This window comes from Sarcophilus harrisii, chromosome 1 (genome assembly GCF_902635505.1).
Source record: "Sarcophilus harrisii chromosome 1, mSarHar1.11, whole genome shotgun sequence".
Lineage (NCBI taxonomy): Eukaryota > Metazoa > Chordata > Mammalia > Dasyuromorphia > Dasyuridae > Sarcophilus > Sarcophilus harrisii.
In genome coordinates, this window is record NC_045426.1 from 643,989,866 (window position 1) to 644,278,223 (window position 288,358).

Here is a 288,358-nt window from a genome sequence, read left to right on the forward strand (position 1 = left end):
TTTCCTAAAATTAAAAGCATACATTACCCCTCCCCCCCCCCATACACACACACACTCATAATAAACTCAAGTGCCTTTCCACTACCTCTGGGATCAAATAAAAATCCTCCATTTGGGATTCAAGGTCCTTCATAAGTTAAACCCTCCTAGTTTTCCAGTTTTCTTACCCAAAACAAATGTGATTTTCATTGATTGGCCAACAATAGGTCCTAAGCCAAGCCCCAAAGAGTCCTGATTGACTCAGAGTGAATGTAAATAACAATCATTTTTGTTTTGGCAAGAAAAATTGAGGGTCTTCCCCTCCTAGATTTATTTATTCAGCTTATTTTTTTGGCATCATCTCCCTGATGCCATGGTTATCTTGGAGAATAAAGGACAAACAACAATAGCTAACATTTATATGGAGCTCAACGTGTATCCAGTGTTTTAAAAATATCTCATTTAGATCTTACAACAACCTTATTATCCCCATGTTACAGCTCAGGAAATTGAGGCAAACAGGTCAAATGACTTTCCAAGTGTCACAAAACTAGTTAAGTGGCTAAAGCTGAATTTGAACTCGGGTTTTCCTGATTCCAGGACTAGTGTCAGACTACCCCTTCCCCCCCCCCCCCCCCCCCAGAGTAGTTGTATGGAAAGCTTTTTTAAAAATCTTAAATCATGCATGAATGTGAATTTTTTTTTTTTTTTTTTTTTTAACATTTTCAGGAAACACTGTCATAAACTTACTGAATAGCCTTATGTCTGTTAGGAAAAAAACTTCCTGACATTAGATTTTGTAGAATTCTTAAATCATTCTTAAATTCATTCTTTAAAAATATAGGTAGTGAAGAGGTAAAATAGACACCAGGAGTAATAAATAGAATTAGGTTTGGGAGAGAAATTGATTATAAAAAGAATATATAAAAACTTGTGACACGGAGCCATCACGACAAGACATTTATCACAGGTTACACAGTTTTGCTGTTCATTATGTGAATTAACATAAGAGTTAGCGAGGAAAAAGGTTTTACAATTAACAAGAGAAAAAAACAAAACAAGTTTTCTAGTGTAATTCACAATTAACCAGAAAGAAGACGCTATCAAAAGGAATATGCCTTGAGGTGGGACTACACCATTGACTGGTAGGCTAAACGTATCGTAAGAATCTTTTTCAAATCTCAGACCATCACCCCTGATTACAAACGCCAGATCCCGGCTCCATGGAGCTTATATTCTTATGGAGGCAAAGTTCAGAATTCAAATCTAAAACCTCCCCCTCCTGATTATTCCTTCATGTCCTTGTGGGTTTTAATTTTCATTTTTCCAATTTAATTTTCATAACTCCATTTTCATAACATCCATTTCTCATACCTCTGCAACGCAGGAAGTGGGTTAGTGGGGAAATGGTGTAATTACCTGTCAGGGTAATAGACTAGAATAGAATGTTTTTAATACTAATTCTTAATCATATTGTGAAATGTTCTTTTCCTAAGCTCCTCACTACGTGTTTTCTTACTGTAAGATTTCTTATTGTATTGTGTATTTCTTATTGTATTGTGTATTTCTTATTGTATTGTGTATTTCTTATTGTAAATATCCCCACACCTTTTCCTTATTTTGTTTCCTAATTTATTTTGTTTCCTAATTTCCTATCCTAGGAAGCCCTCCATTTCTTGGGCTTCAATTTAATTTAATTTTATTTTATTTTAGCTAGGCTTGGGGGTAAGGGACTCGCCCAGGGTTCACACAGCTAGGAAGCGCTAAGTGTCCGAGGTCAGATTTGATCCCACGACCTCCTGGCTCCAGAGCCGGCGTTCTGCCCCCTGCGCCACCTAGCCGCTCCCGGTTTGCTCGGTCACTGTAGAAACTAAACCCTCATCCACTTACCACACTTTTCTCCTCCATAACCCTGCCGGAAGGGGCTATTAACTCCCATTTTACAGATGAGGAAAGTTAGGCAGGCAGAGAGTAAGGGACTTCTCCAGGGTCACACCGCAAGCAAGTTTTTGACATTGCATCTGAACTCAGGTTTTCAGATCCTGAGCTCTATCGGGCCTATGATTTTTCAATGTAATTGGTGTCTTTTGTGATCCCGTATATAAGTTAGGCTTTTGAAAATCATGATTTTATTAATGGACCGTGGCGCAAAAAAAAAAAAAAAAAAAAAAAAAATGGTTAAGGATCTCTGAATGACAGCCATGTCCAACAGGAATAGGCTGCCTCCTTCGGTAGTGAGCTCCCCGCCATCAGAGGTCTGCAAGGGGCTCTGGGAAGGAGGCAGGCCAGGCCCTGCGGAGAAGCGGCCTGGAATTCTCGAGTTCTCCGGAGGGGGGCGAGATGACGAGTTGGGACCAGGTCGCCTTCCGCAGCTTCTCTCTCACCCTAGCAGGGCGCTCTACCCTCTCCCCCAAAGGTCCGCCTTCCTCCCGCCTCTTTCTTTGTCCCGCCTGCTAAAAGGTGTTAGCCTTTAGTCCCAGGCCGGAAGTGGGTTCTTGGTCAGTATCTCTTCTCTTTTTCCAAGGCGGAGCCAAAGACCTCTCGCGAGTTTCCCATCAGTTTCGCCTTCCGTTACGTCTGCTGGGAGGAACTCTCGCGAGAGTGAGCCGAGTAGTGGGAAGAGTGAGGCGCGCGCGGCGGCCGCGACGGACGCAAGATGGCGACGGCGACCATTACTCTCGTAAGTGAGCCCCTCCCGGAGCGCAGTCAGCGGCGAGATGGGCGCGGGAAGGTGGGGGGAGGGCCGACTGAGGGCCCGGGAAGTCCATGGCAGGCGCTGCCGCCGTGTCCGCGGGTCCATCGCGTGGATCGCCTTCATCTCCAGCCTCCTGGAGACGGGAAGGCGGCGGGGGGGCAGGGCTACTGGCTTCCCGGCGGCGGCGGCGGCGGCGGCGGCCTGGAACTACTATGCCCAGACTTCTTTGCGCCGGAGCGCTCGGGACACCAAGTCCCCGTCGCTCCGCTTTGCATGCCGGGGGTGGGGAGTATAGTTTTCGCTGGCCGTCGCGGGGCATGCTGGGGCGAGTCATGCTCTTTTCCCCCCCCCTTCCCCCCTCCGTAGTACCCCGGGATGCGTACGGGACTTTGGGGGCGGGGTCCGATAGTGCATGTTCCCGTCCTTCTTCCCGCTGTATGCCTAACAGCTTTGTCTATGGGATGCCAGTTGCATGCTAGGAGACTGCAGTGGGGATGATTTTTTTTTGAAGACAAGCCACTGCCGCGTGAGCAACGAGGCTTGGAAGAAGGGCTTTCTTCTGGTTGTGTTCATTTTCCCTCCATGTGAGCCTAAGAGGGAGGTAAAATGGCCTTCTCCACCCGAGCTAGGGAATCCAGGGATCCCCAGCAAAAAACTGGCCGTGTCATATCAATGTAAGCAGTTCATTTCAACACATGTAAAGGTCATATCTGAGTTCCAGGAAAATTGAATGAAACTGGTTTCGTGAAGCTTAGGGTCTAAACGAGGTATTTTGACATGTACACACATACAAGATACAAAAACTGAAGTGCCATAGAAGATAAGGGAGAGATTAATTTGAAATGATTTATGGAAATTGAGGAAGGTAAGTTCACTTTACAATCAGTGAACACTTAATGAAAGAAGTAATATCTGAACTGAGATATTTATTTCGGTAGTCTGCCTGTGTAGATAAAAATCAATTCACTCATTTTTGTCTGTCCTTCCATAAGTCTTCTATAGAATAACTATCCACCCAGGGGATTGGAGACCTTCTTCAAGGTCTTTTGATATTTGATTATCTTCAGTACTTAGAATATCTATTTGTTTAATTCTTTCCTTTCCACACCTGTTCATGACTAGAAAATTTGATGCATCTTTGATATCTTGATGTTACTTCCTCCAAGTCAAAATTTGTTTTAGAATTTTGATTCTTCTTAAATGATGTTCCATGCTAGCTATTATTTCTGTTGAAAATCAGGCAGTCAACAAGCATTTATTAAAATCTTACTCTGTATCAGGCACTATGCCAAATGCTGATACTCCAAATTAGAAGCAGAAAGACTGAGAACTCCTCCAGCATACCCTCTAATGATGATAACACACGAAAGGATTGGGGTAGGGGTGATGAAGGTAAGCAGATGGTATCTGGTGAGACTCTTGATAGAGAAAGTATTATGGAGACTGTCAGCAATGCATCCTGGAGAGGAATGAAGATCTGACCATTTGGGGCTTTATCCAATCAGAAGATGAGTTCTCCCGGCAGAGAGCAATTCCAATGTGAAAATATGCCTATGCCACGTGGAATGAGCTTCCTGCATGAAGAGGTTTCTAAGGCATGGTAGTTCAAGTCCCCTAAAACTCTTCATTTTGAAAGATTACTTCAGCTCTGGAAGTTGTATCTTGGGAAAGTACCTTCAGCCCCTGGGCCTCTTTCTCTGATTGGATGGCCTTCCAAAATCTGTTTTAAGAGAATGGGCAAGCCAGTCATCTCATCGTTTTTCAGCAGGCTACGACTTAAAAGACTCCTCCTACATGCCTTTTTATTTACTTAAGTTTTCTTTCATGTATTGTCTTTTCCTTTAGAATATAAGTTCTTTGAGGACTAATACTGTCTTTCTATTTATAGTTGTATTTCTAGCACTAACAATAGTACCTGGGGACATAGTAATTGTTTAATAAATATTGTTGACTGATTATTGAAGAAGAAAACTAAGCCTTTGTATTAAGAAGCAACTAAGATCATTGAAAGCATCAAGCATTTCCCCAAAACTTTCTCAGGTAGATTTCTTATTCTATTTCAGGTGTGGACTAATAGACTAAATGCATAGGCTGTTTATTCAACTACTTGTTTTAATCTGAACAATATTTATTCTTCATCAACTTTTTTTTTTCTGGTATAAGTTGTTGGTACCCTTTGTGTCATTATGGATTGCTTTGAAAAACAACATTCTGGAATTCAGTGCAATTAGCATACCATCTGCAAAAGAGCATCTAGAGAGCAAAACCACTTAGGGAATCTGTCTTATTTCACTTACTACTTATATTTAGGGAGTCATTAATAAATTTCATCTTGATTGACAGTATTGGAGAAGCAGACAAATGATAGTAATAGTCGTACAATTTTTATTCATCCAACTTGTTTTTCTTGTGTGGTTTGCTGGGCCAATCTTTTTGAATGTTCAAGAATCCTATTGAGAGGTTCTCTTTAATAAATAATGGCATCTGAAAGAACTTCACCTTTTATGTAGAGAGGCCTTTTGTCTGGATTATGCCACGAGAGAGATGTGATAAGCCTGTATTTCTCTTTAGTTTATACTTTGCTTGATACTAACACTTTACGCAGAAGATTTTGAACAAATATCTTTTTGGTTGAAATTATTAAGTGGTCTTGAATGATCTAACAGACACATGGCAGGCACCATGTTGTAATTGAGACTTTTGTTCTACTAAGTCATTTTTTTTGGTAATCAAAACGTTTGTTTCTTGTATCTTAATTTTATGATAGTGAAGATGTGATCTGCTTCAAAAGAAAAATAGCCTTCAAACCTTCTCATACTTTATCTAATCTATCCATAATATTAGTATAAACCATTTTCATAAAAGTTTTACAGATTATAAGAACATCATTTGGTTTGATAATTTTTTGGGGGGAGGGAATATGGTCCATAGTCTATTTTCGTCATAAATCTCTTATGAATTACCATGAAAACTTAATTCCATGAATGCCATTAAAATTTATTACTTCAGGCATAGATTTCTTCTGTATGTATTTGGTTATTTCCAATTACTTCCCCATTTCACTTAAATATAGTTTTCATTTTCTTAATAGCAATTACTGTAGAGTGAATCCAAATATGATGATTATACTGTTACTAGTGTTGATAATATACTGACATTGAAACATTGTCATATATGTTTAATATATGACTTTTAATATATACTTATTGTCCTCTTAGCATGGGTGATAAAAGTCTCACCCTCTTTCTTTTGGCTTTTTTCCCATCCTCAACTGCGTGTTGATATTTTGCAAGGCAACAGTACTATGGATTTATCATCCCCCTGCATAATATTTTGCAAATGTACTATAAACCAGCATTCCTCTGCACTGTTGAAGGGAGGAGGTCTGTAAAGATCAAATATTCACTGACTCTGGGCATTTTTCTCTTTTATTTTGGTGGTTAATAATGAAAGATTTCACAGGAAAAATGAGTGTCTTCAAAAAGTTGAATACAGAATATAGAGAATTAGAGGGATGAACATAATATATAAGTAAATAGAGGACTTGAGAGAGATGGATATAAAGAAAAAAGTATATGGGCTTATCATATAATAAAGGGGGTAAGTGATGAAGAACTTTCACTCATCTAGATGGCCTTCTGTATATTGGTTGGACTATTTGTGAAGGATTTATGGGAGGAAATGAATGATTTGCAGAGAGTGTATGATATGCTGTGATCTACTCACCTCTTCTATGTTATTCATCTTAACCAAGGAGACACTTGAATGTGAAATTACTCCAGTACTTATAAATAATTGGTTCCTATCAAGACATTGTATGTGTGTTTTACTGTTTGTTACTTGCCACATTCATTGATTGCTGGCTGTCGTTAAACAGAATAGTCATGATATATAGGGAGACCTGGAGCTTCTCAATAATCTTTAATAATCACTCAGGCTCTTTCATTCCTTAATTTTGAGCTATAGCCCAATTTTTTTAAGGACATGTGGAGGTGTCGTCCTTCGTCATAGACGAAAATCATTTCGTCCAAAAGTTTGTGTTAAATTCAGTTGGAAGATCCTATCTAAATAAATTTTGTTATTTCATCATCCTTTGTAATAAATGTTTAAATCTGTCATCTATATGTTCATATCTTCAAAACTGAAATGTGAGATGACCAAATGTCCTCTAAGAAAATGTTTATTATTGCCTTTGGAGATATACTGAAATAAATGAACTTGGTCAACTCCATATCCTAGGATTTAGAGCTTGGAGAGAAATTTAGATTATATACTCCAACTCTGTTATCTTAAAGATGAGAAAAAACTGAGATCCTTAAAGGAACTATAAGGGCACACAAGTGATGTTTAGTAAAATAGTCTTCTTTGACTAAGTGTGAAATGTTAGTGGTACGTCCAGAGGATAGTTCATTATGTAGATTTTGGGAGTCACCACAAAGAAGGAGTTGATGAAATAATGAAATGATGAAATAATAGAGGAAATCCCAGAAAATGGATGATCATTTAACAAAGAAAATCTAAGAAAACTCAGTTAGACAGGAAGAAAATAAAAGCAGTGCCTCAATATGAGAGATGAGAGTGTTCAGAAAGACCATCTTAATACTATCAAAAACTATGGAAGGTAAAAAATGAGTATTGAGGAAAGGTCCTTGAATTTAACAGTTAAAAGATTGTAGGTAACCTTAGAAGAGAATGACTTCAATAAAGAGGGAGAGTTGCAAGGGTCATCAGGGGCCATCAGTTCCAAGCCAGGCCTACAAGATACTGAGCCCCTTTTCAATAAACCTGGTAGTTATTTAGCTTTAGCTTGAGGTAGACCATTGGACTTTAGTTAGCTTTATTTTGGGGGGGGGGTGTTCCTTTAAATTAAATTAATTTAAATTATACCTCCATTTGTCTATGAAATTTAAACTCCAACTTCTGTCATTAACTTTACAATCTGGGTCCCGCCAATCTTAGACAATATTCTCCTTCATTGTACTTGATGTTCCAGATAGCTTAGACTACCCACTGTCTTGTATTATATTGTTCTCTACTGTTTCTTCACTCCTTAATATTTCTATGTCCCCTCATTTCCTTTTATCGTTGAATTTTAGTCCATGGAGTTCCAGTTATATTCTGAATTCTTTGAAATCATCTGTTCCAAAACTCAGGGTGTGCATTTCAGATTTTACCTAATTTTCCTCTTTATCACAAATTGAGTGCAAGTAGGAACTTGTAAATTTTCCATCACTAGAATCCCTTTTCAGGGATAATCAAGAGCTTTTCTCTTTCAATATTGGTTTTGTACAAAATTTTAGGTCCATTTAATCAATAGGCATTCATTAAGAAATTGCCAGGCATGACCTTAGGTGCTGAATCACTCAGTCAACAAACATTTAGCACTTTCTGTTGTCCAGGCACTGATTAGAAAAAGTAAAGACAGTTTTATCTCTCCAGGTCACAGTCTAATGGAGAAGTTAACATGAAAGCAACTCTGTACAAACAAGATAGACACAGAATAAGTTGAATATAATTGGTCTGAAGTAATCAGAGGGATTAACAAAGTAATAGGGAGCACGAGTTTTATTTAGCAGGGAAGTGATATGGTCATCATCTATGCTTTAATAAAATCACTTCAACAGCTGTGTGGAGAATGGATCGGAGAGGGAAGAGATTTGAGGCAGACAGACCAATTTAGAAATTATTAAAATAGTTCAGGTGAGAGGTACACTATTAAAAATTTTACCTTTGATGTTACCAAAAAATCCAAAAGCCTATAGATGGCTGCCAAATGATTTTTATTTGCTTTTTCATGAAATCTCTTATGTAGGAACATTTGAATTAACACCTGTTTTGTAGGTTGATTCTGTGAGGTCACATTGGATTTGGGTAGAAAAGAGGGTAAATTTCCAGCCACCAATCTTCTGGGTAAGTTTAGCAGTGGAATAAATAGCCTTGCCATCCCCAGGTAAGACTGGCTTAGAAATGAGCTTTCACTGTAGTAAAACAAAAAAATGTTTCTGGAACCCTTCCTAACTAATACTAGTTTAATTTCTATAAACTGCTGATAAATATGAGACATTCTGGTAACTCTTAAGACATTTAAGTTTTTTAATTACTAGAGGTGTGTTATCATATAGGAATAGAGTATTACATATGTAAAGAGAATAGTCAAAGATTCTGAGTTAGGTCTACTGTGGAGTATTTGCCAAAATAGAATTAGGCAGTTTGGTTTTGTCAGCACAAACATATATATGGTCAGTGATGTGAGACTGCTCAGGTATGAGCTCTGAAACAGCTCCAACATGTTTCTGCAGCTTCCTAGTTTATCTCTTATGTGTATTTGGTTTTTTTTTTTTTTTTTTTTTTTTTTTTTTGGTTTTTGTTTTCTTTTTTAACCAGCTAGATCCAGCCTTCTAATGTTTGGTCTCACTGTGGCCAGATAAAGCTATTCTTTGGATTATACAACTCTGAAAACTCCCTTTCCTCCAGAAACTTTTGTCTTTACAGTGAGCAGTGAGTCAAAGGTGGTCAAGATACCCATTGACCTTTTTCACTAGAGGATGAGTGAAATATAGATCCCCTTAAGGATAAAGTGGGGACTTGTTTTGCTGCCTGCCTCTGTGTATACTCCTATTTAGTCTACAGTATTCTGTATTATAGTTGACCCAGCTTCATCTAATCTGACTTGGTGGGTGTGCCAAAAAATACTCCATGGACTGAATCCATTTATACTGTATTATTAGACTGTTGATATGAGTAGGACATAACTTGCCTTTTCCCTAAAGACCTCACTGTCTCTTATGGCTTCAGAGATCTTAGTGGTTAGGAAATGGTACATCTAAATATGGTCTTAGTGCCCTAGAAGGGTTAACTTTGATCCAGTGACACTGGCCTCTTGCCTGTTCTACCAAACAATGCATTCCATCACTTGGCTTCACATTCTCATTGTCTGTCCCTTGTGCCTACCTCTTCTTTCTCATCTTTGCCTTCTGGCTTCATCTCAGGTAAAATCACATCTTGTACTCTAAGCCTTCCCCAGCCCCCTCAGTTGCATTCTCTTTGTTGCCTTTTTCCTGTTTTTCCTGTATATAGCTTATTTATGTTTGTTTGCAGATTATATCTCTCCCATTAGATTGTAAGCTCTTTTAGAGCAGGAATTGTCTTTTTCCTTTTTTGTATCTCTAGTACTTAGCACAGTACTTGGTATATAGTATGTGCTTAATAAATTTTTGTTGAATGACTGAAATCTGATTAAATTAACCCTAGTCCCTCTACTGTGAAGCCCTTTATTCTTTCTCATTGACTTGTTGCATTGCAGCCAACTTCTGATATTTACCATTCTTGCTTTCATCATTTCTCTTATCTTCTTTTCTCTCATCTGTCCCCTTTCTCTGTCTCTTAACTAAATTTTTGTTTTGTGTCAGAATAATTTGGCCTTTCCACTCTGGTTAATGAAAATATTTTTCCTTCTGGTTGTCGAACTGTACTCATTGGGTTGGGGAGGGATAGTGAGCTTAAAGGTTGGTGTTCCTGGTTGTGATCCATGATATCCTTTGATAATGCTTTGGTGGGTTTTTGGTTATTTTTAATCTCTAGATAAATTAGGTATTATTTTGATAGACACCAGAACAAAATGTCACCAATTATTTAATTATGTCCTCCCTTTCTCTATTTTGTTTTCTTGGTATTCTGCTCTCATGTTTGCTTAACCTTGCAAGTCTGGAGCACCAAGTATTAATCCTGAGGCAGAATAGCAAGGAAGATTTGAACTTGGGAATGCAATGGTATGGGAACTTTAGACCTTTCATTGTAGATGAGTTAGTAGTATGCATATATGCATGTTGTTATTACAACATATGTATATGCTTATAAATACATGTTACATATATGTAACATGTAACAACATGCCACATATATGTGTTGTTAAACTACAAGGGTTTGTGGTTTTGTTTTTGTTTTTTTTTTCTCTTGCTAGAGCCTCATTTGACAAGTGACCCACAGGACTTTAAGAGTGGAAAATGTTTTCTAGTGAAGATATCTGCATTGAATCTGGGTTTTGTTTTTGGACTATCCTTGAAATGTCTTTCCTTTCTTCTATCATTTCTTTCTCATCTCACCCCTACAAAATAGGTTTTAGACTGTAGGTCCCAGATCTATTTTTCATAATGTAGTATAATGGTACTATCCTTTTGTCCTAGAAAGGAACACTTCCATGTCATTTCTGTGCCTGTTTTTTCCCTATCATGTGTCAGATCCTTCTCTTGTTTTCTCTGCCTGAATGGGGATCATCTGGATCTACCTGCTAAGAGGAAGCTGGAAAACTAATCTCATGCCTTGGGGTGTGATGAAAAAGTCAAAAGTCATATAGATTTCCAAGCACTTATTTGTTGAATGGGAACCTATATTTTCCTTGTTTCATGGGTATGCAAGTTCTGGACCCAAACAACATAGTACAGTACGGTCGTTCTGAAGAAGAAAGTAAGCATTTCATAATTGCATTTTTCTTCCTTTTTGAGGGCATTGATCCATACATATGTATATATGTGAAACTAAGGTATTTTGAACCAGGCTGCTAGCCTCAGGCCAGTATTTGGGAAGGCTTTTTGGTGGCTTATGCCCAGATCTTTTCCACAGTTGCTGGCATTGTTCTCTGGAGATTTATTTGGAGGCAGCTTGCAATTGCTGGAGAGTATTCTGAGGAGTTATGTGGGCTCCACGTGGGAGCTGGCCTTTTGAGGAGACAAAGCTACTTTCAGCCTTTAGTGATTGGACTGGCAGAGCTACAGGAATGAGTGGTTGGAACAGCTTTTTGAATTACAGTTTGTACTAACTGACTTTCCCAACAAAAGTTTCAAAGGCATACCTTAATGCTTCTGTCCTTTTTCTGCCAGGGATATTCTATAAATTGTGATGAAAGATTTCCCCCAGGAGAAGGGACCTAAGGGCTGGTTTGATGTCACACAGTTCAGTTTCTTATCTGAGCAGAAATCCCCTCTACATCTCTGGTGATCACTCTTCTCTCTTGAAAACTTCTTATTCAGTCCATTTTATCTAATACCTCCATACCTTTGCACCTTTTCCCTAGAACACAATGCAGTCTCTCTTCACTTCTCCGAGTTTCTAGCTTCCTTCAGCCCAAAGTCTTTATCTCCTTGATTGTGCTTATTACTTCCTTCTCAAATTATCATGTATATACTTATTTACTTATATGGTTCTTGTATTACATATGCTTATATTCCCTCACACTCTAGAACATAAGCTTTGGTTTTGTTTTGTTTGGTTTTGTTTTCTTTATATTCCCAAGATCTAACACAGGGAAAAAAAGAACAAGCTTTTGTTGCCTGTGTTCCAGGTATTGTGCTAAACTCTTTAAAAATATTATCTCATTTATTGCATAGCACATTCTAGGTAATTGACATCTGTTAAATTTGATTTTGAACAGTCTAATTGTTAGAAGATTTTTTTAAAGTAATTTTTATTGATGTCTTTAGGTTTTTAGGGGTTTTTTAAAATACTGTTACTAGTTTTCTTTATATGCCTTTCCTTTCTTTCCCAGAGTCCCATCCATATAATAGTTTTCTTAAGACAAAAAGAAAGAAGAATCAGTATAACTAATCAATACATTGAAAATGTCTGAAAATAGGTAGATTCATATCTCCCATCAACAGTGCATCAGTGGGCCTAATCTCAACTCCTTCAACAATGACTACTTGTATATTTTGTTATCTTTGCCAATTTACAGGATATGAATTGAAACCCCAGTTGTTTGATTTGCATTTCTTTTATTAATGGTATGGAACAAATTTTTCCATGTAGCTAACAGTTTGTAATTATTATTATTATTTTTTATATATATATATTTAATATCATAAAATTCTGCTTTGAAATGCAGATACCCATTTGTTTTTGGTAAAATTGCATATATCAAAATGATGACTAACCTCTATTGAATGTTAATACATGAGTGATGTAATTTTCTAATGTAAGGCATATGTGTTCATCTGTGAGTATACACATTTTTCAAAGTTTTCTTTTTTTTTTTTTATTTTTTTTTATTTTTTTATTTAATAGCCTTTTATTTACAGGATATATACATGGGTAACTTTACAGCATTAACAATTTGTAATTATTTTTTGAAAACACTTTATAATCCATTGGATTAATCCATTGGAGAATGGTTTTTAATATTTTATGTGTGTCTGGATGGATATACATAGATATACCCTTAAATATATGTGTGTGTGTGTGTGTGTGTGTGTGTGTGTGTGTGTGTGTGTGTGTTTTCCATTCTTATCCTAGGTTGTTGAATGGGAACCTATATTGTCCTTGTTTCATGGGTATGAATTAATTTTGTTTGTGCTGAAATTTAAGAAATCTAAGCCTGATTTCAGCCAGATTGTTTTCTGGTTTTCTTAGCACTTTTTATCATAAAAGAAGTTATTTTGTTAGGAAGTTTTTCTTTACATTGTGCTAAAATTATCTTTTAACTAATCTCAGTCATTTTTCCTAATTCAGTCCTATGGGACCAAGTAAAACATCTAATCAGTTTTATACTTGATGGCCCTTCAGGTGTTTGAAGACCTTAATTATATGCCCCTTAAATCTTCTCTAGGCCAGTCAATGCATTCTGCCTTCTATTGAACCTCGTATGACTTTATTTGGAATCTCTTCACCATCGTAGTCATTTTCTTCAGTGGATCCGCTGTTCTAAAATGTAGTACTCAGAAACAAACACCCAGTTTCTTAAATGGTTTTTAAAGTAATTTAAATAGCACAGTGGAATTGTCTACTCTTTTGTTCTGAACTAGTTGCTTCTTTTAATGTAATCTAAAATTGTTGTCATACATCAAACCAAATTATTTTGAGGGGTTGGGGAAGTAGGGAAGGTCTGTTTCAAATCAACTGTTTCTTTTCTTGACTCATCTTCTTCTGTCCTGTACTTGCATATTTAATTTTTCAGATCCAGGTGTAAGATTTTATGTAGTCCCTTTGAAAGTTTGTCTTATTAGATGTAACTTGTCCTTTTTAGCCTGCCAAGATCTTACTAGATCCAGATCTTTTCATCCAGCATGTTAGGCATCCTGCCTGGCTTCATGTATGTCATCAAAGAAGCCATTAATTAATGTTGAACGTAACAGGGCTAAGGACAGATCACTGGAACACTTGTTATATTAAAAACCTTTCTCCAAAATGACATTGATCAATGCCCTTTGGCAGTCAAATTTAGATCTACCTTAGCTAATGTTCTGAGGCCCAGTGGTACCTAACCTGGGGGCTCTAGGCTCCTAGGGACCACAGAATTACTGCAAGGAGTCAGGTATGAATAAATTCATAATTAAGCAAACACAGCTTTTTTAGATGGAGTAAATATTTCATGTACAGATGCTATTCAGATCCAACCTCTGGAATTAGCCAGTGACCACAGTCAGGTCATTTAATTTCTAAGTTAAAGTCAGCTCTCTGAGATTTATCTAGTAAATTGCATAAAGTATAAACAGTTTTGGTTTATCAAAATCACATTCTTGGTGCATGAGTGCTATAAATTAAAAACATCCAAATTCATTTTAAAATGTTATTAATTTCATTTCTTTTTGTTGTCTTTTATCAGGCAGCGGCTACAGTTATATGAAGGCTTTTTTCAGCTTTATATACATTTTTAAAGGAGTCCTACTTGTAGAGTTTGAAAACCATGATCAGCTCATATTTTATCATCTATCTACAAGATCTGTCTCTGAAATTCCCCAGATCTACCTGCCAAAAAACACTATCAAATAGGGAAATAAAGTTAGTCTGGTACAACTTGTTCTTTATGAACCCATGCTGGCTCTGTTGATCACCATTTCCCTTTCCAGCTCTTCAAAAGCCATTTTTAAAATAATACATTCTAGAATTTTCTTAGAGAGAGGGGCAAGGTTACTGGGCTCCATTGGAAAAATTGACCTTCCATTTTTTTTTTGAAATTTGGTCCAACATTTATATTTCTCCCTCTCTGTGGTCTTCCTTCCTGATTTGGGGAAGATGTTGACAATGACTATAATTATCTTTACATATTTGTTGCATACCTTCCAGTGTTATTTAGTCAGGCAAGGTTATCACAGTCTGGAAGTCATTTTCCTTGGTAGAGCAAAGAAGAGAGCAGTTTTGCTTTCTCTCTATTGTCTGTTAGCTTCCCATAAACCCCGGTCAGCAGCAAGATAGTATTTGAGCTTTCTTCCTTTTATCTCTGATAGATGTTTAAACTCTATGGTTGTCCTTTGTGTTCTTTACTAGTTGTTGCTCATTTTGAACTTAAGTGCTTTTGACATTATACTACTGCATCAATCGTTTGTGTTTATTCCCAGTTTTCTGCACTTCCATCTTTTTATGTGACTTAAGCATTTATCTTTGTAGTAGAGAGAGGGGCTTATCAATTAGGAGATTGGAGCTTAATTCCTTACTACTAGTGTTTCCTCTGTTATAGTCTCAGTTATCGTCCTAAGAAATGAGACAGGATCCGGACGTGTTAGAGATGGCATTACCAGTTTCCTTGACAGGTCTGACTTGTCTGTTCTAGATTTGGGATATGTTCCTAAAATCGCCTTACTCTGGAAAATGCTGCTTGAATACCTGGGACCAGCCCTGTCCTTATTTCCCTATCTTACTCTGACTAGGAGGCATGTAGCTAGAGAATGGGTTGGAAAGAGACTTCTCACTTTGGGATACTATCCTTTTGGGGCCATTAGTCTGGAAAGAAGGATATCTACCACAGCAGTCATAGATTCTGCCCTTTCCACCATGTGCCTCAATCAGCTCCACGATGAGAAAGGCAGAGGAGGATGAAATTGTATCTCTTGCCAATGTTGTTCAGTCTTATCCAATTCTTCAGGACCTTTTGGACCTTATTGTCCACGGGTTTTCTTGGCAAAGATGCTAGAGCAGTTTGCCATTTCCTTCTCCAGAGGATTGTGGCAAACAGGGGCTATGTGACTTGCCCAGGGACATAAAACAAGTGTCTAAATTTGACAAGTGTCTAAAGTTTTACTGACTCTAGGCCCTACACTGTGTCCATTATACTACATAGCTGCCTCCTTGCCATTACTGGTCTTGTACTCTAGGACAAGTAACAACAACTCTAGGATTCAGTAAAAGAGGAAACTGCCTTGTTTTTTGGGGAAGTGCCAAGTTACAGAAATTTAAAGATGAATGGGAACAGTATATACTAAGACAGTTGGAAAATCGATCTGTAAGAGAGTGAGCCTGGAATTGAAGATTGGTCAGGGTTTGGCAAGATGGCATACTTCTCCTTGCCTGGTGTTGGTAACTATGGTAGAACTGTGGATTGGTTTTTTATAGCTATCTTCCAGAGGAAGGGAGAAAGGATAGTGACAGTGACCTGCTAAATTGTACTTGTAAGTTACCTTATCTACTCATCTTCCTTCTACCCCCATACTACCCCTTTCTGAATATACCATTCTCCCTTCTTGCTTTGGCCTCTTCAGTCTTCCTTTTCCCTCTGAGGAGGTGATCCTGAGCCTATTCAGAGCTGTGGACAAGTAAGGTATCAGCCCCCTTGGGAATGAAGGAGGGTAGAGTAGAGGATGACAACAATGAGATGAAACTGGCCTCTGTTTCATCAAATGGCAATCTTAAGAGGGGAAGGTTTACATGGGGAGAGATTGGGAAAAGAGGAATAGTGGGGCAAATTAAGCAAACATTTCTTTTTTTTTAATGGTATCTTTTTATTTTTACTTATTTATTTATTTTGCTGAGGCAATTGGAGTTAAGCGACTTGCCTAGGGTCACACAGCTAGGAAGTGTTGTGTTTGAGGACAGATTTGAACTCAGGTTCTCCTGACTGCAGGGCTGGTGCTCTATCCATGTTATATCTTTTTATTTACAAAACGTATGCATGGGTAGTTTTTCCAACATTGACCCTTACAAAACCTTCTGTTCCAAATTTTCCCCTCCTTCCCTCAACCCCCTTCCCCCAGATGACAGATAGTCAATATATGTATTCATATTTATACAGTTAACTTTCAGCAAACATTTCTTAGGCATCTATAAGCAAGGTGCACTGCTAGATGCTAGATCATATGGTTGTCATTTTAGAGTTGGGAAGACCTCAGAGAGAAGTGGTGGTCAAATGGGGTTTGAATCCAGGACTTCTAATGTCACATGAACTATATGATCTCAAGAAGCTCTTAATCTAAAGAGGAGAAAATACACGTTACAAATAATTCTGAAACAAGGAAGAATGTGTTAAGGGGGAAAGATAAGATCAAGACAAAATGTTATAAGAAATTTGAAGAAGTAGTGATCCCTTTTATACCTGTGAAGGGAAGGGAAGATGCTGTGGGAGGTTTCATGGCTCAGGTGGCAATTGAGGTAATTGAAACTTAAAGATATTAAAAGATTTCACACAACAGAAATTGGAGGGGACTCTGTTATAGGCTTAAAAAACAATATCAGCAAAGGCACAGAGTATAAGAGGGCATGATTACATAGGGAATAGAAAGTAGTTCAATCTGGTAGGAAAATGGAATGAATGAAGGGTGAATAGTTTAAGATCAAGACTGGAAAGGAAAGTAGATTGGACAAAGATTACTGAGACTTCTGAATGTCCAACATCTGAAGTTTATACTTTTTTGGTAAGTAGATCATTGAAATTTTCTAGAGCAACATAATGTACCAAATCTGTTATGGCATTTAATAGGATAAATAAATGTGAAATCACAGAGCTGGATGCAGAGTCAAGCTGTACAAATAAGAAAAGGATGAAAAAGATATGCTTTGACAATGTTTCTCATGTTGGGGAAGAAAGGCTAACCATGTGCTGCTTGGACACAGAGTATAAACTAGGAGTGTTTGGGAGTTTCAGAGAAGATTTAAAATTATGAAGAAAAGTGTATGCAATTAAAGTTTTCCAAGTCAAATAGCTCACCTAGTATGGTATAATAGGTTCCCCTTCACTGAAGGCTGGAAGACCACTTGTTAGAATTGTTGGAACTCTTCAAGTATGCATTGGACTTTTGAGATCCTTGAAATTTGAGATTCTGTAATTTGGTGAGCTACATATTGTAATAGGAAGATTATTTGGTAGTTACAAGAATGAATTGGAAAGAAGAGTACTCAGGAAGCTGTTATTAATCAAAGAGTATTTATTACCGCTATTGTGTACTTGGAACTGTTCTGATTAAAATTTGTAAATTCAAGTACAAAGAATGCAGTGATTCATCTGTGCAGTGAGCTTACCTTCTAAAGAGAGAGGCAAGTCTAACTAAAAACATATACAGCATAAATAGAAAATTTAATATATGTGTTACACATATAGACAAATCCAAGATAGTTTGGGAGGGAGGGCACTATCAGGGCACTCAGAACCTGAGGAGAAGGGAGTGCATTCCAGCTTTCCTGGGGTGACCAATTCACAGACACAGAGACAGAAGAGAAAGTGGCTTGTATTAAGTACACAGAGAGCAGCCAGTTTGGCTGAATCATATCTGTGTGTTGTGGGGGTATGTTGATTGTAGACAAAGATAATGTCCATTGAGGCTGGAAAGTGAGGTAAGTGCCAAGTTTGAAGATTTTAAAAATGAAAAGAGAAATAGCAAGTCACTGGAGTTTCTTGTGTAGAGAAGTTTAAAAATAAGTTTTGTATTTTAAAAAAAAATTGCTTTGAGGGAAGTTAGTGGAGTGGATCCTGGAGGCGGGAGGACCTGAGTTCAAATGTGACCTCAGACACTAAACAGTTACTAGATAGGTGACCCAGAGCAAGCCACTTAACCCCAATTGCTTCTCAAAAAAAAAAAAAGAAACAAAAGAAAAGAAAGAAGAAAAAAATAACTTTGGCAGCAGTGTACAGGGTGGCCTGGAGTAGGGAAAGCATGAGGTAGGGAGACATCTCACAATTTTTATAACCTTATAACATTTACAAAGTGCTTTCCTTATTAACAATCCTCCAAGGTCAGTGAGAGGCCTGGACTTACATAAGTTGTTTAAGGCAGAGAGTGAGTCAACATACTTGGTGATTGGGACAAAAAGAAGGAAAGGGGAGCCCAAGGTTACTTGAGGTTTAAAGTAGGTAGAATAGCTTAAAGTGATTTTGAGCATAGGTTTGGGGGATGGGGTGGGATTATTGGGTTTGATTTGCTCATTAGATAGCTAATCTGAATGTGTCTTATAAGTAGGTAGAAATTTCATTTGATGCTCATGGGAAAGACCAGATTTGGAAATCATTTGATAATTAGAGCCCTAACGATAAATGGAATTTTCCAGGAGAGAGGATATGTTACAGGGAGAATAATTTACACTTAAAGGATGATATGGATAAGGTCCCCAGTGTAAGGACAGTTAACTAGGTACACCTCTTTGCTTCCTGACCCTTCATGTTCTTAGATGTTTTAACTGGCTCTACTCCTTCCCTGGCCTCTTCTGTGTTTGTCCCTCGACACTGGTCAGAGGAATATTCCTAGATTCCTTAGCTCTAAGAGTAAGATAGTTTAAGACCAGGATCCAGGTGCTATCTGGGATAATATCCATTAGGGCACAAACATTGGGGGAACCCCTTAATGGTGATGGTGTGAGCATTATTTCTTAGGTGTTAGGGGTGTTTATAGGGTTGTATCTCTAAGCCTTCAAGGAGGAAAAGGGAATGTACTTCCCCTTAAGCCTTTTCAGGATGGAGGGGTTAGTGGGGAGAGTGATGGCTGTCAAATTGAGTGACTGCAAGGGGACAAGAGTAAGAGAGGAAGGGGAGGATAGACAGCATCTATCAGGATTAGAAGTCCAGGCCTCAAAGGACACTGGTATCAGTAAGGTCTGTGGTCTTAATAGACAAGGCAAGACTGTGAGAAGTGTTATTTTGATTGGGTGGATGAAGCTCTTCATGACTTGGTACCTCTTAAGCCCCTTCATCTGCCTGTGCTTGGGCTGTGCTTGTTCTTGCAGTGGCTGGTATGAGGGGTGGGGTGGGTGGGTGGGTTTCTTATTGGTCCTAGAGTGTTGGGGCTGGGTTGGGCTAAGGGCTTCCCTTTCCCAGGTTGGAGGGGGTTGGGGGGAAAGGGTGGTGGTGGCTCGGGGTGCCTGGGTTCTATGAACAGTGATTGAGTGCCTGCCTATCACAACATCTCATTCCTGCCTGCAGCAGGTGAATGGCCAGCAAGGAGGGGGGCCCGAGCCATCGGCAGCGGGAGACAAGTGGAAAGCTCCACAGGTATTGCCTTTACCATATTCTCTCTCAGTTTGGAGCACAGACTTATTTTTCAGTGGGGGATGCTTGAAGGCCTTTGCCTTCTTCAGCCCAAGGGTGAAGCTAGATAGGGAGGCCTCCTAAAGCAATGCAGAAAAATGGCTGTTTATTATCAACTGTTGCAGCCATGGACCACTGGGGCTTTAAGTTAGACTCCCAAGTAAGAATGGTTCACAAGGACAAATGAAACGCCTTCAAAGATTTATACCAGCTGTGTGGTCCTTAAGACCTAAAGCCTTTTAAGGAAGACTTTTCTAGAACCTGATTACATTCAAGACTGTTTTCCAATACAAGGAATGAACTTCCCTGACCTCCAACCTCTATCTTTCCTGCAGTTCTGAGCTATCTTCTATTCTGTCCTCTCCCAACTTCTTCTGAGCTTATGGTCTCTAGATTCTATTTCTCTTTTCTACTTTTAATGTAGGTTAGTGCAGCCCTTTGGGTTAACCTGTCCATTTACACTTTCTCCTTAATCAGTCCTGCAATGGATTAATCTTCCTAAAGCTTAACTGTGTCAGACTTCTAGAAAATTATTTACTCTTCCTGTATACTCGTTCTGTATTCAAAAGATCTGTACCCTAAATCCTTTCTGTGTGGATATTGGAATTTTTCCCTTTTGAGAGGCTCCTTTTTATATGTTGTTGTTATTAGTGATTTCTTGGGCCCAGGATTTGTTCATTCATCCCCATTAGGTGAGTGCTTTTCCATGGATAGACCAGTGCCTCTCTTTTTGTCTAGCGCTGTTAGTCCTGGTGCTAACTTGCAGCCCTTTCAGGATTACTCACAGGGAGAGGAGAATGCTCGGCAGGAGTCGTTTCTGGGCCTTAGTAGGAATTTTAGGCCAGGTGCTTTTTTTGTAGGGATAGTTTAGTGTGTAGAAAGAAAGCCAATGCATGAAACTGAGCTCTTTGTCGGTGGGAGGGGCGGGTAAAGGGAGGGAAGAAGGCAAAGGGAAGTGTTACTGTAGGCCTAAACTTTGTAGTTGAGAAACCCCAGTTTTCTACTCACTGGGGGGGAGGGTACAGCAGCAGGGAGTGTCAGTCTGCTTCATCACTCTTCTGAAGCACTCTTGTCTATTGGCTGAATGAAGAAGGGCCTTTTGTTTCCCAAGACAAAGAATGAATTGAAGGATTTCAATCCCCCAACCCTGTGGGATTTGGCTATTGGTTACCATGGTGAATGGCCCCTGTCCTGTAGTCCTCACCTAGCTGTGAGGGTCTTTTTTGCTTCAGAGTTGGGCTTAGGGTGGTAAAAGGGAATAGTGAAGGGATAGAGACAGGTGAAGGTCAGAGAGGGAGAGGAGAGAAAAGATAGAGAGAGAGAAAGGGAGGCAGACTCAACTTTGGAGACTGGCTTGGGGCTAGACTGGATTGGATGACAATGGAATCTAGCAGGGGCCTAGATTGGTCCCAAGGGTACAGGGCCACAACCATATTTTTACCACATGGAAAAAGGAATGTGCAGGTTGTATTTTTTTGTTTGTTTAAGATGCAGCAAAAACATTTTCTGCCTGTGAAATGTATGCTCTGTAGGCCAAGAGGCAAGGAGGGCAGGATGTAGGAATAGACAGTAGCTGGGCTGGGTGTGCTTAGCTGGGTTCAGAGTCTGGATGTTCCCATCATATTACCACCCTGGACTATTCAGTGGTTTTTTTTCAGGCAGCTCTTGTTCCTGCTTGAAGGTTTAGAATTTGAATTTGTGTGTCCTGGGACCTTTCCTCTTGGGACCCAGGATTAATGTTCTGTGTTACTGTCTATCTTTCCATTTTTAATAAGGGTAGTTGATAATTGTTGGGAAGAACCTGGTCCCCAAATGACTAATCCCCAGTAGCCCATTACCTGGTCTTTCTTGTTCTTGTGCTTTTATTCATACTGTTCTATCTATAGCATGCCCCATTCCTTTTCCACTTATCAGTAACCTGACTGTCACTGAAATAAGTTCAGATCTGGAACACATACCTTCTAAGCACTTTGCCTGTGATTTGGCTATCCTTAAGTATATTGGGGAAGGCAATTTGTCTGTCTTGCGATGCAGAAGAGAAACTGGGTGACATGCATTTGGCAAATTCCTTTTTTTTTCCCAATTAAAAAGTATTGATACCAATTAAGCATTGATGGCCTGTATTTGTGTTTTAATATGAAAAGAAAATGCCTTTGGGAGTGGGACAAGAAAAATAAAATCTAGCCAAAGTTGGTACCTTTTAATTATATCAGTAAATTTCACATTTATTTACCCTTTTTTAGGGTTAAAAATGATGTCATGAAAACTTGAGGGACATGATCCTTGTGTTCAAATATATGAAGGACTGGCCTGGAGAGAAAGGATTAGGTTTGTTCTCCTTAGCCCCAGAATGCAGGAAAAGGGCTCATTTTGGGAATACAGGATTGGGCATCAGTGGCAACAAAGACTTTAATATTAAAGCAGAATGCTTAGGGAGACTTTTTAGTAGAAGTCTCCATTAATGGAGTTAATTCAAGCAGAGGTATAAATAGATAATTTGTCAGGGAGGTGGGAGAGAAAGGGGATCCCTTCCTAAGAAGGGAGCTCTGTCCAATCCAGCACTTGAAACCTTTCAGGGCTATCCTCAATGCTCTCTGCGGTCACGCACTATGCTGCTTTGGCTTGATCTTTTTCCCCCTCCTCTTTCTGGTCTGAGTGGACTCAGCAAAGTCCTAGCAAATGAACTTTTTGTTCTGCTTCATGTCTGATTAGAGCCAGGTGGCCTGTTGGCTGGCCCACCTGCCTGGCTTTCTTCCTATCTCTCCCTCTACTTTATTTCTTGGTTACAAAATAGCCCTGAAGAAAAGCCTGGCAGACACATGCAGTGCTGACTGCTGGCCTGTTCCTATTGAGATCCAAGTGTACCTTAGTTACTTTTTGGATCCTTTCTGGCTTTCTTCCTATCTTTTCCTCTACTTTATTTATTAGTTACAAAATAGCCCTGAAGAAAAGCCTGGCAGACACATACAGTACTGAGCACTGGCCTATTCCTCCCTGTTGAGATATGAGTGTACTAAGGTACTTTTTGGACCACTGTTCCCCCCTCCTCTCCCCTTGATCCCCCACCCCCTTTTGAAAAGCTGGAGAGTTCAGGGAGCCCTGTGTGCTGTGAATGACTATGAAAGCTCTCCCTGCTCCAAGGCTCCAAGTTTACAGGAGCTAGGCATTGTCTTTTCTATCCAAAGGTTTGGTAATTGTATTGTAACTTTAAATTGCTTCCAATTTTGATTTCTTCCCATCATCATTCAGGATCCAGGACTAACTTTCTCCCTGACCAGCCTACAAAGATTTCTTCTTTGAAGGTTTTCGTGGCTGCCTTCTATCATCTAGCCCTTGATCTTATGCTATCTTGTATTATTCTTTAATTGTTCCTCTGAGGGGGCCTGTTTTCTAATTAGACTGTGATCTGTTGAGGGCTCAAACTCAGTTCTCACTTCCCTGCCCTCCCCTCAGTATAGTGAAATTCCAGAACTGTTCAGTGAACATATATTTTCAGTCAGCAAGTGTAGTGATGGTACAAACCCTACTCAGGACTCTGGACTTCTTGGTATACATTCCTGAGAAAAATAAAAGTAGTTTGCTGTGGGGGGCCTGATTATTAGAAGGAAGTGAGGGAAAGTGGGACAGTTGACTTTGGAGGATAGATATTATTCTGCATGTAATAACAGTATTAGGGAAGAAATTGGCTGGGGGTGGGGGGGGAAGGCAGGAACTATGGAGCCTGGAGATTGGTGTATATATAAATATATACACTTAATAAGGTGGGTCTGCATGGATATTCTGTTTTACTGTGACGTCTCTTGTTAATACTAATATTCCCATGCTCAAAAAGTTTCAGTAGCTCCCTATTGCTCTTAAGATAAAATTCAAATTCTGTTTGGCATTTAAAGCCCTTTACTGTCTTAATTCCAGTCTCACTTTCCAAGATAATTATATCCTAATCCCACTCATATATTCTATGCTCCATCCAAATTGGCCCAAGTTCCATGTCTTTGTACAAGCTGTCTCCCATATCAGGGGTGCTTTCCCTCATCACTTGTGAGAAAGCACTTTTTGTCCCTTCAAGGTTTAGTCAACATGGTGCCACCTGAAGAGTGTTTCTCCAAGTTGTTAATGCCCCACTAATCATAGTGGGATTACCCTTCTTCCCTCCCTGACATAATTTATTCTCTCTTATCTGTGACTAAGTATCCCTCTGGTAGAATAAGATCTTAAGAACAGTCTGTTTTCTTTTTGTGTTTTTATCCCCTAGCACAGTGCCTCTTGAATATTAGGTGTTTAATAAAGGTTGATTGATTAATAAGGGTATGAAAAGTATGAAAAGACTTGTGGCCTTCAGATATACAAAGATGAGTCAGATAGATGAAAGATCCAAGTTGTTGCAAATTGAATCCAGAGTTCCAAACTAGGAAAAATTGGTAGAAGCTAAAACTTATCTGATTCTGTATATGAATGTATGTATGGATGGGAAAACTTTGTCATAATCTGAATTGTGGAATGGACAAACCACGTCACCATCATTTAGAATCCCTATTAATAAACCCTCAAGGAATTAGACAGGGAGAAAACAGCATATATAACATATATATATATATATATATATATATATATATATAACATATATATAACATATATATATATGTATGTATGTTCAAGATTTTAATAAAGACAGACCACTAACTCCTGGCATTGACTAGACCTATTGAAAGAAATGGTATTTGAGCTAAACCTTCAAGTTAGACAAAAGGCATTCAGAAGTAGTTTGTTCCAGGTAAGAGTATATATCTTAATTGGATGTATAGAGGTAATCAGAATTGGAATGTTGAGTTCAGGGAATAACTAATAGTCTAGTTTAGCTGAATTGTAGAGTTCATTAAAGGGAAAAGATACTAGCTGAAAATAAGGTTCCCTTCTTATATTTCCCAAAGGAGATGGGTTCCTTTATTTTGCTTCTTGGAGATTGGGGGGTTAAGGAGTTGGATGTTTCCTTTCTATGCCTTGTTTTAATGCCTCAAAGTAAGCTAAACCATTTTTCCATCAGATAAGCAGCTTTCTCCCTCTCTCAGGCCTCAGAAGTAGGAATGATAAGGAGAGCCATTTGCTAAGCTGGTTGCTATAGAAGACAAAAATCTTCATCCTGTGTAGTCCTTTTATTTCCTAGCTTTTGAGCTCTTTGTTTCTGTGCTATATCCTTCACCCCTGTTTTCCCTCCACCCACTTTGCCTTTGTGTGCATTCTCTGGGGCAAGGACAGATGGAAAGAGAGAAGGGGCTTATTAGTCTCTGGGCCAGAGAGACAGGGAAACAGGGCCTCTCAGCTTTGCCAGTCACCCTGGCCTTAGGCCAAATCTGAGATCTTCTCTTAGAGAAAAGAAGGTGGCTAAATGGAGAGGGTTTAAGGTTTGAGACAGAATCTGGAATCTCCTCTTGGTGAATTGGTCCTGGCAGCTTCTTTTAGATATGGGGCTTTAGTGGGGCTCATCAAACCTCTCCTTGCTCATTCTGGACTTTTTTTGGCCAGGTTCAGGTAGAGAATTCATGTTATTTTTAACCTCTGCCTGGAAAATATTAGAGAAGGGCAACTTTCTGGCCTTATCTTTCAGGACTGGACTAGATCCCACTTTGGTCATAACATTATTGAGACTCTAAAATAGGGGTAAAAGAGAGGGGGCAGATATTTGGGGTTTTTTCTCCTAGTCTTTTCTGAGGTGATTATAAGGGGCCTGAATTGGCTGTCAGTTGTTAGGATTGGGGAGCTGAGTAAAGTTATCTGCCTTTCCATGTCTCATCCTACCTGTCCCAGTACTTGGAACAGAGAAAAGAAATGGTGCTCAGCCAGTTTTGGATCTGGCCTCCCAGTGCCTGGTACACAGTAGGCACTTAATAAATTTTGATTTGATTTATTAGCTTGGCCATTGAATGCTCTGGGTCCTCAGACAGTAGTCACACTGGCCCTTTGGAATGATTCTGCTGAATTCTGGGTAGAGGCAGAATAGCATGGACTGAGACTATATAAAAACTATCTAGGTAGGAGACCACAAGAATGGTTCTTAGGTCAGGATGGGCTCAGCCCTAGTTGAGGTAAAGATGTCTGGATACTGAGTCCTACTGTCCTAAAAGCTGAAGGCATGGGAATGAGAATGAAGACAACAGAACATCCTGAACATGTTGGCAGTGGGAAATGAATGTTCAGGAGAGCTTGAAAAAGAGAGTGAGAAAAGAGGAAGTGAGTGGTTAGTGCCCAAATCCTAAGGATTCTGGTTTTAGGGTTATAAAAGGCATTCACTCAGGTAGATGTATTATCATATCACCGTTCATATCAGTAGAGAAAATTTGTGTGTCATTTGTGCTTTGGGAGTAAAATTGGGGGGAGAGGAGATGGTTAAGAATGAGAATATATATATGTAGTTCCTTCTCTGGGGATGGGAGAAGGGAGTAAGAATAGCAGCAATGCTATCTCTAGGGTTTGTATATCTGTATGAAGAGTGTGGGACAGCTGATCATGGCTCTTGTGTCTCCCAGGGCACAGATTCCATCAAAATGGAAAATGGGCAGAGCACAGCAGCAAAGCTGGGGCTGCCACCCCTCACACCTGAACAGCAGGAGGCCCTCCAGAAGGTGAGCAATCATTTCCTTCCCTTTCCCTAGTCCAGAAATAGTTTCTTATATAGCTTATCAAAGCTCTGTAGACCCATTGTATGAATCAACCTTAACCTATGATACTTTTCCCTTACTTTTGACCTTGATGAAGTGATGGCTCAAGCTCCTATAGGGATTAGGAAAGGTGCTTCATGGGGCTTTGAGCTGGTGGAGACTGTTGACAAGAACTGAGGTGGCAGCTCTTTTACCCAGCTAAATTATGAAGGCGCTGACCTTGATCCACAAAATTGGAAAAGATGGCCACATTTTATCAGTGAGGGATTTGAACTAGATGCTTTCTAGAAAGCATCTCTAACTTTGATGGTCTAGGAGTTTCTGGGATTTTATCTTGGGTGTAGACTGGGTAGGAAAAAGCTTTGGGAAAGAGATTCTTAAACTTTTTAATATTGTAGACCTCTTGGATAGAAATCATTCCTCAGAAAAAATCTTTTTAAATGTGTAAAATACATAGGATTACAAGGAGTCATACTGAAATACAGATGTTAAAATATTTTTCAAAAAACAAGTTTGTGGACCCAGGTTAAGAATCCTTGTTTTTAAGGATGTAGACAGACCAGGATGAGATCCAACTGGTAATGAGGGCCTTCTGTTCCAGACTCTTTGGACAAGGTGGGTCTTTCTATAAGTGTGACTTTTACTCCCAAGTTATTAGCTATTGGGTTACCTAAATTTTGTTGCCTGAATCTGTGAGAAGAGTAAACGTTACTCAACTCTGGGCCCTGATTGTTAAGACTATACTATCTCTTTGCTTCTCTGATAGGCCAAGAAGTATGCCATGGAGCAGAGCATCAAGAGTGTGTTGGTGAAGCAAACCATCGCCCACCAGCAGCAGCAGCTCACCAACCTCCAGGTGAGATACCCTCCTTATTATGCTTTACCTCCCTTCCCTACCCTGAGGAGCCCAGGTCCCAGGGAGCCATGACAGCTGGCTGGCCCCCAGGCCCAGGCCTCTCATTGCTGTTTCCACAGTAAAATCCAAGTGTGCTGTGAAAAGTGCCCCAACCAGTCAGATTGGGGAAGGGAAGCTGCTGCTGCCTCCTCCTCTTCCTCTTCCCCCTTCCCACTTCCTGCTGAATCCTGAGAAGTTTTACAAACTCTCTCTTAACCCCTATTCCTGGGGCCTACTTTAGAGATCCCTGGGCTTTCCCAGAGATTGATTCATCTCTACTCCCCCAGTCCATTGGACTTTCTATTCCCTGATGTTTTCTCCCTCTTTTCTCTTTGTTTTCTTCCCTACTTTTCTTTTTCATATTGGCTCTTCCCTGTGTTGTTTGAGCCCATACAACCCTTGTTCTGTTCCGTCACTCTGGGGTCCCGCTCTCCTACTCTTTCCGTCCCCATCTGCTGCCATCCCATCTTCAGTGCTCACTGCTTTCCCTTTCCCTTTCCCTTTCCTGGGCTGTCTGCATGGCCCGCAGGTACATGTGGTGTGTATAGTGGCTCTTCTTGTCCATAAGCCTTGGGCTGTAGGGCTGAGTTCTATGTAATGTAGCTATGGCCCGCAGCCTGCCTGCCCCCTCCTTCCCCCCTCGCCCCCTCTCCCCCGTCCCCCCCTCCCCCTTAGCAGGAGGTAGGACCATCTGGGCTTGGCCTCTCCCCCAAAATTCTCCTTCTCCCTGGGATGGGAAGTTCCAGTCTGGATTCTGGGGCCAAGGCATATGCCTAGGAGAGGCAGCTCTGCTCTGCTCTGCTCTCAGGTGGCTGGTGTGGTGGTTGTGATGTTTGTATGAGGGGCTCCTTATAATGCCAGGGGTGAGGCAAAGGCTTGGATGACCAAGGTCTATAGTGCCTTGAACCCCTGCCTCCTTCCTCTCTCCCTCCCTTTCTCCCTCCATCCCTTCCTCCTCCCTCTCTCCCTCCCTCCCCTGCTGGGAGAGGCTACTGCTCCCTCCACTGCAGCTCCCTCCCTACCTCCCTCCTGCCCTGGCTGGGCAGGCTTGGAGAATTGGCACATTGGGCCCGGCCAGCCCGGGGCTCTGGAGGCCCTGAGGGGGCAGGCGGTGCAGGCGGTCGGTCGGTCGGCGGTGAGGGGAAGGAAGGCAGGCCCTTCCAGCAGGCAGGGTCTCCGTGCCGCTGTCTGCGTGAGTTGTTGACAATAGCGGGAGAATGCTCAGCTCCAACAGACTGAACTCTGTCTTTACTGTCTTTCAGATGGCAGCAGTGACAATGGGCTTTGGAGATCCTCTCTCACCTTTGCAATCGGTCAATAGAAATACTCACTTCTTCTGGGGCACATTTCCTTAGTCAGGGCCTAGAGGGGGGCAGTGAGGCCCGCGTGGTGGGGACCATGCTCCCCCAGCCCGCCAGCTCTGGACGAGCCGAGCAGAGAGCCGGGCGGGGCCGGGCCCGGGCAGCAGCTGGCCAGCTGTTTGGGAGCACACCCCCCCGGGACATTGGGGGACAGCCGTTTCCCTAGGGATGCCTCCGTTCTGAGGGCCCGCCTTAAAAGTAACCGGCCAGGTAACTCCGGAGGGGCAGCAGCCGCCTGGGAGGGCAGCAGCCAGCCACGCACGCACTTGGGGCCGCAGAGGGCAGGCTCCCTGCACAACTACGCTCCCTCCCGGCTGGCCTGTCTCTTGGGCCGTGGTTGGGCTTCTGGTGAGAGAGGGGGGACCCCATGGCATCATATTAAGTCCTGGGTGGGAGGGAGGACGGGAGGGAGCTACATAATCAACTGAGGGGCTGGGGGAGGTGGGTGGAGGGTAAGGGAGCAATAAAGTTACTGGAGGATTGACCTTGGGCTTTTTTGTGGGCTGCCATTAATGGGTTGTCACGAACAGAGAGTTGCCTAGCCACCAGAGGAGGCCACCAATGAGCCAGAAGCAGCCCCCGCTTTGGGGTCTGCCCAGTAAGTGAAAAGCCTTACCTGGCTCGTAGGCAATAGGAATTTATAAGGAAGGAAGGCAGTTTTCCATCAGCCATCCCCATTCCCTTCCATCCTCCCTCCATTTCCCCCCATTTCCCCTCTACCATCCCCTCCCCAGCCTCAGTATGAAATATGGGCAAAGCCCTGGGCTGGGGGCACTTTAGAGACAGAGAAAGGAAAAGATATAGTCCTCACTATCAGGGTGCCCCTATTCTAAGAGGGAAATGGCCCCTGGTCAAATGCAGTGGGGGAAGAATCCCTTGTTTGAGGGACATGGCCCCTAACATGGTCTCTCTGATAGGGAAAGAAAGGACAGCCCCTGGTTGGTTAGTGATATTACTCCCTGAAAACTCCTGGGTTTAGGAGGAGAGATTGCCTTTGGTTTGATGGTGTCAATAGAGGGACCCCACCTCATTTTGATAAGAGAATTTGTCCCTAGTCTAAGGAAGATGTGCCCCCTGCCTTCAGGGAGGCCCTGCTTTAAGATGGGAGAGGCCTGCTCAATTTGATGAGAGACTTGGTCCCTGCCCTCTGGGAGCAGAAAGCACGATCTAGCCTTTGGGGAGTCTCCCCTCTAATAAAGTAGCCTTGGCCTGTCAGGAGGTTTCTGGCCTGAAGGGAAAGTTGTGGTCCCTGCCCTTTGGGAGTTCCCTTGCTCTAGAGGGAGAGGGGCATTGTGTTTGATGATCTATAAACTCTCTGCCCTTGGAGACTCCCCTTCAGTCTGAGAGGGTGAGACATGGCCCTGTCCTCAGTTAACCATAAGTAAGAATGAAGATTTCCCTTTCTTAGGGAACCATCGATTTGAGAAGGGGAAAGATAAACCCATCTTTGGGGCTTTAATTTTAAGGGAGAAGGCATAAGGCCTTTCTGGGGAGAGATAGGTTTGCAGGATTTACCTATAGTATCTAAATGGCTTATTGGTCACTTTTTCATAATGACCTCTAGACCCTGGGTATTGTCCAGGGTGCTTCCTGTTTTCTCATTTCTTTCTCCCCTTCCCCAAGAACCACTATGATCTTGTCCTTTGGGGTAGATGAGGCAGATGCCAAGAATGCGTAAACAGACCTGAAGGTGAAGGGTATACTTAAGGATTGACTTGTCTGAACTATCTGTGGCTTCCAACTCTCCTGTTCTTCCCAAGGTGGCCCTCCTTGGTCAGGAAAGGGCTAGCTGCAGCATTGGGTTCAAAGTCAGGGCTAAAGGGGAGAGGGGAGGATGTCCCTTTCATGTCCTTGGAGATATTCCTTAAGGAGGACAGTGTGCTTCCCTGCCTCCTCTTCCACTTTTCTGATGTATGCTGAGTCTACTGAGAGAGGAATAAGCACAGCTGGTTCTCCCCAGCCCTTTCCTAGGAGCAGCAGCACTGTGCCTGACTTAGGCTGGTGATTTGGGGGATGAGAGAAGTAGAAGGGACATTCTAACATCTCAGAGCATGGTGTGGATGAGTCGATAGTGCCTCCCAGTCAAGGGTCTCTACTGAACAGTTCAGCCCCAGTGTTAGTGCCAGTCCCAGCCATTTCCTTAGGAACAGCCTTTCCTTTCCTCTTGCTATGGTCACTATCTTGTCTGTCGATCTCCTTAGCCCCACAGCTGCCAGAAGGAAGCCCACTGCTCTCACATTGTGAGGCTTTGACCCATAGAGACCACCCTGACAACCTAGGGGGTAGGATGCTAACTCCTCCCTCCACTTCATCAAAGGAATTCCCTACACCTCTTAATGCTCTTGATGCAGGCAGTTGCTATATAGTCATTCTGGGTCATTAAAGGGTGAGGTGGGGAGCCGGCTTATTGGGATTGCATTTGTTCTCCCTACTATCCCCTAGCAAGGACTGATTCTGCTTACTGGGGCCTGTGCAAGGATGGGCTTTGGCATATATGTGGTTTGTGCTGTGGACATGAAGAGTCCAAACTCTTTAGCCAGCCCTCCTCCCCATCTCCCTGTTAACCCCTCTGGATTCTGTAGCCATGGAGTCCTTGGATAGAATATAGCTGAGGGAAAAGCACTTGAGCTCTCTTGCCACATTCCCTCCGTCCTCTCCTGTGGACCTTACTTCTTAAGAGGACCTGCTACTAGCAGGTGTTGGCCAGGGCTAAGACCAGCTCAAGGTTTCTACTTTGAGGTGCCCTTCCCATCTTCCCAGCCTCCCTGTTCCTAGATTCTCTTTGTTTTAAAAAGCTAGGTATAATGAGCCTGGATGATGAGGAGAAAACAAGGGAGCTGGGCCTATACTTTGCTGAATTTAGAGCTCAGTCTTTAGGATCCCAACTTCTGGAGAGGGCCCTTAGGGCTCTGGATTCTCCTTTTAAACCCTAGGCTGGAATCGTATGACTTTCAGAGATAGCCTCCCAAGATGGGAGAGCTGAATAGAGGGCATCTTCCAGCCTAAGTGTAGTAGGGCTCTGTCTAGCAGAACTGAGGGGTAAGGCTCGTGACACTGCCCTACAGATAGAATTCAAATACCTCCAAATCATTTAACTCCTTCTGGGCCAAAGTCCCAGCATTGCATATGTCCTAGGCAATCAGGGCCTGACCTGGGGGAGGAATGGGAGGGAAGGGTAGAGGGACAAGTAATTGTTGATGCTTTTGTTGAAATTTCCCTGCCCCCAACAGCCTGGTTTCCTTTAGGCCTGGCTTTATTTCCTTGGGCCAGAGCAGTATATTGTTTTATTGAATTCCCCATAAATATGGGAAGGAAATAGGGAATGGGGAAAAGGTATGGAGATCCCAGGCCTGGCCACCTGAAGCAGCCATTGCAGAGGTGATTGGTCAGCATCAATGTGTGACTGGGAGCTCACCCTTTTAGGGGCTAGCAGGGGGGAGGGTGGGATTGGGGGCCTGCCTGCCCGCCCGCCAGCCTGCTGCCACCTTGCCCTGCACAGCCTGGCCAGAGCCTGCCCCTGCTGCTGTGTGTGTGTGCAGGGTGAGCTGTCTCCCACAGCTCTGAAAAAGGGTGTTGGGGTGGTATTGGGGCTTGGGGAGAAATTTTTCCTGGCTCCCTCACTCTTCCCCCATGCTCATGGGTCAGTGGTTCTCTCTCTTTCTCTCCCCTTTAGATGGCAGCTCAAAGGCAGAGGGCACTGGCAATCATGTGTCGGGTGTATGTAGGCTCCATCTACTATGAGTTGGGAGAAGATACCATCCGCCAGGCCTTTGCCCCTTTTGGGCCTATCAAGAGCATAGACATGTCCTGGGACTCAGTCACCATGAAACACAAGGTGGGCCTGGGCCTACTCCTGTTTCCTTATATGCTTTACTCCTAGCCCTGGGTGGGTTAAGAAGGAGGCTTTGTCTCCAGGGGGTGCTAAGTGTATGCTGGGACTTAGCTCCAGATCCAAGGCTCCCCATCCCCCCATAACCTGGCTTTTCCCCTGCATTTAGGGTTTTGCCTTTGTGGAATATGAGGTTCCAGAAGCAGCTCAGTTGGCCTTGGAGCAGATGAACTCTGTGATGTTAGGAGGAAGGAATATTAAGGTGAGGAACTTCAGGGAGTACCCTCCCCTTTAGTATGGGGTGATTGGGTCCAGGACATAGATGAAGAAAGGAGGCTTTCAGGAGCCAGAAGGACTTGAACAAGACCAAAAGCTCATTGCATATTATTATTTGGAGTGGAGGGTTGAAGGGACTAGACAAGATGAATGTTTCACTGGAAAAAGCCTAATGATAGAGGGCCTTTCCAGGGGGTCCAAACATGGATTTATGTGGGCAAGATCCTTGTTTTTTCATAATGACATTAAAACTCATGAGAGTTTACACATTTTGACAACCACAGTTTGATATGAATTCTCTTGGAAACATTTTCACAGGCAGTTAAATGCAAACGTGGAGTCAGTGTTCCTCAGTTCAGAGTGGAAACAAGATAAACTTGATAGAATGCCTTGAATCTGGGCATGATGTGGCTGCCACATTGATAGTTCTGAGATTTCTTTCCCCCTTCCTTGTTCCATCCTGATAGAAGATTTAACCTAGGGTTTCTGACTAAAAAGACTTGCCCTTCCTGAGATCTAGTTCCTTGCTGATTGGTGGTCAGGAAATACATTCGGGTTGTGATAAGCTTGGCCTATCAGAGTACTTTGAGTGGTCTGCCTAACCTGCCCATTCATGCCACCCACTCTCAGGTGGGTAGGCCCAGTAATATCGGACAGGCTCAGCCCATCATTGACCAACTGGCTGAAGAAGCCAGAGCCTTCAACCGCATCTACGTGGCCTCAGTGCACCAGGACCTCTCAGACGATGACATCAAGAGTGTGTTTGAGGCATTCGGCAAGATCAAGTCATGTACTTTGGCCCGGGATCCAACCACAGGAAAACACAAAGGCTATGGATTCATTGGTGAGCCCAGGACAGAGTAAGAGGAGAGGGAGAAGGGCCTTTAGCAAGGCCCTGACTCAAGGGAAAGGTGGAAGAGTGGGCCATAGATAAACTGCCACAGGTCTTACTGGTTTCTCCATCCTTGCAGAGTATGAAAAGGCCCAGTCCTCTCAAGATGCTGTTTCATCCATGAATCTCTTTGACCTGGGGGGCCAGTACCTTCGGGTAGGCAAGGCAGTCACACCACCCATGCCCCTGCTTACACCTGCCACGCCTGGGGGCCTTCCACCTGCAGCTGCTGTAGCAGCAGCTGCTGCCACAGCCAAGATCACTGCTCAGGTGAGAGCCACTGGAGGGATACAGTTTGTGTGTGTGTGTGTGTTTGTTTTGTTTTGCTTTTTGTTTTTTTAATCCACTGTCTTATTGGGAAGACCAAGGGACAACTTTAGAGTTGGGGAAGAGTGGTGAGGTATGGAATAGGTGTGGACTAAGGAGGAAATATGTATGTGTGAGAGGTGTTGGCCGTGAGTTGTATAAAGTCTTGGCCTGAGTTCTTCCTATTGTGTTGTAGGAAGCAGTGGCTGGTGCAGCTGTACTGGGCACTCTGGCTACTCCTGGGTTAGTGTCACCAGCACTGACTCTGGCCCAGCCACTAGGGGCTCTACCACAAGCTGTCATGGCAGCTCAAGCTCCTGGAGTCATCACAGGTAAGCTTTCCACCCACCCATACAAATCTGTTGCTGGATCTCCGTCTTCCCTGTTCACCTTTTTTTCTCCCCAACTTTGTTGCTTTTAATAGACTTGCTCTTTTGGCTCCATCATTATTCCTCTTTAGTTCACCACTGTTTTTTTTCTGTTAGGACTTGAGCTATGAGAGGTGGGGGAGAAAGATTTCAACTGATAACCCATAGTTTTTGTTGTGTGACAGGTGTTACCCCGGCAAGACCCCCCATCCCTGTCACCATTCCTTCTGTGGGAGTGGTGAACCCCATTCTGGCTAGTCCTCCAACACTAGGCCTCTTGGAGCCCAAGAAGGAAAAGGAAGAGGAGGAATTGTTCCCTGAGTCAGAGCGGCCAGAGATGCTAAGTGAGCAGGAGCACATGAGCATTTCAGGCAGTAGTGCCCGCCACATGGTCATGCAAAAACTGCTGCGGAAGCAGGAGGTAAATGAGACTCGCAGAAAAATTCAATCTTTTCCCTACATCTTTTGTCCCATCCCATTCCCATCATCCTGCATCTGTGTCCCTTTCAAATCCACATCCTCCCACTGTAGGAGCCCATCTTCACATTCATAAATTTTTGTCTTGATTTTTAATGGCTTCAGGCACCATATCTGCTCCTAGGAATCAGCCTGGGATCTTTGGGTTCTGTTTGTTATTCTTTTAAACTAACCATAATTATGTGGGAGGTTAGGGAAAGGGAGGAGTATGTGGCAGAAGGATTACAGTCAAAGGGGAGGGGCAACATGAAGGTCTGTGTTAATCTGCAATATCAAGTAGGGCAGTGCATAAAAACAGGAGAGAAAACCCTCCCCACCTACAGTTCTGAGATTGAGGACACCTAGTCCCAGTGCTCACATCCCATTGTCTTTCCAGTCTACAGTGATGGTTCTGCGAAACATGGTGGACCCCAAAGACATTGATGATGACCTGGAAGGGGAAGTGACAGAGGAGTGTGGCAAGTTTGGGGCTGTCAACCGTGTCATCATCTATCAGGAAAAGCAGGGTGAGGAGGAGGACGCTGAAATTATAGTCAAGATCTTTGTGGAGTTCTCCATGGCCTCAGAGACGCACAAGGCTATCCAGGCCCTCAATGGTCGTTGGTTTGCTGGCCGAAAGGTGGTGGCTGAGGTTTATGACCAAGAGCGCTTTGACAATAGTGACCTGTCTGCGTGACCTCGGCCCAGCTCCTCCCCAACCTCACAGACTTGGATTTTCCTCTTGTCTCTCCCCTCCAGTTTGTGTAGAAAGATATATGGGGCTGAATTCAGCCCCTGCCTGGCCTTTTTGTGTAGTTTGGATAAAAGTACGGATGCTGCTGGCCCCCTGTACACACTGTGTGTGAGATCATATGCTTGCCGGCTCTCCCCAGCTCTCCATGGACTTTTATCTTCCAGGGCCTCCTCCTAGGCTTTGGCAAGAGCTTTCTGGCCCTTGTGGTGCTTCGGAGGGGCCATCTAGCCTCACCCTCCATGTCAAAAAAAATTTTTTTTCAGTTCAGCAAGTGTTTGCTCTGCTGGGGGAAAATAGGAGAAGATATGCTCTTCCCCTCAAGGACCCATAGCTGGGTAAATAATACACACACAATGAAATAGAATGATGCAAAATAGTATCTCTCCCCTTTTGTTGTCTGCAGAAAGATAAGGGATTGTCCCTTTGAGACTTGGTCCAACCCTACCAGTCCTGTCTGGTTTGAATGAAAGCATGAGGGTCATACTTTAGAGTCTTAAGGGGACAGTCAATAGTTTGGGTCAGTACATTTCAAGGAAGGTTTTACAGAGAAAGAGAATTCAGGTCACATGAAGTCAGGGTAGGATTTGGTTACTGGGGGTTGGAAGTAACATTCTTAGGTGTAAAACTGGACAGGAATAGAAAAGGAAAAAGTCGGTTGATCACTTGTCTTCCAAAAGAGGGACATAAGTTCGAGGGGGACAACTCCTTGGTTATTTTTACCTGCAGCAGTGGACCACCTTGCCTTATCTAGGTCAGTGAAAAGGAAAAATAGGTGATGATTCATAGTTAGGTGGGACAAGAAAGGCTCAGCCTTAACTACCTAAAGCAGTTTAAGAAGGGGACACATCCCCCCAAGAACTGCTGTATCTCTGCTTTCATTCTTCCTTTCCTCCTTTTCTAGCTTTAGCTCTCTTATCTGTTTGATTTCCTCACTTTTTACTTTCCAGTTATTAGCTCCCTTCCTGGGAATCTTGTCCTGCCATGGGAGAGGCTCATCCCCCCTGCATATGGCTTTTTTCCTCTCTCTTTCTGACTGACTGGTTTGAGGACAGGAATATTGGTTTTAGATCCTGAAATGAGCCTCCAAATGTGGTTCTGTTTAGGGTTGACCTAAACTTTTGAATCACTCTACGAGGAATTAATGATGTCTTTTCATAGGACATAATCCTAGGGTTCAAGGATTAAAAAGGCATACCCAGAAAAATGTTGCCTTGATCATCATTTCACAATAGTTTTATGTTGGGAGCAAATGAATTTGGCTTTAAAGAAGCCTTGCTGTTGCATACCTCTACCAGTTACTCACTTAGATTTCCTAAGGACTTAATTGCCCCTGGAACATCATTTTATCTGGTCTGTTTAAGTGCCACATGTCCACCCTTCAAAGAGATTAGCTTAATTGAAATAATATGTAGACATGAAAAATTTCTATGTGACATCATGTGATGTTATTACATCATTTAACTTTGTTTCCTTTGGAGACCATTCCTCTTCTTGTCAAATGTCACCCTTTCTACCTCCATTTTTCCAGATAAAAAGCAAAGGCCATCAAAGAAATGCATGCCAAGTAAAGAAAAAGGTGGGCTGGTCATTGAGCAAGAATGAAGGACAAGACTAAGGGACAGCTTATATGTTCCTTTTATTTCCACCACTCAGCACATTGGATAGATCATCTTGGATGCATTTATAAGAGTGCATGGATGGAGTGAGATCGACATTAGTGAAGGGGGAATATGGATGTTAATGAAATGACATATAAGAATTGAAATTAAGGAGGAATGTAGCCAAAAAAAGAAAAATCTATGGTAATTAATTATTGTTAGAAGTCTTCAAATGCGTTAGTGACGACATACCAAGGGAAAAAATTCCTATTCAGGCACAGGTTGGATTGTATGATCTTCTGCAAAGACTTACTCATTGTAGCCCAAGAAATAATTCAACTTTTGCTTAAAGATTCCTTGTGAAGGTACCCATTTTCTTCCCCTCCCCAAAGCCTTCTCCTGGCCGAGTATTCAATTCTCCACATCCATCATCATTTTTCTTGTCCTCTAGATATTCTCCAGTTTCCCAATGGCTTTTTTTTTTCTTGCTAAGGCAATTGGGGTTAAGTGATTTGCCCAGGGCCACTTACAACTTGTGTCTGAGGCCATTGAACTCGGGTCCTCCTGACTTAAGTGCAGGCACTCTGTCCAGTGTGCCACCTAACTGGCTCACCAATGGCTTTTTAAAATACACCTGGAATTGTAAACTTCCAGATGTGGTCTGATCAAGGTGTATAGTATGGGACCATTTTAGAGACCCCATCTATGTGCAGTCTGAGATTGTTTGGGATTCTTTTAGTACCAGAGGACAATTGATTCAGTTAGAACTTGAAGTTCCCTAACACTCAAATGAACTACCTCTTAATATTAAACTCAGCATACTAGCCTATCAAAATATAGTGCATTAGCTTAACATTTTTGTTTTTTTTAATTTGCAAAGCATTATACAAGGGAAAGAGCCTTGGATCAAAGAGCTTAGGTTCAAAATCTGGGTCAGCTACAACCTATGAGACTTTGAACAAATTACTTCCTAAACTACTTCGGAGAGCCTAGTGAGGGTGTTCAACTATTTAGGAAGCTCCTCAACTCTTCCACAGATCTTTAGTGAGGCCGTCATTCCATCTAATCTATGGTCTCTTGTGCACACGATGGAGTAAGCTACATGCTATGAAAATAAATGGAAGCTATAGCTATAGAAGAACCCTGAAGAATCCTGTAACTCTGAAAGAAATATCAGGCTAATTTGAAATGATTTGTTGATAAACCCACGAAAAATCAATACTTAAAAGAATTTTGCAGAGAACTATAGTTGACCTTTTTTCTTTTTTGTAAGGGATAGCTGGGGTGTGAGTGGAGAGTGGGAGTCAAGCGGACTATAACCCTTGTATGTCTTTGACATCCCCCCTATTCACCACGGTACGAAACACTTCAGGCACCACATTTCTCAGTATCCTGGAATGAAAATCTGAAGACTTGACCTCATCAAAACTTACCATTAACCATTTCCTGTCCTTTTCGCCCCATTTCTTTTTCAAACCGAAACAAATAAGAAAAATTCTGCTTTCCTTATGTCCCATTCCTAATTTGAGCTTCATTTCTTTCTCAATACGGCTTTTTAAAAATCCTTTTTCTTGGTATGTCTGCCCACTCTAGATAAGGATAGAGATACTGGTAGTTACCAGAACACGATCGCAACCTCCCTTAACACGCCCCCTGTCCATCAGGAACTATAATTCCCATAATGCTAGACGTTCTATCAGTTGCTCTCCTTGGATTGGCTGGGAAACCTAGACTACGTTTCCCTGCATGCAACATAGGGAGAGGGAGTGGGAAAGACTTGACAGACCGAAAGTGGGCGGGGGAATGTAATATGGATCCTTGGACGGGCCAACAATGTAGTTAGGCCGCGGGGCCTTCTGGGAACCGCAGTCCTCCACTGGGTTTGGGACTGAAGCGGCGGGGGAGGGACTCGCCTTCCCGGCAGGCGGCGCGGCAAGCAGGCGGTTGGGCGGCCGGTGGCGGTTCCGGCGGCGGCGGCGGCGGCGGCGAGGACGGAGGGAGGGACGGACGGACGGCTGGAGTCGGAGCCGAGACAGAGACCGCGATTCGAGGCCGAGGCTTCGCCGTGGGATCGAGAGTAAAGAGGGAGCCGAGAGCAGCCGGGATGTGGGAGCGGAGCCTCCGCGCCTGAGCGCCCAGCCGGGGCCGCGCCCCCCGCCCCCCCGCCCGAGGCCTCTCCCCACCCATTTCCCGGGCCCCGCTGCGCTGTGCCGAGAGGGCCGGTGAGGAGACGCCCCCGTCCCGCCCCGCCTTCCCGGGGAGCCCCCCTCGGAGACATCGCCCCGCCCCTCCCCTCTCGGGAGCCCCTTCCCCAGCCGTCCGCAGAAGCTTCTCCTCTGCTTCAGAGTCCCTGGCTCTCCCCCCAGACCTTCCAGCCTCCCCCGAGGTCTCCCCAGTAGAGAACTCCGGCGCTCTGCCAGCTCCCCTTGTCTCCTCAAAGACCTGCCCCTTTGTCCTAGGCTGAGGTCTCTCTCTCTCTCTCCCGCACACACTCCACCCCCTCCCCACTCGCCCGTTCTCCACCCCTCTGGCTCCTCAGATACTCCCCACTCCTTTCTCCAAAGAATTGGGAAATCCCTTTTAACTGTCCTTTCCTTTTCTCGTCTCTTCACTTTTCACACGCTCCCTCCCAGGGATCTTTTTAAAGGTCCCCTTTCCTCACCAGAATCCCTTCTTCCCATATTGATTTTTTTTTTTTTTGGAAGATCTAACGGCCCTGTCCCCCCAATACTTCAACTTGGGGAATTTCTAACAAGGACAACTTGTCCTAAAATCAGCCTTAAGAGGTTTTCATTCTAGAAATCTTAGCACCTTTTTTTATCTTTTTTTCCCTTTATTTGAAGAATTTTCTAAGAGACTTGAGTTGCATCTATTAGAGAACTCTTCTCACCCCACCTTGTGTAGGAAACCTAGGCCTTCCCAGGAACTTCTAGACCTGCCCTCCTGGCACATAAGATCTATTTTTGTGGGAATCCTTCTCAAAAATCATTCCCTCACAATTTCTTCCTGCCCTCCTATCTGTCAGGTGCTTTCAAGACAGACACCTTTGAGCTCCCACCAGGGGTTTCTTAGCCCCAGTCCCTTCCTCTGGCCCCGTGTTCACCTGGTAGGGTCCAGCTCCCAGTGGGCTCAGGCCTGGCCCCCACCTGCCCTCCCGCATGCAGCCCCGAGCTCCCTCGAAGCCCCCTGCCTCCCAGTCCCTCCTCAGAGGCTGCCCAGGGCACCTGTGCCCAAGGCAGTGCCATCGCCATACCTTGCTGATCCTGGCCTGGCCTCACCTTCCTGCTCCCCGATAAGAGGCCAGGGGCCCCTGCTTGTTGCCCCCAGATCCTATTCTGTGCCTCTCTCCTGATGCCTCCTGCCCAGACTTGCTTGGTTTTGGCTCCTGTAATCCTCGTCTAGGGGCCTCTTGGCCTAAACCTCTTTGACCTTCCCCTGCCTGCTGGAGCCCCCCTGCCCTCTTCCCTCTTCTTCATCCTGGGGGAGGGAAGCCTTCCTGAGGCACCATGCTGAAGTGCATCCCCTTGTGGCGGTGTAACCGGCATGTGGAATCGGTGGACAAGCGGCACTGCTCGCTGCAGGCCGTTCCTGAGGAGATCTACCGCTACAGCCGCAGCCTGGAGGAGCTGCTGCTGGATGCCAACCAGCTGAGGGAGCTGCCTAAGGTGAGGAGGTCAGCCAGCCAGCTCAGGAGGCGCTGCAGCATGGGCCCTGGCCCCGGTGCCCCCACCAGCTGCGGGTGGGATTGCTAGCTGGTCTCCGCTCCTTCAGGGGGGCCATGCATATCCTGGGAAACACTGAGAAGCGTGTCCTCACCATGGACCCCAGGCTAGGAATCCTGGGCATCATTCACAAAGGGTAACCCAGGGGTGAGGGGCTGCCTGAGGTTTTCTGGATCCTATGAGAACTGTGTGTCTTGGATGGCGTGAGGGATTCCACTGGTTCTGTCTCTGCTGTCATCAGGACTGGGCTGCTTTTGGATTCTGAGAGGCTTGGCAGTTGGTGGTTTCTCTTTTTCAGTAGGGAGCTTCCTATTCTCAGTAAGCCCTCCCTGGGGATTTAAGGGATGGGTACTAATTGGGAGTTCTAAGGAGGGACTGTATTGGAAACTTGTCCAGGGAGACTCCTGCTTCTGGTTGTCTGGGCATCTTATCTGACTCCTGTGTCACTTGTTCATCATCTTTAATATGGAGAGAAGCCCCTGGACACCAGCGGGTACTTTCTACCATCTCTACTTTTACTTAGCCAAGAGTCTATAGGTTGAGTCACTCCTTGAACTTCAGGCTAGAAGAAAGTATGTGATCCTGCGCTTGGATCGCTGAGGAATCTGTGGGAGATCATGGCAGGAGGGTCATCTCCTTGTCCTAGGGTGTTGGAAAAGCTTGAGTCAGAGGAGGCCTTACTGAACCAGCTCTGCCAAGTCCAACTGGTTCCTGCTCCACCTAAACTCCTTCCCTTCCTCCCTCCCCGCCCCTTTCCCCGGGCTACCTGCTGCTGAGAAGGCACCAGGTAGCACCTGTCACCAGGCAGCCACTGCCCATCTCTCTGGGAGGGGAGGGAGAGAGAGAACTGAGATGTGAAACCTGAGCAGGAGTCAAGCAGGCAAAGGCTGTGATTGTCCTAAGCAAATCTTCGGTTCAGACTGATTAAGAGAAGCTTTTAATTTGCTTACATCTAGGGAAGCCCTAAATCTACTCCCAGTTCCACCCCTCCTCCTTGGGGCTGCCTGGGTTTCCGTCCCTAGGGCAGAGAGGCCTCAGCCTGTCCAGGCAGGATAGGGGCTGGGCCCTTGGGAGTTTGGCCTGGGTTTTTCCTTCTTTATTTCCCCTCCCCCAATGCAGTACCAGTCTTTCCCCTTGTATTCCTGTAACTGTTCTACCCTGTCCCTCCTGCTTTTTTTTTGCTTTTATTTCTTCCCTTCTCCCCTTGGTGTCATTGCCTAGGGTCCTGACTGTCTTGCCTTGGCTCTCATATTTTCTTTTTTCCGAACTCTTACATATCCACTTATGGTGCCCAGACATCCCTTCGCATTTACGTTGTCTACTTACAGCCCCTCCCTGGCACCCTGTTCTTTGCACCTCCCCTGGCCCACATTGCTGGAGGTCCAATTATCCTCTGCCTACTTAATACCTTTGTTAGACTATTGTGTACCAACATTGTGGATGGAAGCTGTTGTCTTGTAAGGGAAGGGATACTGTTGGAGAAGCAGATTCCAAAAAGCTTTGAGATTCCTAAGTCTTGGTGTTAAATGGCCGGAAATCCGCATGTTGTACATCACAATGGACAAACAGCCAACTCCCTGGCCTTGAGCTGGCAATCCACAAAACTTCCTACCTTCCCCATCCGCGTTCTAGGGGCTTATGGTCTCAGTCCTGTGGGAATGAGACTGTGTTTGTTAGAGGAGAAATAACAGACTGAGAGGGAGAACTGGAGCTTGAGCAGGCTTATTGGTTTATTTGTCTTTAAGGTGGGATGGATTTTAGGGTTCTTCAGGGCATTGGTTCTAGGAGACCTGGTGGGAAGTGAGAGACAGAAAGAGAGAGAGAGAGAAAGAGAAAAAGAAAGAATGTGTGTGTGTGTGTGTGTGTGTGTGTGTGTGTGTGTGTGTGTGTGTAGGATGTCTTCTGTAGGGGTGGCTGTGAAGTGGGAGGGCCTGAGAGGCTACCTTCGAGATGAGTTTCCTTGACTTTTAATTTAGTCTCACAATCTTAATAAGGCACCCCCCCCCCATACCCTTTTCCTTCACTTTCTAGCCTTTCTTCCGCTTGCTGAATCTTAGAAAATTGGGCCTGAGTGACAATGAGATTCAGAGGCTGCCACCTGAGGTGGCCAACTTCATGCAGCTGGTGGAGCTTGATGTTTCCCGAAATGGTGAGAGACCTTGGGAAAGGGGTTTAAGAGTGGAGAGAGGAGGGATTTACCCCTGGATAGGTGGGCATGGGGAAGATCACTAAGAATGGTAGGTAGAGGTGGAAAGAAGCTTCTATGTTGTGTTTATGTTGATGGAGAAGTAATAAAATCTTGATCTGGGCTCTAGCTTACTAATTGTACAGTATACAAAAGAATACCCAACAGAGTTCCAAAAGGACTTCCTGAAGGATGTGTTTCTTCTGCAGATGTTAAAAAAAGGGTCAGGGCTTATTAAGAAAACCAATACTAAAAAGCGTCCAAATTTACAGCTGAGCCTAGTGCTGTGGGCTGAAGTGTTATATACGGCCACCTTGGATACCTCAACTCCACCAACAGACTATCTGGAACCACACATTTTTTTAAATATTATTTGACTATTCAATAGTGTCTGGGTCACCTGTGATCTCTGGAGCCCCTTCCTGCTTGGGCATTCTTCTGATAGGGATGACAAATTCAAATCTTACCTCAAATACTTAGCAGCTATATGACCCTGGGCAAATCATTCAACCTCTATTTGCCTCAGTTTCCTCATCTGTAAAATGGGGATTATAATAATAGCCTCTAACTTCCGAGATTATTGAGAAGGTCAAATGAAGTGGTAATTGTAAAGCTCTTAACACAGTACCTAGCACATAGTAGGTGCTATGTAAGTGTTAGCTACCATTAGCTATTTGTATATTCTATCATGCAGACATCCCTGAGATACCTGAGAGCATCAAGTTTTGCAAAGCCCTGGAGATTGCAGACTTTAGTGGGAACCCCCTATCCAGGTAAAAGGACTAGGGAGAAGCAAGGCATAAGTTCTGTTGTGATTCTTTATGATTTCTGAGGGTCCTATTTCTGTTGGGTTGGGAAGCTAAGTATTCTCTGATCTGGTGGTGGTATATTTAAGGATCAATCTTTACCTCTAAAGAGGGTTGTCTGGAGGTCTTTTCTTCCTTTTGATTCTCCCAACCTCTGTAGGCTTCCCGATGGCTTCACCCAGTTACGCAGCTTAGCTCATCTTGCCCTGAATGATGTATCTCTGCAAGTGCTGCCAGGAGATGTGGGCAAGTGAGTGAATGGGAGGACCTGGGCAGAGAGTAGGGGATTTAGATGATGGGAGTCTCTTGGAAAGGGGAATGGCACTTTGGTTGAAGTAGGAACCACCTTCTATCTCTTATGCTTACTCCATTCTCTCTTCCAGTTTGGCTAACTTGGTAACTTTAGAACTGCGGGAGAACCTGTTAAAGTCCCTTCCCACGTGAGTTTCAGCAGAACCCCTGGTCTCATCTGGGTATTTTTTTCTGCTTCTAGAGATTCTCTGCCTTCCTAAGTTGTAAAACCTTAGTTCTTTGGATGCAGTTTCAGCTCTTTCCTTCCCTCTACAGTCCTATATCCCTTTAGTTGCCCTCCACCAAATTCTTATCCCACACTTCTGCTCTCTTACTTGCAGGTCCTTGTCCTTCCTGGTCAAACTGGAACAGTTGGATCTAGGTGGCAATGACTTGGAAGTGCTGGTAAGGGCAAGGGCCTAGGGCCCTGAGGACTAGAGGTGGTGGTGAAAAACCACCCTCTTGGGCAGAAGCAAGAGAATTCCTAGTCTTTACTAACAGATCTTTATTTGTCCTGTTCTGTTACAGCCAGACACTCTTGGAGCCCTTCCTAATTTGCGAGAGCTATGGCTGGACCGAAACCAGTTGTCTACACTGCCTCCGGTAAGCAAAAGGGAGAGTTAAATCAGGAATTTTCTCCCCAACTCCCCCTATTTTTTGCTTACTTCTTACTTTCCTTCACTCAACCCCTGTCTTCCTATGAGCCTTCACTTTTCCTCATCCTCTACCAGTTTTCTCTGTTTTCTTGTCCCTTCTTTCTCAATCTCCCCCTTTTTTTCAAAATTCTCTTATTCTAAACTCTCCAACCTCTTCTCATTTCCCCCTAGTTCTAGTCCTTTCTATCTCCTCCATTCCTTTCTTTTCTTAGCTTTCCTTTATTTCCTCTCATCTTTTCCTAGCTTCCCTCTCTTCATCTTCTCTCAACTTTTCCTCTAGGCTTCTCTAGCCCCAGGCTTCTTGTACTCACTTCCAGTTCTCTGTTGAGCTCTTCTCTGAGCATTCTTTGGTCTGTAGTTTTCCTGTGTCCATTGTCCTTCTAAATACGTGATTTTTGTTTGTCTTTCACCATTTCTCCAACTTTTCTAGGAGTTGGGGAACCTTCGGCGCTTGGTGTGCCTGGATGTGTCTGAGAACAAACTAGAGCACTTGCCAGCTGAGGTCAGTGGGTTGACACTGCTCACTGACCTATTACTGTCTCAGAACTTGTTGGAGCGGCTCCCAGATGGCATTGGTATGTGAGGTGTTCGAAAGATATTAATTTTTGATGGTGAGAAAAGAGATGGGCTTAGGTAGGGGAAGAGAGAAGGGGAATAAGCATTTATATAACACCTTCTTTTTGCCAAGCACTGTACTATATACCTTTTATAAAAGTTACCTCATTTGATCCTCTCAACAATCCTGTGAGCACAGGGATATCATTATTATTATTATTATCATCATCATTATCATCATCATCCCCATTTTACAGATGAAGAAATTAGGATAAAACTTATATGATTTGCCAGGAGTCACATAGCTACTAAGTATCTGAGGCCGAATTTGCATTATGGTCTTTCTAAACTCCAAGCCCAGCATTCTATTCATCCTGCCACCAGCTGCTCCTGTTGGAAATATCTCTTTACTTCATTTATTCTGTATTTTTCTGTCCTCAGGTCAATTGAAACAGCTTTCCATTCTGAAAGTGGATCAGAATAGGCTGTGTGAGGTTACTGAGGCCATCGGAGAGTGTGAGAACCTATCAGAGCTCATTCTTACTGAAAACATGCTGACGGTATGGGCCATGGAGCCTGGGCCTGGACCCTTTGTACATACTCCCTTGCTTCCACAGACTTTAAAAAATTCCTCCTGTAATCCTGGTCTTCATCTCTGCACATCCTGTCCTTGGTCCCACAAACTCTGTACTGGCCCAGTGGTAGTCCTTGCCTTCAGGCCTCCTGATCCCTGCCTTGGAAACCTTAATTTGTGTTCTTGTCACTTTCATCCTAGTACTTGGTGGTGCTTTAGCCTGTACCCCTGACTCCATGGGCCTCAACGGTGCCCACATTTGTTTCATCTCTACAGTCCGTTCTAATTCCTGTCATGTTCTCCATGCTCTTCCTCTCCTCTTGTTGTCTCTGGAAGTCCTTTGCAAATCTCGTGCCCCGTGCACTCACTTGGGTCACTAGAAGCCCCCCATGGGACGAGGTCTCATTCTAGTTCCGGTGGAAGAAAGCTGACCCCGGGATCTTTCTGACGGGTTAGGCAGATTATGCCACTGACCTTTTGACATTTACTTGGAAGCCCTGAATTCATGGCCCATGTTATTTCCTGGCAGGCACTTCCCCGGTCTTTGGGGAAACTTACCAAATTGACTAACCTGAATGTGGACCGAAACCGGTTAGGGACACTCCCTGCCGAGGTTGGCGGCTGTACCAGCCTGAATGTGCTTTCCCTTCGAGACAACCGCCTGGCCTCTCTGCCTCCTGAACTAGCTGGTACCACTGAACTACATGTGCTGGATGTGGCAGGGAACCGGTAAGCGGCCTTCCCCCTCCCCATTCTGTGGTCCTCCCTCTTCTTCCTTTTGTTTGATGGTGAACATGTGAGGGGTTACTGAAGGGGCCCTTGGCTCAGGGGAGCAAGGCCCCTCTCAATAGACCTCATTCCCCCCAGGCTACAGAGTTTGCCCTTCGCCCTCACCCACCTCAATCTGAAGGCCCTGTGGCTGGCAGAGAACCAGGCTCAGCCAATGCTCAAGTTCCAAACAGAAGATGATCAGAAGACGGGGGAGAAGGTGCTCACCTGCTACCTGTTGCCCCAGCAGCCCTCTCCCAGCCTTGGTAGGACATGATCGAATTCAGCTCTCCCCACCCCAACCCCAGTCCTGGGTCCCTCCTTCCCTCCCCCTCCTTTTCCCAGAAACCACCCTAACCCCACTCCTTTTTTTTCCCCTTACCCCACTCTTGCCCTTGCCCTCCCAGGTCTTTGCCTCACCCCATCCCCATGTTTGCCCTCCCTAGTCCAGTTCTTATCTGCCGGTGTCCCCCTCCCTCTGTGTCTTCTCCTGGCCCAGTCCCTGCTTCCTCTCTGCTCTCCCAGACACCCTGCTGCAAAGCAGCCTGGACGAGAGCTGGAGTGGCAGCCACAGTCACGTGAACCGGGTCAGCGTCATTCAATTCTTGGAGGATCCCGTGGGTATGGAGGACGAGGATCCTGGGGCAGAGAAGAGGGTGAGTTGGGCTGGACTGTTGTAGGAGCACGAATGATTTGGAGGACAAGTTCCCACTCCCCTTTCCTATTAAGCAGCTGGCCTGCAGAGCCACACCAGTCCCTAAATCCATGCCCTCCCCACCATCCTCCCCCACTGTCACTGCTTTGTGGTTCCAGAACCCTCTTTTTGCTAAAGTCACTCTCCTCCTCCCTTCTTCTCCCTCCTCCCACTCTTCTCCCCTTAGCCCACTGCCCAGAGCAGGGGCCACTTTCCAATCGTGGTTACTTTTACATTAGAGTCTGCAGCGAAGAGCTACTCCCCACCCCAGCGAGTTGAAGGTTATGAAGAAAGTGATTGAGGATCGGCGTAATGAAGCCTACATAGCAAAGCCTGACTCAGAGCAGATGTCGCCCACTGAGGAGGTGTGAGGGGGGGGTCCTGGAGGGAGATGAGCCCCGGGGGAGATGGGGGATGAAGAGTAAGAAGACATGGAGTGGGGGATTAGTGTCCTCCTCCACCGAGGTCCTCCAGCATCCCCTGCCAGCCCCTTCTTTTTCCCTCTCTGCCCTCCTGGCTCTGCATCCAGCTCATTGACTACTACCAGCATCTCTAGCCACTGGGGTGACTCTCTAATTTGAATGAAGAAATCCTTTCCCTTTGGGTTTCATTCAGGAACAGGAGGTGAAAAGAAGAGGGTATTTGAAATCAGGCATCCTGGGTTCATGTTCAATTCTTTCATCAAGTTAGCTTTTTGACCTTGGGCAAGCCAATCAAACTTGGCTGGGCTTTGTTTTTGCATTTGTACTATGAGATTATTAAGATTTGTGTTGATTGCTTCATGGGATTAGAATGAGGCTCTGCAAACTTGAAAGTTTACATTTCTACATTTCTATTACAGTATAACCTGCAACAGGTGTGGCTTTGTGGAGTGGTACTTGGGTGCCGGGCATATAGTAAGACCTGAGTCCATATCTCATTTTTGATACTAGCTATGTGATCCTGGGTAACTGAAGTAATCTTAATTTGTCTGTGCCTCATATAATTACTTAGGACCAAGGGTATACTAGAACTAACTCATCCTGGCCTGCAGGAGCTGATTGTTAAATTTTCAGTGTGAGTATTTAGAAATTTATAGAAGCTGTAGGACAGAGCTAGATTTGTTGTTTTGCCGATTGCCTAGATTTGGGAAAGTGATAAAATTTAAATAACGTGGATTAAACTTAAAACTATGTTGTGCACTTTTGGAGAACTAGTTGTTAAATATTTCTTTATCAGCATACCCCTTCCTAGGACTATAAAAGATTGGATGTGCTCTGCCTTGTTTTCCCATGCAGTTAAAATCAGAGATCTTTCTTTATTCCAATATCATTAAGACAGGGCTGTAGTTTTTTTCAAAAGAACCTTTTACTACAAAACCAAAGGAAACAAAAATAATAATAAAAATATAGATAGAGAATTAATGATTTGGGGCTGTTTTTAGAAGGAAAGATAAGTAATTAGACAGTGTAATGGCTAGAGCTCTGGGTTGGAATCAGAAAGACCCAAGTTTAATTTGTCTCAGAAACTTAGTTGTAATGGTCCTTGGCAAGTCACTTAACCATTGGCTACCTTAGTTTCCTCATCTTTCAAATGGTAATAATACATCTCCTTTCCAGGGTTGTTGTGAGGGTTAAATTATATATATATGTGTATATATATATATATATATATATATATATATATTTTTTTTTTTTTTAAAGAATTTTTTTGGGTACTTTCTCTTTTTATATCATGGTCATTTCTAGAAAACCCCTGCAACTCTGCTCCCAGCTCAACTGAAGCTAAAGAAGCCTTCCCTTGTAAACAAGAAAAATCATTAAGTAAAACCAAAGCCATCTTGTCAGCTATTGTATGCAATATTCCACCTCCATAACACCTCATCTCTCCAAAAAGAGAATTTAGCATCCATTGCTTCTGAATCCTGGTCTAGTATTCTTTCATGAGAAAATATTTGTAAAATGCTTTGTAAAGCTTAAAATGCCCTGTAAATCTTAGTTCTCATTAACTATTATAGTATCCAAAGTGAGGGAAGTAATAGTACTGTTGTCTATTCCCTGTTCTGGTCAGATCTCATCAGAATTTTTTGTTTGGTTCTGGGCACCACATTTCAGGAATGGAGATAAGGTGTAGCAGATGTAAAGGAGATATTCAGGCAGAGACTGCATTAAGACTTGTCACAAATGTTATAATAGGTGTCCCTTTATCAGCAAGTTGACCTGTGTGATCTGTTCCCAACTTTTAAGAGCCTGAGTTTACAGAATAAGGCCATCTGGATCTCTCATGGCTTAAAATCTAACCATAATCTTGCTGGACTGGGTAGGAGAAATTTCCTGAGATTCCAAGTCCCAGTTTGTTTCCATGCCTGGGGATCCTCAGCCAAAAGCACCTTTCTTAAACTTTGGACATTTTCTTTTTCTATCTCTTTGTTTTTTCTAAGAACAGTCCTCAAACTGGTGTTCTGGCTCTTCATTTTGTTGGATTGTAGATCCTTGTTGGAGAAAGAAACTATTATTTTTATAAATTAAAAAAATTAGCATTTATTGTACTTTAATTTACAAAGAACTTAAAAATAATAGTTCCTTTTAGCTTCAACTATATATCCTTCACGGAAGTCTGTGAATACCTTCCCCAGCAAGGGTCTTATAAGATTGTGAATCTTTACTTGTACCTCTTTACTCTAATCAAGAGTCCGAGATCCGGGCTTTACCATTGTTAATCTGTGTGTCCCCTTGCTGCCTGGTCTATATTAGCCTGGGTCTTCTGGGGAGCCTAGAGCAACAACGGTGAGAGAAATGATGGCTTTCAGTTCCAAAGCACTTAAAGGTTTAAAGGGACATTTCTTAGAGCAACCATGAGAGAAAAGTTAGTAGAACTTTTATCTCCATTTTACACCTGGAGAAACTGTGGCTTTGGAAAGTTGAAGTGATTTGCTCAGGGTCACATAACAAGTAAGTGGGAGAGTCAGTAACCAAACCTATTTCTAATGGTGTTTAAGCACAGTATTTTTCCCTCTAAATCACACTGACTCTCCTAAAAAGATGTCTGAAGATAAAAAGGGCATTGGACTCTTTATTGTTGCTGATCTCTGGTTGTTCCCTTTTTCCTTGATACCCAGTCCTGAGGAATTTCAGGAGTCTTGAGGACTGAGGCACAGAATCCAAACTTGAGATCTACAAGGAACCATCTCTGGAACATCCCCTGCAAGAGATCATGCATCCTCTGTAACTTCTCCAATACTTAGCTCTCTAAGCAACTTGTTTTATTTTACGATAGCGTTATTTAATTTATTTTTTTAATAGTTTTTTTTTTTTTTTTTTTTATGTTAAGCTGAAATCTACCTCTCTGCAGTTTCCAATTGTTCCTTGTTCTGCCTTCTGGGCGCAGGTTAAAAAAAATACTTTTCTACTTTATGGCAGCTCTTTACCTGAAGTGATCATGCCCTCTAAGCCGCCCTTTTCTGCTAGGCTAAATCTCTCTAGTTCCTTTGGCATGATTCGGAATCCCTAACAGTTTTATTGGTTGTCCCCTGAATTTACGCCAGTTTCCCAGTATTCTTCCAAAAATTTGGTGGTTAGAACTGACTCTTACACTTCAGGGGTCATCTGACCAGATGAGAGATGACCAGAAGACAGCCAGATTCTCCCCTCCCTCTTCTGAAACAATATGTTGCCATTAATACAACCTAAGATCTTGTCCTTGGTTTGGTTTGCCATATCACTGTTGGCTCAGATTAAGCTTTTGTTGGCATTTAGTCATTTCAGTAGGGTCTAATTTTTTGTGTTCCCCTTTGGGGTTTTCTTGGCAAAGATCTTGGCATGGTTGCCATTTCCTTCTCCACCTAATTTTACAGATGAGGAAACTGAGACAAATAGGATTGAGGGACTGCCTAGGTCACACAGTAAGGAAATGTCTGATGCCAAATTTGAACTCAAGTCTTCCTGACTTCATGACTGGTGCCACACTGCCCCTGCCATCTAGCTGCCTCAGATTAAGCTTCCAGACCCCTGAAGCCCCCAGGTCTTTTTTCAGAACTGATGCCCAGCCACGGTTTCCCCATCTCATCCTTAGGCAGTTGATTTTTTTAAGTGCAAGACTATATATTTATCCTTAACATATTTTATCTTATTAGTTTGGCCCATTGTTCTAGGGTGCTAAGATATTTAAAAATTCTTAATGTTATCCAATGGGTTTTCTGCTTTTATGCATTAGTAAATTTTGTAAAGAGTCTGGGATCCTTCTTTATTTGTCCTTCTCTGATTTTATAAAATGAAGACACTGTTATTCCCTCACAAGGTGTGAGAGTATTCAAGTGAGCGAGGCACAGGAGTGGTGGTATACAGATGGAGGAGGACATGACAAGGCACTGGGCTGGGGGTGGGGACTTCCTCTATGGAGTTATTTGTTGCTGCTATTCCATGTGGATCTTTTTCCTGTCTTGAACTATTCTTGGAAACTCCATTTCCTCCCCTTATTGCTGGTGGGGTGGTTGTTCCCTGGGTTTCCTAGTAGTAGCCTGTGTTGGCCCTAAGGTGACTCTGGTCCCCTTCCTCTGCACTGTTATTTGGTGGGATCCACTGAACCTGCCACTTAGCAAGCCCTTGGAATCTAGCAGTGCCAGAGCGATCTTCAGAGACTTAAGGTTTTGACTTCCAGTAACATTTTTCCCATTAAAGCCCTTCCTGGTCCCAATCATCTCTTTGCTCATGTCAATACTTCTGGACTTTAAGTTTTCTGAACCATAAAGTAAAAGAATTAGGTTAGATGATTTCTAAGCTTCTTTCCATATTTATGTGCCTTGAGAGCCATTTGTTAGCTGTCTCCTTGACTCCTGAACTTTGAGCTTCTCAAATTCCTGCCCAAGTTGCCCTCACCAAGGGTGGGGATTTCTTTTCACTTTTCCATTCTTCCCAGGATTGGAGTAACCAGAAGGCAGAGACTGTTTCTCTGAGGGACTTTTATCTCCTCCATAAAAGTGATAGGCTTTTCTAGGGTGAGGATCATGTTTTCATACTTTATTACTTCAAGAGACCAATGGAGCATGATTCCCTCTTTGAAAGGAGTGTTTCTTAAGAGGGCCTGTGTGTGTTCTTCATGCCGAGTCCAGGGTCTTCACACTTGGGTGTTGAGTTGAGTACCTACCAGTGTATTGTCTACTTATACTGACACTATGCGTGATTGGAGTTTGTGTTGCTCCTTTATAATGAAAGCAATTCAACTAGTTTTTAATGAATATCTTCTGTGTTTAAAACTTTGTGTTGGACTATGCTGTTGGGAAGACAAGCTAAGGGGAAGATAAGTTACCTGTATTGAAGACTTTACCTTCCTTCCACTGGTTTCACTGAGCAGTCTTTCCTTCTTTGATATTTATTCTTTCCATATCATTTTATGTAGATAATTTAGGCAATACTCTATTATTATAAACTTCCAGGTCATCTCTTTTCTCAAGAAATTTAGTACCCAGCTTATAGTTTTCTCCCCACAACAATCCCTGTTCTTGCACCACAGGATTTCAGCTTATTTATTGATAATTCTCTTGATCCCCATAGCCTTCCACTTCTTCAGCCATCTGCTTCACAGTGGCACTTTAATGGTAACAGTCATGCCCTTGTTCTATTCACAAATAGAACACTCAGGTTGTAAGAAATCTTAAGTTTCTGGATCTGACCATAACCTTTCACTACATCTCTCCTATTGCTTCACCTCTTAACCAGTGATTTTATTCTTCCCTAATAACTATCACATTACCCAAAGTAGCTATTCCTAATTTTTTTTTCCTCAAGCTTTTGGCCTTATCCTTCCCCATTTCCCTTTCCTTCTCAGAAGAGGACTTTGATTTTTATATCTTTTAGAAGCTAGAAATTATTCAATTTGAACTCCCTCTTCATCCTAAAACCCTTTGATACTATCCCCCATTCTATTTTGCCTTTACTCCAGCCTTTGAAGAGCATGTAGCCCTACTTGCCTAGGCTATCCCTTTACATGTGTACTTGACCCCTTCCTCTGAAATCTTACCTTTCTAATATTCTTTCTTTTCTTATCTAATACATCCTTAATTGCTGCCTACAAACATTTGACCCCTTCCTCTGAAATCTTACCTTCTTTCTAATATTCTTTCTTTTCTTATCTAATACATCCTTAATTGCTGCCTACAAACATATCTATGATTCTCTCATCTCTAAAAAAGATACTTCACTTGACCATCCCATCCTTTCAGACTACTGTACTTACACAGTCAGCATCCTTGAACAAGCACATTCATTGAATGTTTTCTTTCCTCTTAACTTACTCATCCACCTCTTGTAATCTTCTAGCTTCATCACTCAACTTAAGCTTCACTTGCCAATGTTACCTTTGACCTCTTAATTGTTAAATTCAGTGACCTTTTTTCAAACTTTATCCTTCCTGAAGCCACTGCATCATTTGACATAATATTGACATTCCTCTTTTCCTGAAGAGGAGAAACTAACCCTCTCATAACTTTCATAATTTCTATTTCTACTTTTTTTCGAGTTTAGCTGCTCCTTTTAGATCTCCTTTGCTAGATCATAATCCAAGCTTAATTAACCATTCACTCTGACCTACCTTTCCTACATTCTGATGTTCAACCCAATTATCCTTCTGGCTCTTTTTTTCGCACTATATTTCTGTACCTTGGCACAGATTTTTCCAGACTCAAGGGTATGGAATATTTCATTTTTGATTTTTTATTACCAGCACCTAAAATGGTCCCTGATAGTTACCTATTTTTTTTATTATTTATTTTTATTTATTATTATTATTTAATAAATATTTGTTGTTTGATTAAAATAAGCTTCATTTCTCAAAAAGGTCCCAGAGACAGAAAATATTTTATATATGATCACAGTTAGTAGTGGGAAAGAAATTTGGAGAGGTCTGTGCATTTTGAGTGGTAGGTTTTGAATGCTAGATTTAGAAGTTCAGACTTTATCCTTTAGACAGGGGAGAGATAGTGGAGGTTTTTGAGCAAGTTTTTGACATGATAAAATTATTTTTAAGGAAAGATAGTCTAGTGACACTTTATAGCATTAAAAAAAATTTTTTTTTTAATGCTATAAAGAGCTATTGCAGTAATTCAGGCATGAGATGTAGGGACAGCCAGGTGGTTCCATGGTGCACAGAGCACTGGCCTGGAATCAGGAAGATTTCAAATCCAACTGTAGGATCCTGAATAAGTCACTTAACTTCTCTTTGCCTCAGTTTCCAAGATAATAGTAGTCCCTGCCTCCCGGGGTTGTTGTAAGGAACAAATGAGGTAATAACTAGAAAATAACCACCATATAAATGTTAGCTGTCATCATCATTATTATTGCTATTGCTATTATTGTTACTTGTATCATTATTATTGTTACTTGTTATTGTTTATTATTGTTACTTGTATGATGATGATGCCACTTATAAGATATTTGATGAATGAATGAATAACAAAACTTAGTAGTAACTCCCAGATGTCAGAGGTAAAGAAGGAGAGAGTACAAAGATTTTAACTCTTCATGGTACTGTTATTGCTAGAATCAGAAAAGTCAAGAAATGAGTTTTGGGGGGATAGGGAAGATTTTACTTTTGGACATATTGGGTTTGAGGTACTATATCATTGAGCTAGAGACATTATATAGGCCACTGGTAATGCAGAATGGTCATTCAGGGGACAGTGCCCTTCTAGGACCTTTTTTCAGGGAGGTGTGGGTATTGAAATCTTGAGTGTTTTAAAATATATATATATATATATATATATATATATATATATATATATATATATATATATATATATATATTTAGCAAAAGGAGATGCAAGAACAGAGCCTTGGAGAAAAACTACCTTTAGGGAACTGGAAACTTTAGTGGAGCCATTGAAAGAGGCAGTGGAGGAGCTGTCAGAAGAAGGAAGATTAGTGGAAAGAACTGGATATGTTTCCCATGAAGAAGACTCTGGGGAGACATAATTGTCTTCAAATATTTGAAGAGCTGTGGTGTATGGAAGGGATCTTGCTTGTTTAATTTGGCCCCAGAGGGCAGAACAAGAAAGTTTCAGAGGGGTAGATTTCTTATTGATATGAGGAAAAATTTCTAAGAATTAGATTGCTATAAAAATGCAAAGGGCTCTAGGTCTCTTTTTTTTCTCCTTCCTTACCTTCCTTTGAAATCCTAAAATGCAGTCTGAATGGCCACATGCTGGCCGTGTTTGAGACAGGATTTAATTTAGGCCATCTAAGTTAGATTAGGTGGTTTGTAGCATCATTTTGAGTGGAACTGGAGCTCAAGAGATGGGTTGGGACTAGAGATTAAGATTTATATGCCATCCACAGCATAATAGTAGTTGAAAGCATAATTGTTGATAAGCTTTCTGACAAGAGATTCTGGATCAAAAATAATAAGAGACAAGAACCATAGGAATCAGGTGAACAAGAAGGAGTAATTGAACAAGAAAAGTAGTTGAATGTCTAATCTCTAGATTCTCTATATTGCAGGAAAAGAGGCTGAGCTCTCAGTCCCACCAGAGCATGGACTCACATGTGTCCACCAGCACAGCCTCAGCAGGCTTTCTGGAAGACGAAGAGGAAGAAGTGGAGCAGAAGCAGGGACAAACATCAGAAAGGGATTCAAGTCACAGAGCTAATGAGGAGGACATGGAAATTATGGCAACTGGCCATGAAGAGGAAGTGGAAGATGAATATGAGGAGGTAAGAAAAGCTGGGGATGAGGGAATGGGGAGGGTAAAAGTCTCAGAAAAGGGGCGTTTTGTGTGTGTATCTGTAATGGAGCAGGGAGCAGCATTGGCTTTCACCCTAACCTATTAGGGTGGAAGGTTCTTAGAGAACCTTCTCCTGTTGTGTTTCCTGACCAATACTTTTCACAAGCAAGAGGTCAGTTGATTTTGAGAATTTATATGAGATCAGGCCTATAAGTCTTAGGGTTTTAGTGTCAGTTAAAGGGAGGCAATTATCAAACCTCTCTGTCCTTTACTATAGCCAAGAGTCTCCTCATTCTCCTTGCCCCTGGTCCCAACTTAGTTTTTGTTCTGTAGTTGTGTGAGGTTTATTTTCAGGTGGTAGGAGCAGTTTGGGATTGATAGGGCTGGGAGGGGTTGGAAAAGGAGAGTGGGTGCTGAACCAATAAGGCTGGATTGTCGACAGAATTTTTTTAAAATCTTAAGTATTGTCTTTGTCCATTCAGTTCAGTAACTATTTATTAGGTACCTGCTATATGCCATATCCTTTTTTTTTTTTTGGCGGGGGGGCCGGGGGGGGTTCTTTATCATCTCCCCTTCAGAGAAGTCCCAGGTAAAAAGAAATTTGTATTCCTAGTTTTTCCCCTTCCTTCTGAATTTCCAACTCTCCCTCTGCCCCATGCCAGGAAATTGGGACAGCTATTTGCCCTCTTACCACACTCTCCCTGTCCTGCCCAGGTGGACAGAATTCCTTTCAGTTCAGCCAAGGTGTAGCTAGTATTGCTTCTGAGAAACTTGTACTAAACAGCCAAGGGAAAAGAAGGCAAAAATAGCAAAGCAGAAGAATGGCCAAGGCTATAGCAAAGCACATTGTACACATAATTCTGACATAAGTAGAATCTTGCTACAGATGGCATGGTATTCAGGGTTCTGTGCCTCTTTGTATAAATGGACTCTGTAATTGAGAGCTTCTTCTCTTCTTCCCTTCCTGCAATATACCTAGAAGACTGGGTGCTATTTGTAAAAGAGGAGTTCTCACTTTGGGAAACTGGAAGCAACCAAAGAAGTGCCCTAACCTGAGTTGCTTTAGAAAGAAGATGCCCATTTGAAACTATGCTCAAAAATTATCAAACTGTGCATACTCTTTGATTCAGCAGTTTTACTACTGGGCTTATATCCCAGAGATATTAAAGAAGGGAAAGGGACCCACATGTGCCAAAAAGTTTGTGGCAGCACTTTTTGTAGTAGCTAGAAACTGGAAACTAAATGGATGTCCATCAATTGGAGAATGGTTGGGGAAATTGTGGTATATGAATGTTATGGAATATTATTGTTCTGTAAGAAATGACCAGCAGGATGAATACAGAGAGGCTTGGAGAGACTTCCATGAACTGATGCTAAGTGAAATGAGCAGAATCCAAGATCATTATATACAACAGCATTAATACTATATGAGGATCAATTCTGATGGACATGTCTCTCTCCAACAATGAGAGGATCAAATCAATTCCAATTGATCAGTGATGAACGGAACCAGCTACACCCAGTGAAAGAATACTGGGAAATGAGTGTGGGCTACTTACATTTTTGTTTTTCTTCCCAGGTTATTTTTACCTTTCTAAATTTGATTTTTCTTGTGCAACAAGAGAACTGTACAAATATGTACACATATGTTGTATTTTAGATATACTTTAACATGTTTAACATGTATGAGACTGTCATCTAGGGGAGGGGGTGGAGGGAAGGAAGGGAGAAGTTGGAACAGAAATGTTTGCAAGGGTCAATGTTGAAAAATTATCCACACATATGTTCTGTCAATAAAAAGCTATCATAATTTAAAAAAAAAAGAAAGAAGATGCCCTTTCTGGTCCATTCTTAGTGATTCTCATTCCAGTCCTCCTAGGACTCCATTTCTTTTGTTCTTCAGGAAGGTCTTGTAAAATCTTTAGGTGACTTGAGTTAGCCCCTTCTTCTTTTTTTTTTTTTTTTTTTATTATAGCTTTTTATTTATAAGATATATGCATGGGTAATTTTTCAGCATTGACAATTGCAAAACCTTTTGTTCCAATTTTTCCCTTCCTTCCCCCTCCCCCAGATGGCAGGTTGACTAATACATGTTAAATATGTTAAAGCATAAGTTAAATACAATATATGCACACATGTCCGTACAGTTATTTTGCTGTACAAAAAGAACTGGACTTTGAAATAGTGTACAATTAACCTGTGAAGGAAATCAAAACTGCAGGTAGATAAAAATAGAAGGATTGGGAATTCTATGTAGTGGTTCATAGTCATCTCCCAGAGTTCTTTCCCTGGGTGCAGCTGGTTCAATTCATTACTGCTCAATTGGAATTGATTTGGTTCATCTCATTGCAGAAAAGGGCCACGTAACATGGGTAATTTTTCAACACTGACCCTTGCAAAAACTTCTGTTCCAACTTTCCCCCTCCTTCCCTCCACTACCTCCTCTAGATGGCAGGCAGTCCCATACATGTTAAACATGTTAAAGTATATGTTAAATACAATATATGTATACATATTTATATAGTTATCTTGTTACACAAGAAAAATCAGATTTAAAAAGAAGATAAAAATAACCTGGGAAGAAAAACAAAAAATGCAAGCAAACAACAGAAAGAGTATAAATGCTATGTTGTGGTCCACACTCATTTCCCAGTGTTCTTTCACTGGGTGTAGCTGGTTCTGTTCATCACTGATCAGTTGGAATTGATTTGGAGCCTCTCATTGCCGAAGATAGCCACTTCCATCAGAATTGATCTTCATATAGTCTTGTTGTTAAAGTGTTTAATGATCTCCTGGTTCTGCTCATTTCACTTCGCATCAGTTCATGTTAAGTCTCTCCAAGTCTCTCTGAAATCATCCTGCTGGTCATTTCTTACAGAACAATAATATTCCAGAACATTCATATACCATAACTTATTCAACCATTCTCCAACTGATGGGCATCCACTCAGTTTCTAGCTTCTTGCCACTACAAAAAGGGCTGCCACAAACTTTTTTGCACATATGGGTCCTTTTCCCTTCTTTAAGATCTCTTTGGGATGTAAGCGCAGTAGTAACACTGCTGGGTCAAAGGGTATGCACAGTTTGACAACTTTTTGAGCATAGTTCCAAATCACTCTCCAGAATGGTTGGATCCGTTCACAACTCCACCATCAATGCATCAGTGTCCCAGTTTCCCCACATCCCCTCCAACATTTATCATTATCTTTTCCTGTCATCTTAGCCAATCTGACAGGTGTGTAGTGGTATCTTAAGAGTTGTCTTAATTTGCATTTCGCTGCTCAATAGTGATTTGGAGCACCTTTTCATATGAGTAGAAATAGTTTCAATTTCTTCATCTGAAAATTGTCTGTTCATATCCTTTGACCATTTATCAATTGGAGAATGGCTTGATTTCTTATAAATTAGAGTCAGTTGTCTATATATTTGGAAATGAGGTCTTTATCAGTAGCCCAGACTAATTAATGTCACATTGTAAGACCTAATCAGCTTAAGAACAAATGGACATCATGCACATATTGGCAGGGAGGAAAGAGAAAAACACTGGTTTACAGGAGATGGGCTAATATGCTAATAGGGACAGGTGAACTTGAACTTGCTAACTGGAACAGAGAATGGATACACTAATCATTCAACAAATAATTTGCTGCTCAGTACTAGTAAATTGGATGTTCAGGAGAGAAAAAAATTCACAAAGTATCTACTATGGAGAGGTTCACAGTTTGGTTAGTGAATTAAAACCAATACAAATGTTATAATGATTCAGTTAAACAAGTCAAACATTTATTAATGAATGAATGACAAAGATATATAGATATATGAACCACTCAAATACTGAGAGTAGTTGAATCCAGTATTCAAATGTCCAGAGGCTATAGATTGAGAGTAGCAGAAGGCCAGAAGTTGAATCAACACATTTAGAAAGCAGAAAAAAAAGGAGTAATTAAAAATGTAATTTTACCTTAGTCTTACTAGGTATGAGTGATACTCTGCTAGAAATGCAAAGACAAAAAATGAAACTGGCCCAGATCTCAAGGAGCTTATTTTCTACCAGGAAAAACAGCATGTACAAATTAAGTATAGTATGAGATAGATCCAGGAAGGATAGAGCCTCAGCAGCTGGTAGGATAAAGAAAGCCTTTACCTAAGAAGCAGACAAGGATTCTGAGATGAAGAGGGTATGTGTAATGTCAGGAATTGGGGGTGGCTGGGGTTAGTGTCACAGAACTAGTTCAAGGCAGGATTTATCAATCCAGTTTTGTAGAAATGGATAGTTTATGAAAAGGAGTAATGTGAAGTAAGGTAGGTGGGAATTAGATTATGCAGGGACTAGTTAAAGAGCTTGTGGTTTACATTAATCAGTGAGGAGTCACAGAAAGTTTTTAAATAGGTCTTGATCAACAAGCTTTATTAAATGTATACTATATGGCAAGTATTTAAGATTATTTGCACAGTTGTATGGCATATAGATTAGTGAGAAGAAGGAGTAGAAGCTGTGAAATCAATTAGGAAATTATTAAACTGCTTGAGAGGTATTAAGGGTCTGAATTAGGTTGATGGTTGTATGAATGCAGAGAATTCAGAAGATGTGGATTTAGGGGAGAGAGAAAATTTGAGATAACTCCAAGGTGATGAATTTGGAGAACCAAGAACATGCAATGTCTTTAACAGAAATAAGAAAGTTTGGACAAAATGCAAATTTGAGAAGATGAATTCTATTTGGGAAATACTAAATCTTTACAGATGAGGAAGTGGAGGCTCTGAGAGGGGAATTGACTTATCTTTTGTTGCACAGTTAAATAGGTGAAGGAACTACGGTAGAACCCAAGTGTTTTGATTTACAATGCTAGTGATTTTTTTTTTTTTCCTATTCCTGGGAGGAATAGTTACTTTGTATTAAAGATTTTGAATATTTTTGGTGTGAATCTATATTGTAATCTGGAAATGATGAATAAAAAACTTTTTTAAGTGCTTACCAAATGCTAAACTCTGTGCTTTGCTTTTTCCAAGTGCCTTGGGATAAGAGTTACTTACCCTAGACCTAAGGAAGCTAAGCCATGCCAAGCTCACATGTCTGATTCTTTGTGTCTAGATGAGAAAGTGAGAGCTGAAGAGAGAGTGATAGATAAAAACACAAGGAGGGATTAAGGGGCTAGTGCTCCAGAAAGAACAAAGGGATGAAGTATTGGGGAAGTAGAAGAATGGTGCATATGTTTCCCCTGCTCAAGTTTTCCTAGAATACTTTCCTTTGCAACCTTTGTTTTCTTCTTTGGATTGTACTTGCTTGTGTATATTTTTATATCATCTTTTCTACCTGCCCACATATGTGGAGCTTGGGCTCAAAGGCTATGTCCTTCTTCATCTTTAAAGTGTTCTTTGTGCCTGTTGCAGTGTTTTGCACATTACAGGTACCTAATAAATGTTTGTTACATTGACCTGGAGGGTAAAAAGAAGTTGGATTTGGGGATTATAGATTTATAATGAAATTGGTGATAAATTCTGGTATATTAGGGAAAGTATAGATTTGAAAATTTTCGAGAGAAAGGCATAGATTGTGAATTTTTGAAGATATGGAGGAGAGAGAAACGTTTGACATTTACAGCCAGTTCTGTCGCTTCAGAGGGGGTGGTTTCAGTTTGGGTGGGCTCCTCTGGTTGAGAAGGAAGAAAGGCACGTCAGATCCCAAAGTCAGATTTCACATTTCTGGTCATCTTACAGCCCACCGTGCACTTTGCAGAGGACACACTGGTACGGAGTGAAGATGAAGATGAAGCTGAAGAACTGCGGCCCCCACCTGGGGAAAGGCAAAGACTGATCCGGAAAGATACTCCCCATTATAAGAAGCACTTTAAGATCACCAAGCTGCCCAGGCCTGAGGCTGTGGTGGCCTTGCTTCAGGGGCTGTCAGGGGATGGAGATGGGGAACTAGCCCCAACAGGCTGTAGCAATGGCCCCCATGCTCCACACGAGCAGCTGTCTCTCCCTTGGGGTCAGCATGCTGAAATGAACAAGGAAGAGGACAATGAACCTGATGAAGAGAAGAATGGGGCAGTGACTGCTCCACCTTCTGTCAAGGTAGGGCCCTAAGGGCCTGGGTACCCTCAGGGGGCTTCTAAGGTAGGGAAGGCCCTGGAGAATAGCTGCCATGCTGCAGAAAGCCTGAAGGCTGAAAACTTGTCCACACCAGGACTCTTCTTGGGAGGCCTTTGCATCCTAAAGTGGTAGAAAAGAACAAGTAGGGTGGGATCTGCTAGCAACGGAGTACCTCTTTGGTCCCTGGCTAGTTGTATACTGTGAATGATGCTATCCTTTGTTCTGATGTTCCTTACTCATCTGTTTGGTGCCAGCTCCAATTTGCTTTTTCTCCTTGCCTTTTTGAGATTACCCTCTAAGATGGTGCTGGCAGCTAGTTACTTTTTCTCCCCAAACCTTCTGATTTTTGCCTTGGAGGGTGGGATTGGAGATTCTGCCAGTCAATGAACACTTTTAGTGTCTTGCATATGCTTCATATTGTAGTTGTCAGCTGTATGGGAGCAGGGAGGGTCACTAGATATACATTGTCCGTTTGGTCACTTACGGATAAGCAGAGACACATCCCCATGTCTCACTCGTTTAGAGGAAGGCAGAGACATCTGTCCTTGTGGGAGCCACTCAGGGCTAATCAGAGAGATTCTTGTGTTGTGTCATTTATCAGACACATTCCTATTTGGATTTTTACTCCGTGTTGACTGTAGATTTAACCTGCTCTGGCTACTCAGACTTGCATGAGATAACATCTTGATAGCCTGTGTGTGGCTCTTGGTCCCTTGAGCCTTAGACTTAGCACTGTTCTCTCCCTCCACTTGTATTGGCAGCACTAGTCCCCATGTAATCAACAGTCATAGGGGTTAGGGAACCCTAACCTTTCCTTCAGGGGGCCTGTTGCTAGGAGATGGGTCTGTGTTTGGATCTCCCCCAAAGGGGATTGGCAAAGGAAAGAGCCTGGGAAGCCGGCTCTCCGGTGGAGGAGGGGATTTGGGCCCTCCGGCGTTGGTGGCTGAACTCGCACTCTGGCATGGGTGAGCTTGGTGGTTTTTCTTCTCTCCTTTCTGCCTCGTGGAGCTGGTGCTGGAGCAGACGAGGCCCCAGGCAGCGTCTCCAGGAATGACTGTGGGTGTGTGGTGGTGGTGGTGGTGGTGGCGGTGATGGTGCTGGTTTGGGCCCCACTAATCTGCATGCCTCTTTGCTGGTCCTGTCCTAACAGGGGGTGTCGTTTGACCAGGCCAATAACCTGCTGATAGAGCCTGCTCGCATTGAGGAGGAAGAGGTCTGTACTGCTCCTGTTGGGCTCACGCACTCACTCACTCTCCCCTGAACTCCTCACACTGCTTATAACTGGCTACCTGGGGTTCCGGCAGGCCTGCCCTGTTTCTGAGCCTACCATGCACAGTGGTCTGTCTTTCCTTACACCATTTTTCTTCCTTTGCAAATGATCCTTTCTCTCCTTGAAAATCTAGAGTCAGCAGCAGCTGTTGCAGAGTTGGTTGTATGTATGTGCTGGGGAGCTACTGGAGGGAAAGAGGATCAGCATCCCTTCACCTGTTTTTCAGGCCATCATTTTTTGTCCAAACTGTTATGGGAATGATTCACTTCAAGTCTCTTTTTCCTAGTGTTGGGGTCCAACTTTCCTCTTTGGAGCAGGAATCTCCTTTTCATTTTAATACTATGGCTCTACCAGGAATTTGGCTACACAGAGTATAGTTTGAGCCCATTAGCCCTCTTCTGAACATTTTTGACAAAAACAAAGTATCCCTACTTCTCCTCCTTGTTCCCTCTTCACCAGGCTGCAGGGGGAGTCTCAGAGTCCAAGTAGTTCAACTTGTAGCTGAATAGGAACCCTTTCCACAAAATTCCTAATAAGTGGTCATTTGGACTTTGCTTAAAGACCTTTATTAATTGGAAAATTAGTCTCCAAGACCACTCATTCCTTTTTCAAACCTGTTTGGCATTATCCTGCTGTCATAGTCTATTCTAGAAAGACAGTGGGACCTCTTGCAAGCCTTCACTTCTCTCTAGTATTCCTCATCCTTCCTTAAGAGTATTTTCTCTCTCTCTCTCTCTCTCTTTTTTTTTTTTTTTTTTTTTTTTTTTTATCATTGGCTTCTTTCTTTTCCTGGCTACTTTCTTTAACCTTGGTTTCAGAAATGCTTCTTTATCCATTCCATCTATGTCTCCTTTACTGGCTCCTCATCTTCTTGAGCCTTTAAGGCAGGTGTTCTCACAGCACCTCTTCTTTCTCTCTGCTCTCTCAGTAATCACACTGATTCTCCTGGTTTCAACAACTAATTTTCTGTGAATGACTTCCAAATTTTTGTCAAGCCCTTACCTCTCTCTCATCTGAACTTCATACTTTCACTTCTAGTTACTTAAAAGACATTCTCCCTCCTCCCCCCTCCATGTCCCCACTGTCACTACAAATTCAGTTTGTCTAAACCAAGGATATTCTTTGCCTCAGATATGCTCCTCCTAATTTCAAAGTTTCTGTCAGTGGCACCATCATTCACCTAGTGTCACATATTTGAAATTTTGGCATTGTATTTCCTCTGTCTTCATCACTTTTCTTCTCCAGATCCCTATCTCTAATAGAACTCACAATTATAGCACTCTGTATCTCCATGTAGCATTTTGTTTTGTCTCCTCTCTGAGGCTGTAACACATAATATTCTGTGTTATAGTTATCTATATATATTGTCCAAGACTGATCTCTGAACTCTCTGAGAGCAGGAAAATAACTTGATTCAATCCTATTATCTTCCCTAGTATAGAACACAGTGCTTGGGACACTAGCCATTTAATAAGTGTTTCCTGAATTGAATTCACCACCATATTTGCTTAATCAGTCAGTTAAGAAGCAAACATAGTTTGAAATTTCAAAATTTTCTTACACTGCATTAAACTGTGTGCATACTAGAAAATGACAGATTTTAGTCTTGAATTCTGCTTGATTTGTCTTAATGACCTAGTCAGACATTATGTCACTACACAGAACATGCTACTAAATTTAATAGAGGAGGTAGAATTTGAGTGTGTGTGTGTGTGTGTGTGTGTGTGTGTGAAATAGCTTTTTTGGAAGCGTGGGACCATATCTGTGTTTTCATCACTATGATGAATAGTGACTAATGCAACTCTGTACCTGTCCAGTCATAGTTTTTGAAAGGTATCTGGAGTTACAAGATGAAATAGTCATTTCTAACTCTTAGACTATTAGGAGGGCATTTCAAGCATAGGGATTGTTATAAAGTATAGAAGTAATGTTTCCTTGCCACCCTCTTGTGGACTCTTTTTGATCCCTTTCTTCTCCATTAGAGCCTTGCTGATCTAATTTCTCTCTTTTATCTAGTCTCCTCTCAGGCTCCTGATCCAGATTCTTTGTCCTAGTCTTCTTCTCTTAGAGTCCCAACCTTAACAGCCACCCCACATTTGAGTCTAATTCTTAGGGATATTCCTGTACTTCCTTCTCTGAGAGTTGCCCATCTTTATTATACATCCTTCCCTTCTTCCTATTTTGTTTAATTCAGGAAATAAACTCGAAGATCAATAAGTAAGAAGAGTTAAGAATAGGGAGTTGGGGACTTTTTCTATATCTCAGTCCTTTTGTCAACCTATTGTCTCTAATATTAGCACTTCTGAGATAAGCTTTTAAAATTGAGAGTCGTTTTCTCTACTGAGAAGCAGAATGTTACCATGTAGAATAAACAGTAAATTAGGGATGCAAATGTTTCTGTATTCAAATCTATAAAATTGGAAATATAGATCCCTAAGAAGCTAAACAGTGTCACTATTCCTCTTTGCTATCATTTAAGCTATGTTCTTTCTTCTCCACCTCATCCAAATCTCTTTCCATTTCTAATATTCTTTTCTCTCCTCATTACTGTTCTCTGAATTACTGTCCCTTGTTCCATTAATCCAGGGTTACTCTCTCCTGTCTTCTATCCTTGTCCCTTATCCAGAAACTACTTTTTTGCCAATGGGATGTTCCCATGGGCTTGAACAGATTCATCAAAGACTTTGGTTTTTGTTCTTGTGGGGAGGAAGGGAGTAATTTGACTTTGTGTTCTCCTGCTAGGCTCTTTGCCCTGTTCTATCCAATACAATATGTACTGTTTTCCAAGTTTAATGATGAAGACAAGCTTTTGTCCCATCATCTTGTCTCCTTTTCCTGATCACACCAGATATGCATCTCTTTGGCCCATCAAGGACTTTTTTCTGGCTTTCCTTCCTAAGATCAGTTTGTCTCTAGGTCCTTGAGAAATGTCAGCAGGAAATCAGCTTTGTATGTAGAATCTGTTGCATTCATGATTACCGAGGCTGATTAATAAGATAACTCAGGACATTACTGCTGGTGTTGGCCTCTCCCCTCTCCGAAACCTCCAATGTGTATTTGACTTTCCATACCACAACAGCTTAAAGGGACAAACTTATTTGATTTCTTCTTTAGTCTCTTCCTTGAGCTTCCTGTTAAGTAACCTTTCTTTCTGTGGGATTTCATCTTTTCCTAAACTCTAGGCCCATTCTGGTTTTCCATGTTTGAGTCTTAGCTTTCATACTCCTTCACCCCTTATTTGAAGATGATCCTGAGGAGAATTTGAATTTTTGAGCTCCTGTCTCTTTTTCTGTGTGTGCTCTGTGTATTGTACTTGGCTGAAGAAAGATGAGATATTTCAGAAGGAAAATGAAAATGAGGGGAAAATGTCTTGGTCCAGCAAGTACAGATAAAGACCAGGGAACAGAGAAAATGGTTGACTTAATCACCAAAACATATCTGGGAAAGTAAGACGAGGGTATAGAGAATAAGCGCAGGTTTATGAACCTTAGCTTCCCAATAAATAAACTGTTAACTGTTAACTCCTGCACAGTCTCTGAGATGGAAAAACGAGGGGTCTTGTACCTAGGAACTTGCTAGAGTAAAAATTGACCTCAGTACTCCCTGAATATTAGGAGTAGGGGCATTCCATAGCAAAACTATTTTTGTCCACAACTCTTCAGGACTTGGAGTACAGTAATAGTTTTGTAAGCATTTCTAAGAGAAGGGGAACTGTGTGTGTGTGTATGTGTGTGTGAGATGCTGATGTGAGGATTTGATTGAGGTGTGACTCAGTCGCCACTCTGCAACAGTCATTTAAGTTTACTTTGAGCCTAGGAAATGGTCCTATAAAGATCCTTCTTCCAAGAGATGTCACTTTTCAATGGTCATTTCTAGTTTCTCTGTTCATCCCTCTTTATCTTTACTACTTTTTAGTTCTTCCCTAGAAGGTTTCTCTTGCTTGAAAATTCTTAATTCCTAAATCACTATTTCTTCCAACTCCTCTTTGCTGTTGCCCACATGCTCCCCTTGCCTCTCAGATCCTGGGGGCTCCTGGAGGCCTCTGTGCTGGTAGCCTTAGACCCCCAATACTCAGAAGCCTTAGTTCATTGCCCAAAGGAGTTGAGTGGAGAGGCCAGGCTCCTATATCTGCAGAACTTCCCTTGCTAGAGGGAGGCCAAGGTGAGACGCTTGGGGGAGAAGGGAGGGGCAGGGGGAGAATCCAGTCATGTAGGGGTAGAGAGGAGAGTATGTGTCTAGGGGAGTCATAGTTGGGATAGTAGATGACAGCATTAATTATAAGATGGTTCACAGGTGTCTGGAGAGGGAGAATATGGTTACTAGACTTACAGGTAGAGGTCACATATTATCAGGATGCTAATTCTTCCTCACACCTGCCCTGCTAATGCACTGAACGTGCCCCATCTCCCATATGAGACCCTCCTCTACACACACACACATATATATGTGCCTTGCTTTCCTTCCAGTACCTTTCCCTGCTGTGTATAACCTCTGCCTGTAATTCTGCTTCCAGCTGACACTAACAATCCTGCGGCAGACAGGTGGCCTGGGGATCAGCATCGCAGGGGGGAAGGGCTCCACCCCATACAAGGGAGACGATGAGGTAAGGGAGGCCTGGGCTTTCTGTCTGTGACCCACCTTGGGTTGGGAAGCAGGGCCCCAAAGGCTTCCTCCTTTGAACACCCCCTTGCCTCTCTCTCAGACCCTTTCATCCTGTTGTTCTCTCCACTCCCATTTCTTCCTGCTAATCCCCTTATTCCCTTTTTCCTAATGTTTTCTCTTCCTTCACTTTTGTACTCACCCCTATCCTATAACATTTTGCCATCACTTAATAACTTTAGATTTTTATCTCTAGAACTTGAGACTGGGTTTATTTGTTTAAGATGTTTTCTTGTGGTTCAGTTAAGCTGCCAGCATTTGGAAGTATGTATCTTAGTTGTATTTATTGCATGGTATATGCATTTCTGAAATTCCATTTTGTAACCACAAACTTTTCATATCACGTAAAGCCACAGCAAATCTCTTCTTTCTCTGAAATGTAATATTTTATTAAAGCACTTAAAAACTTATTGAATTGGATACTATATTTTAGAATAACTTTTGCCTTTAACTTTTATTTTATGAACTCACTTTGAATCTTGACTTGGCCCACCCAGAGATTGGCCTTATTCCCTTTATCTTTCCCTGGAGTTCTGACCACTCTCATTCAGAGTAAAGGGAAAGTCTTAGTTTTGCTATCTTATACTCAAGATCTACTAAAATGTTCTGAGCAGTTGCCTTTAGGATTCCCAGGAGAATGCTCTTCCTTGTACCCTCTTTTATGATGAAAGAAAACAAGGGAGCAAAGCTGCAGTATTATCTCTGTCAATAGCAACAAAGCTCAGTGATTAGATTCCTTATTCTAGAAAGATTTTCAGTTCCTTGGTTCTTCACTTCTCGCTTAATTGGTATCTCACCTCCAGACAGTGGCTTTCTATCCTTCTGCCAAGTTTGCTTCTGACAATAGTTTTAGTTCACAACTATTCACACTTAACTTTGCAGAAAAAAATGTAAGAAACCCTTAAGACTCCCTTATGCAAAAAAAAGAATTTTTAACATGCTTTTTTAAGGAGGCAAGAGGTTTAAACTGGTTTCATGATATGTCTACTGCCCCCTATTCCTCTGCCTCTTTGGCCGCTCAAGTAAAGCTAGTAGAGGGGCCTAAACAGATAGAATAGAGTGATATGTGGTGGTGTCATGGTCTCTTTGAAGCCTTTTTCTCTCTTGCTTACATGTAAACTGAAGTGTCACCCTCTTCTCTCTTTAGCTCCTAGAAGATGACCCCATTTCCCAAACCACTTTCTCTTTTCTTCAGGGCATATTCATCTCTCGAGTGTCAGAGGAAGGTCCTGCAGCCCGGGCTGGGGTTCGAGTAGGAGACAAACTACTAGAGGTGAGGGATGGATATATGAAGGGTGAGAATGTGTTTGAGTATGAGTATGCATTTCTTTCTAAAGGCATATTACTGGGCATTCCTGCATGTTCATATGCACGTATTGTTTTGTCCCTCTCCATTTTTCTATGGGAATGTGTCTCTTTGTGTCTCAATCCATCAAGTCTTGCCTTGAGCATCTTTGATTTTGTTGAAAACAAAAAAGTTTTAAGATAACAGTCCCTACTCTTGGGGAGTTCCAGATTTGATGAGTTATGACTAAGGCATTACAATAGTTTGTTAATCTGGATACTAACTACAAATGCTCTCAGAGTCTGTGTAGGGAGCAAGTCTCTTGGATAAGAGAAGTGAAGGAAGAATTCAAAAGGTATGAACTAGTCCTTTAAAAGTTGACTGACCTATGGATAATAATAGCTGATATTTAATGTATAAAAAAAGCACATCATTTGATCCTTATCATAACCCTGTGACATAAGATGCTATTTTTATTCACAATTTATAGGTGATGAACTTAGGCTCCAAAGTCATATCACACAGTGATTGCAATGATAGAATTAAAGTCAAGAAAATATAAGTTCCACAATCCTTGTTCTCTTAGGAGCTGCTAGATTTCTCTGAGCCTCAATTCCTTCATTAGTAAAATAGGAATGAAACCTTTATTGCCTACATTGCAAGATTGTTGAAAGCCTTGAATGAGAACCTAAGTGAAGTGCTTTGCCAACTTTAAAACACTGTTTAAATGTCAAATATCATTGTTGTTATTCAGTGACTTAAGCATTTTGCAAACCTTGAAGGGCAGTAGAAGTCTAAGTATTGTTAAGTAATTTTCTTAGGCTCATGCAGATAATCCAGGGACTGTAAGGAGACCATTCTATTCAATAAAAAGAGATGCGAGGTTTAGTAGATTTTTAACTCACTAAGTATCACAAGTGTGATATGGAAGCCAAAAAATGAGTAGAGTTTTTAGGCAGTGTTGAGGGAGAGCAACATAGAAAGTATGTGGATAAGTTGGAGAGGTGACCAAGAGGATGAAAAGCCATGTAACTAAGCCTTATTAATAGTGGTGGAAAGAATGGAAGATGTCTAAAATGAAGAAGATAAGATTAGGGTCCTTATAGTTGCTTTTAGGTATTTGAAGGACTGTCAAATGGAAAAGATCCTGATCTTGTTCTACTCGGTCCTAGAGTAGAGAACAAGAAAAATTTTCCAACATTTTGAGCGATTGAAAAATGTAATGGGCTGGTTTGGGAATTAACAGGTTTCCTGTCACCTTTACAAGCAAAAACTGGATGACCACTTGTCGGGCATGTCAAATATGTTGTTGTTTTTGTTTAGGTACAGTTTGGACTAACTAGGTATCATCTAAGATTCCTTCCAACTTGAAATTCTGTGATTCTGTTTTTATAGCCAGTAGGAATTAGATTTTGTTTGTAGCAGGGTATTATAATGAAATTAGGCTTTAAATAAAATTAACATGCCTGTGATCTATAACTTGAATTGGAGGGGTAGAAATAAATTGAAAGCTGTAGAAGTTATTGAATAATATGGTGGTTTGGAGCTGGTTTAAGTTCTAGAAATGGGAAGTAATTGATGTAAGAGACATTTTGAAGGGGGAAAAAACAATAGGATTAGAAGTATGTAGGAGATAAAGCCAAAGATTACTTGAAAATTTCTTGAAGAATGGTAGTGCCACTAAAAGAAATGGAGCAGTTTCCCATTTCTGTCTCTTGATTGCTTCTCTGTCTTCTTTGTTGCTTCCTCATCTTCATTCCATTTTTTAAATTTAAGTAATATCTAATCCACAGATCCCTTCTGCAACATACTTGACAAGTGGTCATCCATGCTTGAAAAGCTTTAGTGAAGGGGAACCTGGTAATTCTCAGGGCAGCCCAATTCAAATCATCAGAAAATTTTTTTTAGCAGAGTTGAAACCTGCCCATTCAGCTTTAATCTCTTGTTGTTCGTTCTCCATTCTGGGGCTTTCTTATCTCTCAAGACCCTGCCCCAGCTCCTTTTCTCACCTTTCTCTACACTCTTCCTTTTAGCAGCCTTTGTCTGTTCTCAGGGATCCATTTGTCATAACTACACAGATTTCTCCCAGATATGTCTGGGAGCTTGATCTTCCACCCAAACCTCAGATTTAAGCAAGTCTCCAAATTCTTATGGGTCATCTAGTCAGTCAACAAACTTATATGTCTATATATGTTTGAGGCCCTGCAAATACAGACAACAAAAACTCAACACTCCTTGCCTATATTCCTATATATGGAGCTTATATTCCATGGAGAGGCAGTATGTCCACATAGGGGAATATAAAAAGTTCAAGATAATTTTGGAGGGTTTAGGGGAACAAGAAAGATTTCATGTGTTTGAACTCAGTTTTGAGGGAAACTAGGAATGCTTAGAGAGTGGCATGAGGCAACATGACTAATATGGAAATATGTTTTACATTATTGTACATATAACCTATATCAAATTGTTTATGAAAATATCTTAGGAAATGGGGAGGGAGAAATTTTAGAGCTCAGTATTTTTTTAATGAGTGTTAAAATGTATAAATAGGTGTAATTGGAAAAAATAAATACACTGTTGAAAAATAATTTAAGTAAAAAAAAGTGGTGTAAAGAGAGAATGCATTACAAGCATAGGGGACAGTCTTTGAAAGTGCTCAAAAAAAAATGAAGGCCAGTTTCATTGGGGCATAGAATATTTGAAAAGAGCAATGTTATCACTACCATCTGGAGTTCCCATTATGACCTCAAATCCAAAATCATTTGTTTTTTTCTTCCTGTCTTTCATTTCCCATAATAAGCTTTTTTCCTACAACATCCTGAATGTTGCATGAATACAACATCCTAGACTGGGTAATTCTTCCTCTTTACTTACCATATAGAAATGGTTCTGCCTTTTTCCTTGCTTCCATTGGAGAGTTCCAGGTCAGACAAGTTCCACAGAAAAATGCATACTGCTTCGTTTTATCTCTAAATAGCATTAATTTTCTTCAGGGCCCAGCTCAGCCTCCTTGTTAGGCCTCTCTTAATTTCCCCAACTACTATTGGGAAAAAAGAGTCTATTTTTCTCTTTTGTATTGTGACAAGAAAACTTCTTCTGTTACAGAATGCAAGTCAGGAAAAGATTTATGAAAGGCATCAGTTGACATTGAGAGAAATATGTCTGCCTCTGTGGGGCCAGTGGACTTCTGTATACAGAACATTTTTTTTTTTTTTTTTTGCTCTTGGAAAGGTTTTATTTATTTATTTATTTATTTATAGCTTTTTATTGACAGAACATATGCTGGGTAATTTTTCAACATTGTCCCTTGCACCTCACTTCTGTTCCAACTTTTCCCCTCTTTCCGTCTACTCCCTCCCCTAGATGGCAGGCAGTCTCATACATGTTAAACATGTTAAAGTATATCTTAGATACAATATATTTGTGCAGATCTGTACAGTTCTCTTGCTGCACAAAAAAAATCGGATTCAGAAGGTAAAAATAACTTGGGAAGAAAAACAAGTAGTCCACACTCATTTCACAGTGTTCTTTTGCTGGGTGTAGCTGGTTCTGTTCATTACTGATCAGTTGGAACTTATTTGAATCCTCTCATTGTTGAAGAGAGACATGTCCATCAGAATTGATCCTCATATAGTATTGTTGTTTAAGTGTAAAATGATCTCCTGGTTCTGCTCATTTCACTCAGCATCAGTTCATGTAAGTGTCTCCAAGCTTCTCTGTATTCATCCTGCTGGTCATTTCTTACAGAACGATAATATTCCATAACATTCATATTCATGAATGTATATATAGGTGTAATTGGAAAAAATAAATATACTGTTGAAAAATAATTTAAGTAAAAAAAAAAGTGGTGTAAAGAGAGAATGCATTACAAGCATAGGGGACAGTCTTTGAAAATGCTCAAAAAAGAAATGACCAACAGGATAATTTCAGAAAGGCCTGGAGAGACTTACACGAACTGATGCTGAGTGAAATGAGCAGGACCAGGAGATCATTATATACTTCAACAACAATACTATATGATGACCTTCTGATGGACCAGGCCATCCTCAGCAACGAGATCAACCAAATCATTTCTAATGGAGCAGTAATGAACTGAACTAGCTATGCCCAGAAAAAGAACTCTGGGAGATGACTAAAAACCATTACATTGAATTCCCAATCCCTATATTTATGCCCACCTGCATTTTTGATTTCCTTCACAAGCTAATTGTACAATATTTCAGAGTCTGATTCTTTTTCTACAGCAAAATAACGTTTTGGTCAGGTATACATTTTAATATATTTAACATCTACTGGTCATCCTGCCATCTAGGGGAGGGGTTGGGGGGGGTAAGAGGTAAAAAATTGGAACAAGAGGTTTGGCAATTGTTAATGCTGTAAAGTTACCCATGTATATATCCTGTAAATAAAAGGCTATTAAATAAAAAAAAAAAAAATGCTCAAAAAAACCACACAATTTATCCAACCATTCTCCAATTGATGGACATCCATTTAGTTTCCAGTTTCTTGCCACTATAGAAAGGACTGCCACAAACATTTTGGCACATGTGGATCCCTTTCCCTTCTTTAATATGTTTTTGGGATATAAGCCCAGTAGTAAAACTTGCTGGATCAAAGGGTATGCACAGTTTGATAACTTTTGGAACATAGTTCCAAATTGCTCTCTAGAATGGTTGGATCCGTTCACAGTTCCACCAACAATGTATTAGTGCCCCAGTTTTCCCTCATCCCCTCTGACATTTGCCATTATTTTTTCCTGTCATCCTAGCCAATCTAAGAGGTGTGTAGTGGTATTTTAGAATTGTCTTAATTTGCATTTCTGTGATTAATAATTTCTTGGAGCATCTTTTCATATGGCTAGAAGTAGTTTCAATTTCTTCATCTGAAAATTGTCTATTCATATCCTTTGACCATTTATCAGCTGGAGAATGGCTTGATTTCTTATAAATTAGAGTCAATTCTCTATATATTTTGGAAATGAGGCCTTTATCAGAATACAGGACGTAATCTTGAAAGTACTTAGAGTACACAGCATTCATGATGCTAGGTTTATAGCTGGTCAACCTTTGAGTCACTGGCCTTGGAGGCAGTTTGTGCTATGTCAGGGTAAGGAAAAAAGAGATCTTTGGGCTACTTGGAAAGTGTGATTTTATATTAGCAAAGGGATTACAGAAAGTCATCTCCAGGATAATACATCATGACCAAGTAGGGTTTATACCAGGAATACAAGGCTGGTTTAATATTAAGGAAACTATTAGCATAATTGATTATTACAATATCCAAACTAACAAAAATCATATGAAAGTGTAATTTCAGTAGAATGGTAGGAGTGGAAGACAAATGCAAAAATTAAAATGTTTCAGTAGAGCAATAAGGATGATAACTATGTCACTTTCTGTGTCTGTTGTTCTTTGACTTCTTTTTTATCCTTTCTCCCACAGGTGAATGGTGTAACCCTACAAGGGGCTGAGCACCACGAGGCAGTGGAGGCACTTCGGGGTGCAGGTGGGGCAGTATTGATGAGAGTCTGGCGGGAACGGATGGTGGAGCCAGAGAATGCAATCACAGTCACTCCTTTGCGCCCTGAGGATGATTACAGTCCCCGCGAGAGGCGGGGGAGCTCCCTTCGTCTGCCTGAGCCTTCTAGCCCTCCTGGCCCTCCTCGACAACGGCATACAACCTTCCTGGTCAGAAGTGAAAGAGGCCTTGGTTTCAGCATTGCTGGTGGCAAAGGCTCCACACCCTACCGAGCAGGAGATGGGGTGAGGGAATGAGATAAGATGGGAGACTGGGATAAGAGTGAAAAGCATGTGCTGGGTAATGAGGAAAGAGGGGGAGGCTGAGAATGGAACTGTCACTTTTCTTATATTCCCATGGAGCCTGAGTGCTGAGTCAGGAGCTGGGAATAGTCCTAGTGACATTGGATCCCCCTCCCCACCCCACCCTCGAGGGTATTTTGGGACTGTGATTCAGAGAAAAGACTTTCCCAAAGCTCTTTATTGGGGGAGTCAGCTGGAGAGTCAGGGAGGGAAAGGAGGGGCTGGAATGAATCTGAGCAAGAGAAGGGAAGGCAGAAAATGGCCTCTGAGATTAAATATGATTACACAGTTGTGGGAAAGGAGGGTGTGCGAGCTACAGAGCAGTGCTAACCCTTGTGTCCTCCACCCAGGGAATCTTCATCTCAAGGATTGCTGAAGGTGGGGCTGCCCACCGGGCAGGCACATTGCAGGTTGGGGACCGAGTGATCTCAGTGAGTGGCCAGATCCCAGGGATCTCTTCTTCCCTCAAAACTTGCCCAGGGGTGCTTGGGCATTCTCTGTCTCTCTGCTTTGGGATCGCTAGATTGTCGGGTAGGGGTGTGGCTGCATTGAAGGGCTGAACCAGCCCGGTTGTGGGGGAGGTCTGTTGGAGCCTCTGGCTGACCTGGGCGGTAAGAGCTGGGACTGTCTCTTCAGCGCTGCTTCTGTCTGTTCTGGCCCTTGGACAGGGATATGGGGTCAGGGACAGCTGTCTTTTCTTCTCTGGTCCCTGATCTCTGTTCCTGGGGGCACTTCTTCCAGATCAATGGGGTAGACATGACAGAGGCCAGGCATGACCAGGCAGTCGCACTGCTTACTGCTGCCTCCCCCACCATCACGCTGCTGCTGGAACGAGAGGCTGATGGGCCTCTCACCCCTGCCCCGTCACTCAGCTCCCCTTCACCTCCCAGCCCTGTCACACCCATGGCAGTTGGGGAGCCTGGGCCCCCTTCTAACCTCATGGCCACCACTCTAGAAGGACCATATCCTGTGGAGGTGAGGAACCCCGAAACCTCCCCTTTCTTTGTCTCCCCAGTCCCTACATGTCTTTTATTTCCCCACCCACAGTCTTATTTTCTAATTTCCTCTGTCTCCCCCCTGCTTAGGGTTTCCCCTTCACCTGCCCCACTGTCCTTTATTTCTATATCTATATCTTCTGGATTTTTTTTTTAAAAACCTGCTAGCATCATCCCTGTGATATACCCCTTAGACCAGGATTTTGTCTGGGGAGGATTGTAGTCTAGGGAGGCTATGTTTATTCTCATATCCTTACTCAGGTAAAAGATATCACACATTTCTTGTTCTGTTTAATAATTAATAGTGACTTAGAGATTTACTTAAAGTTTTTGAATCTCTGTTTTCAAATGGTACTAGTACTCAGCATAATTAGTTCCATACATTTGCTCTCCAGAGTGTCTTATTGTTTCACCTAAAATCCACTCCTCTCACACATAAGGAGGCATGGTCCTAATGTCTGCAATTTGATGAATGAGCTGCTCCTTCCTGACCTTCAGATTTTTATAGACTTAGACTCACTCTAGCTTTAGGCTTTCAAGATTGGAAGGGCTGAGATTCTTTGATCTGTCTTCATATGTTCTTGTCATATCCATTATTCTTATATCCTACCCACTATTTCCCTCTCTTATGCCTAAATCACTTTAACATTCAGACTATCCCAGACTGACCTCTTATATTTTCCTTGAGGTTTGGAAACCAGACCTACACGCAAATCCCTGATGTATGAAGAGTAGATAATATTTCTTTTCCATGTCCCTCCCTTATAGTGGCCAGTATTTTTGATTCAGCAATCCAGTGGACTGATGATGTTGGTCTTGAGGAAGTAGTCCCAGATTGAGAGTTGGAAGATAGTTTTGAAACTACTAGTTCTGAAGCCTTGAGCAAGTAGCTCACTTCAGACTCCATTTCTATGACCCTTTCCAGCTCACTATAGCTTTAATGTCAGAAGTTTCCAGTGGCTCCTAAATTCCCCTCTTATAACAAAGAGTATATTCTTTTCATCCCATAGTTGGGATATCTTTACCCTACATTGAATCAAATTGGTTTCTCTGCCACTCTGAAGCTCTTTACATTGGTGTTTATCTCCACTGGATTAACATTTCACTTAGAAGAGTTTATTGCCATTCTTGTCAGTCTTGGAAATTTCATTGTGCAGTCTCTCTTCTAGATTATTAATAAAATAAGTCTTGTTTTGTCTTCCCTTGTCCAGAGAAAGCTCTAACTCAGTATATCTGCGTCAAGCACTTTATTACTATAAAAGTGCTAGAGAGGTGTGAGCTTCTATTAAGCCCATGAATCGTACTTATCCTTTGTATTATTTTCTCTAAGATGCAATCCCCCATCTATGAATAGCTATAGTCTTCCATAACTACCCTATCAAAATTTCTTCCTCGCCCCTTCGATATCTCCAGGAAATCTGCCTGGTGAAGGCTGGTGGGCCTCTTGGGCTGAGTATTGTTGGAGGCTCTGACCATTCCAGTCACCCATTTGGGATCCAGGAACCTGGTGTATTCATCTCTAAGGTAGTGGGACTAGGGGGGTGGGGAAGGAAGTTGTGTCTATGGGAGGTGGGGTTGTGTTTCTCCCTCCTTCACACTTTCCCATGAGGATCACCCCATGCAACCCCATGTAGGCTTGTCAGTGCTACATGTGATGAGAGGGTAGCATTTGCCAGTGGTGGACATATGTGCCATGAGTAGGGTTGAGGGATATCTGAATGTGAGATTGCTGAGGAAATAGCATGTCTAGATCCTGAAGCTAGAGTAAAGTAGGTTCAAAAAAGTCATAGACCATTTGAAGCTTCATTCAGCCAGGCCTGTGCAAGGAAGTGTCTCCTTCCTGGTTTCCCTCATCTAATTCCTGGCTGCCCTATCCCATCGGCTTCGTGCTGCCCTGTACCTCTACTGTTGTGTTCTGCCAGGTGCTTCCTAGGGGATTGGCTGCTCGAAGTGGGCTGCGTGTGGGGGACCGAATTCTGGCAGTGAACGGGCAAGACGTTCGGGGGGCTACCCATCAGGAAGCTGTGAATGCCCTGCTCAGCCCCAGTCCTGAGTTGTGTCTGCTGGTGCGGAGGGATCCCCCCCCACCAGGCATGAAGGTATGCCTCTCCAGCCAGGCTCTAGTGGATCAGGGACAGAAGACTGAGCTTGAGGGTAAAAGGGAGATGTGGTGGTATGGGAGCTATCTTTAGAGGATACGATCTCCAGATGGTTCTGTTGGGCCCTTTTTTTCATCCCCTCTGCCTTTAGGAGATCTGCATTGAAAAAGCCCCTGGGGAAAAGCTGGGGATCAGCATACGGGGTGGGGCCAAAGGTCATGCCGGCAACCCCTTTGACCCCACTGATGAAGGTGTCTTCATCTCTAAGGTAAGAGCTCCTGAAACCTAGAGAGATCTTTTACCCAAACAAACATCTTCAAGATCCAAGAAAAACCAAAAGGTTTTTCTGCCTTACTCTTCCCCACCAAACCCTCAAGGAAAGTTCTTCTTCCCCCTTCAACCACATCCTCTTCTTACATTGATAGTTTACTTTTCCTGCCCTGTGTTCCCTAATGTCAAAGTCTGACTCTTTCCCCGTGTCATATGTTGTGACATTTTCCATTGATACGAAACACTTGGCTGTCTGCTGGGTTTTCCCTTCATCTTTCTGATATACCTACTCCAAATCTCACCTTTCCTGTTCTTTTTCTCCTTAGGTGAGCCCAGCAGGGGCTGCCGGGAGGGATGGCCGTCTTCGAGTGGGGATGCGGCTGCTAGAAGTGAATCAGCAGAGCCTGTTGGGCCTGACACACACTGAGGCAGTGCAGCTACTGCGTGGTGTTGGAGATGCCCTCTCAGTGCTTGTCTGTGATGGCTTTGACCCTGTCGCTGCTGCTGCTCTTGAGGTCAGTTACCCAGGCAATGACATGGGAGGGAGATCCTGATCATTTAAACTCTCTGAGGAACTTCCATTTTCAGTCTGTAAAATGGGAAAGAATACCTCTGGCAGATACTTAGTGACCAAAATCTCCAAACAGGACTTGAAATCATCAGAGTCAGCAGCCCCCAACCTGCTCATGAGAACAGCATAGATCCAGTGTCCCTCCCTCAATATATCGTATTCCACACTGTCAATCTACAGCCCAGCCATTGATTCAGATTCTAGTTCACTCACACCCATTAGGCTTCCAGTGATTCTTGATGTGTTAGAATGGGCAAGTTTGGCTGAAATAGACAATGATTTCTAGAAAGGAAGATTAGAGCCAGATTGTGAAAAACTTTTAAATGCCAAGCTGAGGAGTTTGTATTTTATCTAAAAGGAGAGGGGATTCCCAATGGTTGAGCCAGGGAGTGTCATGGTTAAGAAGTTTATTTTGGGATCTTGAATTTAAAAAGAAGCCAAGCTGGAAATTAAGCACCTAATTCAGATTACACTTAATCCAGACTCAGTGGAAAGAAGGAGATGGAAGTGAAAGGTTTTGGAAAAACTTTGTAATTGCTTTGATATGTAGGGTGACTCTTTTGGAAGAGTTGGAATTTATTCTTGGTTTGGAGTTGTCTGGGCTCAACACTCTTGGGCTGACTTTAGTCTCAGAAAACTGTCAGTAGCTATAGGAACTTCTCTTCCTGCTGTTAAAGACATTCCTGTCACCAAATTCAAATTCAGCACTTTTTAAGCATCTGCTATCTACAAAGCACTGTGTCAGACATTCTGAGCTCTAGAGCCTTTCCCTCAGAGAGCCCTTTATCTTGTGTACACTTGTAGAAGAAGTAGCTTAATACATCTGAAATAGGAAGTAGGATAAAGGACAGGCTTCTGAGGAGCACCTGGCTCTGCGGCTCACTCAGCTCCATCACAGTGTGTTCTATAACCTGGACCTAGGTGTGTCTCAGTTTCTTCCTCTCTAAAATCAAAGGGTTGGGCCCCAAGAGATTAGCCTTAGTTATGTTAGGACCCCTTGTGCAGTCTTGGGAAACCTGTGGCCTCCTGTTCAGAATTTGGTTTTTAAATGTACAAAGTGGACGTGGAGTCAGGAAAGATCTGAGTCTGAATTCTTATCCACATGAAGCTTTGCAAGTCATTAACCCTTTGATCTGCAATTTGGGGGTAAGAATTATCTATCTCAGAGATGAATATGATTGAGGTACTTTGTTAATCTAATAGTGTAATATTTTCTTAATAGATTAAGGAAATTTTTTTCCTTAAATGAAGCTGAATGTTTTAAGGTATCAAAATTTACCAGGTACTCAATACAACTCCCCTTAAAGTTTACGGATTTGTAGTAGTAACACATCGTTGCAGTAATATTTACCATGACTTGAGGTCAATTGCAAACCATTCTCTTCTGGAGCTGGGTCCTCACATTTTTTACTTTTTACTCAGATGTCCCCAGGTGTTATTGCCAACCCCTTTGCTGCTGGTATTGGACGAAAAAACAGCTTGGAGAGTATCTCATCTATCGATCGAGATGTGAGCCCTGAAGACCTGGACAAGGTCAGTATGCCTTGTAGTTAAGCTTCCCCTAGGGTGCCTTGAGTGGCCCACTTCCACCCACTGACTGACATGAGTGAGAAGGTTTTCTGATGACTTGGTTGAGTATTGAGTCAGAGTTCTGTGATTATCCATGGGGCTGCTCTCAGGAGACATACTCAAAACAGAAAACTTGGAATCAGTGATAAATAAGGAAGGTAGATTCAGGTGAAATCCTCAGAGCTATTTGGGAAGGGAACTTCTCCATCCCATTCCCTGCCCTTCTTATTGTCTTCTCTCTCAACCTCCTAATGTATTGGCTTAAATAGTCAGTGCTGATTTGGGACATGCTGAGCCACCTAACTACAAGCTTAGTTTCTCTTCTTTGACCTCTGGTTTGTATCTGTCTGTCCATCGGTTTTTCCCTCTCCTTCCGCCCCCCAATCCTTCTCTCTCCCTCTTCTTCTGTCTCTTGTCTCCTTTCTCTCTGTGTCTGTCTCTCCCTCCCTCCTTTCTCTCTGTCTCTGTCTCTTTCACACATGTGCATGCACAGGAGTTTTGGAAAGGACCAGGAATGTCTCTGCCCTTGCTTTTGGCCTGCAGTTTCTTTGCCTTATCCTTCATTGACTTACACACTTAAATGTAATAAAAAAATCTCTGAACCAGAATTTTTTTAGTTGGAAAGGAACCTAGAAAATAGAACATCCAACTCTTAGCTGAAAGGCATTCCTTTGACAACATTTTTGATAAGTGGTCATCCAGCTTTTCTTTAATGACCTCCAGCAATGGAGGAACTAACTAAATATTTGTGATTTCATTATTGAATAACTCTTAACTGTTCAGAAGTTTTTCCTTATATTGAGTTGAAATCTGTAACTTCTTATTTCCTCTAATTCTTCTGAGACAAAGTAGAGTAAAAAAAATTTTTTAGTAGAGCAATTCCTTTTTTTTTTTTTTTCCCCCTGAGGCAGTTGGGGTTAAGTGACTTGCCCAGGGTCCCACAGGTAGAAAGGGTTAAGTATATGAGGCTGGATTTGAACTCAAGTCCTCTTGACTTCAGAGCTGGTGTTCTCTCACTGTGCCACCTAGCTGCCCCACCAGGTAAACTTTTATAGTAAGTCTGGGCATATAAAACCAGAATTAAATAATCTCTGTTCTCAAGGAGCTTTCCTTCTAGGGAATACAGTACACAAGCATATCTTCTGTTTTATTCTGGATTGTAAGGTTTCTAAGCTCACCATTCTGGTCTCTTTTATAGTTCTTTCTCATAATAGACACATGTATATTTTCTTTGGATTTTCTTGCAGACTCTTAGTCCAGAACCATTGAGGCTAGATTACCGAACTCTGGCTGCTTTGCCTGGGAGCAGCAGTATCCAGAGGATCAATTCCAGGGTGAGTGATTGCTGTTTCTCTTTGTTTTCTAGTACTATAGCACTTTCTCTCTCTCTCTCTCTCTCTCTCTCTCTCTCTCTCTCTCTCTCTCTCTCTCTCATTTTCTCTCTTTCTTCTCCCTCTCTCATCCCTTTCTCTCTCTTTCCTTCTTCTCTTCCTCTATCTCTCCCTCTGTGCTCCTTTTCTTATTCCTCTTTCCCTTTCCCCCTTTCTTCATCTCTCCTTTTCCTTCTTCTCTGTCCCTGAATTCTATAGTGAGCTATATAAGGGTGAATAGGAAGTTTTATAGAGTTTAGGACCAATAATGACAAAGAGTTTGGGAGAATTGAGTAGGAAAGATTTCTAGATAGAATTGGGCCTTAAAGGCTAGATAGGATATAGGAAGGCTAGAAGAAGGAAGCATTTATCAAGTTGGAGGAACAGTATGGGCAGAGATGAGATCAGGAATCCACAGGACATGTTCAAGATACAATGAAGAGACTTACCAGCTGAAACTGAGGATGAGGCAGGGAGGAGAGACTTTCAGAAAAGTAGGTTGGGCCCAGATTGCCAGGATGAGGAAGGATTTGGAGTTGATCTGGAATAGGTAATTGGGAAACCAGTAAAACACTGGGCATATAGAAGACTATTAGTTGATTGATTATAGATACTCCAACCAGACATGACCTGGTAAGAATAGTATTTTAAAATAGATTGAAAAGGAGACTGGAATTAGGGAATTGGTTAGACTAGTATCATGACTTGGTTTAGAGGCACTGATATGGGTTCCCTGAGGTACAGCAACAGTAAATTCATAATAAGTGCCTGTAGTATGTGGAACATTGGAACACACACAATATGACCACATCAGGTGAGATAAGACAGTTCATTTCCCTGGAGGTCTCTTGGTAGAGATGGAGTGTGAAAGGATGAAGGCTAGAAATAACTTTGGAGGTCTTGGTGACTTACAGAGTAGCATAGAAAGACACCCTCTGTGCTTGGCCCTGACTCTCCTCACTAACCTTGTGGTCATAGGCAGGTCAGGTCCCCTTGATCTCTGTGAGTTACAATTTCTTCCTCTATAAAATGAGAAAGTTTTAGATTTGATAACTTTTAAGTTCCCATTCAGCTTTAAAACTGTGATATTAAGGAGAAGTCAAAGAGAACTCCTGACTCTATTAGCCTAGGTGATCCTGCAAGTTAGAAAGAAATTTGATAACCCGATGAGCCCGAGCAACTAAGCTGTACAGTAACCTTAGCACTTAAAAGAAATAGCAGGGCTACTGATATAAAATGGGGGATTACATACTAAAGGTCTTAAGTTGAGAGATGAGCAGAGGGTTAGTTAGAGACTATTAAGTCATGGCCTATGTGTTAATCTGACCTAGAGGTTGGGAGGAGGAAAATCTATCAGGAAAAAAAGAAGGAAATCAGAAAACACCAAAATTATTATTATGGCATATTATTATAGAGGTTAAAGAAGAAAAGTTTCAAGAAAAGGAAAGGTCAGCAGTATTAAATGTTATAGGTTTTACTAAAGTCTCCCCATTTTTCCAAATGTGGCTTTGTACATTAATCTTTCCCTCATTCCTCAACGCTTTCTCTTCCATGTAGGGTCTTTCCCACAGTTCTGTTCCCTCCTCATTTTTTTTTTTCCTCTCCCCTCCCCTCAGCAGATAAAAATAGCCAGCTGGGTGGGTGTGACCAAGGGCAGGCCAGCAGCTGGGAAGCCCAGGACCCTCAGGAATGTTGAAGGGCTGTGAAAAGGGTGTAGCCCAGGGCAGCTCTAGTCCTGGAGACCAGTGTTCTCCAGAGGAGGTGAGGAGACTACAACTCTGTTGGGGGGCTCTGTGAAGACTTAGTTTGGGGGAGGATTTTGAGAATACCTGTACAGTAGGGTGCAGGGAGGGAGGTTAGTTTAAAGGTGGGTTATAAGAAAAGATGCATGAAGGAAAAAGGGGAAAGTGGGAAGGGTATGGGGGACATAAACAAGGTTCCAATGCTTTTAGAACGTAGAATCTAGGGATTTAATTTTGGTACTAACCCCCTCCCATCACTCTCCCTGATCCTATACATTTTCCATTCTCCCCCACATTCCTCTCCCCTTTACTTTTCTGCACTATCCTCAACTCCTTTCTCAGATTCCACTCCTTTCCCTTTGAGCTTTCTCCCATTCCTTTTTCTTTCCTATCCTTTATCCTACTTATCTCTTTTTCCATGTTTGCTAAATTTTTGAGTAGGATCTTGTACAGGAAACCATCAGAAAGAGGGTCCATAAATAAGCTGGTCAAAAGAAAGAAGCCATCAAGAGATTTGAAACAGGCCATTTGGTAGTATTGTCTAAGTATTGTCATGAATGGGAAAGGAGATTTCATGCAATAGGCTCAATCAAGTCTGTGCTTTAATCTTTGTATACTGAGGGAAGGTACCAGGGAGATTCCTCCTTCTAACTTGCTTTTTGGAAGAACATCTGAGTTAGCAATAATAGAACAAGCAGTGGTAAATATGTAAAATATTCTAGACCTAATTAACACATTAGAGATCAGTAAATTCTCCTGTACGGGCCTTGGAGAGTTTTTAAAGATTTCAAGGATGAAATTGAGGAAAGCCTGATAAAAAATGTATAATGTGTCCTGACAAAACATGCACTGTTCAGGAGGCCTGGCACACAGCCAGCATGCCTCCCACTGGAGATGATGCTTGGAGCCAGGACGCCAGAGAGACAAGGCAGGCAGCTGTCCAGGCCCAATAAGGGGAGGACATAGCTAGACATACTTGGTCTTTTTTTTTTTTTCTTTTTTTTTTTAATGAATGTACATTTTCAGTCACAGAAATTTTTTTTCCATGGCCCATTGTTATTTATGTGGTAATTTAAATCAACTGCTATAGTGATACTCCAAAGGTAGTAACATAAAAGAGGTCTTGTTTTTAAAACTTGTATGTCCATAGATAGAGAATTGTGATAAGCAGGGAAGATCTTCCAGAGATGGGTATCAGAGACAGATTCTAGCTAACATTTTAAAAAAAATTATCTAGAAGAGGAAATGCACACTAAAATAGCCATAGTTGCAGATGATTCTCAGCTCTGGTGAGGAGTGAAATGATGTCCTAATAAAACAGAAAGAATTCTTGAAGTTGAACATGGAGATAGGGGAGCCATTAATATGAGCAAATGTAGAATGATATGTTAGGGAAGAAGTCATTCAACTGTAGGCTTCTGGATTTTGAACTCAGACTACTGAAGAGAAGATCCTAAGAATCGTTGTAGAGTAGATTCTGATTCAGGTAAGAGTTGACATTGGGCAGCCTTTACAAACCATTCCAGTTTTGTGGCTGTCCCTTGAGATCATGTGCTAAGAATATATAGTGATTAGATAGGTGGACATTATCAGCAAGGACTGGGAATAGGAGTACTAATGTTCACCTCCCCTCAGCTTTATCTAGTAGACATCATTCAAGATTTACCAGGGCCAAAGAAAGTTCACAAAAGGACAAGAAAATGGGAATGAGGCACTATTGTTGAAGACAAAGTGAAAAACTCAAGCCTTATGAATTTTTGGAAGTTGAAGACTAAGAGCAAAGTCTAAATTAGTAAATTCCTAAAATAGAGCAAATATGAACTAATGAATCAGAATGCAGACAGTAAATGATAAAAGCCTGAGGGGAAGGACTTAGGTAGGACATATAACAAAAAGTAGCCCTGGAAGTTTTACCAATCTAGAAATACAGATTCAAATAAAATTTTAATAAATCATGGAGTTCCAGGGTCTAGTTCATAAGACTTTAGGAATGTCTCTAACCTTCAGAAACATCAAGTTAACCATGACTTTTCCAAATCAACTTTTGATAACTTAGGCAGAGATGGGGTGGTAGACTGGCTGAATTGGGATTAATACCAGGGGAAGGGAGCATTGTTTTGGGCTTTTATTACACTGTGTCCATCATCTTTCCTCATCTCTTCTGCCATGTTCCTTCCTCACTTGCTCTCCTTTTCTGTGTGTTCCATCTCTGTCGGTCTGTCTTCCATTTCTCTCTCTCATGTGAAGCTCCAGTTTTCCTCTCTCCTGCGTGACACTCTCTGGGAGCCAAAGCCCAGCGCGATGGACAGAGCCCCAGCAGGCCTGCACAGAGCTGAGGGCAACTCAGAGGTCTCAGCCTTGACCCAGCCTAGCAAGGGCCCCACTGGGTTTACCCCAGTCATGGGTGCCTCCCCACGAAGTTCTGAAGAGCCATTGGGGGAGGGGGAAAGCCTGGTGGATTCCAAGTCAATTCCGTTTGGGGAGAACCCTTTTGTGCTGGCCAACCGGGGAGCATCATGCCTAGGGGGCCCTCCCCTGGGATATGGCCAGGGAGGGGTGCTGAAGACCAGCCTCTGCATCCCCAAGGCAAGCGGCTCTTTACCATTACCCTAATACCTGTGTCATGGAAACTAACCTGGGATTTGGGCTGGAGATTAGGGTGATTGTAAGAGGCACTAATGTGGTCCCTAATTTCTCCTCTAGAAAAGGGGCTTGAGGAAGGAGAAAAACTGGGGGACACTAACTATGCCCTCTCATTGCCTTCCCTCATCTGTAGGTCTCACAGTATTTTCTTCCTTCTGTTCATTTATTTCCCTATTCTCTATGAGGACACCTATAGAGGATACTTGATGCCTTTTTGGTCCTACCCACAAATCATTTAGCCTACTCTTGACCCTTCACACCTATCCAACTTCATGTACTTTTCTCTGTCCTAGCCTTTTAACTCTGTATCCATGTAGACATATATTGATATATGCATATACACATGTATAATATGCATAAACTTATATGGACCTGATGAAATTTGACTGTGTCTGTGTGTCCATCCTCCCATCTTTCCCCCTCCATTATCTCACAACCTGGTTTCCTTTTCTCTCCTAGGTTTCTCCAGGGGCCATAGGAAACCCTCTTGATGCCCCCCGCTCTCCCAGTAGCCAACAGGTAAGTTTCACTGAAGAATGAGACTAAGAGAAGAGATTGGACTGGAGAGTGTGTAGTTGGGGGGGGCGGGGGGGAAGAGTGGCAGGGGAATCTCTTTCCTGATTAGGATCTGTCAGTTGAATACATTTTTAATCAAGACCTCTTGAATCTTCAGGAGCCCAGAGTTTGATGACAGAGACCTGCCCCTTTCCCTTCAGGAATCCCTGATGTGATTGGAATGACAGAACAGTTAATAAGTAACTTTCAGTTATCCATAGAGCAAATCTGTCCCGAGGGCTAGTATGTACAGAACACTGAGCTGTGGTCCTGAGGGAGAAAGAGAGAGTAGTAAAACCAGGACCCTGCCCTCACGCAGTCACTCAGTTCAGGAGAAGACCGAGACAAGCACAGGACCTGAGAAGGCACAGTCTCCACGTCACTTCTGTAAATGTTTGTGAAGCACTGACAATGTCAAAGCTGTATGCAAGAGCTGCCCTACATAGAGAAAGAAAGGAGAAGTCAATATAAAATAATTTGAGGAATTAGGAGCACTAACAACATAGACAGACCAGAGGTACCTTTTCTTAGGGGCAGTCCCTGTGTTGGACCTTAGGGATGCTGAATGGTGAAGGGGAAAAGAAAGTTCATTCCAAGCACAGGGACAGTTTGCAAAGGCATGGAGTGGGGAGGTGGATGGTCAAGTTCAGTGAATATTGAGTTGGCCAGATTGTCTAAAGCATGAAGTATGTGAAAGGGAACAGTGTAAAATGCTAGAAAGGTAGGCTAGAGTTACCTGATGGAAAAGTTCTTTATGTGTCAGGTTTTGGATTCTTGTTTTATTCCACAGGCAGTAGGGAGCCACTGAAGACTTTTGAGCAGGGGAGTATGATATGCTTGCTGGCTTGTGCTTTTGGCAGTTCTGTGGAAAGGTTGAAGGGAAGAAGGGAAATCAATTAGGCTATTCTAAACGTCTAAACTAGGACATTGGTCATTTGAGTGGTTTGAGAACAATAAATGTAAGAAATAGTATGGAGACAGAATTAACAAAGTTTGGCAACTGATTACATACGGATGATGAATATAGAGAAGAGAGTTAAAGATCATTTCATTCCAAACCTGTGTAACTGGAAGGATAGTGGTGCTCTTAGAAAGGGAGAATTTTTAAAAAACATTTTATTTTTTCCAAATACATGTAGTTTTCAACATTCATTTCTGTAAGACTTTGTGCTCTAAATTTTTCTCTTTTCTTTCCTCACCTCCTTCTTCCCCCAAGACAGCATTATATATATGTTAAATATGTGCAATCCTTTTAAATATAGTCCCATATCTGTCATGTTGAGCAAGAAAAATCAGACCAAAAGAGAGAAAAAACCATGAGAAAGAAATTTAAAAAGTGAAAATAGTATGCTTCAATCCATATTCAGTCTCCGTAATTCTCTCTCTGGATGTGATTGCATTTTCCATCCCTTGATTGTCTTGAATCATTGCATTGTTGAAAAGAGTCAGGTAAGGGAGAAGTTTGTAAAGGCTGGTTTAGTGGAGGAAGAGAATGAGTTTCATTTTGAACACATTAAATTTGAGATGCCCATGATGGGGGCCTCCAATTGGATATGTACAACATATAGTTGGTGATTCAGCATTGCAATATAGGAGAGGGACAAGAGCTGGTTATATAGACATGGGAATACTCTATATCAAGATAGTAATTGAATCTATGGAAATTGAGACTACCAAGGTAAGGGGAATATGTTAAAGAGAAGAGGATCCAGGAAAGAACTTTGGGGTAGAGGGAAACAAAGGAAATTGACAAGGTAAATTAGTTAGCTAGGCATTTCATAAAAAGTTCATTAGAAAGGTACAAAGTGCTATAAACAGTTGGAAGAACATTGTTGCGGATCAAGGAAGCTCCTCTGATGGGTGAGAGATTCAGTAGGCAAAGGGAGTATGGAATTATAGACAGTTCTTGTTTTGTGTAAGTGGGCCTTCCAAAGACTTCTACTTACAGTAGTACACTTTATGTGATAAGAATTTGTGCATGGAGGGGGAGGAAGGCAGAAAAGGAGCTAGACACCTGTGGAGGGAGGGAGCCAGCACACAGTTTTAAGGGACATGCAGGGGTTGGTGCCTGAATAGTAACTGACTAAAAGCAGGCATGAGAGTGGATAGACAGATGCAGCAAAGGTTTATTCTCTTCATGTTGAAGGTTTCAAACCAAGCAGCAGTGTATGTAGTGTGATGGTGGTGGTGGTTCTACTTTTTGGAGGTTTTATTTTTTTAATTGTGGAGGGAGGGAGAGGAGAGAGATTGTGGAGTGCTAAACGAAGGGACAGGAGTTGAAGAGAAAAGAGGAAGAAGGGGAGAGATGGGAGTGGGGGAGTGAGAGAAAGGGAAGGAAGGGAGAAGGGAGAGAAACAGAACACGTACAGAACTGTACAGTCAAGTTTACAGGTGTTTTTTTGGATTGCAGATTTCTTTCAGAATTCTTTATGCAAATTGGCCTCCCTGGCAGGCTGGTACCAGATTCTGTTCTTGGCAGGCAGTGATAGGGACTGCAGTGGCAGTGACAGCAGCGTCTTTGCAGCCTGTCAGAAGCTGCTTCAGCGGGGACGAAGGGGGGAGCATGCAGAGCTCCTGAGAAGAGAGGGACATCTGCAGAAGGGTGCATAATAAGTGAGAACTGATTGTATAAGCATAGGGATAAACAGGTGGGAAAACATAGGGCATGTTTGGTGAATAAAAAAGTAGTCCAGCTTATTGGATTTTAGAATTAATCAATCACTTCTTGCTATGTGCTAGTACAGGAAATATAATTAGAAAAGTGAGACAACCCTTACCCTTTGTGGTATTGGTTCAGTAAAACATATTCACAGCCAGTAAATGTTGGCTATGTGCAGAATACATGCTATTGGGGAGATGGGTGGGGAATCAGGGAAGAAGGGGATAATTGAGCTGATCCTTGAAGAAAGCTCAGGGTTCAAAAAAGATTAACAATTTAGAGCTAGAAGGAATTTCAAGAGTTCTGTAGTCCAGCCCAGATCAAATAGATAAGGAAAGACTCAGAGAGGGCACAAGTGACAAATACCACATTTAAACTTGATGTCCTAGAGGATACCCAGTTTGAAATAATCTAGGAGGAAGCTAGTGCTGACAGGCTGGAGCTCAGGGTAGAGTGGAGGACTAGAATTTGAGATCTGGAAATTATCTGCAGAGAGGTGACATCAGTATAGAATATGCAGAAAAGTAATATAAGAGATCTGAAAGAATAGTTTGGCACAAAGTATCAGAGGGTCTTGAATACATGAACAAAGCATTTATTTTGTACAAAGCACTAGGGTTACAAATGGAAAAGTTAGACGGTCCCTGCCCTCGGGGAGCTCATATGGGGGGACAACACACACACACACTCACATACTCACACACATTCACACACATATAAGGTTTCAGCTGCAAGTCAGATGGAATGGTCCCTGGTGCTTGAGGTACAACAAATAGTCATGCCTCTCAGTTTCTGATGTTAAACTATTTGACAGCACCAAGGCTCTGGTGGCAAGAACTTTCCTTTCTGGATCTTCAGTTGTTGTGGCTGTAGTTCCTGCAGGGGCAGTAACTTGTCTGCCTCTCCAGGGAGGTGGTTTCCCAATATGGTGACTGCAGACACAGGCTTAAGAAGCATTGCTGTTTGTAAGATTCTTGGGTTCAGTTAGTCAACAGTCATTTATTCAACACTTGTAGTGTTCAGGGAATTGTATTAAATGCTGGAGACACCAAAAATGACCAAACCCTTCCCTCTCTCCTCCCCTCCCCCCCAAAAAAAGTATCTGCTCTCAAGGAATTCCCACTCTAATGGTGGAGACACTATGCAAACAACTGTACAGACAAGACACAGTGTATCCCAAATCTTTTAACTACACTAAGCTTTTTAGGAGACCCTCTATACAGAATAAATGGGAATATGCAGTCAAAAGGAAGATGATGGCCAAAGGAGTGGTCATAGTTTGACTTGTCTGACCCTAGCTGCCTCCTGTCTCTCCCCCGGAGTACCTTGCTGTTCCAACTCAGTTGGCTTGTTCATCATTGAGTTGGTTGGCAGTTAGTGCAGATGAATGTTACCTTCTCCATAAGAGTTGCTTCTCTGGATGATCGCTCTGAGTGCCGAGCTGGAAGCATAACTGATGGGATAGGAGTGCTGCCTACATCTCCAGTCTTATCTGCTGTTGATGGCAGTTGGTCAGCAGTTGTTCCTGGTGGTGGTAAGGAAGGTGGACCTCTTCTCAATAATGACTTCTTCTCTAAGTATTCAAATCTAGGATTGGGTTGGAAGCAAGTCTAGTGATTTGAATGAATCTCCTCTTCCCAAAGCTCTTGGTTTCAGGGTCCAGTAAGGTGTAAAGGAAAATGGTGATCAAAGTGCTGGTGATTTGAGTTGCCTGGCACCTGCCACTTTCTGTTACAGGAATTTGACCATTACTTAATAGGCAGTTAGAAGCTATTGAAGACTTGAATATGTTGAGATAGATGGATTGGATTTTTTGTTTCATTTTTTCATTATATCAAGTGCTTAGTACACAATCTTAGATGTTTAAATAATAAATGTTTTTTAGATTGGATTAAAGAGGAAAATTCTCTAATTATATCTATGAATAAAAAAGATAATCGAAGGTGGTTTGGAGAGGGACATAAAAGCAAGAAAAGCTGTTAGGAGGCAACACTAGATAAGGTAGCAACAAGAACCTTTACTCAGGATGATGGCAAAATAGGCACAGGGAAAATCCAAATGGATTCAAGAGGCATTAAAGAGGTACAATTGACCGAGTTGGTAATTGATTAGAATTGAGAGTTAAGAGAGAGGAATTAGAGGTCGTAATTTTGAAAGGAATAGTACATATCATAGAGTTTGTCTTCTCATTTTATAGATTAGAAAACAGGCTCAGAGAGAATTAGGGAGATAGATGAACTTGGAAAATAGGTCAAGGGACCAAAGATCATAAGGACAAAAAGAAAATGTGCCAATAAGACAGAAAGGCAAAATAAGTAGGAAAGAGGAGAATCTGTGAATTGTAAATTGTAAATTGATTTTGTGAGTCATTGAAGTAGAGAACCACTAGCGGATATTTAAGACTACAAGTCAGTAAATACAAAGGACAAGTAGTTGAGGTTTATATTCTGTAGTGCTTTATTTATAAAACATTCGATGTCCATTAAATCATTCCATCATCATAGTGTCTCAGGTAGTTAAGTAGGTAGTCAGAGGTATGCTAGAGCCAGCTTCTACTGAGTCAAGAACCCGTTAATTGTTAAACTTTCACTATGAGTATTTATATATGGAAAAATAGGCAAATGGCTACAAATTGAAACTTGATTTTTTGTTTTTTTGATCATGTAGACATAAAGTGGTGGAGAAAATGTTAATAATGCAGATTAAACCTCAAAGTGTGTCCTGTGTACATTTAAATTTGTTAAACATTTGTCAGGACACTGCTGTGGGTAGTTAGAAGTATTATTCTTATCTTACAAATGAGGGAAACTGACACTTAGAAAACAACAGCCTTAACTTACCTAAGCTTTACACACAAGTCAGTTAAGTGGAAGAGCCAAGACCTACTTCCCAGCCTCTTTCTCCTATACCACAATGAATCACTTAGAGTAAGTGAAAAAATCTAGTTGGGGACTAATCAGGCAAAGATGAATAGAAGAAATATATCTTGAGTGTGCCTTTAATAATTATCATCATACTGAAAAAAAAATCTTTGTAGGCCTATTAAGGATCAGAAAATAGTAGTTTTTGACTCTGTAAAAAGGAGTAGGGAGGATAATTCAGAAAAGGACCAAGGACCAAGTGTTCAATAAATGTTTTTTGTCCATAAAGATAACTAACCGTAAGGGGGATATGCTTTGACCTTGTCTGTAGAGAGTAATGTCTGAAGCCAGTGTGGTTCATAAGGTCAAGCCTCAGGCTAAAAGAAATTGATTTACTAACACCACCTTAGGTGAAGTACCTAATGTGGTCCCCACACTTTTGGCCAAAAGGGTCCAGACCATTAGCAGCCACGGGAGAGGCAAAGGACAGAGCAAAGTATAAATAGAGCCTGGGAGGCTGTTATCCTGGGTAGATGGGAGGAAGCCATTTATAAAAGACCTTAATCTAGGAACTTGAGGGTAGAGATAGTATGTAGAGACCAGACAGGGGTGGGGAAAGACATCTATTGACAAAGTCAGGGGCCATTTGAGGAAGAAAAGTTCATTTTACAGGATGTCAGGATTATCCAAGTAAAGAGATTAAGTTGAAAAGGAGTCTTTCAGAGGATGATTAGGAAAGGACAATTTAAATTAAGTAGAACAGTATAGCCAGCAAGTGTGTGGTGCTGTCTATCACAGAGACTTCCCTAAAGAAGCAAAGTCTAGAAGTGAATGGGCACATCTTTGGATAGATAGTTGTGAGCAGGGATGGATTCCTAAGAATTACTTTGAGGATTGGTCTCCTAGCAATTTTTTTTTTATAAATTCTGAAAAGTTCTTTCAGATAAGGAGGACAATGTGAAAAAAAGATAAGATGAGAATGTTTATACCTTCTTTTAGTCTTTTTTTTTTTTTTAATTTAATAGCCTTTTATTTACAGGTTATATGCATGGGTAACTTTACAGCATTAACAATTGCCAAACCTCTTATTCCAATTTTTCACCTCTTACCTCCTACCCCCTCCCCTAGATGGCAGGATGACCAGTAGATGTTAAATACATTAAAATATAAATTAGATACACAATAAGTATACATGACCAAAACGTTATTTTGCTGTAGAAAAAGAATCAGACTCTGAAATATTGTACAATTAGCTTATGAAGGAAATCAAAAATGCAGGTGGGCATAAATATAGGGATTGGGAATTCAATGTAATGGTTTTTAGTCATCTCCCAGAGTTCTTTCTCTGGGCGTAGCTGGTTCAGTTCATTACTGCTCCATTGGAAATGATTTGGTTGATCGTTGCTGAGGATGGCCAGGTCCATCAGAACTGGTCATCATATAGTATTGTTGTTGAAGTATATAATGATCTCCTGGTCCTGCTCATTTCACTCAGCATCAGTTCGTGTAAGTCTCTCCAGGCCTTTCTGAAATCATCCTGTTGGTCATTTCTTACAGAACAGTAATATTCCATAATATTCATATACCACAATTTATTCAGCCATTCTCCAACTGATGGACATCCATTCAGTTTCCAGTTTCTAGCCACTACAAAAAGGGCTGCCACAAACATTCGTGCACATACAGGTCCCTTTCCCTTCTTTAGTATCTCTTTGGGATATAAGCCCAGTAGTAACACTGCTGGATCAAAGGGTATGCACAGTTTGATAACTTTTTGAGCATAGTTCCAAACTACTCTCCAAAATGGTTGGATTCGTTCACAACTCCACCAACAACCTAGCAATTTTTTTTAAATGATTTGGGAGAAATAGTGCACACCAAGATTACTATGGATCATTCATTCATGGATGAGAGAGCATCCTGATCGGCTCAAATGACAGTGAGAATTGTTGCAAGGAGGTCAGAGAGACAAGATAGCAAGTGTAAAGTGATATATTTGGAGAGGAGTTAGTAAACTGTAGTTATGTAGGAACTTGAGAATCATTGCATTAGCACATGTGCCATGTGCCATGGGTCCAAATGGCCAGCAAAGATCTAGGTCCTCTCAAGAAGGAATTAAAAGCAGAACTACAATTTTTTTTCCCTTATACAGCTTGGAGTTTGGGTTGCAGGTCTGGCTACCAAACTTAACTAGAGACAGAAATGGGGAAAGGGACTGCTAACATGAGCCCAGTGATAAATTTGGAGACCTCAGATGTTTAAGCCAAACCATATATATTAAGCTTGCATCCTCTTGGTTGAATTGGTTTTGTGTCAGGGGCTAAGTCATATGAAGTTGAACTAAAAAGATTAGGCTTTCTTATTCAGGGAGGAGGACTCAAACTGAGAAGAAAGGATGTAGTTAATAGTAATAAAGCTTTGAAGAGGCTGTTGTCTGGAGAGGTAAAGACAGATAAGGAAAATGCCTAAAGAGAGAGAGTTTGGTTTGATGTGAGGAACAATGTCTTAACATTTAGAGCAGAAATAGAATGGAATGTCTTGTAGGGTCATAAAGTCCCTGTCACTAGAGTTTTTCAAGTACAGACTGGATAGCCACCTGCCAGGAACATATCCTGCCACAGATGGAATATTGGACTGAGTAATCTCTGGTCCCTTCTGGAAATCTATAGTTCTAGGGGAAATAGACATTTGCTTACCAAGAAGAGCTAGGATCCCTTTTGTTCACCCTAAGCCTTTATTGCTACCCAGCTGAGCCCTTTGAGCCTTTTCCTGGGCTCTGCTTTGATGGTTATGCCTTTCCCTCTTAACCTTTCTTTCATTTCCCATCTTCCTCAGAGTGAGTAGCCATATTCAAGCTACTCTCTTGAGAGGACAACAAAATTTTCATAGTAGATTCTGAAGGGAAGTAAAGATGTTTGTGAGTGTCCCTAAACTAAGGTAAATCTAAGGTAACAGGGAAGCCAGATGTAAGCTCTGCCAGTAGTCTCCAAGGTCCCCCATGAGAAATGAGCCAGAGGAATTGGCTTAAGGGTCTGGAGGGTGGGGTTAAGCTGAGTTATTGGGAGGCAAAGCCTAAGAGAGGCTGCTGAGTTGAGAGTAGTCTTGGAGATCTGTGTTGAAGAGGGAGTAATAGGCTCAGAATTAGACAATTGCCAGTTAGCTCTGTACTTTCTGGCCTCTCTTGGTTGGGACCCTGTGGTTCATAGAGAGGAGCCCCTCTGATCTCTTCCTCTCTCTCCCACGGATCCCTCTGTACCTGTCTCTGGTGCCCTCAGCCACCTGCCTCCCCCCGACCCTTCCATCTGGTGGGCAGGGAGACCCGCTTTGTAAGTGTCTTACGTGCTGCAGCTCCTTCTGCTTGGCCTTCCCTCTGCCAGATGATCTCCAGTGTCTCTGTCCCCGCCTCTGTCTGTGCGTGTGCGCCTCTCCCTCTGGCACTTGATTGGGAGGAGCTACTAGCAAGGCATGTGCTTTGGGGCTTGGCCCCTGAGGTCTTGGGGTAGGCCAGGGCCTCCCTCATGAGCCTAATAGGATCCTTTTCCAGTCCACTTTATTCGTGGAGCTGTGGGGAGGGCAAGGAAGAGGTGACTTGAGATTCCCCACCTCCACTTTGCCCATTGGGCACGGGGTACAGCTTGGGGATGGGGCAGGCTGGCTACACTCTTGGCTGCTAGCTTTGGGGAGGGGGACGTTGAAAGGGAAGAAGCCATCTAATTCTTTGTTTCAGGCCTCCATCAGCTTCCTGCCCTCCCAGGAGGAGCACAAATCTGTGAGTGTCCTTTTTGCCCCCTGCTTTGCCTCTTAGCTTTGGGCTGCCTTTTGCAGCTCCGCACTGTTTCTCCAATTTCTCCTACTCCCTTTCCTTCCACTTTCCCCTATATTACATTCTTCCTATTTCTCAAACTGTATCCCCACCACCATATACGCTTCTGCTACTCTCCAACTTTTCTTTCTTTCTCCTTGTTTCTTTTCTTCCTCCCTCTGTCTTTTCTTCCTCACTGCCACCTGTACAGACTAAACCTGGGGTAATCCAGCCTCGGCCATGGCCAGTGGGATCCACCACATCTGGCGGTAGAGACAGCCCCAACCCCTTCCAGTCTTCACCCCTGCCCCGAACCTACAGCCCCAGTTCCGTAAGTGCCCCCTGCCCCACCCAGTTCACCCTGCAGGTCAGGGAAGGGAGACATCGTCCTGAGGAAGGAAGGTTCTCCCTCCATTTCCTACTCCCATTTAACACAGAGCATGAAGAACTAGATATCTGCCTTGGAAATTTGGGTCTGGGTTGGGAGTTGGTGGGGAGAAAAAGGAGGAAAGCAAGATTTGGAGAAAGGATTAGAACCTTTTAACTAGAATATTTGGAAAGTGAAGGAAATTGGGGGGAAAAACAAGGCCAAGTTAGAGGAGTCACCTTTCTGAGGATGAAGTAGCTGAAGATGAACTTGGCTGGAGAGGGTGAAGAGCTGTGGGAAGGGACATAGAGAGAAGCACTGGAGGAAATCTTCAGTCAGGCTATGGATGTAGACTCAGGAAGCATTTTTTATGGCCCTATTGTTCATCCTGTCTTCTTCCTCTGCCTTCTCCTTCCCCTTGTACTGCATTCCTTTTTACTGCTTTCTCTTTTTCTCCCTGTTCAACTCTTGTCTTTCCTTTCTCCTCTGTCCTCCTGTCCTCCACAGCCTCGTACCTGTCCTCCATCCCCACCCTCCCCCAGTGAGTTCCCTATCAATGTTAAGCAGGCCTACAGGACTTTTGCAGCTGTGCCCCCCCCTCACCCTCTGACAGAGGCTCAGGTATGGCCTGACCCTTGGGGATCGTCTGATTTCACCCCTGCCCCTCTCTAAGGCTTCCCAATCCCACCCAAGTAGCCAGTTATTTCCAGTTTTCATTGGGTACCCCCTCCCCTCCACCTAGTTTTCCCACTAGGAGCTACACATGCAGCCAAGCCCCAAGTGGCTCCAAGTTACCCAGTGGTGAGGGGGGGACAGGTGGAGAGGTGGTGATCTTGGAAGCCATAGATGAGAGATGAGGATTTAGGTGACTGGAATCAGCTTTCTCCTTCCCCTCTTCCCAGGTGGTACCTCCTGGAAATGCTGCCAGCCCAGAACAGTTGTCTTTCCGTGAGAGACAGAAATACTTTGAGCTGGAAGTGAGACCTCCCCAGGCTGATGGCCCACCAAAGAGGGTATCCCTGGTTGGTGAGGATGACCTGAAAAAGATGAAGGAAGAAGAAGGTAGGAAAAGGACTTGAAGGGAAAGGATTGGGTCAAAGTCTAATTCTTGGTATTTGTTGGGATGGGAGGCTATCTGGAAGTCTCCACTGAAGCTTTTTGTCCTTCTCTTCCTTCCTCTGCCCTAGCACGGAAGTTACAGCAGAAGCGGGCTCTACTTCTTCAAGAGGAGGAGGAGGAGGAAGCAGAAGAAGTTGTAGCCCCTGCCCCTGCTCCAGTGGAAGGACTGGAGTCCCCGGGAGAACAGAAGAGCTGGTAAGAACCTGGGGCTTTCCTGTAGAGTAAGTCAGTCCAGTAAACACTGACATGGTAGCTGGGGTTTGGCAAATAAACCCATGAAATCCAGGCTAAGCCTCCCATCTCACCATTCTCTGCTAGTTGTCTTGAAAATTGGTAACTGTTGATGTGAGGCTTCTTTAGTTGGGACTTCACATGTTTGGCAAAACCTCCGCGTTTTCATGGCTGGGAGGAAGAGCATTCTCTGTTCCTTATTAAAGGGTTTTAGATATGCCTTGTTCAAGGCAAGGGGTTCAGTCACACTTCAGGCTGGACTGACCATCTTTGGACCTCCCAGAGGACAGTGGGGGCCCCCGATGCCAAGGGGTTGTTATGGCTTAGAGTTTTGAAAGACTCTTTGTCATTGAGCACAACCAGTGGCAGGTTAGCCCAGGGTGAGGTGGCTTATTGACTTCTGCTAGAGGGTGATGCTTTGAGACTTCATTAGGAGCTCCAAACAAAGAAAAAGAACTTAGAGACAACTTAAGCTGTCAGAACAAGATTTGCTCCTTTGCCTTCCAGCCTCCCTCAAACTGAGCCCTCCAATTCCCAGAGGAACTCACTGGAAGAAGGACCCCAACAAGAGCTGCGGTCCAGCTACTCGGCTAGGTAAACAAGGCTATGGAGGGTTATGGAGGGCTCCAGAGGGAGACAAAAGTTTGGGGACGGGCTCAGGATAGATCCAGTGCCCTGTATCCTAGGAACTGAGAGGTTGGGGAATGGTCCCAACTTGCTTGCTGCCTTTTTGACATTGAGTTTCTTCAGGTAAATCCTTGTGTCACTTACAGGCTGAGCCCCATGTCATTGGGGGCCGGGGAATTGGGAGCCCCAGTCCGGACAGCTAAGGCTGAGCGACGGCAGCAGGAACGGTTACGCATGCAGAGTCCGGAACTACTGAGCGGACCTGAACGGGAACTATCTCCGGCTGAACGACGAGCTTTGGAGGCAGAGAAGAGGGCACTCTGGCGGGCAGCCAGGTGCCTGACCCCCTTCCACCTTGCTGTGTAGCCCCAACCTCCCCCTGGCATCTCAAGGAACTTGACCCCAAGGGGAAGAGAAAGCTAGTCTGTGCCGGACTCGCTGTGTGCCTGGCCTGCCTCTGCTGCTTAGGAGGCCAGCCGTGTTAGGCTGGGCTTGGGTCGAGACCAGCAGAGACAACAGGAGCTTTGGAGAAGAGAGAGGGATTGTTTCAATGCTCCCTGCTTAGATAAATAAGTTTTTCAGGATATATTATATGTGAGCTGAGAGCATGATAATGTGCGTAGAAAGGAATTCAAATCCTGCTTCTAAAAGACTCTGTGATCCTGGGCGAGTCATTTCCATTCCCTGTGACCGTCTGCTACAGAGTAGTTGTCTTTCTGCTTTGTTAGACAGTTTCCTCATCAGGAGTTTCTTACATCAATGCAGTCACAAGTATGGACAAAGACATGTTGAGATGCATTGACTGCAGGCATATGTGATCGGGTGTGGGACTGTAGGTGAGATGTGTGTGGTGCTGTGGACATCCCTGAATACTTGAACCAGTGATGAAGGCGTGCCTTGTTATATGGAGGTGGCTCCTTGTGGGCTGATGTCTGGGATGTGGGTGTGGATAGCAGAGAAACCGAATGAGGAGGATGTGGCCGCTGTGGGGTGATTGTCAGGAGTGGGTGTTTGCAGGGTGCATGGCTCTTAAAAAACATACATAAAGAATCATGTACCGAAGCCTGGGGGTGAGTGTCAGAAGTGTGTAATTGTAATGGTTAGGAGTTAGCCTTAAAGGAGACATGATTGTGGGGGGGCCTAGCAGTACACCGTTGAGTTTCCAGACTCTGGATGCTCTAAATCTTAACTCTGCCTCTGCTGTAAAGCTCAGACTTCAGAAGTGTAGCTTCTGGCCAGCTGTTGGTATAAGATCGCAGTTATCACTTTGTGTGGCCCAGTGTGTCCAGTGCACCAAAAACTGTGCCAATGGCTGTGGCATTTCAAGGCACAGAATGTTGACAGGCTAGTAGTTCATTACAGTTATAAACAGAATTACCTAGATATTCTTAGTCATCTTTTGTCCTCATTGCCCTTAGAAGTGTTTCTGATTGTCTTTTCTGGGTCCTAGCTCGTACTCTCCCCAGCTTCAGGAATAAAATTATTCAGATACTGCATTTCCTTCTTTTTAGGATCCCCATCCTTTGCTGGCTCACTTCACCTCTGGCCCTTTGCTCTCTCTTCTCTCCCACCATCTTTGAAAACTCTCATTTAGCCTGCGTTGGCAATTCTGTCTCTCCTTGGGTCTGAGCTATTTAGGGCCTATCCTATCTCTTCTCCTGTCCTCTAAATCCACTTTGTGGATTTAGACTTTGTGTCCAAGTGTGTCCAAGTATGACTCTGCCTTGACTATTTATCTTGGTTTAGTTTAGTTTGACCTCTCATTTCCGGGACTTGGGATAGTCCCTCGCTACCTCTTGTTTCTTCCCTGCCTGACCTGAGATTCACTCTCCAGCTGTGGACACTGAAAGGCCTCCTCATGTTAATAGCCTCAGTAATACTTCTGAACAATTTGCATTATCCCAATCAATGTGCCTCTTGTGGAAATATAACTCTACCTGCTTTTGGAGCTGTTACAGGACAAAAGATACTTCAGGGAAAAAAGAACATTCCTTAGTTAGTGGCAGGGTCGGTGATTTCAGAATGTCTACTATGAAAGAAGTAGCACTGGGGAAGGGGGGGGAAGGGCACTTTCTGGTCACTGTGTGTGTCTCAAAAAGTACCAGTCAGATGTACCTAGTTCTCCAAATCTTTCTAGAGAATCATTCCAGAATTGTATGGCCCTGTTTGATTGTCAGTTTAGGTTTAAGAACCTGTCCTTGGTCACATACTGCTTTTAAATTCATTTTTGTTAAAGCTGAAACCTTCATTTGCCTTCTAAATGTGGGGCTAGATGCTAGAGTCAAAGCCAGTATAAGATGATATGGGTGACTGTATTGGCTAAGACTATTAGCAGGACAGAGAAATTTGGTTCCTCAGCTCCCTGTTCTATTTTCTCCTTGCTTATTATTTTGATCTTCCTTCCAGTTCTCTGTTCTTAACTGTGCCCTTAATTGACCTAAAGGGCCCAAGTCTGGTTGCATTGTTTTCTATTCTCTGTCTCTCACTTGCTTTCTGTCTCTGTCTCTGTACCTCTGTCCTCATAACCCCCAGACCCTCAGCTTTGGACGACAGCCTTAGGGACTACGAGCAGGACCTGGCCCGTAGACTCTACCGGGCTCGCCAGCAGGGGCTTCCGCTCAGACCCACCCCCCGAGCTGGGCCAGGAAGTCCTGCCCCAAGGTGTGCATGGCCCTGCCTCCCAGCTGCATGCCTTAGGTTCTGGGCCAGGGTTTGGGGTCCTCCACGGGGAATATGGGACAGGGGAGAAGCTATGGCTCTCTAGTACCACTGGATCTTTTCTTGTCTATGGCCCTGAGTGGGCTGGGGTTAAGGAAAAGCCCAATCCTAACTCTTGTCTCCCCTGTCCACCCTGACTCTTTCTTTCCAGGATGAAGTCCTTGGAACAAGATGCTCTGAGAGCCCAGATGGTCATCGCCAAATCTCAAGAAGGAAGGGGAAAAAGGAGCCCCCTTGGTCAGCTGACAGAGGCCCCCTCACCTGCACCCACTCCCTCACCGACGCCACTTGAAGGTGGTGGGGATGGGGAAATTGGTCAGTTTGGATAATCTGGGGTGGGGGTTGGGACCGATCAGAGGATGTATAGTGTTAAAAAACAGGACTGGCTGGCAATCCAAGTAAGGAGTCAGAGATAAGTCTTTCTGGGAGTAGAGGGAAGTATCATTTGTTCTAGGGAGAGGAATGGGGGGGAAGGGAGGAGAGAATGATCATCATTCCTTAGGAATGGGGAGACATTTGAGGGGCACTGACTAATCTCTTTCTTCTTATGTTCCCCCAGATCTTAGCCCTAGGATTGTCACCTCCCCTGGCAGGCTGGTAAGAATGAGTCACTCCCTTAATCTGAGTTCCACTTTGTCCTTATTTCTCCACATTCCCTTCCCCTTTGTATAATTTTCTGTCTTCTTCACTTCCCTTCTCATTTGCCTCTATTTCTGCCTCTTAGGTTTTTACTCTTGTGTTTATAATTTCTACATCTATTCTGTGACCCTCCCCAGTTCTTTCCCATGCCTATTTCTGTGTCTCTGTACAGGTTTGTGTTTCCAAAGTCATGATGTCACCTCCAGAAGGCTTAGTCTGAGAAACAAAATCTGTATTGGGGTGCAGGGGTGGAGGGAAGTGGTCTAGAGGGATGGTGGTGACTAAGGACAATTCCCCACAGGGGCTGAAACATGAGCTGCATTCACCTCTCCCCCTCCTCCAACACGCGCACGTGCGCGCGCACGCACACACACACACACACACACACACACCCTTCAGTAATAAGAGCAGTGACATTCCCAGCCCTATTTTGGCCTTCAGAAGCCTTTTTCTTACACTGTCTCTCTTTCCTCTCCTCCCCTCCAAACTTCCCCCTTCCTTCCTTTCTTTTATGCTGTCGCTGTCCCCTCAAGTCCTTGTCTGAAAAGAAGTTTGACTACCGGGAATTTGCTGCTCTTCCTTCTTCCAGGCCTGTGTATGACATCCAGGTACCAGCAGACTTGTGTGTTATCCCTTCTTTGACTATGCTTTTGTCTGTCCCTCCTATTCCCACCCGTTGCTTTTTTATTGTTCCTCCCCAAGGAAACTACTAGTTGTCCCATCCCTTTGCTCTGCCCTCATGTTCCTGTCCCTGCTCCCCATAACACAAGCCTGTTGTTACAATAGCTGTCTGAGAAAGTTAGAGGCTATTCCATCCCAGCTCCCGTGACCCAATGTGCCACCGGGCTTCCTTCCAGGCCCCTAGAAAACAGAATATCATCTATGTGTTTCTCTCCTTCCTATCCCTGAGGTAGCACCTGGTTCTAGCAGGAGTTGGGGAAGATTGAGAAGGTTTCTGTTTTTAAACATAAGGAAACAAATTCTCTCCTCTTTGCTTCCCTACCACCCCACCCCACCCCCATCCCTTAGGTTGGAGATGGGCAACAAATATAAGAAAAGTACAAAAATTTTCACAAAAACTGCTTTCTAGAATGAATGCGCATATGATTTCTAAGCCTTTAGTTTTTTAATAACTAGATCCTATGCCTTGACTTTTGTGCTTTAGTCCATTTTGCTCCTATTTGAGCCTGGAATTCAGGGCACACATTCTAGAAGAGAGACAGACTCATGCCTTACCTGTCCTCTCACTCTCTTTCCAGGGCAATCGTACCCACTCGAGTCCTTTGTGGGATTGTTTCACTTTATTGGATTTGTATCCCCATGCCTAGCATAGTTAGCTTTTCTAGGTTCAACTTTTACTTGAGCGAGAATCTTCTCTGTAAAACCCAAGACAAGTGGTCATCCAGACTTTTTTTCAAGCATCTTATATGACAGAGAACTTGTCACCCATTTCACTTTGGGGATGGGTCTAGTTGTTAGAAGAATTTGCTTCCTTTTATTGAACCAATGTCTCTCTTCCTCTAATTTTTATCTAGTGATCTTGGTCCTCCCCATAAATCTAATCTCTCCAATACTTAAAAGCTCTATTAATTCCTGAAAATGTCTGTCAACTATCCATTTTCTCCTTCCTCTCTCCATCCCAAGAAGGCTACTCAGTTTCTTGTGTGTCATCCATCATAGTTTTGAGTTTCTGTTCCACACAACATCCTTCCTAAAATGTGACTCCCATAGCTCCAGATGTGATTTATAGGACCTTGACAAGTACGTGGTGTTCTCACCTGCCTCATTCTGGATATTCTGCTTCTGTCTTAAGGCTTTGTAATATTGCAGTATGAGACAGGATTTGAAGTCAGGCCTGTCTTCTTATAGTTTGAAGAATCAATCTGCTTTCCCTTTTTTGAATATTTAATTATCTTCAAATTTGAAAAAATTTAAAGCTACACAATTCTGCCATGGATGTAGTCATTCACTAGGACCTAGTGGCTTGAACTTGAGAGTGACTAGGTGTTTTTCTTGTCTCTTCACTTACACTGAAACTAATCATTTCATTCTCCAGCTCATTTTAAGTGATGAGGAAACTGAAGCAGACAGGATTAAGTGACTTGACCTGGTCATCCACTAGCAAATTTCTGAAGCTAGATTCAGATTCAGGAAGATAAGTCCAAGCTTGGTGCTCTTTGCACTGTACCACCTAGCAGCATGTATTCATGCTCAGTTCTGTTTTCTGTATGTTCTTTTAAAATATATATATAATTGGTTGGTAACTTTCATAGAAACTGTAGTCCTTTACAGTATGGAGGCTATCTTAGGTCTTCAGAAGTACTGTCCAGTCAAAATATAGATTCTAACAGGCTCTGCTGAGGAGCCAGAGAACTTTGAAAATGGTTCTTAAATTTGTTATCTGTGGACTGGTCTTAGCTGAGTGTAGAGCCACTCAGTAGCAGCAAGGTAGCTAGCTATTTGGGGACCAAGGAGCTCTGGTCATCCCCTGCTCATGCCATGCTGCCAGTGGTAGTATGGTAGAAAGGGGAGAGAAGTTGGCAAGAATCAGAATTGTCAGGACACCCACTGTTGGGACTTTGTGAGATGTTTATATGATATTACTGAAGTAACTAAACTGTACCCATATACAAATTTTTGCTGTAATTTAAATTAAAAGGCAAAAAAGTTGCAGCTAAAAGGAAGGGTAGCTCATCAGTTCTCCTTAGAAAGATAAATAAAAGAATTCATGGCATCGGAGATTTTAGAGCTAGAAAGGACCCTAATATCCAGCAAGTAGAAGTCTCTCATAAAGAATCTAAGTTCCAGGGAAGTTAACCATCTTGCCCAGGGTCACTTAGGAAATGACAGTCGAGTTTGAACTTAACTCCAACTGCAAACCCAAGTGCTTTTTACACTAAACCATGATGCTTCTGGGAATTGGCAAAACTACTTTCATTGTAAACTAATAAACATCATGAAATACTTGTTTAACTAGTTTGTCCATGATGAGCACAAGAAGCCAAATTACAGCTTGTGACATCTGTTTTAGATGGTGAAGTAAAAACATTCTCTGAAGAACTTGATAAAACCTTTCAAACTATTAAATATTTAGTATTTGGTACAATAAGTACATTGATATGTGATGCATTTAATAAAAAGATGGATGGGGAGGGTAGCAAAAAATGTTGGGAAATAACCATTCAAGATCAAGAAAGGAAAGTGACCAAAGTCTTAACTACTTAGAAAGTTTTCAGTTGTATGTCATGAATGTGTTCTTTAAAAAGAATCAAAAATTACTGGAGGAATCAAGCACCAAAAACTATCGTCTCTTACACACACAATTCTCTTAAAGGATAGGAAATAATATTAACCACATGGAAGTCATTTCAGAATCAGCTCTCTGTGTGTCTTCAGGCTGGCTTGTTTAAACAAGTGTCAACTCCAAAAACTGGTCAAGTAAACTTGAACTCTGAATGCCACAGTATATTAGAGAAGTCTAAGGCAAAAGCTACAAGGATGATTTAAAAAAACAAAAAAAAACAAAACATAACCAACATTTCATTAAACACCAAGCTGAAAGACATAGATAGCAGTCCTGACAGCTCATTTAAAACATTATGCCAGAGAACAGAAAATGACAAGAAATCAATACTTAACAAGACAGAGTTAAGAACTTGAGAAAAAAAAAACAAGTTTCCAAAGAGGTCAGTGTGAGACCCAGTGAAGCTGGGTCCTCTTTAAGAGCTTTAGATGAAACTGAAAGGACAACAGACTAGGAAAATAACTTATCCCCATTTTAATTATAATCTAGAATTAACAATGGTGACCATGAAACCATATTTTATTTCGATATCATAATATTTGATGTACTATAACAATGCAACAATAATAACCAGAATATAACTCCTTAAAGTTTTCAAAGCGCTTTGCAAATATCAATTCATTTCTAGCTTCACAAAAATTCTGGAACGTAGGTGCTATTATTAAAGACGACTGAGACAGATTGCAGTTTAAGTGACTTGCCTGAGACAAAGCCTAGTAAGTGTCTTAAGAATGATTTTGAACTCGGGTCTTTCTGACTATAGGTCTAGCAGATCCAGTTCTGTTACACTACCTACTGGTTTTTGTGAGGAAATTGTAAAATAAAATGAAGTTCATAAATACAGTGGAACAGACTACATACCTAAAACAAAAACATTTGTACCAGACACAATTTTAAAAGCATTCAAAGAAATAAAATGATATTGTGCTATAAGAAAAGATGGGGGGGAATGCAGCTAGATAGCACAGTGGGTAGAGCACCAGCCCTGAAGTCAAGAGGGCCCGAGTTCAAATGTGGTATCAGACACTTAACACTTCCTAGCTGTGTGACTCTGGGCAAATCACTTAACCCCAGTTGCCGGTGGGAGGCGGGGGAGAGAGGGAGATGATGAAGGGGATGATTTCAGAGAACCCTAGGAAGAAGACTCATAAACAGTGAAATGAGCAGAACCAGGAAAATAATTTATGCAATAGTAATATCTTAAAGGCAAACAACTTTGAAAGACTTTAGTATCTGCTCAACACAGTAAAGACTTGTTACAAAGAACCTACCTCTAGATCAAGAGGTGTGGACTCGGAATGCAGATTGATGGTTGTATTTATTTTTTCAACTAGCCGTTTTGGGGATTTATTTTCATGCTTTCTCAGTACAGAGGACAAAGATGGGGAGGAGAGGTTGAAGGGAGAGAATTTAAATCTGAAAAGATAAAAGGCAGTAAGAGACTAATATTCAAAATATGCTAAAGAAAAGAATCTCCTAGAAGTTAAAAGATCAGGTCTTTTTTTTTTTTTTTTTTTTTTTTTTTTTTTTAAAGGCTGCCTGTTAGGTACACCTCTTAGCACCATGACCTGAGTTCATTAGCAGATGGTTTTGATCTTGTTGCCACCCTAGCATTTGAGGTAGGAGGGACCGAAGCTGCCAGCTGATCCTGGCCCAGACTGTCAAAAGTGGTTAGTCAGCATCTGCTTGAAGATCTCCAAGGAGGACCCCTCACTTCTGTAAGGAGCCATTCAGCTTTAAGACAGCCTCATCAGTCATTCTCATCTTAAATCAGAGACTTGTTTGTCAGATGCCTTTGGTCACCCCTTTTTTCAGGATGGTTTATTGGTTCGTGTGATGTCTTCCCCAGTTCGCTGCTACCCTCAAAGTTTCATTCTTGAGATGGGGTTCAGGACCCACTCCCAGAAGGCAGGCAGATTTTCATTTCCTCTTGTCATCCTCCCCACTTTTGTATCAGACTGGGATCTGACAAAGTGAATACAGGGTCTAAGGGGAGCTAGGAAAGGTCTCTATCCCACCCTGCTTTGGGGATTAGGAGGTGGGACATTTTGAGGATGCTGGAAATCAAATAACTGCCTGAAGCCCCAAGTTTAAGTGCCTACAAGAGAGTTGGGTCCCACTGCCACTCCAACCCTGTCCTCTCTCTGTTTCAGTCTCCAGATTTGCCAGATGAACTGAAATACCTGGAAGACAGCCTCAGTCCTGGTGAGTCCTGGGGGTGAGAGGGAAGGAGCCCCAAAAGGCTCTGGGATTGCCTAGACCTAGCTTGACCTCTACTTCCTCCTCAGGCCACCAGGAAGAGGATGGAGAGGTCGAGCAAGTGTTGCTGGGTCCCCCCGGACCCAGTCCTATGGCCCTGGAGGAAGTAACCCTCTGCAGCACCCGTCGGAAACTTCGGCATGAACGGCGTGGCCTGGACCCTGTGCCCTCCTAGGCCCCCTACCCAGGAGAGGGATTGGGGGAAGGCCCTGGACCCTGAGTCCTCCTGGGCCCTCCAGAAGGGGAGGGGAACCTGGATCTGTGCCCTCCTAAAACCCCAAGAGGTTTGAGGGGAGTGCCAGGGACCTCTTGGCCCCATCAACTCTGCTGGAACAGGGGGAAGGAAAGGGTCTAGATGCCATGTTCTCCTAGACTCCCAGAGTCTTCCTTCCCCCATCCCCACTGAAGGAGCTTATAGATGTTGGGAAGTTTGTAAATTGTGTCTAGGGAATGAGCGAGCAAAAGTGTGTACCCTGACACCAGCCACACTGTGCTGGCCCCTCCCCTAGTGTCTGATGTGGTGTGGAAGGGAACCAGCGGGTGGTCGGGTCGCAGTAGAGGCTGCTTTGTCTGGCTCCATGTCTGACCCCTGGGGTAGGGATGAGCAGGTTCAGCCCCCAGCCTCAGAGCTTTCTGGATTCCTTTCTCCCCCAGCTGTGGCTGTTCCTTTGAGCTGAATCAATGGTGACCTCCTATCCCCATGAAACTGGATCATTTTAATGGGATTTTGATCGGGGTGGTGGTGGGGCAGGCATTTGTCACAAATCATTGTTCATTGCTCCCCCTCCCCATTCTCATCCTTGGGAGCTTTTTCTAACTCGGTTTTAGCATTTTAACTCAAACTGTTGGGAGCCCTTGGCTCAGCTTCAGTAACTAACTTGTGTCTTCCCCTTACCCCAACTTCTCCCTCCAAAAAAACACAAAAAAACCTGGTACTGGGCGTGTCACACGCCAGGGAAGCTAGCATCAAGACTGTAACTAGTGACATTTGTACAACCAAAGAAATCTATTTTGTGGTTTAAGGATAATAAAGTTTACTTTACATTTTATTGCATCCGTCTTCTTTTTTCCCTGCTACAATGTACTGCTGAGGAGCTCTGGTCTTCCCAGTCAGAACTGGCTTAGAGTTAGTGCAGTCAGAAAAGCTGCCTGGAGAATCCAGGGGAAGCAGGGGAAGAAATGAGGCTGGGGCCTTGCCAGGTGCCTGGAGTGAGGGAGGAGCGGCGAGCCTGCCAGCTCCGGGCCTCACTGTAGTCCTGTGGGAAGTTGAGCAAGGCTCAACTGAGCCGCTGGTTCCTCCTGGCCTAGTGACCTCTGGCTCTTTGTAGGCCCCGAGGTACTTTTATAAAACTGAATATCACCGTGGGATAAAAATAACTGGGTCTTTGCTGTCTTCAGTATAGGTAGTTTTTCCGAAGATGTCAATAAATGCATCCATCTTCCAACATCTAATTCTCCATAAAGACTCCAGTTTACTGAAGGCCTATTTCTGGTACTTTTAATCTTTACCCATTGGGGTTCCAGGAAGGCAGATAATGAAATAAATGGTGTAATGAGGGCCATATTTATATATATTTGTCAGATAGGTCAGTATAAGATGTTTTCTGTGTTTGTCACTGGGAAAGTATTGGGAAAGGAATGTTTGAAATAACAAGTGCAAAGACCAAAAAAAAAAAAAAAAAAAAGATATGTTTTTAAAATGTCAGGGGTACCAAGATAGCCCTTGGGTTGCCTATCTTCTTCACTCCACACCTTGCACCAGCGCTGTCCTCAGTGCCAAGGATTCAAAGACTAAATGAAAGCAATTATTGTCCTCAAAGAGCTCATGTTCTGGCAGAAACATCATGCTCACAGGTAAAGATGCCATTTTGGCCAAATTTTTCCTTTTTAGCTCTGCAATCTCAATCCTGAGGGTGACAAAAAAGAAAAAGTTGGGTTGCGTAGGGGCATTTTATTATAAAGGAAGTCGCTTAAAGTCTCAATGTGGGATGTTTTAAAATAGAATTGCCCACTACAGAAAAACCAGCATGGACCATGAGTTTGCAGTTCCAACTTGTCGGCTATTCGCTTGATCTGACTGGTGGTGGATCCTGAGCCTGGGAACAATATTAGGTGACGGTGGAAACTCCAGTGAGATTCTCTGGTGAGTCTCCTTTTGGTAGTTGGAAAGAATAGGACTCCAGAAGGCCATGAGACAATAGATCTTGGAAAAAGACTGGGATGGCTTTTGACCTCGGAACTTTCAGTGACGTGTCTGCAGAGACAGATATTGATGAGATGATGATTTCCTTCAATTCCCTTTGAGAAATTGATTCCAATAATGAAAATTTTATCTAATAAAAGTATTTGTGGGCCAGGCTACAGGTCAAGTAATTGGGTGAGACAATTAGAATTGCAATATTTTCTAGGTGTAACTGGGCTCAACTACTGTGCAGTTTTAATGTTATATGACCGTATTAGCCTCCAGTATGTGACATGCACAGGACTGACAAATAACTACAGTATTCACTTGGAGAATTGGCTTTTCCTCCCTACCTTTTTTATTTTTCTCAATAGTATTTCATTTTCCCAAATACATATAATGATAGTTTTCAATCTTCCTTTTTCTAAGATTTTGTGTTCCAAATTTTTTTTCTACCTTCTCCCCTTGTCATCCCCCTCACCTAGACATCAAGCAATGAAACAGGTTAAATGTGTTTGTCTTGGCAGGTTTTTATATAATATTTTGGCCTACCTTTCAATTGTGACCCAGCCTAGCGATCTGTGTGCCAAGATCTGTCTGCTAATGGACTAACTCATGGGACGTCCGTCCAACAGCATGTTGTCATTTGGACAATATGTACTATGACTCCATCTTGTCTTTTTGTTATAATTTGTATAATTACAGAATTCACTGAGAAGGCTCCGCAGTGTTCTTGGGGTTAATGCAGTTACTGCCATGTCATCTGCAAAGAGCATTTGAAGAATGAGGAATAAATAGGTCATTATTGGCGGGGTCTATGGAGGGATCCTCTATACCACTGGCAACCATCTTTGTGATCACGTCTTCCTGTTTTATACTTTAAAGTTTGGAATGTCATATATGATTTTTTTTTCCCTGAGACAATTGGGGTTAAGTGACTTGCCCAGGGTCACACAGCCAGGAAGTGTTAAGTGTCTGAGACTAGATTTGAACTCAGATCCTCCTGACTTCAGGGCTGATGCTCTATCTACTGGGCCACCTAGTTGTCCCATTATATATGATTTTTAACTTTTGTGAGAAGTACCTTTTTGAAGAAAATCTTAAAACACATTTTTCTACTTAAATGATTTTTTAAAAAATCAAGATCTGTGCATCTCTCATTTGTATAACTATGATCATCTATAAAAATCATCTATGGAAGCCTGCCCTTTCCTTCATGTAAGTGTTGATGTCTTAGTCACCTTTTTTGGGAGGGCAGGAAAGGTGGTAATAAACTCACATATGAACTTTCCTGTTCTTTAAAATCTCCTTTTCTTGAGATATCTTCAAAATTAATCTTTGGTAAAATTAGATCACTTCCAGCACAGATTTCTTCAGTACACATTTAGTCAGGTCTAGCCATTATTCCTACCTTCATCTTAAAAAACCTCCAGCACTTTAATTAAAAATAATAAACATTAACCAAAAAAAAAAATCAAATAAATATGCAAAATAAATAATAAAGAAATAGAAAATGTTTGGCATTTAACCAAAGGAATTGACTGAATTGATAAGCAAAAAGTCTATTCTTTGTTCCCTTCCCAATTTAACCTGAAATCCAGCTGGCTTTTTTATCCCACATTGTCGTATTAAGTGCATTTATAATTTTGCTAATTCAACTTTGGATGGCTCATATATATTTCTCCATATTACCTTTATTCATTTTAAAAATTACTTTTATGATTATCATACTATTCCACTACATTAATATACAATAAAAGAGTCTGACTTAACTTAATCATTGCATAGAGTATTTGATGCATTATAAACTTTCTTCCTATGCTCAAGGCAAGTCTAGTGGACATTCCCTACAATATACACAGACATCAGAAATAAAAACTCTACGCAGTTTTCTTATGCCTCCATTTTTGTCCAAGGTTTGACTTCCCTCTCTTGATTTCATACCAGATAATTGGATGAAAGTTAGAGTTGTGTGACTGGCATGTAATTTATTAGCAACATCAAATAGCATAGAAAATAAGAAAGACACTAAAACAACATATTAGATTGTAATGGTGATTGCAGCCAGAATCAACTCTTTTCTCCTTGCCCCATCCTTCTAACTAGTCTGAGAGCCATCCTGAACAAAGTAGTTATACATATAACCAAGTGACAGTACTAATTTAGCTTAACCATATAATGTATGCTTTACATGCAATTGCTGTTGATAAGGTGCTAATTATTACATTTCTGAGTTTTGTACTTTTTCACTGGTTATATCTAATTATAACATAATTACTTTAATTATCACCAGTGGGGGGAAATGCACAACTAGCAACAATATCAACAGGTCTAGCAATACATACATAAGCCTAGTGTATGTACAAACAAACAGCTAAACAATATTTATGTAAGTATACATGCATGTGTATATATATATATACACAGATAGCTATAGATATATACAGATACCTATAACATTTATAATACGTGCATGACACTAACAAGAAAATAACTCAGGAATGTTATAATTACCTCATATATCAACATGCAGTTGCAGATAAAAGTATACATTACATGGGCAATCTAAATTAGTATTTTGATCTGCTTATTTGTATGACCATCTCTATTTTTCCTATAACATCCTAAACTTAAATTGGTCACAGTTCAAATGGTTCAAGCCTCTTAACCACTGTCCTTTCAGTATCCAGGTTCAATTTACCTGATGGTATGGGTGGACCATTATTATCCTCAGAGCAGTAAGCTCGCATTTGTTGAGGACCAAGGCTGACCATCCACACTTCCAAGCTTTAAGAATTATCTCTGTGTTCTAAGGGCCCTCTTCTCTCCACTGCCAGAATTGAAGTTCCCTCCGTCTGAGCAAGGTAGTTAAACATCACTTAGCTCTAAGCTAAGCTATTAAGCTATTAGCTAAGTGGTACAGTGGACAGAAGGCAAGACCTGGAGTCAAGAGGACGCAAGTTCAATCCAACTTCAGATACTTGCTAGCTGGGTGACCCTGGGCACTTATTTCCGTATACCACGGTTTTCTCAATTGATGAATGGGGACAATAACAACCCTGGGGTTGTTATGAGGATCAAATGAGATAATACTTGTAAAGCATTTAGCTTTACAAACAGGAACTGTCTATATGTATGTGTGTATATGTATGTACACGTACATGTCTATTTTCTTTTTATCCGGCTCAGCCCTTCTATGGTATAGTTTCTTTTCCTTATAGTTTAATTATTTAATTGCCTATTTTTTTTTTTTTTTATCACCTTCATCACTTCATCTCTTTCTCCCTCCTAAATTATTCAAATTGATGAGGTTCGGTGCAGGTAGAGTTGTGGGAACTCCTTCTGGTCGGTGCAGGCCCTTTGTAAAAGTATTTGCGAACCCAAAAAGTTAAGACTGGCAAAAAGAGGTTTATTGGCATTGAGAAGTCGACCTTTGCTAGGAAGACTGATTTCCTTTGTGGCAAGGTCCCGACAGAGAGAACGTTCCTAGCAGAGAAATCTCGACAGAGAGGTAAAGAGGGATGTGGTCCTGTTAGGGAAATGGAGGCTGGCACTGAGAAGAGAATGCCTTCTCAGTGGGCAGGGTCCTAGCAAACTGCTTGGCCCTCTGCAAGGAGTGAGCTTAAGGGAACCTGTTAGATGAGTATCTTGCTGGGGAGCTGAAATAGCCTGAGCTGATCAGACTAGGATTTCTCAACTGAATAAAAATTTTGAATTTCAAAAAAAGATCAATGGGAGTTGATTTGCCCTTGAATAGTGTTGCTTCTCTCATTCTGGGAGGATGGGCCCTCTCTCTAGACACGGTGGAGCCTGGGAGATCCTGATCTCTGAGATCAAAAAGGGGACACAATTTAATTTTAAAGGGAATACAAAGTCAATAAAGAGAATACAGTTTCAACAAAGGGAACACAGTTTCAGAGTGATAATCTTAAAGAGAGCACAACTTCAGTAAAGGGAACAGTTTCCCTCCCACTTCAAAATCATTAACTGAATGACTTTTGTAACAAGTAAGTACAGTCAAGCAAAATAAATACACACACATGTGATGAGATCCGGGGTCAGTAGGTGGGGTTGACAGAGAAAACCTGAATTACTTTTAAGATTACTTCCTGAGGTAAGTAGGGAAGGGCACCAATGGGGATCCGCCCAACCTTACAATCCCACCCCTGTGTAGGTCTTGGGTGACCCCACTTTATTGTATCCAATAGAAAATCAAATTATGAGGTCAAACTCCTGAGATTAAATTTCCCCTATAAATCTGTCTATGACCTATGCCATCTTTATTGAATCCCTTTTGTGTTAGCTTGTTGCGGGGTTATGCTTTGGGGTATCTTTCTTCCTATCTTTTCCCCCATCCCCCTTGTCTCATGGTGTCTTTCTCCTTGTTATAACTTACTCTTTTAGGGTGCTGAATCCCTTTAGGATTTAGCCTGCCAGTCAATGGCATATTGCTACCTCCTGACTTATTCTTTCTTCTGGTTAATTGTGAAATCCACTGGGGAACTTGTCTTTTCCATTGTTAACTATATTCTCTCCCAAATCTATTTCATATTTACCACTCTTGATGTCTATTTTACCCCCTCATTTTGTCTGTAACCTCTAATAATAAATAAATGTGCTTTTTGACAAAGAGAAAGGCCATTGTGAATTCATCACATAACCAAACCTCAACATTTGGTGCCTACAAAAGACTTATCACAGGAACCATTTCCAAGTTTCTGCACCCTGAATCCTCTGTCTCCTCTGAAGACTTGGTTCTTCCTTTCATTGAACAGAGTTCTTAAATCTTTGAAAATTGGTTGACTTTACTGTGTTGTTATCGTATAAATTGTTCTGGTTCTTCTCATTTCGTTTTGCATTAGTTCACATAAATCGTCCCAGATTTATACAAATCCTTCTGTTTCATTTCTGAAAAATTCAATATTTCATTACATGCATGTGCCACAATTTGTTCAGACATTTCCTGACTGAATGGTTGTTTCCAGTTCTTTGCTACAACAAAAAAATGCTGCTGCTGCGTATGTGTTTGTATGTGTATATATTTTTTCTTTTTCTTTTTCCTCTTTCAAGTCTTTAGAATATAAACCTGGGAGCCTCCCCCATCCCAGCTTCCCTTCTTCATGGTCTTTGTTTCCCTTGTGACTATTCCCTCCCTTATACCACTCTCTTTCTTAACCCCTCATTGATCCAGTTTCTCATTTGAGTTTAATGTAAACACAGTTCTCAAAGTGTGGTAAGGGGAAGGGGAGCGTTTGAGGGAATAGCATTACTTCCCCCAAAGTTGAAAGTCTGTGGAGGCTAAAAGACCAAGACTTTGAAAGGTGAAGGAGAAGGCTTTCAGATGCAAAATAGAGAAGGCTTGAATGCCTAATTGCATATGAAAAGGCCAGTCCAGCAATGAATCGCCTTGGGGTATGGACTCAATTCTTACCTTTGTCCCTAGCCACTCATCTATATAAGATTCACAAAGGAGCTTGGGAGGCAAAAATGACCAAACCAAATCTAATCACTAAGGCAACTTTAAGTGGTACCAGAGAACGGTCTTTTGAGCCAAGAAGAATTTGTCTCGAGGACAGGCAAGGCTGCTTCCATCTCCTGCTTGGAAATGAGGAACAACTTTAGAGTTCAAGGGATGAAAGGGAAACAGCTTCTGCCCGTCCTAAACAAAGGATGGCAGCCATAGCCCAAAGTGCTCTCTGGCGCTCGATCCAGCTAAAGAACCTGCAGCGCCTCCCAGACCAGCCAGGGGCTCCGAGTGGAAGAATGCAGCTGCCCATGGAAGAGCAAGCCCAGGAGAGCGAAGAGGTGCTGCCCCCAGGAAGAGCCCAGCAGCTAAGCACTGGCCCAGCCTGCGGGCAGGACAGCCTGCCCAGGAGCAGCCACCTGCCCGGTGCTACCCAGCACCGTCAACCACTGACCTCGGAGTCTGCTCAACCTTTGTCCAGCCGGTCTAGCCTCTGGAGGCTGGAAAGGGGCCGGCACAGCCATCGAGTGGCCTGCCTGACCCTGCTCCGAGGGATGAGTCCACTCAGCTGAGACACTGGATCCTGCAGAGCCAGCCCCCGCCGAGCAGCAGAGAGACAGCAAACTTTGTAAAGCCGCTTGGGGAAAGAAGAGCCCGCAGTGTGTCAGCCTTGTCCGTTGCCTCGGACATGCAGCCTCTCCATCAAAGACGCCAAATACGGGAACTCAACCTTCCCTGGTGAAGTGAAAATAAAGGCACCAGAAATGAAGTGATAATGCTGTTGAGGTTGGGAAGGGGGACCCCTAAATTTGGGGTCACAGACCGGTGTCGTGAGGTGTCTCAAAAGACTTTACGGGCCCGAAGCCCTTTCCTAGTCAAGGGGCAATGTTTTATTGTAATTGTAACGCCATTACAAGCCGGCTAAGTTCCAAAAGAAATCAGCAAGGAAAAGACCTTTTTATCCAACTTTCTATCATTGACACAATAAAGAATAAGAAAATAAAACAGAATGTAAAACATAAGAAAAACAACAGATCTGAGGAACAAATTAAGAAGAAAAAAATAAGAATAATTGTACTGTCTGAAAACTGGGACATAAAAAAAGAACCTTGACAGTATAATGCAAGAAATAATCCAAGAAAATTGTCCTGGAGTAATAGAACATGAGAGAAAAGTAGAAATAGGAAAAAAAAAAATTTAGCAAACACCACCTCAAAGAGATCCTTTGTGAAATTTAGGAAAATTGTCAAATTTTGAAACCCTCAGATGGTATAGGACTTATTAATGGCCACAGTAAAAGACCTCAGGTATTGAAACCATATTTATGGGCAATCAAAACAACTAGGTCTGCGGACAAAATACTATATTCAGCTAAATTATCCATAATATTGAATGAAAAAAAAAGGATATATATGACTATATATATATATATATATATATATATATATATTCACACATAAATATATCCTTGCTTAACTTTAGCCTCCTTGGGGGATGTGAAGGGGATGAAAGGGGAAAATAAAAAGTTGTAAAAAGTGTGCAGCAGAAAAGAAAAGAACCTACAGGGATGTAAAGAAAAAATGGATCTCTTGAATATAATGTCCCTTACTTTTATATAGCCTTTCTTAAACTGGTAATTTATTCTTATATATTTTGAATCCTCCCTAATATTCTACTGGGCACATAACAATGTTCTGTTTTGGTTTGGTTTTCCTTTTCTGTTTGTTTTTTTGTTGTTGTTGTTCTTTTGTTTTTTGTTGTTGTTGAGATAATTGATTTGCCCAGGATCACACAGCCAGGAAGTGTTATGTCTGAGACCAGATTTGAACTCAGGTCCTAACTTCAGGGCTGGTGCTGTATCCATTGTGCTACCTGGCTGTCCCTTTTCTGTTTTTTTTAATAAATAAAAATTTTTTAAAAGTTGTCTTGGATTTGTATTGCTGAGAGTAGTTAAGTCATTCACAATTGATCATTGAACAGTGCTGCCGTTACTGGGTGTAAAAGGTTTTTTCTAACCATCTTAAATTTGCTCAAGTTGCCCTGCCCAGACAGACCTGAGAATCAGAAGCAGGAGATAAACCAAGCCTTCCTTAATCCAGGCACATCAGAAATTCCTTACAGTATTTCTTTTCTGTTATGGACCAGAACTCTGAACTTGAAACAAGGATTCTTACAAGGTGCTAATTCAGTGGAATTGATGAGACAAAGGTTATCTAGTTTAGCATGGTGATTAATAGTTCTCTAGTTCAGTATGATTGATTTAATCTTACAACAAATAATGGTAGAGATATAATGATTGGTTTAGACTGTGTGAAATATATAAGAAGGGACTGAGATCACAAAAGAGAAGCTTTCTGAGAGTAGAGAAGACAGGTAGGAGCTCAGGCTCTTGGAACCAAGGACAGGCAGGCTCTCCTCCTGCACTTCCCCCACTGAGACCAAGGCCGGTCTGAAAGGCTCTCCAGAAAGCTGCCCAGCCCCAGGAAGGAAATAATAAAGGATTTGGACTTTAACACCTGGCTGTTCTGGTGGTGATTACTGAACTAAAATGAAGGCTGCTCCCAGAGACCCCAAGGAAACCGACTAGAGAACATCACACTTTTCTTCTCTTTTCTTTTTTAAAAAGCTTTTTTATTTTCAAAACACATCTAAAGATAATTTTCAATATTCATTTTTGCAAAATCTTGTATTCCAATTTTTTCCCTCCTTTCACCCCATCCCCTCTTCTAGATGGCAAGTAATCCAATATATGTTAAATATATTAAAATACATGTTAAATCCAATATATGTATACATATTTCTCCAATTATCATGTCACACAAGAAAAACCAGATCAAAAAGGAAAAAAGTGAGAGAAAACAAAAAACAAGCAAACAACAAAAAGAATGAGAATGCTATGTTGTGATTTATGTCCAGTCCCCAGTCTTCTCTCTGGATGTACATGGCTCTCTCCATCACAAGATCATTGGAACTGGCCTCAATCATTTCATTGTTGAAGAGAGCCACATCCATCAAAATTGATCATTATATAACTTCTTGTTGTCCTATATAATGATCTCCTGGTTCAGCCCATTTCACTCAGCATCAGTTCATGTAAGTCTCTCCAGGCCTTTCTGAAATAATCCTGCTGGTTATTTCTTATAGAACAATAATATTCCATAACATTCATATGCCACAATTTATGCAGCCATTCTCCAACTGATGGGCATCCACTCAGTTTCCAGTTTCTGGCCACTACAAACAGGGCTGCCATAAACATTTTGGCACATACAGGTCCATTTTCCCTCTTTTAAGATCTCTTTGGGATATAATCCCAGTAGTAACACTGCTGGGTCAAAGGATATGCACCGTTTGATAACTTTTTGAGCATAGTTCCAAATTGTTCTCCAGAATGGTTGATCCATTCACAATTCCACTAACAATGTACAAGTGTCCCAGTTTCCCCAAATCCCCTCCAATATCCATCACTATCTTTTCCTGCCATCTTAGCCAATCTGAGAGATGTGTAGTGGCATCTCAGAGTTGTCTTCATTTGCATTTCTCTGATCAATAGTGATTTGGAGCACCTTTTCATATGACTAGAAATGGTTTCAATTTCTTCATCTGAAAATTGTCTGTTTATATCCTTTGACCATTTATCAATTGGAGAATGGCTTGAATTCTTATAAATTTTAGTCAATTCTCTACATAATTTAGAAATGAGACCTTTATTGGAAATACTGGCTGTAAAGATTTTTTCCCAATTTTGTACTTCCCTTTTAATCTTGTTTCTGATGGTTTTGTTTGTGCAAAACCCTTTTTAATTTAATGTAATCAAAGTTGTCTATTTTGCCTTTCAGAATGTTCTCTAGTTCTTCTTTGGTCATAAATTCTTCCCTTCTCCAAAGATCTGATAGTAAACCACTATATAAATGTTATCGTTATCGTTCTGCATTGGATTTTGATACAGAAACAAAATGTGACGGTAACATAAACACCATTGCTATGAATAGATTGCCATTAAAATGCTGATAGGTTTGTTCAGTCCTATTAAAGTGTCCTTCTGGTTTCATCTATAAAAGTCAAACCTACCCCAACATCTCTTTGCAATCTTATTTTTTCCCTCAGTTTTTTGGTAATCTTCCATTGTCCTCCATGATGTTTTCCAAATGATTTGCCCTCCAAACTAGTGGTGCTTTTACATTTGGGGAAAGTGGAGCAAGTCACAGTTAAGTGACTTGCTCAGGGTCACAAAGCTATTAAGTATCCAAGGCCAGATTTTAACCTAGATTTTCTAGGTGGTCTAGTTTTCAATACTGGTACCATCTAGCTGCCATCTACTTAGTGAAGAAAGCCATAATCTAAAAGGAGGTTAGGAAGAGAAGATCTGACTTGATATATACAGGCTAGACTAAACACATACATACAAAAATACTGAAAATGAAACAGTTCTAAAAGCATCCAGGATACTGCTTTAGAAAGTGATGGAAATGATTTCAGAGAAACCTGGATGATGCAAAGTGAAATGAGCAGAGGAGAACAGGTTATCTGATAAAATAATACTGTAAAGATAAACAATGTTGACTTGGGAACTGTGATCAACATAAGGACTAACCACAATTCCAGAGGACCCTTGATGAAATGTGTTATTTACTTCTAGATAGAGAGGTGATGACTAAGAATGCAGATTAAGGCAATTTTTTTTTTCTTTTTGACATTGTCAATAAGGAAATTTATTTTTCTTGAATATAAATGTTTATAAGTTTTGTAGCAAGGGGAGAGGAGGTATTTTTTCTTGATGGCTTTTTATGCAGAATCAAAATCTTGGAAATTGTGGCAGAGGATATCAGGTCAAACGGAAATTCCTATACCTTCATAACCAGAGATTTTATTAGTGCCTACCAAAGTTCCAATGTGATCTCATCTAATAGTTGAAGATATATTTGATATGAGTCAATTAGAGATCTTACTGTTGGCAAAAGACAGGCCACGAGAATCCTACATGGCAATAGGCCCTACTTTCTGGTCATAGCTTCTCCAGTGTACAGAAATGAAATAGGAAAAAGTACCAAATCACTTAAATATGGGTTCAGTACAAATCTTAGCTATCTTGTTCTTAAGGATTTTAGATCTATGCCCAAAGGGCTATCAAACTGTACATATGCTTTGATCCAGCCCTGTCTCTAGTGGGCCTGTATCCCAAAAAGATCATAAAAAAGGAAAAGGACCCACACATGCAAAAATGTTTGTGGCAGTCCTTTTTGTAGAGGGAGAAAAATTTGGAATACAAGATTTTGCACAGTGAACGTTGAAAACTATCTTTGCATGTATTTTGGAAATAAAAAGCTATTATTTAAAAAAATAAAAAGAAACTCATGAGCTGCCAAAAAAGGATTTGAGTTTGTTGTTTTAATATCCCTGTAGTGATGGTGTGATGTATGTAATAAGAATGCTGTCAAACCTGAAAAAACCTTACAAATTTCCCCTTATAACTTATTCTGTAAAATGTGTAACTGTATGACTTCTATGTGGACAGGGAAATATAAATTTTGGGAATGAATTCCTTTAAAATTCTTATAAGAGTAACTATATAACTATATTTAAATTACATATATATATATATACATATGTGTATATATATATATATATATGTACACACACACACATATCTCCCTCTCTCCCCCTTCTTTAATGTATCCTGAATACAAAGAGACAATTTAATGTATATATTCTAAAGAACAATAATTTGGCCTTAGGGAAAAGGGAGCATTCTATATATTTATTCTTAAAATTCTGATCTCAACAAACATCAAATAAAATGGGAATTTCCATATATATATAGCAGAACAGAAAAGAAAGAAGGTTGCATATGAAACTGTAGAACTCTATTATATACAGCTTGCTTTTCTTTTACAATACATTTTAAATAGTCGTACACCTGTCAAAACTGTTCTACTTGTTCATGACAGTTTCTGGGCTTCCTTCTGTTCTTCTCTGTGTAAATTTTAAAAAGATGTTTGCTGACCCTCTTTCCCCACCCTACCTCTCCTTTTTGGCTATTTTATGTTACCTTCCCCATATCAGAAAAAAAAAGAAAAACCAAGTCAAGCAAAAAAAAAAAAAAATACCCCTATATTGGCTATATCTGAAAATGCATTTCTTATTCTGTATCTTAATGCATCATCTTTTTGTGTCAGGAAGTAGGTAGCATGTTTCATCATCAGTTATTTCAAATCATAGTTAGTAATTGCATTGAGTTAGTGTTCTTAAGTCTTTCAAAGGTATTAGGTTTTTAAAATATATATATAAAATTGTTGCTATATGTCACTCTGCATCAGTTTAGTTCCTTTGAGACTGCCCCTTTTGCTTATACCCAAGAGTGCAATAATTTCTCACCATATTTGCAGTTAGGGTCTGGGATCATGCTCATTTGGCAAGCCTTCTTCTGGGAAGTACCTGATGACCCTGAATAAAAGAGATAGTACTCTCCTCTTCAGATATTATTTCTAGTTGACTTGTCTTGTGAAGAAGATGAGCTTTTCAATTGGCCAACAGTGCAAGAATTGAAAGTGTGTTGGGGAGGCATTCTCCTTTCCTGTTTGGTTTCATAGGAACAAAGACACATTCTGTAGGCTTCTGGGTTGGGGGAGAGGCCTTGGATCCTTCCCACTCAGGACCAAGATAAGACCTATGAACTTGGGCCACTGTCCTTTGCCTCTGTGCTTGTTCTGTTCGATGGAAATATTCACGATTATGATTTTTTAAGCTCTGAAAAGTTGGAATGGGACGCACTACCAAGTAGTCCAGGACCTCCTGGAGTCTGTGCTGGAGTTTGTGGCCAGCTAAGCCCAGCCTAATTGTGTACCTATGTGGGATGACTGGGACTCAGCCCAAGAGAAGACTGACTACTGCCATTAGAATGCCTGGGCCTGCAGAGCAAGGGAGTGATCATGTCCATTAACTATGCTGAACTTGGAAGTGAATCTGTTGGGATGAAGAGCTTGTAGCCTGTAGCTGAACCATTTGCTCCAGGGACTAAGGGAATATAAAGGATATTGGAATGACTTATTCTTCTATTCTTGCTATGTCTTCTCAGTTAATTTCCTTTTGTAAAAGCTAATTCATGATAATTAAATGATTGGTTGGTTGTTGTCCTTTGTTCTTGAGCACCAAAATGACATCACTCTATTAGAGTTGAATCACAGAGTGCCCGACTGACTGATCATTCCAATATGAGCTCGGGATGCTCTGACACAGGTTGGACACAAAGAATCCCCATGCACATTTGGGGGGACTCTCTAGCTTTGCGCATCTCCCATTTCTTCTGAGCTAATCCAATGCTGGTTTACTCATAAAGCCCGGCACTTTCTCTGATGAGGGCATGCTGTGCTAGGGGTTTTGTGCCAGTGTCTCCATGTCCTACAACTGATTCTAAAGTTCTTGAGGGTCCTCGTATAACTTTTTCTGACCATCTTGTGAGCACTTGCCCTGTGGGCAAAAGAGTATAAAATAATCTTTTTGGCAAGTGTACATTTGGCGTTTGAACAATGAGGTCAGCCCAACAGAGTTGTCCCTCTGCAGAAGAGTTAAAATGCTTGACTGTTTCATTCCAGAAAGGACCTCAGTGTCCGGTACCTCGTCCCACCTGTGACCTTCAGAATCTCCCTAAGACAAATCAGATGGAAGCCGTTCAGTTTCCTGGCCTGGCACTGGCAGACTGTCCAGGTTCCACAGGCACACAACAATGAGGTCTGTGGCTCTGGAAACCTGCGGGTTGGTGGTCAGTCTGATACTTCTCCTCTCCCATGCCTTCCTCAGTGCCTCCCAAACACTGAGCTAGCTCTGGCAGTGTGTGTGTTAATCTCATTATCAATGTGAACATCTCTGGAAAATATACTGCCAAGGGAAGGGCCTTCAGAACTTCGCCATTTACTGTAACTGATGGTTCCACATATGGATGGGGTGGTTCCCCATCCACTGAGAGAGGACCTGTGTTTTCTTGCTGTTAATTGTTAGGCCAAAATTAGCACAAGAAGCAGAGAATTGATCCATACTTCGTTGCCTCTCTGCTTTGAAGGCTGCATTGAGTGCACAATCATCTGTCAACAAAAAATCATGTACTAACACTGTAGTTCCGGCTTGTAGTCCAAGTTAAAAAATTTCCCATCAGTGTGATAGATGACTTTGATCCCATGTTTGTCTTCATTGAAGGCATTTGACAACCTGGCTGAAAATATGCTATGTGGTATATGGCAATTAAAAGATACTGGGATGTTAATCCCTGGAAGAGATTGATGATGTAAGAAAGATATTATAATTGACAATTGATATAAGGGAGTTCACTGGAACAGGGGCTTGAGTTCATCACATACGAGACAGACTATTCAGTTAGATCTAGCTCTGGAAGTTACAGAATTAACTCTCATGAAGCATACTGAAGCAACATTTCCTCAGTTCTGTTTGATCTCAGATTAAGGTAAAAAAAAAAAGGATTTGGATAAGCCTATATTTGTACTTTCAAGGTACATATTCAAAGGATATAACAATTGGTCCATGGTCTAAACAAAGGGAGGTGGGCAAAGCAAGCAAGTTGAGAAACAAGCAATGGGAATATGAATCAAGGTGGTCTTGCCCTTATCTTCGCACATCATTCACACACACACAGTTTTCCCAGAAATCTATATTTATCCCAAACTGCTTTCACCTTAATGTATTGCTATATCTATATTCCACTAGGGATGACTAATAATTCCCATACACAAGGACTATATGTTCATCTATATCAAAGTGAGATCATAAATCAATTCTGCCAAATGAATAGTCTCAAGAAGTTCTACCTCACATAGGGAAGTTCATACCATAATATAAAGCAGGCATCAATGGAAATAATAATTATGAAATGAAGTAATAACTCCATAAGATATTTACAGAAAAGTGATAGAGGCTCTTTTAAAAGCAGGAATAGATTTCTTATAACTAGCAAAAATAGTTTAATATCTCTAAGATTATGATGAGGGTCATGTTCAGTGTCACAAGGTATCTTGAAAGAATTTGTAAGTTCAGACTGCCTCCAAATCAAAGGGGTAAATTTTATCATAATGCCATAAGGCAGGCTTAGGATCCTTAGGGGAATCAGCAACTCACTAGGGAGCAAATAGGGTTTTTCATGGTGAAAAACTGGGGGATATGTTTTTCAGAATGTAACAGAGTCAAGCTGCAATCACCCTATTTGATACCGCACCTATATTAGCGTAATTGTTCTGTTTATTATTTGCCAACGTCTTGTCTGTGCAGTGATCCAGACATTCTAATCTTACAAGATAGCCAGTCATCCTGACTTTGCAACACAGTCTGGGTTATAAGTTCCTAAATCTACTCCTAGTATCAATTTCCCTCAAACAAATTGGACTCAAAATCATTTGGAATTGAGGATAGAAGTGTCACTTTCTAGAGCTATTTCCAGCTGGGAGTGGGCATAGAGCTGGACCAGCCTTATGGGTCACATTCCTCCAAGCTTAAGGGCCTAGCAGCTGTCAAAGCAGCATTCAGTGAGTGCCGAGTCTCAGGATAAGAAATAGGATGGTATCCAATGTTGGCCATCCTTTGGATCTCTTGGAGCCTGGAGGAAATAAATCTAGTGAACTCCAAATCAAATACCAAACATAAATAAAATGAGATTTTTCATTGAGATGATACAAGATAACTCATAAATTACTACTCTTCACCAACATAGCTGTCCATACTAAAATCTTATTCCTTAATGACTACACATTTTAGACTGAAAATAGCAAGATCTTACATACTTATATTATGCTCATGTTTTCTACTGACCATTTTGATTACAGAAATTTTCTATAAGAGGAAAAAGAAGGGACATGATTATAACAGCATCAACCTGATCCTTTTGGCTTAAGCCTAAAAGCACAGGACAGGATAAAAACATCCTTAGCTCTGTTTGACTTCTGGTAAGAGTCATAGTTGACAACCAATCATTAAGTAACAATTCCATCTCATAGCCAGTCTCAGCCCACTCAAGGGGGTAACCTTCCTGATCAAAGGAACATAATGGAAAACTGAGCCAGAAAGATCCCACTTTAAGCTTAAGCCAAAGGTTGTCTTCCCAGCTTTTGCCCAAATACAGACCTCCTTCCATCTATAACAGTTCAAGATCACATCCTTCTGAGTAGCTTGTGGCATTTCTTTTGAATGGTGGAATACTGACTTGATGATCCATCAAACAATTGTATCTGAATTTAAAACTCAAAAAAATATCAGATACAATCTCAAGAGATTTTTATCTAAAATAGCAAGCCTCCCTAATTACAGCCTAGGGCTAAAAACAATGATTTTTACTCTCATAAAATTTCAATAAGCAATAAAAGTTTACCAGGACTCACAAACATAAGAGATTTTACTTAACATCTTTCACTTGTTTTTCTTTTATTCTTCTCCTCAAGTTTAAACTTATCCTGGTGTAAAGACTAATCACTAGAAATCATTTCTATATTATAAACAAACTTGCAGATTCTCAATAAAAGCATTTTATTTGAGAACTATATAATCAAAACAAGCTCTTTTCCCAGGACTAATGACTTTGACCACAATGGTGGCTTCAAGAAACCTGGTAAACATAAGGAGTATCGATAGGGATCCCAGAGAAAGAGCTGAGCCTGTTGCTCCTGCCTGTTTGTCCCATTGATCTTTAGGGCTGCTGTGGGCTGTGCTGTTTCATTGCCCCACTCCCTTATCCCCCACACATAAACATCTTGAGAAGGGAAGGGAGGGAGGATAGATTAACCCTGCTACACATCCTCATAGGGGTGAACTGTTCTGAATTCTAGGACCAATCCAGATAAAACTGATTCCCTCCTTTTCAGTAGCCAATTTTAGATTTTAACATTATGATAATAATGCCAAATAATTAGTTAACACTCAAAATTTACATAAGTGATAACCAAATAGTTGTAGATGTAACTTCCTCTTAATTACAAGCAAAGGTAGAAATACTCAGTTTTCTAAATTGCATTTACAAAACATAAAACAAGATTAGTAAGGTTTGATAAAATAACAACAGGTTTTAACCAAATTTTCCAACTTCTTTTAATTGTTTAGCTCATACTTTAAAAACATTCGGGTTTATTGGATGACAAGCCAGATCTGGGTTCTAGAATTTCAGAAGGAACCTATTCGTTAAAAAATTAGTATTTACTGAGTCTCATCACTCAGTAGTGAGCTCAACTGGTAGGACTGTTCCTTTCCCCAAGCTATTGCTGCTCAGGGAGTTCTCAGGAGGGCTTGGCCATCCCCTTCTTGATTAAATCAGTTTCTCTTTTGTGTTAGGGAGAAAACAAGAGAATTCTTAAAATTCAGATAGAACATAATCTATCACAAAAATGTCTAGGAGTCTCATATAATTTACAGTCATTTTTCCAATTTTAATACATAATTTAAAAAGTTACATTAAAATTGACCAATACTTTAATTTATAAGACTCTCTATATTCCAATCAAACTCAATTATTTTCTGATAATTTCCTAATTCACATAAACCTTTTCCTCTTTTTGTGATCCAGGAAAGGGCTAAGTGCCATCTTCAAAGTACAGGCCTTTAGCTTAAAATTTTCACTGACACATTCCCCAAACCTGCTTCCCTCACCATAATCATGTAAATACAAGGCTATTTACTGCTGGAGTTTTAAAGTGACAGCAAACTTCTACTTCCAAAAATTTCTAAACTCTGTTCACACTGTCGGTATAAACAGATTACAACCTTCTTTCTGTCCATGCTCCTTTCATCCCTACATATTTGAACTTTTTCTTCCTCCCTCTCTTTCTTCCTTTCTATTTTTCTCCTTCCTCTCCCCTCCCCCTCTTCTGTCTCCCTATCTCTCTGTCTCTGTCTTTCTCTCTTTGTCTCCTACCCCCACCTACCCTTCTGCAAAATAAGCAGTCAGGGAAGGAAGGAGGGGAAGAAAGAGAAAAAGAAAGAGACTCTTTTAGATGAAGATCAGTAAAATCATCTTGGACGTTTTGAAGGAGAACTAAGCTCCCACTTTTACTATCATGTCATTTCCCAAATCAGATCTTTGGAAGATCTCTTTAAATTTTTCTTTTTTCCTGGTCAGGGCTTTCTTCCTGATAGTGCCAGCTGGCAGGGAATTTAGTTGCCCAGGGTGGTAGCAGCTGGTTTGGGAGGAATCTACTTGAAGATATCACCAAATTTATGGGCTAAATCCAAGATTCTCCTTTTCTTCTCAATTGTGCAGCAGGAGGAGATAGTATTAACCCTACACACACACACACACACACACACACACACACACACACACACACTTCCTCCAATATAAATACCCGGCTCCTTCCCTTGCTTTCAGATGGTCCAAACTTATGAATTCTTTAGAGATATCTTGTGACATTGAGCACAAATTTTATCATTTTGGTGACCCCATAAGGGGAAAGTTTACTCTATTCAACCTTCTTCAACCTAAGATAAGTCCCTCTCTCTTTAGCTAGTGATCCCCAAGCATCTAGGAAAATCTGGTGGAGCCTCCTGGGTTTTAGTGCCCATGGGCCCCTGTGCCCAGCAAATTCCCTCTGGATGAAGGATGTTCTGTTTAGGAACTTTACATGAATACTTATTGTGTATCTAATTTATATTTTAATATATTTAATATCTACTGGCCATCCTGCCATCTGGGGGAGGGGGTGGGGAGTAAGAGGTGAAAAATTGGAACAAGAGGTTTGGCAATTGTTAATGCTGTAAAGTTACCCATGCATATAACCTGTAAATAAAAGGCTATTAAATAAAAAAAAAAAAGAGAGAATTGAAAAAAAAAAAAAAAAAAAAAAAAAGGAACTTTACATGAGTCTCTATACTCCTGAGTTCCTGTGCTCTTTGTCTCTGTCTCATAGCACACTTTAGGATGAAGTGAGTGGCTATTGGGAGAATTCTTACAGCATCATGGGACAGTTCCCCTCTATACCAGGGAACTCTCCCTCAGTCTGTCTTTTGAATAATTGGGATTAATTTGGTCTGCAATATCTTAAAAGGAGAGACCTTGTTTTTTTTCTGCAACACTGCCTAGTTTCAAAATGACTTAGAGAATCAGGAAGATGGTCCATCAGTGGGCCCTAAATTACAGCATCATCCTGCAACTTAATCTCCTCTGGGGCCTGCTGAGAGAGTAAGTAGGCTTCAAAGCTCCTTATTTCCAGGCCTTTATGGACTTTTCTCAAGGCACAACCCTACAACAACAGTGCAGGATGTTCCTAGAGAAATTCACTCCAAGCAAAGGCGATGGGAAACAATCTGATTTTCTTGACAATCTCCTCCTTATAAACCTGGGAGCCTCTTTTCCCTCTCTGTAGGAATCAAGTAATCCTTATCAGGAAGCTCATAAATTCCTGTTGGATCCTCTCCTTTACCCAGCAAACTGCCTTTCCACTGGTCCCCTGGACTCTGTCAATTGCATTATCTCACTTTTGAGAAGGGGAGAGGGAATTATTGCAATGCACAGATATTTCTATTGAATTTCAACCTCTAGAGAAAAAAGTCTTTTATCTTAAGACCTGCAGATCCAAAGTTGATGTTTACCTGAAGTACTGAAAGTCTGAGCTACCTGATGAAATCTTTTCCCAGCAAGTTTTCAGGCAATTACTATTTTTGATGACCTAGAATGGAGATTATAGGCCTGGAAAAGAAAATCTTTATCATGTTAATGGGTTATGGGGTAGATAAGTGGCCCATTGGATAGTGCCAGGCCTGAAGTCAGGAAGACTCAACTTCTGAGTTAAAATCTGGATAAGTCACTTCATCCTGTTTGCCTGTTTCCTCACCTATAAAATGAGCTGGAGAAGGAAATGGCAAATCATCGTAGTGTCTCTGCCAAGAAAACCCCAAATAGGGCCACAGAGAGTCAAAACAATGCCTTCATTAACAACAAAAAATGTATTATGACAATCAAAAAACTAGTTTCCTTTGATCCCTTTCTCAAAATTGTATAACAAGCCATTGGCAATGAAGCATCTTATAATTTCTTGACTTAACATGAGGAAAACAATTATTGTAAGGAAAAATAAGTATCCAATAATTATCAAGTTATTATGGAAAGATTCAGTAATAGTGTAACATTAGTAAACACAATAATCTGTCAGTAATCAACAATCCAATTAATTGGTCTATTACTAATTATTCCCCTTTCCCATTTCATTGTGTTATTAATAAGATAAAGAAGCAAAATAAAAGATGATTTGGGTAAAAAGACAATTGCCTAAGGTTTATAGGTGAGTATTTGATATTAAAACTATTATAGGGATCTAAGGTAAAGATGCTGTCTCTCAAAACCCCAACATGTAACATATCCCTCCCTTTATTTCCACCTCCTCACATGATTTCTTTGTAGTAGTGATAGTGGAGAGATGTCTTGATATTTGTTTCAAAGTATGAACCAAGTACATCTGTAAAACCCAGCCCTGAAAAGATAGGCTTTTTTGGAAGTTATTGAGCTACCCCTTTAAACCCCAATCCTTCTGGCTTTCATTGAATGGTCAATTATAGATCCAACCCAAGCCTCCGTGGCTCATTGTTTCAGTTCTGGTGGCTTAGAATTAGTGTAAAAAGGGGCAACTAGCTGGTACAATGGATAGAGCACCATCCCTGAAGTCAGGAGGGCCTGAGTTCAAATTTGACCTCAAACACTTAACACTTACTGGCTGTGTGACCCTGGACAAGTTACTTAACCCCAACTGCCTCAGAAAAAAAAAAAAAAAGAAGAAGAAGAATTAGTGTAAAAAGCAATTGTTTTTCTGCTCTGGCCAGAAACTCTGAGGTCCTTCTCCTCACAGATGTGGTTTCACACAAACTGAGACCTGAGAAAGATCTTAATTTAGAAAGACCAAAGTCACCTACTGCATCCAAGGTCCTTTGTCTTGCTTGCCACTGGACTCAGATGACTGGAGGAGTGCAGTTCTGTCTCATTTAGATCCAATTCACCTTCAAGTCAAGACATTGTCATCATGTCAGTATTTTTTTTCTAGAATGAAGGACAAATAATGCCCCATTAACATATAAATTTTAAGGAATACTGTAATATGATTTTATATATATATATATAAATTTATATGTTATATATGTATATATACATATAAGTTTATATATAAAACTAAATGTCCCCCATCTCAAGAATTTTAAGGGTCCTTGTTAGTCCAAATAAGAGCACAGGATAGACAAGTAAATCAGTTTATTTATTCAAGAATATGATAAACACTATGATAAATACTATATGGTAGGTAATGGATAGTGTGGGTTTTATTTCAAGAGACACACACATAGATATACATATACATATGAATGCGTATATACATACATGCATGCATGCATACATACACATGTACACATATATGATATGCTCAGGGCCAAATGACATATGTTAAGAAGAGTAATTGCTAGTTACAAGTTCCAAATGATGGGGTTCAGTATCAAAAGATGCTATAAGTACTAAATGTTGGGGTGAAGAATTCATAGTGGTCATTCTCTTTGGCAAAAGGTAGGTTTCTTTAGAAGAAGAGATTACAGACAAAATGATTAATACAATAGAAACTAGGAATGGTAAATATGAAATAGAGTGGGAGAGGATAATTAGCAAGGAAAGGGGTTTTATCAATTAATAATGGAAAAGACAAGTTCTTTGGTGGAACTTACAATTAAACAGGAGAAACCTTGTTTTCCTTACTTACAGTTAAACAGGAGAAACCTTTTTATCCTTAGAGTTAAATAGGAGAAACCTTTTTCTCCTTACTTACAGTTAAACAGGAGAAACTTTTTTTTCCTTACTTACAGTTAAACAGGAGAAATCTTTTTCTTCTTACAGTTAAACAAGAGAAACCTTTTTTCCCTTACAGTTAAACAGAAGAAACCTTTTTCTCCTTACAGTTAAATAGGAGAAACCTTTTTCTAGAGAAACCTTTTTCTCCTTACTTACAGTTAAACAGGAGAAACCTTTTTTTCTTTACTTACAGTTAAACAGGAGAAACCTTTTTCTCCTTACAGTTAAACAGGAGAAACCTTTTTATCCTTACAGTTAAACAGGAGAAACCTTTTTTTCCTTACTTACAGTTAAACAGGAGAAACCTTTTTCTCCTTACTTACAGTTAAACAGGAGAAACCTTTTTCTCCTTACAGTTAAACAGGAGAAATCTTTTTTTCCTTGCTTACAGTTAAACAGGAGAAACCTTTTTCTCCTTACTTACAGTTAAACAGGAGAAACCCCATGAGGTTGCCCTTAGCTGGCAGGCTAACTGGCAAAATAGATTTAGCACCTTAAAGGAGCTAGTAAGCTATAAGGAGGAGAAAGACACCAGGAAGCATGGGGATGTCATGGAGAAGGGTGGGGAAAAAGACACCAGGAGGCAGAGTGCCTGCGGGCTATGACCCCAGGAGGGATTCAGCAAAGATGGTGTGAACCATGGACAGATTTATGGGGAGATTTCCCCTTGGCGGTTGTCATAACTCGGGTTTCTGACCGAACATAGCATGGTGGGGCCACCCACGGTGATGGCTATCAGTGCTCTGCCTGCCGCAGGGAACAATCCCATCAATATTTCATTCTTTCTCTGCCACCCATTACTCAGGACACATACACATTTATTCACTGTTGCTGTCCTTTGTTCTCGAAGAGGACCAAGAAGACATCTCTTGGTTGAGCGGAGTTACAGAGTGCCGGACTGGCTGATCAGACCAGTATGAGCTTGAGATGCTCTGGCACAGGTCGGACACAAATAGTCCATGTGAACATTTGGAGGGTACTCTATACATCTCCCATTTCTTCTGACTAAACCAATTCTTCTTTGCTCATAAACTGGCACCTTCTCTAATGAGGGCCCACCATGCTAGGCAGCCCTGTGCCAGTCTCCCATGTCCTACAATCGATTCTCAAGTCCTTAAGAGAGACCTTGAGAGTGTCCTTGTAGTGCTTTTTCTGACCACCACGTGAGTACCTGCCCTGTGGGAGTTCTCCATAAAATAATCTTTTTGGCGAGGGTACATTGAGTGGCATTCGAACATTGTGGCTAGCCCAACAGGGTTGTGCTTTCTGCAGTAGAGTTAAAATACTGGGTAGTTTAGTTACAGAAAGGATCTCAGTTTCTGGTATCTTATCCTGTCAGGTGATCTTCAGAATCTTCGGAAGACAGTTCAAATGGAAACAATTCAGTTTCCTGGCACAGAGCTGGTATATTGTCCAGATGAAGTCTGTAGACCGTCAGTTTGGTATCTATGTGTATATTGTATCTATCCGTATAATCATAGACAGACAAATCCTCTCTTCCGGAGCTAACATGCCAGAGCAATAGATTCTTACAAAGCAGTTTTATTGAGATCAGGTGGGACTTGTATGTTGGAGAAGGTACTTATTAAAACAAAAGAAGGATGCTTGAATTGTTCAAAGGAAATATAGCCTTGTTAGCTTAGCCATTTACATTAGAGTACAAGAAACAACTTTCTACTTTATTAGTCAGTTATTCAAATTTATTAAGTCCATGCTACTTGTTCTATTAGGGAGAATAAAGGGAGAATTCCTGGAACTATTGCGGTCCTGTGAGTTTTTTTTTTTAATATCATAAATTGTTTAGGAATAAGAGAATAGCGAAATATTCAATATTGTCAAAAAGGTATCAAAAAGAAAGAAAGAAAAATAGCAAATAAAGGACAAAATAAAGTCAGTAATATTTTCCCAAAATTCCAATTTCAACACCTCCTAATTAGAAGTAAATTACTTTGAAATAAAACTAAACTAAGATCTAATCAAATGAGGTAATTATAAAATGCTTAACAGTGTCTGGCATATTAAAAAATACCATATAAATATTAGGCCTAGGAAAGACCATTATTTAGAAAGACTAAGGTCTCCCACTGTGTTCTGAGCTATCACCAGTTCTATTGATTTTTATCTTGCCAATGGACTTTGATGATTCTGCAGGGAAAAGTGAAGCTTATGACTTTGCACAACTCTGCCTCACTTAAATTCAGTTCACAAGTTAAGCTATCATCCAATTATGCCACTGGTCCTCTTTGAGAGCAGAGGATGAATAACAACATTTTATTTATTTACTTATTATCCCTTGTTCTCCTAATTTGAACAACATTTAAATAAGAGTTGTGGAACTGAATTAATTATTTTTATTAATCATCTTGATTTGCTTGAGCTCCCTTACTATCCAGAGATCAAACAGATTTGGGAATCAGAATCAGCCATGCAGGAGGCAGACTGAGCATTCCTTAAGCTGGATAGGTCAGAAATCCTTTGCGGTGTTCATTTGATGAATCCAAAACTCCCTGTGCTGTGACAGAAGCTACAGAAACAATTCAGATTGGCTCATGTCATGACCCCTAATGAACCAAGGGGCCCAGAGGACCTTCCACTCTGATCAAGAGGGTATATTGTAATCTCTAAGAACAGCCCAGCCCAGTAGCCAATCCTAATTAGGTTATTATGTGATTTCTGAAAAATAGTTCAGTCCAGAGGACCAAACAAGAGCTGAACCTGATAGATCACCAGGCAAATTATCCTCCACTCCCTGACTTGTGTTTTTTGTCTTTATAACACCTGCTGTTTAAGCATACCTTGTACCGTGAACTCAGTTTTAACTGAGAAATAACTCTATCAGACTCAGGAGGGGTGAAATTAAAAGTCCATTTTATTACACAAATGTAGCAGCAGTTGTCTCATGGCACACATTTGGAATCAACAAACATGTCTTTTTATAATTTGTCACCTGCAAGTCCCTCCCCTGATTTCCCAGTGGCTGTATACTACAAAGATTATAGTCTATCTGAAGAGCCCAATTCCCCCACATGATTTTCTACCCCAATTACAACTTCCCTCCACAGGAGTGTGAGTTCTCACTCCTGATTACAGCTTTTATTCCCTTGTTAGTTTGAGTTCCTATCCTGATTATACTTTATAATGTGGTTCTTATTCTAATTTATAGCTTTCCTCCATAAGTTTTTATCTCCCTTTGTCAGTCTGACCTTTAGATATCAGTTTTTAGGTTCCAATTTAATTTTTTTTAATTTAAGTTTCATTTCTCTAATTTAAATTTATTAACTCTATAGAAACTAAAGCCTCATCTCATATAATTGCTCCTCCCATGCATGTCCACCTACTTAGGAGGATTAAAAGCATGCAAGCAAACTAACTGATTGTCTTTCTTAGACTGAACTCTGGGAAAAGGTTGAGACAGTATATGCTTTACATGTCACTAAAATGTACTAGAAGGCACTATGGAATAATAGGTAGAGGACCTACCTTAAAGCAAGAAAGACCTGTCTCTGATATGGATATATATATATATATATATATAATGGCCATATGTCTCTGAGCATTTTATTTAGCTTCTCAGTGCTCTAGACTACTTTTTGAAGACATAAATAAAAGGGAAGCTTCTTTATAAAAGTGATTATATCTTAATATTTGCATTCTCTTTATGCTTCAAGAAAATGACTAAGTATCAGTTGAACTTATCTTTATCTAAAATTAGATTTAGGCCCTTTTCCAATTGATAAATGGTCAAAGTATAAGAACAGGCAGTTTTCAGATGAAGAAATGAAAACTATCTATAGGTATATGAAGAAGTGCTTTAAATTACTTTTGATTAAAGAAATACAAATTAAAACAATTGTGAAGTACCACCTCACATCTCTCAGATTAGCTAATATGACAAAATAGAAAAATGATGGAAAATATGGAAATACAACACCAATTATTGTAAAGTGAAATAACCAGAACCAGGAAAACATTGTATATAGCATCAGCAACATTGTGTGATGATCAATAATGAATGACTTAGTTCTTCTCAGCAACACAATGATCTAAGACAAGTACAAAGGATTCAGAAAGTTGACTATATCCCTCAGTAGTCTTTTAGTCTCACTTTGGGAATTATACTTGTTTGTGACATAGGAAAAGTTATTTCTCTGAGGTCTGTTCTCATGTTGAAAGAGGAGATTGAGTTCTCATTTTGATATCCTACCTGTATGCAAATTTAATGTTTTCCACTTTATAATTCATTCTATACATTTCAAACTCTAAATAATCAAAATAAAATACTCCAGCATAGCAATAAGCTGTAGTGACAGACAATTCACCAATAAACAATCTTTTCACAATCTGATTATATTCTAAATGTTAAGACCTTAATGTTTCCAAGATATGTTCTAAATTACCACTAGCATCCCTACCTTTACTTCCCCCTTCTGAAAACTTCCTCTTCTTTCTTCTTTCTCATCTTCCTCTTCTTCCTCTATCCATGTGGGGAGTTATACCCTTGCATGTAGATGCCCTATCCAAAGGAATATAGATTTTAATCATTTATACTTTGCAAGGTATCTTGGGGTTTGAGGTCTAGATTTTTTTTCTTTCCTATTTTTCTTTTCAAAAACCTGAGAAAATTATTTTGTCTCATTTAATTTTCATTTACAATTTCTTGAAATATAGCTGAAAAAACAGGCTTTGAAAAAGCTCATTGTGATTCAAATGGAGCTACTTGACTATGTCTTTAAACCTAAATCAGTCTGACTTTCGATTATTAGTCAATAATAGGTCTCAACCAAGTCATGCTGGCTTAGTGTTTGGGTTCTGATGGCACAGAATAAGTATAATTAGCAATTAGTTATGTTCTGGTCAGAAACTATGATGATCTTTCCCTCCCAGACTGATTCTTTTGTGAAAGCAAACTAGACCATCTTTTGTTTCAATTTTTACCTAGTCTTTAATCCCTGAAAGGGTGTTGTTTTCTCAGACACACTGGGATCTGGAAAAGATCTTAATTTAAAGAGGCTAAGGTCTCCTACTGCATTCTGGGCCATCACCAATCATCTTGACATGTATTGTCAGTGGATTCTGATAATCCTGGAGGAAAGAATAAAGTTGATGACTTTGCATAGCTCTTCCTCACTTAAGTCCAATTTACTTGCAAGTTAAGTGAATCTCCTCCTGATGCCATTCGTTGGTCCTTTTTATAGAAAGAAGGACAAACAACAAGATCAGTCCACAATCCTTGATTAACCAGAATATATAAAGTATCAAGAAAGAATGAATGTCAGTGATTTGGATCACAAGTTTTTTGAACTGACCTTGGAAAAGGCTGTGTGTTATGGGTGAACAGTGGCTTATATATTTGTGTTAGCCTGGGATGGGAGAAAGTTAGGAAGGAAGTATTTTTTTGTTTCTTCTTCAAGTCCACTTTACAAAAAAACTGGAGAGAAAATTTAAACAGAAAGGAGATGAGACAGCTCATTTATAGTAATTGGAGGCTGGTTTAAAGATGAAGTCACACATCAAGATAGATGGTACAGAGTCCCTCTCTCTTTGTCTTTACATAAACAGGCCTTGGTTTTCCATTGACAAGCCTTCTTTGCCCATATTATAAATTAACTTCAGGCTTTGGCAACAGATTAGATATGGAAAGTATAAAAGAAAGAGTCATGAATGAAACTTAAATTATAAGCCTTAGTAACTAGGTGAATGTGGTATTCTCTACCATAACAGGCAAGTTAGGGAGGAGAGAAAATAGTTCAGTTTAAGTCATATTGAATTTAAGATGTCTATGGGACAATTTGAGATATATAATTAGATAGGTGAAGATGTGAAAACGGAGGTCAACAGAAAGGATAAGGCTGGATAAGTAGGTTTGAGAATCATCAGCACAGAGATAACTGAATCGATAGAAAGTCATGAAATAATGAATTAAAATAGCATCAAGGAAGAAGAAAATAATACGCAGAACTGATTACTGTGGAATATCCACAATTAGTGACGTGGGGAGGATCTGGATAAAAATCCAGTGGAGGAATAGTCAGATAGGTAGGAGGAGAACCAGCAGAGAATGTGTCCTGAAACCTAAGGGAGAAGGGACTATCAAGGAGAAGAGGGTGATCAATAGTGTCAAAAGTAGCAGAGAGGTCAAGAAAGATGAGTATTGAAAAAAAAGCCATTGGATTTGGTAATTAAAAGGTCATAAGCAATTTTAGAGAGAGCTGTTTCGGTTGAATGATGAAGTGAGAGATCAGACTTGTGGTGAGTAAAATGACACTGAGGTAAGTGGGTCACTCACACTAACGTGGGTCTGACTGCCCATCTCTATCAATTAAGGAAAGTTAATTACTTTGTGTCGGTCCATCTGTATCCTGTAGTCTGCTAGGGACAGATTTGCTTTCTCCTTGGGAGATAAAAATCTCTTTACACAAAAACAGAAAAGAACAGACCATATCTTTTGGGGATGGTAACTTTGTAGGGATGGTAACTTTGTAGGGCTGAACAAATGAATATTTATTAACTGTCCTAGGAGATAATGATTCAAGAGGAGAGATAATAAATTTTCCTTTAAACTAAACTATGAACTAGGCTCAGTTGGATTTCTGAGTTGAACTGAAACCAGATGGATACAGACTCAATTATAAAATTAATACAGCATAAAATCAGACTCAATATAGTAGAAATGAGAAGTCATATTTTTCTCTCTCAGACTATGGAGAATTCAAAAGAAAATGAGAGGAAAGAAGAGGGAGACACTAATTGTAGCTAGCTTTCTAAAGGAGTTTGGACACAAAGGGAGGAGGGAAATGTGATGATAGCTAGTGAGGAAGGAAAGATCGAGTGAAGGTTTTTTGAGGATAGGGGAGACACAGACATGTGTGGTAGGACAACAGTTTCCTGACACAGCTTCTCTTACTTTGATGTAGCTTCCCAACACTGAGAGGTAGGTACCATTATCCTCATTTTACAAATAAGGAAACTGAGGCAATCAGAGAGTAAGTTCCTTGACCATAGTCACACAACTGTGTGTGACTATGGTCACCCAGAGGTTTTCCTGACTCCAGGGTCAGAGCTCTATCTACTGGGTACCAAGCTGGCTGGCTGGTTATTGTCCTTCATTCTTGAAGAGCACCAAAGTAATAACACTCTGTTGGAGTCAAAGTATAGAGTGTCTGATTGTGACCGACAAATAGGAGCTCAGAATACTCTGCCATAGGTTAGGCCCAAATAGTACATGTGAATATTTGGGGTAGAGATGTCTCTAAACTTGGGCATCTTTTTTTTTTTTTTTTAAACTACTGAAATTCAGCATTGCTCATAGAGCACAGGGCCTTCTTCTTTTCTTTTTTTTTCTTGCTGAGGCAATTGGGGTTAAGTGACTTGCCCAGGGTCATACAGTCAGGATCTGTTAAGTGTCTGAGGTCAGGTTTGAACTCAGGTCCTCCTGACTTCAGGGTTAGTGCTCTGTCCACTGCACCACCTAGCTGCCCCATACAGAGCCTTTTTTAAGTCCATGCCATGCTGGATGAGCCTGTACTAGTGCACTACCCAATAAATTCCAAAGCTCTTCAGAAACCCCGAGAGTATCTTTGTATTGCTGCTTTTGACCATCATTGAACATCTTCTTTGTGTGAGTTCTCTGAAAAATTGTCTTTTAGGCAAATGTTTGGCATTCAAACAATGTGAGCAACCCGTTGGAGTTGTGCTCTCTGCAGTGGAGTCTGAATGCCTGGCAGTTTACTCCACAAAGGCTCTCCATTTTTTATCCTGCCCGGTGATCTTCAGAATCTCCCTAAGACAATTCAAATGGAATAGATTCAGTTTCCTGGCCTGGCGGTGGTATACTGGCCATGTTTTACAGGTCAGCATAATGGCTTTAAATCTGGTAGGCAGTTTAATACCTCTTTTGTTGCACACTTTACTCCTCCTCTGTCATCCTTCAGAGCCTCCCAAATACTGAACTCCCATTCCATCTTATCTTCTCCAACAAACTGTCCATCATTCCCACTTTTTTATCTTCAATCTCTCATCTAAAGCTGCTTTCCTGTGGCGTATAATGGGTCAACCTCATCATCAATGTGTACATCCCTAGAAAGTATACTTGTCAAGGTAAGTGAACTTCCATAGTATTCACAACTTCTCCATTGGCTGTATTCGATGGTTCCAGATGGTGTGATGCTGGCTGGTGGAGAACCTTTTTTTCTTGGTGTTAATTATTAGGCCAAAATTAGCATAAGCATCCGAGAATCAATCCATATTTTGTTTCATCTTAGCTTCAGAGGTTACATGGAGTAAAAATCATGTGAGTGAAAAATCATGCACTTTAATCTTAGTTTGTAGCCTTTTCAAGTTAAATAATTTACCACTGGTAGCTGAATTTGATGCTATGTTCATTCTCATTGAAGGCATCTGGCATCTCTAAAAACATCATGCTAAAAAACATGGGAGCAAGTACATAGCCTTGTTTTACTTCCCTGGTGACTGGGAAAGCTTGAGAACATTGCCCTTTGTCCAGAACCCAGGCAAGTATGCCTTCATGAAATTGATATACAGCAATAAAGAATTTCTCCAAATTTTGACATGATTCTCCAGCCACCCAGTTATCTAGAATATAAATAGTATAGGGAGCAGGGCTCAAGAAAAGTGAATACCTTCTTATTTATGCATAACTTTCTGATAATCTATTTGTGTTCATCTATTCAAATACATAACACTGAGCCTTATTTTCCACCAATCTCTTTTAGACCAGGGTAGATAATATTTGCATTTAAAGCAAAAGCATTTAATATCAACTTAATAAAAGTGAATCACATGGTAAATCTCTAATTCTCCTGTTTTCCCAACACAGCTAGAGAGGTTTAGTTATTTAGTTTAAATAAATGAGGGTGTCTGAAAGTCTTTTCTGCATTTTGGCCAGTTGCTAGCAGAAGCTTCAGTTTGGAGGCAGTGTCCATATCTGTACCAAAGTCATTGTTTATACCAGAGACACTCTCTATATAGTTATCTTTGATACAGCCCACAGTGTACAGGAATAAGGTACCCTGGGAATGTTTTGTCAGAGTATACTTCAGTGAGTACTCTTCAGAGAGTTAAAACTATAAGCAAACCAAAGCTGCTTTGTATAAGCTTCTATTGATAGATTGTAAACTTTGTAAGGGAAGGGATGGTTTCTTATATTTCTTCCATTTTCTCCAAGGCACAGAATATTTAATCTCACTGAATCATACCATGGGAAGAGTTTCATTTCTTTCTTCTTATCTCTGTTCTGTGACTGGATGGAATGAAAACCTCCCTCAGAACCTCCCTTTCCTTTCTGTGGGAAAAATAATGTTACTAGGTTTTTCTATGTCTTACAAGAAGTAGGGTAGATTAGGGAAGACAAAGAAATGTATTGCAGTATAAATCTTCCAGCATTTGCTAGTCCTTGAGGAGACTCCCTGAAATGAGTTTCGTGGATTTGGGGGATAAAAATCCATTCAAACTCCATTTTGTATTTTGCTTCTGAACTCTGAAGTAGAAGGGCATCCAATGCCCAGTAGCAGCTAGGGTGGTGGCAAGAGCTGAATTCATTCTTGGAAAACTCTGAAAAGACCTAAGTAGAAACCTTGTGAACTACGAATCTGTTGTAGATAGAAAGAAGGGGCAGATATGGAGTGCAATGGAGTGAGATTTCAGACTGACATAAAGGTATAGCTACTCTGAAATACAGCCATGGTGAGATGAATTAACTGCAGTCGGCTATTCCTTTCCCTGTTCCATCTGAATGATTACTCAGGAAATTTCAAGTTTTAAAACTGACCAAATCCCTTCTTTTGCCTTATCTTCAACCCTTCTCCTTACAACTTTACTAGCTGTTCAAATACATAACACTGAGCCTTATATTCCATCAATCTCTTCTAGACCAAGCTAGATATTTGCATTTAAAGCAAAAGCATTTAATATCAACTTAATAACAAGTGAATCTGGGTGATTTTCCAGAATGGAGAGAAAAGGGGAATAGATCCCAAGGGCCATCTTACAACTTATTTGAAAGTCTCATATAGTTTAGGTTTTAGGTTACTTAACTATTTCAATAAACTATATGGTCATTGAGTGAATTTTCAAATCCTTGTGAAAGATAATTACAAAATTGGAATAGAACTCAGAGAAATGAATTCCTATTTTTGGTAAGTGGAGTGAGGCATATTCGAAGTCATTTCTCTGGAACATTGTTGAATCTTGGGAGTCAGGAGCAATTTATGAACTTGAAATTGATGAGATAACTTATTTAATGGCTAAATAATCTATGATGTCACTAGCTGGTTAATCACACCACCTGCTACTCTCAGTGAATTGTAGAAAGCAGGGAAACAGAGACAAATAGTGGGTAAATATAGCTCTGGAGTGGTGTGGGTATGTAGGTATGTAGACATCATATGGTAAGTTGCAGCCCTGTATGGGAAGGACATGTTGGAGGAGAAAGGATTTCAAAAATGAGGACCCCCATGTATACTTATTGTGTATCTAATTTATATTTTAATATATTTAACATCTACTGGTCATCCTGCCATCGGGGGGAGGAGGTGGGGGGTAAGAGGTGAAAAATTGGAACAAGAGGTTTGGCAATTGTTAATGCTGTAAAGTTACCCATGCATATAACCTGTAAATAAAAGGCTATTAAATAAATTTAAAAAATATATTAAAAAAAATGAGGACCCCAAGAACAAGACTGTTAAGTTTAATCAAGAAAGCAGTGTTGACCTCTATGATCAGTCCTGGCTCCATAAAGTTTCATCTTTTTCCAGCCATTGGATGAAGATCTCTGGTGTGAGAGACCCTATGACCAGGCAATGCATCCCATTCTACTTTAGACAGTTTTGTGAGAAAGTTATTCCTCATAATTGTTCTTTAAGAAATGATAAGCAAGCTGATTTCAGAAAATCCTGGAACTGATGCTAAGTGAAGTGAGTAGAACCAAGAGACCATGATATACACAGCAACAAGATGATTATGTGATGATCAACTATGGCTCTTATCAACAATGAGTTGATTCAAGGCAATTCCAATAGAGTTGTGATGGAGAGAGCCTATGGAGACTAAATGTGGATCAAAGTATAGTATTTTCATTTTTTTGTTTTCTTTTACCTTTTTGTCTGATTCTTCTTGAGCAGTATGGCAAATATGAAAATAGGGAGGAATTGTATGTTTAACCTATATTGAATTGCTTGCCATTTGTGGAATGGGTTGGAAGGGAGAGAGGGAGGGAATTAGAACACAAGATTTTGCAAAGGTGAATGCTGAAAACTAGCTTTGCACATATTTTGGGAGAAAAGCTATTAAGAAAAAAAAAGTTATCTCTTACATAAAGCTTAAATCTGATTGAAACTTTCATTCATTATTCCTAGTTTTGCTCTCTGAAGCCCAAGCAGGACAAGTCTAATCTACCTGACCACCCTTCAAATACTTATATGTTCCCAGTTCCTTCAATAATCCTAGTAGAGCCATCCTGGCTGCACTCTCTCCAATTTGTCAACGTCCTTGAAAATGAAGCAACAGGAGGAAAGATCATTGGTTTTGGAATCACAAAACCTGAGTTCAAATCCTATTTTTATCATTTACTGCCTATGTGACTTTAGGCAAGTCAAATAATTTCTCTGGAACTCAGCTACTTAATTTGTAAAATGAGTTAAGACTTGATGAGCTCTAAGGTCCTTTCCAGCTCTAAAATTATAATTCCAAACAGTGGATTCTGAGGTTGTAATAGATTTGGCCATCAAATAAACTACTATAATCAATTTCTCTCAAGTCCATAAGTTGTTCTACTTGACTTCAAGGTTCAACAGTGATCCAAAGAGATGACCCAGAAAGTCTAATTAAGGCAGAGTAAACATAACAGGACTATTCTTTCCATTAAGAAAACTATGCTTCTATTAATGAAGCCCCAGAAATCATTAATTTGAGGCAGGGAGAAAAGAGGACAGGAGGGGAGTGTGTTCATCAAAGCTTTTCATATGGGATATTGTCTTGCTATGCTTTCCCTGTAAAATTACATTTCTGAATCCATGTCCAATATTGGAAAAGGCTTCCACTCATCACTGCACAACCATTGTGCAATGCGGAGTGAATAAAGCACCATTCTTTTAATTGCCCATTTTCCACTTTCCATTATACAGCTGGGTTCTACCTTGCAACTCCCATATTCACTGTTGGCAAGACTTATGTAACTCAATATTCACATTCCCTCTCCTTTCTTCCACCTGCCTCAGTTCCTTTTCTTCTCTCACTAGTATTGCTATAGCCTCCAAATTAGGGCTCATTTATAGTTGTTTCCCTCTTTAATCCATCCTTCATCTCTTGGAAACCTTGGTCTTCTTCAAAGCTTGGCAAGGTTGGGTTTTATTTTTTTTTAATGCAAAATCTTTTTTCTGATCCTTACAAGTTTTTTCTTCCTCCACAAACTATCTTATCTGTGGAATGAACTCCTTGAAGTCTGGGAATATTTTATTCTTGCCTTTGTACAATCTCCAGTACATCACCTCAGCAGAGTTATAATCAGAATCAGGGTAAAAGGTACTTACATCCAAGGATTAGGGTTCAGGGTTCCCCATGGTGGCCTCCACAGTTCAGTCTTGAGTTGCCACCCATCAACTGACTGTACTCAGACTGTCTACTATCACACCCAATCTCCTCGACTGTTTTTTCCCCAGGCAAAATCATTTTTAATTATGGCAGTCTTTTTTTTTTCTTTTTGGTTGTAATGGTTAATTTGTGAGGAAATAAAATTGATTATTCTGTAATTGATTTTGTTGGATTGGTTAAATGAGCATGGACTGAGAAGAAGGCAATGAAAACTATTGACACTACAATAAGTAAATAGATTTAGGACTGGAAGGCATTGCAGAGGCTATCTCCTTTTCTTTTCAGGGGGAGGAGTTGATTAGTCCTGTCCAACTTTGCTTGATTCCTCTTGGGATTTTCTTGGTAAAGATACTGGAATGGTTTGCTGGTTCAAGAAGGTTGTGACTTGCCTGAGGTTATTTAATAAGCTTCTGAGAAAGGATTTGCTCTTGGATCCTCTAGGGCTGGCACTCTATCTACTGTACCACCTAGCTACCCCATCATTTTTCAGATGAGAAAGTTGAAATGTTCTGTGCTGGCTTAACAATCAAAAACACACCAAATGTGGAGTCAGAGGACTTGTATTCATGCCTTTTCTCTCACCTCTAACTCTGGGCAAGTCACCCCAACTCTCTAGGTCTCAAGCTTCTCTGGTTATAAAATGAGAGTATCAAACTAGATGATCTAACTTTTTGCCTTCTAAATCAGAATTTGTGAATCTCTGTAATGGCATAATGGTGCCTCCTTTTGTGGACTTAGCAATGAAATGTTCTTTATTATTGCCCTCGGAAACATGTAATGGCTTCTAACTGTATTTCAAAGTTGGTTCTATGACCACTTCTGATCTCCTGAAAAAGCTCATAACCCAAAGCTCTCCATGTGACTGATTTATGCTGGTGCTATCAGGACTAAGGGTTAGATGGAAGGGATGGAGAAATCAGGAGTTGGGGGTCTGTAAGACTCTGCTCCTTAGGCATATTAAATGAGAAAAGATTCTCAGTTGCCTTCAGTATCTTTGTTTTTAACTGCTCAAAATCCATTGCCTTCAGTTATCTTTGTCTTACACTAGGTGGTACCTCCTGCCACCTAGTGTCCAGTTGAGATTTCCCAGGTCAGAAAACCAAGAAGAAAAACACAATTTCTCCTTGTAACTAAGGTTCATGGAAGGGATGGGCAAAGTGTGTGAGATCCCAGCAACCGATTACATATACAGTGTCCCTCCCTCATACCCAAATATAAGCTTCTGAAATCCACACAAATACAGTCCTGTCTTTCCAAAATAAACCCAGGAGCAGTCTCCCTTGCCTCATTCTGACACATATTTACCCAGTGCACACACACGCACACACACACTTTGCCCCATGACACATATCCCGATCTAGTACATGCATCTTCCATCCTCCTCCTCCTGTGAAGCTCTTCTTCCCAATCCTAGCCATGGACAGTGCCCAAAACCTGTGCATTCAGTTTATTGTTCAGTCCCACCCTGCCCCTTACCCTGCCCCTTCTTGTTGTAAGATGCCTAGTATCGGTCCTTGGGCAGTAGCACCTGGATAGGGAGTAGGGTCTGTAGCTGAGAGTCTGGTGGCCTTTTGGTTTTTGTCACGAAGAAGACCTTGAAATGAATGGTCCGAGAGATCTGGAACTGGTTGCGGTTATACTCAGGACCATCCCCAGGGCGAATGAGAGACAGGAATCTGGGGGTAAAGGGTCAGTGGGATCAGGGATGTCAGACCCAAAGCTCACTGGGGTCAAAGAAGATCAGTGAGGGTGGGGATGGTCGGCTGGGTTAGAGAACTGCTAGAGTCAAAAGAATCAGGGAGGGAGGTTACTAGGATAGGTAAGAGGTTGTGGAAGGACTGCCCCTTCCCCTCCAGTCCCCCCATCATAGCCTCCCCTCACTTGTCCTTGTTTAGCAAATTCTTGGAGAGAAGATCCTGGGCCAGTTCCGGCTGGATGGAGTCTAACTGCCTTTTCACCGTCTCGAACATGTCAATCTCACGCATATCAAACACGAGGGGTTTTCCAAACCTAAGTGCCAGCACCAAAAAGGGGGTGCATATGATGAGTATCTCCTCTACCCTTACCCCAGGACCTCTACTCCTGGGAGGCCTCCTGTTAGGAGGAAGACAGGATGAAGCCATAGGGGACCCACTGAGGAGGAATAGTAGGGGGTCTGCTTGTGGTAGTGAGTCCAGAAGGAAGGTGAGGAAGGGATCATTCAAGTTTTGGGAGAAGTTGCCCTGGGAATTGGGTTTTTGGAGCTGGATGAGCATGCTTGTCCTGCAAAACCAGGAATGGGTTTGCACCTCCCTTTCCCCACCTGAGGGCCCCAAGCAATGCCAGGCGCACACGGTCAGGCTGCATATGGGCTGGGTTGAGGGTGTCCAGATAGTTGGTGTCCTGGTAGCGAAGGAATGTGGCTGCTTGGCCTGAGGGATCAATAACCAGAGGCCACCTGGGAGGCCATTGACAACATAGCTATGACCTTGATGGGTCCTTGTCCTCGTTCTCCACCCCTATCACCAAGTCACACTAACCTCCCTTCAGTTAAAATAATTTCCCAATTCCTCAAACCCTTCTGATTATCCCAGTACCCCAAGACTCATTGTCCACTTTGCACTGACCGCCCATCAGCCTGAATTCGATCACCCACATCCTTGAGCAATACATCATGAAGTTCGGCCACTGGACACTTCAGCCCGGGTAGCTCTCCCTCCTCTGTGGGAATGATTAGAACAGAGACCCAAAGACCATGTCCCGACACCTTCCACTTCCCCCAGAACACCAATATTCCCTCCAAAGGTCCCGGAACCCCTTTTGGATGGGTCAGTGGGAGAGCCAAAGGGCCCCAGCTCAGCCAGGTCCTGCGAACCCAAGTGTGTAAGGCTCCTAGTAGTTTGAGGCCCAGGTACCCACCCTCTTGGGTCTGCTCTCTCAGCTCCAATCGAGCCAGTGCCAGCTTCTCTTCTGCCTTCTCTGCTGCTAGCCGCAACTCATCCACCAGAGTCTCAGCATCTTTGATGGCCTAAAATGTGACATTTGTGATTCTTAATCCTGAAACTTTCCTTGTCTAGTCACAGAAAATGAAGAAAATATAAAATGAGCCAATTGTTATTTTGTTCTCTTTGCCAACCAGAATGATCTTCATATAGAGTACAATCAACAGAAAATTGAAACACAATAGTAATGGATAGCTGGCAAGCCTAGGCAAATTCTATCCTGTGGTGCTGGAAGATATGATTGTTGAACTTCTGTCAGTGAATTTTGAGAAACTGGAAAATGGAAAAGATGCTACAGGACCGGAGAAGGGCAAATGTTCTGACTTTCAAAATGGAAGAGGGAGATTCTTCAAACTATAGACTGATGAGCTTGCTTTGATTTTTTTGCAAAATCTTAGGAAATATTATTAAAAGGTTAGTTTGTGATTACTTGCAAAGAAAAGCAATGATCATTAAAGATCTAGCATGATTTCATCAAGAACAAGATATACTAGACTAAATTAATTTCCTTTTTTGAGAAGTTTATATTAGTCAATGAGATAAATGCCAAACACATAGTATACCTAGACTGCACATTTATGACTTATTTTCCATTCAGTCTTATAGAGAAAGAGAAAGTCTTATAGAGAAAAATAGGCTAATATAGTTAAATGAGTTTGCAACAAGTTGAATAACAGGATCCAGAGAGTAGTCATCAATGATCCAGAGAGTAGTCATCAATGATTCAATGTTAGCTTGGAAGGTCTCTAGTGGAGAGCATGTGCTATTTAACATGTTTGCTAATGACTGAGAAGATAGTTCAATTTTATGAAATTTTCAAATGATATTATGTTAAGAGGGAAAGTTAACATCCACAGTATCTGAGAAAATTTTAAAGGTTAAACACTGGACCTAATCAAGTAAGATGAAATTCAGCTGGAACAGGTTCTTCTATCAAATCCTATGGAAGAATGTTGTCTGAATAGGGATAAGATAAGAGAAGAAATGTGATAAATTGAAGAACTTGAAGGAGATTCTACTTTAGGCTTTTGTGAGAGAAGTTTATAGGAGAAAGAGCAGGATTAAGGAATAAGAGTAGTAGGCAAGGCAAGGCAAGTTTAAAACCTATGGGACAAATAAGAAGTTATTGTTTGTCCTTCATGCTTGAAGAACAACAAAATGACACCACAATGTTGGGGTCAATGTACAGTGTATCCAGCTGTGGCTGATCTGACCCATATGAACTCAGAAGGTTCTACCAGAAGTGGGACACAAATAGCCTGTATCATCTTTTGGGAGGGAGATGTCTCTTAAGTTTGCATATCTCATGTTTCTTTTGTGCCATTGTGATTCTGCTTTGTTCAAAGCATAGAGCCTTCTTTGATGCAAGCAAGTCATGTTGGATGATCGTGTGCCAGTGTTTTCCATGTCTCATAATTCAAAGTTCTTCAGAATGACCTTGAGGGTGTCCTTGTATTACTTCTTCTGACCACCATGTGAGCCCCTGCCCTATGTGAGTTCTTATAAAAGTTTTTTAGGCAAGTGCATATTTGACATTTGAACAATGTGGTTAGCCATCAAAATTGCACTTAATGTAATTTACTAGGATAAAGTTTGAAAGCTTGGCAGTTCAGCTTGAGAAAGGACTTCAGAAATCCAGTACCTTATCTTGCCAGGTGATCTTCAGAATCTCCCTAAGACAATTCAAATGGAAGCAATTTAATTTCCTGGTATAGATCTAGTATATTGTCCAGGTTTCACAGGCATACAACAATGAGATCAGCACCATGTCTCTATAGACCTTCAGTTTGATAGGCCTCCTAATACTTTTCCCATACTTTCCTTTGGAGTTTCTCAAACAGAGCCCTAATCTCTCTGTTGATTTCCATTCTTACATTTCCAACTATCTAATTGTACATCTCAAATTGTCCTGTAGACATCTATTTTTTCTTTTACAAATTTGACTCAATTCCCTATATATCTACAGCAAAAAAGTTTCTGTAAAGCTCTTCTCCCAGTTTCCTTCTTTCTAATCTTTTTTGCATTGATTTTATTTGTGCAAAACCTTTTAAACTTAATGTAACCAAGATTATCCATTTTGCATTTCATAATATTCTCTATCTCTTCTTTAGTCACAAATTCTGCCTTTCTCCATAAATCTGAGGTCTAATCTTCGCTCTCCTAATTTGCTTATGGTATTACCCTTTATGTCCAAATCATACCTTCTGTCTTCCTAACATCATTTGTACATGATTTCTTAATTCAGATAGCTGCCACCCTATTGCAATAGCCTTCTAATTGGTTTTTTCTGTTTTGGCCTATTCTGCAGCATAGTTTGCCAACAGTTCTGCAGACTGTTGCCAAAGAGGTTTTTTTTTTTTTTTTAAATGTAGATGTGACGATGTCATTCCCTTACTCAATCAACTTCAATAGCTCCCTATTTCTTGTAGAATAACATAAAAACTCTTCTTGTTTGGTCTTTTTATAAAGGGTCTCCAACTCATCTTTTCAGTCTTGCTATACATTCCTCTCCTTCCCACACTTCATCCAAACTAGCTTTCTCTTAGGACTTCACCCAACATTCCAGCTCTATGCCTTTTGCATTACATTTGATTACATTAAATTAATTTGATTACATTACATCTCCCCACCTCTATTCTCTCTCCACTCCCTATGTCTGAAATATACTTCTTACCTCCATCTCTCAGAATCACTTCTTTCAAGACACAGCTCAAGTAATACCTTTAAATTTGGTGCTGCATAAGGGATGAAAAAAAATGTGCCAACCTTTCTTCTGGAGACTGGGGATTTGGGGTTTGGAACACTGCATATGCTGGGCTACACAACCAGCAGATCTGACATGACCCCATCCAAAGTGGCAGTGGTGGCAGCAATGAAGCTGACTTGGCTGCTGCACAGCACCTGGCAGAAATATCAGGTCAACGAGGGATGAGTTTGTCAAAATGAGGAGATATGAATGAGTTTCACTCATCCAGTAGAGAATAAAGTAGTTCTAAAGTTAGAAAAGGAGTTTTTTGATTACAGAAGATAGAACTTTAGCTTAAGTATGGGGTTGTCCATTCATGGAAACTGTGCATCCTCATCAGAGAAACTAAATTAATGTTGTATGGCATCCTCTGCAAAAATTAACTTCAATCAATATAAAGGAGGAAAAGATGCTGCTTTGGAGAACTCAACAGCTTGGGTCACAGAACTGAGTCTTGGTAAACCTATCTCCACAATAGCACTTTGCCATAAATCTAATTATGTGTATAAAGTTTGAAGTTTTCAAGAGCCACAAATCTTAACCAGTTCAATATTAGTTCTCTGACATCAACTATCACAAGTTAAAATAGATAATTACTAGCTAAATTATTAAGGGCATATGCAGCATATATGCAATTAACAGTATTTCAATTTTTCCTTAGTCATTTTCTGAACTCATATTAAATACTTAAACTCAGTATTAGCTATTCCATGCCTTTCAAAAGTTTTAATAGGAGAATAAATTGAGCCTTAAGCTAGTGGTTATTTTTAAATATTATTACCTCATATCAGTTCATCATTCTATTTGTGAAGAATTTTCTTCTGAAGTGGTTGATTTTTAGACTTTGGGTGTGATGGTGTTAAAAGAAACTAAAGTCCTCATTTTATATCAATATGGATGTATAATATGGGATTGGCCAGGGGGCCCAGTCCCTATGGGCATGCATCAATATGTTCAGCTAAGGCAAGTCCTCAAGGAATTAGATTGCGAGCTTCCTGAAGACAGGAATGTCTTTCAACTCTTTTTGTATCCTTAATGCCTGGTTCTTAATGTTTATTGACTGACTGGATCAAGTCAGGAAGAGGTCAGATAGACTATTGCCAGGTGAGTTATGATAACATGTAATAGAAGTGCTATGAAAAGATTTAGAAATGTGTAGGCATTATGGGTCAAGCACATGTTGAGTAACAGTCCCTTTAATTCACTGAACTTGGGATGCTTTCAAAAGGCATTAGTTGGATTTGGTCTCTCTCTCATTTGGATTTTTCTCTTAGTTGAGACTCCTTCACTGATGACTTCTGCCAAGAGAAAATACAAGGAGAGAAACCCAGGATCCTCTTCCTCTGAGGCTACATGTGGCCCATGAAGATGTTCTTTGTTTTGGCATTTTTTCTCGTTTTAGGTGAAGTTGGAAAATATGACTGTGAGTTTGAAAGGTCGAGACACCAAGCCATCTGGGAGTCTGGGGGTCAAATTCATGGCAGATTTTGCAGCCAGTGCAGTATCAGCACTCTGGTGAATGATCTTAAATAGCCAGTCCAGCAATGACATTGCATTTGGATATGATTTGGGGAAACTGGTTCTATGTATAAACTGTGTTAAATCAGTAGGTGGTCCATTCTCCTTAGAGATTGAGGAGGGGGAAAGATCTGTTTCTATTTTCTGCCATATCTTTGAATATCCTTTTGTAAAAGCTAATTGGTTACATGGAACTGGGGTACTATACCAGTGTTTAACAGTAGGCTAACACACCCAGAATGGGGGAGCAACAGTGATAACAAATAAGAGGCTCCCAAGTCTTCAATGTTACCCTTCAAATCCTGAAGGAAAGAGATAGTGTAGCCTGCCTGAGAGACTGAGGCCAGAGCACATTTGCTACAATACTAATGTCTCTTTTCTCTCCTTGATACATTCTGTGATAGGGTATTATAAGTGACAAGTTCAGAGAATGGGACTGCAGTTTGAAACAAAATGTAGTATTATTTGAAGAATCATTTGTAAGACTGAATTAAAGATGTAGCATTTTTCCCTCTGAGTTCTATATTTAGTCATGACCTACTTTTAACAATGGTTTTGAAAAGAAATATTATATTCTAGGTAAATTAATTTGCTTATCTAAATCCAGACATTTGAGCATTGCCTGGCAGGTTTATAATTTATATCTAGCTAATTCCTGCACACATACATTGGAAGCAATAAAATGATTTTATATTTTATGATTAACCCTCACCCTCTCCAAAAAGACACTGTATAAAATTTATTAAACTTGATTAACATGCTTCAATTTTTCCTGAGATGCTTTTCCCCATTTCTTTTTTCTCTTGGGGAGGGGAATAATAATTAAGAGATAAAGGTGATATAAAAACAAAATATATTAATAAAAATGGAAAATTCTAAAAAGCTTAACACTGAACTTGTCCTTTACCAGAAGCATTATTATGGAAGCAAAGAATCACAAGTGCCTGTCTTATGGGTGGACAGACATTACACAAAGCTCCCCCAAATGCTTGTGATTTTGAATTTGACAGACTTCCAAGGAGTTTAAATCATGCTGGTGACACCTAGAATCTGAACAGAGCCCAAACTGGAACCAAATCCTAGATTGTCTGATCAGAAGGCTAAATAACTCCTGATGGCCATCATCCATCAGATAGCCTCAAGGGAGGTCTGGATGACAACAGAATGAGGAAGGGGGTGGTCTAAATAATACTAGGTGTGAGTGAAGGCTGGTGAGATAGACATACCACCTTCACCTTAACCCTTTGATTTTCCCTTTTCTCTATTCCCATCAAGTGAGTTGCCTTTTGCTTATCAGTCTGAACTAATCTACTGCATCCCTAACCACTAGCTGGACTACCACCACCATTATCATCATCCATCATCATCACTATCAGCAGTAGCAATAAAGTAAATAAATAATAAAGTAAAAGAAAATAAATAATAAAGTAAAAGAAAAAGGGAGGAGAGAAAAGCAACTTTGCTTCCTGTCAGTGAAGGGAAAGGAGAAGAAAGGTAGGGATAAAGCCAATTCATAAGGTCATTGGTTATGGCCCAATGCTTCTGGAATCTAGGCAAATTGCTTTCCTGTTCAATTTTATTCTTTAAGGTTTTTGAAGCTATTATTAAAAAAAAAATACCTGTTGATCATCAACTTGAGCTTTCTTGATTATTAGTTTGAGAGCAAACAGAGGAGTATATCTTTTAAAAGGAAGAAAGACTATTTTTCTGTCAACAGTTAATGGGAAATAAGGGTCAAAACCAAATGAGAAAGAGAGAGAATGAAAGAAGCAGCTGATTGAGACAGTCAATAAAACCACTGGACCTGATCTTGGGCAAATCATTTAACTTCTATTTGCCTTAGTCTCCTCATCTGTAAAATGGGAATAATAGGAGCTCCTGAAAATTTCAGTATGAATATTTACACATTAGAAATCAACAAAGGGTACAAATCAAAGTTTGATTTATTCTTGATTGTCTATGCTCAAGAAAATGAAAAAATTATAGTGCAGATTGAACTTTAAAGTATTGGGTAATTTTTTTTTTTTTGATAATTAGTTGTTAAACATTTATCCCTGCCCCCAACTCATTTTTGATGGTCCAGTTTTCTGGGAAATGATAACTTCCAGGTTCAAGATACTATATGAGCTTATACTTCCAAAAACCTATTACTCTCCCCACCAATGTTATTATTTTTACTCTAGTTAACTAGAGGACATATTTAACATAATACAAAGGAATTTATTGAAATTTTATAGTAAAAACAGTAGTAATGCAATGTCTTCACCATGAACCTGGGGTTCATTCTGCCATAAAATAGTGTCCATGGAAAGAGTGGATGTTTAGAGTTTACAAGTTGGGAATACATGTAGAGGACACATGTGGCCAAGGCACCTTTAAAAGGAACAACTAACTTGTATCACATGTGCTTTGGCTGCAAGGCCCCTGAGGTTTTCCCACTCCTTCTGCTGACCTTGGTCTCATAGTCTCTGATGAAAGTCATTTCACTGCACCACTACTATCTCCATCTTTGAGCTCAATTGACACCCTGGCTTAGGGCACTATTATTCACACTGAGAAAGAACCCGGTACATTAGGACCAGCAAGAGTCTTGGATCTGGGCTCTACCATCTCCTAAACTGGACTCCAGATTCAGATGCTGAGCTTTTTATCTATTCCCTTTACTTTACAAATTAAAAGGCAGCGGGATGGTATTAGTGGATAGAGCTTCAGACACTTAGTAGGTCATGTGGCCTTGGGCAAGCCACTTTATTTCTGTTTGCTTCAGTTTCTTCAAATGTAAAATAGAGATAAATAACAGCAGCTATCATGACTGTTGTGAGGATAAAATGAGATGTTTGTAAAGCCCCTGGTACATAGTAGGCACTATATAAATGCTAACTATTACTATTGTTGTTATTGTTGTTACTGTTTATTCCAAAGCTAGGCTCAGCAGGCCCACTCTTTTTCTTTTCAACTCATACTTTTCCATTTGCTCACAGAAAATAGGCAGAGAAAAGTCACCAGGACAACCCATCCCCCCATTTTTTTGGTTTTCTGACCCCTTCATGAGCTCCTGAACCCTTGAACAGCACCTGACAACTTGACCTTTCAAAAAATCTGGGAACTTACGAGGTCCAAATGAAGCTTTCAAATATTCTTAACAAGATACAAAGTAGGCCACTCAAATATCTGAAAGAGTATTTGTATATCTTTATAATGTAATAAGAAAGAACAATTGAAATTTGTTAGGCACTGTTTTTAATAAGATCAATAAATTTATAAGTATTTAGTAACCAGAAAAAGAGAGAACTCAAATGATCAAAATTAGAAATGAGGAAACAAAGACCACAATGAGGTAAAAGAAATTAAGAAAATTAGCATAGATTATGATAACATTTTATGCTAATAAATTTGAGAACTGAAAGAAGAATATTTACAAACACAAAACAGGAAGAGGATAAACTAAATTGAGGAATCTTTCTAGGAAGAATCACTCAGGACTTTCATTCAAAAATCTCTACAAAAAAGTCCACTTAACATGCTAAGTAAGGATTTTCCTCCAGATGAGTATATGGACACCACTGGAGCCAATCTATCTGTCATATCTCTCTTTCCCTATAGATGTGCCAACCTTTCTGGTCACATTTACTCCAATGACAACCTTTTTAACCCTCGCTCTCTTGAGCAGTTTTTGATCTGTACTGTATTCATGTAATTCTCTATTCACCATCAGTCTCAACTTTCTTCTGAGACTTTTGATAGTCCATGACTCAAATCCATACAATGTCAGGACACTAGTGTTAAAGAGAGATTGCCTTTTATTTCAAGGAGAAGCATTGATGCATTAAAAGTTCTGAATCATTTCCCAAAGGAAACCCAGCTTAGTTTCTTTCTCTTTTTCAACTCTGGACTCAAATACACAAATACTGTGTATATGGAATAAGTCCAATATACACATATACATGCATGTGTGTGAGCATGTATACACACAAAACTTTCTGAATGACCAGATCTATAGGTTGCCCATACAATTGCCTATCTGTTTTATGTACAACTGTATGTATGTACAAAAGTTAATGCTCATCTATTTGGTTTTTTCTGCAGTTTGATCAAAGTCTTTTGGTTAATTATGGATTTCAGTTAAGAGAAATTTCTGGGTTAGATGCTATCAGCATAATGTCATTCAAAAGTAGGAGCATTTTAGAGGATTTTGCTCGATATTCTCTGGAGAATGACAAATATCTTGGTAAGCATATGTCTACCTCATGTCTCTCTTGATGTTAATAACCAAAGGGTTGCCACACAAAATGATGTTATGTCTTTCAGATAAGCTTATTCACGTGAATCTTTGATTTTAACATGTACCTGGGAAAGAATATATTGTTCTCTGTCATATGGTAACTGAGTTACTTATATTGGTTAAGCTTCCTTGGGAAACAGAAGTCTGTTCTAATTGCCATTCCTTTTTTCATTTTAGTGTTATCTGCTTGTTTAAATAGGTGTGAGTAAGGCTGCCACAATTGAGTGTTAAATCTTTTTTCTCATTTTTATTATTTCTTTAAGTTGATATTTATTTTGAGTTTTGTTTTAATGGTCAGTGTGACTACACACAGATGGCTGATTCAGAAATTACAAAATCAGTAACTTTGTTTTGGATAGGCCTGTTCGGATGGTTCAGAATAGAAATAGAACAAAATTAGATACTCCCAGATCATTTAAGACTTAACAATAGGTTTACTTAATAAGAGTGTGAAAAGAATATTTGTCAAGAATGTAGTGTTGGATGATGATTGTTGGAGGGGATGCGGGAAAACTGGGACATTGATGCATTGTTGGTGGAGTTGTGAACGAATCCAACCATTTTGGAGAGTAGTTTGGAACTATGCTCAAAAAGTTATCAAACTGTGCATACCCTTTGATCCAGCAGTGTTACTACTGGGATTATATCCCAAAGAGATTATAAAGAAGGGAAAGGGACCTGTATGTGCACGAATGTTTGTGGCAGCCCTTTTTGTAGTGGCTAAAAACTGGAAACTGAATGGATGTCCATCAGTTGGAGAATGGCTGAATAAATTATGGTATATGAATATTATGGAATATTACTGTTCTGTAAGAAATGACCAACAGGATAATTTCAGAAAGGCCTGGAGAGACTTACACGAACTGATGCTGAGTGAAATGAGCAGGACCAGGAGATCATTATATACTTCAACAACAATACCATATGATGACCAATTCTGATGGACCAGGCCATCCTCAGCAACGAGATCAACCAAATCATTTCCAAAGGAGCAGTAATGAACTGAACCAGCTATGCCCAGAAAAAGAACTCTGGGAGATGACTAAAAACCATTACATTGAATTCCCAATCCCTATATTTATGCACACCTGCATTTTTGATTTCCTTCACAAGCTAATTGTACAATAATTCAGAGTCTGATTTTTCTTGTACAGCAAAATAATGTTTTGGTCATGTATACTTATTGTGTATCTAAGTTATATTTTAATATATTTAACATCTACTGGTCATCCTGCCATTTAGGGAGGGGTGGGGTAAGAGGTGAAAAATTGGAACAAGAGGTTTGGCAATTGTTAATGCTGTAAAGTTACCCATGTATATATCCTGTAAATAAAAGGCTATTAAATAAAAAAAAAAAAAAAAAAGAAATGACCAACAGGATAATTTCAGAAAGGCCTGGAGAGACTTACACGAACTGATGCTGAGTGAAATGAGCAGGACCAGGAGATCATTATATACTTCAACAACAATACTATATGATGACCAATTCTGATGGACCAGGCCATCCTCAGCAACGAGATCAACCAAATCATTTCCAAAGGAGCAGTAATGAACTGAACCAGCTATGCCCAGAAAAAGAACTCTGGGAGATGACTAAAAACCATTACATTGAATTCCCAATCCCTATATTTATGCACACCTGCATTTTGGATTTCCTTCACAAGCTAATTGTACAATATTTCAGAGTCTGATTCTTTTTGTACAGCAAAATAACGTTTTGGTCATGTATACTTATTGTGTATCTAATTTATATTTTAATATATTTAACATCTACTGGTCATCCTGCCATCTAGGGGAGGGGGTGGGGGGGTAAGAGGTGAAAAATTGGAATAAGAGGTTTGGCAATTGTTAATGCTGTAAAGTTACCCATGCATATATCCTGTAAATAAAAGGCTATTTAAAAAAATAAATAAATTAAAAAAAAAAAAAAAAGAATGTAGTGTTGGTTCAGATAGATATAACTTTCCTGGCCCACATGTCAATCAGAAGCGTGCCAAATTTGAGGAATCCCAAACTCCTTGTGCATGTGGGTGGTGGGAAGCCTTAGTCTCCTATACCAGGTAAATCTTTTGAGTATGATTTCCTTACCTTTTAATAAAGAATTAGCTTAGCCTGTGTGAGACAGACATTGCTCCTATGACATCTGTCAATTAAAATTAACTTATTTCATATAATGGAACAGCATTATGCTTTAAAAAACTATGAATATGAGAAATTCAGAGAAAAAAAATTTCCCCTTCATCCCTACCCTCTTCCCTTCCTTTTGTAAACTCCTTGAAGTACATTGCTTGGTGCACAGTAAGTACTTAATAAATATTATCTATTGACAGTTACTACAGGAAAGTGAACAGGACAAACATCTCTTCATTTCCCCACCATGCTGCAATTCTCTTTTCACCATCTCCATACCATCCTCCAAACAAAATAACTTCTCCCTTCATGCCCACTCTCCCTATTTCCTTTTGTATATTACCTTCCCTCATTAGATTGCAGGCTACTTGAAGCACATTGCCTGGCACATAGTAATTGCTTAATAAATATTTAATGTCTATTGACAATTACTACAATAACACAAATGACATCAACATTAAAAGGAAGTGAAATTCTGATTAGTTCTAATCTTGACTTTGAAGTGCTAGATTTTGGCTTTAATGTTTCCTGGAGTTTGAATTTTGAGGTTTCCTTCAGGAAGTGATTGGTAGTTATTTCTACTTTTACTTTACCTTCTTGTTCTAATATGTCTAAACCATTTTCTCCCACGACTTCTTAAAATCTAGGCTCTTCTTTTGATCATGACTTTCATATAGTCCAGTAATTCTTAACCTGTTTTAACTTGATCTATTTCCTAGATCAGTTGTTTTTAATATGATATATATTTTCTTCTATTTTTAAAATCTTTTGATTTTGTTTTTAATATTTTTTGCTGCTTCGTAGAGTCACTCATTTCTCTTTGGCCATTACAATTTTCAAGGAATTTATAATTTGGATAACATTTTTACCACTTATACTAAGTTGATAATTCTTTTTTCCATGTCTTTCTCCCATAGCACTCACTTCTTTTCCAGTTTTTTTCTCCAACACTCTCATTTCATTTATAAAATCTTTTAAAAGTCTTGCTTCATTTCTTCCAGGAATTCTAGGACTTGTACCCAAGCTGTGTTTTTCTCTGAGGCTTTGCCTGTAGAAATTTCGAAATCATTTTCTTCATCTAGGTAAGTGTCCTTATTATCATAATAGCTCTTTATGGTGGGGTTATTTTTTGTTTCCCATTTGATCAGGAGTCACATATTTAAAATGCCAACAACTAAGTCATTGTTTATAGATGCCATAAAAGCTTTATAATTCTTAGCAGCACCTGCCTCTATCACTCTAGAAGATAAGGTAGCCACATAGAGCTAAGGGCCATTTTGCATTTTTTTACTATGACCAAATAATTCATCATTTAATTGCCAGCCTACTAGTGATGAGTTTGTCTTTACTTAGATAGATTGGGTTCCACAAAGCAGACATACATTGTTGCCAGGACCATACTTAATACCTTTGTCAGCATGGTGGAACTTGCTAAAAGGTTTAGATTTTTCTGGTAAAATCTTTGAGAATATAACATCATCTCTGTGCCACTGTGAGGCACTGAAATAGGACTTTTTCTGATTTTTCTTAATGTGGTAAGATTGAGTTTAGAGAATATAAAGTCCCATTGTATTTCTTAATTGTTGATTTTATTTTAAAAAGCATATCATTCAGAAGAAAATTTAGATTTAAAGATTTTTTACCAGTAAACTACCAACCATGCATATATTAAAAATCTGACAAATGAGACTGCTGAGTTTTAATCAACAATCATTTAAATATTAACTTTAAACAGGGAATAGACTAGTGGGATGTTTCTTACTCACCTAACATGTTCACCAGTCATGGAGAATGTCCTGTTGAGAGTACCAGTGGAGGAGGGATTCCCTATTTGTGATGAGGTACTCCAGATATTGTTTATAGATGACAATGTGCTGACTCTGTCAGACCCCCCAAACACTAAAGTTTCTTTAATGAGAACTCAAAAAAGTTTGGGGAGAAATCCTCAGAGGAAAAACAAGTAGACAAAGAGTGTTTATTGTCAAATTAACGACATACTGTTGGCTGGGCAGTCTTCTGTGTTGGCCTATTACTGCATACCTTTGGGAATGGGTCCTGTTAATGGATGATGAGCTAGAACCAGAAGCAAAGGAGAACTTGTGGTATATCACAAATGGGAAACTCTGAAACATGCTCAGTGATTTCAAGCTTCTTTCTGCTTAAAGGACTCTCTTTAATGCCAATATTTTCCTGGTGATATTATATGACTGTGATTCATGGAGTATGGCACCATTCTTTCAGAAGAATTTAGACTTCAGGCAATCTGAAGGGTATTTGAAAGATGCAAGCTGGATGCTAGCAAGTTGTTGCATGTTAACAGGGATAATTTGTGAGTGAGAAGCAATTACAAAAGACATCATCATGAACATGGATATTAAGAAAAGGAGGTAGGCCTATTAAGATCCAAAAAGATCTTAACAGACTAAAAAAAATTGGCTGGCAGGGGGAATAACATGGCTGGATTTATACAGTAAGAAAATCATTTTGGCAGTGGAACAGAGAATGAGTTAAGAGTGGGGAGAGACTTGAAATGGGGAAGCCAATTAGAAGGCCATTGCAACAGACCAGCAAGAGGTGATGAGGACCTGAATTAGGGTGTCAGCAGTATGAGAGCAGAAGACATATGAGAGATGTAGGGAAAGAAATAAAAGATTTAGCAACTGATTGGATATGTAAGGTGAGTAAGAGAGAGGAATCAAGGATGACATTGAAGTCTTGAACTTGAGTAACTAGAAGTATTATGTTGAGACACCTTCAGCAATGATAGGAAGTTCAGAAATGGGAAAGGTTTGGGGGAAAAGATAATAAATTGTGTTTTAGCTGTATTAAGCTTAAGATATACTTGGGACATCCACTTTGAAATATCCAGTAGGTAGTTGGTAATGTACAACTAGGGCTCAGGAAAAAGACCATGGCTCAGGGATAGATAGATATATAGATCTGCAAATAATCCACAGAGATGACAATTGAATTCATGGGAGTTGATGAGATCTCTGAGAGAATAAAGAAAGATATAAGGGTCCAAGACAGAGACTTGCCTGCTTACTGGGTGTGATTTGAATGAAGACTCAGGAAAGGTAAAGAAAAGAATCAAGAGAGGAGTCACAAGAGCCCCAGAAGGAGAGATTATTATGTTTCTTCCCAATGTAAGCTTCTTGAGGACAGGGATCATTCTATTTTGTCTTTGTATTCCTAATGCCAGGCTCAGTGTCTGTGGTGTTTGTAGAGCATATTCTTGTTTAGGTTCAGGGTGGGTTAGATAGTCTTTGAGATCTCTTCCAATGCTAAATTTCTGTAATTTTTTACTTGATTTATCCTTCCTCTACAATAGTGCTCATATTGGTCTCCTCTTCAACACCCCCAATGGCCCCTAGTTCGGACTTCAGGTCTACTAGCCTCATTTGGGATAATAGTCACCTACGTAGCCTCCCCCTCTTCTGCTCTCTTCCCCTTCCAATCCATTCTGCTTGATTAGTCCTTCTAAAGTGAAAAACTCTGATCACATCACTTATAAACTTCAGTGGTACCCCACTGACCACAGAATAGCCTCACATTCAAGTTCCCTCTCCCTCTAACCCCATTTGGCCTTTCCAGTCTTATTCCACAACTATTTCCAACTATTCCCTTAACACCCAGCCATAGACTACTCATCCCCATACTCCTTGTCTCCTGGGGTAGGACCCCAGAAAGTAGGTTCACTCCTCAATTTGTACTTTAGCTTATGATATTCCCTCTTCTTCTTTCCCTCTGTATATCTCTCATTCCCAATCCTCCAAAACCCATCTCTACTCCATTCTCGCCTGCACCCCAGTCTACTGAGAGTTCTCCCCATCCTGGCGATTCTGGTAGCACTTGGAAACTATGTGAATAATTGACCTCAATTAGGCAGGCAACTTAAAACATATAAAAAGAGAAAAAGTTTGTTTTGTACACTTTAACAATCATTATGTATTATCTTGGGTTATTGTTAAGCTTTCTGTGTCTAATCTCCATCTATCTCCACCCTTCTCCCCCAAGATTAAGGCCTGGGTCTGCTCATTTTGTGTCTTCCTCGGACCTGCTAATGCCGCCTTCCATCTACTCTGTATATGCCTTGTTCATGTTGTCTCTCCTTTTGGAATGCAAGCTCCTTGAAGACAGATTTAATCTTTGCTTTTTCTTTTTATCACCAGGATTTATTTAGCAGAATCCCAGGCACAAAATACCATAAAAAAGAAATGTTTGTTTAATTGATTGATGGATATTACAAGCCTATTCAGTTACAGGGAAATGAGGGGAAATGAGATGGTCACAAAACCATGTTCAGACCCTTGATTCAGATCTACTGGGGGAAAAAAAGTTCTTAAAAATTAGAGCTACCCAGATCCAGAATATCACATGATGTCAAGAATTTCGTTTAAGAGGCAGCATGGTCCCAAAGTGGGATGGGTTTCCTAGAAAAGGGGTGAGTTTTTCACTTGTCAGACATTTTATAGGGCATCCCTTTCATGTGTGAGTTGCCCTAGATGGCTACTGAGGTCTCTTTTAATTCTCCAATCTCAGGATTTGGAGTCAGAGGCCCTGGGCTTTATTCTTGGCTCTGAGCTTCTCTGTAAAATAAAGGACTAGACTGAGATGACTTCCAAAGTCTTTTTCAATTCTTTATCCATGATTCTTCTGTGTGACTCTCCCAATTACCATGACAGCCCTTTTCCCTTCCAGTAACCCTTCCTGTGATGGCCCTCCCTCTTATGTTATTCATGCCTGGGGACCCCTCAGAGCCACACAATATGACTCTTTCCTCTAGCAGTGGCCTTTCTCTCACCTGCAGAGTAATCTCTGTTTTATCCATCTTCTTCCTTTCACATTTGTCATGCTCTGTGATCCTCCTGTTAAGGTCACAGTAGGCTCTTTGCAGCTGTTGGGGGAAGAGAGGAAAGGTGGTTCAGTCCTGGCCTGTTCTCTATGGGAAGCTCTTGATGGAGATCTGGGTTTGAGGACTCTGGATTTGGGGAGCCTAGGTTCAGGAAATCTGAGTTTGGCGGATTAAGGATTAGGAAGATATTGCAGCGGAGATACTTAGGACTCATTGTCTCAAATGAGATAGGTTGTGAAGATCTGGTTTTTGGAGTTAAGCTGGATTCTTGAGGATCATGGAATGGGGCACATAGCTTTGAGGAGCTTACTTTGGAGAGAAGACACAAGTATAAATGATTCTGAGGAGAAGTAAAGAGATAAATGTGACTAGACTATACAGAGACCAAAGCAACAAATTCAAATTCTAAAGAGAGAGGGGCAAAAAAAAAAAAAAAAAAAAAAATGAAAGACAGAATAAATAACTTGAGGATGAATACAAAAAGGTAGTACTATCCCGTAAGAAGAACCAAAGGCATGAAGCACAGAATGAGTTGGGAAGGAATATGGACAATGAAACAGGCTTTAGCTATTTTGTGGCCAAGAGGAAGATTAAAAACTGGGAAGGACTGCTGTGCTGAGTGAATGATAGATGGATAAGAGTGAGAAAGCAACTATTCAATCCTTGTTTTGTTTTTGTTTTCTCTTCCAAGAAAAATAATCCTTAGTTGGAAAAGAACAAAACAAAAGAATAGCGGGGAGTAGTTCAAGCCAATGCTTGGACTTTGTCCCATGATATTGAAAAACAAACAAACTGGCAGATGTGACTTTAGCTGTAGTGGGCATGATCTCTGAAACTTGGAAAATGGTAATGATTGCTACAGAACTGGAAAACTGCAAAATTGCCTCAATTTTCACATAACACAAGAGGGTAAAGTTTCCAAATTATAGGACAATGGCAAAATTCTGGAAGACATTACTAAAGGAATAGTCCGAGAACATTAGAAAGGAAAGAAACATAACACACACACACACACACACACACACACACGCACATGCACAATCAGAATAACAACAGGTTCAACAAGAACAAGTTGTTGCCAGACCAAGCCTCATTTCTTTTTCTGACAGAGTAGCTAGACTGGTAGGTAAGAGAAATATTATAGACATAACATACTTAAGAAAGCATTCAATGTATTATTTCATGTTATCTTTGTGGGTAAAATGAAGAAATGTGGACTCCTTGAGATGAAGGGGATTCAGAATTAGCTGAATGATCAGACTTAAAGAATAATTATTAATCAGCTTATCTTGGCTTGAAGGATGGTCTAAGATATCTACTCCTAGTCCTGTGATATTCAATGTTTTTATCAATTCCTTGAAGCTAAGAAAGGCCTACTTATCAAATTTTCAGATGACATAGAAGTGAGAGGAATCTCTAATACAGCTAATGATAAAATCAGAATTCATAAAAGTCTCAACAGGTTAGAACAAAAGGCCTAATAAAATAAGATAAAATGTAACAGGAACAAATATAATTTTCTACATTTGGATTTAAAAAGATGATGTCACTGGTACAGAGTAGAGTAGCAATGACTATATCATTGCTCCTGTGAAAGAGATATGAAGAACTTCTTGGACTTTTGTGACCAATAGAAGTGAACAGTGGACATGGCCTTCTCTATGCTAATACTCTCCTGCCCAAGCTCTATTGAGATGTCTAGCATACAGATTAGAGGAAAAGTCTTGCTCTGGTCTCTGTGGCCAGAATACATCTTGTGATTAACTGTGATAACTGCCACAGTGGCAAACATCCAGAAAAGGGTGGTGACTGAAGACTAGATCTTATTGGTTCAATTAATAGGGGATATTTAATCTGAAGAAAGGTCTGACTCTCACCCCATTTTGGAGTTTTCTTGCACAAGATACAGGTGTGGTTTGCCATTTCCATCTCTAGCTGATTTTACAGATGAGGAAATTAAGGCAAACAGTAACTTGCTCAGATCATAGTCAGTAAGTATCTGAGATCACATCTGAATCAGATCAAATCTTTCTGATGCCGGGTAGGGAGCTCTATCTATTGTACCACCTCCCTGCCCAGGAGAGACATGATATTTGCTTTCATCTATCTGAAGGATTGTTATGTAAAAGAGGTGTTAAAAGTGCTTCTTGACCCTAGGAAGGCACAATGGGATAATGGAAGTTGTAGACAGGTTAATGTAAACTAGTTATATGAAAAAAATTTCCTAGCAATTAGAATTGTTCAAAAGTTAAATGAATACTTCAGGAAGTAGCAGATTGTCCCGCTCAAGAAGTCTTAAAGCAGAGGGTGGATGCTTGAAGATACTGTTGAGGGGATTTGTGACAAAGGATTGGATTAGATATCCCCCAAGACCTTTCAATTTGAACTCAGTAGGTTTGGGAACTTAAGGGGGAGTTGGGTTCCTAGTTTGTTTGGGGGGCATGGTTTTGAGGGACCACAGAGTTGGGGTCCTGTTCATATTAACCTCCTTTTGACAACGCTCCTGCTCCTTCTGTAGTTCCTGCACATTGGCAGCCATTCTGTAGGAATGGAAAGCAGAAGTAAGGGTGGAAGTTTCTGCCATTTCTCCACCTTTATGCATTAACTCCAGCCTTCCCTTGCCTCCCTGAGACCCACCACCTCAGAGCCTCTCATTTAACATCTAAAACATTCTCCCTCTTCCCACCCTCCTCTTTCCCATGGGCACCGCTTGGTTTCTGCCTCCTTTTGCTTCTGGGCTTCTTGGGCCCGGCGCTGCTGCTCAGCCTCCATCTTTTTCAGCATGGCATCTGTGAGATTAATGTCCCAGGACCTCAAGACATCTACCACGGCATCAAGGGAGGCCACCTACATGTGAAGAATAGATAAAGGACATCAAGACTACACATATACATGCCTATGTTAGGTATTCTGTAAGATAGCAAGCCCAAACATTTTTATCTCCATTCCTTGATAGACAGGTTCAAAGAAACAAACCAATTTGCCAAAGTTAGTATGTCTGATCCAGAATGAAAATTCTATATCCTGGTTCCAGATCCAACATTCTTTTTTATTTTATTTTATTTTATTTTTTATTATAGCTTTTTATTTACAAGATATATGCATGGGTAATTTTTCAGCATTGACAGTTCCAAAACCTTTTATTCCAATTTTTCCCCTTTTCCCCCATGCCCTCCCCGAGATGGCAGGTTGACCAATACATGTCCAACACTCTTTCTACCATGCCCTAAAACATCACGGTCATTAGTGTGTGCATCATTGCTATTTTTATGTTAGCACTTCAGAAACACTCTGACACTTCATTGTGATGTGGAACTAATCCTGAGCCCTTTAAGGTGATGGTAGTAGATCATAAGCCTTGGCAGGTTCTACCAAATGGAAAAGATTTTGAAGATAGTTGCAATGATAGACTGCTGAGAACTTACTCTAAAGGATTTGTTGCAAGCTGATAAATTCCTTGGTCATGGTAGCCCACAACATAGAGAAAATTACACACTGAACCCCAGTACATGAGTCCTGTTCCTTTCAGCTTATACAGTAATAGGAGCAGAGAGGCAAAAAAGGGGGCAGAAAGAACTAAGACTCATATGACATTTAGATCCTTTAAAAACATTTACTCTTAGGGCAGCTAGGTGGTGCAGTGGATAAAGCACTAGCCCTGAAGCCAGGAGGACCTGAGTTCAAATATGGTCTCAGACACTCAACACTTCCTTGGCTGTGTGACCCTGGGCAAGTTACTTAACCCCAACTGTCTCAGGAAAAAATAAAACAGAAAAAACAAACATTTAGTCTTGAAGCTATCAATGTGAACTCCATTTCCAAATCACTGACACTACTGAGAGAACTAAACCACATGAATACTGACATTTTTGCTACAGATGAAGACAAAGACTGTTGTCTCACATAGAAACATTGCTCAGACGTTGTCTTTGGGCAACTGGAAAAGTTGGTTTTCTTATGCATCCAAAGGCAATAAGTAACATTTTATAAGATGCTTTGTCATCTTGTATTTCAACATACCAGCTAAACATAAGCAAAAAAAAAAAAAAAAAAGTACAGAAATTCTAGAAAGAGCTAAATAAAGTCTCCAAATTAAGTCAACATATATTTAATAATTTCAGTGTGAAAATGTGCATACATAGTAGTAGTGAAAATATGGATTATTATTAAAGAAATAAAGGGATCAAAGTCTTGTAGATTATTAATTATTATGGGTGCATGTCACATAGGCTTAATTTTTTTTTTACTTCATCGTCTATGTTGTTGTTGTTGTTATTCCATCATGTTTGACTCTTTGTGACCTCATTTAGGGTTTTCTTAACAAAGATATTGAAGTGGGTTGCCCTTTCCCTTTCCAACTCATTGTACAGATAAGGACCTGAGGTAAAGAGAGACTTGCCCAGAGTCATATAGCTAATAAGTGTCTGAAGCTGAATTTGAACTTAAAAAATGAGTCTTCCTGATTCTACTAAGATAACCTCGTAGCAAGAGTTTTTTCCTTTTCTTGGCTCACAATTTAGCTTATTAAGAGAAACCAAAAGGGAATGAATTATGATTACCCAAAACTTGAAATAATGGTGAATTTAGTCAACTCTTCTGCTGTTTGTTTTACTACACCATACAAATTGGGGATGGGTGGGGGACCAAGTATCCCTCACATATTAAAAATTTTACTTATCTGAATTTTTAATAATGATTTTCTAGGTAAAGATAATTTTCAATGCACTTCCAGTTGTTTTTTGTTAAAGAGAATCTGGGAACTAGACATCATTTAAGGATGGGAGGTGTGGGAAAACTGCATTTTTGAATATTTGATTACTGGCTAGGAGAGTATTCTGTCTATCAAGCAACAGATTGTCAGGGAGATCAAAGAATATTGTAAATTTTAATTATAACCTCTATTTTCAGCAGTGAAAGCAGTGTCCTTTCTAGCTTTGCAGAACTGTGTCTTCTGCCCTAGACTAAACCCTTATGAGCTATTCTCATTATCTTCAAGAAGAAAAGTGGTTTCTCTCTATCATCCAAGGTCAGAGAGGTAGTGACCTCAAAAGGTGATACTTTGAGCCAATATCTATGTGGTGAAAATAGAAATGATCAGGGAAAATCATTTCTACCAATTCCTTCTAACGATGTGAAAAGTGCTTATTATTTAAATGGCCCTCCACAGTGACATCTGCTCAATGTCATCAGCACCATGAAGGCAGTCTTGTACGGTGTCCAAATGGAAAGATTTCCTTGAAATAGTGTGATTAACCCATAATGCTAAGGTCTTAGTTAAATTATAAAAAGGCAGCTAGATGATGTAATCATATGTTAAACCTGTAGTCAAGAATGCCTGAGTTCAAATCCTGCCTCACACACTTAATAGTTGTGTGATAACTTTCCTTACAGACAGCTAGGTGACACAGCAAACACTCCTGAATAGGCTTGGAGTCAGGAAACCAGAGTTTGAATCCAGTTAAATACTTATTAGCTGTGTAACCCTAAGCAAGTCACAATGCTGTTTGCCTCAGTTTCCTCATCTGTAAAATGAGCTAAAGAAGGAAATGACAGAACACTGTAGTATCTTTGTCAAGAAATCCTGAATAGAGTCACAAAGAGTCGGATATGATCACACAATAAAAACCTCCCTTAGCTTCAGCTTTCTTGTCTATGAAATATATGTCTATAAGTAATAACAACCATTTCACAAAATTTCTGTAAGGATCAAATGAAATAACATATATAAAGAGTTCTGAAAATATGAGAGCACTATATGAATAGTTATTATTATAAATATTAGGAATCAATGTAAAAGAGAACTAGGGAGCCTGAACGTAAATCAACATATGTATGCTATGTTCAATTTTTTCTTTTGTTTTTTTTCTCTCTCTCATAGTTTTTCTCTTTTCTTCTTTTCTCATGATTTTTCTCTCAATGTGATACATGAAGAAATGGGTATTTTAAAAAATTAACATATATAACTAGAAAAAAAGAAAACAATAAAAAAGGGAAAAAAAGAATCAACATGTATCAATGTCCTTTGCCTCATAGTCTTAATATTCTTTTATTTTCTGAATCAAGAACGTAATCAAAATAGCATCCTGAATCTCAAAGAAGAACCATGATTAGATCAATGGAACAAACAGACTTTTCGTTATTATTAACCAAATTGAAAAAATGAAATCAAAACAGGAGCTAATCCTTTTGTTTATTGCTGACAAAACTATAATCTTTAGGTTTCTGGGAAAATGCAAAGATATGTGTGCTAACATTAATATTGTCATTGTTACATTTGATAAATAATTCAATTGAAACTCAACTTGAAAATAATGTACTTCTGTATTTACATTAATAAAGAAATTTCCTTCTTTTAGGAATTACTTCATCTTTTCTTTCCTTATAACAATAAAATGTAAATTAGAAGTTGTCTGGGACAGATAACTCTCTAGACAGATATCTTTTTCCAAGCTAGACACCTAGGTGGTGAATAGAACACTAGACCTGGAATCAAGAAGACCCAAGTTTTTCTCCAACACTTACCAACTTGGTGACCATGGCAAGTCACCAAGTCACCTCCTGACTGCCTTAAATTTCCTCATCTGTAAAATGAGGATAATAATAGCAATAGTTGTGGAGATCAAATGAAATAATACTTGTAAAGCACTTTGCAAACCTTTAAGTGCTATATAAATGCTAGCTATAATTAAGCAAGCAAAATTCTCGCACATTAATAAAAAACATTTCACTGATAGATATAAAACACAGGATATGGTGTTTTTTCTTATACAAAATATTTCACTTTGTAAATGATATCATACTAAATGTATCATGCCCCAGAATGCTATATGGCCATTCCAATGAGATCCACTGGCATTTAAAAGAAAGTGGTCCAATAATCTACAAAAAGCCAAGTAGATGGAGATTTTATATTTCCTAGATTATAATAGCAACCTATTAGATTATTAATTTGTCATGTGTCCTGAATAAACCCTGTACCTAAAACTATCCTGGGAACTGAGATGGTACAGTGGATAGAGCACTGGGCTTGGAATCAGGAAGACTCATCTTCTTGAGTTCAAATCAGGCTTCAGAGTCTAGCTATATGACCCTGGACAAATCACTTAACCTGATGGCCTCATTTCCTTCATCTGTAAAATGAGTTGAAGAAGGAAATGGCAAGAAAATTGCCCAGACAACACCAAATAAAGTTATAAAGAGCAGAAGTGACTAAACAACAACAAAAGATTGGCTTGGCCTTCATTTGCATATAGCTTTCAATGACAAGTTATTCCTTGAAACAAAAATTCATTTCAGTACCAATATATTCCCAGTTTTTAGATTATATATGTTAAATTTCCTGATAGTACTCTAAATATGAAATTCTTATCCAATGACCAGTGAGCCATATGACAGAACGAATTGAATTACATCAATACTGAAATTCTCAGTATAAATAAACCTAAAACATATGAGGAAATTGTGGTGAAACTGAACTTACAGGACCAAGTTTTCCTTGGAGAAGCAAATAAAAGAACTTATAAAACTTTTTTTTTATCATATGGCTGAAGCAATAAGAAACACCATTTCATAGAAAACTTTGATATCTCATATTGTAACTTGTCTGAATAGTTATAACTTCAATTCAATTCAAAAAGTTTTTAATGATCCTAATTAATGTCCCTGCTTCCAGGCCCCACCTTGTTCAATCCTATTTTTCTTTTCTTTAAAAAAAAATGATTCATGCTTGTTTAAGGAGAAGCCCTGATCCTTCTGATGGGTCCCTCAATTGGCTTAATGAGATTACTGAATGTGAATTTTTTTGTTTCTTTTCTTTTTTTCTCTTCCTTCCTTTCTTCCTTTCTTTCTTTCTTTCTTTTTTTTTTTTTTTTTTTTGCTGAGGCAATTGGGATTAAGTGATTTGCCCAGGGTCACACAGTTAGGAAGTGTTAAGTGTCTGAGGTCACATTTGAACTCAGGTCTTCCTGACTTCAGGGCTGATGTTTTTCACTGCATCACTTAGCTGCCCCTGTAGGTTTTTTTTTTACAAGGAGAATGACTTATGAAAGTAGACCAAAACCATAATCCCTTGCTGAGAGGATAAAGAATTCCTCTGATTACTGAGAACCAGGAAAAACAGACTCTGGTCAAGTAACTGCCCCCACTCTGGTCTACAACAGCAAGTTGTGAAAAAGCTCATCCCTTTTACCTATTTTTCTTTTTATGTGATTTTCCCCCCTTGTATTTGTAGACCAGAGTGCATCAAGGAGGAATAGAGGTGACTTTCACCCTTTAAAGTAGCAGAAATGGATGGCTTGCAAAGAAAGCACATGGCAACCATACTGGCTTGCCTAGGTGAGCCTGAGATAGGCATTCCTGGACCTCCAATTTCTGGGTGCTTTCTACTTTTCTGTTTCTTTTTCTGAGCACAGGATATTTCCAGTCTTAAGGGTTATGGATTACCTCATGGTAATATTGAATTTGAGTTCTGAAGTTGGAGAGCTTATGAATTTGAGCCTGGAAATATCTACCTAAAGGAAGATTTCCTTAACACACCATTTATCAGAGGAAGAAGAGATCATTCTGTGGCAGAATACCAAAATCAGGGCATGGAACTGGAGATCTGGACCCTGCCAATCATTTATGAGATTGTAATGAGTCATTTAGTATGTCTAAGGTGACAGGAGAATATTTATTCAGCAGCAGCTTTTTTTTTTTTCTGGTTATTGGAGAGGGTAGTGTTTCTAAACAGACTAATGAGCTATTTGATCTTTTATATTTCTATATTTGTTCGTGTATTCCTGTATATCCTTTGCATTTTGTGCATTTTCATCAGTGAGTAGAATAAAGGCTGTTCTATATGCCATTCCCTATGCTTATATTGTACATTTAGTGCCTGTGAAGGAATTGGCAACATGTTATTCTACATCTGATGAGACCATACTGAAACTTTGTTTTAGAGATTTTCATAAAATTTTATTCTGGGGTAGTAGCATAAGAAATCAAAGAGCTGGTGATGCTGTTGGGGTGATGCCCTCAGAGATGTATTTGGCCAGAATCCTTAGGAGGCCAGAATCCTTAGGAGAGCTGGCCACAGATGACATTTCATTTCTATCATTTCTTAATCCTCCTAATTTCAGAAGAAGTTCACTTTGTTATAAAGAATCACAGAATTTTAAGAATTGGAATGAATCTCAGTGGCCATCTAGTACAAACCGTAAAGAATCCTGGACTACAATATTCCTGAGAAATACTCATCCAAGTTCTTCCTGATGAACTCGAGTAAGTAAAAACTCAGTACCTTATGAGGAAACCCATTCTAGCTACAGAGAATCTCTAATTGTTCAGAAGTTTTTCCCAAAATCAAGCCTAAATCACTTATTGTTCCTGTTTCTCTTTTCTGAAGCAAGTCTAATCTCTCTTCCACATCCAAGGACTTCAGATATTTGTGTAAGAATATCTGGAAAGGGTTCATTGGCCACAAAAGCCTCTGTAGCTCTTCCTAATGTGAGAAGAGGAAAAAAACACAAGATCAGCCCATGAGCAGGGAAGCTAGTGTGGAGGGTTTGCACACAGAACAATGGCCAGAATGTGAGAACTCCCAAGTAAAACAAGGAGAAGTATTAGTTGTCCCATAGTACCTCTGTGTCATAGTAACATTAGATATGGCTAGTGTCTATCACATCTGTAATTCCCTTATTTAAAATCATGAAAGATGATTATGTATGAACAAATTGTGTGACTGCATCTCAGGTTCTTATCTGAGAGAAATAAGATGGTAGGGTGGGCCCTATCCTGCCCAGTCTTACTTCCTTTTGTGTTTTTCTTAAATCTATTTTATCAAAATACATTTGCTGGATTGAACATTATTTCTCATAAATATTTGCAGTCAACCCCACTTGCATGTTACCAGGTATCCTTTGTGGCATAAAGATGAAAAAATCAGAACCATGAATGAGAAAAGGATCCTTTTTAGTTAAGAACTGTGCTCTAATTGTCCTTTCTCTGGGGGGCATAAGTAGGGGCATAACTTCTTCCCTTTGTTTGGGACAAAAAGACCTAGCCAAAGTGACTAACACAGAGATCACTCATAGAAAGCAGAATTATTTATTAGACTCTCGAGAAATGGATCCCATCCTGATCTGTGAGCCAAATTTCACAGCAGGATAGGGCCAGAGCTTGAAAATGCTTACAGCTTTTATATATTTCAGACAAAGAAGCTCCAAATCCCACCCTCTATATGTTGTGATTGGTCACATAAGTCTACTATTCCCTAATTGGTCAGTGGAATGTAGTAGACAAGGTGATATACAGCTTCTTCGGCCACATAATCACTTCATTGGACAATGGAATGTAGTCCAGGCCTTATCTAAAATCACATGACTCTAGAGAAGCCAAAACTGAGGCCTATAGGCCTCTACTTTAGCTAACAGTCTCTGATCATCTGATGGGCTTAATCTGTAAGTTCTTCACCTTTTCCCACACACCTTCTAAGTGTAGAATTGTTATGAATTTGGACTCTTTATTAAAAATCTACCTTATACATGTGGGTCAAAGTTATGTTACAGGAGTTTATCTGGGTTTAACATTTTTCCCCCTCTCTTTTTCATCCCCACCCCCATACTGCCCAAGACTTTCATAATAGCAATATTTCCAGTGTTTATTTCTCATCTTGACTTTTAAAATAAATTTTGTTGTTATAATTTTATAATCATTATTATGTTTTATTACTTGAGTTGGAATCTGAATTAAGCCCAATGATATCTAATTTCATATATCAATTGCTGTGAATGGAAATATTAATGTACAGAAGGATTTACCAATATTTGGCATAGAAACTGCATATGGGGGACAGGGATTGAAGATGTTATAAAAGTTTTGAAGAACAATATAAGCTAGGAGACAGCAGAATAATTTACTTAGGAAGGAGGATGGAACAGTCATGTGAACATAAAAAGTTACCAGAAAAAATTGGGGAAATAGGTACACTAATGTATTGCTGGTGGAGGTGTGAAATGATTTAGTCATTCTGGAAAACAATATAGAACTATGACCCCCAAGTTATTAAAGTGTACATATTTACTGATTACTAAATACTAATGCTTATGCCAAAAAGATTAAAAAAAAAAAAAGGGAAAAAGGCCTCATGTACAAAAATATTTATAGCAGCTTTTTGCGGTGTCAAAGAATTGGAAGCTGAGGGGATACTCTTCAATAGGGAAATAGTTGAACCTGTTATGTGATGAGACAGTACTGTGCTGTAAGAAATGATGAAGATGACATCAGAGAAATTTGGGAAAATTTGTATGAACTGATATAAAATGAAGTGAATAGAACCAGGGCAATTTATCCAGTATCAAGGTTATTGTAGAGACACACAACTTTTGAAAGACTTACAAACTCTTATTAATAAACAATTAAAATTCCAGAGTTTCGTGATGAAATATGCTACTTACTTCCCAATAAAGGAGTTAAGGCTCAGAGTGCAAAATGAGACTTTTTTGGGGGAAGGAGACAAAACGATAGATGTAGGAGTTTGTTGTTTACTATTAGGATGTAAACCCTTTGAGATAAGCAAATATCTTTTTCTTCCCTCCCCCTCCTGTATTTGGCAACAAGGTAGTAACATAGTAGAAAGAATGCCGAGCATGAACTTAGGAAGACCTGAGTTCAAATGCAGCTTCAGACACAAAATAACTGTATAACCACATAACTGTATAACCCCAGATTAGTCACTTAATCTGTCTGCCTCAGTCTCCTCAATTATATTCTTCTATTTTCATAGGGTTGTTATAAGGATTAAATGTGATAATATTCATAAAGTGCTCAGTACAGTGTCTAGCACATAGCAGGTAGCTAATAGTTGCCCATTCCCTTCCCCTATTTGTATCTTCAGCACTTAGCCCAGTGCCTGGCACATAGTGCTTAATAGATGCTAGTTTCTTTTCTTCCTTATTTATACTAGTTTGTAAAATGGGGATTTAGGATTTATTTTTTTCTCCTTCATTGGGGAGAGAGGGGTTTTTATGACGGAAGGGTGGGTGGAAAAGAAGGCAGACTTTTTACTGAATAAGAAAAAAAGTAACCTAGGGATAGCAGGGGGCTGCCAAGACTGATACTAGAAGAATTAAAATGAAGACATGGTCTTCTCCAGGAGAAGAAATTTCATTATGAGCTTAGAAAGAAGGCCTGAGCCCAAGAGTCTAGAAGGGTAGCCTAGCCTCCTGGCTGACCTGGGCAGCACTTATTTATATAATGACTCTGAGCAGCTGAGCTTCCCAACAACACTGCACAAGGTCAGGACCCTTCCTAGGAAGATGAAGATATGGAGGCTTGCTCCAAGGAGAAGGGGAGGAGAGGGAGGCATAAAGTGGGGTGCTATGAACCTAAAACCAGGAAAGACTGGGGATCAGGTCTAGGATTCTGAAAGGAGGGAAGATATCTCAGTGAACAGGAGAAGGGGGCAGCACAGGGGTTAGTCATACCTGCTCTGGAGTATTTCCATCATCTGCGTAGATCCGTGGGTCTGATCCATGCTGCAGAAGCATCTCCACTGCGGCCAGGTGGCCACCAAAGGCAGCTCTGTACAGAGGGGTGCGACCGAAGGCTCCCTGGGTGGGCAGAGACTCTCTGAGTGGGCCCCTCAGCGTGCCCTCCGCCCTACAGCGCGCTCCTTCGGCCTCTGTTCCCCCTCCCTCCTGGGTCTCTGCGCCCAGGACCCATCCCCAGCACTCCCAGAGCAAGGACCCACAGCTCCCTGTCGCGAATTCTCTCCCTCTTTCTCCGCACCTTGCAGTTGGGGTGGGCACCGTTCTCTATGAGGAACTTGATAGCTGCAGGGTGGCCCCCCCCTGAAGCCTCGGACAGCGGCGTGTTCCCGTTGGCGTCTGCGCACTCCACCATGGCCATGTGACTCTTCAGCCTCACAGCCTTCCCGCGGTCATCGTGGCCCACGCCCTCCCGGCTCAGCACGTCCCCTACCTCCACAAAGACCCACAACAGGCCCAGTGACACAGGGGAGTGTCGGGGGAAGATGTGTCCAGGGGCCACAAGGAACCCGAGGCCCATGTGACCAACCTGGAGACGCTTGAGGGGAGGACTTGTGCTTCAGCCCCAGGCCTGGGGATTAGCGGGCCCCGAGGGGACGCTACAGGCGCATGTAGTGGGGTCAGTCTGCTGGAGAACTCATGGGGAGCAGGGACAAGTGCAGGGAACCCTTTCCTTTCCAGGCTTTGGGCTCGGCAGGACGCACCCTGACATCTTCTACCTGCTCTTATAGTGGAACCTTGAGTCCCAGAGGAGTGTGTGGGTGATGGGGGAGGGGAGGGTTGAGACTCTGGCCTGAGGCTAGGCAGCCCCCCTTGGGCAGCTTCGGGAAGCCTTCTGGGAGCGGGAGGGAGGGGGGGAGACACAACATAGGGCCCAACCTCCTGAGCGCTATGTGGGCCTCCTAGGTAAGCTGGGCAAGGAATGTGGAAAATGGGTCTCGGGGTTCCTGACCAGCCCCTGCCGCCAGTCCCGGGGCCTGACTTGGGCGCTGGCTCTAACTTTATTTTGGTCCTTGATGCATCCTCAGTGCCCCCTAGGTGACCATTTTGACCTTATTCTGAGACCTGTATGACCTCCTGCTGACCCCAGCTGACCCCAGCTGACCCATAGATGAGTCTCTCACGCTCCGGCTTGGAATACCCCATGCTGACCTCCTTCAGTACAGCCTTCATTTCCTCTATATCTCCCTCAAACGCAGCTTCCAGCATCTGCTTCCGCCGCTTCAGCTCCTCCTGCCGCTTTCGCCGTTGCTCTTCCTCCTTCTCCCGTTCCCTGCGAGCCTGCTCCTGCTCCCGCTTCACCATAGCCAGGAAGGCCTGAGAGCCAAAGGGGGAGGCCAGCCCCCAAAGTCAATTCCAGGAGAGAGGTGGCGCACGGAGTGCGGGTGGTGACCGCTGCACATGTGCTGTTTCCCCCCAGACAAAGGTCACTGGGGACCATCCCTGGGGATCGCTCCCACTTCTGCAGAGCCTTACCTCCTTTTGTAGCTTGTCCATCAAGGCTGCGTATTCTTCCTTCTCTTTTATTCGCCGGGTTCTTTCCTTCTGTGCTAGATGCTTCCTGTAGGCACACTGAATGGTGATTGCTGCTTGATCTTCCCGAGAAAGCTCTGCCAGGGAGATGAGGCAGAAATGAGAACACTGAGGATGTGTCCTCTCTTTTTCTATCTTTCTTTGTCTGTGTATGTGTCTCTGTCTCTCTTTGTACTAATCTCTCCCCGAGCTTCAGGCCATTTCAAGATATTTCTCCTGGAATCATCCCAGACTCATCAAGTCTAAATTGAACTAACTCTTCGCTCAAAACTTCCCCTCTTTCAAGCTACCCTGTTTCCATTGAAGGCACCACCATCTTTCCAGTCACCCAATTTTATAACCTTGGCATTATCCTAGATTCCTCACTTTGATTCATTTTATGTATCTAATCAGTGGCCAAATCTTGTCATCTTTCATATTCAACCTTTTCTTTCTACTCACACACCTACCATCTCAGTTCAAAAGCTGATCATCCATTACCCAGATTATCCCCAAAACCTCCCAATTGGTCTCCTTTTAGAAGTACTTTTCTTCAAGTACAATCCACATGTAATTCCTCTACCCTAATCAAGTGCCTATCGTTTTTAGCTTCCTATCATTTTTAAACTGTCCTATATGACATGATCCCAGCCGATCCTTTCCAGCCACATTAGACACTTTTCTGCTCCCTACATGCTGCTATCCACTTAAAGTGACCTTCTTCACACATAGTCCAGCTTCTAGTTCCAGGCCTTTGCATTAACCACCTCCCATGTCTGAGATGCTTTCCTTTTTCTTAACTCAGTCCCAGAGAGTCCTTCCCTTTGTTTAGGATTTTTTCTTCTAGACGAAGCCTTTGCTGATCCCAGTTGCTAGTCCCTCTCTTCCAAACGATCTTGTATTTTTCTATTTTCTATTTAATAGTATTTGTTTACATTGTATTTATACTGTATACATGTACAGATGTAGTTATTTGTTCATTTATTCATGAATAAAGTTAATTATGTCATTAGATCATGATTTTCTGGTGAGTTAGTATTGCTCTATTCTTTGTACTTTCATTCTCCTCCCTATCCTGCCCCTGGCTTTCTAGCTTTCAATTCATGCAGCCTCTACTTAGTCATGCTGACTCAACCTGAAACTTCCCTCAGTGCCTGAGGCCACCTAGTTTTGGAACAGCCTGCCATTCCTACCTATTGTCTGCTCAGTTTGACATGTACTTCCAAGCTAGGTGGTACAGGGGAAAGAGAAGTAGGCCTGGAATCAGGAAGAGCTGATTTCAAATACTTCCTCAGACATATACTACCTGTGTGATCTTCACCCCAGTCTGCCTTAGTTTCCTTAGGCTGTAAAGTGAAAATAATAAGAGCTCTATCTCCCAGAGTTGGTGTTGATGTGGACTCAATCCTTTCCCCTAATCAGGAAGAAACTCAAATGGCTATTTATTCTTTATTCTCAGATATAATCAATTCCCAGACTAAGCCATTTGTAGTGATTGTGAGGAAAAAACTCTTTATCATCCTTCATAGTCCATCCTCCAACCTCTGGGTATTTTAAAACAACCTTTTGAAATACTGATTAGCATATCTCAAAACAGGTCTGGAACCTGGTCTGCCAGGTATTATACCTGGCTCTTCTTTAATTCCCTCTCTGAACTCCCTGTCACTTTCTCTCCTCCTTGATCCCTTCCTCTGAATTCCTGCCTTTATTCCTGGTTTCCCTGAGAAACCCCAAGTTTGCATTTTCCCTATAAAAGATCTGCTTATGATGAAGATCTTTGCTAAATCCTCTTCAGGACTAAGCCTACTATGAGTACTCACTCTCCTTCCTTCTTACTCTAGCTAACTCTTGTTTCTCTGCTAAACTCCTCTATTGATCTAACTTGCCAGTTAATGGCTTACTCCCACCTCATGGAGTATTTTCTTTCTCCTGGTTACTTGTGAGTTCCCTTGGGAACTTGTCTTTTCCTTGCTAACTATTTGCTCTCCCAACTGTGTTTTATATTTGCCACTCCTGAAGCATATTCTACCTCTTATTTTGTTTGTAATCTCTTCTAAATAAACCTTCCTTTTGGCAAAGAAAATGGCCATTGTGAACGTTTCACATGTTTATTCTGAAGTAGGTATTGCTACCCTGACCTCATCAGTATGACTATCAAATAAATTAATATTTGTACAGTGCTTTGTACTGTATCTGGCACATAATAAATGCCTGTTTTCTTTCTTCTATCAGAAAGGCTTCCTCCCCCTCTCTCCTATTGGTGAGTTCCTCCTGGAGCCTCTCTTTCCTGGAAGAGCCCAGGCCGGTCTGTCAGCCTTCATTCTCCTCCCAGCCCTCCTCCTGACTGTATATCTTATATAAGAGGCATGGTCAGTCAATAAGTTAACTGCTATTAAGTACTTTTTATGTGCCAGGCACTGTGCTAAATGTATTACCTCAATCTCAGAGGAAAACCACTAAGATTAAAGAGGTTTAAGAAAGACTTTTGGAGAAGATGGGACATCAGCTAAGATTTGAAAGAAATCAGGGAAGCTAGGGGGTAAAAAGAGAGAGAATTCCAGAAATTCAGGACAGCCAGTGAAAATGCTTGGAGTCAGGACACAGGCTGTCACATGCAAGGAACAGTAATAAGGCCAGGGTAACTAGATTGCAGAGTAAGTGGAGGAAAATAAGGTGTAGAAGACTAGAAGGTAGGAAAGGTTACAAAGGGCTACAAACACAGAAGGAAGTAATAAAGAGCCACAAGAGTTTACTGAAAAGGGAAGTGATAGGATCAAACTTGCATTTTAGAAAATTTGTTAACTAAGGATATTGTATTTCTGGAGTCAAAAAGACCTGAGTTCAAATGTGACCTCAGATACTTACTAGCTATGTCATCCTGGGCAAATAATTTAATCTGTTTGCTTCAGTTTCCTTATCTGTTAAATGGGATAATAATAGTACCTGTCCTGGGGTCAAATCAGATGCAGAATACTCAGCGAGGTGCTTGGCACATAGTAAGCACTATATAATGAGGAAAGATGAGGCAGGGAGACCAAAAGCCAGTCATGAGATTATGAAGCCTTGCTCAGACAAACTGAGACCTAGGAAAATCCTCAGTTTAAAAAGCCTGGGTCACCTACTGTATCTGGGCCATCCTGAAGACCTTCATCTTGCCATTGGATTTGCTGACTCTGGAGGAGAGAGTGAGGCTGATAACTTTGTGCAGCTCTGCCTCACTCAAATCCACTTCATGGACAAGTGGAGATGTCACACTCATGGCTTCGATGGTTCTCTTCAAGAATGAAGGATAAACAACAACATGAGGATCTACCAGGTGGTGGCAATGTATTAGAGGAGGGAAGGGGACACAGAGACCTAATATGAAAGACAGGACTTGACAACTGATTGTATCGTGGGGGGCGGGGGGGGGCGGGCGAGGAAGGGACTGAAGATGACACCTCAGAAAATGAGCCTGGGAAACTGGGAGGTCAGTGGTATCCTTCAAAGTGATAGAGAAATTAAGAAGAGGTCGGGGTTGGGGGAACACCAATGAGTTCAATTTTGGACATGTCGAGTTCAAGAGGTCTAAGAGGCAGTTGGAGATGAGAAACAAGCATGAGAGAGAAGGTAGAGCTGGCCAAGAAGATCTGAGAGTCATTTGCACATAGGTGACAAGTAGGTACCATGGGAACTGAGTAGATTGTCAGGTGAAATAGTACAGAAGGAAAAGAGAAGAAAGCCCAGGAGAGAGCAAATGCAGTGCTGTTATACCAAGTCTCTGAAAGTTGCTCATTTCCTTTCTGTTTCACTGTTGTCAGCTCTATATTGGTTCAAGTTGGCTCAATCTACTTCCAAATTAGAATCAATTGTTCTTTCTCAGAGAAGTACTGTAATCTGTTGACATTAATTCTTCTGGTAGTCTTTTGATATAGACTTTACACACACACACACACAAAACTATATAAGGTCTCTCTTTCTCTTTATATAAATATACACTATAGCTATTTTATCTATTGTGTGTGTGTGTGTGTGTGTGTGTGTGTGTGTGTGTATGAAACCATACTATACATACTTTTATTTATCAAGTCTTTCACTGGAGGTAGATGACATCTTCCTTCAGAAGTCCTTGGTAGTTGATTTGAGTATAATTAAAATAACTTACAATTGTTCTTCAAACAATATTGCTATTTACTGTGTACAATGTTCGTTTGGTTCTGTTCACTCTTCATCATTTCATTTTAGAAAAACATAAAATAATAAAAATGGAATAAATAGGCTAGTCTTTCCATGTAAAGTGTTTGTAAACATCCTTAGGCTTAATTAGCCAAAGGGAATAGGTTTTAAACCATTGATACAGCTTCCTGGTGGCAATTGCACAAGGAATAAGGATTTCCTCCCTTAGGCTTTAAACCAGCAAGGCCAACACAGAGGCAAGGAAGGTGCAACCAAATGAATTGATGCCATATCCTTGCTTCATAAACTTTCCTTGCTTTGGCTAAGCTAGGTAAACTTCCTTTTGCAAATTGTTAGGAGATCTATAAATGTCTCATGTTATTCCAATTCTGAAAATGAAATACATTTCAGCCTGATATCTACAACATATGTTAAATATTTTTATAGAATTATTGGTGAGGGATATGACAACTAAACACTCTTGGTAGCCAGATGGTAATCAGGACAGATGTGAACTAGAAAGATGAAGTGATTCCATCCCATAAAAGTTTGCAGTAGCTAGACTGTGAAAGGGGTTATTCTTTTATGAACATACAAAATTACTCTTTTTTTTGAGAGGAGAACTTGGTAAATCTGTGTCTGATTAATTATTCTGATTTGTGAGATAATGAGGGAAAAATATGTGATATTTCTCCCTTTCACTAGATCAAAGATTCTTAATCTGTGGGTAACAATTATAACTGAATGTGGGGATTGTGAAAAATTTGGCAACACTATAAGTATAAATATTCTGCCAAGATTTAATTTTTTGTGTAAAAATAAACACATCCTTTTCATTAGTATACAAATTTGCTTTTGTCTTTAAAATGGTAAAATTATATGAATACCAAAGAATTGTTTTAAAATAAATTTTCTTATGACTTATACTCAATAAATGTTTGACCTGTATGCCTATTTTATATACTAATATTCCCAGGGTTGAGTAAAAATTTTTCTGGTGAAAAGGTGTCACAAGTAGAAAAAGTTAAAGAAGCCTTGTGCTAGATGGGAAGTTAGCCAAGTGATTTAATAGTGCTATTGGTGAAGCACTTCAGTCCTCCATGTCATTAAAAGACTCCCTGCTTGACTGAGACTAAGGCTGGAATTAGAACAGGCCAATGAACTTGATCTAGTGAGCTTGTTGAGGTCAGGAACCAAATGTTGAGGTGTAGACCACATGTTGAGGTCTACATTTGGGTACCTAAATGAAATTAGGGTTTAGTTAAGGTCTAGTGGCAGGTTTGGGGTACAGAGAGTCAAACAGAGTTCCCCTGCAACCCCCTTGGATTCGGTATTTGAGGTCTAATAGCGGTGCGGAATTCCCAATAAAAGCATTTATTGGCCCAGAGAGCTAGATTAATAAAAGAGGTTTATTACTGAGTTTAGAAGTAGGAGATAGGTGAAGGTAGAGATAAGGAGGGCACTGGACAGAGGGTCCAGTGGACAGAGACTCCTCACATGGCGACCATGTTTGGAATCTCTGCAAAGAGGGGTTCCCAGTGTGGTCCTTTTAAGTCGGAGACTTAGCTCGAGGGGATTTGGGGTGTAGCCCCAAAGTTGGCTCAGATCCGGGTGGGGCTGGGACAGGTCCGGATCTTCTATTGGAATTCAAAGGGACCAGGATTTGTGAGTCAAAGGGTAATTTACATTAGCTGGGGAGGGGTTGGGAATCAAAGATTGGAATTTTTCCCGCATCAAGCTCAGGTGAGCAAATTCTAAATCAATGTTATTTTGAGGGGGTGGAAGAGAAGCAGGTAAAAACGGGACAGGGAGCAATTCTGGGGTAGGTGTCTGATCCAGCAGAAGCAATTATGGACCAGGCTTGGCCCAAGTGACTCTAGGAGATACTCTAGGTCTCATTTTTCTGTTTTTTATGGCAATTTTTTTTTCTATGACTAAAATCACTTCTTGAAGTAACAAAAATTTCCTGCTACTCTAACTCTACAAAGGCACAAAGAATAAGGAGAGCATGGTGCCTGAGCTTCAGTGAGAAAAGGCCTCAGAGTACAGAAAAATGGAAAGGGAAGAAGTAATTGGGATATGCCCGATAAAGGCACAAAGGGAAAAGATATAGTGCCTCCTGTGTGCCAGATGCTGGGTTGTCTCCCTCTCTCTTTTTAAAAAGAAATAATCTCATTTGAGTTTCCTAACAAGGTAGGTGCTACTAAGAGCTTACATAGCTAGTGTGTGCCTGAAGCTAGTTTTGACCTCTGGGCTTCCGGATTCCTGGTCCAGTGCTCCATTTACAGCACCACCAGCTGCCTCTGAGTAGAGGGCAAAGGGTTTAAAGGAAGCTGTGAGGCAGGCAGGGAAATAAGGCAGTATGTCCCAGGGATTCGAGAGCTCAGATCTGGGTGGACATTTCTCTCTCCAGCCAGAAGAGGGAGACTACACATTACACACAGGCAGAGAGACACACTAAGAGACACAGATGTTGATGTACATACATACATATATACCCAGTACAGGCATAAACAGTCTGCCTTTACTTAATTCCTGTTTATTGTGCCTATTCTGAGCGCCCCATCCAGTGAGGGGCTATGTTGGGGATCCCTCACTGGAAGGGTAAGAACTCAGCCTAGACTTGCAGGAGCCTTTAGGGAGCCATAGCACAGTTGTGATAATTCCATACCTGTTCTTACCTTTGGGTGGAGTGGGTTTGTCCGGAACGGAAGGTAAGGCTTCTGTGGTCTGTGAAGGAGTAACACCACTATCTGACTTCCCTGGTTTGAGGAAGATAGTTGTTAGTAAGAGAAATGGGAAGTATGGCTCCCTGTGCCCCACCCCAGGAGTCACAGTCATGTTTATAGGGCTCCTAAAAGGTTCCCAGCGTCGGCCTTTAATTTAGAACTCCTTTTGCACTCAACAATCTTTAACAAGTCAACTCCACATGCACCATTATTAGCAGCAAAAACCCACATATGACATCCTTAGTGAACAAATGCTCTAACACACCTTCCTTAAGGGGATTCCTGATCAAGGAATGATTCAGCAATTCTACTAAACACATGTTTATTAAGCACCTACTATGTGTAACAGTAGGTAACAGGAACATTGTATTAAGAGTTAGAGAGATGAAAAAGCACAAAGTCATCGCCTTCAAGGGGCTTACTCCTTAATATAAGGGTGCAATGACATAGTGATATTAACATAAGGTTATGGGCAAAGGAGAAATCCAAAAAAAGTGACATGAAACTTATGAGGAGAGAAGGGGGTAGGAAAAGGATTTCAGCAGATAAAAAGGCAACTGGAGTCTGTCCGGGACTGGAGTGGGTGAGGATGGTGGTATAAGAATGAAGACCAGGAGTAACTTGTAGTCTAGCCTGCTTAGACAGCAGCTGTGTGGAGGGTAGGAGAGTGTGAGATTAGAGAGGGCTTTCATTGTCAGATTAAGTTCTGTATTTTCTAGTTAAGAAGGGTGGGGTGGCTTTCAAGGGTTTTTGAGTTAACAGTGTCATGGTCAGTCCTATGTACTAGATATATTACCTGGGGCAGTAATATGAAACATAGACTGAAAGGGAAGAAACTGGAGGCACGGAAAACTGGTATGATTGTCCAGGCAAAAGGTGAACTTAAAGGAAATTTTTGTGGTTATTTAGTCATTTCAGTTTTAGTTTGCTTATTTTACAGATGAGGAAATTGAGGCATACCCAGGGTCACATAGCTAGTACGTGAACTCAGGTTTTCCTGAGTGTGATAACTCTGGCTTAAATGTTTCATTTATTCATAATGGATTTTTCCATATGAAATATTTGTTATTGAATAAATTTTGTTCTCTGTTTAAAAGCCTTTTCAGAGTCAAACAATCAATTAACATTTATTATCCCTTTACTAAGAAGCAGGCACTGTGCTAAGCACTGAGGATATAAAAAAGGCAAAAGACAGTTTTTGCTTAAGAAATCTTTGAATCTAATAAGAGAAGATTATGAAGACTTTGAATGCCAAACATTTGGTTTGATATTTGTTGATATAATCAACACGAACAGATTGCTGATTACATATGGAAAGTAAGGAAGTACAAAGGGACATAGGATCGTTGATTTAGAGCTAGGAGAAATTTGAGGTGATCTAGTCCCACTCATTCATTTGACAGGTGAGGAAACTGAGACCTAGAGAGGTTATGTGATTGCTCAGTCACACAAGTAGGGAATGACTGAGCCAGACTCCAGCTCTAGCACCTAGTACACTGACCACACTCCAGCTCCAAGTTACAGGTAGGACTTGTTTGGGGGAAATTCGGACATGTCTGGCCACTGACCCCTGACTTCCAAGGGCTAGTCCATCTCCCTCTGAAGGTAGCTTTAGCTTCTTCCTATAATGCCTAAAGGGGAATTGAAGGCCTGGAAAGATTAGTGACTCACCAGGTCACCCAGCAAGCCAGGGTCATGGGAAGGCGGTCAGATTTGGGGACTCCCGACAGAAGTGCCTTCAGTGACCACTGAATGGAGGTGAGGCAGCACTTAGGATTGTCTTCTTCCATGCTCCCTAATGGGCCCATATTACATCCACTACTACTTTCCCTAATGCTTGTCTTGGCCCTGCCCAGCACACCCCTCCCCCCAGGGCTGCTCTTCTTGCCACTTCCCAGGGCCAATGGGGAGAGGAAAGAAAGGGAGGGGAGGGTGGGGAATCAGGGAGATGGGGGAGGGTTCTGGGAGGCCAAACTTGAAGGGCCGGTAGGTGGAGGAATTTATGGAGCTCTGGGCGTTGGTGTGACTCACCCGAAACAGACTGTGGTGGGAAGAAGTGAGGAAGGGGAGGGATTGAGATACTGCTGTTAGAGAACCCCCACCCAGGTCCCTTCTTCAGTACTGTTTGTCTCATCTTGGCCCTACCCAGTTGCACCCCTTGGCCCCTTCCTATTTTTTGTCTCCCTAGGACCAACTTCTACTGGACTTTTACATACCCAAATACTTTAGAAGAAAGTATTTGTTTAACAATTATGTTTTGGTTAAAAGAGCCCCCTTTTCACACTCTCATAAGCAAGGAAGCCTTGAGTCTGTGTGAAATAGCACATCAAGTGATGGGGTGATGAAAGAAGAGGGGAGAAGGGAGGAAGTGCTGAAATTAGTACAGAAGTCAGCAATTCTGGCCATCTGGCCATCTTTGGTCTTTTTCTCTGGATTCCTTGACTTTGAGGTAAAGCTCATACTCATACATTTGGCATTCAAGGCCTTTCACAATCTGGAAGGTCTGGTTTTATCTCCTCTTCTTTTATCTCTGCATACTGCATGATTTCCCATTCCTATATTCTCAGATCAAAAAGGAACCTCAAAAGTCTAATCTAATACAACCCATAGCTGAGTGGGAATCCCCTCTGTAAGCTTCCCATCAAGTAGTCATTCAGCATTTGTTCGTGGGCCTCCTGTCCACTTTTGGACAGCCCTCATTGTCAGGAACCTTTGCCCGACATCTCTCCTGAACCTGCCTCCTTTCAGCATCTACCCTTTGCTCCTCATTTAGCTCTCTCAAGATAACCTCTTGTGCTTCAAAAGCTCTTCTAATACTTGAAGGCAGCAATCACACTCCCCCTCAGCCAGGATGCTCACAGCTCTCAAACATATCTTGCACCTTCAAGCCTCTAAACATTTGCTTACCCGAGTATCCTCCACTGACCCAAAACCTACCCAACATTACAGATTGTCTACAAGCTCAGGCTTTCCTCAGTGATCAGCAAATACCTCAATTACCTTACCCTCACTTTCTGTCCTAGTCTACAAAGATTTCCCCTTCCTATTTATAGTTACATTCCTCTGAGCCCACAGAATTCAAGGTAGGCTCCCATCGGCTCCACTACTCAATACTGCTTATGTGCCACCTCCTATTGTTAGTAATCTTTTCCAATATAGCTCATGGAGGGCACAGTATAAAAGAAAAAGACCTAAACTTGGATTCAGAAGAGCCCTGATTTGGATTTAGTTTGGATATTTGGATAATTAGGCAAGTCTCTTAAACTCTGAGCTGTGGTCTCCCACTTTACTTGTTGGTGTGAGGATCAAATGAGATAATGTATGTTAAACACTTTGTAAACCTTTCAAAGACTCTATGTGCCATCTATAATCTCCTCAAATAGCTCTGGGCATAGGGATTTATACTCTCTGTACTGTATTCCTATAGTGTTCCCCTAGAAGCAAACACAGTCAGACCCACACAGATTTCAGAATCTCTGGATTTGGAGTTTGTTTCCCTGGTCATTGAGGGCTGGGTCAGTTGGCTGGAAGGCTGATTGTTTATTAGTTAGTGAGTTAGGGAGGATTTGAGTTCTGGATTTCCTAATATCAGTGAGGGTCTGGGACTTTTCTGAATTCCTAGGATTTGGGGAACAGAAAGGCATGTTCAATATCATTTAGAGGAGTGAGACTTGTCCAGCATCACTCAGTAGAAAAGTTAGAATTCAAATTCAGGCTCTCAGATTCCAAATTCAATATAGTTTCTTTTAGACCATATTATCTTTCAAATTTAAGATATCCTAAGTTTAGTACCCTTTTTTTGAACAGCTACACTGCTTGACAACTAATTCTATGATCAATGGTTTGTCACTACAAAACCAAGTGGTCAGTGAGGGTTCAAGGTACCCTTGCTCCTTAAGGGTCCAAGGCACACAGTCTAAGTGAGGGTTTAAGGTTTGAGTTTCCCGGTCCATCAGCAGGGGGTTGAAGTGATTCCATATAAGGAAGTGCTGTGGGTGTACGCCCAGCCCAGATACAGGACCCAACAAGTTGCTGTAAACACATTGTCAGATCCTGTCTCTGTGAAAGCTGCCTCTCTCTCACTCTGTCTCTGTGTAGCTCTACCTTGGTTTGGCTAACCAGGCCTGTGGCCCATAAAGTCCCTGCTGCCATGTGTCAGCCTGTTAGTCAGCCTCTGAGGCCTGGCTGAGAGGCGGCAGCTCGGAGTCCCTATAAACTCTCCAACATAGCCTGGCCTAGTCCCAGCCTTCCTGGGCTGAAAGAGACACTCGGAAAGCTCTCAGGCTGGAGGTGCTGGCTGGAGGACCGGGAGGGTGCTTGGGGGAAGAGGCAGACGGACCAGACAGGATACCGGCTGGCTGACAGGCAGGCAAGCACGGGACCACGGAGGGGTGGGTGAGCCTGAGGGCTGGCCTGTCCTGGCACTCATCTCTGGGAATTTGTGCCATTTTTAAATACTTTGCTGGAAGTTGGTCAGAGATAACACTTTGGGCAACATGACCAGCCCCTCAAGGGTGTTGGGGACTGAGACTGTACTGTGACCAGTAGAGAAGGGCAGACAGTCATTTGAGGTGCAACAGCCTAGATTGGACATCATGTCTGGGAAGCGTAGTCGGTCCCGTAGACCCCGAACTAAAAAACAGGGCCGGGGTCGGAAGGGAGGGGGTGAGACAGGTTCTGTGGTTGAGACTAGGCCACTGGCCTCAGGGGCCCCCCAGGATGGGGCGGGTCAGGGAAAGCACGTGATAGAGGAAATGGATGAGATGGGCAAGTCAGTTCCTGTGGGGCACCCTGAACCAATGGTCAGATCAGATTGCTCAGGGGCAATAGAGGTGGTAGAGGCTTCAACTGCAAGCCCAGAACTGGTGTTAGTCTCAGCCATGGAGCTGGGGGGATATGGGGCCAGCTGCCCTGACCCGGCCCTGGCCCAGGAGGTATTGAGACTCCAAGAGGTCCAGCTGTGTCTGGAGAGGGAGCAACTCTTATTGGAGGACCGCCGGCAGCAGATCCAGCTACAATTGCAGTTGGAGGAGCAACTGTGGCGAGAAGAACAGCTATGGCAAGAGGAACAGCGATGGCTGGAGCAGTTACAAGAAGAGCATGCATGGGTACGAATGGAGGGGATTGAGTTGGCCCTGGAACTGGAGCAGCTAAGGACAGGTGGCTTTGAACAGCAAGAGGAACAGGTGCATGTTCAGGTAAGTCATTGAGAGAAGAACTAGGGCCTACAGCCAAGGGGCACCACTGGAGGTGGTGTATATTTTCAATTAGTCACTGACATCTTGGAGGGATGGATGAACCACCGAGAGGACTCCACAGAGATACTAGTCACTGATGTCTCAATTGGTGGACAAGCTGGTCACTGATCCCATGGGGCCTGGGCAGGGAGAACCATGTCCTCTTAGGGAAGGGACTAGTGAGGAATAGCTAAGTGTGTATGGGAAATTGACTAGAAAAGGCAATAGAATAGATATATTGCTTTAATCGTATATTGGGCAACTGATGTTATGTCTGTCTTAGAAGGAGCTGGGGGGATAAAGCATAAGAAGGCAAGCAGTTTGGGGGATGTGATGGAACACATTCTGAGCAATGGGTTGGCAAGTATGTGATAGAACATGTTCTGGGAAGGGGCTGCTGAAAGACATGATGGAGCATGTTCTAAGCAAGAGTGGGGAGAGCTAGCAAAGAGTTAATAGATCATGACATGGGCAAGGGGGTTAGTAGTCTTATAATGGAGCATTTGGTAAACAGAGGTTTGGAGGATGTATGATAGAATGTGGAATGAAATACGTTCTAGGCAAGAATCTGAGGAGATGATAAGCATGTATGATGGGCTGTATTCTGTACAACCAGTGATGGAATCTTTTTGAGGAAGCAATCAAGGAGGCTTAGTACATATGAGTAATGGGAAATGTTCTGGGAGAGGATGCTGGCCAGGTAAGGAATATGAAATGGGTGCATTCAAATGGGCAGACTGGAAACCAAAAATCTGTGAAATGGGTTTACAGGGATTAGTACAGGAGAAAGGAGGAACTGCTATAGAATCCCAGGTCAACATGAGGTAGAGAAGGAATAATAAGAATGGAGAAATTAGGGGTGAAATTGTTCCTGTGGAGATGATATGCATCTATGTGTTCAGATGATGCTATGTTAGGGACAGCATGTGTGTGTGTGTGTTTTTGGAGCAGCACTCCCATAAGAAGGATGTTCCCAGGAGGAGATCATATGCATATCTACATGTGTGTATGGGGAATCATCTGTTTGCTTGAAGTGCAGGGTATATGTTCATGTTTGTGTTGATGGGAGAGACTGAGCCTGAGTGTGGTGAGTCAGGACTGATAGAGAGCAGAGAAAGCTCATGTTTCTAAGCATCCTCTTCTGCCCTACCCCCATCTCCCCTTAAGGGCTGGTTTCCTGGTTGATTTGTCCCCCTCCCTGGCATTTATTGGGTGCTTAGGGATCAGGGAAGCACGCCATGGCTGTATTCATTACTCCCATTAAGGAGGCTGGCCCTAGCCTCAGACTCAGCTGGGGCTATTTCAGGGACTCAGATGTGAGGCTTGGCAGGGTGGGGGTGTATTGGGAAAGGTAAACAGTTGTTCTCCCTAAACTCTCCCAGAGGGTGGCTTCTCCTGGAACCTTTGATCCAACTTGGGGAATCTTGTGAGACCTAGAGGCTTGAGATATAGGATTGGAAGGAATGGAATGAGAAGGGTTGAGGGCTATGAATAGCACACATCTCTTGAGTCTGGGGAGACCAGTATGTGCTTCCATAGATTGGACATGGTTTTGTGATAGTGACATGCATTGGTAAGTGCTGATAAATGGGAAGATTGAAGCATCTTGGTGGGAGTAATTGAGATTTGGAAATGTAGAGGAATTGATTTTTCAGGATTAGCTTAAAATTTCACCAGTATCACCCTAGGGTAAGCAGGGATCAGTCATAAATGAGAAAAATATTTCTGGGAGCATATTGAACTCATTTAGGGTTCATTACATGTTTTCATTACATGTTTTTCTGGGATCACTCTGGGTTATTTTGAGGACCAGAGAGCATAATCTATTTAGTTTGAAGCTGCTTTGTCCTGCTGTTTGGGGTTCCCCAGGATGGAAACGAACTTCCTCCTAATCTCTTCCTCTGAATCTTGTTTTCCTTCAAGGGTCAACTCAGGCGTCACCTCCTCCTGGAAGCCTCCCCTCATCTTCTCAGGGCAATCTCTCCCTCCTCAACTTTCCTGGTCCTGGGCATCTTTGTTTCCATGTTGCATCTCTTCTACAGAATGTAAGGTCTTGAGGACAGAATTATATTTTTGTCTCTTTATCCCCAGTGCTAAGACCAGTGTGCTGAGCAAATAAGTCACTTAATACATATTAGATGAGTTGAATTGGGATTATTTACTCTGCTCTAGTTAGACATTTAAAATACTGTGTTCATTTCTGGGTGCCATACTTTAGGAAGGCTATTGATAAGCAAGAAAGAGAAAGGAGGAAGTGCAGCCAGAATGAGGAAGGGCCTACCTACCATTCATCCTGTAAGTGAGAGGTGAAGGAACCTTCCATCTAGTCAGTATGTATCCTGTATGTACCAATCAATTTACCTATTGTCTCTGCTTCTTATGAGGGCAAGTACTTCAGTGCCTTTTTTTTTTTTTTTTCCGCTGAGGCAATTGGAGTTAAGTGACTTGCCCAGGGTTATACAGCTAGGAAGTATTAAGTGTCTGAGATCACATTTGAACTCAGGTCCTCCTGATTTCAAGCCTGGTGCTCTATCCACTGAGCCACCTAGCTGCCCCCCACCTTTTTTTTTTTTTTTTTTTAATATATATCTACAGAGTTCAGTTTAGTGCCTATACATTGTAACTTCTTAATAGGGGCTTGTTGATTGGGCGAACTTGGGAATGAATAGCCTAGGAAAGAGAAGACTTGGGAAGTCTCAAAAATATGAGTAAAGTTTTAACCTTTGGGGCACTCTGTATATGTGGCTGTGCTAAATTACAGGAATATAGATTTAGTGTTGAAGCAACCTCAGAGATTATTTGGTCTAACCCACTCATTTTTCAGAGAGGGAGACTAATGTAACTCAAGGTTATATGGGTAATAAGTACTGATTTGAACACAAATGTTTTGAACCCAACTCTTGACTTCAATCAAGTATAATGATCTTTCTAACATAATACTACCTCTTTCTTAAATCTCTTCTCTGATCTCAATCTCTACCCCATTTTTGCTCTTACCTCTCCCCTACAACAGACTAAACCCATACTTAACTATGGATAGACCCACATCAAATTTAATTGATCTTTATCATTAAATCTAAGACATTATCTTCAACAAAAATATTTTCAATAGCTAATCATCTAACCCTACTATTACCCTGTCCAATTCCCTCCCCTCCAGTACGGTTATAAGAGTGACACTATCCTGAACTCTGGGGGAACACAAGCTTCTCTTTTGACCAGTTTTCCACTCCAAATTCAGGAATTAAGAACGAATCTCTGGAGATGATTGGGGTTTGAAGAAGTTTTCAGTAGGTCAGAAGTGGATTAGAGAGGCAGAATTTAGGAGATACCTATTAGATCTGAGGTAGATTTGGAGAAGCTGAAGGGAATGTATATGTTAAGTCTAAAGGTTATTCAGTAAGTCAGGAAAGAGTTGGTAGGAGTCTGAGGAGTACCCATTGCATCAGATATAAAATTAGAGGTGGGGTAGGAAGGCCCTTAATAGTCAGTGAAAAAGGGAATTGGGGGTAGGGTTGAGGATCGGCCCTGGGACTGTGGTTGGGGGAGGCCCATGAACTCACCAGGAGGTGCCCTTGATTTAGGCCCAGGGCTAGGCTTTGTCACCTTCCGAGATACTGCAGGAGATCTTACCCCCCGCTTTTTACCACTCATCCTCTTGTGACAGGGGGAGTTGACTGAGAGGGGGATCAGAAGGAAAAGACAGGTAGCAGAATGATTGAAGAGGGTGCTAAAGATGGGAATTACTGAGGAAGGTTCAAAGGAAAAAGAGAGGAAGAAATCATGGGAGAGATAGGTAGGGAAGAGAAGAAGGGAACATCAGAGGAAGGAGAGATGAGATGAAAGTAGAAATGGTTAAGTGAAAAGGAATCAAGAGAGGAGATGAATGAGGGGAGAATCAGAGTATATTCATTCGTTCAACAAACATTTATTTAGTGCTATGTACCAGGCACTGTGCTAAAGGCAGCTCTGAGGGAGATAGTCAGATAAGGAGTAGACTGGGAGAAATTGTGGGAAACAGGGAGAGGCCAAAGAAAAGCAAGGAAAAGAGTAGTTGAAGAAGAAATCAGAGGGAATAAGGAGGGAGTGATTGGGGAAGTCAGAAGATGACAGGGGAAGGGTAACTGAAGGCAGAGATAACTGAATCCAGTTATTATGGTATATTTCCAAATAGATGTTCCACAGCTATCTCAAACTCAACATGGCCAACATGGAATTTATTATCTTTCCCCCTAAGTGCTAAGTTTAAAGCTATTCTTTAAACTTCCCTATTTCTCTCACTTTCTCGCCACTCACAATGCTACCATACCTAAATCAAACCCTTTTCTCTTTTAGCCCAGACTATTGCAACAACTCTATTGCTCTTCATTTTTTCCTATCTTCAATCATTCTTCACATACCTGTTAAAATAATCTTCCTAAGAGGCAGATCTTATATCACTCCCCTATTCTATAGTTCCCATTGCCTTTAGGACAAAATATAAACTCCTTACCCTGGCATTTAGGCCTTCCAATCTCATTTCTGTTACCTCAAAAACTGGACTCCATACTCCATCTGCCCACTCCATGCACTCACACAAGCCGTTCCCAAAAATGAATTCCTTTCTAATCTTTTCCTCTGAATCTTATTTTCCTTCAAGGGTCAGCTCAGATATCACCTCTTCCTGGAAGCCTTCCCTCATCTTTTTATGTGTTAGCACCCTCTCCCTCAACTTTTCTTGGTCATCTTTCTTTCCATGTTTTACCTCTTCTACACAATATAAGGATAGTTATTATATTTTTGTCTCAGTATCCTCAATGTCAAGATCAGTGTCTTGCAAAATAAGTCCCTTAAAACATGTTTACTCTGTCCTGGTTAAACATCTGTAGTACTGCGTTCATTTCTGGTCTGGGGAAGGCCTTTAAGAAGGGCATTGATAAGCAAGAGAGAGAATAGAGAAGGGCAGTCAGCGTGAGGAAGGGCCTACTATTCATTTTATGAGTAATAGTTGAAGGCATCTTCCATCTATAGCCTAGTGTGTATCCTGTATATACCAGTTAATTTACATATTGTCTCTGCCTCTTAGAATGTCAACTCTTTGAGGGCAAAGACTGCCAATGGTTTGTTGTTATTCACATCTCCAGAGCTTAGTCTAGTGCCTATACATAATAAACTCTCAATAAGTGCTTGCTGAGTGAACTTGATTAGCTTAGGGAAGAAGTGGAGAGGGAACTATATTTGTCTTCAAGCATTTGAAGTATATGAAAGAAAGGCTAATTTTCATAGCTCTTTTTGAAGTGGCAAATAGTGGAAATCTGAGGGAGTGCCCATAAATTGGAGAATGGATGAACAAATTACGGTATATAAATGTGATGGAATACTTTTGTATTATAAGAAAGAATGGAGATGTTTTTAGTGAAACCTGGAAATACCTATGTGAACTGATATAGGCTAAACAGATCCAGGTGAACAATTTGTGTACCACAATTTACACAAAGGCAACTGACCTTGAAATAAGTAAGAACTTTTATCTATAACCAACAATGATTTCAGAGTACTAATGATGAAACAAGCTACCCTTTTCCTGACAGAGGTGAAACAGTTTAAAATGAGACAATTTTTTTGTTTAATGTGGCCAAAATGGAATTTTGTTTTTACTAGCTTTGTTTTGGATTGGATTTTGTTTTTGTTTAGTTCTCATGGGGGGGGGGGAGAAGGTTTGGGGGTATCCCCATTGGGTGAAAAGGATATAATTTTAAAAAGAGAACTAAGAGGAGTGGATGGAAGTTAATGTCTCCCTATCCTTTAAGAAAAGGATTTTGTGTTGTAAAGGACAACTGCTCAAAGTGTTTTTAAATGCATAAAGCACACAGGATTAGCAAGGAAAACAATTATGTTGAAATACAATGATCAAAATCAGAACAACAAATTCACAGACTCTAGGTTAAGAACCCCTGCTGGAAGGTAAAAGACAACTACCCAGACTGCATTTAAAGCCGTTCACAACCAAGTTTCAGCCTTCCTTTCCAGGCTGATCACTTTTCCTCACAAACTAGGTTCCCGCCAGACTAGCCTCCTTGTAGCACTCCCAACAATGGCACGCAACTCCACGCAAACCTTGGTGCGGGAACACACTCATCCTTTCGCCCTTCTCTCTTAAAATCCTTAGCTTTCTTTAAGGTTCAGATTGCGGGCTTTCCCTGGAAGAATTATTTTTTTTTATTCCTTGTGAATGTCCCCTCTCTCTCCCCATCCTCCTCCAGCTGTCATGCATATACTTATGTTTATGTTACATCACCCAGTAGGCTCTAAGCTTCTTGAGGGCAGGGACCATCTTTTTCATTTTGTTTTTGCATCACCAACACCTGAACTCAAAAGAGGTGGCTCAAGAAGGGACCAGCGGGAGGGTAAGATCGAGAGGCTGCTTTGGGAAGAGAAAAAGAGGTGAGACAGAGAAGGGGGAGGGGCCACGGGAGGGGGCGTGGCCAAGGCAGGGGGTCACAGGAGAGGAATCAAAGAAGAAGAGGAGGGGATAAGGCTTAGCTGGGGAGGTCAGGTGAGAAGCGGGGTGAAGTAGGAGGGGCAAAAAAAGACGAAGAGAAGGTGACTGGAGCGGGGAGATTAGAAGGGAGTGAGAAGAGTCAGAAGAGGAGGAGGGGGGGGGTGACCGAGAAGGGGACATCGGAAGAGGGGAGGGGGTGACAGAACAGAAAAGAAGAAACGAGGGCAGGGAGGAAAAGAGGTAGAACAGGTTTTCACAGAGGTCACTAGACCCGCTTCCGGTTCCGGTCCCGCCCCTTCCCTCTTGGCCTCCTCCCCTCCCCAAATTTCGCACCTGGGCGGCGGCCCGCCCCGCCCCTCCCGCTGCCGGCTGGGGCTGGTTTCCCGGCAACACCAAGTTCGTGCCAGCCTGCGCGCTCTCGGGCTCTCAGGTTCCGGGAGAGTGCGGCGTGAATGCGCATGCCCGCGCGCGGCCCTGCAGGGCTCGGCGTGCCCACACGGGGGCGCCTCCTGCCCGGCGCTGCGTCTGTCAGTTCTGGTGGGGGGTTCCGTGGTTCTCTTTAGGGTCCTAAATCCGGGGCCATCATCTTGAAGGAACAGCACATTTGAGGGCCTTAGTTTGGGGACAGGCGTATTAGGTTGTGCCGAGGCGGGGTTCTGCTTCTGCTGCACTCTTAGCTTTCCCTTACCCAGAGTCTTTATTTTTGTTCTGTGGTTGGGCGGGTCGGTGCCTAGAAGCGGAAGGCGGAAGAGCCGAGTGCGAATCCGGCCTCGGGCGCGAGCTCCCCGAGCCGGTGCGGGCCTCTTGGCCCCGATTGCTTCCGTTCCCCCCGTCTGCGGATCTCGGGCTAGCAGGCTGAGCGTGTTAGCGCCTTGTCAGAGTAGTTCTGTACATCTCGGACTGGGGCAGCGAGGTGGCAGAGGAGACCGGCTGCCAGACACTAGCGGTGTGACTGCGCAAGTCTCCTGACCCTGTTTCCCTCAGTTTTCCCGCCTGTACAATGGGCCGGAGAAGAGAATGCAAAGCAGGCCCGGTGCTTGCCGAGAAAACGCCAAAAGCCGCCCTGAAGGCAAGGAGGCGTGGGGTCTTTCTGAGCTCAGAGCTGCCCAGGGCCTGCTGGTTCTCTCCCTCGGGCGCCGAAAGCCCCCCAGCAGGTGCTGCCCGCTTTCCTGTGGGAGGGATCACCTTCCACCGTGGGAATCCCCTCCTTCCCCCGACCTCACCGTGTCCGGACCCATACCGCAGCCGGCCTGAGTCAGGGCCTCCTCGCCTTTCTGGCCGCCCACTCCATCTCGCGGTCTCCACTCTCTAACTCAGTCTTCCGCCGGCAGATTGCTCTAACTAAGCAACACTGAACGGTGTGATTTCTTTGCTCAGTGACTCTCCGGTTCCATGTTGATTCTAAGATAAAGTGAAAACTCCTCTTCGGCCTTGAAAGCCTTTAACAATCTGGCTCCAGCGGAACTGAAGACTTATTACACGTTATTCCCTTTCGCACCACACCGTACGCCTGCTGTTCCTCAAACCGAACCCACGCGGGGCCTTTGCTCGGGCTTCCTCCCTCTCCCCAGCCCCGGGGCCGGAATGCCGTCCTTATTCCTCTCGGCCGGCCGGCAGCCTTTTCCGTGCAATTCTCAGCACTTCCGTCCTCCCCCGTGTTTTGCGCGCTTTTCCATTTGTGGATTATAATTTCCTTGGGAATAAGGACCGTTGCACTTTTTTTCTTCAGAACGCATCACCTAGCAGCAGACTGTTTAAAATATTTGCTGGATTGAATTGAACCGAACCTGCCTTTTCAGTCAGTGAACCTCAAGCCTGTATTGAATATTTGCTATGTACTAAACATTGTGCTAAGAGCTGGGGATATGAGGAAAGGCAGAAGACAATCTTCTCCTCAAGAAGCTTGCAGAGTTAATGGGTGAGACAATAGGTAAATAACTAGGTACATACAAGATATTTAGATGGAAGATAGCTTGAGACGGAAAGGCAGGGGTGTGGGATGGGAAAGAGCTCCTGGGGCAGGTGAGATTTGAGCTGAGTCTTGAAAGAAGGTAAAACAAGAGGCGGAGGTAAGGAAAGGGAACAGAATATTCCAGCCACTGGGGGAGGGGGTGGATAAGAGCACTAAGGAGGGAGACAGAGGCCAGTTATAATCGGATCAATAGAATGTATGGAGGTGAACAAAGTATAATAAAACTTTTTTTTTAAAGAAGGAGCTAGGTTATGAAGAGCTTTATTTCTTTTTACCTTAAACTTGTTTTTTTTCAATTCCAAATTCTTTTTCTCCCTCCAGTTCTTACCTTACCCTTGAAGAAGACAAATATTATAATGCCCATTATACATGTGAAGTCATGCAAAACATATTTTTGAAAATCTTTAAATGTCATACAAAGTTTATGTTTGATATTAGAGGTAATAGGAAGCCAATGGAGTTTATTGAAAAGGGGATGACACAACCAGAGCTATGCTTTAGAAAAAATCATTTTGGTAGTTGTACAGAAAATGGATCATGGTGGGGAGGGATTTGGGAGGTGATGTGGTCCTAATCTAGGGTTACAGCTGTATGAGTGGAGAGAAGAAAACCTATATGAGAAATGTTTTGGTAAAAAAAGAAAAGATTTGGCAAAGAATTGTGTGTGTATATAGGGTATGTGAGAGTGGGGAGCTGGTAATGGCAGAATTCAGCAATCATAAGAAAGCTGGGAAAAGAACAAGGTTTGGGGAAATGTTCTAATACTCAGTTTGGGACATCTGAATTTAAGATGCCTGTAGTGCATTCAGCTTGAGATGTCCAAGAGGCAATTCATGATATTTGACTACATAAGTCAGGAGAGAAGTTAGGGCTGAATATTTAGACCTGGAAATCATCTGCATCAAGATAATAGTCGCATCCATGAAACCTTATGAGATTACTGTGTGAGACAGTATTGGAAAAAAAAAAAAAAAAAGAGAAGGCTTAGATCCTTGGGGAACATGGAATCTGTAGTTTAGTGGGTATGACCTATATGAAGAACTAATAGAGGAAACAGAGAAGAAGCTGGTCAAATAGGAGAACTAGGGAAAACAATGCTATGAAAACCCACAAAGGAGAGAATATCTAGGAGAGAAAGGTGATCAACAGTATTAAAGATAGCAGAGAGGTCAAGAAAGATGAAGACCAGGAAAAGATAATTAGGTTTAGCATTTAATTTAGCAATTAAGAGATCTTTAGGATAGTTTCAGCTGAATGGTGAGGCTGGAGGTTGCAAAGAGCTTAGATGGAGTTGGAGGCACTGATAATAGATAACTTTCACAAGGCATTTATCCACAAAGAGAAGAATAATAACTATGAGAGGATAGACTCACTGGAAGGCTTTTTAAGGATGGAAAGATGTAGACATGTTTATAGGAGGTAGATGAAGCCAATAGATAGGAAATTAAAGAAAAGAAAGAAGGGGATAGCAGAAGAAGCAATTTGCTGGAGAAATAGGGAGGGGATTGGTATATGTGCTTATAGAGGATTTGAGCTTGACAAGGAGACAAGCTACCTCTTAATTTGAGAAAGGATGAAGGAGAAGACAGTGGTGGCAGAAGGATGTGAGATGAGGAAGAGAGGAAAAGGGAAGCTCTCAGTAGTGCGCCTTATCCTAGAGTAGGAATTAAGAATACTGTGAGAAACTAGAGGAGAAATGAGAATCTTTAAAATAGTAGCTGTGGAAAACGGGATAGCACATTGTTTATTTACCTTGCTGCAGTGAGGACCCAGATGAGATTAGATAATATTATTTTCTCCATTTCCTTTCACTAACATTGGATAGGAAGTTAAGGAAGTAGGTGATAGGAGTAACCCAGCAGGATGGAGTTTGTCAAGGTGTAATTGTCAACAAAATAAGATGGTGATAGATTCAAGGATAAAGGATAATGACAAATGTCTTCTTAACCTTGGGTTTGTGTATTTGCTTTAAAAATATATATATATATATATATATATATATATATATATGTTGGTAATTGGTAATTCAGTATAATTGGTTTTCTGTGTAATCCCACATCTTTTATTTTATTCATTTAAAAACATTATTTTAAGAAGGGATACACAGTCTTCTGAGGCAGGCCAAAGGGTCCAAGATACACCAAATGTTCAGATCCCTTAGTCTAGAATATGTAACAGATTCTCAGCTTTTGCCAGATGAGAATACCTACAGCTCTTTGAAATTGGGCAACCTGTCTCATGTGTCCTTACATTACAGTTACAGTTCAAGTCCAGAATGTACCCCCTCCTCTTCTTTGCTTTTCAAACTTCTTGTATTTCTTCAAAATTCAGGAAAATTCAGAACCCGGATCTCTCTTTCTCAATTGTAGTATACTCTTTCTCAAATTAATTCAATTTCAAATTACTTTGTATCATATTGATTTGTATACAAAGTAGTTCAGAGGAGCCAGGGAAGGGGTATTTGAGGGAGTTTTGGAGTCTCTCCTTGCTTTAGAAATTAGTTTAGTGCCTTGCACATGGTAGGTGTCCAATAAATGTTTAATAGAATAGAATTTTATTTCTTTCTATTCCATTCTGGAAAAATTTACTAAGTTCGTTAATGTGCATAAAACACTGTGCCTGGGTTTTGGGGGATACACTCCTGCCCCCAGGGTCTTTGCTCATGAAAGTCACTATTGCTTGGAATTCCCCCTCTTGCTCGATTTTGTTGAATTCCCTTCTCTTTAAAGTTCCTTTTAAAAGTTATCTCTAGAAAGCCTTCCTGACTCTCCCGATTGAGAACAACCTTTCCCAGATTTTCCTTCAGAGAGCATTTTGTATCATAGTTTTCAGTGTATTTTTGATGTAAGATAATGTATTATATATGGTTACGACAGCCTCCTGTTGAATTGCAACTTCTTAGGGGGCAGGGACAGTGCTTTTGAAGCTCACTCAAACTGGATCATAGAAGATGAAGGCTTTCCTGCCTAAATTCCACAGTAATCTCAGTGTCTCTGACGAAAATATGGGATGAGCTAGGGTCAGGGGAGCCGTAGGTTTAAGGAAGTCACAGCTTGGTGTAGCTCTCCCTGTCCTGGAAAGGCAGGTCCTGACCTGGGGAAGGCTCCCAGGAGAGCCTTGTCTGCCCCAGGACTTTTCTATCCTGTACCCTGATTTCTGCTTCAGTTAAGGTCCCGGGGCAAAGGAATGGCTCTGGAAGGGAGCAGGAGAGGAGGGAAGTAAGGGAGCTCCGGAGTTTGTGTGTCTCCCTCTCAGCCGGGGTGGGGCCTTGCTCCCCGCCCCCCCAGAGGTGCTGCCCGGGCAGGCCGGGCAGGCAAAGAGGGGGCTGGGCAGGGCTGGGCTGGGCTGGGGGAGGGAGCGTGTGAATCAGTCCGTGGGGCAGGGAGGCAGGGAGCGGCAGCGGGGTGGGGTGCGGGTGCGGAGGGGACAGCCTGGGCCGGCACCAGGTCAGTGGTCACCTCCGGAGAGCCCTGGGCCCTCACCTGGCCAGGTAAGGTTTCCCCTGTCTCACTTCCCTAACTCACACTGCGGGGGCGGGGTTAGGTCAGGCTTGAGTTCCAGCACCTTAGGCAGAGCTAAGGAGATGGTAGAGGTGAGAGGAAAAGGGAGATTATGAAATAGAAGTTCAGATCCAGGCTTTGGAGGGTCTCTGTGTGTGTGTTGTGTGTGTGTGTATGTGTATGTGTACTTACTCGGGATAGCTTCAAGTGCTCTGGGCTCAGAGTGGGGAAATTTGCCTTGTAAGTACAATATGTGAGTCCCTCTGGGTGTGTCTGGGAAAATGAGTGTGAGACACAGGGCTATGGGGGGCAGGGGTTGTGGGGAGCACCCTGGCCCGACTCCCTACCTTTCCAGCCTTTTTCTCTCCAGCCTAATTTTTTTGGGGGTGGAGTAACTTAAGGCAGCTTTGGGGACCCAATGTTTTTAATGACCTCCTCAGCCTTCAGTCCCCCTACCTATTTCCTTGGTTGGTCTGTCCTCTCAGCCCTTCCTACTGAGGGCTTGTCTATGAGACGTAGAGAGCTGAGAAGGCAAGATTCCAGGTGGGGGGGAAATAGTGTCCCTGGAGGGGGGCCGAAGATCAGAGTGAGGTCAGAATGATCTGGGATATGGGCAGGTTTGGGCGAGGCGAGCTTTGGGAGGAGGACTTAGTGACTCCCTGCTCTCCTTTCCTGGGGCCAAGAAAGAAACTCCAGCGTGGTGGTATTGAGAGGAACCTTAGGGAGACAGGGAGTATACTCCCCTCTGTCTTTGAACCTAGGAGGAAACTGAGGCCTAAGGTGGTGTAAGTGCCAGGTAGAGTGGGGGAGGGGTGGGAAGCAACTGGGGGACGATACTTGTCCTAAGAACTTCTGCAAAGCTGTTGTCAAAATGAGATTAGAACCTGGGTCTACTGACTTTTAGGACTAGGGGTAGTTATTGTCTGCAAATTACTCAAGTTAACTGGTAGTCTCTGTTCCCTTTCTGTCTATGACCCATTTCTTCTCTTTCTGAGCTCCACTTTTTGTTTGCGACTTTTATGGCCCCCAAAACCAAGATAAATATCTGCTTGTTTCCTCTCTGTGGCCCCAACAATTTCCTATTTGAACTTCCATTGAGTCCTGATTCTCCCTTTCAGTATATGAATCAATTTTTATTCTAGCTCTTTTTTTTTGTTCAGGGCCCAACTTTCCTTCTTTTGATCTATTATTTTTTTTGTAAGCCCTTTTGAAAAGTCCGCTACCCTACTTTCTATCAGTCCTTCCTGTCAATGCCCTCTATATCCTAGCTAAAGTCCCCCATTTCCTATTTGTGCCCTCCGCATCCAAGTTAAATTCATGCTTCTTGCTTGTGTCCCTATTTCCTATATAAATACCCCTACTTCCTGTCTGTACCCCCCATTCCTCTATAACACTCTTATTTCCTGTAACTAGGACATGTCTTTATGTCCTAGTTAAACTTCCTCTCTATACCCACCATTTCCTATCTAAAACCTCTACTTTCCTGTATATATATCCCCATTTCCCACATAAACACCCCTACTTCCTGTCTTGTGTCCCCATTTCCTATATAAATACCACTACTTCCTGTCTGTGCCCCCCATTTCCTACATAAATACCCCTACTTCCTTCTGTGCTCCCCACTTCCTACATAAACACCCCTACTTCCGGTTTTGCCCCCTATTTCTTACATAAACAACCCTACTTCCAGTCTGTGCCCTCCATTTCCTACATAAACAGCCCTACTTCCTGTCTGTGCCCCCCATTTCCTATATAAATATTCCTATTTCTTGTCTTTTCCTTATATCCCACATGAACACGCCTGCTTCCTATGTTTCTCCTCCTCTCCTTGAAAAATAGAGAGGGAAAATACCCCTGCTTCCTGACTGAGTTGGCTTCTAAGCTTCAGTGACTTGCCATTAGTATATTTTAGAGTGTGACTACTTAACTTGGATTGTGTCATGGACTGCGTTTGGCTGTTGGTTCACCTGTGGATCCTCTCAGAATGTTTTTAAATGAATAAAATAAAGTGCATAGAGTTGGAGGAAATCAATTAAATCATAGTTATTGATTTTTTCTTAAGTTTGATGTTGCCAGGTTAAGAACCCTTGGTGTTGATGGAGAATAACCTGTAAATAATATGCCTGTGAAGTTATAGAGGGTCATCGTTATGATGGTTAAAGATCAGGGAGGATAGGAATCATGGCTGGGAGTCAAAGGTTAGATTTTGGGGGTTGGGTGGAGGGTCATAGTTCACCGGGCTATAGGGGATAACTGGAGGGGTGGAAATTGAGGCTGATATTAAAGGCCTTAAATGTCTGTCTTAGTACTTCTAGACTTTGGGATCAATGAGATCATAAACTTATAGATCACAGATGTTGGAGATTATGTACAGAATCTCATAATTGGTAGGATCTTTAGGGCTCATGGAGACCACCTTCCTTAGCAAGAATCCCTTCTAGGATATAACTTGACCATTCCTTCATTACAAGTGGGAAAATTGAGGATCAGAGAGAGAAAGTGAGTTATCTATGATCCCACAGAAGGAAATAATGGAGCCAGATTATTTCCACTATGCCATACTATTTCCAGAGCCCCTCCATTTGGATTTGAGGGGGACATAGGGACTCTTGAACTATTTCTGAGGCTGTTCTAGATACATAGAATGTAGCCTTGGGAGAATGTAAATTCCTTGAAGACAAGGACTAATTCTTTTTGATTTTGTATCCCCCAACATGTGCCAAATGATTGGCACATAGTGGTTACTTAATAAATGCTTATTGATTGACCAATCGATTCACAGACCTCATGTGGTCAGTTAAAATAACTTCCCAGCTTAACTCTCTCGAGTGCCCTACTTATTTTAGGGGTTTGTGATTCCTGTAGGGTTAGGGTACTTTCCCGGGCTTAGAGTTTGAATAGACCTCACCACAGGAGGGAGGTGATTGGCCTCTTCCCCTATTTTCAGAGGGCACCTACCTGTGTCTTAAATCTCAGAATCTCTTTCAGGACTATTTCTAGTTGTCTGAATGGAATCGCTCCTGTTTTGCCTTAGTCGTGTCCTGTGTTTCATACCCCAGGAAAGGCAGGTTAGACCCAGGGAAGGGAAAAGGCTAAGGACTTTACTTGACAGCCTGGGAGGCCAGTTCTCCTTGGTACTCTGGCTTCTCATTGAAGTAGTTTATCCTATCTCTATAGCCACCAGGGTTGAAGGCAGGCACTCAAGAGGTTATTAATAAAGTTAGGAGGTGGAAGGAGGGAAGAAAGAATAAAAATGAATGAAAGAAAGTTAAGTTCTTGATAAATAGAAGTGACTGGGATAGGATGAGAAATTTTGAGGAAAAAGATTTTCTAAAAGGACAAAGGGGTTGGAGAGAAGGAGGTGAGAGAAGGGGTTGGGGGAAAAGGAGGGAGCTGGTGAGAGGAGATTGGGGAGAATGAGAACAATGGGGGTGAGGAACAGAGAGAATGAGGATTAGGACAGGAAGGGGAGAATGGATTTTGGGGAGGAAAATGAAGAACTTTGAAGGAAGGAAGAGTAGAATAATGGGTATAGAGATGGTAAGAAATGAATTGAAAACAAATGAGAGTCATTACAGAATATCAGAGTTGGAAGGGACCTTGGAAGCCATGAAACCACCTTGTATCTGGACAGGAATCCCCCTATCAAATCTTTACTTGAAGATCCCATCTCCAGAGGATGCCTATTCTATTTTTGGATTGTGTTGTTAGGAATTGTCCTAATTTTTAGGGAGAAAGGACTGGGAGAGGAAGGAGTTTGCAAAGGAGTGGGAGCTGGTTTGGTGTACTGGAAAGATTTATAAGGCCTAATTTTAAATCTCAGCACGTAGACTCAGCCTGTCACATATCCTGTGATGAGGGACAGGGGATGCTGTGTGACCATAGGTTAGTCACTTTTCTCTCTGAATCTCAGTTATTTTGTCTGTCAAAGGAAGGGCTTGGACTAGACATGTAAGGTCATGCAAGGTTCCTTCCATTGCTAATATTTTATGAATCTATAAGTGTAATTGGAGAGTTGAAGGGCCTGGGGAAGAATGGTAAGTCTAGGAAGGGTGTGTCTATGGGGGCACATGCCCAGAAGACCAAGGTTAAATCCAGAGTGGCAGAAACATGGACAGTATAAGATCTGCATACAATTGTAGATTTTTCAGATCCATTGAACATCGTATTTCTCCATTTCTGGATGGGGAGAGAGGGCACTTTTTACACCTCAGGCCTTAGTGGTAAAGAGATATTTTTGACTTTTTCGGTTCTGGGGAAGCCTGTCATAGGCTTGGTAGTAATAATTTTTTTCTTTTTTTGGTGGGGGAAGGAGTTTAAACTACAGAGTCTTTCAGGTGAATACAAAGTTTGTGAGGGTTAACTGTAATTACTGCATATAGGCAAAATAACAATGATGTCAAAGGATAAATTGGATTTTTAGTTTTGTAATTTAAGTTTTCAAGAATTAAGTAAAAATTTTAAAAATTGTATTTCCTTTTTAGTTTTTTTGCAGTAATAAGAGCTGGCTCAAGATCTAGGAAGACCAGTGTTCAAATCCTGCATTTTGAAATATGCTGACCATGTGACTGGGCAAATCACTTAAATTCTCAATGCTCTAGGCAACTCTTTAAGACTGGAAGTGCAGAGATGATGCTGACCTGCATTGTAGAGGGAGTTTCCTTATTTGGGATCTGCTTATACCAGATTATGAAATCATGGGCCCAGTTCCTATCCTCATTTTTCTCTACTGATTAAAAAAAAAAAGAAAAAGAAAAATGTTTTTCTAGTTTGTATCCATATGTAGCAAGTGAGAAACTTTTTCTAACCAGGAGGAAGGAAGGAAAGGAAGGAAACAAACATTTGTTAAGTACCTACATATATATGTGTCTGGTATTATCCTTAGCACTTTTACACATATCTCATTTAATTTTTTTTTTTTTTATAATTGAGGAAACTGAGGCAGACAGGTAAAGTAACTTGTCCAAGGTCAACACACCTAGTAAGCATCTGAAGCTAGATTTGATCTCTGGTCTTCTGACTCTAGTCTCAGCAGTGTATTCACTATACACTCTCCCCCCTCCCCCAATCTGCCTCATAGATGACAGTGGTTGTCTACTACAGGGTCGAACCACCTCAGAGAAGTGGTGCCCTGCAAAGAGCTTTGGACTTTGGGTACTGAATTTGGACCTGGCCACTTAGTACCTATGAGACCTGGGCATGTACTGGGTCTCAAATGTCTTGATTAATAAAATGAGAGAATTGACCTTTAGATTAGATGACTTCTAACATCCAAATATCTTGAGCCCCTGATTGCTTGGCTCTCGGGAAGGTCTGCCTGTGTATGGTTAATGGATTCAGCTGGAACTCCCTAGAAAACAAGATTCACTTCTGTTCACTATAGGATGTGGCTTGTAGACGGTAGGAAAGGGAAAGGGAGAGGGAGAGTAATTAGGGTCTTGAGGAGATAAAGTTGAGACCTTTGGGTAGTAGGGTCTATGGGTGGAGCATAATTAAGGGTCTTTGGAAGACTAGCAGGAGTCTGTGTATGTGTGTGTGTGTGTAACATCATACAGTCAAGGATTTAGAGTTGAAAGAGACTTCTGGAGGTTACATAGTCCAACTCCTCTCATTTCACAGGTGAGAAAACTTAGGTTAAGTGATTTGCCCAACAGTAAATAGCAGTCACTATTTGAACTCAGTTCTTCTGACCCCATGCACTGTTCTTTCTCCTATCTCTATCCTACCTCCCTCTCCTCCCCATACACACACCACAGCCTAACAGTCTAAGTATAAGAAAAAATTCTTTTCATTCATAAGTAAGTGTGTGTAATGTTAGGGGATGACAATATACGTATATAAGTAATTTCTGGGCTAACAAAAGCAAGTTTTGCTTATATGCAATGGGAAAGTGGAGGAATAAAATATTCCTTCAGGTAGGTAATGGTGTTGGTGTGGATGCATGTTTGTGTATAAGTGTGTGTGTGTGTATCAATGGGAAAGTAACTGGTGTCTGGTTAGTGGTTTGGAAGGGCTCTTGTGCTTCTCCACTCCGGGTTTTCCAGCTGCCTCTATGAGGGGGCGTGGCTGGCCCTCCCCCTACCTCTCCCCGCCCAGGTAAAGGCAACCTGGGGTTCCAGGTCTCCGCCCCGAGGCTGTTCAGGCCCTGCCCCGCTCTGGGAGATGAGCTTACAGGGGCGGGGCCTAGGTGTCGCCTGATGCAATATCCCTGCTCCCCCTCCAGGCTGGGTGGAGGCAGCTCAGGCCTGGACACCTGGGTTATTTCCTTTCCTCTTGTGTTAGTGAGAGCTCATCCCAGGCTGGGTCTTTCCATTTTACACCCTCATCCATAGGGGATTTTGAGAGGCTTTAATTGGGGGTGTGTTCCAGGTTCTATCCTCTTTGCAGCAGAAGTAATAAATAAGGGTCATGAGGTTGGGGGGTCTTGAATTCCTGGCTGATTAGTGATGATGAAGGGAGCTAAGAAGAGTGGAGGAGAGAGAGGTTCCCTATATCTCTTTATACCTCAGTTTTCTTTATAACAATGAGAGACTTAGATTAGGTTATTTCTAAGGTGTTATATATCTCTAAGGTTTTAGAGTACTCATCTCCTGACTGGAGAAATAATGGAGGAACTCAGAAGGATTCGGATCTGACCTACTGGCCAAAAGGTGGGTGGGTCCCTTGTTCCTGTAGAACTAGGATATTTCATAGCCTGAACCTTCAGGGAGTACCCATCCAGTTAACCCTGGTGTCTGCTTTCCCAGTGAACTGTGACCTCTGGGGACTCCTCAGGAATGTAGCCCATCTCTCCACCCATATATGGCCATGTAGTGTTTCTGCTTGTAGGGAGGTGTTCTGAAGCAGGCTCTAGGGATATTTGTGAGGGTGTTGTTGTTCCAGGATGGGTCTCACTCTGTGGATGTGTCTGGGGAGCATGGCCTGTGCTTTCTCAATTTGGAGGACAGGTCACTGACTTCCTGGAAGCTCTGGGCCTCATCTCTTCTGATGTGTTATTGTCTTGCTTTTTGCTGCAGCTCCCGGGCCCGACTGCCATGGCGCGCCGATCTCAGAGCTCCTCGCAGGGGGACAATCCCCTGGCTCCAGACTACCTGCCTCCCCACTACAAGGAGTATTATCGGCTGGCCCTAGATGCCCTGGCTGAAGGGGGAGCTGAGGCCTACCGACGCTTCCTGGCCGATGAGGGAGCCCCTGACTTTCTGTGTCCTGACGAGCTGGCTCATGTGACCCGCCATTTGCAGCAGCCCCAGCATGCCTCCCGGGAGAATGCCACTGCCCGGGGAAGTGCCTCTGGATCCCTTCCCCAAGCAGATGGTGACGTGGACATGGATGGGTCCTCTGGAACCTACTGGCCTGTGAATTCAGACTTGGCTGTGCCTGAACTTGACCTTGGTTGGCCTATGACCTTTGGCTTTCAGGGCACCGAGGTGACCACTCTGGTGCAACCACCGCCACCTGACAACCCCAGCATCAAAGATGAGGCCCGAAGGATGATCAGAGCTGCCCAACAGGTCAGGACCAGCCACGGGGGTCAAGGGGGAGATATGGGGAGTGAAGATTGTAAGGACCAATCAGCAAGTCTATACTGAGCAGCTGTGCTCAGCTCTGAAGCAAGTTATGGGAGAAGAGGCGGGAAACCAGGCCTTGTCCTTAGAGAAGCTTAAAGTCTAGGGAAGATGTAGGGGAAGAGAAACAGAGACACAGAGAAAGAAAGAGTCAGAGACAGAGAGGGAGGGAGGATGGACAAATCAACATGTAGATTTAAGTCCACTGAGAGGAGGGGAGTACTTGGTGTTGAAGGGAAATACTTTGAATCTGGTAATATACTTGATAAAGGAGAGTCCTCTGGAGACCAATAGATCCTATTATCAAACAACTGACCAGATACAGTAGATGAATGGATCAGATGAAGTTGCTGAATGATGGTGGGCAAGGGAAGGTCTGGATGTGGCCCAGGGGAGCAAAGAGGACCAACTCCTTTACCTGTCTCAGTATATATCAGGAGACACAGAAGGAGTCACCAGTACTGGAGAATGTGGCTGGTGGTAAAGAAGCAGTTTTCTGTGAGCACAAGAAGATGAAAGACATGAGAAAAGGAGAGATAGAGGAAGAAAGGACAAAGGAGGGAGGTGATGGGATTGGCTGTCAGGGAGAAGTAGCGGGGGAAGTTGACTTTTGCTTTGGGTGATATTGATGATGAGTCACTAGGATTGGGAGCAATTAACATTTTCAAATTTAGTCACCAGTTGCTTGGAGCCTCTATCTTTTGGAGTCCTGTGATAATGGAGGGCACCGTTGATGTGATATTCCCTCTCCAAACACTGAGAGCCAAGGGATTAGTAGATGGGAGTTAGTAGGTTGTCTGGCTTTTCAGGAGCTAGACTAAACTCACAATTAGCAGCAGTTTGGCAGCTGTATCTCAAGGTGACAGAGGAGTAGGCACATTCAGGCATTATGCTGGACAGGGAATATGTACTTGGTTCTGGATCACTCCTGATGTCAAATGTCTGGTCCTTCTGACATTCAGTGTGTTCCCAGCCAGCCTAGTACCAAACCTTTGCTTGTGATCTCCCTCTTCTGGCTCTGGGGCTGGTGCCATTTCTGTAGCTTCAGACCTGAGTGCTGGCCTTAAGTCTCTCATGATATAGCTTAAGATCCCCAAAAAGCTAAGGGGATGTTGACTTTTTTTAGATTCCAAGTGTAATGCTTCATCTTTATCCCTACAAAATTTCATCTTGTGAGATTTGGCTCAACTTTTTGGCTTTCGAGGATCTACTCAGACCCTAACTTTCATTCCCTGTGTAAGCCATCCTTCCCTCCCAGCTTCATCAGAAACTTTGATAAGCATATTTCCTAAGATTTTATTCGAGTCATCAAAAAAAAGTTAAATCTCTTAAATTTAAGGTCACGTATCCCTAGAAGCATACTCTGGAGATGACCCTCCAAGTTCATATGTTAAACTTTTCATGACTATTCTTTGGGTCTGGCCATTCAGTCAATTCCATATTTAACCCACTATATTGTCATCTAGCTCATAGAGCTCCCTTTTTTCTGCATAAAGAGTGTGAGGAACTTTGTTGAAATTTTGGTAAGCTTCTGCTGTTCATCTTACCTGCCAGTGTAGTCACTTGCAGTCACAAATGATTAGAGGTCTGAGAGACTGGATGTACATTTGTGTACTTCTGTGTGTGTGTGTGTGTGTGTGAGAGAGAGAGAGACAAAGAGAAAGAGAGAGAGAATCACTAATAGTGAGATGCCTCTGAAGGCTTCATATTAGATCCCCAGGTACCCAGGTAAATTAGAGATGGGTATATTTTCTTTTAAAAATAAGTTTTATTGTTGGTTTTTGATTTTATATCATTGTCATTTACTCTTAAAAACCCCATCCCTACGCCTGCCCCCTTTTGAATTTTTATTGTAACAAAGAAAACCATTTTCACAAAGTCTTGGGGGTAGGTTCTTGTCTTATCCCCATTTTACTGTTGTGGAAATAGGCAAATAGGTTAAATGACTTGCTTAAGTTCTCACAACTAGAAAGTGTCTGAGGTGAGATTTGAACTCGGGTTTCTCTGACTCCTAAGTCCAGTGCTTTCCTCCCTGGGTTACCTCACTGCCTAGATCCCTGTTTAATAACCTGTCACATTCCATAGTGATAGTCTTCACCTTTCTACTGAGAGAATCGGAGTGGGTTTCCATATTTTTCTTTAAGACTGATTTTTTGTTGTTCAGCCATTTTTCACTTGTTTTCAACTCTTCATGACCCTTTTTGGGGTTTTATTGGCAAAGATGCGGGAGTGGTTTGCCAGTTCTTTCTCCTTCATTTTACAGATGAGAAAACTGAGGCAGACAGTGCTAAGTGACTTATCCAGGGTCACACAGCTATTTGAACTCATGAAGATGAATCTCCCTAACTCTAGGCCCTTGTGCTTTCTCCACTGCACCATCTAACTGCCCTCTAAGACTTAAGATTGTTCATCAAAATTCATTAACATGCCGTGGTTTACTTATATGTATTATTCTCTTAGTTCTTTTTTTCATTTCACCATTTCCAAAAAGTCTTGCTGTGTTTATTTGAATGGCTAGTAATAATAATTTTTTATGGCACCATAATATTCCATTGCATTCATTTGCCATGGCTCATTCCACCTTTCCACAATTGATTGGCATTCATTCTTTGTCTTCCCTCCAGATATTTGATTAGCATTCTTTGCCAAACTATAACCTTGTATAAAAGGACAGTCTTTGATGAAAACAGCTAGACTATGTCTCTTTAGTAACTACAAATTTTAGGAGGGAATTTAAAGATTTAAAGAATTTCTCTTTTGTCTCAAGTACGGAACTGTTTTTATCCCCACTGGACACACTTCTATTTGCAGACTTTTTACAGGATTCTTTTCTTTGCAGAAACTTGATGGTTTTCAGGGTACATTTTATACTAGATTATTTATGCTCCTTACCTTAGTTAGCCCCAGCTGTGGATAACTTGGCTTCTGGATTTCCAGCTACTTTATGCAGGCCCCGTGAATCACCTCCATGCAGAATTCAGCCCAGAAGGTTTGAGAGGTCCTTAAAAATGAAATTCTGAGGACACAAAGGGAAACAATTTCAATAGGAAAAAATTGATTTTGGCTGAAGAGATTAATGTAGATATACAGGGAACACAGTGATCAACTTAGAGTTTTTCTCTATTATTTTCTCAAATAATTCCAAATTGGTTATCAGAATGGCTGTACCAGTTGACAGGTCTACCAAAAATTTGTATACCAGCCTTCTCATAACTTCTCCAACATCACTCCTTTCCATTTTTTGTCATCTTGCCAGTTTCCTGTGTTTGAGGTGGTATTAGAGTTGTTTAATTTACATTCTTCTTTTTAGTGATTTTAAAGCATTTTTTTCCCCACTTAGGATTTTATATACTCTAAATAGAGCTAAAAGGGACCTTAAAAGCCTTTCTATTGAACTTCCGCATTGTACACATGAGGAGCCTGGAACTCAGAGAGTTGAAGTATCTTGCTCAGGGTCACATAGGTTGTGAACATGAGAGGTGGGATTTGAATGTGGGTCTTTCTGTTTTACAATGTGAACTTCATGGCCATTGATAGTTGGCAATTTTTCTTTGGAAACCATTTATGAATCTCCATTAATGACTCATTTGAGGACTGGCTCATTGATCTTGTTAGTATCAATTCCCTATATGTCTGGGGAATATCAGACTTTTATCAGATAGATATTTGATGTCAAGATTTTTTTCCCTAACCTAAATTTTGTTTCATTCTAGATGCATTGATTTCAGTTGTACAAAAGCCTTTATGTTTTATATAATTGAATTTATGTGGATTTTTCTCTTTGCAATCTCCTCTATATTTGTCTGTTAACAATTTTCCTTCCAGCATTGGTTGTGAAAATGATCTTCCATTCTCTGAGCTTAAGCATCCCTGATACTCTTCTGTTACCCTTACATTTTTGCTCAGTTACATCAATATTCTTTAATTTTACTTTTGATGATGTGAATTTTTGTATGCAAGACACTCTAAAATGTCCAATAGACATTTGGAGCTGATTCTCATTAATTGGAAGGAGTTAGTTACTAGGATCAAAATAGAGAAAGTAACTACTCTCTCTTGATAGTCTGTAATAGAAAAAGAGGAAACCTGGATATAGTTTGATGTGTACCTTAGATTTTAGGAAAACAAGTTTCAAAGAGTTCAGATGAAAGACAGGTATAATCACAAGAAGTAAAATTCTTCAGGGGAAGTTAGATCAAGAGGTTAGAGATGCTTAAAAATGAAATTCTGAAGACACAAAGGGAAATAATTCCAATGAGAAGGAGTATCCTTAGATACTGAAAGAATTATTGAGACACTATCAGTAATATTTAAAAGATTGTGGAAAATATAATAGGTATTGTAAGATTGGAGAAAGGCAAATCTCTTAATTTTCAAAAAAGGGAAGATAATATAGTATATAAACTATAGATCAATGAAATTGACTTTGCTTCTCAGGAAAATTATAGAATGCATCTTATTAAAGAGGTAGCTGGTGAATATCTCGAAAGGAAAATCAGAATTATTAAGAACCAATATGGCTTCATCAAGAACAGGTCTTCTTTTTCAATAAGGTTACTAAACTGATAAACTGGGGAATGCCCTAGATATAATTTGCCTGCATTTTAGCAATGCATTTTGAAAAGTGATTTCATATTATTTATATGGAGAAGATGGAGAGATAAATGACTGAAAGACTGGGCTCAATGAACAAGTTCTTAATAATTCAATAAAAATTTGGAAGGAGTCTCCAATAGAGTAGTCCAGGAGTCTCTGGCTCAATGTTACTTAATATATATATATATATTTTTTATCAGTAAACTGGAGAAAGTCATAAAATACTCATATTTGCAGATTACATAAAGCTAGAAGGAATGACTAATACATTGGATCCAAAAGGACCCTGACAGCACTTGGAGTGTTGTGCTGATTCTAATAAAGATGAAACCCAATAGAGACAAATGTAAAGGCTTATGCTTATGTTCTTAAAAGCTTAACTTCACAAGGACAAGCCAGGGAAGTATGACACAGCAGTTCTGAAAAGCATCTGGTGGTTTTAGTGAAGGTAAACTCCATGTGAGTCAGCAGCAGTGTGATATGGCAGCCAAAAATAATGTAATCATTGGTTATCCTGAGAAGTGTGGCTTCCAGGAATAAGGATGTGGTAGTTCAATTCTGCTCTGACTTTGTCAGATCTTATCTGGAGTGTTGGTTTCTGTTCATTTCAAATCACAATGTAAGAAGACATTGATAAGCTGCTGGGTGTCTAGAGGAGTACAGTTAGGATGGTGAATGGTTTTGAATACATGTCTTAAGTCAGTTGAAAGGCACCAGGCATGTTTAACATGGAAAGGATTAAGATGGGCATGTGATAGATCTGTTTATTTGAAGGGATATTAAGTGAAGGAAAGCTTAGACTTGTTTTATCTGGCCCAATTGGACAAAACCAGGAGTAGGAGGTAGAAATTGTGACAAGTCAAATTAGTTTTGATGTCAGGAAAAATAACTTAACAATTTGAGCTATCCAAAAATGGAGTGGGCTGCCTTGAGAGGTGGTGGGTTCCCCCCTGGGAGAGCTTCAAGTAAAAACAAGTTGGCTAGTTTATGAATTTTACTCACCGAGTATGGTTGAACTGAATGTCTGCTGAAGTCCCTTCCAGATCTACCATTCTGTGATTCTGTATGCCTGATATATGACCTATTCTTTCCCTATTTCTTCTGTAAAGAGTCTTTTAAATTATTTTAACTTCATTTATTTCAAGGCAAGCCTGTTCCTACCAGCTCTCTTCTCACACTGAAGCATCTCTAAATGTTTGTTACCTTTCCCTAGTTTGGGAGTTTTATTTATTAGTTCCTTTTTCTTGTTTTTATCTACATAGTTGATTGTCTTCTTTTTTTTTTCTTTCTCAATTAATGTCAAGTAAAACACCTTTCTTTTCCTCTTTAGCTTGTTTTGTTCATAAATTTTAAAATTTCAGTTTCTATGCCTTTTTCTAAAAATTATTTCTTTCCTAAGTTCTACTCAGAGAGTAGAGGAATTAATTTTCCCTTCATCATTAGCCTTTGACTTGATTAGATGCATTCCATATTATTCTCTGTCGGCTTCCTCTCTTTCTCCTCTTTTATATACTCTCTCATTCTGCAATTAATCCTTCAAAAAAAATTAATTCACTGAAGGATGAATGTTGTGAGGCTTAGTTTGTGATGTTTTAGGCCTTCTTTCCCTCTATTACTTCTCATTTTTTTAATACTGTTTCTTTGTCACCTTGTATGCATTTAGAAAGGAGGGATCTAAGGCTCTCTTAATGGTTTGTTTGTTTTTGTTTTGGTTTTGGTTCTTGTTACTTTGTTGTTTTTGGTTGCTATATTTGTTGCATTTCTGTTGTATGGAGTGTTTGAGGAACAAATAATTTCTTCAAATCTGATTTTCTTTCTAAAAATGTTTCAAATGCCTCTTTTTTATTGAATTTATATCTTTTTTTTTTTCATGAATAGTGAGACTCAGAATTGCCAGATTGGTCATCTTGTATTGCATCTTTAGTTCCTTGTTCTAAACAATACATTGTTCCATTTTTTCCCTGTAATTTCCTGTTTGTATAGACTAGTTCTGTGTTATTCAAATAGAGGATAATCTATAATGAATTCTTACTAGGTCAAATCACTCTCTTGGACATTACTCTATTAATTATTTTTAGTTTGTTCTTTTTAGACCAAAGAACATTTTCCTTGGTGGAGAAGACAAGCAAAATATGAGTTAAACAATTTTGTCTTCGGTTGTTAGTTATCATTATCTCATCCCCTCTAGTTGTTCCTTAGATTTTCTCATCAACTTCAGCTCATTTGAGTTTTAGCACTCTTGATACTTCTTATTTATAGGACCATACTATGCTTTAGTTTTTAGACAAGTGTCTTATTACTATTTTTTTCTTGCTCACATCACTATCATTTCCCAGTGATTTCTCTTCCTTTTCCTGATGAAAAAAAAAAAAAATCCCAAACTCCCCAAACTAAAAAACAAAACTAAGCAGAAGAAATGATCACACTGAGCATATGTGATAATGCTTTATATTGCAGCTATAGGTCACACATCTGTGCTGGGAAGGGGGAAAGAGTCAGGACTGGTGACTACATTGCTCAGAGTGCTGATGGTCTTTCAGTGTTTTTCTTACATTATTGTGGTCATCTGCTGATGGTTCTATTTACCTCCTTCAGTATTAGTGCATAAAAAACTTCCTTAATCTCTCAGAATTTTTCATACTCATTATTTTTTAAGACATGGCAATGTGGCATCATATTCACATGCCACAATTTGTTTAGCCATTCTCCAACTGATATGTACTGACTTTTGCCACAAAATAATGAAATGTTGTGGTTAAAGTCTTGGACTTGGAGTCAGGATGGTGTATTTCAAATCACTGTGTGATATGGGTAAGGTTCTTGATCCCCAGAGCCTTAGTTCCCTGCCTCTAAAATAAGAGGATTGGACTCAATAGTCTTGGTGCCATGCTTTTCTATCAAACCCAGGTGATATGCTCTTGTTTCCCTCTTGGGTTTTAATTCTGTGCTAACCACAGCCTTTCCCCCTACTTCCATGTCTCAGTCTGAAGATCATTCAACATGGTTGAGAAACCCCTGGAGTGGTTCATTTGTTGATTATGTCATTGCTCATCAGTCCTTTTCCTGCCTTGATCTGTCTCATTATTCAAAAAGCCATTTTTAATTATTGTTGTCCTTGCCGTTCATTACTGGCATCCTTCTGGCTCTTAAGGTTCCTGATACCACTTCTGTGTCATCTTTGCATTCTTACTGTTACATCAGTTGAGTGAGTAGCAAGGTGTAATGGGAGAAGAATTTGATACAGTATAGGAATCCTGCCTCAGATACTTAATTTGTTTTGCTACTTTCTTCACTATTCTGAGTCTTAGTGTCATGACCTGTAAAATGGGTATAAAATTCCTGGTACCTATCTCATAGAGTTCTTTTGAGGTTCTTGTGAGATATCTGTAAAATGCTCAGTAAACTTTAGATTCCTATGTAAATGTCAGCTACTATTTTTGTTACCTTTCTCTGTAGACCTATTTGTTGGAACCAGGGAAATTTAGAGATGGGAAACAAAAGAGGGATAAATGGATATTTTTCTGAATGGAGAATTTGTGAACAGTTGGGTGGGTTTCCCAGGGATTGATGCTGGGACCAACTTTATTTCAGCATATAAATATAGGAGAGGGAGTGCATATTGGATTGCAGATGACAGCTCTTCTGAGGAGTGTGAAATTTTGTTGATGGGGATGAATAGGAAAGAAAGCTTTCAAGGCTATATGAGTGAGGAGAAGAGGAGTCTCCTTACCTCAGAGGAAGTAATTTTATCAGTAACACATCTGCCCCTTGTACATCTTCCAGGTGGTGGCCATTGTGATGGACATGTTCACAGATGTAGACCTGCTGAGTGAGGTCTTAGATGCAGCTGCCCGGCGGGTCCCTGTCTATATCCTCCTGGATGAAATGAATGCTCAGCACTTTCTGGACATGGCTGAAAAATGCCGGGTCAACTTGCATCATGTGGATGTGAGTGACTTGGGAAAAGGAATGGGGGATAATTAAGGGAAGTTCAACCTGTGTGTCATGGACACCAGAGACTGGTGGAGGGGGCAAAGGAGGAGGTAACAAAGGGCAACCTTAGTGGCTGAGGTTCAGCTTGTACCAAATGGGTTCATTGCAGGGGTGAGCCTGAATGGAGATTGCCTTACTTCCTCTGCCCTTGACTCATACCTCTTTCTATCTAGTTCCTTCGGGTTCGCACAGTCTCGGGCCCTACATATTACTGCCGCACAGGAAAGTCTTTCAAGGGCCATGTGAAGGAGAAGTTCCTGTTGGTGGATTGTGCTGTGGTGCTGAGTGGGAGCTACAGGTGAGCTTTTCAGGAGAGGGCTGGGTATGAAAAGAAAAGACTTTGTAGGGTCTTCCCTCCTACTTTACCCACCTTCTCCTTAAATTTATTTCTGGGTTCTCTCCACTAACTCCTGCCTCCTCCTATTCCCAATTTCTTGTGATCTTTTGAGAAGATGCTCTATGAGGTACTTCCACTATGATTCATCCTCCAGGGTCCTCTCCGTTCTTGATCTCTTTGTCTCCTTCCTTTTAGTTTCATGTGGTCCTTTGAGAAGATTCATCGGAGCATCGCTCATGTGTTCCAGGGAGAGCTGGTATCCAGCTTTGATGAAGAATTCCGCATTCTCTTTGCTCAGTCTGAACCATTGATCCCTGCAGCTGGGGCCTTGGCCCTGGCCTTGACCCATGCGGACACTTATGCCCTGACTCCCTACGGGGGCCCAGGGCCCATGATGGGGGGTCCTATAGGAGGACCAGGGTCCTTTTTCCCCAAGCGTCCCCACTTGCTGTTCCCACCTCGTGATGAGGGACTGGGCTTCCCTTCCTTCTTGGACCCTGACCGTCACTTCCTGTCAGCCTTCCGCAGGGACGACCTATTTCGGCACTCAGGGGGTGCAGGAGACATGCATGGGCTCAGAATGCTCTCACGTCGGCCTGGCATGGAGGTAGAGGCTGGCCATGGTGGAGACCCCAGTGCTCGTGGCTACCTCCGTGCCAAGCACTTAGAGATGGAAGCCGGGCATGGTGGAGACTCTGGTAATCGGGGCTTTCTCCGAGCCAAGCATCTGGAGATGGACGCCTTCAAGCGGCACACCTTTGCTGATGGAGCCATGGAGAACTTTGCTTCGTCCCGCCAGGTGTCCCGTCAGATGTTTGTTAGCCACGGGGATGACTTCCGCTTTCAGACCAGCCACTTTCACCGTGACCAGCTCTACCAGCAGCACTATCAGTTCGAACCCCAGTTTACAGCTACCCGGCCCCAGGGCTTGTTTGAGAAGCTGCGGGCTGGACGTCCGGGTTTCGGGGACCCTGAAGATTATGGGATAGAGGGGAGCCCTCGTTTCCCAGAGTTAGAGTCAGGCTTTGGCCCTCACCCTGAGGGCCCTGGTGGACACCTGCGGCTGGATTACGTGCCATCCAATGCATCAAGGGAAGTCCGACATGGCTCTGACCCTGAACCCCGTGGACTGGAACCTGGTGCCCCACAGCGCCCCAACATTGGGCAGAGATTCCTTTGCCAGTCATCACCTACACAAAAGCAGAGTTTGGAGCAACGGTGGTTCCCACCAGAGGCTGAAATGGAAATGGAACCCAACCGGAAGGGTGGAGCTGAGGGCCGGGCAGGGTTACGCAACTGGCGTATCTCCTCCTATCTCAGTGGCTGTCAGTCTGATGGTGGAGATGAGGGTCTGCCTGGCCCCATGGAGGCAGAATCTTATGATGAAGTCCTGGGTGACCCCACTGGCCGCTGCCCTCTACCCACTGGGGACCTGCTCCCTTCCTCTTTCAGAACTGGGGGACCTTTTTCCTCAAAGGCTGTAGGTGGAGGGGATGGCCCTGAGCGAGAGGTGGCTGATGGGACAGGCTTGGTCAAGCAGGACTCATTCCGCTCCCGCCTTAACCCCCTGATCCAGAGGAGCTCCCGGCTTCGCTCCTCCCTCATTTTCAGTTCTTCCCAAAAGGAGGGACCTGGAGTCGGGACTGGTGGTGCTGGGGCCACAACCGAGAAAGTACAGCTCTTCCAGAAGGAGCAGACAGTCAGTGAGACTGTGGGTGAAGGTGGTGAGACAGTGCGGACAGCCTCGTCTTCCAAGGTGGCAGAACTGCTGGAGAAATACAAGGGCCCGGCTCGGGACCGGGACCAGGATAAGACGGGTGGCGTGGTCACTGTTAGCAAAGCAGCGGTGTCACAGTCCTGGCGGGAAGAGACTGGGACAGGGGGTGGGGGCACAGGGGGAGAGCGACGTAGCCTTGAGAGCTGCCTCTTAGACCTTCGTGACTCCTTTGCCAGTCGGCTGCATGAAGAGGCTGAGAGACAGCCAGGGGCAGCCACTCTGAGTGCCGCCCAGCTCCTTGACACCCTGGGTCGGGGCACTGACAGACTGCCCTCTCGATTTCTTACATCTGATGGTAGGGCTGCCCTGACCCAGGGCAGGGCAAGTCCTCCACCTGAGAGGAAAGGGAGCCCCACACCAGCATATCCAGAGAGGAAGGGAAGCCCTGTGCTGGAGAGGAGAGGGAGCCCCACACCAGCCTATCCAGAGAGGAAGGGAAGCCCTATACTGGAGAAGAGAGGGAGCCCCACGTCAGCATATCCAGAGAGGAAGGGGAGCCCTGTGCCGCCTCTCCCCGAGAGGAAGGGGAGCCCTACTTTTGCCTATCCTGAAAGGAAGGGGAGCCCTGTGCCACCTCTCCCTGAGAGGAAGGGGAGCCCCACCTCAGCCTATGCTGACCAGAGGAGCAGCCCCCTACCTCCAGTGCCTGAACGGAGGAGCAGTCCTATACCCCCAGTGCCTGAGCGGAGGAGTAGCCTCACATTTACTGGGGACCAGAAGGCAGGGTCCCCTGGGGAGGCAGACGCTGGTCGCCAAGAACCCAGTCCCATGGAGTTCTTGCGTAAGGGCTCACTTCGCCTGAAACAGCTGCTGAGTCCCAAGGGGGAGAAAAGGATAGAAGAGGAGGGTGGCTTCTTAGGGCCCCAGGAGAACGGGCAGCCCGAGAGCCCTCACCGGCCACCACGGGGAGACAGCCCTGAGGTCAGCCTGGAGGAGCGGGCTTCCCGGCCTCGCTTGGCCTCTGCCACCGCTAATGCCCTCTACAGCAGTAACCTGCGGGATGACACCAAGGTGATATTAGAGCAGATCAGTGCTCAGAGCCAGAAACATCGGGGTGGGTCCGGGCCTGGGGCTGGGGCCGGGGCCGGGGCCGCAGCCCACAGCAGTCCTGAGCTGTACTGCTCACCTGCGGCGGCCCTGGACGCCAGCCGGGCCCACGAGATGTCTGACAAGGACAAGTGCTCGGCCATCTTCCGCTCAGACAGCTTTGGGGGCCAGAGTCGCTTCAGTCGGACACTGCCGGCCAGTCTGGAAGAGCGAGACACCCTGCTGCGAAAGATGGAGAGTATGCGGAAGGAAAAGCGTGTCTACAGTCGGTTTGAGGTCTTCTGTAAGAAGGAAGAGGCTGGGGCGGGTGAGGCTGGGGCAGGTGAGACTGGGGCAGGTGAGGCTGATGCTAGGGACCGCAAGGTGGGCAAGTTCATGCCCAAAATCTTGGGCACCTTCAAGACCAAGAAATGATCCAATACCCTGGCAATCCTTCCTGCCCAAAGTGTCACCGTCACTGACCCACATTACCACTACACACTCAATTGTGGGTCCAGGGCCTAAGCCAGATGCCAAATCTGTAAACAGGGTGGGATGAGATAGGGTGAGGAATGGGTGCCCACATCCTGAAGAGCAGGCTGTCCTCTTGGGCTTTTAAGGGATGTCATTACCCAGGTGTGGAGGACCGCCCCTACCCTCACTGGGCTCCCAGTGCCCCTGGGCAGACCTAATCCCCACCAAGATACACTACTGCCTTGCCTGCCTTTGGAATGTGGGCTCTACCTGTCTGGGGGGACCATCGCCATCTGCCCATTGGGTTCTGTTGGTTTGTTCATCTGTTCATTCTTTTTTCCTTTTTCCCCGAGCCCTTACCTTAAATTAGAAGGTGCATATTTCACCCCCCTCTACCTCCACACACTGGTCTGCTTAGCCATCTGCAGATCCCTTCTCCCACTGCTCTGCTGAACTATCTGCCTATCCCCCTCCTCAGCCTGTGAGCACGTTCCTCAGTTGGGGAAAGTACTAATAATGCTCATTTGAACAGTTTTACAGTTTATTTAGAATAGTCGTACCCTCTCTCACTGGATCCTCATAATGGCCTCCTGAAGTATTTTTGCAGGTGAGGAAAAGAGTCGAGAAAAGTGATTTGTTATACAGCTAAGAAACTGCGGAGTTGGAACAAGAGATCAGGTTTCTTGGATCCTTTTCTGGTTCTGTTTTCCATTGTCCCAAGTTGCCTCTCCCACAGAGAGTGTGGAAAAATCTTTGCTTTTTGAGGTGTTTTTTCTCCCAAAAGAGCTCTTACCGTCTTGGGAGGAGGGAACATGTCCTCCTAGAGAAAGGTCTTAGCATCAGAAACTTATCTTGTAGCATGTACAAGGAAGATGTTCTTCCCAGCAGCAGATACTGTGTTTTCTGTACTAGTAGGCACTTAATAAAAGCTGGTAGATTTGCATGTTAAATGGAGTGGGACCCTAGGGAATTATGGGTTCTAATTCCCACCATGGGTTCTGGTGGGGTCTCCAGAAAGGGAGGCACTGCTGTCTGAGGCTCTGAGCTAGCATCTCTCCTATTAGGTGGATGTGTGCCACTAAGGGTGTTAAAGAGGGGCACCCACAATGATGGACATAAAGGGGGGGGGTTCTTTGGGGGAGGGATGGCACAGACTTGGTGCCTGTGTCCTCAGCCCTCTCCAGGGGATGAGGGAGGGATGAGGGAAGACTAATTTGCTGCATCAATAAATTAGACTTGAATTTATTATATTTGGCTTTGGAGTCTTATATTCTTCACAACCACACAAACATTTGTCAGGAATGTATACTTTAGGAGGAGTGTATGAAACAAGTATTGAGATGGAGTCAGTCTGGGGTTCCTATGACATAGAGATGAATCACACCTAAGAGCAGTGTTCGCACCTGTGTGGGCCTGTGCCTGGTCCTACAAGGTATGTGCAGGATGTGGGCAGGGCTGACTGGAGGAGGAGAAAGTGTGGGCCAGGGAGCTCAGAGAGCAGAGCCACTCCATGACAAGTCTCGGGATTCTTGCTGCTTCCATTGGTTCTCTGGTTAGGGATGGTCAGGCAGTGGTACCCTTTCTTAGAGCCCCCAGTGGGCTCCATGTCTGCCTGCACTGGCTGGACCTGGGACTAGGCCTCCAGATTTAGGCTCCTTTTTTCCTGGGCCAGGTTGCCTCTTCAGCAGGCAAGGCCTGTCTGTATCAATTTAAGGTCTTCTATAAGAAGGAGGAGGTTGGGCAGGCGAGGCTGATTCTAGGGACCGCAAGGTGGGCAAGTTTTTGCCCAAGATCTCAGGAACTTTCAAGACCAAGAAATGATCTGATACCCTGGCAATCTTTCCTGCCCCAAGTGTTCGCATCACCGACTCATACTACTAACACACTATGAGGAAGACCTCTTAAAGGAGGGGCGAACAAGAGCTAAATAGCTTTTCCCCAAAATGCAACAGCTAGAACAAAATGTTAACTTGCATTTTATCAGTTACATTTTCCTTATTCAAGATTCCTACATTTTACCACTTGCCTTCCCAATGGAAAGAAGGGAGGGAGATAATTTGGAACTCAAAATAAAAAGGAATGTTTTTTTTTAAAAAGCTTAATTCCTAATTTCAAAATATCTAGTATTAGAGAACTATCCCAGGGGATGAGAACACTGTCAGTTAAAGCTCAAGTTCATGCTTGAATTCAGAATGTTAAATTACTACAAATTATTTCTGGCAGATCTGTACCTAAAATTCAGACTTCAAGTATCTTGGCTTTGAGACAGGAGACCCTAGGAGTGACTCTACCCTAGGACTCTGCCTTTTTTCCTAGGCCCAAGAGAGAGATGAGACCCTTGCCTGATGAAACCCTTCCCAGGAATTACACAGGTCCTGACTCCCTCTCCATCTTTTATTATGGGTAGGTGTGCACCACTCCATTTAAGAAAGGTCCAGTTAGACCTATTCTGGGGCCCTTCATGCAATGCTTTGCTCAGTTCATATTTGGACAGGGCCAGGAGCCCAAACCCATGATGAGCTGAACCTGGCAAAAGGAGCCCTTGGGTGTGGGCCAGCTTTGGCAAGCAATGAAGAGAAAGGGACTGCTCCTTTAGAGACCAGGTCTGAAAAGCTGCCTGATTTCCTCCCTGGCACTCAAAGCAACTGCTTTGGAAAAGCCTTTTGAGGGCCAGAGGTCAATCAGCCCTGGTGAATATACCAGAGAAAAAACCCAGTATTAGCACAGTTGATTCCCCTCTTTACTCCAACTTTCTACCATCAAGATCATCTAATGTATATCACACTGACTTAATGAAGTACTGTGATCTTTGATACCTTTCCAGACTTTGGAATGCCACAGCCTCCCCTATAACGAATGCCCTAGTTAGTGCCCCACTGATACACTGAGGAGCTGGGTCCCAGCCCCAAGATTCAATAACCCACTAGAGTCAGAAACCTTGAGCCTGCCCTGAGACATACTGCTGCATATGGACAACAACAAAAAATTAAGCAGTCATAAATGATGCATTTATATGTGGGGTTATATGGTTCTGGTTATAGGGCAAGAAAAGGAAAGTCAGGGTTTCGGGAAGCTCAATTCCCTATGCTGGAGGAATATCAAATGATACAGAAAATCAGACACTTTATTTTTTAAAATGTTGATGTTTTTTGGGGAAGGGTAAAGGGAACAGACTCCCATGGCTGACGCCAAACATTCTCCAAGCTAGAGATCCCATTGAGTGAGTCAGATGAGGGATCCTATGTATAGGGAATGTCTGAGTAAAGAAATAAAAGGTTCAGAGGGTCATGGGAAATCAGATGAGCGAAGTCCATAGGGTGAGGCAGGTTGGGGATATCTCTGGGCAGATAGGGACTAGTCAAGGATTGGAAAAAGTACGGAAGAGAAACAGTTAGGTCGTCTTTAGAAGGGAATCAGGACGGAGGTACATGAGGGAGGGGATGAAGGGAGGAATAAGAGAGGGGCAGACCATACAGGGCTGACCTGCAGATGGTACCATAGGCCTGGGAATAGCCTCCCAGGGCGGCCCTGGCTGCCCCTATAGTCCCCTGGGAGGCAGAGGACTGGAACATCCTCCTTGCAGGACACAGGAGAGGTCGAGCATCCTGAGTAGAGCCAGGGGGCAGGCGAGGGACCTGGGAGAAAACAAGAATTGATGAAGGGAGAGTGGATCAGTATCGGGAGTGGCCAGTTAATGCTGGGGAATGTCAGGAAGGGGATAGTGTGTGCCAGGGGTGAGATGACCAGTGTTAGGAGAAGGACAATCAGGATCATGAGATTTAGAGGGAGAAGGGACCCAAGCTTATCTTGTAAGCAACTAAAAGTCAGAAAGGGCAAGTGAGTGACTTGGTCAGATCTCATAGCAGAGCTGGGATTTACACCCAGGTTCTCAGGCGACTTAACACCTAGGGAGAGTCAGTGTCTGATTTCCCTCACCAGACGGGTGCTTGTGGAAGTCATGACGCCCATCAGGGAGCTGTCCTTGCGCATGAGGGCCTGGTTGGTCACTGCGGCTGCATGGGCAGTGAGGAAGTTGTTAGGCCCATTCCATCTGAGGCCTGGCTTCTCCTAAAACAGAAGTGTCAACTCTTGCTGGGTGCAGACAGGATTACTGCCCTGAGGTGAGCAATTGGATCCTGAGATGGGGCCCTGAGGACCCCAGCAATGCTACCGAAAAATGGAAGGACAAAGAGAAGTCCAGAAGGCGGCTACAGAGGCCAGAGAAGGGAGATGGTCTGGAGGGGGTGTTCAGGGTCCCTGGATGCCTCAAACTTCTTTCCTCCACTGTTCTTTCCACCTTCTCCCTGTGGTGCTATTCACTTTTATGCAGATGGTTTCCAAACTTACACCCCCAGCTTCAGTCTCTCTCCTAAGCCCCCAACCCTTATTTCCAAACACCTGCTGGACATCTCCACATAGATGTCCTTCAACTTGACATGTTCGAGATTGAAATCATCTTCCCTCCAAAACCTCCTTTTCTTAACTTCCATAATTTTGTTGGTGATACCATCCTCCTCCTCTCCCTTTTCCCCATCCTCTTCCAAACCAACTCCTCCAAGTAATCTTGGACTTCATTATTCCTCCCCCCCCCCCCCCATACACACATCCAATTACTTTCCAAATCCTATTGATTCTACCTCTACTGCAGCTTCTACATTCATCTTTTGCTCTCCCTTCACAAGCACCTTAACATTGTTTTTCTGCTTTAAATCTCTCCTCCTCCCATCCATCATCCAGGTCTGACCACATCCCTTCCTTAACTAAAACCTTCCAGTGACTCCCTGTCATTCTGTAGAAGAAAGTATATCTTTCTTAGCCTTGCCCTTAAGGCCCTGTTTGGTTAGGATCCCTCCACCTTTCTCATCTTCTCTTACATTCTTCTCTTTCACATACTTTATATTCTAGCTAAACTGGACTGCTTCGGACTAGACTCTAATGTTGATTGACCCTCCCATGTCTGCATCTCATACGTCATTCTCTCTTCCTGGAACAGAACACATTTTAACCCCCATCTCTGCCTGCTGCAACCCTTAGTTCTGTGGAGACCTCATCCATTGTCATTTCCTCCATGAAGCTTTCTCTGTTGCCACCACTTAAGCCCAAATGGAAGTGATCTCTGCTTTCTTGGGTCTTACACTGATTTCAATTTGTTCTTCACTGACCATGTCATGGTGGCCAGATTATACTGTGAGTTCTCAGAGGGCATGGAAGTCGTTCCCTTCTGTACTTTCCTAGTCTAGCAAAGCCCAGGCTTAAGATTATACATAACAGGTGTTAGCTTATAAGAATGAATCAACTTACCCCAAGTGGGCCAGTCAGGGTGCGAGTATCACCCCAACATGACTGTCGCCTCTTCCCTGAGAAACCTCGATGTTGTAGCCAGATGGAGGGTGCTGGCCCCTGCCGGGGACCAAGGGTGTCTATGTTTGGGGTGAGGGGAAGGAGCACATCATGGTGAAGGTAAGGGTTTATACCTATCTGAGGTCTAGAATTATAATTGTGTGGGAATGGGTCAGGGAATCAAATACCATGTTGCAGTCAAGTGTTATAATACACTTGGGAGGAGGGTGTTGAGTAAAATACTATGGATTCAGATCAAGCACAATACATTTGAAGGGTCGAGTCACATGTTATTGGAGGTGAGAGTGGGATTCAGGGTCATACCATATAGTAAGACCAGCAGTCATATATTAGGAGATAGGGTCAGAGATCACATACCACGGCTGGGGGCAGGTTCACTCTGTGGCCTGGGTCCAGGGATTTGTGCTCGACGTTCCCTCAGGGTGGAGGTTTGGGGTTGTTCCCCCAGAGCCTGGGCTGACTCAGAGGTATGGTTCTGCAGGAGGGGATCCTTCTGGGAGGGCAAGGGTACAGAGCTTGACCGGGGAAGATCCCCCACCACTTCTCTCTGAATCTCCAGCCTTTGGAGCTGACTGTTGACCCTTCGATCCAGGATCATCTAGAGGAAGAGGACATTTCAAAGTCCCAAAGGGAGACACTATTGGTCAAGGGATAATCTGGGTTGAAGGGAATTCTAGGCCGAGGGAGTAATTTATGGTGTATAGAACATGAATTGAAGGATTTCCTGAATTGAAGGAATACTTAAGAGTGGGAGTGAAATGTCATGGGAAGGGACCGATAATCAGGCAAGTCAAATTCTGTGGTTTGAGGTGGGGAGATACTAAATTGTATTTAAAGAGAACTCATGAAAACACTTGGCAAGGAGATGACCAGGGGAATCCTAAGTAGCTCCATCCAGGTTCTGTGAGGTGTAAGTGTGTGTGAGTGTGTGCGCGTGAGCATGTGCACACTCTGTGCAGATATGTATGCAGGGCATGTCATGGGCAGTGCCTGTGAGCATCCATGCACACACGTGTGTGCAGGAGCTCACACATGCATACGCCTCCATAGGTGAGCGCACGGAGGGTACATGCACGCCTATGTGTCTCCTAGAGAAAGAGGCAGAGGCTCTTGGAGGTCACCTTGTAAAGTCGGTTGCGATAGTCCACCACAGAGAGTTGCACACCATCATCCACAGGCAAAATTATTTCATACTCCAGGGCTGGTTCCTTGGCTGGACAGTGGAATCTGGGGTTAGAGATCAGAGGGAAATTTAGAGGGAGAAACTGTTGCCCCAAGAAGCCCTTCATATACCCTATCTCTCTACTCACACATGAGGGATATGGCTAGGACAGGTTCCCTCCAGGAACTTCTCTGACCTCAGCCTTTTCTCCATCTTAACTTGCTGCTGCTGCTGGCCTCACTGGGAATCCCTAGGGATTTTTTTTTATCTTCAGCTCATCACCTCCACATTTTCCACGCTCCCTCAATCTCTCCTCCATTCCTTCATTCTCTCCACTCCCCATCCCTGACCAAACCTGGCCTCCCTTTTCTCTTCCACCCTCATCATTAGCCTTATTTGGGAGCTTGTAAGCCTTGCCCTATGTCTCTGTTCCCTCTCATTCTCTCCTCTCCTCATCGCCTCACTTCTGGCCTTCCCTTCCTGTCAGCCTCCCCTGGGACCTCCCTCAACCACCCTTGCTCTCTCCCTACCTCCTCACATAGGGGTGCCTCAGAGCCTCATCTGCTGTCAGCCGCTTCTCTGGGTCAAATACTAGTAGTCGTTGCAACAGATCCAGGGCCTCAGGAGGAGTGGTTGGTGGGAGGCGGGAGTCCAGGGTCACTAGCTGCCTAGAGGCAAGTGCTGATCTTACCACATTTTGGTTACTCTTATTCCAAATCTGAGAGCTCCACTGTTACTCACTGTGCCTTCTAGCCCCAGACAGATCCACTGCTGTGGCTATGGCAGTTCCACCCCAGGGGTGTCGAACCAACCACAGTTCTATTGTACACTGCTGCTTACAAAATGCTTTTCTTACAATCACCTAAGAGGTGGGTAGTGGAAGGATAGCTGACAAAACGAAGTTCAGAGTGGTGAAAGCTTTGACCCATGGTCTCATAATTGATACATCTTGGGGTTCTCTTGAACCTGGGAATTCTAACTTGTGAAATGTGTTCTTATTTACTTGATGCAAAAGAATAAAGCTTAAGAGATGTCTAGGGAGGGGGACCTGTAATCCTTGGCTACTATTGGGCACCAGAGATATCTGAGTTGTGGTGAAGGTAGAAGTTGAGAAAAAGATGGAAAAGAAAAAACAAGAGGCAAAATTAACTGGAGAAAAATTTGCAAGATTAAAAGCAAAAAGGAGGGAAGGAGAAAAGGTGAGAGCTGAGGGAAAAGAAGATTAAGAGAGAAGGGTGAAGGCAGTAGAGCAGGAGGGATGGATGATGGGTAGAGCAGAAGAGTGGGAAGGAAGGTAAGAAGGGGAAGAGGAAACAGAGAGGAAAAGAATCCTGGGGAATTTGTGGGGTACTGAATGTGATAGATGCCAAGTGAATTTAGAATCTGCATTAGGAATTACATCACAAAAGTTGAGTTGAAAGGAATCTCAGAAGCTATCTAGTCCAGCCTAGGATTGAATGAAAACCTTTACAAAATATCTCATGTGAAGTTATCCAGCCTTGCCTTTGAAGACACTCTGAAGAGAGGGGGAGCCACTCTCTTCCAAGGCAGTTAATTCTACTTCAGTAGAACAACTTTCATTGTTAGGAAGTTTTCCTTTTTGTTAAACCTAAAATTGCCTCTTAGTAACACCTCAATTCTTGCTAATTGTTCTCTGGAATCAAATTGAACAAACTGAATCCTTTTTTTAAAATATCTGAGAACTATCATGTCTCTGCTGTTTTTTTCCTCTTTAAGCAAACTATCCCGTTATTTCAACTGATGCTCCTATGGCATAGTTCCAAGATCCTTCACCATCCTGGCTGTCTATTTTGGATTCTTTCCAGTTTATCAATATTCCAGAATTGAGCACAACATGTGCTCACAAGATGCAACTTGACCAGAGTCCAAAGGAACCATTTTTTCCCTAGTCCTAGACACTAAGTGTGTACTGATGTAACTTCAGATGTCTCTATACCTGTGCTTCCAGGTTACTACATCTCCTAGATCTTTTTCAGGTGAAATATTGTCTCCCTGTATCTTTCCCATCTTATACTTGTGAAATTGACCTTTTCTTCTTTTTTTTCCCAATAGAATATAAATTTTACAAGGGCAAGGACTGTTTTATTTTTTGTTAGTGTATCCCCAGCACCTATGACAGGGCATATAATAAGTAGAGAATACATACATGTTATATTGAATTTGAATCTAAGTATAAATATTGACATCTCTTAAATTTCATCTTATTAAATTCCTGTATTCTGTCCCATCAACAGGAATCTCTCATAGTTTTACATACTGCTGCTAGGTTATCTTCCTAAAAGTAAATGGAAATGTCCACAACCAAGGGCACCCTGGAAACCCTTATATGAGCTATGCCTAGAAGTGAGCATTCTCCTATCATTCATTCCCTAACTAAACATGAGATTGTTTTTATATATTTTTTTTATTTTCCTTAAGACCACTTCCAGATCATGTGCTGTTTGCTACCTTCTTTACACTATTCTTTTACTAAGGGTTCACAACACATTTTGTTGCTGTTGAAAGAGGTTCTCAGAACAAAAAAGTTTGGAATGATTGCTATCACATTTTGGATGATATTAAGCATTTTTATTATTAAAGACTGGGCTTGTTTTCATCTTAGCTATTTCTTGAATCTTTGTATTTATAATACCTATGTTTCATCCTAGAGTTAATGAAGTTATATATTACAGTTGAAATCTTACATCACAAAATATATCATTTACTTTTTTCCCCTTCTTAGAGAAACCACCTGTTTTTTATTTGTACCTTTAATATAAGCTCTCTAAACTGAAATAATTACCTAAGATTTTCTGGAAGGATGTTTAAAGACTAGAAGTCTTGTGCTAAATTGGGACATTTAGTTGAATAGCAAGATCTGTACACCAGGAAAATCCTCTATGCAACTGCTTGATGCAAAAAATATGGTTTCTAATGGATTTGATCACTAAACATAAGACTGGATTGATTTATTCCCTTTGATACACTCCCTATTTCAGTCAAACTAGAGTGATTGTGACCTCTCCCACCTCCATGCATTATCACTGGCTCTCTACCAGAGAATATTCTCTTTTCTCTTCTCTATTGATTAAAAATTCTCCTCCTTTGAGGTTTGATTGAGGAATCATCCTTCTCCAGGGTTTTGGAACTTTCGTCAGATTTTTCTTAAAAGTATTTTGTCTAAATCTTCCCATTATTCTCAGTTTACTCTTCCCTGTACACAGATAAATTGTAATATGTATGGGCCTTGCAATAGATGTAACTCTTAGAGAACAGGGACAGAATAATTTCTTATCTTTGTAACTCTTGTGTCTATTTAGCCCCTCACATGTATTAGATATTGAATAAATGTAGAATTTTAATGGAAACATTTCTATATATAATTTATACTTCAATATTCACTAATATAGTAAAATATAGTTGTGAATGATGGCAGGGTAAAACAGTGCCACCAAAAGAGGTATATTAAAAGGTTGGGGTGGAGGAAGTAGAGCTGAGGAGAAAAAGGAGAGGAAGAAGGGAAAAGAGGAGAAAGAAGAGGAAGAAGAGGAGTGGTAAGAGACTGTGATCTCCAAGTCAGGGTCTTTGGAGGATAAAACATCCTTCTTTTAATACTCTGCATAGTGGGTAGTCAAGAGTTATCCAAAACTAGTGGCAGCGATCCAAATGGGGCTCTTTTACTTGAAAAATGCCATGAGATACCTTGTTTCATCAAAGTTTCTTACTAATACTCCCTAATTTCTGAGATCATTTTGGCCTTTGACTCAGAAAACATTGTGTCCAATGTTTAGAGTTACTTTCCATATTAGAACTAAGTGACTGATCCCAACATAAGAAGATAAAAGAAGCATTAGTCCTGTCTAAACCCTTTCCCTTCAGGCCCACACTTACCGGGGGCCCATGCGCTGGAGGACACAAGCACTGTATTCTGAGCCAATGGCCAGGAAGTCTGGGTATAGAGAGCAGAAGGTAGTAGCATTAAATAGAATAAACATAGGAGGGCCGGGGGTTCAAAAATGGTCCTGGGGGAAATCACCTCCTCTGGCCGAGGGTAGAATGATCATTCTCCCAGGTTACTCTCACCCACAGGAGAGGGGCTAGGATGACTCTCCCACCCCCAACTGTCAATCATCTTCATTTACTCTAACTGGAACCAGAAAGGACAGGTCCTTGTTCAATCTCATCCTCTCAGACCACAAAAGGTCTAGAAAGGACTGGGAGATATCCAGCTATTTAGTGATTGTGTGCTAATATGGTTGAAACACCAGTCAGGGATGGAATGACTATCTCCTCAGATAGTGCTCACCCTCTTTGTTTGGGGCTGGGATGGCTGCCAGGATTAGCTCAAGCTGGTTGAGGGTAGAAGTTCCTGGGAATAAAGGTCTCCCAAGCAGCATCTCCCCCAGGATACAGCCCAAGCTCCACATGTCCACACCCTGTGTGTACCTGCAGGGTCAGGGGGTAAAGACATGCCTAGATTGAGGGAGGAAGATAAGGTAAGGATGGAATTGTTGGAGGAGTGAAGGTGGGGAGATGAAGGCATGCCTGGGATTGGTGGCAGGGAAAGGGGATGAGTTCTGAACCAAAGTAGGAGGGAGGAAATGCTAGTAGGAAGTCAGAAGGATCTTCAGGGCTCAGTATGAAAGTTGCTATCGCCTCCCTATCCCTGTTTTCCTGCTGTTTCACCCTCTCCAGGTTCCCCCATTACCGGTGTGAAGACAACAGGATTTCTGGGGCTCGGTACCAGCGTGTAGCCACATACTCTGTCAGGGCTGGGTTCCCTGGTTCTTCATGAAGTTGACTCAGGGAACGTGCAAGGCCAAAGTCACAGAGTTTTACACAACAGTCAGCATCCAGAAGAACATTGGAGGGCTAAAGGAGGAGAAAAGGTTAAGGATCTTGGGTTTGTATATATCAAAGTTGGGAAGACTGTTATAATGTTTTGGGGGAGATATGAGGACCAAGGGAATAATAATCAGCACTTTTTCAGGGTGAAGTGAGTACCTTGAGATTGAAGATGAGGATCCTAGGAAAAAGTGAGTCTGAGAGGATGGTGTGAAGATCTTGATGGGAGAAACAATAGATTGATGTATGTTTGTGAATTTTTAGAGTAGTGTCTTAATTCTGAGTTGCTAGGAAAAATCTGGAATGTTATGTTACAGGAAATCTTATCCCTTTCTTTTTTGTTAGGTATAAGGACTCTACACTAGGAGTCAGTGAGGATTCTGAAGGAATCAATGATATAGGGGCTTGATGAAGCAGGTGCCAGTAAGAAGAATAGGGACAAAGTGGAAAGGAATTGATAGGACCTGGGGGGGTTCACCTTTTGGTCTCTGTGGATGACATTCCCTGAGTGAATGAATTTGGTTGCACGCAGAAGCTGGTAAAGGATGTAACATTTATGAATATCCTTCAGCAGGTTCCCTTTCCGGATGACAGAATGCAGGTCTGTGTCTGCAGGGGAAATATGGGGCTCAGTGGTCAGGGGAGTGGGAATTTGGGGAATGGGATAATGAGATAATGTTAAAACATAAAGATTCATCCACCTATGTATATAATTTTGGGGAATGAGGGAAAAGGAAGTCACTTACCCATGGATTCAAATACTAGGTAAATGTCCCTGTCATTTTCTGCCCTGATGACATTCAGAAGCCGGATGATGTTGGGGTGATTATCAAACTCCTGAGGGTGAAAAGTCACAAATCAGCAAGAGCTACATAAAGGCTTGGCTGACACTGACCTGGTGGTCCAGAAGGGGCAAGGAGACAAGTCAATTAGGAGTCTTCCTTGGTTCCAGTCTTTGTCACTCTTGAGGCCCCTTGTTCCTGTGAGTAGTCTCTAATAGAATTTGAAGAGAATCTATAAACTGAGTATGTGAAGTACAGAATCATACAACCTCAGAGTGGGGAGGAATCTTAAACATCATTAGTCTCATCTAAAAAGAATTACCTTCTACAACAAGGGTGTTAAACTCAAATAGAAACAGGAATTACTAATCTGTACATAAGGATCCATGTGGATTGCATGTTTGCTGAGTTTTGAATGTTAATGTTGTCTATGTTTTATTGTATTTTTATTTTGTTAAATATTTCCCAATTACCTTTTAATCTGGTTGGGCCCACAGAAGTGTTATGGTTCATATATGCCCTACTGGTTGCTTCTGCTCTAAGAAAAGTCCAATAAGCATTTCTACTATCGGAATGAAGAGGAAGGATCACTCCTGGGGCAGCTCATATCACTTTTGAACAATTTTAATTGTTAGGATATTTTTTCTTATGTTAAACTGGGATCTGTTTCCCAGTTTCCCAGTTTAAGTATTTCTACTTAATTCCTATTTTTTTTTTTCTGGAACTGAGTTAAAGAGCTCTTGTTCCTCACTCATATACTACTTCTCAAATACTTGAAAGCAAAGGATCATGTGCCAGTTTTTTCTTTTCCAGGCCAAACATTCCCATTTCCTTCAGACAATCCTGAAATGGTATGATTTCTGATGTCATCATTCAAGTTGCCTTTCTCTGTGCTCCAATTTTGTCACTATCCCTTGAAAATGTGGTGTCCAGAACTGAACAGTGTTGTTCCATCTCAATGATGTGGCTAAGGTGCTCATTTTTTATTCTCTTAATATGATCTCATTGGCATATATAATTTTCACATCATTGATGAGTATGAAAGCTTCCCATGTCTTCTTCATATGATTTTATATCCAGCCTTTGTTGCATATAGTTGCTAAATGGATTCTTCTAAAGTACAGTGATTGTCAGGTAAAATCTGGAAGACTGGCAGTTGTACACATCATCAAGGGAATATTTATTGGATTAGATCAGGGGTCCTCAAACTTTTTAAATAGGGGGCCAGTTCACTGTCCCTCAGACTGTTGGAGGGCTGGACTAGAGTAAAAACAAAAACTTTGTTTTGTGGGCCTTTAAATAAAGAAACTTCATAGCCCTGGGGGAGGGGGATAAATGTCTTCAGCTGCTGCATCTGGCCCACGGCCGTAGTTTGAGGACCCCTGGGATGGTCACTGAGAACTCTTCTAATTCTGAAATTTTGTGATTCCAGATTCTCATGGAAGCATTAATATCTCCCTCCCTACACTAGATTTCCCCTTGAGAGGATTCTGATGTAGGAGTGAGTCTGATTAGGTACAGATAAGTCTGAACCACTGGACAGAGTACCCACATCAATGAAATCACAAGTTCATCCATGTAAGCTTGAACCTGGACAGTATTTATTTGTCTAAGGAGTGCTGTCTGCCTGAGGCTAGGCCATGTCATATCATAGTTGCTCACCTGGAGAAACGTGATTTCTCTGAATGTTCTCTGTAATAAAACACAAAGGGTATTGCTAGTGGTATGTGATGTTATTGATCTCATTTCCCCAACATGTCTGTCCCTTCTACCATGACCTTTCCCCCTCCCTTCCAAATATCCATTACTCCCTTCACCTGTGCATCTGTCTTGTTTCTGAAGGCATCAAAGATCTTCTTGATGGCCACGATTTCCCCTGTCCTTCGATCTACAGCTTTCCAAACGATGCCATAGGCCTGAGAGAGCAGAAACCGTGCCTTTTCCTTTCCATAAAACCTGGAAGGTAGGGTGGCCAGGGTCCTACCCCAAATAGGATAGTCTCATCCCTGACCTCTGTCCTCTCCACAACCTGATGCTAGTGGTGGGTCTTCTTAGAATCCATTTCTCACCTCTTCTCTAACAATTCCTACCATACCTGTTCTTCAGCACCCAACTCTAGTTTGTCCTAGTTCAAAAGGCCAGGGTTAGTTTCAGGATTTAACCAGAGACCTCCACAGCCAAGGAGCATCTAAGGGAGACATAACCCTAAGTATGTAGAAAGATCCAATGAGGTAAAAGCAGCAGGTGATATATTATACATCACACAACTCTTAGTTGCAGTTTTTTCCACTGTAAAAAAAAAAACCCCAAATGCCTAAACTTGACACTAATCTGCTTTATCTCAATGTCTTGTTTCCTCTCCTTTGCACTGAGCAGTGCTGGGTTTCCCTTTCAGACCAGAGGTTCCCCTCCCAAAAGAGCACGTTTTCCTCTCAGACAGAACACTTCCTGAGAGCACATCCAGGAGTGTCCTGATGAGACAAACCAGATGTCCTCCTGAGGGCCAGGGCCAGGGGCTCCCTAAGGGCAGAGCCCCAAATCTGTTCAGATCATCCTCTTGCAGTGCTTGGAATCTTCCTTCTGCAGGGGGTCCCCCTGAGTGCAGAGCTCCCTATCCACTTTTGGTGGGGGGGGGGGGCTGGGGCTCTCTAAGGGTAAGAATCTCTCATGGACCAGAGGACCCTTTTATCCTCCTCAAGCTGGGGATTCCCTAAGGGTAGAGCTCTGAGTCCACACAGTCCCAAGGTGGTTACCCCCTTCAGTAACAGGCTCCTTGAGGGCAAATCCTTGAATTTTCTATAAACCCTCTGCTTCTTGAAGGCAAGGGGTATGTTCCCTCCTCTTACAAGAGGGTGGCCCCCGGACCTTTCACAGACCAGAGGCTCCTTAAGGAGGGGGGATGGGAGGTGGGAATGGTATCTTTCTTTTATACTAGGGTCTCCTTAGCAGATCCTAGGGTCCCCTCCAGACAAGAGGCTTAGAGAGACTTAGGAGGCTCCCTGAGGATGGGGGTCCCAAGTCCCTCTCAGATCAGGGGAGGTCCTTGAGGACACAAGGGGGTGTTTTCTCAGAAAGTCTCTCTCAGATCAGGGGGCCCTTTGAGAACAAGGGGGAGCTGAAGTTCCTCTCATATCAGGAATTTCCTTAAGGAAGGGGACCCAGTTCCCCTTGGATCATGAGGCTCCATGAGGACAGATTTGTGTCTCTCCTTGGATGGGGGCTCCCCAGGGCAGGGTCCCGAGCTCCCCCAGACCCTGAGGCATCAGGAGAAGAGGAGGGGGTGGGTCCCCTCGGACACGGGGTTCGCTCTGAGCGGGTCTGGGCCCCTGACAACGGGCGGGAGAGTGTCTCCTCAGACAGGAGACTCCGCCTTGGATCCCCCACAGACCGCAGTGTCTTCAGAAGCACATCCGGCTGGATCTTTCCGCGCACACCAGGAGCTCCCTCAGAACCGGGCCTCTCACCCCCTTCCCGAGCCGCCGCTTGATGAGGTAGCGCTGGGCCACGTGTTCGTCCACCTCCACCGAACTCATGGCCGAAGACACCAGTTTCTGGAGATTCCTTCGCTTCCGATCAGGACCCCCCTTTCTCACTCCTTTCCTTTCCTCAGAGGCAGCTGTTGAACCCGTTGCTGTGGAAACCAGAGGCGATGCTGCGCTTGCGCAGACGCCGGCGCCTCTGGGCCAATCCGAGGATGGTGCGCGGGGAAGCCTGGCCCTTTCCTCCAGTTTGGCCCAGTCCTCTTTCTCTTCTCGGACTTGACTTCCGGAAGCACCGGGGCACATCCCCCAGGGCGTGGCCTAAAGTTAACCACGCCCCATGACCGCCTTCCAGGCTCCGCCCTCGTGCTCGTGCCTCTCCCCTGCGTCCAATAGTCTTCTCCGCCCCCAAGTCCGGAGGTGGAATGGAGGTTTCTGAGAATTTCCTTGTTTTCTTTTTCCTCACCGTGGGTTTCCATTATTTCTGCAGGCTCATTTTGTTAGTTATCCCGTCCTTCCTTAGTCGATCTTGTCGAAAAAATGAGGGCTGGAACGGTTGAAATTATGCCCAGAAAAAGAACTCTGGGAGATGACTAAAAACCATTACATTGAATTCCCAATCCTATATTTATGCACACCTGCATTTTTGATTTCCTTCACAAGCTAATTGTACAATATTTCAGAGTCTGATTCTTTTTGTACAGCAAAATAATGTTTTGGTCATGTAAAAAAAAAAAATTAGAGGACCTACATTTAAATCTCTTTTAAATTTTGGCATTCACTTCTTTTCTGAGCCTCAGTATCTTCAACAGTAAAATCAGGAGTTTGAGCTAGATGAGCTCTAAATCCTTTCTAGTTCTAGATCAATGGCTCCATGGTTATATCAGTTGCTACTTGTATGCTTTAGGATGATTCATTTAACATCTCTGTATCTCAGTTTCCTCCTATGTAAAATAAGTAGTTTGATTAAAATAATCTCTAATGTCCCTTTCAAAAAAAAATAAAAAATAATAAAAAAAAAAGAAATTAGGGGAGGAAAATGAGACTCAAAGAATGACATGGATTTGTCAAATTCTAGGGTGGGGTGTGTGTCCTAGTCTGAGCATGCGTGCTGTTAGGTCGCCATATTTGTACAGGCGGGTGTACCTCTATACCAGTGAGCAAGAGTCAGCCGGTCTTGGGAAGCTAACTTTATTTCCCTTTTAAAATAATAATAATGATAAAACAACTAGCAATTATAAAGTGTCTATTATGTGCTAAGTGCTTTACAAATGTAATCCTCTTGGAGGGAGGGGCCATTATCCCTATTTCACAGTTGAGGAAATGGTTAAGTGGCCAAGCCAAGGTCATGCATCTTGTCATTGTCTAAGCTGTATTTGAATTTAGGTCTGTCTGAGTTCCCGCTCTAACTATTGTGCCACTTTTAATTCACCTAGATTTTAGTATAAAATGATCAGTTTCATGTGTTCCCCCGTCAATGTGATGACCAACTGAAGTCTGGTCCTTTCTTCGAAGCCATCTCAGCGACACCTCCGCGTGAAATAAGGGCATGTTTATGGGTACATTTTTTGATAGAACACAGGGGACTTGATTGAGACTCGGGGATGAGCTTTTTCTTCCTCTTCTGGTATATAAAAGTGAACTGTTAAGACTACTTTAGCTCTTTTCTTTCTCACTGAGTTTGAAGACTTCAGCAGGAAGTATTCAGTGTTGGGAAGGGAAACAAATCAGTCATTCTGCTAGTATTTATTAAACGTCTACTCTGTACTAGCCTAAAGATACAAAGAAACCAATTCCTCCTTTTAGAAACTCACAATCTAACGAGAGGGAAGGGAACCATGCACACAATTCTGTACAAAAAAAGATATTGACAAGATAAATTAGACAATTTCAGAAAGACACTAACATTAGAGAGGAGTAGGAAAGGTTTCTTACAGAAAGCAGGACTTTGGCTGAGACTTGAAGGAAACCAAGGAAGCCCAGAGGTGGAGCTGAGATGAAAGAATATTTCAGGCATAGAGAAAAATGCCTCTGCCTTCATCAAGGAGACCAATATCACTGAATCAAAGTATGTGAGAGGAACAAGATTTAAGAAGATTGTGAAGGAAGAAAAGAGCCAGGTATTGGAAGCCAAATAGAAGATTTTATATTTGATTTTAGAGGTAATAGCAAGTCACTAGAATTTATTGTCTGAGGTGGTGTTATGGCTGGATATACACTTTAGGAAGATCATATTGACAACTGAATGGAAGATGGATTGGAGTGGGGAGAGATTTGAGACAGAAGGAATAACCAGCAGACTTTTGTAATATTCCAGGTGTCTGATGATGAAGGCCTGAACCAGGGTGGTATCAGTGTCAGAAGATAGATGTGGGCATTCATGAGATATATTATAAAGATGGAAATGGCAGGACTTGGTCACTGATTGGATATGGAGAGAGGTGAGATTTACATTGTGAACCTGGGTAACTAGTAATACAATGATAACCTCCACAGTTATGGGAAAGTTAATCAGAGAGGAGGATTTGGAGAGAAAGATGAGTTCAGTTTTGAACATATTAGTTTGAGATGTATAATAAGTAGATGGAGACAAGACCCTAGAGACTGGGAGAAAAGTTAGGGTTGGACAAGTAGATTTAAGGATCATTTGCATAGGGATGATAATTGAAACTATGGGAACTGATGAGGATCTTCATATGAAATAATTTAGAGGGAAGTGATAAGAAGGTCCAAGACCACAGAGCCCTCTGGGACACCAACTTTTAGCAAGCATAACATGTATGAAGATCTAGCAAAATGCACAGAGAAGAAAGAAAATAGTGTTATTAAAGAGAGTGAACAATGTCAAAGGCTGCAGAGAGGTCAAGCAGGATGAAGATTGAGAAAAGAACATTTGATTTGGCAATTTGCAAATCATTAATAATCTTGGCAGTTATGATTGAATGATAAAGTTGAAATGATAAAGACTGCAAAGAGAGGAGAATAAGAAGAAAGGAAGAAGTACCTATTGTAGAAAGCTTTCATGAGGACTTTAGTTAATAAAAGGAGAGTTATAGAATAATAGCTACTGGGGATGGGTGGATCAAGTGAAGTTTTTTTGAGAATTGTGCTGACACAGTCATGTTTGTTGGCAGGATAGATGCAGCCAGTAGACTGAAAGTGACTAAATAGCAATGAGAGAGTAGAAATAATGAGACAAGATGGGATCGGGGAATCTGCTGGGAAAGATGGTATGAAATAGGATCACTTGTTCACCGAGGAGTTATCCTTGTCAAGAAGACAAGCTACATCTGCATGTGTGAAAAAGAAATAGTGATAGAAGGCATCTGAGTGAAGTGAGGGGTGGAATGAGGGAGAAAAGAGAGCTAGCTCTCTGATAATGGCATATATATATATATATATATATATATATATATATATATATATATATATATATATATATATATATATTTATTTGTTTCAAAATGCCTCAAAGACAAGGTTTTTATCTGAGAGGGTAGGCTTAGGGAGAGCTAAGGAAGGTTTAAGGAGAGATGAAAAGCCACTATAATAAGTGGAATAGTGATTGGTTTAAGAAGGTCTAAAAGGATTGCCTTGCAGAGATGAGCTCATAGTTTGAGATTGTGTGATATAAACTTGTAGAAGTTTTAAAAGGGAGAGGGAGAAGAGGAATAAACAACCCATTACAATGAGATAAAGACATTTTAGAGTTCATGAACATAGATGTAGAACATTTATGAGTGATGGAAAAATTAAGAGTAGGACCCTTCACGTGTATGCTTGTGGTAGTGAAGAAATGTATTTCGTAGGAAATGAGTAAATGGGGGAATTAGGAGAAAAGTAGTTGAGGAAGTATGTATGCTGGAGTTCTTAGTGTGAAAGCAGGAGTTGGGGAAGAAAGACTGTGAGCAAGTCACGAAACTTATTAAGGAAGGGAAAAGAGTATTTGGAGATCTGTAGACAACTAACGTTTTGATTGGATGATAAATATATATTTATAAATATGACAAATAAACATACTTATATTTATTATATTTATATTTACAAATATATTTATCAAGGTAGGAGAGTTGACTGAGTCATGGTGCTATGTTAAGGACCATGCTTAAGTGTGAAGGGGCAGGTAGGTTTTCCAAAAGTCCCCACAGCTGTGAATCATAACAACCCTGTAGGAATTCCAAATTAGCCTTTACTGACACAGATGTTGCTTGTGGATTGGGAATGAAATAAATTGGAGGCAAGAGGGGAGAGGAGAGAAGTCAGAGAATGCAACTGCCTCTCAGTCTCCTTGTATCATTATTATCCTCTCATATGAAGGGATCTATTTGGTTAGTCCGAGTTGGATCCCACTGGCAGTCACTGGCAGGTGGCTCCCATAACATCCAGCAGCCACTAACAGGTTGCTCCTGTAAGTGCTAAAAGAAAAGCCTGGAAGTGGCAATAGGGAGCAAGGTATAATTTAATTGCCCTATGATGACTATTGAGTTTAGATGAACGAGTAAAGGTGTGACATGTCCAGGAGAACAAATCAGAGACTGAAGACTTAAGAGTTGACTATTCCAACTGATCGCAGTAAAGGTATTGAGCGATTGCCTATAGAATGCCATGGCAAAAGCAGAATGTTCATTTGGCCTGAGAAGTCCTAGCTTTGAAATCTCCTTTTAGGTTAACTCCAAGCAATAGATGCATTTCTCTTTGATACTCTTCTTACTCTAGCTTTAAAATTCCCTCCTTTTTATCTATTGTTTTCACTGCCACCTTTCTATTTGTTTTGAGCTTTGACTCAGAATTCTTATTTTTTCTTATTTTTAAAAAATAATTTTTATTTATGTTTTTTGTTTCTTATATCATCACGATATCCTATTTATCCCTTTCCTACCCCTCTCTGAGAACCATCCATGATAACAAATAATAAATTTTTCTTTCTTAGAAGAGAAAGAAAAAAATCATCATAATAGATGAATACATTGAGAAAGTCTGAAAGCATGTACAATGTGCATTACCTGTAAACTTCCTGTGTTCACCAAGAAATAGGTGGTCTTCTCATATCTTTTCATTTGAATCCTGCTAAGTCTATACTTTTGTTACATGTCTCTTTGATTTTAGTGTATGTGGTTGTTCTTTGCTGTAGTTATTATGTATAAGGGGCAATTAGGTGGCATGTGGTTAGAGCACTGGGCCTGGAGTCAGGAAGACTCATCTTCCTGAATTCAATCCTGGCCTCAGATATCTATTAACTGTGTGAACCTGGGCTTGTGACTTAACCTATTTGCCTCAAGTTCCTCATCTGTTAAATAAGTAGAGAAGGAAATGGCAAGTCATTACAGTATCTTTGTCACCCTCCCCCTAAAGGGGTCACTAAGAGGTGGACATGACTGAAAATAACTTAATACGTTACTATATATGTTATTTTCTTGATTCTTGCTTATTTCACTCCACAGTGGTTCATGTAGACCTTTCCATACTTTCTCTGTATGCATCATTTCTTATAGCTCAGTAGTATTCCATTCCATTTGTGCCCAACAATTTCATGTACTATTCTCTGACTTTGTAATTCTTAATTATCACAAAAAAGAGCTACTCTAAATATTATGTGTATATGGTGACTTTTTTCCTTGTCAATGACTTCTTTTGGGGTGTAAGCCCAGTAATGAAATAGGTCTATCATAGTTCATAATAAGTATTGACCCATTGGTCATTTTATTTGCATAATTTACCTTCTAAAATGATTATACCATTTCAGTTCTTCTTACAATACATTAGTGTGCTTCTCTACTCATAGCTCCCTCCCACACTGACTGTTGTTTAGGTACATTTCTTAATGAATTGTATGAAGTTTTCATATTTGTCTTGTTGCCTTGCTCTTATATTCTGTATTATATCTTATTAAAAAATTTGAGGAAATTGTTGAGTTCTATGTGTGTTCACAATGTATTCTTCAGAAAATTCCCATTTTTTTCTTCATCAAAATTGTTTCCTTTTGTGGCTTCAGAATTTCATTTTTGAGGGCTTTTCTATTCATGTTCAACTGACTTTCAACAAATAACTTTATGATATGGAATTTGATCTATCCTTCATCTGAACTCTTTGAAATATGTTTTCCTAAAAATCTAGAGTTCATACCTGACTATGTCTAACTTTTCTCTCTACTACCAACTCTAGGAAACAGTAGTCATTTACTCCTTCAGTTCTCATAATTTCCATTTCAGTTGTCAGTTTTTCTCTGTTAATCAGATCCAGAATAGAATTCCCCCTTGTATGATGCCTTTATTCTTTGAAAGATGAAATTATTACTATAGCATATTAATAAGCTATTAACTCCTTTCGGGGAAGGAGGGATGCATGGTATACTCTGGTGATGTAAGAAACAAAACATCAAATACAAATTATAAAGAGATGTGGTTGTTATATTGGTTGGTTTTGTTAAAATAGACTTTAAAAATCTTTGTTACAAAGAAAACATTGAGTATGAAGAAGGGACCCCGAAATTCTAAAACTCCTTGAAGGACAAATTATCCTTTGATCCTGCCACTGAAGGGACCCTAGCAGAAGACAAGCAGCTTCATTCTGTAACGTAGGTGGGGCTGGTTGAGTTTGGAGCTGGAGAAACCAATCCTATTGAATTAAAGAAACTCATTTAATTCTATTCAAATTCAGCTCAAGTTCAAATCCAGCTTGTAGATAAAAAGAAAAAAGAACCAACTTGGAACTCTACCCACTATTCCCCACTATCCCCTTTTAGCTTGTAGCCAAGGCTTATAAAAACTGCAGCTTGGAACAACTCTTTGCAGAGGACCTAAGATGCCTAGGAATTTCTCTTCCTGGCATAGCAAACCTCTGCCCACTGGAACAATATTCTCTTCCAGTGTTACCCTCTTTCTATCTTCCTCACCTATTTCCTTAACAAGACTTTTTGCCTCTCTGTTAGGGTTTCTCTAAATTTTACTTCTCTGCCAGAATTCCTCCTCTGAGGAATTAATTCAGCCTTTCTATTCTTACATAGTAAAGGCTGACTTCCCAATGCCAATAATAAATCTCTTTTATCAGTCTAGCCTTTTCGGGTTTGTAAATTCCTTTACAGAGAATCTCTTCACCACCAGAAGGGAGTTCCCCCAAACTCCCTACCCTTGCACTGAATCCCAAAAGGTATAGGGGAGCCAAACTTCTCCATTTGGTTCCCTAAGTCCCAAACCTGCCACTAGACCTTATCGTTTAACTCCCTGACCACCAGGAACTCTAATCTCATTTTGGTTCCCTAAATCTAGACTTTATCATTTGGTTCCCTGACAGAAGGAAACCCCAAAACCTAAACCTCATCAAGTAGAGAAGGAAAAGATATATTCAGAAATTATGTGATTAAAAAATAAAAGCAAATAATTAAAGTTTTATTTTTTTAAAAGTTATTTGTTAGTTTTTGCAGAGAAAGATCCAGCAGATGCCTGGATAATTTGAGTCTTCTATTACTACCATATCATGCCTCTATACTGAGCTTGTGATCTATTTCTCAAATTCCTTATCTATCATCTTTTGCTCTGCGACATACTAAAATAATGGAATTCCTTTTGTTACTTATCCATTCACTTTTACTCCAATGCTATTCTTTCCCATTCAAGTTTTTACATTTTCTAATATAAGTAGATTTTCTTTACCAGTCTTATTTTATATGAGGAAGTTGTACCCAATTAATCTTATTATGTTGATGATCTTTATCCCACCAAATCCCAATTGTGTGTGTGTGGTCAAATTTGCATCTTTGTGTTAAGACCTCTAGTTCATTCAGTTTGTTGTTTAAATTTTAGGTATTTGCAAACTGACAATTAAGACTATGGGTTTTTAGTACTGGGTGCAGACTCACTCAAATTTAACAGAAATATTTATATCCAAGGTATGCTTACCTATTTCACCTAAGATGGAGGTGTCCTGAAAGAACTTTTGGAGCATGTCTAGATTGCCTAACATGGAGGTCTTTTAGTACCCTACCATGTGGGTGGGGAGAGGCTCTTTTGATTGGTTGCATCTAAATAACTGGCATAAATATAAAGATATGTGCTTTATAACTGGCAAGATTGAGCTGGTCTGGCTTCATTCTTTCCGACATTCTTTCTGCTGCTCCCTTTTCAGCAAATATCATCGACTGTCACCCATAGCAGACACTAGAACTGAACAGTTGGGAGAAGAAGCAAAAATTTTTCTGCTCTCCTTTCTCCTGGCTCTAAGAAATGGTCCTGGTGATATTTGTTTGGATTCCGTGTTGTTCTCAGTTTCAGAAGCCTGAGCCTTTGGAGCAGGTGGAGTGGTGCAGCCAACCAGCCCATCATAAAAGTTGTGGGAAGCCAAGGTGCCTGGAACTTGGGTGTGAGGAGGATGGAGAATAGGGACTATGTTCTTAGGAATTCAGCTAAACTGAGAACTTAAAACCTTTCTCTTCACCAAAGACTGAGACATAAGGGGAAGAGGTTTTATACCTCCCACATATAGAGAAATAAATTTGTATAGTTGTGATTATACTTTCTTTTTTTCTCCCTTAAAAGTTAAAACTATAAATTTACATTGTGAAGTAATAGCAAAATGTTACAGATATTATAAGTGATCTGTTATTATTTATTTATTTTTTGTTATAGTTTTTTATTGACAAAAAATATGCATGGGTAATTTTTCAACATTGACCCTTGTAAAAACTTCTGTTCCAACTTTTTCCCTTCTTCCCTCCACCCTCTTCCCTAGATGGCAGGTAGTCCCATACATGTTAAATATGTTAAAGTATATGTTAAATATAATATATGTATACATACTTGTAGGTGTTTTTTCCAAAACACATCCAGGTGATAAAAAGTTCAGATCTTTTATTGTGTCCTTCAATGTAGCCCGGTTAGCTCAGGCCTATCTCTCTGCTTGGTTCCAAGAGCTCTTGCAGCTTTGACCTTGGCTTCTGCCTCTGTTTTCTTCAGCCTCCAGCCAGCACCAAGTTGGAAGATGCAATGCAATCTCTCTTGCCTTGAAGATAGGGCTTGTGGGCTTCCTCCCAGATTGCTCCTTTCCAACTCCTGGGAATGGTCCCAAGAAACCGCTCGAGTGGCTTACTGGAGCTGTATTTATGCTACTTCTCCGAGAGTGGGATTGTGGGATGTCTCCCAGCATGCTCTCTGGCCCTAAGGGAGGTGTGAATTCAGATATCTCTTTCTAAACCCTGGATTCTCCCAAACTTGTGAACTCCATTGAGTACTTAGATACTTATGAGCTCTCTAAAGGTGTGAACACAAGCATCATTTCTATCAGTTGTACTTAGTACCTTGTTTCAAGTTCTGGCCCAAAATATCTCTTTCTAAAATCAAATCAATCATATTGAACCATGCCAAATTAGATAATTATTGTCTCTATCAACTCTAATGGCTTAACACTTTGTAAAGATTCCAACAGATATTTACATAGTTGTCTTGCTACACAAGAAAAATTGGATTTCGAAAGAAGGTAAAAATAACCTGGGAAGAAAAACAAAAATGTAAGCAAACAATAACAGAAAGAGTGTAAATGCTATGTTGTGGTCCATTCTCATTTCCCAGTGTTCTTTTGCTGGGTGTAGCTGGTTCTGTCCATCATTGATCAACTGGAACTGATTTGAATCCTCTCATTGCCAAAGATAGCCACTTCCATCAGAATTGATCCTCATGTAGTATTGTTGTTGAAGTGTATAATGATCTCCTGGTTCTGCTCATTTCACTTAGCATCAGTTCATGTAAGTCTCTTCAATCCTCTCTATATTCATCCTTCTAGTCATTTCTTCCAGAACAATAATATTCCATAACATTCATATGCCACAATTTACCCAGCCATTCTCCAATTGATGGGCATCCATTCAATTTCCAGTTTCTAGCCACTACAAAAAGGGCTGCCACAAACATTTTTGCAGTGATTATACTTTCTAATGTAAATATTTCTGTGTAAAAGCTAATCTGATTGTTAGTGGCTAAATAGAATTGGGGAGCAGAAGTACCCGGTCTGTACTTGGAAGGGACCATCAAAAGGGCTTGGAGCCCATGACAGAGAGCTTAAATTCTCCCAACTCCATTAAGGGTACCAGAATAGGGATGTGTGTGTGTGTGTGTGTGTGTGTGTGTGTGTGTGTGTAAAATCTAATCTACCTGGTCTTCAAGAGGGGGAAGGTCAAGGGGAAGTAAGGCAAGGTTACATAGTAGACTTTCTTAGTCCACTGATGGCTAATGCTTGCATAGGATGTAGAGATATATGCTGTAAATTTTCCTTTTTAAAATGACTAGAATACAATTGTTCTTTGGGACATTCTGTCCAAGCACAGAAGCACATGCCATCTTCAGTACTGAGGATCTGTTGCAGAGTTAAAATAATCCAGATGATTTTGGATGCTTTTCAGTTATTTATTTAGATAGAATGTACTTAAAAAATAAAAAAAGGTATGAATTAGATTTTGGAGGGCTTGAAGTGGTCTCTGTCCCGGGTTCTGTTGCCATTTCCGTTCTTAAGCAATTAGTTTCTGAATAATTAATGAGACACTGGATTTAGTGCTTTCTCCTTTTAGCGTAAGGAAAGGAATATGAAAATATGGTGAATCTCAGCAGAGTGCCTCAGTACAATATTCGAAGTAGCCACTGGATGGCGAGCCATTTCTTTTTTGACTACACATGCGGAGCCCTCGAACTTTTGGTAATCTGAAATCTCCCTTCTGTCCAGTAGAGGGAGCTTAAAGCCTGAATTTTTCTATGCAGAAAGCAGCCATAGAGAATAAAATTATTTTAAAGCAAGCTTCGAATTATCTTGACTGAGTCTTCATTTCCTTTGGAATAACTATCCCTCTCAATTTCCTTCCTCCTTTTCTCACCCGCATACCCTTACCTTCCTCAGCGTATCAAAGAATTCAAGTTGGCAATATATGGTTACTGCGATTTAATTAAAATTAAAAATTAAAGTTGAATACACGTTGCCTCTGACAGGGATGCAAACTAAGAGTAACATCTCTACCTGGTTTGTTTTTATTCTCCTCTCTTTCCTTTTCTTCTGTGCTAGGAATTTCCCTACACACTCCTACGTGAATGAGTATGAGTGGGAACATTTTGGTTTTATTCTCCTCTCTTTCCTTTTCTTCTGTGCTAGGAATTTCCCTACATACTACTACATGAATAAGTGGGAGCATTTTGATAGTTCTCTAAGTATAATGAGGGTGTAGGAACAAAGATTTGAAATCCAGATGAGACTCACTGTTAGCTATTGTTTTCTGTAAACTCTAGGTAACAGAAGATATTGTCCTTTCTCTCAGGGCTCTTACAGTCCAGACGTTCTCATTTCCACGTCCAATTTTTTTTTTTTTTTTTTTTTGGGAATTGTTAAAAAGTCCTAGTCATTAATTAGTCAGCCTCTTTTTATTTATTTATGTTAAATGTACAGGTGGGGGAGTGCCAGCCTAGCCCACCCTTTTAAAGTAAGTGATAAGATGCTACTCCCTGAGACAGTTATAGGATGAGAACATATATGGGTAAACTAGGTGTGAACAAGGAAATCACCCATTCCACTTAGCTGATACATTTATCAGATGAGAACACATCTAGATTATGAATGAGTTCTGGACTTCTTAGGAAGTCTGCTGGTATTGGTATATTTCACCTCAACTTTTTCCTTACAACCTCAAGAAATTTCATCTTACAAACTTTCACCTCAGGATCTTTTAACCCATAAAAAACAGCAAGTGGCTGTGTGGGGGGAGATTGAAGGACATTCTCTTTCTCTCTCCCTCCCTTCCTTCCTTCCTTCCTCCCTCTCTCCCTCAGCTGTTTCTGGTAGTCAGTCCTAGCAGCACTGACCAGAAGTGAGTGTGGTGTGATGGGAGCAAGAACATTTTCTGGAGAGTGTGGCTGGGGGCTCTAGCTGTGATTTAGGGAGGAGAGGAGTCCTTGAGATTAAGCCCAACAGCAGCTACACCCAAAGGAAAAAAAAAAAAAACACTGGGAAATGAATGTAAACTGTTTGCATTTTTGTTTTTCTTCCCTGGTTACTTCTACCTTCTGAATCCAATTCTCCCTGTGCAACAAGAAAACTGGATCTGCACACATACATTGTATCTAGGATATACTAGGACATATTCAACATATATAGGACTGCTTGCCATCTAGGGGAGGGGGTGGAGGGTGGGAGGGAAAAATCGGAACAGAAGTGAGTGCAAGGGATAATGTTATAAAAAAAAATTACCCAGGCATGGATTCTGTCAATAAAAAGTTACTAAAAAAAAAAAAAGAAAAAAAAAAGAGATTAAGCCCAATAGAATTCAGAAAATAACAGTAAGGAGAACGTGAGGCCTAGGGCAACAGAACCAACAATTTGGCATTAAAATCTGATTATGATAATAAGCTGCTAAAATAAAATAAAACAAAAATAAAAATGAGTAAGCAAAGGAAAGTGAACCTGACCATAAGTAGCTACTTTGGTGGAAAAGAAAATCTGGGTTCATATTCAGAGGAAGATAGTGTGGTTAAAAAAAAAAAAAGCTATTCCTATCCCAAAGATTATAAATGATCACAAGTCTCAAAAGAGTTATTGGAAGAACTTAAAAAAGGAATCCAAAAATCAAATAAGAGAGATCAAGGAAAAATTAGAGGGGGGGGGAGGGAGTAATCCAAGAAAATTATGAAAAAGTTAACAAATTGGAAAAACATATCTACAATGTTAAGAAAATTACTCCTTGAAAACTAGAACTGGGGCAAGAGGAATTGAATAACATTATAGAACACTAGGAAATAATAAAACTAGGAAAAAAAATAGGAGAGAATCTGAAACTTTATCAGAAAAACAAGTGATATGGAGAACAGATTAAAGAGAAACAATATAAGAATTGTTGGACTACCTGAAAAGTTATGACCAAAAAAAAAAGAATCTTGGATACAATCGTACAAGAAATTATTAAGGAAAATTGCCTTGAAATTCTAGAACAAGAGGATAAAATAGAAAAAAAAAATCTATCATTTATCACCTGAAAGAGATCCCAGGAGGAAAACTTACAAGAATGTCATAGTCAAGTTTCAAAACTCCCAGGAGAAAATATTGCAAGCAACAACTAAAAAAAAAAAAAAAAAAAAAAAAACCCAAAACCAAACCCAATACAATTTAAATACAGTCAGAATTTCACAGCTTCTACTTTAAAAGACCATACATAGGTCTTGGAAAATATTTTGAAGAGCAAAAGAGCTGGGATTGTATCCAAATCCCAAAATAACTTACCTAGCAAAATTGAGTATAATCCTGAATAAAAAAATAATTAGATATTAGATGAACTGAAAGGCTTTTAGGTATTTGTAACAAAAAGACTTCAACTCAATGGTTTCAACTTCAAATTTAATACAAAAGCTCCAGAAGAAATATAAAGGAAACATTAGAGACTGATCATAAGGACTCATTAGAATCATACTGTCTACTTATATATATCAAAATGTTATCAGTATTCTTAAAACTGTCATCATTACTAAAATAGTTTGAAAGAAAAATAAGGATTGAGTTATGTATGATGGGGTGATTCTAAAAAAAAAAAAGAATTGTTTTTGTCCTTATTTTTTTGAAGAGGATCATGACATCAGGGAGATGATGCTACCATAGGCAAATGAATTGTATTTAAGTGAGGGAGGGAACAATTATAGTATAAAAACGGGGTATGAAAGAATAAAAAGAAAGCAGATGGGGGTGGAGGGCTAGTAATGTTGGAACCTTTCATCTGGGTTGACTAGGAAACAACATGTATATCGGAAGAGTGTAGAAGTCTTCTGAATGTGTAAAGGTGAGAGAGAAAACTAGGGGAGAGGATGGAGGAGGGACTTTTAGCGGGATGTATGAATTAGCATTTGGAAGGATGGGGGAACTTTTGGAGGGATGGTTGAAGTGGGAAGTAGGAGACTGGTGGGAAAGATAAAATAATATGATTTTAAAAGTCTGAGAAAGAAAATACTAAGTAAAAATTTGGAGATTCAAATTTTGAGTGTAATTATAATTTTGAATGTGAATGGGATGTTTATGGTAGCTCTCTTTGTGGTGACAAAGAACTGGAAATCACCAGGATCCCTATCAATTAAAGAATGACTGAACAAGTTGTGGTATGTGGTTGTGATAGAATACTATGTACTATAAGAAATAATGGGTTCAATGATCTTAGAAAGACATGGAAAAACATGCATGAAATGATGAATGAAATGAGCAAAACCAAAAGAATGTTAAATACACTAAAAGCAATATTGTTGTAAGAATGACTCTGAGGGGCAGCTAGGTAGTGAAGTGGTTAGAGTACAGCCTTGAAATCAGGAGGACTTGAGTTTAAATTTGACCTCAGACACTTAGCACTTCCTAGATGTGTGACCCTGGGCAAGTCACTTAACCCCAACTGCCTCAGCAAAAAAAAAAAGACTGAGTGACTGTCATTTTGATTATTATAAATACACCAATTAAAAATAAAGGACATATGAAGAAAGATGCTACCTACATCCAGAGAACTGATAAATAGAAGTAGAGAATAACTTTATGCATATATACATATATGTATATATATATATATATGTATACTTAAATATACACACACATACATTTACACATACCTATTTGTGACTAATGGTAGACATCCTGAGAGGGGAGGAAGAAAAAAAAAAAGAAATTTACATGATAATTTTGTTGTATATTTGGAGGGAATAGCAAATTATCCATAGTAGATTTGCAATTTCATGACTAACCATCTTTTTTATTGTACTGTATTAGAAATGCTTATTTAGATTTTTTTTTTTTTAAAGAATTACTTTGTGATTGAATCTATGTCTTTTTTGTACTTTGGAAGTCTGATCCCCAGATTTTTTTTTGTATTTTGTGGTTATTTGAAATGGGATTTCTCTTTCCATTATTGCTTCTTGGATTTTATAAGAAAATGAAGTTGATTTTTAAGAGTTTGTTTGTAGCCTGTAACCTTGCTGAAGCTATTAATCCTCTCACTTAGTATTTTTGCTGATTTTCTAGCTATTTTCAACCATCATACCTTTACCTATCATTATACCTTTGATTTCTTTCCTGTCTTATTGCTATTGTTAAGCATTTCCAAAACTCTATCAAATAGGAGAAATGGGCATCCTTGCATCATATAAGCAACTAGGAACTTAATAATCATACTATCTAGAGATGAAAGGGACATTTTAGATTACTTATCCCAAATTCTTAATTTTATGAAGTAACGGCTAGAGAAAATAGCTCAAGCTTTTAACTCATACTGTTGGCTTAGAATTTACAATGTGTTGTATCTCTATAGTAGTGTGAGAGTCTTTAAGGGCAGGCACAGGAAAAATTGAGTCTTTAAGATATCACATCAGGACTGCTTAGTCATAAATTTGAGACTATGGTGAAGCTAAGAAGTTGGGAGAAAGGCTATAATTATTCATGCAAATTTATAATTCAGCCCCAACTTCTGGGCTGTTTATGGAGTTTTTGCTTTGGGGAGAGTTTTGCTTTGGTCTCCAGTTCCATCTATATGATTAACCCAGTTTTTCCATTAGGGAACAATTTAGGAGAGAGAGGGAAAGAGAGCATAGGAAAGAGGGAGTGGGGAAAGAGAGAGAAGGGAAGAGGGATGGAAGGAAGAGTGAGAATAGGCAGGTGTCCTCAAACTACGGCCTGGGGGCCAGATGCAGCAGCTGAGGACATTTATCCCCCTCACCCAGGGCTATGAAGTTTCTTTAAAGGCCCACAAAACAAAGTTTTTGTTTTTACTATAGTCCGGCCCTCCAACAGTCTAAGGGACAGTGAACTGGCCCCCTATTTAAAAAGTTTGAGGACCCCTGAAGAGTATCCAGTAATGGTAGTATTGCTATTTCAGCCAGAAATGAAGTCAGGATCTGGCATGGAGATGGAAGCTGTGAGCCAAGATTTATGGGGAGCATTGCTGTTGGAGCATGTTCCAGAGTGTTGGTGGGGTGAACTGCTATCATATAATTAGGGCAACCAGTTGTTTTGGGGAAGGAGGCTTGTCTTCCTCTTGTGCTTTTTTACCTTTTAAGTTAAATGATGGCATTCTAGATATGCAAATTCTTTTCTTAACTCCAGGAACAGGAGTGAGTAGGAGATTTTGGGGAAAAGTTGGGCCTGATAGTTTTTATTTTAAAAAATTTACCTTGCTTTGCTTGAAAAAAATCACTTGTTAAAAATGTCAAAATTGGAGTCTTGTGAAGTGAATGAGAATAGGACATGTCCTAATGTTGGGTGGGGGCAGAGCCATTGACATTTCTATAATTTTAACATTTCAGGGACACTTTACATTTTCTCATATTCATGAACCAAGATTTAATTGAGGCTTTATCACTGGGAGAAGAAAAGTCTAAGAACTGGTGGACTGAGAGCCTTTTGATAAGCAGTGGAAATATTGAGGCCTTTGAAAAAACCTGCAGGCAGACACTAATGCCACCTGATGGTCAAGTTATGTACTCCACTTCCCTTTTAGTTCATTAACCAATTGACAAAAATTGTAGGTTTCTGAAAGCAGAGAAATAAACCAGGGATAGGATTCTATAGCAAATGTAGCCTTAGTGTGCACCGACCCTACATCAACTGTCTCAAATGTTTTGGCTCAATGGGAAGTGTATAAGCTTTCATAGTGCTTAATATGTGCCAGGTGCTGTTTCTTTTTAAACAAATATCTCATTTAATTTTTTCAACAACTCTGTTAACACCTCATTATATAGATGAGGAATCGAGGCATACAGAGGTTGATTGATTTGGCCACGGTCCCATACCTAGTAAGTGTCTGAGATCACATGTGGACTCAAGTCTTCCTGACTTTGGGCTGAGTGCTCTATCTGTTGGTCTAGCTAGCTACCAATCTATACTACGAATAAGTCAGGTATAAATCAGAATAAATGAACAAAAAAATAAATCTAATAGAAGGTTAGAGCTGGAAGGGCCCTTAAAGATTACTTGAGCCATCTCCTCTTTTTCATGACAAAAAAATTGAGACTCAGAGAAAGATACCAAATTGCCACAGGTCATACCTAAATCATAATAAATGGCAGGACATGGGGCATGACATAGACCTTTATTATAAAACTCTTTCTTTCTTGTTTCCCCATTCTTTTCAACCCTCTCTGATCCCCAAGGCCCTGCTCAGGGGTCTGTCTTTGATCCTATGTTTATAGACTCATGGGAAGTGCTTTTGCTCAGTAAAGAGGCCTGGAGGGGAACCTCATGCGATCCATCTATAGTTGGAGACTCAGTATTGGGGCCTGTAGGGACAGATGGAGAGACACCTGGACTACCAGCAGTGTTTTCTGAAAACTCTGGGGATTTGGGTGAGATTGGGGGATCAGGTGAAACTGGGGAAATGGGGGAGGCTGCAGGTAAAGGAGAGGCTTGGAGCATGGGGGAGGCTGGGGGTATAGGGGAGGCTTGGAGCCTGGGGGAGGCAAAGTACATCGGGGAAGTTTGGGGCATGGGTGAAGAGGGGGGTAAGGATGAAGAGGTGGGCATGAGTGAGGAAGGTGCTAACAAGGTTGAGAGAGAAGTGGAGCTGACTTCATGGAGTGGTGGCTCCCAAAGTTTGGGCCCATCAGGTCCCCGTTTAAGCCAGTCATGGATTTTGCCCATTTCCCTGTTGTCTTCATGCTCCTGGCGTAACCGTGTCCGCTGCTCCAGCAGCTCCTGCCTGGTATCATGCAGCAGCTTTGTCCGGAGCAGGAGCTCCAGGAGCTCCTGCCTGAGACGGCGGTTCTCGGCCTTGATAGACTGAATGTGCAAGACGAGGGAACGCGTGGCTTCCCGTTCCGCCTTGCGCACCAGCAGCTGCAGCTGTTGCCGGGCCTCCCGCTCGTAAGCCGCCTTGTCCTCCAGGAAGCGGCCTTTCACCCGGTGCAGCAGTTGGGTGTGCTCCACCCGCATGTGCAGCAGCTCCCGCTCCAGCGTCTTGATCCTGGCCAGCTGCTCCAACTGCAGCTCCTGGGAGAGTGCAAGGGACCACAGAATCAGCCCCATGGGATTGACAAGCTCAGTCCCCTTCGTGCAAGTTCCCAGGATTATCTAGGTTGTCTCATATCCAGACCTTTGAGCCAGCGTCTCTGATATTGAGGGAACAGATAAATATATGGGGACAAGAGCCATTCCAGCCCCTTGCCTTTGTGAGCCATCTCCGAAGGCGCTATAGCGTCCTCATTATTTGATCTCTCTCCCCTGTCTCCTCTCCCTTTTCCCCAGCCCTGTATGCAACGCCCGCCTGTACCCCTGATCACCCGTGGGTAACTGACCTTGAAGGGCTGTAGCTGTTCCACCTGGTATGCCATGTTGGCTGAGCGGGCCTCCATCTCTGTGAGCTGGGAGCGCACTGCACCCTCCCGACCCTGGTACAGGGTAGTGAGTTCTTCTTGTTGGAAATGCACCTGAGCCAGGTCTGCACGATTTTGTGCGTCCAGTGTGATGATGATGTTGGCGCAGCGCTGGGCCCGTGAGGACATATAAGCTGCATATTGCCGGTTCTCCTCACGTAGCTGGGCAGCCTCCCGGTCCAGGAAATCATTCTCCCACAGTATATTCTGCACACGCTTCTCATAGGTTTCTAGCTGCTCAGTCAATGCTGCATACTCCCGCTGCAGAAACTGGTAGCGTTCTGATAGCACCGGCTCTGTGACATCTATGCCCCCTTGACCCCGGCGACCTGCGCCCCCACTCTTCTTCTTTGAGGCCATGGGGCGGGACCTGTGGGGACATGGGGGACTTCAGGAGCACTTCTTAGGTCATTCGGTCTCCTCCCTTGTGTTCAGATATCATATGCATCCTTCTAGGATCATCCCCTCAATACTCTGTGCTCTTGGAGTCATCCCACCCATTCCTTTATCCTCCTGAGGTTGTTACCTGCCCCAAGGTCTCACATCTAGTTTCCTGTTATCCCGTCATTGTTACTCCCTCTCCCTCTCCCTTTCCCTTCTCCTCCTCCACCCTCAGTCTTTCAGGATCAATCCTTTCATTCCCCCGTGCCTGTTAGAAATAAGTAGGGGCAGGGACTGAACAGGAGGAAGAGACAGACAGATATTGAGGGCTCAGGGGCTACTGACCTGTTCTTTGCTGGGCTGGTTGGAGCCTGGTTGAGTTCATAGGTCACCTCATTTCTAGCTCTTCACTGCCTGGAAGATCCCTTCCTGTGGATGTTGACAGCCAGTTCCTTTAGAAGGGTTTGGAGTTCTGTTGCTATAGAGAAAGGCAAAAGAACTCCAAGACCCTTTAAACATCACTATTACTATTGCATCAGCCTTGGCCCTGGCTCGATTCACCCTCATCACAAATCCCTGGCTATATAGTGATCACATGAAGGGAGCACCCCTGTGTACTTTATTTTTTATTGTTTTATTTTTTTTTCTGGTTATACATGTACATTCACTTAAAAAAATACACACTTCTTTATAAATTGTATTGGGAGGGGAAAAATCAGAACAAAAGGGAAGAAACATGAAAGAAAAAAAAAAACAGAAGAAAAAGAAAAAAAAAGTGAACATAGCATGTATTGATTTATATTCAGTGTCCATAGTTCTCTCTCTGGCTGCAGATGACATTTTCTATCCAAAGTTTATTGGGATTGTCTTGAATTACTGAACCATTGGACCATCCCCAAATTTTGCTGTTACTGTGTACAATGTATTTTGATTCTGCTTGTTTTTCTCAGCATCAGTTCATATAAATTTTTCCAGGCCTTTCTAAAATCAGCTTGTTCATTATTTTTTAATAGAATAATAATATTCCATTACTTTCATATACCATAACTTATTTAACCATTCCCCAAATGATGGACATCATTCATTTTTACAATTCTTTGCCACCACCAAAAGAGCTGCTATAAATATTTTCACACATGTGGGTCCTCTTCCCTCTTTTATGATTTCCTTGGGATACAGACTCAGTAGTGGCACTACTGCATCAAAGTCCTTTGAGCATAGTTCCAAAGCTTGCCAGAATGGTTAGATCAGTCCACAACTCAATCAACAATGCATTAGTGTTCCAGTTTTCCCACATCTCTAATATTTATCATTAACTTTTCCTGTCATCTTAGTCGATCTGAGAGGTATGAGGTGGTACCTCAAAGTTTTTTAAATTTAAATTTCTCTAATCAATAGTGGTTTAGAGCATTTTTTTTTGAATGACTATAGATGGCTTTAATTTCATCATCTGAAAATTGTCTGTTCATATTCTTTGACCATTTATCAATTGGGGAATGACTTGTGTTCTTATAAATTTGACAGAGTTCCACATATTTTAGAAAGGAAGCTTTTATCAGAAACAGTGGCTGTAAATTTTTTTCCCTCAGTTTTATGCTTCCCTTTTAATCTTGTTTGTATTGGTTATGTTTTTGCAAAACCCTTTTAATTTAATGTAATCAAAGTTGTCCATTTTGCATTTCATCATGTTCTCTGGTTTTTCTTTGGTCATAAATTCCTCCCTTCTCCAAAGATCTGATAGGTAAACTCTCTCTTGCTTTCCTAATTTGCTTATGGTATCACCTTTTGCTTCCAAATCATGTATCTATTTTGACTTTTTTTTGTTATGGAGTGTGAGAGGCAGATCTATGCTGACATATTATTTTCCAGTTTTCCCAGGAATTTTTTGTGAAATACTGAATTCTTATTCCAGAAACTGGAGTTTGGGGGTTTATCAAATACAAGATTACTCTAGTCATTGATTATTGTGTCATGTGTGTCTAACCTATTCCACTGATCCACCACTCTATTTCTTAGCCAGTACCAAATGTTTTTGATAACTGCTGCTTATGATAGAGTTTTAGGTCTAGTACTGCTAGGCTACTGTCCTTTGTATTTTTTTTTCTCATTAATTTTCTTGATATTCTTGACCTTTTGTTCTCCCAGATGAATTTTGTTATTATTTTTTTCTAGCTTTATGAACATTTTTTTTTTGACAGTTTGATTGGTATGGCACTGAACAAATAGACCAACTTAGGTAGAATTGTCATCTTTATTATGTTAGCTCGGCCCACTCATGAGCAATTGATATTCCTAATTGTTTAGATCTGACTTTATTTGTGTGTTTTGTAATTGTGTTCATATAGTTCCTGGATTTGTCTTAACAACTTTTGCGTGGAGATACCTGTAGAGTGTTGGTACTGTGAGGGATGTAGAAGACCTTTACCCAAAATGACTACTCAGAGATCATTCAGTAAAAATCAGAAAAGTTATTTATTGAAAACCTCTGGAGGATGAGCTGTCCCATCACGAGATAAGAAAGAGAAAGCTAGTAGTAGGAGCATTGAAGAAGTAGTAAAAATACATAGCTTTTATACAAGAGATTACATCACAAGTAAGAGAGCATTGAGAAGGGGAGGGGGAGGCACCTAATTGGTTGTTGCTATTCGGGGAGATTGGAATGAAGGTTTCTGTTTCCCAGAAATCTGATTTCTGGGAAACAGAAAATCAGGCCTTCAGGCTTAATTAAGCAGATAGTGGTCAAGCTAATAGACTATATATTGATAAATGTCAAATACTGATAAATATCATCAGCACAGATTAAGTAAATATGTTTCTAGCTGGCCAAGGCTCAAGTAAATATCAGCCTGCATATATTATATAGGTCATAGGGGAAACACAGAAATAATGAAAGTAAAATACAGAAAAAGAATTCATACATTCCTGTAAGTTCTTCACCTTATCTCTCTCTATTCCACACAGAACCCTAGGTGTTATATCCATGAAGACATTTTCTTTTTTTATTTATTTATTTATTTATTTTTTATTTAATAGCCTTTTATTTACATGATATATACATGGGTAATTTTACAGCATTAACAATTGCCAAACCTCTTGTTCCAATTTTTCACCTCTTACCCCCCCCACCCCTTCCCCTAGATGGCAGGATGACCAGTAGATGTTAAATATATTAAAATATAAATTAGATACACAATAAGTATACCCGACCAAAACGTTATTTTGGTGTAGAAAAAGAATCAGACTCTGAAATATTGTACAATTAGCTTGTGAAGGAAATCAAAAATGCAGGTGTGCATAAATATAGGGATTGGGAATTCAATGTAATGGTTTTTAGTCATCTCCCAGAGTTCTTTTTCTGGGCATAGCTAGTTCAGTTCATTACTGCTCCATTAGAAATGATTTGGTTGATCTCGTTGCTGAGGATGGCCTGATCCATCAGAACTGGTCATCATATAGTATTGTTGTTGAAGTATATAATGATCTCCTGGTCCTGCTCATTCATGAAGACATTTTCAATGAGGTTTGTGGCTATCTTATGTTCCCCTAATACTGGCATCATTGAAATAGAAGAATCAAGCTTTGGGTCCCTTAAGAGGCTTTGTAATTGTTTGGTAATCAGGAGTCTGTGGTCACACAGGTCACAACCCAGTGAAGATTCTCATCACTTTTTATCAGGGTGTATTGGAACTGTTTCATAAATGATCTTTCTGGCTCAAGTGTCTCCCCACCCCATCCTTCACATAGCCAAAGTGATTTTATTACTATGTCATGTCCCTATTCAATAAATGGTAGTAGTTCTCTATTAGCTCTAAGATCAAATATACATTGGGCATTGACGCCTCTACTTCTATCTTTTTTGGGAAGAACTCTAGACTTGAAACAAACCTAAGTTTTTACCTCCAACCCACCTTAGGCTCTGGGATAGATTTATAGAAAGGCAGACAGTTTGAGGAGAAAGCACCTGCCCTATGGCTTTGGGATTCAAATACCTTCAGGACTGAGCACAATCATTCCTGCATGTGTGTAGAGTCCAGAGGGTCTTCTTACATAGTATGGAAAGGGAATAGAGAAAAGATGTGTATTTACCTGAGTTCTCCCAAATTCTCCTCCAAACAACTTTACAATTACACCTCAAAATTAGTTTTGGAATGCCAAAACCCACAAAAAGACAAAGTGAAACAATTTTCCAGCTCAATAAGATTGGCAGGAAAGGATTTATCATGGTGGATTGAGGGTGGACCACAGTCCAGTGATGACAACTCCTGAAAAACCATCAGCAGTTTCTGGAATTCCTACTCTGTAGACAATAACTGGTCAGAAAGACATTACAGAGGTCCCTTTGCTAGCACTGGATGTAGGACTCTGTTGCATTGCCTGTATAGGGATTTGGGTCACAGTTCTAGGGCAAGAAGGACCACCAGTACATAAGAGCTTGAAGATGCAGGGAAAGAAACGATCCAGGGTGAAAAGAAGTGCTCACAAATCAGAGTATAGCCAAGAAGAGTAGCAAACACATCTCTCTAGATAATACCACTTTGAATGAACTGAAAATGTACATATCCCAGCTCTAGCTCTAAAAACAGCTATACAAAAACCCTGTAACTTGAGACAGTTCCCCTTCCATTCTGGGAGCAGAGCCCATCTTTAATATAAAGTTAAAAGTCAAGAAATTGCCTGGAAATCTTTGGTAACAGGGAAGACCAAAAAAATAAACTCAGACGGAGAAGAACAAAATTTAAATTGTATCCAAAGCCTCAAAGAAAAATGTGAATTGCTCTTAGGCTCATCAAGAGTTCTTTAAAGATCTCAATAAGAATTTTAAAATCAAGAGAAGTAGAGGAAAAAAAATGAGAATGATGTAAAAAAAAAAAAAAAAAACTTCCAAAAACCTCAACAGCTTACTAAAGAAGGCACAAAAAAATACTCAAGAATATAATAACACCTTAAAAAACAAGTAGGTAAAATAGAAAAAGAGGAAAAAAAATCCACTGAAGAGAAGAACTTCCTAAAAAGCAGAATTAGTTAAATGGAAAAATATGGACAAAAATTCACTGAAGAAAAAAATTCCTTAAAAAGTAGAATTGGCCAAATGGAAAAAAAAAAGAGTTACAAAAGCTCACTGAAGTAAACAATTACTTAAAAATTAGAATTGGGCAGATGAATGTTAGTGACTCCATGAGATCTCAAGAAACAATAAAACAAAGTCAAAAGAATGAAAACAATTGAAGAAAATGTGAAATATATAATAAAATTTTTCTTTGAATTCATCAATATTCATCATGGTAGGAACATATCCATTTTTGATGGTAGTGTGGCATTTTCCTTAATAGTATTTTTTCCCCAATTACATGTAAAGATAGTTTTCAACATTCATTTGTGTTAGATTTTGAGTTTCAAACTTTTCTCTTCCTCTATTCCCTCCCTCTGCCCCAGGAGAGGAAACAATCTGCTATAAATTATACATATACAATCATGTTAAACATAAAGTTTCTTAAGTGATAATCACATGGACCTGCTACTTACTTTGGGAAGCATACAAGTTTTTTTTTTTTTTTAAATTAGATTTGATATGATTGAGAAGCCTATGTCAGTTTTCTAGTGTTTCTCATGATGAAGATTACGCCAGAAAAATGTATATCCAATTCCAACTTTAGTAAGTTGGTCTTCATTTGCCAACCTTGTTTCACTCAGGGTTATTATTTGGATGTGATATCTGCTGAATTATCTCGCAGCAGGGGTTGTTCATATTTTACATTTCCTGAATATTGTGCTGTCTATAACTGTGCATATGGATATACATGGTACATGGGATCATGTCCCAATAGAAAGTTTTTCTGAGAACAATCTCTTGATCATTTTTTATAGCACAATAATATTCCATTATAATCCATAATCACAACTTGTTCAGCCATTTCCTGATTGATGGTCATCCCATGAATTTACAATTCTTCCTATCACATAAAGAGATGCTAAAAATATTTTTGTCTATATAGGTCCTTTTCCCTCTTAATTTTGGTAAATAGATTGAGGAGAGATAATTTAAGAATTATTTGACTACCTAAAAGCCATGATAATTTCTTTCAAGAAATTATTTAGAAAAATTGCCCTGATATCCTAAAACCAGAGGGTAAAATAGAAATTGAAAGAATCCACTGATTACCTCCTGAAAGTGATTCCAAAATGAAAATTCCCAGGAATATTACCCAAAAAAATTAAGTATAATCTTTTATCCATAAATCTGGTAATATTGATAACATAGATAATATGTTCCATGCTTCTCTAATTTACAGGTGATATCTCCTTTTATATCTAAGTCATCTATCCATTTTAAACTTATCTTGTGTAAGACATTGATCTACACCCTGTTTCTGCAACACTACTTTCCAGTTTTCCCAGAGTTTTTTTTTTTTTTAAACCAAATAGCATATAATAAGTACTTAATAAATGTTTATTGGAGAGGATTTGGAAAAGTAGATACACTAAAGGACAACTGGTAGAGTTGTGAACTGATCCAAATATTCTGGAGAACAATTTGGAACTATGCCCAAAAGGCTGTAAATCTGTGCATACCTTTTGATCCAGCAAGACTGTTACTAGGCCTGTATCCCAAAGAGATCAAAGAAAAAAGGAATAGATCTATATGTACGAAATATTTATAGCAGCTTTTTTTGTGGTGGCAAAGAAATGGAAATTGAGGGCATATCCATTAATTGGGGAATGGCTAAACAAGTTGTATTATATCATTGTAATGGAATACCATTATGCTATAGGAGATGATAAGTAGGATGGTTTCAAAAAAACCTGGGAAGGCTTATATGAAGTGATCCAACGTCACATGAGCAGAACCGGGAGATTATTGTACACAGAAACAGAAATAATGACAATGGGCAATGATCCAAAACAATTCTGAAGGACTTCTGATAAAAAATGCTACCCATCTCTAACACAAGAACTCATGAAATTTGAAAATTGAGATCAAAGCATACATTTAAAAACATTCTTAAAAAAAAAAAAACCTAACATTGCTAACATGGAAATATGTTTTGTATGGCTTCACATGTATAATTTATAACAAATTGCTTGTCTTCTCAAAGAGGTGAGAGGGGAGGGAGGAAGGGAGAGAATTTAAAACTCAAAATTAAAAAAAAAATGTCAAGAAAAAAAGAAAAGAAATACAGGGAGACATTGGTGCTACAAAATTCAGTTCTTTCCTGAGATTGAGAGAAGGTTTAGAACCCAGTCCTTCTGTAAGCATTGCCTAAAATAATTATATCCTACAATGATGCCTAGTACATAGTAGGCTCTGAATCAAGACTATTGAATTGGTTGCCATTCTTTAGATGAAGAAACTGGTGAAAAGTACTTGCCCAACATCTCATAACTAATTAATCTTACAGCTATAATTCAACCCCACATCTCTTGTTTTCAAGTTAGAAAACTATAAAGTTTGGGAATTGGAAGCAGCTTTCAATAATTGCTTGTTCAATTCTTCCATTTCACCGATAGGTAAATTAATGTTTGAGAAGCTGTGGGTCTACAGATGATAGAGCTGTTCTCGTACTCAGGAAGACTTGAGTTGAGTTAGCTTCCAATACACCTGGGCAAATAATTTAATTGCTCAGTGCTTCAGGCAACTAAGGGCATGATATTTGTGAACTCCTTTCATTAGTGAAATAATAGTCCTGGTCTGAAAAAAAAATTATGTCTAGGAGAAAGAAGGGATTTAGTAAAAACCATATGATGAATTAATAAGGAGGTCAGGAATCTGTGGAAGGTTTGGGGAGAATTCTAGGGAGACAATACTGGAACAGCTGGGGGAAGAGGGCAGGATAGAGACAGACCAGGGGAAACTCATCTTGGTGGTAAGGGGAAAGCCTTCAGATGGTCCTGATAGCCTTCATCTTCATTGTATCAAGATTGGTCTTTCTGTGGCTCTATGAATTGTCCCCAGGGGACAGATGGGTTATCCTCCAGGGAATCTATACTGTTCCAGGCCATACAATCTCTGACCCTCAACACACCCTCCTACATGGAGGGTAGGGATTGGAAGAAGGAAGGAGTGGCCATTATTTCTATCTTCCTCTACCCTGGGATTCAGGATGTGGGGCAAATGTGTGGGGACATATGTGTGAGGATATTCTGCCCCTGAAGAGGAATGAAATGAGTAGTTAATTTTAGTGCAAATAGGAGAACAAGTATATTCTGATACTTACCCCTACCTCAGTGTTAGAATAATATACTTCAAAGAGTTTAAGAGAAAGGTTAGGTGATATAAAATTCCACAAGGAAATAGAAAGAATTTCAAAAATGAAATAAAGAAAACCTGTTAGAAGTAAACTACAAAGATAAAAAGGACTCAGGATTGTATGGAGTAAGTTGTTTTATTTATAGTTCTTGTAAGAAATGGACTATCCAAACTTATAGATGGGGAATGAACCTTCTATTTCCTATCTTGAATGCAAGGTCCCACCCAATTAGCTGGGGATGACAAAGTTAAGAGACTTCTTGTTTCTCCCATTGCATGTTCCTCCTTGACAAGTTCCCCCTCCCTTATCATACAACTCATTTCAAAAATGGCTGAAAACTCTTCCTTTGGGGAGGAGAAGTTAATATTAATTAACTCATGGGCCAACTAGATAGTGCAGTGTATGGAGCACCAGCTCTGAAGTCATGAGGACCTGAGTTCAATTCTGATATCAGACACTTAACTCTTCCTAGCTATGTGACCCTGAACAAATCATTTAAGCCCAATTGCCTCAGTCAAATATATATATATATATATATATATATATATATATACTCATTAGGTATGCCTATTAACTGCTTGCAATTATCTTTTACCTACTTGTTTTGGAGTGATTTTTATCAGTTTATCAGTTCAGTGGCTCACTATCTTGTTTTATACAACTAACTCGGTCAGCTGACATGACCTTTCTCTAAGTTTTTGTCTCTATATGGAAATAACAATTTTATAGATTGTTCACAGACTTACACCAATGATTCTGATGAAGAAATCAAGGTGGTCCTTTCTAGAGAGACTAATTTGAATACATATAGAAGTCATGAATTAATGTAGATTTTTTTATGGCTATAAGAACATAGAATTTTTATTTAGAATTGGAACAGACCTTAGGGCTCAATTAGGTTAGTCCCCTGATTTTGTAGCTACACTGAAGCTGAAAAAAGAAACAGAAAATTGAAGTCTATAAAAGAATGACCTGATGTTATGAGAATAGTCAGAAGGGTTAAAGCTAAATAATAAACTGAAGGTGGTAATGCATACTATGTCAGCTTTAAAACTACAATATTAGAACAGTATTATTCTCCTTATTGGGGGAGGCCTGAGGGCACCTTCCATTCCTTTTAGGTAATGTGTTCTGAGAAGTAGGCTTTGGGTTTTGGTCTTAGGTAATTTGTGCATTTCAGTTCTAGATATAAATGGTGAAGTCCCAGACTTCAGAATCTGAGATATGGTGACCTTGGAGACCAGGATCCTAAGCTGAATGTTACAGCCTTCCCAGCAGTGAAGCTTTGAGAAGCCTGACCAAAAGGAAAAGAAACCTAAGGGGATATTGGCTTTGGAACTTGGTGGAACTAATTCTTTACATGAGTGTGAACCTAATCTCTTTCCCTTCCCCAGAGAAGGGAAGGAGGGCTGTCTGGAGGGATAATGCCCCAGGTCTTAGAGTGGGAGATGGAGGAATATTTACATTTGTTCTTACTATTCCTCTGAAGTAAATGTTTCTTTGTAAAAACTAATCTGACTGTTAAGTAGTTAAATGGAACTGGGGTGGTTTGACTCCCCAAAATTGGAATGGTAAATTAAGGGACATGATAGTCTCATAATAGTACCAGAGAACCCTGCAGGAGAAGCAAAATGTAATACACCTGGCTTTTAGGCATGAAGACAGAGAATCAGACTTAGAAACTCATGAAGCAAAGTAAGGAAGGCTTTTTTTCTCTTCCCACAGAAAACTCATCTCCAAATGTCCAATACTCTTGTAGTTTCACGAAATGAAGAAATGAAGTTAGTTTGGTTTAATCTATTATAATGCCAGAGAAACTGAGACAAGACAGAGATTGGTTTTTAATCTTTTTAAAGTGGAAAGTTCTGACTGGCCAACCAAATCAAGCTCATGTTCAAAAATTATTTGGCCCCGAGTGACTGAAACAGGGAACTTTTTAGCTACAATCTTATAGGGGAAACAAAGGCAGATAAGAAGGGCAAGGACACTGGGTGAACGGACAAGTCATAATTCCAGGAAAGGATCATAACTTAGTCCTGACAGGATAAGGGTCAAGATAAGAAGGTTTGGGGCAAGAGACAGCAAAGGGAGGGATAGTACTCAAGAGGAGGGAGAATTAACCCAGTAAATATTGAGATAATGCACCTGGATTTATGACTTAATGGTATGCCAAGAATTTTCCTGACTCAATTCTTCCAGTCCTAATGGCAAGGAAAAAGGGAGAGGGACTATAATATTTTATTCAGGGCATAACACTATTAGTTTTACATTAAGGAAATGGGATTGTTTTAGATAAAGAAACTTAGGAAGGATGTGATATTTGTCTTCAAGTATTTGAAGGATTGTCACATAGATACAGTTTCTTAGCCTCAGAGTTCAAAATTAGGAGTAATGAATGGAAGTCACAAAAAAAGAATATTTTCATTAAATATAAATGTAGCATTTGGGATGGCTCTTCTTTCATGTAAGCCCCTCCCAAAAGCAGCGTATTCTATGGGTCCACAACTTAAAATAATAGCTTACAATGTTTTCACTCTTATTTGCCAGCAAATAAATGATTGTATATACACAATTAGTCCAAGGCAACATATCTTAATGAAATAACATAGCAATAGTGATGAGGTTCTAGTGATAGAGAGCTGTGGAAATCCTCTTTTGGTCTATCAGACCGGCACAGGTTCTTCATGAAAGAATTCACTAATCCAAAGAGTTTTAGGTGGCAAAAATGGAAGTATATTGTTGGATGAGCTTTGCTAGAAAAACTGACTTCTTTAGTGGTAAAGTCCTATTAGGGAAATGGAGGCTGGCACTGAGAAAAGAATGTCTTCTCAGCGGGCAGGGTCCTTGTAGCTATACCAAAGAAGCAGAGCATGCTACTTTTGACCTTCTGAAAAGAAGTAGGTTTAGAAATATCTTTTAATAGGGAATTTTGAGGCTCCAACTTCAGGTTGAAAAGAAAGCCAAAGTCCTTAGGCCTAGATCTCCAATTGAATGGAAATCACTTGTTGAAAGCTTCTGGAATTTGGAATTTCTTGAAAATGGTCTGCATCTTCAAAAGATCAATGGGATGATTTGCCTTAGAAAAGGCCAGCCTGAGAAACACAGACTCCACAGAGCCTGGGAGACCCTGATCTCTCAGATCAAAAGGGGACACAATTTCAGAGGGATAATTTTACAGATTAAAGGGAACACATTTTCATACCCCTGTCAATAGGATATCATTTCATTAAACCTGAGACACTCTCTTCAATGGAAAGAGTAAATGCTTTTAGGTATCATGCATTAGGGAGAATAAATGTATTGTTAAGGCATATAGATAGAAGGACATATACATAGGGAAGCATTATAGCCATAGGGTGGGGGGTTGCAGCAGTGTTTTTTGGTTCTCTTATATGCCCTGTATTTCTATTGTTTCCCATTTCTTTTCCTCTCCACTAGATTTTTACTATCACTACCTACTTAACTGTAGTCTTCATTTTACTCCAGAATCAGTGTTTTAATTATTTTTTATTTTAAAATTAAATGTTTTTAATTTTAAAAAGTTATTTTTGCAAGAAAAGCATGTCCATACTAAGTTGTTGCACTAAGAACAATTATTTTTTTCTTCTGTTAGCTCTAAGATTCTTTGTCCCAGGACCTAACCTCTTTTGGAATCTAAATTGAAATGCCGGAGAAACTGAGGCAAGATAGAGATTAGAGAGTATTTAATAATTTATTTAAAAGGGAGAGATTTACTGGGACCAAATGGATCCATGGTTTTGTCCCAGGGCTGAATGAGACTATCATTTCCAAGAATCTAGCAAACAATGTGAGTTCTCAATGACATATATATACACATGGCTTAGACTCAGAGGATAGACTGAGGCAGGGGTGGAGTCAGGATACTGAGAGCAGGAACAGGACTCTGACAGGGTGGAGTGAGCCACCAGAGATGGGATGACATAATGGGGGGAGGAACCCTGAAGATGGGGAAAGGCATCTTGATAAGACAGTATCTGATATTCTGATAGCTTGGGATGGGGAGAGGCATTCTGATATTCTAAAACATAAGATCTTTTATCCTTATCAAATATTCTGATTAAGAGGAAGGAGAGGTAGTTTTGCAGGATTGAGCAGAACAATTACAAACTGAAGCAGAACAATTAGGGAAACTGAGTCAAGATAATAAAAGAGAACTGTGGCATAACAAGATGAAGCAACCAGTTAGTTTAAACCTTTAGGCATTTAGTCTGTCTTTTAAATTCAGTTTCTCCTGATAGAGGGACCCAAGAATTTGTCTCAAACCTTTATCTGATTTAGGGCCAAAAAAATCCTTTTAATTATAGCCAGTTTTAGATTGCCAATCTGCATTGGCAGAATCACAGAATTTGGGAATTGGAAGGGATTTAAGCATCTTTGTAGTCCAGAGATTCTTAATCTGGAGTCTGTGAATTTGTTCAAAAATATTTTGATAATTACATTTCAATGTAACTAGTTGCCTTTACATTTCTATGTATTTTATTTTAGGCATTCAATAACTTTTTTTTTTTTTTTCTGAAAGGGGTTTCATAGGCTTTACCCAAATACCAAAAAGGTCCATGACACAAAAAAGATGAAAAATCTCTAATCTAGTCCAACCTATACACGAAAGAATTTGCTAAAATACACCTGACATGCCTGTCCAGTCTCTGCTTGAACATCTCCAAGGAAGGCAGCCCTACCACCTTTTTAATTAACACATCTTACTTTTGGGCAGCTTTCAATATTAGGAAGTTTTTCTTTATTTCAAGGCTGAACTGGTCTCATTACTCCTAATTCTTCCTACCCCCTCCTTCTTTCCCCCCTTACCTGACAAACAGAACTCATTTAATTCTTCCTCCAACAACAACCTTTAATCCTGTTCCCCTTGAGTCTTCTGTGCTCCAGGATAAACATGTCTAATTCCTGCAACCCATCCTCCCATGTCATACAATCAAGACTTCCCATTGCCTCCTTTTAAACATTCAGTATCTTATAAATGTTCTTCCTCAATAATTATCAATTATATAAAACATTTCTCACATAAAACTTGGGGTACAGCTTCCCACAAATACATTTTTGGGAAGAATTGGCTTAAACTGAGAGTGCAAAGTAGTGGGGCATACATAGAGAGAACATATGTGGCAAAGGAGTAACTCACACTTTGGGGTAGTGGAAGTCCTTAAAAAATCTTTTTTAATGGATGCCTCATGAAGTTTCCCTTGAGGATAGCTCTCTGCACTAAGAGGTCTTCTGTGACTTTCTAGAGTGCACAAAGGGTCACTTTCTAGGAAGTTGCTTTCCTCACTTCATCTGGTCTTAGAAGTCCTTTCTTTCTTTGCAAGTCCTCATGTGACTCCCCTTATATGAATATTTCTCTGTATCTTTTTGTCTTTAGTGTGCTTCTTTGCTCAAAGCTTGAAGCATTGTTTCCTATTTATTGGTCTAGTGGTTTTGATCCTAGATACTTTCAAGGATAGGTGGAAAGAGGTAAGAAAAGTTCTCTTTCTCTGCTTCTTATTCTAGATCTGATGAACTTTGAACAGGAATGCTTTCACCCCATGACTGAGTTAACTTAACTCTGAAATGCTAACTGTTTTTATATGTAGGCCCAGTTGTTTCTCTGATTCTTTTGGCCAATCACAAGATGTTTCTTGTATCTTCTGCCTTCACCCACTGGCCAAAAGTCTATAATTTTCTATAAATGACTAAAAAGTTAATCATGCATTTGTAAGAAAATTTCTTAACACTCCTGGTCTCAGGGCACAGGTATGTCTTAGTTATTTATAAAAACTTAATCATATTTAGTTATTCAATTGAGAAGTCTGGACCTTTTGCTACTGCATTATTTGGGGTTAGAGTGGATTCTCTCTTCCATCTCTTTACCGATGATGAACCTGAAGTCCATAGAAGTTAAATGCTTTGTCTAAGTCACAATGCTATTAAACAGCAGTAATGGGATTCAAACTTAGTCTCCTGGTTTTAAATCTAAGTTTCTTTCCACTTAGGAGACTCCCCGGCATCAGGACTGATAACAATAAAAGGAAACTCTCTGAAGCCTCCTTAAGACTTATGCTGTCCCCCTGGTGATTATCTTCACTGCATTCACCACTATTGTCCCAGTCTATACTTTGACAGCACAGTGCCTGGCACATAATAAGTACTCAATAAATGCTTGCTTGATAGATAAGAAACTTGCTTGAGTTCACATAATAAGAAAGGTCAGGATTTAGAAACACAGGTCCTGTCATCTTTTCTCTATAGGAGAAAGACTTTCCGGGGGACACCATAGTAGATCTGTCCTGGCTTTCCATGGAGATCATTCAAGTAGGAGAGAATATTTATGGATTAGGAAGGGTGGGGAAAAGGAAGGGAAATGGAAAAAGGGAGAGAGAAAGTAAAAAAGAAAGAAAAAGAGAAAGATAGAAAGACAAACAACTAGAGAGAAATAGAGACATCAGAAGAGGCAGAGAGAAAGAGAAAAAGAAACAGAGACAGAAAGAGAAAAAAGAGAGATAGAGAGAAATACAGAGACAATGAGAAGAGACAGTCAGAGAGAAAGGCTCAGAGAAAAAGAGAGAAAGAAACAGAAAGAGGCACACAGAGACAGAGAGCGACACAGAGAAAGAGAGATAGCGAGAGAGACAGAAACACAGAAATATAGACACACAGAGACAGAGGGAGAGACATAAAGAGGAGAGAAGCAAAAGTGAAGAGAGGAGAGAATTCTGTAGGGAGAGACAAAAGGAAAAAAAGTCAGGAAGAATAAGTGCAAGAACAAATGATAGAAAGGAAAGGAAAGAGGAGAGATGAATGAAAGGAAGGGAGAAAGCAGCATACTCTCTCAGGTTCATGTTACCTTTTTAGTGGCAGTGAAGTAGTAAGGTAGCAATCATAGATAGCAAAAATAGGCAGATGAATAGGAGCCCAATTTCAAGTATAGCAGCAAAGAGTAAAAAGAGCAAATCCACCCAGTTGTAGTTATCTTTGTAAACAAATCCTGGGGTCAAACCTCAGGGCCCATCAGCAGGAGCCTTGTCCTGGACATGTGTAGATCACTGAATTCTGCTTTCATGACAGATCTGTAAGTTCCCAGTCTCATTGATCAACACTGATCCAAGGCAGGGCTGCACAAGGCATTCTAAGTCAGGGCAACATGGGAGTGGAGGGATTAGGGGAAACATAAGGGATCAGAGTTGTATCTGAACTGTGGAGCCTTAGGCTCATTTCATCATGTTCGCCTCTCCACATCTCCTTCCCATATGCCTCAGCCCTTACCTCCACATCTGTGCAACACTCACAGATAACAAATGCAAAGGGCAATTTCTAATGCTGAAGTTACAGCCAGGATCCCATTTGTTTCCCATGCCCAGGGAAAGAACCGGAGAATATATTCTGAAAGAAGCCCCAAGGGGTGTGACAGTTTAGTTTAGTTCTGATATCCCTAATTCTTTGCTATACCTCTCCTCTATCAGTTACAGAAAGACTTCTCTTTATGTCTGCTCCCACTCCAAGTTTGCAGTGCCTCACTCTCAAATTACCTCATATTTTCTTACATATTTTGGATATAATTTGATAGTTACCTTATTGTTCTTCCTCTCTCAAATCACACCACACCCTAATCCTTCCTTTGTAGAGTTGCCAAAGTGATTTTCCTAAAGCAAAGGTCTGTATTACCTCACTATTCAGTAAATTCCTATATTTGGCCAAGCTCTTCTCAGCCTTGCCTTATTCTACTTTTCAATCTTTAAACTTATTCCTGACCTTCATTTACTTACTCTGTCATCTAACCAAATTGGTCTACCTACTATTTCTTACACTTTCCATCTTTATGCTTTTGTACAGGCTGTCTCTGTGTCTGGAATGCACTCTCTCCTTTCCTCTGCAAATTGTAACTGAAGAAAATGAAAGGGATACTCTATCACCCTTATCCCAAGACATAGCAGAAACTGCATAAATAATTGGGGCTTTATCCATGTGACTGAATAAAAGTGTTTGAACTCTGAAGGAAGTTAAGGATTTGACAATGACTGTGGTGAGGAAGGAATACATTCTATACAGGAACAATGCCTGTGTAAAGACATGGTGATGGGAAATACCATGGTGAATTCAGAGAACATTCCTATGTGGCTGGAATGTATAATGTATGAAAAGGAGTAATGGGAGAAAAGTCTGTGCTAGAATAGTATTCAGGTTAGATAGCAATTTATTTGAAAAAGATCTAGGTTTTTTAGTAGACAACATTCTTAATAGGGGTAAGGAATGTAATGTAGCTGAAGAAGACAATTAGATTTTGGGTTTCATTAAGGGTTTTTTTTTTAGGACCATGAAGAGAATTCTGCTTTTATACACTGCTTCCACCAGTCCTCATCTGGAACGATGCTCAGTTCTAGGCACTGCAGTCTAAAAAAGACATTTATGATCTGGTGAGTGAATAGAGGAGGGCATCAGTCTGGTAAAGAGACCAACCAGTTTTAAAACATATTTTTATATGAATATACAATTCTAATAGTGTATTATACTGATGATAAATTGCTATAATCTCTTTGCTAATATTTCAGTTAAGATTTTTGCATCAATATTCATTAGAGAAATTAGTCTATAATTTTCTTTCTCTGTTTTGGATGGGTGTAGTACTTAATTCATCTCATAGAATGACTGATAACCCAGTGATTAATATATAACCTTCAGTATCTCTCATCCAAATGAGAAGTTATTTATATTTTAGCCTGTACCAATCCTTGGGAATAATAACTCTTCAATACACACATTTCAAATTAATACACATTGCCCCCAAAAGCTAACCTGTCTTAAAGGAGCTCATATAAGGTAATTGTAAACAGGGAAATGAGCTTTGACCAAAGTAGTGAGAAGGATTGTGAATGTAGTCATAGGACAATAGTCTGTCACTTACTTTGCACTATCAGTGGTAGTAATGATTTGATTGTTGTTTCCAGGACAAGAACAAGAAGTAGAAAACAGTTGGAGATGGAAGTAAAGATTAAAGTCATATTGAAAGAGTAGGTAGCCCTGGAATCCTGTGGATTTCTTGATAGGATGTGAAGTATGGTTTGGGGGTTAGTTAGATATGGCAGATTGAGAAGAACCTTAACTCACTCATGTACTCTTCCACCAATCAGGATGGCTCAGCTCCAGGACAGTATTCAAATTGAGTAGAACTCTGGCAAGAGACTCCCAGAATTGTTAAAGAGACTTAATTGGGACTGCCCAATTTATGGGCTACAACTTCAGTGACAAAAATCTTCATGATTTCATTGATAACACCAATAATTGTGCAATGGAATGTCCATCTTGACAAGAGCTACTAAGTAGATTAATGTAATAAATAAACACTTAAAAACAATAAAAAAAAAACCAAAAAAAAACAACCCTCATATGTCCTGACCCAATAGCTTCATGTTTCAGCTTTGACCATAGTCAGCAGATCTTCAAATTTTCCCACAATTTGGTGAATGCTTATTAAATAAATGAAAAGTTCACTAAGAGACAAAGAGACTTTATGCCAGCTCTTTTGCCTTTATTGTGGGCATAGACCTATTGTAAGTAATACATGGAGAGAAACCCCAATTTTTAAAAGATAGGTTACAGGCATTTATTAATTTATGGGTAATAAGTATTGATATTTATCTAGTGCCTTAACATGTATAATACAATTTACATAATTGATCTCATTTGATCCTTGCAATAGCTATGGGACATAAGTATGAGAAGTATTTTAATCTCCATTCTATAGATAAGGAAACTGAAGTTAAGAGAAGTTAAGTAAGTTGTCCATGGTCATCCAACTAATAAGTTGCAGAAACAGGATCTGAAGCCAGGCTTTCCTGATTTCTAGTCTGACACTGTCCACCATGTACTCATCTCATACTTTAATGAGAAAATACAGATCATTCACCAGGAGCTCCCTCTCTTTTCTTTCTTTACCTTTCAAAAATCTTTGACCTCAGCACCTTCTTTTCTGTTCTCCCCTCTTTTACTTCAGCCTCTGATGAATAGCTTACTCTTCTCAGAGCAACCTGTCTACATACACTTTGATTCAATTTCTTTCCATCTTCTCCAATGGATGACTCCTAAATTCATGATTACCACTAATCTTTAATCTCTTCCAATATATGAGTTACTTCTCTGCTATTTAAAAGAAACACAGCAACATTATACATTGTTCAACAATATGCTATCAAGACTCCATGTGTAATCACTTTTCTTTTAATATTATAATTTAGCCTAGTTACAAATTTGTTGGCTATTTTTTCTGATCCACACATCTTACTACATCTGACTAATAATTTGTTCATATATCCAGTTATTATTGTTATTATTATTTAAATGTTATAGTTTAGTGTAAGATATAGGTATTTCCAAGTTTTGTGGCTCTTATCTTTTCCCTAGAGATTGCAACAAATAAGATTTTAGGTAGAAGTGGTACAACCTCCAAGTTCATTCCTTTCTTTTTGTCTAAACAGATGTTCTCCTCAGTCCCTGGCAAAGCTATTTGATTTCTTTATACATTTTCTATTTTACTCAAACCCCAAACTTTCCAGGAGCTCTCAGTATTGAAAAACAAGTCAGTTTTACCATTCTTCAGAGGCTGTTTCTATGTAACAATTTTCTGAGCATCTTTTAATAGTTCTTTTGTAATAGTGGATTTTGTATCAGGATTAATTTCCATTTCCAGTTGTTTCTTTACGTTCATAAAGTGTTCTACCTCACTTGTTAATTTCCTTTTTTGCTGGGATTGCTTACATTCAAATGTTATTATATACTTCTTTTTTTTTATTATAGTAACTTTTTATTGACAGAACCCATGCCTGGGTAATTTTTTTTTTACAACATTATCCCTTGCACTCACTTCTGTTCCAATTTTTCCCTCCCACCCTCCACCCCCTCCCCTAGATGGCAAGCAGTCCTATATATGTTGAATATGTCCTAGTGTATCCTAGATACAATGTATGTGTGCAGATCCAAACAGTTTTCTTGTTGCACAGGGAGAATTGGATTCAGAAGGTAAAAATAATCTGGGAAGAAAAACAAAAATGCAAACAGTTTACATTCATTTCCCAGTGTTTTTTCTTTGGGTGTAGCTGGTTCTGTCCATCATTGATCAATTGAAACTGAATTAGGTCTCTTTGTCAAAGAAATCCACTTCCATCAGATTACATCTTCATACAGTATCGTTGTTGAAGTATATAATATTCTCCTTGTTCTGCTCATTTCACTTAGCATCAGTTCATGTAAGTCTCTCCAAGCCTCTCTGTATTCATCCTGCTGGGCATTTCTTACAGAACAATAATATTTCATAACATTCATATACCACAATTTACCCAACCATTCTCCAGTTGATGGGCATCCACTCAGTTTCCAGCTTCTAGCCACTACAAACAGGGCTACCACAAACATTTTGGCACATACTGGTCCCTTTCTCTTCTTTAGTATCTCCTTGGGGTATAAGCCCAATAGAAACACTGCTGGATCAAAGGGTATGCACAGTTTGATAACTTTTTGGGCATAATTCCAGATTGCTCTCCAGAATGGTTGGATTTGTTCACAACTCCACCAACAATGTATCCTGCATCCCCTCCAACAATCATCATTTTTTTCCTGTCATCTTAGCCAATCTGACAGGTGTGTAGTGGTATCTCAGAGTTGTCTTAATTTGCATTTCTCTGATTAATAATGATTTGGAACACTCTTTCATATGAGTGGTAATAATTTCAATTTCATCATCTGAAAATTGTCTGTTCATATCCTTTGACCATTTATCAATTGGAGAATGGCTTGGTTCTATATACTTCTAAAGGATGCTTGGTTTCTGTTTCAAATCTCTTTAATTTTCTCTGCGCACCAGTATTTTCCATCTTGCTCATATTTTTATTAACATTAAAGCTAGTTCCTTGAGCATCAGTTTCTCACAAACCAAAGGACACTTCTTTGCTTGAGCAAACTTGTCATATCTGTGATCACGTTTGTAGTAGAAAAAAATTCTACCTATATGATTGTGATTTGATAGTTATATTTTTGTATTGAATCATGATCTTATTGAAGATGACATCAAGCTTACTATTTGGGGAGTCTAGAATGACTTTTTCCTCTGGCCACATCTTCATTGCCTAATACTTATCCCTTTGAATTTAGGCTTGCACACATAGATTCTACCTTCCTTTTTTGGATATTTTCATTACTCAAGTGTCCTCAAGGTCAGAGCTGTAATTGAAGATAATTCCCACTTCTTTGCTGGGAGAGTGGTAATGGTGGTCTTGCATCAGATGTTTGTAATTTCTGTCTTTTTGATCCTTTTTTTCCCCCCAAGGAATACAATTTTCTCTACAGTTATATCACCCAGCAAGTTTTCTGTAAACCCTTGATTTCTGACTCACAGAGGGAACTTAAGAAGTTAATAACAAGTAAACATTTGTTAAATGCCTACCATGTTCTAGGCTCAGTGTTAAGTACTGTTGGATTACCTAAGAGAGAGATAAAGCTGGGGCCAAAGTTGGTGAATACATCTGCACAATTTACTTAGAGGCTTGGTATGAGGAAAACAATTTGCAAACCTTAGGCTTCCAAGGAAATAGGAGTGGGGAGTTGTTATTTCCTACTGTATCAACCTCCAAATGACATAGCAAAATAGATAGAAATACAGTATAAGATGTTTGGAAAGGTAATTATGTGAGACAAAGTGCTATGCCATTCAAAATTTGCTATCATCAGTTTTGGGGTTTGGTCCTTCAGTTTTTTTCCCAACTCACAGAATATGGATACTTATAACCAGGGATGAACTGGAACCAACTCAAACTGCTTTTTGAAAGTCATTGTTGAATTTTCAGTTTGAGAATTTAAACCTCAGAAATTGGTAAATGCTATAAATCAGGGCTGGATTTATTGTATTCACTTTCCATCTTCGGCTTTTCTTGGTTTGAACTCAATGGAACATGAGATATGATGATCACAAAAAATCTCATTATGTTGCTTAACTCAAAGTTTAACACAACTTTGGATAATCAGCACCTTCTAATTCTCTAAGTCTCCTCCTCCCTTTGATTGGAGAGCTGGAGGATAAAACACTAAACTCTATCCAAAGGTTTCCTTCATAAAAGACTAGACCTGGACTTTATAATTCTTTCCATTTTCTTTCTTTTCTTTTTGTTTTCAAAACATATGCATAGATAGTTTTCAACATTCACCCTTGCAAAACCTTGCATTCTAATTTTTTTTTCTCCCTCTTCCCCTACCCTCTCCTAGAGGGCAAGTAATGTGTTAAACATGTGCAATTCTTCTATACATATTTTCACAATTATCATGCTGCACAAGAAAAATCAGATTAAAAAAAAGGAAAAAAAATGAGAAAGAAAACAAAGTGCAAGCAAATAACAACAGAAATGTTATCCACACTTGGCCCCCACAGTCCTCTCTCTGGGAGCAAATAGCTCTCTCCATCACAAGACCATTGGAACTAGTCTGAATCACTTCACTGTTGAAAAGAGTCATGTTCATCCTAGTCATTGTATAATCTTGTTGCTGTGTACAATGATCTCCTGGTTCTACTCACTTTACTAGCATTAGTTCATGTAAGTCTCTCCAGATCTTTTTGAAATCACCTTGCTGATTGATTTCTATAGAACAATAATATTCCATAATATCCATATATCATAACTTATTCAGCCATTCTCCAATTGATGAGTACCCATTCAGTTTCCAGTTCCTTGCCACTACAAAAAGAGCTGCTACAAACATTTTTGCACATGTGGATCCTTTTCCTTTTTTTTATGATCTCTGGGATACAGGCCCAGTAGAGACACTACCGGATCAAAGGGTACACACAATTTGATAGCCCTTTGGACATTCCATTATTGCTCTCCAGAATGGAGTTCACAACTCCCCCCAAAATATATTAGTGTCCCAGTTTTCCCACATCTCCTCTAAAATTCATTATTACCTTTTCTTGTCATCTTAGCCAATCTGAGAAATGTAAAGTGGTAGCTCAGAGTTGTCTTAATTTGAATTTCTCTCATCAATACTGATTTAGGTTCTCCATTTTCCACATGTCTCTCTGCTTGGTCTGTACTCCATGAAACAACATATCTTAGTCCCAGGTACCAATTGGTGTCCTCTCTCTCTTCCTCACCCCCACCATTTTTTGTTTTCTTTTGTGTGCTATTTTCTCTTATTACATGGTAATCTCCTTGAGGGCAAGGACTGTCCTTTTCCTATTTTTGCTTAATTCAGAGCCTAGCATATAGTAGTTATTTAATAATTTTTTTTTAAATTGAATTTTCTGGATTGTTTTGGCTAAAGTAAGAGATGGAAAAAATGTTGAGAATTTAGATCAAACTTGTGTTGTGCAGACATTCCTCATTTCTCCTTTCCCTTCTCCTCCCCCAAGCTCATTATTAAACATTTACCAGCACATTGAGGCTGATGACTCAGGACAATTCTGTCAGTCAGGGCCTTTCATCCAGATTCTTTCGAAGTTACATTTTGGCCTGTACTAACCTCTGGGAATGACAAGTGTACCATTTCTGTCATTATTACAGTTATTATCCCTTCCCATCTTTGATTCTTCCCTCTCTTCTATTCTCTCTATCTACTCTATAATCAATTTATCTCAAAGGGTATTGTATGGCATGGTAGGACAAATGCTATTTCTGGAGTCAAAGTACATTGGGTCAAACTCCAGCTAGTTATTTAACAGCCTTGGGACTTTGAAGCAAGTTATCTAACCTCTCTGAGCTTCAGTTTTCTCATCATAAAATGAGGTGATTGGATTAGCTCTAAATCTACAACAATATGATCTATTTTTTTCCTCTTCATCGTCACATGCCATCATCCTTTCTTATTTAGACTATTACAACAGTCTTGAAACCACTGGTCTTTCTCTTACCCTCCTATTACTGGATCCACAGAGGTCCAGCCTCAGAGGAGTTAAGTCACTGGTTTTAGAACTTCTATCTTGGAGCTATGCTTCTCTCTTTGGTGACTGCATGATAATTCAGATATCCCACTCTACCTAGCAACCTCTAAATTTATTTTACCTTTCCCATCTTCCCACTATTTCATGGTATATAATACATAAAAATATATTTATATATACATAAACATACATATATTTGTTATATATGTATGTTTATGTATATATACATACATATACACATATTTTATTAATTTTATTAAATTATTTTTAATTAATTACATTTTTTCTTAGGAAGCAATTGGGTTTAAGTGACTCATTCAAGGTGACTTATTCAGCTAATAAGGGTTTAAGCTAATAGCTAGGTATCTGAGATTGGCTGAGAACTCAAGTCCTAGTGAGTCAGGGCTTGTGATCTATTCGTTGTGCCACCTAGCTGCCTCTATATTGTAGTTTATTTATTTGCTTATTGGTGTTTACAATTTTTTAATTATTAAAGTTTTTTGTTTTCAAAACACATGCATAGATAATTTTCAACATTCACCCTTGCAAAACCTTGTGTTCCAAATTTTTTCTCCTCCCTTCCTCCCATCCCCTCCTCTAGATGGCAAGTAATCCAATATATGTTAAACATGTGAAATTTTTCTATACATATTTCCACAATTATCATGCTGCACAAGAAAAATCAGATGAAAAAGGGAAAAAATGAGAAATAAAACAAAATGCAAGCAAACAACAACAAAAAAGTGAAAATACTATGTTGTGATCCACACTCAGTTCCTATTGTCCTCTCTCTGGGTACAGATGACTCTTTTCATCATGAGACCATTGGAACTGGGCTGAATCACCTCGCTGTTGAAAAGAGCCATATTCATCAGAATGGATCATTGTATATATATATTGCACTTTAAAGTTTGCTAAATGCTTTACAAATAGCATCTCATTTTGTTCTCATAATAATTCTTGGAGGTGGGAGCTATTATTATTATCCCCATTTTATAGCTGAGGAAACAGAGGCTGAGAAAGGCTAGGTGATTTGCTCAGGATCATATAACTAGTGAGTAACTGTGGTAGTATTTGAACTCAGGTCTTCCTGAGTCTAGCTCCAGAGTTCTGAACACCACACCATCTAACTGCCTATTTGGCTCACTTACCATCCTGGCGACTTTCTAGTCCAAATACCTCCCTTCATTCATATGTTATCTCCTTCTTTTAGAGAATAAGATTCTTGAAAACAGAGAATCTTTTTGTATTTGCATCCCTAGAACTTAGCACAGTACCTTAAGCCAATTAACAAATGCTTTTTCATTCATTCATTCATATACCCAGATTCATCTTTCTAAGGCACAGTTCTGTACTTGTCATTTCCCTCCTCAATAATATTTTCCCATATCCAAACTTTTAAAGTTAGCTTTCAAGGTCCCTTGTTCCTCAATTTGATCCCAACCTGCTTCTCTGACTTTTTAGAATCCTAAAATGTCAAATTCAATAGTGAACTTGGAATCATCAGCAAACAGTTTTGTCATTTTACCAGGAAGGAAACTATCGTTGATAAAAGGAAAGATAATCACTCAAGATCTCACATAAAGTCAGTAGCAGATCAGGGATTAGAAATTTGAGGCAGCTTGATCTTTCTGAATTCAAATCTAGCCTTCAGATACTAGTTTTATAATCTTGAGCAAGTCACTTAATTTCTGTTTGCCTCAGTTTCCTTATGTATAAAAGATGGATAATAATAGCACCTTCCTCTCATGGCTGTTATGAGGATTAAATGAAATATCATTTGTAACATGGGCAGCTAGATAAATTGATAGAAAGCCAGACTTGTAGTTGAGAAGACCTGAGTTTAAATATGTCTCCAGACCCTCACTAGCAGTGAGATACGGGGTAAGTCATTTAACCTGTTTGCTTCAGTTTTCACATCTGTTAAATGAGCTGGGGAAGGAAATGATACACCATTCTTTGCCAAGAAAACCCCAAATGAAGTCACAAAGTGTTGGACATGACTGAAATGATCGACTAACAATAGAATATTTGTAAAGCATTAGACTGGAAATCAGGAAGACTAAAGTTCAAATACAATTTCTCCTAGATATGTTTTATTTGTTCCTAGCTATTTGCATGCCATCTCCCCCTAGTAGATTATGAGTGACTTGAGAGCAGAGACTATTTTTGTTTTTGGTTTGTTTCCCTAGCGCTTTACACTGTGCCCTGTGTACATTAAGTGCTTAATAACTGCTTATTGACTTGATCCAAATTTTGCCTCTGACACTTCCTAGGCAGATTATGTAATCTTGTTTAGCCTAAGTTTCCTCTTATGTAGGGAATCATAGCACTAGTTCCATCCTTGCAGAGTTCTCTTGAGGTTCACACTGGATTATGTAAAAAACGTGTTTTGAAAAGATAATGCACTTTCAGATAATTGTTAGTTGTTGTGGATCTGGGATTACTCTCCCCCCCCCCCCCCCCCCCCCCCCCCCCCCCCCCCCCCCCCCCCCCCCCCCCCAACCTGTCAGTCTCTGGAGATCACTAGGTCCTTTGGAATAGTAGGTCATACTGGGCTCTCTGCCCAAAGATGCCTTTATAGGTAAGAAGACATGGATGATCCTCCAGAATAATCTTTGTACATAGCAGATGAATTAAAGTTGTTTGTTGAATATAGTTCATGAATGCCCATCAGATACCTTGGTCCCTCTGTTCCTTTACAACATGCAGAGGCTTCTCTCTATAATTAAAAACCTCAAAGCCTATAAAATTTATGAGAAGGACTGTGACCACTATATATTTAGCTGCTACAAGAGTGCTGCCATGTTGAGTCCTAATGTCTCATTGGGATAGAGGGCTCTGCTTCAGAAGGAAGGAGAATAAAAAAGATCTCAGGCTCTTTGGCAATGTAATGCCACTAGATGTCGCTCTCATTATATTTAATTGATAGTATGCACTTTGTTTTTGTGATCATACTAGAAACATCTAGTCCACCCCCTTCATTTTACAAATGAAGAAACTGAGACTGAGAGAAGTTAAGAGACTGGACTAAGATACTGGTTTTGGAACCCCAAACTTCTGACCCCAAATCTCATATTCTTTTCAGGTCACTGGTTTCCTCTCTCCTAAAATTAGGAAAGGTCCCACCCCAGCAAAGGAATTTGTAATTAGTTAGATCTGTGAGTATAGATTGAAAGAATCTTACAGTAACTTAGTATTGGAGGATGAGGTTGTTTGGTAGTAAAAGTGGGGATGGGGAGGACTTGACAGGTGGGGAACAGAAACTTGCTATAGAGACTTGTCAGAAAGATCTCTGGGTCTCCCTTTTATGAAACAGCATGCCATTGTATGAACATTTTCTTACATAGTCCTTTTATAAGACCCTAGGCAGATAATTGTCAGTTACCTCTCATTGTTCCCCAACTTGTCACTTTTCATAATCTAAATTTGTTCTTCATTGGCTCAGCCCCCACCTATTTATCATTCTTATTCCTTCCCCAATAGGTTGTTTCAGTCACTCAAACATGTTGAACAGTTGAATTTTGTTTGTAAATGCATGATAAAAATAAAGAAAACTTTATCCCTTTGTATTATAGAATGTGACATTTCAAATCCTCCCTTGCTCCAACCTTCAAAGTGAATCTGCATCTCAGATTATTCTCTTTTCATTTTCTTTATGCTCCCAAATTATACATGAATGTACATATGCTTGTGTGAAAGAGACAGAGGCAGAGACAGGGACACATAGAGAGAGACAAAAGCACAGATAGAGAGAGAAGGGAGAGAGAGGAAAGAAGGGGATGGGAGGAAAAGAGAGAAGGGAATGAGGGAGATATAGAAACAGAAAGGAAAAGAGAAGAAGAGACAGAAAGAGAAAAGAACTGGGAAAGAGAAGAGAGAAAGGGAGGGAGAGGAAGAGAATGAGAGAGAGAGAGAGAGAGAGACAGACAGACAGACACACACACACAGAGACAGAGAAAGACACCTACCTACACACATTGAGAGAGAAAGAGAGATCACTTATTTAAAAAAACCCAACAAACTAACTATTATAAGCACAAAATTTCATTGCCTTTTAAAGAAATAGTTTTATAGTCCGTGGTGACTTTGGGAGGCATTATTGAAGGAGAGGTTACACTCGTATCTCAACATATCATAGGAGAAGAGGACTACAATAGACAGTTGTGCCAGTTAATTCATGAACAGGTGTTATAACAAAGCCTTTATTTCTTCCCTACTGAGTAGGGTAGTGTTGTCAGTTGCCATGAACCACAAGCCACATTTATCTGAGCTCTTTCTTCTTTACCAACTTTCATCTCTAAGTTTGGGCTGACAGATTACAGCTCCTGATGTGCCTACATTGCTAGGTCCCATTCACTTTGTGAATCTCTTCAGAGTAGAAGAGAAGAGAATTTTGAAACTTTTCCAAAAAATTCCTACAGCTATGTGTGAAGCAGATGATTATCTCAGGTATGATCCCCTGGTGCACTTCCTTTTCCCAAGTCCTGATGGGAGAGGGAGTGCAAAGGTAGAATGGCTGCCTGTCCAGATATAGTTCTGCCACAGTGTCTTCTGGACAGCATGGAGGCTTCCTTCTTTGTTGAATTTGGATTCAGAAAATTTAGCCTTTTTTTTTTTTTTAAAAAAAAGTGTTTAATTTTTCCAAATACACGCAAAAATAGTTTTCAATATTCTCCTTTACAAAATACTGTGTTTCAAATTTTTCTCCATCTCTCCCTCTCTGTCCCCTCTCCAAGACAGTAAACAATCCAATATAGGTTAAACATATGCAATCTTCTGAACATATTTCCATATTCATCATGCTGCACAAGAAAAATTAGATCAAAAGAGGGAAAAACATAAAAAAGGAAAAAAAAAAAAGCAAGGAAACAATAGCAACAAAAAGGCGAAACTATATTCTTTGGTTTACATTGTTTCCATAGTTCTCTTTCTGAATTTGGATGGCACTCTCCATCACAAATCTATCAGAGTTGCCTTGAATAAATTCATTGTTAAAAAGAGACAAATCCATCAGAGTTGATCATCACATAATCTTGTTTTTATTGTGTACAATGTTCTTGTGGTTCTGTTCACTTTACATCAGTTCATGTAAGTCTTTCTAGACTTTTCTAAAATCAACATTCTCATCATTTCTTATAGAACAATAATATTCCATTACATTCACATACTGTAATTTATTCAGCCATTCTCCCACTCATGGGCATCCCATTGAGCAATATTTCCCAATATTTATTTCTCTTATTTTTTTTTATAAAATTGACTCAGTTTCCTTTAAGTTTGAGAAACAAAGCCTTATCAGAGAAACTTGCTCCAAAATTCTTTTTACAATTACTATTGCTAACTATATTTCCCCCATTTATTTTATTTTCTTTCTCTACTTTCATTGTGCCCATCCTCAAAAGTTTTTCTATTGACCACTTTCTCCCCCAATATGCCCTCTATTTTATTGCTCTCTCTCTTTCCTGCATCCCATTCCTCTCCTCTTTTTCTGCAGGGTAAGATGGATTTCTATACCTCTATTAAATGTGTATGTTATTTCCTCTTTGAGCCAGTTCTGATGAGAGATCACTCCACTCTTCTCTTTCCTTTCTACTGTAAAAACACACACACCCATGCACATATGTATATATATGAAACCCTTGAGGTCCCTTTTGAATAAATCTACAATCATAAGGTAGTAATTTTCTTTGAAAAGGCTTGTGGATGTTATCTAAAGTCTCAGAGCTCTTTAGGGCCACAAAGCCTTCTTAAGACAAGGACAGAAGCAAAAATAAAGGACTCATGAATAATAGTTCACATTAAAGAAATGATTTGAGGGTTTTAATAGTCTGCAAATTCAAGATGGCTCAGCAACATGGAATTCACCCGAAAATGCTACCAAACTTGTAGTATGCATTTAAAAGAGGCAAATGTCCAGGACATGAGAGGGAATGATTCTTCTAAACGATGCCTTGGTGAGACTACTTGTAAAGAATTATGGTCACTTTAAGGTTCCACATTTCAGGAAAGATAGTGACAAACTGGAGCATGAGCAGAAATGAATAGCTAGGGCAGAAAGGAGACCATGGAATGTAAGTGCTAGTTGAAAGATTTGTGAAAGAATCATTATAAAGAAGATAACTTTTATCTTCTTCTCATTTCCTCTAATATTGGTAAGAGATGGAAAAAAATCTCAGAAGCCAATTAGTCCAAGATTTTCACTTTACTGGTAAACAAACTGAAGCCAGAAAAATTCAATGACCTGCCCAATGTTCCATGGGAACTTTGTGGTCCTATGTAGTTTCCTCATTTGGGGCTAGAAGTGGAAGAATAGTGATTATGCCATATAAATCGATGGCTGTGATAAAACTGATTATCTGAAATAAAAAGGTAACTAAGGACAAAGTCACCAAGCTATCTGTGATTCAATTTGCAGAGGTAGTATTTGCATAATAAACTAGGTCAACTGACTCCTCGGAGGTCAGAGACAAAGAATGATTTACAGAGATTGTTTTATAGCAAAAAAGAGCAATTTGAAGTTATGGAAACCTGTTTTGAATATAATTTAATTGGACAATGCAGGTCACCTGCCTAGTTAGCTTCTACTAGACTTTCTTAATCCTATGCTGCAAGTCCAGGTAGTACCTTATGTAACCGGAAAGTGGACTGGGAAAGAAAATTTGTGGTCAGTGGTTAGCAGTTATTTCCCATCTTCCTTAGAATAGTTCATAACTCAACTCAGACTCTAGTTCAAAAAAAAAAAAAAAAATAGCTTACCTCTGGCTAAGCTTTCTTCACGTGCCAGAAAGGGGAACTTGGCCTCTGATCACTTCCACTATCTTCTAGAAAAGGAAATTTAGCCTTTAGAAAAATCTTTTAATTTTATGATTATTTTATTCTTCTAAATTATCTTCTACTAAATGATAAAGTCTTCTCTATTCATTAAATCTATAGGTGTCTCTGACACAAATTACTTGAACTTAGTTCTGTTAATCTAGCTTAGTTGTTAGGACTAGCTTTTCCTAAAGAAGAGAGCCTAATCTTGTAATGAAAGTAAAAATAAATCAAATTAATAATAGCTGATTTCTTTTGTCAGTTGGTAGAGAACCACAAAGCATGGAGATCATAGGCTAACAGAGAGGAAGAACTCTTTTTGGACAGCTACAAGTCTCAGAAGTCTTTTTGTTATTTTGTTATTCCATCTTCTTTGTGCATCTAGTCTTATGTGTTTTGGCAGTCCTTCCCTAACCCCTTCTCCAATGATTGGGGAAAACAAAAAAAAAAAAATTCCAAAATTTGTCCTTAGTTCCTTGGATTTCCCCTGGTTATCTCTCAAACTAATGAGGAACCAAAACATTTCTTTTCCATTTTGCAAAGCCTCATTATGAAACCGAGAAAATAGAATGTTAGCAAAAATTCAGTTTAGACTACCAATTCAGATCATATAACATGGTACAAATCTCAAAAAGGAAACATGACTTAAAAATAAATGTTCAATGTATAGGACTGCTTGCCATCTTGGGGAGAGGGTGGAGGGAGGGAGGGGAAAAATCGGAACAGAAGTGAGTAAAAAGGATAATGTTGTAAAAAATTACCCTGGCATGGGTTCTGTCAATAAAAAGTTATTTAATAAAAAATAAAAAAATAAAAAAAAAGAGAGAGGACATAGGATTAAGGTGAAAAAAATGTTCATATCTTTAAAATGTTAGAGCACAAGAAAAGGAGATAATGTTTACATCAATGACCTTAACTAATTAGGGATAGAGATAATCATAAAAGATAAAGTAGCTAATTTTTATTACATAAAACTAGAAAGTATTTATACAAGTACTTAGCATTTGATAAATACTTAAAATGCATAATAAGTGCTTAAAAATGTTTATCTATTGACTGCAGTTTGAATTAGGACAGAATGAGCTAACTGGGAAAAAATGTGCAAGAAATTATTTTGATAAAAATCTGATAATGAAATATAATAATAAGACTGGCCAATGAAGGCCCTGTCCTTAAAGCATACTCATCTTTTATATACAATTTTCTTTCTAGTTCTTTGTTGAAATGTTTGTGGTTACTGATGAATATTAGTGTCACAATAAAGAAGTTGATAGGATTAAAAATATATCTATGATTTTCCTCAAAAATTAGAGCTTTGTCCAGAGCTTGGAGAAAGGTTACAAAAGACAAATTAGTTCCAAATCCCTAATAATAATAGTAGCATTGGCAATTTACCTAATTTTACAAAACACTTCACATGTGTTTAGTCATTTGACCTCTCTCTTCCTGTCTTTCTTGGTGGGCTCTAACCTCTACTTTTACAGTTTTGCATCTTCCAACCACACTCTGCCCTTTTCCTTTAACAGGAGGCAATATTTTTACCCCAGAGATTGGTGTCTGGAGACTAGCTGTTACTTCAAAGTAGATGAGAACAATTTTTTTACAAAGGGCACTTCATAGAGAAGTGGTGGTAAGTGGTAAGTAAGAGAAGTGAGTGGTAAGATCTGGGAAGTGTCAGGGAAATAAATGCAATCAATTACATTACACGTGCCCTTCCCCCTTTCAGCTTCACCTCCCCTCCCCAAAATTCTGACTAAGAACAGGTTTTAGAATCTGGACTGAAGGACATCAGGTCTGTTGTTCTTCTCTGGGATGAACATCACCATTTTGAATGCACAACACAAGTTCACTAAAAACTACTTTTCCTGTTCTCCATTCTGTGGCTACTATGAAAGGCTGCTGCCATGGTTATAACTTCATTTGTTTTTGTGCCATCCCTAAACCTTCTTCCAGTACTGTTCTCAAATCATCTTCACTTCCAATCAAAGAAGTTAGTAGGCTGATTTGAATTTTCTTTTCCTTTCTCTTTTGTCTATGGGCTGAGTAGAACGTGGGGAAAGGGTTATTTATCTAGCTCTTTACCTTATTTTCAAGAGAATTCACTTCTGGTCACCCAAATGGACACTTAGGAGCTTTGTATTTTAATCCCATTGTGTGAATGGTGTAAAGCTCAAGCTGAAGTTGTCTGGGAACTACTATTTGGCTGAATGGTTACTCATCTTGGTATTATCATTTAAAATGTGATAATTTCTCATCCTTCTCCTTGGGGTTATAAGTTAGTAACTAACAAGAAAAAGTGACACTTTTTTCATTTTTTAAAGGTGAAAATATTATGCTTTGATCCACATTCAGACTCCACAGTTCTCTCTTATTTTTTTATTAAAGCTTTTTATTTTCAAAATATATGCATGGATAATTTTTCAACATTGACCCTTGCAAGATCTTGTGTTCCAAATTTTCCCTTCCTTCCCCTCACGCCCTCCCCTAGATGGGAGGTAATCCAATATATGTTAAACATATTAAAATATATGTTAAATCCAATATATGTATACATATTTATACAATTATCTTGCTGCACAAAAAAAAATCAGGTCAAAGAAAGGAAAAAATGAGAAAGAAAACAAAGTGCAAGCAAATAACAATAAAAAGAATGAAAATGCTATGTTGTGATCCACACCTAGTTCCCGCAGTCCTTTCTCTGCATGCAGATAGCTCTCTTCATCACAAGATCATTAGAACTGGCCTCAATCATCTCATTGTTGGAAAGAGTCACATCCATCAGAATTGATCATCATATAATCTTGTTGTTGTTGTGTATAATGATCTCCTAGTTCTACTCATTTCACTCAGCATCAGTTCATGTAAGTCTCTCCAGGCTTCTCTAACATCATCCTGCTGGTCATTTCTTATAGAACAATAATATTCCATAACATTCACATACTGTAACTTATTCAGCCATTCTCCAATTGATGGGCATCCACTCGGTTTCCAATTCCTTGCCACTACAAAAAGGGCTGCCACAAACATTTTTGTACATGTGGATTGGTTTCCCTCTCTTAAGATCTCTTTGGGATATAAGCCCAGTAGAAACACTGTTAAGTCAAAGATACAGTTTTTGAGCATAGAATGGATGACATTTTTTTTTATCCTAAATGTATTGGAATTTTTTTGAATCTCCTTATCGTTCAAAAGAACCAAGTCCATCACAGTTGATCAACATATGATCTTGTTGTTATTGTGTCCAATGTTCTTTTGGTTCTGCTTACTTCACTCAGTATCAGTTCATGTAAGTCTTTCTAGACTTTTCTGTAATCAGCCTACTCAACATTTCTTACATAATAATAATATTCCATTACAGTCATATAGCATCACTTATTCAGTCATTCCCCTGCTAAGGAGTATCTACTCAATTTCTAGTTCCTTGCCACCATAAAAAGGGCTGTTACAAACATTTTTGTACATTTGGCTCTTTGGAGATCTTAAAGAAGGGAAAGGGACCTGTATGTGCAAGAATGTTTGTGGCAGCCCTCTTTGTAGAGGCCAGAAACTGGAAACTGAGTGGATGCCCATCAATTGGAGAATGGCTGAATAAATTGTGGTATATGAATATTATGGAACATTATTGCTCTATAAGAAATGACCAGCAGGATGATTTCAGAAGGGCCTGGAGAGATTTACATGAACTGATGTTGAGTGAAATGAACAGGACCATAATGATCCATTATATACGTCAACAACAATACTATATGATGATCAATTCTGATGGACGTGGCCCTCTTCAACAATGAGATGAACCAAATTAGTTCCAATAGAGCAGTAA

General features: G+C 40.9%; 6 protein-coding genes and 1 long non-coding RNA gene across 34 annotated transcripts; 3 read left to right on the forward strand and 4 right to left on the reverse strand.

The window, feature by feature from the left end:
- Positions 1–2,531: 2,531 nt before the first annotated feature.
- PUF60 (poly(U) binding splicing factor 60) lies at positions 2,532–36,281 on the forward strand. 3 transcript variants are annotated; one of them, XM_003760515.4, is made up of 12 exons: positions 2,532–2,659; positions 19,782–19,850; positions 26,408–26,503; positions 27,306–27,395; positions 28,697–28,747; positions 32,469–32,630; positions 32,794–32,886; positions 33,531–33,744; positions 33,872–34,062; positions 34,295–34,430; positions 34,652–34,887; positions 35,320–36,281. In XM_003760515.4, exons 1-12 carry the CDS (start codon positions 2,636–2,638, stop codon positions 35,617–35,619), a joined length of 1,662 nt encoding a protein of 553 aa, XP_003760563.1. In that variant the 5' UTR covers positions 2,532–2,635; the 3' UTR covers positions 35,620–36,281. The 3 variants fall into 3 exon arrangements, with proteins under 3 accessions (XP_003760563.1, XP_012397408.1, XP_012397409.1); XM_012541954.2 differs by lacking the exon at positions 28,697–28,747 and having other exon boundaries at positions 35,320–36,035; XM_012541955.3 differs by lacking the exon at positions 19,782–19,850 and having other exon boundaries at positions 2,566–2,659; positions 35,320–36,035.
- A 2,951-nt stretch (positions 36,282–39,232) lies between these two features.
- On the forward strand, positions 39,233–108,793 carry SCRIB (scribble planar cell polarity protein). 18 transcript variants are annotated; one of them, XM_031947411.1, is made up of 43 exons: positions 39,234–40,939; positions 43,028–43,145; positions 43,876–43,954; positions 44,148–44,237; positions 44,371–44,427; positions 44,620–44,683; positions 44,807–44,881; positions 45,365–45,509; positions 45,931–46,049; positions 46,593–46,792; positions 46,931–47,097; positions 47,357–47,487; positions 47,765–47,890; positions 55,994–56,206; positions 61,936–62,292; positions 63,461–63,523; positions 68,094–68,183; positions 69,435–69,512; positions 74,969–75,289; positions 75,697–75,777; positions 76,088–76,321; positions 77,755–77,865; positions 78,264–78,440; positions 78,592–78,708; positions 79,037–79,225; positions 80,704–80,814; positions 82,098–82,184; positions 86,210–86,548; positions 87,065–87,124; positions 95,956–96,006; positions 96,408–96,449; positions 96,694–96,813; positions 97,357–97,470; positions 97,752–97,911; positions 98,037–98,163; positions 98,707–98,793; positions 98,973–99,161; positions 101,359–101,487; positions 101,696–101,859; positions 102,104–102,141; positions 102,717–102,791; positions 107,641–107,692; positions 107,776–108,793. In XM_031947411.1, the coding sequence occupies exons 1-43, from the start codon at positions 40,781–40,783 to the stop codon at positions 107,919–107,921; spliced, it is 5,652 nt and encodes a 1,883-aa protein (XP_031803271.1). In that variant the 5' UTR covers positions 39,234–40,780; the 3' UTR covers positions 107,922–108,793. The 18 variants fall into 18 exon arrangements, with proteins under 18 accessions (XP_031803274.1, XP_031803281.1, XP_031803271.1 ...); XM_031947412.1 differs by having other exon boundaries at positions 101,696–101,838; XM_031947414.1 differs by lacking the exon at positions 63,461–63,523 and having other exon boundaries at positions 39,233–40,939.
- Positions 108,794–108,811: 18 nt separating this feature from the next.
- LOC116420733 lies at positions 108,812–132,017 on the reverse strand. Its single transcript, XR_004231145.1, has 3 exons — positions 131,619–132,017; positions 130,279–130,402; positions 108,812–110,000 (listed from the first exon to the last, which is right to left on the reverse strand). It is a non-coding gene; the product is annotated as an uncharacterized LOC116420733 (long non-coding RNA).
- Positions 132,018–145,163: 13,146 nt separating this feature from the next.
- IQANK1 (IQ motif and ankyrin repeat containing 1) lies at positions 145,164–195,488 on the reverse strand. Of its 6 annotated transcripts, none has more exons than XM_031947433.1 (15): positions 195,287–195,488; positions 192,036–192,149; positions 183,188–183,268; positions 176,316–176,449; positions 175,992–176,156; positions 175,081–175,272; positions 174,777–174,902; positions 165,020–165,159; positions 164,798–164,852; positions 162,262–162,354; positions 146,699–146,807; positions 146,407–146,500; positions 146,103–146,237; positions 145,682–145,810; positions 145,164–145,476 (listed from the first exon to the last, which is right to left on the reverse strand). In XM_031947433.1, the coding sequence occupies exons 1-15, from the start codon at positions 195,411–195,413 to the stop codon at positions 145,302–145,304; spliced, it is 1,869 nt and encodes a 622-aa protein (XP_031803293.1). In that variant the 5' UTR covers positions 195,414–195,488; the 3' UTR covers positions 145,164–145,301. The 6 variants fall into 6 exon arrangements, 4 of the variants coding, with proteins under 4 accessions (XP_031803293.1, XP_012397406.1, XP_031803295.1 ...); XM_031947434.1 differs by having other exon boundaries at positions 145,296–145,394; XR_004231147.1 differs by having other exon boundaries at positions 145,304–145,394; positions 146,103–146,182.
- On the forward strand, positions 187,760–221,055 carry FAM83H (family with sequence similarity 83 member H). Of its 3 annotated transcripts, none has more exons than XM_031947432.1 (5): positions 187,760–188,433; positions 207,442–207,936; positions 216,370–216,534; positions 216,753–216,877; positions 217,112–221,055. In XM_031947432.1, exons 1-5 carry the CDS (start codon positions 187,831–187,833, stop codon positions 220,152–220,154), a joined length of 4,431 nt encoding a protein of 1,476 aa, XP_031803292.1. In that variant the 5' UTR covers positions 187,760–187,830; the 3' UTR covers positions 220,155–221,055. The 3 variants fall into 3 exon arrangements, with proteins under 3 accessions (XP_031803292.1, XP_023352385.2, XP_012397405.2); XM_023496617.2 differs by lacking the exon at positions 187,760–188,433 and adding an exon at positions 196,574–196,883; XM_012541951.3 differs by lacking the exon at positions 187,760–188,433 and adding an exon at positions 200,307–200,415.
- A 2,099-nt stretch (positions 221,056–223,154) lies between these two features.
- MAPK15 (mitogen-activated protein kinase 15) lies at positions 223,155–236,087 on the reverse strand. Of its 2 annotated transcripts, XM_003760517.4 has the most exons (14): positions 235,808–236,087; positions 234,161–234,259; positions 234,006–234,035; positions 232,308–232,398; positions 232,040–232,170; positions 231,425–231,588; positions 231,023–231,162; positions 230,608–230,665; positions 227,247–227,384; positions 226,676–226,781; positions 225,912–226,152; positions 225,495–225,613; positions 224,130–224,261; positions 223,158–223,828 (listed from the first exon to the last, which is right to left on the reverse strand). In XM_003760517.4, exons 1-14 carry the CDS (start codon positions 235,874–235,876, stop codon positions 223,607–223,609), a joined length of 1,740 nt encoding a protein of 579 aa, XP_003760565.1. In that variant the 5' UTR covers positions 235,877–236,087; the 3' UTR covers positions 223,158–223,606. The 2 variants fall into 2 exon arrangements, with proteins under 2 accessions (XP_031803297.1, XP_003760565.1); XM_031947437.1 differs by lacking the exon at positions 234,006–234,035 and having other exon boundaries at positions 223,155–223,828; positions 235,808–236,073.
- Positions 236,088–252,871: 16,784 nt separating this feature from the next.
- On the reverse strand, positions 252,872–255,046 carry CCDC166 (coiled-coil domain containing 166). The gene is made up of 3 exons (XM_012541947.2): positions 254,896–255,046; positions 254,092–254,539; positions 252,872–253,786 (listed from the first exon to the last, which is right to left on the reverse strand). The coding sequence occupies exons 2-3, from the start codon at positions 254,527–254,529 to the stop codon at positions 252,959–252,961; spliced, it is 1,266 nt and encodes a 421-aa protein (XP_012397401.1). The 5' UTR covers positions 254,530–254,539; positions 254,896–255,046; the 3' UTR covers positions 252,872–252,958.
- Positions 255,047–288,358: the final 33,312 nt, after the last annotated feature.

Bases quoted from the DNA above. Each gene is read 5' to 3' on its own strand.
- PUF60 (XM_003760515.4), top strand. From the start codon at position 2,636: ATGGCGACGGCGACCATTACTCTC. The intron at 28,748-32,468 runs GTCAATAGAAAT...TCTCCCCTTTAG, and splicing joins CTCTCTCACCTTTGCAATCG to ATGGCAGCTCAAAGGCAGAG. The intron at 32,887-33,530 runs GTGAGGAACTTC...ACCCACTCTCAG, and splicing joins TAGGAGGAAGGAATATTAAG to GTGGGTAGGCCCAGTAATAT.
- SCRIB (XM_031947411.1), top strand. From the start codon at position 40,781: ATGCTGAAGTGCATCCCCTTGTGGCGGTGTAACCGGCATGTGGAATCG. The intron at 80,815-82,097 runs GTCAGTATGCCT...ATTTTCTTGCAG, and splicing joins GCCCTGAAGACCTGGACAAG to ACTCTTAGTCCAGAACCATT. The intron at 98,164-98,706 runs GTAAGAACCTGG...TTTGCCTTCCAG, and splicing joins CCGGGAGAACAGAAGAGCTG to CCTCCCTCAAACTGAGCCCT.
- FAM83H (XM_031947432.1), top strand. From the start codon at position 187,831: ATGTCTGGGAAGCGTAGTCGGTCCCGTAGACCCCGAACTAAAAAACAG. The intron at 207,937-216,369 runs GTCAGGACCAGC...TACATCTTCCAG, and splicing joins TGATCAGAGCTGCCCAACAG to GTGGTGGCCATTGTGATGGA. The intron at 216,878-217,111 runs GTGAGCTTTTCA...CCTTCCTTTTAG, and splicing joins GTGCTGAGTGGGAGCTACAG to TTTCATGTGGTCCTTTGAGA.
- IQANK1 (XM_031947433.1), bottom strand. From the start codon at position 195,413: ATGCGCATTCACGCCGCACTCTCCCGGAACCTGAGAGCCCGAGAGCGC. The intron at 183,269-192,035 runs GTGAGTTCATGG...TCCTCAAACCAG, and splicing joins TAAATCAAGGGCACCTCCTG to GGAAGTCAGATAGTGGTGTT. The intron at 162,355-164,797 runs GTTAATATGAAC...TTCCCCCAACAG, and splicing joins AGGAGCGTTGTCAAAAGGAG to CTGCAAAGAGCCTACTGTGA.
- MAPK15 (XM_003760517.4), bottom strand. From the start codon at position 235,876: ATGAGTTCGGTGGAGGTGGACGAACACGTGGCCCAGCGCTACCTCATC. The intron at 234,036-234,160 runs GTGAAGGGAGTA...GTTTTATTACAG, and splicing joins GAAACAAGACAGATGCACAG to AGAACATTCAGAGAAATCAC. The intron at 225,614-225,911 runs GTATGTGATCTC...CCCCAAACATAG, and splicing joins TGAACCTGCCCCCAGCCGTG to ACACCCTTGGTCCCCGGCAG.
- CCDC166 (XM_012541947.2), bottom strand. From the start codon at position 254,529: ATGGCCTCAAAGAAGAAGAGTGGGGGCGCAGGTCGCCGGGGTCAAGGG. The intron at 253,787-254,091 runs GTCAGTTACCCA...GCACTCTCCCAG, and splicing joins AACAGCTACAGCCCTTCAAG to GAGCTGCAGTTGGAGCAGCT.